The 246,353-nt window shown below is 32.2% G+C and overlaps 4 protein-coding genes across 9 annotated transcripts in view; 1 reads left to right on the top strand and 3 right to left on the bottom strand.

Moving 5' to 3' along the window:
• Nucleotides 1-16,088: 16,088 nt before the first annotated feature.
• On the bottom strand, nucleotides 16,089-125,487 carry LOC126878687 (ubiquitin carboxyl-terminal hydrolase 8-like). The gene is made up of 9 exons (XM_050641548.1): nucleotides 125,320-125,487; nucleotides 123,036-123,248; nucleotides 122,647-122,756; nucleotides 106,841-106,997; nucleotides 91,417-91,576; nucleotides 81,087-81,659; nucleotides 64,021-64,200; nucleotides 38,506-39,011; nucleotides 16,089-16,987 (listed from the first exon to the last, which is right to left on the bottom strand). Exons 1-9 carry the CDS (start codon nucleotides 125,415-125,417, stop codon nucleotides 16,696-16,698), a joined length of 2,289 nt encoding a protein of 762 aa, XP_050497505.1. The 5' UTR covers nucleotides 125,418-125,487; the 3' UTR covers nucleotides 16,089-16,695.
• Nucleotides 125,488-145,481: 19,994 nt separating this feature from the next.
• LOC126893468 (protein disulfide-isomerase A6 homolog) overlaps nucleotides 145,482-246,353 on the bottom strand; it is a 250,979-nt gene continuing 150,107 nt past the window's right edge. The window contains exons 1-7 of one of the 5 annotated variants that reach the window (XM_050663708.1): nucleotides 184,219-184,501; nucleotides 180,535-180,728; nucleotides 178,068-178,295; nucleotides 177,783-178,008; nucleotides 175,849-176,146; nucleotides 159,804-159,962; nucleotides 145,482-145,778 (exon numbers count right to left, since the gene is read on the bottom strand). In XM_050663708.1, the coding sequence (XP_050519665.1) occupies nucleotides 145,619-145,778; nucleotides 159,804-159,962; nucleotides 175,849-176,146; nucleotides 177,783-178,008; nucleotides 178,068-178,295; nucleotides 180,535-180,728; nucleotides 184,219-184,234 (1,281 nt within the window). In that variant the 5' untranslated portion in view covers nucleotides 184,235-184,501 and the 3' untranslated portion in view covers nucleotides 145,482-145,618. Of the gene's footprint in view, nucleotides 145,779-159,803; nucleotides 159,963-175,848; nucleotides 176,147-177,782; nucleotides 178,009-178,067; nucleotides 178,296-180,534; nucleotides 180,729-181,158; nucleotides 181,190-184,218; nucleotides 184,502-246,353 lie in introns of those variants that run through there. The other 4 variants (XM_050663711.1, XM_050663709.1, XM_050663710.1 and 1 more) reach the window with 4 other exon arrangements.
• The window catches only part of LOC126893466 (protein claret segregational-like), a 649,821-nt gene continuing 599,951 nt past the window's right edge, over nucleotides 196,484-246,353 (top strand). For both annotated transcript variants that reach the window (XM_050663706.1, XM_050663692.1), the window contains exons 1-3: nucleotides 196,484-196,703; nucleotides 211,367-211,861; nucleotides 220,664-220,966. In XM_050663706.1, the coding sequence (XP_050519663.1) occupies nucleotides 211,375-211,861; nucleotides 220,664-220,966 (790 nt within the window). In that variant the 5' untranslated portion in view covers nucleotides 196,484-196,703; nucleotides 211,367-211,374. The remainder of the gene's footprint in view (nucleotides 196,704-211,366; nucleotides 211,862-220,663; nucleotides 220,967-246,353) is intronic.
• Nucleotides 216,687-246,353, bottom strand: part of LOC126893469 (protein disulfide-isomerase A6 homolog) — a 504,458-nt gene continuing 474,791 nt past the window's right edge. Inside the window, exon 8 of the mRNA XM_050663729.1 lies at nucleotides 216,687-217,234. Coding sequence (XP_050519686.1) covers nucleotides 217,231-217,234 — 4 coding nt within the window. The 3' untranslated portion in view covers nucleotides 216,687-217,230. The remainder of the gene's footprint in view (nucleotides 217,235-246,353) is intronic.

Here is a 246,353-nt window from a genome sequence, read left to right as displayed (position 1 = left end):
ATGCGATAATATAACTGTTGCCCTACCCAAGACGGACGCCTATGAGCGGTACTAGAAATTTGCACTGGATGGAATCGATTTATCCCTGGAAGATAAATATGTGTAACAATTTTCGTTTTTTTAAATAAAAGCGTTCTGGAGATATTTAAGAAATAGTTATTTATGTACCAAGTCAGTAAAGTGACTCTTTATCGAATGAGTCTAATATTATGAGCCGAGCGAGCGTAGCGAGCAAGGCGAATAACAGACGAGTTCGATAAAGAGTCTTTACTGACGTGGTGCATACAAAATTTTATCGCCAATCATAAAAAACATTAACACTTACTTAACATTTACTTAATTATATCCTTCTAATGAAAAAAGAGTGTGTGTACTTAGTCCTTATAATAGTCGTATGTATGTCAATAACCATTAATATTAAACAAAAAAGTTTTCCTTACGGGGGATTCGAACCAAGTACTGACAGGTCCGTAACTAGATACACATACCGCTAGCCTACGCAACCACTTGCTAGACACGGCCGATATTATCTATAAAAAAAAACAAATAGGCAAGTAAAAAATGTAAAAAAAAAATAATTGACATCAAATGAAAAGACATTATACATAAATCATGGTAGATTCAAGGATATGAAAAAGAACTTTACGTACAATATAATATGTAATAGTAATTTTATTTTTGTTGAATTACCTTCATCATTAAATAATCGTTATCAGGTGCATTTAATAAGAAATTTAGCACTTCTTCTTGCGGCAGGGTTTTTGATTTTTTGGGAATGTAATTATTTCCTTTTTGTTGCAAAAAAGCTGTTTTTTTATAATTGCTTATATCTATCTCTTTATTTGTAGTCAAAGTTGCCTTTAACATTGAATAATAGGACCACACAGTCGATGGAGAATATTCTTTAGACAATTCAGAGAAATATGCTAGTAAAACACTTTCACTATAATTTGTAATACAATTTTTTTCACGCCATGCTTCAAATATGTCATATTGCCTATTGTATTTTTCGATGGATTTTGCTGGGAGAAGCTCTGAAACTGCCTCTAACGATTTCTTGCGTATTTCAGGTGGCGTTCATGTAATTTCTTCCATTTCCAAAGCAGCACTACTGTACTATCATTTGATATTCGTTTTAACACTTTTATTACAATAAATACAATTTTCAATTTAATTTTTTTTAAATATGACTGATGACAGATGAGTTCTGCATGCCGCTTTCGATTTTTAATCGATATATAGTTATCAATATTGAATAATTACTAAATCGGTAAAATTTTGATTAATTTTATATGAATATAATTGCAAAATACTACAGAATTTCACTTTTTGGCATAAATTTAATTAACAATAACGTAAATTGTGTACAATATTCTCAATAATTAAAGTACAGTGGAACCTCGATTATCCGTCAGGGCACCGGACCAAGGGTATGACGGATAATCGAAAAGACGGTTAAAAGAACATTAACAAAACTTGATTGATCAAACGACTAAGTGACACAATCAATGTTCGAATTTGAATCAAATATAATTATGGTGACACACATATATTGACTGTAATAATTATTGTGCTGTGCATTTTTATTTTCGGCTTGCGATTCTACAAATAGAACTCTAAAAGCACGGTATTATTTATCACCTATTTCAATTGAAATTTAATCCAGAGCCCTGAATAAGAACAAAAATTATTTACATAAAAAAACTGCACGTGTACATTTCAACGAATTTCGTTTGACTTATCGCAATGCTCAAACAAAATGAATTGATGACTAAATTTTTACTTATGTAGTCAATATAACTTATGTAGGTATGAACCCTGACGGTTAACAGAGGTGACGATTAATAGAGAGACGGATAATCGAGGTTCCACTGTAAATAAATTTTAAGTTCACTCAAATAAATAATCGATTACTGCAATCGACCACTTACATTGAATCTCGGTTAATTTGATTAATCGCGGCAGGTAAAGTAAAATTCTTCTTTCAGTACAATAAAGTGTTACTTTACTGCCGCAAATGGCGTCAAATGAGTACAATAATGAATGACTTTAGTGACGGTTGGCGATAAAACTAATTACAAGACGCCATCTTCAAATAGCTCTAGCTCCTTTAGGAAGCATTTTCGAACTAGGTGAATTGGGTTAAATTGTCTTAAAATTATCTGAGGAATCTCATGTCTTCGTTTGTCGGTAGAGTTTCTGGACACCCTGTATAAGCATCAACCTATAACAGCTGTTTTCATGGTGTACTGCGTCCCTACTGTCCTCACAATACGGCAACTATGTGCGAAGATGTCAACGTCAAAATTGACTGGTGTGCAATTAACTTTAAAAAAATACCAAGTTTCTTGTAAAAGGTATATATTAAAATACCCTAAATAAGGGTCACAATACAAAACGTTTTCGGATTAAGGAATCCATCATCAGTGTTTAAAAGCCCTAAAATTAAGTATAACCTAATTAAATGAGATAAAAGTTAAAATTGACAGAGGTTTTCAAGAACAAGAGGTCATACTTACAAAATTTGCATGCCTGAGCCACCAAAATGTATAGGGTAAAAACTCTTTAAATGTAAATAATAAAGATATTTTACATATTTATATAAAATTCATCGGATGTTATAGATAAACCTGGATGTTACCCAGGGCAACACAGGACTCTCCCCACGTGGTTGGAACTTTTTTTTGGAGAAAACCTCACATATTGGATTTCAATGGCCAACTGACAAGTGAATTCAAGAGCAACCCGAAATGACATCAAGAACTGTCAATGTAACCTAGTTGTAATATTACTTCAGCCACAACGTTAAAGATTAATTTAAATGTTTTAAGATAAAAAACAGTATCAAATTTACAAATAGTAAAACTAAAAGATGTTCACAAAATATGAAAGATTTTTTCCCTAGAAATAATGCATTAATTAAGTATTCAAAATAGGGAAATGAAATGTTTACGTTACAGGAAGTTATGCAGTCAACAATACCAATAGGTGTTGTATTAGTGGTATGAAATTGTCAATACGATTAGACAAATAATGGTAAAGGCCTTATACTAGGAACACAAAATAGTATGTAATGTGTACATATGTGTACGATTTTAAGAGTATTGATGAAATGATAATTGTTTAACGACTGATAAATTTCTTGGTAGTCGACCCAACATAAATTGTATAATGATAGAAAAAGTGATATGATAATTGTAAAAATACTGTTTTGTTTTTATCTGATATTTATCTGAAAATGAGACTAAAGTAACTTGATGAAACTGAGTCCTCCAGAGACCTGACATCAAATAGGTTAACATCACATATACAACCACATCCATCAGAATTGAGTCTCATTCCAGCCACCTGTCTTCTTAGCCTCATCTCATAGCTTATAGATTAGATAACTCTTATTTCATAACAACACACTACACATCTTCCATGGTCCAATATCACAACATACTCTGTCAGACTTCTCATACCGTCCTACCCCCCCCCATATTTTACAACCATTTCATTTTTAACCTATTTGATGTCAGGTCTCTGGAGGACTCAGTTTCATCAAGTTACTTTAGTCTCATTTTCAGATAAATATCAGATAAAAACAAAACAGTATTTTTACAATTATCATATCACTTTTTCTATCATTATACAATTTATGTTGGGTCGACTACCAAGAAATTTATCAGTCATTAAACAATTATCATTTCATCAATACTCTTAAAATCGTACACATATGTACACATTACATACTATTTTGTGTTCCTAGTATAAGGCCTTTGCCATTATTTGTCTAATCGTATTGACAATTTCATACCACTAATACAACACCTATTGGTATTGTTGACTGCATAACTTCCTGTAACGTAAACATTTCATTTCCCTATTTTGAATAATTAATTAATGCATTATTTCTAGGGAAAAAATCTTTCATATTTTGTGAACATCTTTTAGTTTTACTATTTGTAAATTTGATACTGTTTTTTATCTTAAAACATTTAAATTAATCTTTAACGTTGTGGCTGAAGTAATATTACAACTAGGTTACATTGACAGTTCTTGATGTCATTTCGGGTTGCTCTTGAATTCACTTGTCAGTTGGCCATTGAAATCCAATATGTGAGGTTTTCTCCAAAAAAAGTTCCAACCACGTGGGGAGAGTCCTGTGTTGCCCTGGGTAACATCCAGGTTTATCTATAACATCCGATGAATTTTATATAAATATGTAAAATATCTTTATTATTTACATTTAAAGGGTTTTTACCCTATACATTTTGGTGGCTCAGGCATGCAAATTTTGTAAGTATGACCTCTTGTTCTTGAAAACCTCTGTCAATTTTAACTTTTATCTCATTTAATTAGGTTATACTTAATTTTAGGGCTTTTAAACACTGATGATGGATTCCTTAATCCGAAAACGTTTTGTATTGTGACCCTTATTTAGGGTATTTTAATATATACCTTTTACAAGAAACTTGGTATTTTTGTGATTTATGGTATACAGCCAGCTACAGGAAGTTTATTTTCCTCGTGGATTTTAATTAACTTTAAAGTAAACAATGTATAACAATATTTTGCTGTCATTTTTTTAAAATTAAATCAAACTCTTACTCTTTTTTTATTATATTGTATGCTATTATCACAGTAGTTCATTTTGAATACTCGTCTTTAACCTAATCAGGCACTGATGCTCTGTTTACTCTTGGGAATTTCTAATGTAAATTTGTTAACACAATAGTTCACATATGAAACACTTTTGAAATGCATGTACATGAAAGATATTGTATACTACAACCTAAAAAAATTGGGAAAACCTATACATTACAATAAAATCTCTAAAATAAACAACAGTAGGCACTTATCTAATATAATAATAACTATAGTTCATTCGCTTTCAACATGAGTAACGACGCCAGTTTCAGACGCCTGATTCGTGGGTTTTTCGTGTCGTCGCAGCTTGTTATTGGTTAGAAATTAATTTATAATATAGAAAAAGAATGTGTGTGTACTTTGTACGCACGTAAGAGGTTATACTTCTATTATATGATTTCAACGAAGTCAATATTCTTTAAACAGTTTGTTTATATTTTATTTAAATATTAAACTAATTTTAATACTTACTACTTTCCAAACATTTTTATTAAAACAATACCAAAAATTAAACAAAGAAATGATTTCTGAACAATAATTTTTGGCAAAAATTTTAACTAAATACGTAGTTTCTAAAAAAAATATAAACAATATACTTACAATCATAAAATGTCTAAAAAAAATTTGCATTGGGGATCGAACCTGCTCATATGAGGTTGATACATGGACGTATAAATAAAGAACCGGGCTATTTACATTTTTAGTTGAAGCCACGAGATTGTCACAGTCATAGGCATAAATCCTTAATTTGACGTTGTCATATTATTTTGTTTTCAAGTAAATATTGAAAATAATTTTCAATTTTTAGTATAATTTACTTTTAATTGATAAATCAAAATATATTACTTAGTTACTAGAAACCATTTTCAAATATACTTATTCCTCAACCAAGGAATTAAAAGAAAAACATTAATTTTTTAATTGTTAAATGAAACTATATTCTAATAATTTTAACTATTTGTGAAACTTGGCACCATTGGTAATATCAAACAATCGTCGCGCTTTCAAGAAGAAGGAACATGGCGTCGTGTTGTTTACGTTTGTGTTGATAATTTCAGAATTTCCTTATTTGTGACATTTGAGTGAATTTGTTAGCGTATTTTGACTTTAAATTGAACAATCGTTAAGTGTCCTAATCATGGTACGTAACTGTCTTGTATGCAGAAAAACTGCATATTTACATCCAGAACTGTCATTTCATTGGTAAGTATATTATCAAGTTTTATAAACAACATCCATTGACGTAGCACATTGATATAATATTACTTAATCCTTGAATTGAAATAAAATAATTAAAATATATTTTTTAGGTATCAAAGCTTGTTAAAGTAGGAGGATCAAAAGCCTATAATTTTGTATCAAGAGTTAGAACATTATTTATTAGCAATGAGCAAGCTTTAAAGTACAGTTGGCTGGAACAAAAAGGCAAACAAAAGTCCTACATGTAAAATTTGAATGGCAATAAACGTATTTTTAGAACCTAATTATTTTTATTAAAAGTTCATTTAAAATATTTCATAAAAAATTAAAAAGAAAGCTATCCTAAACACCTTAATAATAGACAAAACAAGACATCTTTAAGATGTAAGGATTTGTAACATCCGTACATCTTTAAGACGTCGTAAAGATATCTTTCCGGAAATACCAGACATCTTGAAGACGTCTAGTCTAAAACATCTTTAGTAAGTTATCTTTTAGATTTCTTTAAGATGTCTTTGTGTTATCTGGGAACGACCACACGCGGTCGTTGTTCTCTGATACAACTTTATACCGTTTTTTACTTGAGCTAAGTTTTATCTTTGCGTCGGTACCTTTCTTCTTTTGCCGTTGTTCTCTCTGAATAATTTGTTTTTGTTTTCCATATCAATGGAGCTTATCACCATTTTTCTGGGACCTCTTTGATTTAATAAAAATTCGCGATCATCCAGAGTCACTTTTTGAGATTTGCTACAAAGACAATTCATCAGAATGTCACATTTGCATGCTGCAAGATCGAAACGTGTAGTTTTACTTTTGTCCTTAAAGCATTGAATTTTATTTTTGTAAAATTCACTGTTTTGTCTGTTCTTAAATTTAATGGTATCATAAGTTTCATATATTTGTCATGATAGGCTTTTAAAAGCTGAATAATTCTTGTATGTTAAATTATTGGAATTAAAGCCTTTTTCCATATTTCCTTAAATTTAATTGCAACCTGTTCGGCAAAACCGGAACATTCTGGCTCTTTCTTGGTGAGTTTTTTATCCTCTTCCAACCACAAAACTTCATCACTTGTTTATATTTCGGTAAAACATTTTCAGGTATATTTGGTGGTTGCCCAAAAATGGGGCGGTCCACAGCACATCTTGATTTTATTCCCCACGGTCCTGGTTTATCTATTTTAAAAATCTTTAATTTACAAACAACCATAATAACAAAGTAACTCAACACACCAAACATAAGCGAGAATTACACCCACTGACTCACAAAGCGGGAAATTTCAAAGGGGTTGGGGAGACAAAAAACAAATAAAATTTTAAATATCGTTTCAATTTGCAATTGACAACATTTTAAATTTTCATTAATTGATCTTAGATAGAGTTAACACACATTTTATTCCAAATAAAATAAATTGAAATTTCCATAAAAATCAGATATTTAATAAAATTTCGGGGTCGTTGGGAAGGCAGAAAATTTGTTTAGAAAAAAAATTAAAAATACTAATATGCTAAAAAATAACACTAGCAACTTTGTCACGCTATTAGATATAACATTTCCAACTTTTATTTTTTCGATGCTCCCTATTATGTATTATTTTAGTTTAAATAAAATATTGTATATAGCATATAGTAATTTGTGATTTTGAATACTCATTCATCTTTATTCTTTTGTGTAAAACAATGTTTGTAAATATATTCTATACATTGAAAATTAAAATTATTTATTTTTCGTTGTTTCTCACCTCTTTCAAATATGTTTATGATACTAATAATACCAATAATCATCATTTATTCAAATAAAAAATTGTTTCAAATATCTTTCAATTATTGGAAGGTACGCCACTGATTAAGCGGGAAGTATCACAGTCTATCACCTCGACTCTTTCCCCGCGCCTATAAACCGTTCGGCTTCAAATTTAGGCGAATAGAGAGTAGAGCATGCCTAGTCCATCTTTATTTATACGTCCATGGGTTGATAAATCAACGCGCGCAGAATTTAGCCACCGAGACATTATGAGTGACGTAGGAAGATACACCAAGTGAAAGTTTTATTTTTTGACAGTTGCTTATTTTCTTAGTTTAATCAAATTAGTTTGATTTTTGTGGAATTAAAATATTAAAATACAACAAAAGATAGACTAAAAAACAATATATTAGGTGAAGATTGGTAGAAAATTTGTTGGCAATCAAATTATGTAAATCAAAGCATTACCTACTAGCTAGGTACATTTTACAAGTAGGCATGTAATTTTCTATTACAACACTGAAACTTTTACAATTACCTACGTACCTGTTGCTTTTAAAAACTATTTAAAAAGTCACTACAATTATAAACTTGCTTTTGTCTTTGTTCTCACAACAATAAAAACTAATATACACAACATTTGTTTACCCATAACCGACATATTGAACAATTATTGACAGGTCATTGTAATTACTCAATCAGAGCCCGTATAACGTTTGAGATGCAAGGACCAAGACTTTTGATGAATTCGCGCACATACAAATGTGCCTAAAGAAGTATAACTTCAATAAATTAATTTATAACAAACGACAAGCTGTGACGATACGAAAACCCACGTATCAGGCGTCTGACACTGGCGTCGTGACTCATCTTGAAAGCGAATCAACATAGAGTCCGGATTTATAAGTATAACGCTTATGATAAATAATAAAAGCTGGAATGTTTTTGTTTTTAAATATGAACGAAATAGATAAAAATAAGTCTTTGACAGCACCTTCTTATGTTTTTTGTTTTGTTTTTTTTAAATTGGTATGCGTTTTTTGTATAACATCTGTATAACATCGACGTCGCAACTTGTGGCGTATGCTGACGACATAGTATAATAGTCCAGGGTTACTATAACCATCTTCTCCCGGTAAGGGTGGTTAACCCTTATCCGAGGGGTGGAATGATTAATAGTCGTATCACTGCTTAAGTTGTTTTATTATACTTGCATGAGTATAAGCTGGTAGCAAGCTACGCGACGTCGTCTCGCGGAGTGGAGATGATACTATTTGAATATGAATAATCTTACGTCTAAGAAAGTATAATGACGAATGTGGAATGTGGATTCCCTTACTATGTTTTGATTGTATAAGTATATTTGAAAGTGCCGAGTCAGCGGCGACCCTAAGAGGTGTTTATAGTAAACACCGACCGTGACTGTATGTATAACTACTCCTCACAATCTAGGTCAATAATATTTATGTAACGAAAGATATTTGTTTATGATAACATTTAAATAATTGAAAGAAATTAACGTAGATAATTAAAGGGTGTTTTAAAAGATATCTAATAAGTACAGATGAATTCTTGTACAATAGCACTGATTAGCAGAAACCCAAACAGTTTAAAGGAAGAATTTGCAAAGTTGTGTAATGAAGCATCCAAAAGGGGTTTAGCAATAAATCAAAACAAAACAAAATACCTAATATGCTCAAAAAATTCCTTTAATGTGACAAGTTTAAATATTGGTGAATATGAGATTGAAAAGGTAAAACACTTAAAATGGTAATATCTTGTGGTAACAGGTAAATATCTTGGGGTCTCAGGTAATGGAACTAATGATAGAAGCATAATAATCTATGAAATAATCCAGGCAGGAAACATAACCTACTGGAAATACAACTTCTTCAAAGATAAGAAGCTAACTCAGAATACTAAACTGAAAATTTACAGAGCAACAATTAGACCAGTAATCGCATATGGTCAGTGGCGACCCGTGAGGTAGTGCCATAGAGCCATGGCACTACCTTGCTAACTATGCAGAAACATATTTTTTATCTTCAAAACCTTTTAATACTTGTTAATTTTTTTGTTTGTATTTCTTATTATCTTCATAAATTATATAAAATCTGGTAACCTTGTGCGTAGTACAATCCCTGCCACTTACAGGGGAGATTATTCGACAGGAGAATGCTGTGCCGAAATCAGTACTGGCACGTCTGAAAAGAGAAAGATTTCACGAGCATTCTATGTACGTGATAGAGAAAGAGCTATATTGGACTATTAGTATACCTTCAAATGAGAATCTCTGTGCCGGGCACGAGAGTATCTATTTATTTCGAGTTTCTTTACGTGCTGGCTTGTCAATTTTATTATGTCTATTTTCTGTTAAAAAGTTTTTGTATTTATAATTAAACTTTTAGTGCATCATGATCGTGGGTGTATTATAAATAATAGTTTGATTATTTCTTAGGTTTAATTTATTAATAATTGACAATGAATCAGATTAGCATGTTAAAAAACTTTTACAAATTTTATAAGGTTCTGTGAAGCTTTCGAGTTAGCTTTAAGAGGTCACCACGAAAAAGAAAATTCAGAAAATAGAGGCATATTTAAGAAGTTGGTCAATTTTAGCACCGAATTAGACGACTTAAAGGTTCATATTCAAAGTTCCAGATCTTTCAAAGGTCTACCTTCTCCGGACATTAAGTTGCTTCTAATTTATTTATGTCGGAGAAGTTTTCTGCTTATAAGCATCAGTTTCCCGAATTATTTCTTAATGAAACATGGAGGCAGTTTTAATTTTTAAGCAAAAGTCGGTTTAAAACTCAATTAGAAGTACTGTATTAGCGAGATGAATTAGGTACTACCTCTGGGGCTGTTCTGATATCGGTTTTATTAAACGAGGAAGGTTTAAAAAGCACATTTGAAGAAACTATTAAAGTTTTAAATATTTTGAATTTGAATTAAATACAACGAAAGAAGAACGACTTGGTGCTTTAGGTATGCTATCTGCAGAAAAGCATTTTGTAATTTGTATTGATAATTTTAATAATAAAGCCATTGAAAACTTTAAAACCAAAAAAAGAATCCTTAATCGGGTTTCATATATCGTAAACTTTAAAAGTGATATTACACAAATTTGTGCATGTGTGTGAATAATGAAATAGTATTATTTTCATAATTTTGTAAATAGAGACTAGATCATAATAACAAACTTCAAGTACTATCAGCAGTAAGAACTGTTTTGATAAATTTTGGACAATTTCTTGGCATCTCATATAAATATAGGTACATAAGATACATAAGGTAAAAGTATCTGCGCCTATTTTTTAATTTTTGTTTTAAGTACATATACCTTTTTTGGCAATATCCTGAATCTGTCACTAAAAATTTTGGCGGCTGCCCGAATTCTGGCACTACCTTCATAAAGTGGTACGAGCAGCCACTGCATATGGTGCTGAAGTAATGTGTATGACACAGAAAGATGAGTAAAGATTGAAAAGCCTAGAGAGAAAAATAATTCGGATAGCAGGCCACTTTAGGGAATAATGAATTTAGAAAATTGATGAACCACGAAGTAAGAGAACTTTTGAAAGGAGAGGACATTGTCAGAATTATCAAGGTACAGAGACTCGGATGGATGGGGCATATAGAAAGGAGAAATTCAGAAGCCGTAATCAAGAAAATTTCCAAATGGAGACCTGTATCAGGCAGACCACGAGGAAGACCCAAAACTAGATGGAAGAACCAGATAGTCGAGGACCTTAAGAAGAATGGAGTTAGAGAATAGGTAACCGTAAGCAAAAACAGGAACGGATGGAGAAAAATTGTAGAAGATGCCAAGTCACACAACCAATTGTAAAACCAAAATGTTAATGCGGACTGATTCCCTGCGACAAATGAATCTGAAGAGCCCAAAAGGGCGGTAATCACTCCTCTAGGAGTGTAGATGCCATGATGATAGTGAGTAGTGGCAAAGTATAAGCATGCACCGATAACGAGTGTGGCCGTTGAAAGAAGCTTTTCGAGTTATAAGTTGGGTAAATAAAAATTAAGTGAAAACATTTTTGTTTCAGTTATCTATTTTTTTGTTTATTCTATTTTATATTTAAATGTAAAATAGGTATTTACTAGTTTTTAAGCTAAGATTAGAACTTATTGTATAATATGTTTTATGTTAATTTCCGTTAAAAAAATGGTTTGTCAAATGGGTACCCCTCGTTAAGATATGCAGAATTATTCATTCCCAGAATTATTTTTTTTCATTTTTTTACGTTCCATATCTCAGCTCAATTTTAATCCTCTACTTCTTTCCCACTCCCCCCACCACCAAAAACGTCATTTTTGTTTTTATTTTTTTAGCAAAAAGATTTTTATGTTTGTCTCCCAAAATTTGATATTTTTCGTACTAATCGAAATCCTCAATCCTGGGCTCAGGAATAGTTTCCAATTTCACTCTTTTATGAGGGTTTTGTGAGGGTCGCAAGGTTTTTTATAGGTTATATACAACTTGAAGTAACTGAGTCCTTTAGAACATTCAAAAATGGAAGAAACACGTTCGAACTCCCAAAAAAAGTGGGTTTTTTTGGGGAGGTTTGAACGTATTTCTCCCATTTTTGAATTTCTTAAAGGACTCGGTTAAGTACTTCAAATTATATATAATTTATAAAAAATATTGATTAGATCTATCTTGAAGTCTATAAAATGGGAAAAATCCCCAAAACCCCCTAAAAACCAATTTTTCGGATTTTTGAAGAATGCGCACCTTACGGAAAAATTTGAAAAAAAATTAGAAATATACTTTTTTAAAATACATAAAAATTAGACCTGCAGCCATCTCAAAAAAAGTTTACGCTTTTATCCAAAAATAAATAAATAAGTAAAAATGCATTTTGAGGTTATTTACACTCAACATATGGATCTATAAAAAATAGACATGTTTTGTAAAAATTTCAACTATGTGTGTGAATTTGTTGAAACCTTTAAATGGATAGCATCCCACTAAAAAAAAAAATAAAAACGAAAAGTACTATTTTTTAATCACATAGAACGTAAAAAAAATAAAAAGAGACTAATTCTGGCAGTGAAGGCATTTTGCCTATCATAACGGGGGTACCTTTTATTTGCTTTCATGCTTCTTTTGTATAAAAAAATGTTTTTTTTATAAAATCATTATGCTTTTTACGCATTTTTTATGCTTTTAAATCCGAACTCTAATAATAATGCAACTTATTACATTATAAGACTGTATCAAAAATACTTTACCAAAATGAAATTTGATACTAATTATAGACCAAGGCGCATCTGTTTCGAGATGGACGTTGAGTGGTGACTCATATTTTTTTGCAGAAATTGCTTGGAATTAACTCATATAATATTAATTGAGTTATCTTCCCACTCAAAAAAGTCCGGAACATTGTTTAAATAATCAAAAAATGAAGGAAGATTCGATTTTTTTCTTTGTTTTTGATTATAACTTTGTTATAAGTTTGTAAGTGTTCATTTTCGAGAAAAGCTGCACTGACATAAAAGTTGCGTAATTAAATTTCCTACAATACAGGATTGGTTAATTTTAAAAATTATCACCCTTGGTGCAAAATAGCAATAATTGCGAAAAAACCATAAAAAACAAGTATTCGCATTTTACGTTTTTCAACAATTTATGCTACACTTAGGACCTTCATATTTCACCCAGAAAAACTTTATGTATCAATAAAACAACACTGTAAATTTATTAAGATCGGTTCAATAGATTTTGCAATCCAGCATTGGCAAAAAATGCATTTTTTCAAAATATTGCACGACTGAAAAAAAGAGCAGATAGCAAGTTTAATTTTTTTTACATATAGAAGGATACTGTACTTTTCATTTGCAATTTGCAAAATTAAAATCGGTTAACTATAACTCCGTCAGGAATTTTTTTAAATAAACATTAATTTTTGGTGCTACGCGCAGGACAGCGGATACGTTTGCTCTGATTGGGCATTCCAATGACCTGTCAAAAATTATCGAATATTGCGGCGGTGGACAAACAAATGTGTTATTGTTAATAATTGTTAAGTTGGTGTTTTAGTTTTTATTGTTTTGAGAACAGAGACAAAAGTAAGTTGATACTTGTAGTGACTTTTTAAATAATTATTAAAAGCAACAAGTACTTAAGTATAAATATTTTAGCATTGTAATGAAAAATTATATATTCTATTTGGAAAATGTAAAATGCTCGATTCATACAAGCTGATTTCCACCAAAATGTCTACCAATCTTTATCTAATATATTATTTTCTTACTCTATATTTTGTTGTATTTTAATATTTTAATTCCACAAAAATCTAACTAATTTGATTATTGTTTGTGAAATATTGTTAAAAACAATTGCATATGTTTAAAAATAATAAACTGTTATTCTCTAAGTTAAAATATATGAACAAAGAGTTTTTGCTAAAAAAAGTATTATTTCAAAGGGTATGTGTATTCAGAGTATGTGTTTTTATTTTGCAATAAACAAATTTATTTAAATCGATATGTAGTAAAAATTAAAATTTATCAATCATTATCAAAGGTCATTGGAATGCCCAATCAGAGCAAACGTATCCGCTGTCCTGCGCGTAGCACCAAAAATTAATGTTTATTTCCTTACGCCGTATTAAAAAATTCCTGACGCCGTAGTAGTTAACCGATTTTAATTTTGTGAATTGCAAATGAAATGTACCGGGTGTCCCAATAAGAATGGCTCTCGGCCATATCTCAGGAACCGTTTATAGTAGAGCTTTGAAATAAAAAATTTTATAACAAAAGTTGCCTCAGGAAAAGCCTGGAAATTATTTTCATAATTGTGGGACCACCGCTAGAGGGCGTAATTGAATATCAAAAATTAAAAAATCTAAATTTTACAAAATTTTCCTAATGAAGGGGCACTGGAAATCCGATCGTCGTATTGTTCATAAAATTCTACGCATATTTGATTTGACAAGTTTAGGTCTACCTTTGGAAATTAGAGGTGGGGGTGAGTGGGAACCTTGTTATGAAAAACTGGCTGTTAGTCCGGTTTTGCTTAATCAAATTTTGCAAACTTGTTCTTGTTGAAGACAGATCTTTTTCGTCAATGTAAAAGTTATGATTTCGAACCAACTTACTGAGTAATATGCCAGCTAGAAGGCGTTATTTATTTTTTTTCAGAAATTTAGTGTTCCTTGGAAAATATTAAATACAAACATGCATTTTTAATACCATATTACAAAATTAGACAAAATTAGCAACAGAATAGCGAAAACCGCATGTTAATACCTTTTTTCTATCTCGAGATATCTTACAAAACGTGTAAACTTAAAAACATAACTGTTACTGTCACCGGTAAACGAAATTCATTAAAAGTAGTGTGCTATGGAAACAACAAAGAAACATTTTCCAGCTGTCAACGTATATTAGGTCTTTTCAACGCTTCTCATTTGTTTCGAGCCTCGTTCATATCTCGTATATTAATATTATACACGGATTATACGGCATATGACAGAGGCTCGAAACAAATGAGAAGCGTTGAAAAGCCCTATTACAAAGAAATAAAAACAACTATTTAGTGATGACATAAACGTTCAAATGTTTGCCCATCATTTTCGTTGCAAACATTTACTCTTTCAAGTGTAGATTGAACAGCAGTCTCAATTTCTGCTCTCGATATGCTTTGAATGGCGTTTAGTATTCTCTGGATAATGTATTCTAGAGTAGTGTATGATGGGCAACAATTTGAATTTTTAGGTCGTCACTAAGTAGTTCTTTTTGTTCTGTGTTATATTTAATTTTAATAGTATTGTTTCTCTTTATATTGTTGTTTTAATTAATTATATTTTTATACGTTGACATCTGGAAAATGTTATTTTGTTTTTTTCCACAGCACACTACTTTTCATTAACTTAGTTTACCGGTGATAGTAACAGTTATGTATAAAATTTACACGTTTCTCGAGATATCTTGAGATATAAAAAAGGTATCGACATGCGGTTTTCGCTATTCTATTGCTAATTTAATCTAATTTTATAAAGTATGATTAAAAATGCATACTTGTATTTAATATTTTCCAAAGAAAACTAGATTTCTGAAAAAAATTAAATAACGCCTCCCAGCTGGCTTATTACTTATTGGGATGGTTCAAAATTATCACGCTTACATTGAAGAAAAAGATCTGTCTTCAACAAGACCCAGTTTTCAAAATTTGATTTAGCAGAACCGGACTTACAGCCATTTTTTCATAACAAGGTTCCCACTCACCCCCACCTCTTATTTGCAAAGATAGAGTTAAACTTGTTAAATCAAATATGTGCAGAATTTGATGAAGAATACAATAATCGGATTTCCAGTGCCCCTTCATTAGGAAAATTTTGTAAAAATTAGATTTTTTTATTTTTGATATTCAATTACGCCCTCTAGCGGTGGACCCACAATTATGAAAATAATTTCCAGGCTTTTCCTGAGGCAACTTTTGTTATAAAATTTTTTATTTCAAAGCTCTACTATAAACGGTTCCTGAGATATGGCCGAGAGCCATTCTTATTGGGACACCCGGTACATTATTCTTCTATATGTAAAAAAAAACTCAACGTGCTGTCTGCTTTATTTTCAGTCCTGCAAAATTTAAAAAAAAATGCATTTTTTTGCGAAAGCTGGATTGCAAAATTTATTTTGCAAAATCTGTTTAACCGATCTTAATGAAATTTACAGTGTTGTTTTATTATATAATAAAGTTTTTCTGGGTGAAATATGAAGGTCCTAAGTGTTAGCATAATTTTTTTCGCAATTATTGCTATTTTGCAAAAAGGGTAACAATTTTAAAATTTTTAACCAATCCTACTTACGCAATTACGAATTACGCAACTTTTATGTCAGTGCAACTTTTCTCGGAAATGAACACTTTTAAAGTTATAATCAAAAACGAAGAAAAAAATCGAATTTTTACTAAATTTTTTCACATTTTGATTATTTAAACAATGTTCCGGACCTTTTTGAGTGGGAAGAACTCAAATATTATTGTATGAGGTATTTTCAAGCAATTTCTGCAAAAAAATATGACTCACCTCTCAACGTCCAAATGTACTAATATTTTTACAGATGCGCCCTGGTCTATTATCACATTGTATGAATTTACATCGAGTTGCGCACATAAAAGAATCCTGCAGCTGATGTCTTTATCCGAGCATCACCATTAACTGGCTTGGAATACTTACTAATCACTGTATCGTTGAACAAATACCAATCATCACTTTTATAATCTAACTTAACCGTAGCAAAGTAATGTCCTCCCGACAAATTTCCTGAGTGCTCTACAATACTACACAAATTGTAGCTTGAAGTACCAAATCTCAAATCTCGCAAGGGAAAGTCGATTTCTGCCATGTTCTTTACAAAAGTTAAGTTATCACTACTAGGCATGTACCTAAAAACAAAAACATTATTAATTAATTAACATAAGAACATAACATCATCATCATCAATGGCGTTATAACTCTTCGTGAGTCTTTGCCGCGTTTACTGTTGCCTTCCATGTGTATAAATTTTCCATAAATTTCTACAGTGAACAAATATTTTCAATATTTCAACATATTAGAACCTTGTACCTGTCCCTTCAAAACTAGTTTTTTACCCATATACCCGCCAAACAACGAAATTAAAAGTTGCCCAACTACCAACTACACTATGAGTCTGTTTTCAACCATCGTCGAATGCACACCGCATTGAAGAAGCTCCAAATAATGTAGTTTTTGTCTATTTTCACCTAAAGTATAACAATATAGTTAATGTCTGTGGCCTTATCAACTAGGCACTAAGTGATAGTGCCAAATAGTAAAACAATATCAGCTGTATCAACTGTAAGTACAAAGATAATCCTATGTACATCTTATTCATTTACCTCTTGTCAAGTTCGCGGTGTTGCCATTACGTGGAAACGGTTCGCTGTTCTATCAAAAACTCTATGCGTGATAAACTGTCTCATTTACTTGTAATTTAAACTTATAATATCAATCTGCTATCTCTCATTTATTCTTCGATTAATTCAACTCTTCAATGTACCTATCATCCTCTCCTTATCCCTAGCAAAGATTATTCCTTGCAGGTGCTGGATTTCCAGCTGGTCCTTCGACAAATAAAAAGAAGAAGTTCCCAAAATCTGTGTGCAAGAATCGACCATAGAACCAGCCGAGTTCGCTACGGCGAGCTCCTTAATCGCACACCATGTTTGTCGGTCCTGTGCCACTAATTCCCATTGTCCTACTCACGTTTTCTCCAGATCTTCTCTCACTGCATCTTTCCATCTTTTCTAGGCCGTCCTAAGTAACTTTCTTCCGTCTGGCCTTTCCCAGAACACATTGTTTATAAGGTGATTGTCGTTATTGCGTATCACATGCCCTGCCCATCTGAGTCTATTGGCCTTATATATCTAACTACATTTTCTTTACCGAATAGAGACTCGTAACTCGTTATTGTATTTGCGCCTCCATTTGTTGGTCACGCTGTCTCTGCAAAGGCCATATACCATTCGAAGGATTTTACGTTCCCAAAACCAGCATTTATTTACTTCTCTTTTTGTTAGCGTCCATGTTTCGCTTCCATACGCGACTGCTGGTCGCATTATGGTCTTATATATCTGTATTTTTGCACCTCGTGAAAAAAGTTTTGACTTCATTAGATGTTGCATTGCAAGTAGCGTTTCAACTTTTCGATCTATTTTGTTGTTATTTGTGATTGTTGCTCCTAGATATTTAAATTATTTAACCCCTTCGAAGCTATGATGGTTTATAGTAATGTTTTGCCTTATTCGACGTCGTTCTTGTTTTGAGACGACCACGTATTTTGTTTTGCCTTCATTTATTTTTAGGCCGTTGTTTAATGCAGCTTCTTCAAAGCTCGAGAAATTTTTCGCATGACATATTCTAAGGGCAGGTTAAACAACAATGGGGACAACGGATCTCCCTGTCTCAGTCCGGAATTTACGCGGAAATCATTTGATATTCCGCCCCCCCCCCCCCGTTCTAACTTATGGAAAGGATTTACTTACACACATTTGTGTTACAGCAGTTTGTTTCTTGGGTACGCCTAGCTTGATCATTGCCTTCCATACTGTTGCACGATTAATTATCTTGCACGATATATAAAAATCTGATACATGTCTTGATTAAACTCCCAATGCTTTTCAAGCATCTGTCTTTAGTAAATATTTGATCAATAGTCGATCTTCCAGGACTGAAACAACACTGGTAGTCACCAACTATTTCTTCGGCGTATGGTAGTAATCTTTTTAATAATACCGAAGTCAATATTTTATACGTAGTATTGATTAATGAAATTCCTCTGTAGTTCATGCATGATTCCTTTTTTTCCTTTCTTGTGTATTGGCCATTCTTTGGGCATTATTTCTTGTTGCCAGGCCTTTTCTATGAATTGATGGATTTTACTTATGAGTTCATGACCGCATTTTTTAATTAGCTCGGCATCAATATTATCCAGACCAGAAGATTTATCGTTTTTATGGCATGCCTAATTTCTTCCATATTTGGTATTTCTAATTCGACCGTTTGATACTCATGTTCTCCGTTGCTTCCACCATTTTCATTGTTTTCATCGAATTATTCAGTGAAATTTTGGATATTCAGAAGCTCTTCAAAATATTCAGCCCATCTTTCTATTATTTTGTTTTCGGCGGCCAGCATTTCTCAATATGTTTCTCAAAGTTGGATGTCCTTATATACGAGCCTCTCTTATGTTGTCTGACCTCTCTAAAAATTTTTACTTCGATTGCGTCTGTGTTCTCCTTCTACCTTTTCAATTTGTTGTAGATATTGTCTCTTTTTTTTGCCTAAGTGTTCGTCTGGCTGCGGCTCTCTCTCTGTGGAATCGTATACGTTTTTCGTCTGATGGGTTACAAAAAGTTGTATGACCAAATCCCAGACATCTTACACAAACTTAATAAGCACGAAATTTTATGTATTATAGGTCACTTCAATACAAAAATTGGTGTAGGTGGACGAGGTCAGACTGTAAGTCATTATGGTCTTGGACAAGCTAACAATCGAGGACAGAGATTGTATGAATTTTGTAAAGAAAACGATATGATAATTGCAAACACCTGGTATAACTACTCAAGCGACGACTATACAGGTTGTTTGGTAAAGAATGGGCCATAACTTAACCTTAGATTCCTGAGGTTAAATTAAATTAGGTCTATTTAAGCTAACTTACCTTAGTTCGAAAGTTAATAATAACCGAAATACAGGGTGTCAAAGTTAAACTTTTATTTTATTTATTCTTGAATATTTCCTAACAGGCATGGAATAATAACACAAAATTTGGTAAGCGGGGGTTTTTTGGGAGAAGAAATCTAAATTCGCCACCAAAAATGATGTATTACCCAGAGGGCGCCAATACGCCTTTCAGCGCTAATTTAATAGGTTCAATTTTTTTTATTACCCACTCTATATACTTTTTGAACCAAAACTTTTATTCTCTTAATATTTTTACTTAAAAAAGGTATACTACATTCATCTCGCTGAACACAACCATTTCCGAGATAAACGCATTTTAAATCTGCGAGGCAACATAATTTTGGGCATAATATCATTGTAGTTACACCCGAAAAATAACTTAAAACCATAAAAATTTACAATAATGTATCGCAAATTTCTTTAAATGGGATTTGCGATGCAATGACAAATATGAGAACTGGCACAATTATTATGGTTTCAAGTTTATTTTTCGGGTGTAACTACAATGATATTATGCAAAAAATTATGTTGTATCGCAGATTTAAAATGCGTTTATCTAGAAAACAGTTGAGTTTAGCGAGATGACTGTAGTATACCTTTTTTGAGTAAAAATATTAAGAGATTAAACGTTTTGATTCAAAAAGTATATAGAGTGAGGGATAAAAAAATTGAACGTATTAAATGAGCGCTGAAAGACGTATGTGGCGCCCTCTGGGCAATACATAATTTTTGGTGGTGAATTTAGATTTCTCATCCCAAAAAACCCCCGCTTATAAAATTTTGTGTTGTTATCCCATGCCTGTCAGGAAATATTCAAGAATAAATAAAAGAAAAGTTTAACTTTGACACCCTGTATTTCGGTTATTATTAACTTTCGTACTAAGGTAGTTAGCTTAAATCGACCTATTTTAAGCTTAGGGATCTAAGGTGAAACTTGTTTCCTTTATAAAATAAATTAATAAAAGACGAAATATTGCTGCTGCTCTATAGGTGATAATTGAGGGGGCCAGACGTAAAAGGGTTTAAGTGCAGTTTTGATAGTTCTGAGATAATCAGCTTCAAAGTTGTTTGAATTTTATAAATTCTAGGAGTCATTAAACTAAAATATGTCTAGTGTACAATGTACTATAAAATGATAAAAATATAAGGGTATATTATTACTCTTCCTATATCCTTAGTTTTTTTCAATTATTAAAAAAATGTACTTGAATCGGTACATGGTGTTGATAAATGTTACTGGTAAAACGGTTCAAGTGCAGATGTTAACTACATATTACTAATCATTTTTGTCCCAGCTGGTATCCACAATGTAACTACAATTGGCACGTTGCATACTATGTACTTAATTAGTCTTCAAAATTGGTCACAAATCTAATATTTATTTATTTATTTATTTATTCAATAAACGGCAGAGCCAATTTACAAAAAATGTATAAAAAAAATGAAATAATATGGTAAACAGTAAAGATAACCAATTTTAACCTAAAATAACAAATAACAAAAGATAATAAAAATGACAACAATGACAACAATAAAAACCAACAAAATTAAATTAGTAACAATAATAAATAATTAATAAATTATAGGAACTTAGTACTTTACTTCAGTTACTGAATTATGTATGTTTCTTTTAAATACACGAAGACTGTCCACAAATGGATCAAGACTGTTTTGATTATGATTAATTAGACACAAGGTGCGTGACAATGGGGAGTAAAAGCAATAGTTCGTATTATGATAAGGTATGCGAAAAATTGGGGAAACCCGTCTTTGGACAGTATTGAGGCTTATAGCTTGTAAGATAGTTGGGCAATGATAAAGACCATTTAATATTTTATAAATGATTGTTAAATCTGATTTAGCCCTTCTTACTTCCAAGCTATCCAATTTAAATGTTTGATTAACCAGATCATAATTAATGTTAAAACCCTGACAAATATTGATATGAGCTCGAAATGCCAAAGAACGAAGAAATGTTTTCTGGACGGACTCAATATTTCTAATGTGACAATCATAGTAAGGTGACCATATAATTGAGGCATATTCCAGCAATGAGCGCACAAAAGAAACATATAACCTTAAAAAACAATTCGGTGACAGTTGAGAACTATTACGTGTTATAAATCCAAGATTTCGCATACTCCTATTAATCATGTCTGTAATATGTGGTGTAAAAGTTAATTTTTTGTCAAACAAAACACCTAAGTCTTTAATACAGTCCACAGATTCAATAACAGTATTGTTCAATATATACGTTTTTACAATGGTATTGTTAGAGCGACTGAAGGTAATACTAAAGCATTTTTTAACATTTAATTCTAGACCATTATCAGTACACCATACACATAAGTTATTTAGATCCTTTTGTAGCAGTACAGTGTCTAGTTCGGACTCAATAACCTTATAAAATTTGAAATCGTCCGCAAAGGCCAGAAGTGCAGAATGTAATATTATAGTACTCAGGTCTCTAATAAACAAGTTAAACAAGACAGGACCTGAGTGAGACCCCTGTGGAACACCTGAAAGCACCTGAATCTCACTAGATAAGTAATTGTTAATCCGAACGAACTGAGTACGCCCAGTTAACAAACTATAAGAAAATCTTACAAGGCTCTCACCCAAACCCATTGCACTTAGTTTGGCAACAATATGTTTATGACTAACTCTATCGAATGCCCTTGAGAAGTCCGTGTAAACACTGTCTACCTGTTTGGAGCTCTCAAAGGCATTCAACAGGTCAAACTGATACGTTAAAAGGTTGGTCACGGTGGATCTACCTTGAGAAAATCCATGCTGCTCGTCATTTAATATTTTGCGACAGTGCCAGGATAGATGGGTGGAAAATAATTTATCAAAAAGCTTAGGAATAGCTGATAGTATGCTAATCCCTCGATAGTTACGAACGTCACTCTTATTGCCACTTTTATGGATAGGTGTAAGAAAGCTGACTTTCCAAAAGTCGGGAAAAATACCAGTGGAAATGGACAAGTTAAACACATGCAGCAAGGGTTGGCTCAACGTACAAACACATTTCTTCAGCAGCACAGAGGGAATACCATCTGGGCCATGTGAATACCTACTCTGCAAACTATTTATACCATTAAAGACCTCTGTTAAAGAAAATTGCACTGTATTAAGATCCAAACTATAATTAAAGTTATAGTCAGGAATCTCCCCATCATTGTTTTTATATGATAAAGCAAAATGTTTTGAGAATAAATTTACAATTTCTTGACCACTGTCGGCAGTCTCATTATCAAGAAACATACTATTAGGATATGCACTTGATCTCCGTAAATTATTCACATGTTTATAGAACAGACTAGGGTTAACGGACAATTCTGTATTTATTCTCATTATGTAGTTGTTGTGACATTCATTGCGTAAAATTTTACATCTATCTCTACTTTGTGAAAATAATTGATAGTCCTCATAATTCCCAGTCTGCTTAAATTTACAATGTGCTTTTTTCTTATCAATGATTAGCCTCTGTAATTCCCTGCTAAACCAAGATGGAAAGTTAGATGACTTAAAATGTTTAATCGGGACAAAATAATCAATAGCAGAGTACAAAACATTATAAAAATATTCCACACATTTGTTAATGTCACCATGATCAAGTGCATGATCCCAGGATATGCTAGCTAAATAGTTGTTAATAGCATTAAAATCACAGTTCTTAAAATCGTAGTAAAAAACGTCATATTTTAAATCTAAATCACTTTTAAGAGGGATGATAAACTCATATGCTGGGTGATGCTCTGTTATGGTGGACAGGTTTTCAGAAGCATAATTAACTACAACACTACACATATTTGAAAAAATAAGTAAATAATATTTACTTGAAGTTAATCCCGTATTAACATATGTTTACACATTACAGAATACTAAAAATAGTTTTGTGGTAAAATGGTTCAAACGCACTTAAACCCATTTATTACTATTTGTTTTTACAGAATACTAAAAATAGTTTTATGGTAAAACGGTTCAAGCGCACAGTTAAACCTGTTTACTACCAAAGCAAACTGCAATTGTTTTCAGTGAACTAAATGTAATGGCGATAGATGGCGACTGTAGGGCGAAATATGCTTAAATTGTTTTACCACCAAGTTCTAATACCATTTAAGTATGCGCATCTGTACTTAGAGTAAAATTTTAAAAAAGTGCACTTAAACCCTTTTACTTCTAACCCCCTCAATTATTAATTTATGTATAAAAATACGTTTATTTTTACAAACAAGACATAAAGTAAACCTTAAAGCTTATTACTTAAAAAAACTTAACACTACCATCATATTCTTCATTGGTCTCGGCCAGTCCTTAAATTGCTCAAAAAATTCTTTTTATCTTCTTTGGAAATGTAAGTCAAGACTTACATAGGTATATATTAAGGTACATAAGTAGATTTCCTCCCAATATAACCTTCATCTATATTTCGAAAAGACGCCACCCTGTACATAGTCGTAAACCTTGTACAAGTACACACCTGCAGTCCTATTTTGTTTGTGATCATTTTTTGTAATTCCTTTTTGACTAACATCACTTTTTCCAAGTAATCTAGCTTTAATTCGTACATTATTCTTATATTCTTCAGGGTTTTGCTCGCTCCTTTTCCGTTTCCTTTCTCTTGTCAATTTAATACTTTTACTACTTGCATCATAGATATCAGACATGATGGTAATGAATATTGTTTAAAATAAAAAAATATTAATATTTACTAGCAAAACTACTAATGCAATCACATGTTACAGTTAACCGAAGTAATAAAATACACAAATCTGTAAACAAAACAACAGAAACGATGGTGGCACCACAAGAATTATTGTATAAAGATAGCCAGTCCTGGACTAGTTCCCTTTATACGCTCAACAACAATTTTATCCTGCGATATTTCTCGTATGGTGAGAGATACAAAGTAATCCGCACAAACCTTATGGAAATTAGATCCCAGTGGATTTAGTTCATACTTTTAGAAAATACTCTTTGAAGCATCCTGATAAAAAGTTCTCATGGGTCAAGTTCTCAATAGCATGAAGTATTTTCAAGATACAGGGTGAGTCATGAGGAACTGTACATACTCCTACCTCGTATAGAGGCTCCTATGGGGAATAACAAATGATCATTAAAAAGTGTCTGCTCCCATTGTTTAATAATATACAGGGCGAGTTTCGCATTTTGACAGAAATTTGTATTCGTCATAATTTTTGAACGGTCAGATCGATGTATCTCTTATTTTGGCCAATCGTTACACTATTACCACCTAATCAACTAATTTATTCAAACTAGAAAAAAATCAGGTCCGGCTTTAAAAAAATAGTCCGCTTGGGTCTTAGAAAAAATTTCACCCTGTATACGCTTTTTGAAAACTCTAATATGAATTTTACAAATTAGACAAATAGGCAATTAAAATGGCATATTTATTTTTTTCCGCACACGATTACTTAATTTTTTATAAAAAAATCAAATTTCACTATGAATTAAAAGTTTGGTAAAGTGAACCATAGATTTAAAAAAAAATAAGTTTTATTACAAAAATTAATTTTTTTTGCACAAATAAGTAATTTATGTTACCATCCAATCAACTGATTTATTCAAACTAGAGAAAAATCAGGTCCGCATTTAAAAAATTAGTTCGTTTTGGTCTTAGAAAAAATTTCACCCTGTATACGCTTTTTGAAAACTCTAATATGAATTTTACAAATAAGACAAATAGGCAATTAAAATGACATATTTATTTTTTTCCCCACACGATTACTTAATTTTTTATTAAAAAATCAAATTTGTCAAAATCGGAATTTTAACCTAAAAATGAAAAAAAAAATGAACTCACGGTTTAACTCGCTACAACTCTGTTCCATTTTAATATTTTTTTCTGAAATTTTTACAGCACATACCTCTTATCACTGTGAAGACTATGAAAATTGTTGTAGACTTTCAGTCTTCTTCTTGTAAAAGTTGCAAACTTGTAAATCGCAAAATTTAGGTGGAAAAATTTAAAATTTATCAATTTGATCACGTCTGTGTTAAACTATAGAGTCCAAAAGAAGTGTTATGGGAAATTTTAGATCTAGACGTGTTTGAGAAAAAAAAAATGGTAAAACTTTTAATTTTAAGAAAAACGTTGTTTAATTTTTTTTTAAGTTATTTTTTTTTAAATCTATGCAAAAACTTTGCCAAACTTTTTATGCATAGTCAAATTTGATTTTTTAATAAAAAAATAAGTAATCGTGTGGGGAAAAAATAAATATGCAATTTTAATTGCCTATTTGTCTTATTTGTAAAATTCATATTAGAGTTTTCAAAAAACGTATACAAGGTGAAATTTTGACTCATTTTGACTCAAGACCCAAACAAACTAATTTTTTAAATCCGGGCCTGATTTTTTTCTAGTTTGAATAAATCAGTTGATTGGGTGATAACATAAATTAAATATTTGTTCAAAAAAAATTCATTTTTGTAATAAAAGTTATTTTTTTATATCTATGTGTCACTTTACCAAACTTTAGATTATTCATAGTCAAATTTGATTTTTTTTTATAAAAAATTAAGTAATCGCGTGGGGAAAAAAATAAATATGCCATTTTAATTGCCTATTTGTCTAATTTGTAAAAATCATATTAGAGTTTTCAAAAAGCGTATACAGGGTGAAATTTTTTCTAAGACCAAAACGAACTTATTTTTTAAATCCGGGCCTGATTTTTTTCTTGTTTGAATAAATCAGTTGATTGGTGGTAACATAAATTAAATATTTGTTCAAAAAAAATTAATTTTGGTAATAAAAGTTAATTTTGTTAAATCTATGGTTCACTTTATCAAACTTTTAATTCATAATCAAATTTGATTTTTTTATAAAAAATTAAGCAATCGTGTGCGGAAAAAAATAAATATGCTATTTTAATTGCCTATTTGTCTAATTTGTAAAATTCATATTATAGTTTTCAAAAAGCTTATACAGGGTGAAATTTTTTCTAAGACCCAAACGAACTAATTTTTTTAAAGCCGGACCTGATTTTTTTCTAGTTTGAATAAATCAGTTGATTAGGTGGCAATAGTGTAACGATTGACCAAAATAAGAGACACATCGATCTGACCGTTCAAAAATTATGACGAATAAAAATTTCTGTCAAAATGCGAAACTCGCCCTGTATATTATTAAACAATGGGAGCAGACACTTTTTAATGGTCATTTGTTATTCCCCATAGGGGCCTCTATACGAGGTAGGAGTATGTACAGTTCCTCATTACTCACCCTGTATAGAGGCACAAACTCGGAAAATTATAATATTTACTGGGTATTCCAATTCCTTGAGTTACTGTTTATCTGGCAACATGTAGAAGTTTGGATCAAGGAAAAGTACTAGTAGTTTAGGATTTTTTCCTGGCTATCCAGTAGCGACCTTTACTTTGACCTTGTCCTTCAACGGACGTCATCTTCTATAGTTTCGAGGGTTTTCGGCATTAAATTGATATAAACAGATTACTCATGGGTTTTTGGGATCGCTAAACACGAATATGCCATCAGAATTGACCTCCGGAAGACGTGGTGGCCAGGGCCACTGCAACGGATGCCATCTTCTAGAGTTTCGATGATTTTTGGCATTTAATTGATGCAAATGAATTACTGGAGGGTTTTTTGAGGTCGCTAGACACGAATGAGCCACCAGAACCAACTCCCGGAGCACCTGGTTTCCAAGGTCAATGAAAGGCGCTCCTGGAGTTTCGAGGGTCTTTGGTACTACATTAATGCAAACGGATTAGTTATAGGTTTTTGGAGTTGCTGAACACGAATACGTGATCAGCACAGACACAGGAGCACATGGTGCCTAAGACAGGTCATCTTCTGGAGTTAAAAACCTAAGAGTAATTCATTTGATTCCTCCGAAACTCCAGAAGATAACCTGTATTAGAAACCAGGTGCTCGGTGCCTGTGTCGTCTGTGCTGATCACGTATTCGTGTTCAGCAACCCCAAAAACCTATAACTAATCTGTTTGCATTCATGTAGTAAAAAAAGACCCTCGAAACTCCAGGAGCGCCTTTCATTGACCTTGGAAACCAGGTGCTCCGGGAGTTGGTTCTGGTGGCATATTCGTGTTTAGCGACCTCAAAAAACCCTCCAGTAATTCATTTGCATCAATTAAATGCCGAAAACCATCGAAACTCTAGAAGGTGACGTCCCTTGCAGTCAGACCCGGATTAAGAATCTTCAGGCCCTTAGGTAATCCAAGCTATGAGGCCCCAGGCTTTCTCCATTTTTAATAATTTTCAATTTTGAAAATGTCTGTTCGCCTGTTGCGATATAACCCAAAATTACTGTGAAGCAGGAATAAATTGCAGAATGCCGAGTCAAATACATACGCTTTGACAGTTCTCAATATGTAAACAAACTGACAAACTACTTAATTTGTTTGTGTTACAAAATTAATAAATTTGAATATATTTTTTGTTGTGAATGATCATAGAAAAAATAGTGTATACAACTTGCATTTAATTATCATTATGAAGCTCGTACTCTATACGAAACTCGCCGCCTACGGCTCGTTTCGTATCCCCCATACTCGCTTCATAATGACCATCATTAAATGCTCGTTGCATAATATACTATTATCTATAAGTCTTGCAGCTGGGCTATAATATATTTAAACTGCTCTAGTTCATCTTCAAATTCAGATTTAATGTCATCAGGATAGTTTGCCTGTAGTTTTGAAGCACACTTCTTTATTCACTCAATTTTGGAAAAGCATAAAAGACCGAATACTAAGTTCACTGACCCGTACACTGTCAAACGACTCAGCTCAGTTATTATCTTATCGAACATTGGTAGATACGTTTCAACAACTTTTGTCCATCCTGTAGAAAAATTTTATTGTAATTAGCATCATCAAAATGTAGTTTTCTTACTCGCTTTTTGTTTACTCGAGTCGAAATATTCAGGCTTTCTGCTCGCAGTAAGAAAAATTAAGTAAATATCTCTTTGGTATTTTAAGAGATCCAAAAGTGAATTTAGAAGCTGAACTGCAGTTTGACGTTCACTCTTTGTAATGATTTACTGACAGCGTTCTAAAATTGTTGACCAAAACTAATTCATTATGAATGTTTCTTTTTTGACATTTCTTTCAACAAACACAGCCTCATGAACTGTCTCAGCTTTCTGATTATAGTCCAGGGTAATAAGGTTTTCTCCATGACACTCGAGCAGCCAGGGTACTGAAGGGTTTTATCGACAGGTAATACCTATAAGAACAAATTGTAACTATTCCCTGCGTAGGATCTGGCGGTCATTTTTATTTATAAACCATTAAGTGTCAAAAAATGGCATTTTTCCCTTTTTTTTTCAAATCAATGGAAAACAGTGAAACTTATGGTTTTTTTAGTACAAATATCTTTGAGATTATGGAAAAAGCTTTAAAATGACGTATTACAAAGTTTGATTAACTCATTTATTGTTAATACAGGGTGTAACGAAAATACAGGTCATAAATTAAATCACATATTCTGAGACCAAAAATAATTCGAATGAACCTAATTTACCTTAGTACAAATATGCACATAAAAAAAGTTACAGCCCTTTGAACTTACAAAATGAAAATCGATTTTTTCGAATATATCGAAAACTCTTAGAGATTTTTTATTTAAAATAGACATGTGGCATTCTTATGGCAGGAACATCTTAAAAAATAATTAATATGAAATTTGTGTACCCCATAAAAATTTTATGGGGGTTTTGTTCCCTTAAACCCCCCCAAACTTGTGTGTACGTTCCAATTAAATTATTATTGTGGTACCATTAGTTAAATTCAATATTTCTAAAACTTTTATGCCTCTTAGTATTTTTTCGATAAGGCAGTTTTTATCGAGTTGTGGCTTCTTTTTTAATATGTTTACATAACAATTTTATGGGGGTTTTGTTTCTTTAAACCCCCCAAATGTTTGTGTATGTTACAATTAAACTTTTACTGCGGTACCATTCTTTAAACACAGTGTTTTTAAAACTTTTTTGCCTCTTTGTATGTTTTCGAGAAGGCACTTTTTATCGAGATATTACTTCTTTTTTAATATGGTTCAAAATATACCTAAAAATGTAAATCTTAAATAAATTTTCATATTATTACCAAGTCTCCAGAATCGTACTTAGCCATATACAAATATGTGGTGGATTTGAAAAATATTCAAAATATCTCGATAAAAACTGACTTTTCGAAAAAGTACTAAGAGGCAAAAAAGTTTTTAAAATATTGTGTTTAACTAATGGAAGTACAATAATAATTAAATTGGAACGTACACAAAAGTTTGGGGGGGTTTAAAGGAACAAAACCCCCATAAAATTTTTATGGGATGTCCAAATTTCACTATAATTTTTTCTTAAGATACTACTACCATAGGAATGACACATGTCTATTTTCAATAAAAAATCTCTAATAGTTTTCGATATATTGGAAAAAATCGATTTTCATTTTGTAACTTCAAAGGGCTGTAACTTTTTTTATTTGCACATTTGTACTAAGGTAAGTTAGGTTCAATCGAACTATTTTTGGTCCCAGAATATGTGATTAAATTTCTGACCTGTATTTTTGTTACACCCTGTATAATTGCGAAAAAATGTCGGAATTGCAAAAAAAATTAATTTTGCAATATCTCTTGTAAAAATTAGTGTACAGCTTTGAAATTTTTGTCAAATGAGGGATCTTTGGTTTTTAATATGTGATAAAAATTTCAAAGCGATTCATTCAATTGTTTAAATTTTATTCAAATTGTTTATCCCAGGGAGCATTTTTTTTTTGCAATAACATAAGTCAGAAAAAAATGACGTTAGAACCATTCCACAGGTGTCAAATGAAAGAGCATGAGCTATATTTTCAACTTGGTTTAAAAAAAGCGAATAAAAAATGCATTTTTATTAGTAATAAATAATTATGCAAAAGTATCGTAAATCTTTCCTTATAAACTTTTTATTTTGTTATATAAGAAGTTATATATATTTATTACAATTTTTTATCAATTATGATATAAATAACATTACTTGGTAGTTGTGCACTTAAAACAGGGTAAAAAAGTTAATTTTTTTGGAAAAAGTTATTTAAAAAGTTTATAAGGAAAGATTTACGATACTTTTGCATAATTATTTATTACTAATAAATGCATTTTTTATTCGCTTTCTTTAAACCAAGTTGAAAATATAGCTCATGCCCTTACATTTGACACCTGTGGAATGGTTCTAACGTCATTTTTTTCTAACTTGTGTTATTGCAAAAAAAATGCTCTCTGAGATAAACAATTCGAATAAAATTTAAACAATTAAATGAATCGCTTTGAAATTTTTATCACATATTAAGCACCAAAGAACCCTCATTTGACAAAAATTTCAAATCTGTACACTAATTTTTACAACAGTTATTGCGAAAATAATTTTTTTTGCAATTCCGACCTTTTTTCGCAATTATGTTAACAATAAATGACTATATAAAACTTTGTAATATGTCATTTTAAAGCTTTTTCCATAATCTCAAAGATATTTGTACTAAAAAAATCATAAGTTTCACCGTTTTCCATTGATTTGAAAAAAAAGGGAAAACTGCCATTTTTTGACAGTTTATTGTTTATAAATAAAAATGGCGGCCAGATCCTACGCACGAAATAGTTACAATTTGTTCCTATAGGTATTACTTGTCGAAAAAACGCTTCAGTACCCTGGCTGCTGAAGTGTCACGAACAGGGTATATTTTTGTCTTATTACCCTGGCCTATTAGTGTATTCAGTAAGAGTATGAAGAGCAGATTTGAAAGCGTTATAACCTTTAGACAAATGTCTTGTTGCATGTGTCCTTGTAGTCCATCTGTGCTGCTTGATTTTTTAAGGACTAGATCGTGGCGAATGTGATCGCTTAGTGGAGTTTCATTTAAGCATTTGATCGTAACTTCCCAATGGTGGGTAGAGGCTGACAAAAAGTTGTACACGGACTGAACAAACCCAAAATATGATATTCCACTTGAGGGAGAATACGTTAGCCAATCTCTTTTAATTTTTGTTCCACTGATATGTTTTCGAAAAACGGTAGATTGTGTAAAAATGGTAATGCCTATTTCTTTTTTATGCTGAAAAACTTCCTTCGAAGTTTTTACATTATGAGGACCTTTTCCAATCCAAAATTTCCGTACTTCTTCATTTATTGTATTTCGTAATCCTATGTCGTTTTCCGAATTTAGAACCCAATTTATCTTTAACTTCAATTTCTATCTTAGTTTTGGTTTCGGGTTCTTTAACTTCTTGAACTGGAATAGAACTGTCGTTACATGCTTTTTCATCTTCTTTAGTTACGGAGGTTATGCTTCCCTCAGTAATTTCTATTTCATCACTCATCACGTGTATTTTCATTGGCTGCAGCTTCACTAGCTATGGATTTCTGTGTGAAACTGAGTTTAAATAAGTTTTGGTTCTGTTTTAGATCTTGCTTAAGGATCTTTTCTTTCTCCTGCTTTTTCTTGCGTTTTCTGCTCCACTCTCGAATTTTTTTCTTATTTCCATCTGTAATACTGTTGCTTCTACCAAAGGGCATTTATTAGTGATTTATTCTCACAGCATAGACTTTCTATGTGAATAAAAGTAGGCATTGTAATGTAGTTTTATACGTCTACCATCACTTTTATGGTGTTGCGTGATATTTGAATTTTTCAACATATGTATGATTTATAGTTCTTATTTAATTCTCTTGAAATTAATGTGGAAGGAAGGATTATCTGGGGTACTTAGAAATGAGACAAGCCATGTTCTGTTCAATATCAACGACTAATTTATTTCAATACGTCACATAGGCAACTTACAATACAATACAATATGTTTACATTGGTTATCAACCGATGGCGCTACATGTATTAAAATACTTATTTTTTGATACATCTCAACACCCCCACTTATCAAAAAATCTAAACCTTCAAACCTAAACCTAGCCTAAATTTAGAATTTTTAACATTCTTCAACCCTTTAGTAAGGATGTCAGCCAACATTTCATCAGTACATAAATACTTCAATTCAACAACATTATTTTGAACAGTCTCTCTGATAAAATGGTGACGGATATCAATATGTTTTGTTTTTTCATGGCATACTGGATTCATACATAACTTCTGAGCCCCTTGATTGTCATTATACAAAACAACTGATTCCAGTGTTCCTTGAATTTCCGACAACAAATTTCTCAAATAAATGGCTTCCTTAGTAGCCTCCCCTAAAGCTACATACTCTGCTTCAGTGCTATAAAGAGCCACTGATTTCTGTTTAACACTCTTCCAAGAAATTGCACCACCCGAAAGTTTAAAAGCAAAACCTGTGTAAGATATTCTATCTAACTTATTTGAGGCCCAATCAGCATCAACAAACCCTGTTAAATCTAAATCATCCCTTTTATATGTCAAACAAATATCTTTAGTCCCCTTTAAGTACCTCAATATCTTTTTAGCACATTTCCAATGATACTCATTATGACTTTTATTAAATTGACTTAGAAAACTTACACTATATGCAATGTCTGGCCTTGTCAAAACTGCTAAAAACATTAAACTACCAATTAACTTTTGATATAAAGGATTTTCAATTTTTTCTTTGCAACTACTTTCTCCAAAATCAAAACTATCTATCGGTGAGCTCACAGCATTGCACTGGTCCATATTAAACTTTCTTAATAAGTTTGCAATATAAGCACTCTGGTCTAATCTAATAGTATCTTTATCCCTATGAATTTTCATACCAAGACACAATTTTAACTGACCTAAGTCTTTAATTTTAAATTTTGAACATAATTCTGCCTTTAATAAATCAGTTTGGGCTTTATCATTACTAAAAATAATAAAATCATCCACATATAGAGCCACTACAACTAAGCTCTTATCAATTTTCTTAATATAGACACATGATTCATAATCTGATTTATTAAATGCTAGGCCAATCAAAATTTCATTCACTTTTTGATACCAGGCTCGAGAAGACTGCTTTAATCCATAAATGGCCTTTTTTAAATGACAAACTTTATTTTCATTGCCTTTAAAAATATAACCTTCTGGTTGACGCATGAATACTGTTTCTTGCAAGTCACCATTTAAAAAAGCTGTCTTCACGTCCAAGTGAATAACATCTAAATCTAACTTTACAGATAAGGCTAATAACAATCGTAAACTTGAATACCTTATTACAGGAGAGAACGTCTCCTCATAATCCACACCTTCACGTTGAGTGTATCCCTTAGCCACTAAGCGAGCCCGATAACACACCCGATCATCACAATCAACTTTATTTTTAAAAACCCACTTACACTAAACTAAAGTTCCACTTTTTGGAGTATCGACCAACTCCCATGCATCACTTTCTGCAAAAGACTGCATCTCTTCATCCATGGCCCTCTTCCATCTGTCTGAATCTGGTCTGGATAGAGCTTCTGACACACTGGATGGAATATCTTCTAGATCTACTTCCTGCTGTTTATGACATTGAAATGTCACATAGTCCTTGAAGACCTTGGGCTTCTTCGTTCTATCGGATCGTCTTGAGATACTTGGTATTTCTGGTGTGATCACTTTATCTGGAACATACTCTGGGTCATTTGAGTCATCTCTGAGGTCATCATCCAGAATATTATGGTTATCTTCCTCATCTGAGAGTCTATCTTGGTCTGGATCCCCCACTTGAGGTAATACCTCTGTCAACGCAATCTCATTGCTTGGTGATTCTAAAAAATCAAAGTTTTTAAGCAGCTTTGGTTTTTCATTAATGACCACATCTCTACTGGTAATTACACTCTTCTTAATGGGATCATAGAGCCTATAGCCCTTCACATTTTGACCATAACCAACTAAGAACATCTTCTCTGCCTTTTTGTCAAACTTCTGTCTTTTTTCTTTGGGTATGTGCACCATTGTCTCACTACCAAAAATTCGAACATGACTCACATCTGGCTTTTTATTATAGAATAGTTCATATGGTGTTCTACCTTTAAGACCTCTGACCACAGACCTATTTCTTAAGTAAGCAGCCGTATTAATGGCTTCAGCCCAAAACTGTTTAGGAAAATCTGCATCAAACAACAAGCACCTCGCCTTCTCCACCAGCGTACGGTTCATTCTCTCCGAAGTACCATTCTGCTCTGGGGTGTAAGGATTTGTTTTTTGATGTGTTATACCATTCTTACTTAAAAAAGATTCAAAGTCAGCACTACAAAATTCTCCTCCGTTGTCAGACCTAAAACATTTGATTTTGTGCCCTTTTTGGTTCTCAACTAGCAATTTAAATTCCTTAAACCTATCTAGAGCTTCACTTTTGTGTTTTAAAAAATAAACAAAAACCATCTTACTCAGGTCATCTTCAAGAACCAAAAAATATCTGGATCCTCCGATGGACATCACCTCCATGGGACCACACAAATCACCATGCACAACCTCAAGTAGTTCTGCAGCACTATTACTACTACTCTTGAACGGTAACCGAGTCTGCTTTCCCTCACAGCACACCTGACACAGATTATGCAAACTTGTCCGCACTTTATAGTCCAAGCCTGCAACTGCCCCGTCCCTCATTATACCCAAGTCTCTAAAGTTGATATGACCGAAACGTCTATGCCATAAATCACAACCATCTTGAGAATACGTAGAGAACGCCACTGGCTGAGACTTGACAAAATTAAGTCTATAAACTTGATTTATTAAATCAGCTGTAGCCACACTTGTACCTTTACTATTAAAAATCTCACAACCTTTCTGGTTAAAAACAACCTTGTTGCCATTTAAAATCAACTGGCTAACTGACAGTAAATTGGTTGTAATATTTGGTACATAATGAACGTTTTTAACTACAATGTCAAAGTTTTTGTTGCTACTTACTGTAGTTAACTCTACTTCTCCGGTACACAACACAGACATCTTTTCATTGTTGGCTACTAAAATTTCTTTGAGCTCCATATCCTGGGATGCATTCTTTATCCAGTCATTTCTTGACGTTAGATGCACACTAGCTCCAGAGTCAATGTACCAATCACTGTTATTAAATCCACCATTTAAAAAGACCGCACTAAAGGCACTTTTATCTTCCGGTTTTCTCTGCTGTTTTCGAAAATGCTCAAACTCCCGTTTCAAAATTGGGCACTTGTTTTTATAATGGCCGACCTCTTTACATCCATAACAAACCACATGTTCTTTGTTTTTGTTATGACTGTCATTTCTGTCATTATTTTTGGAACTACCACCGCCCTCTTTGGGATGTTTTCGGAACTTGCCTTGACTTTGGCTTACAAAAGCACTACCGGTAGATTTTTCACTGTTACAATCTTTCTGCATATCGATTAACTTGGATTTTATTGAATCTGCTGTTACTTTAATGCCCGAATGTTCCAAAGCCATTTGCATTGGAGCGAATCTATTCGGCAACCCCGCTAGTAACAACGAACCGACCCATTCACTAGTAATTTCGAATCCACTCCGAGTTAATTTCTGGGCTGTTTCAATCATCTGCCCTATATACTGTTCCATACTATCACAATTATCTAGTCGTATATTTATGAGAGTTCTAAGTAAATCAATCTTTCGCGTAAAAGTTTTCTCACCATACAGTTTTTTTAGTGCTATCCACACGTCAAACGCTGTTTTTTCTTCGCGAATATGTACGTAAATGGAGGGATCGATACACAAACAAAGTTTTGCTCTCGCTTTCTTTTGCTTGTCTTCATCTTTTTCCCCGCCCTGTACCAGGCAATCACATAGTCCATCGAGCACAAACACGTTTTCGATTGCAAACGACCAGTCATCGTAATTCTCACGACCCATTAATTTTGGAACACTTGCTAAATAATTAGCCGTCGCCATTTTCTGTCTACGAACAAACTGCTAACTCACTTTTCACTTGACCCTACGTGACAACGTTACCAGAAAAACCTTCAACGTATTACTTCAGGTTAAAACTTCCTTAAAACTCGTTAATTGGGCCCAAAACCTCTTGAAATTAATGTGGAAGGAAGGATTATCTGGGGTACTTAGAAATGAGACAAGCCATGTTCTGTTCAATATCAACGACTAATTTATTTCAATACGTCACATAGGCAACTTACAATACAATACAATATGTTTACATTTTTGATACATCTCAACAAATTCTAATTATTGTTTTTTCGCCTTGGGCCCTGCGAGGCCCCCTTTGGGGTCAAGGCCCCTTGGCAACTGCCTACTTTGCCTAATGGTTAATCCGGCACTGCTTGCAGTGGCCCTGGCCACCACCTCCTCCGGAGGTCAATTCTGATGGCATATTCGTGTTTAGCGATCCCAAAAACCCATGAGTAATCTGTTTATATCAATTTAATGCCGAAAACCCTCGAAATTCTAGAAGATGACGTCCGTTGAAGGTCAAGGTCAAAGTAAAGTTCGCCATTGGATAGCCAGGAAAAAATCCTAGACTACTAGTACTTTTCCTTGATCCAAACTTCTACATGTTGCCAGATAACCAGTAACTTGATAGAACACTCACCTTCAAAAGCCATCTTACAAACGCAGCCGGTAAACTGAGAACAAGAAACAATATAATAACAAAACTTGCTGGAACAACTTGGGGTGCTTCTGCAGATACTCTTCGGACCTCTGCTCTAGCTTTGGTTTTTTCAGTGGCAGAATATTGTGCACCAGTATGGTTAAATAGTGCACATACAAACAAAATCGATGTCCAACTTAATCAAACCATGAGAATAATCACTGGAACAATAAAATCAACCCCAGTGAGATGGCTGCCTACTTTGAGCAATATTGCTCCACCAGATCTACGCCGCACAGCAGCATTAGTGAGAGAGTATCAGAAAATTGTAGCCAACATACAATTGCCAATCCATCAAGACATACCAGACATCTCAAAAGAGCACCAGCGACTGAGGTCTAGAAATTCTCCAATCAGATCTGCCCGAACAATTGGGGATTCCTATGATATACAAAGGCAATGGTCCACAAGATGGATGCCAACAATAGGAGCAGACTATATTCAGATATCCACCCCAACCCAGGGTTTCATCGGATCGGGTCTGCCCCGGTCCACCTGGGCGAGGCTTAATCGCATACGTACCGGACATGGTAAATGTGCTGATTCTCTGTTCAAATGGGGTCGTGCTGAAAGTCCACAATGCGACTGTGGATCGCCTAGACAGATCATAAGTCATTGTGTTTCAGATTGCCTAAATCGTGCCTACCGTGGAAACCTCCAGGACTTTGTGGAATGCTCCCCGGAAGCAATTGAATGGCTATGCAAATTGGACATTAATATTTAGATTCATTCTTTATATTTTAGTGTTTGAATAATATATATTATATTTGTGTATTTATCGTACTGTGAAAGTCCATATGCTAAATAAAAACCAGTAACTCATGGAATTGGAATACCCGGTAAATCTTATAATTTTCCGAGTTTGTGCCTCTATATCTTGAAAATCCTTCATACGATTGAGTTGTGCCCATGAGACTTTTTATCAGGATGATTCAAAGAGTACTTTCCCAAAGTATGAACGAAATCCACTGGGACCTAATTTCCATAAGGTTTGTGCGGGGTACTTTCCCTTATTGATCCGTCGACATTAATTTAACAAAATGTATATCTCATTTAAAATTCGTACTGAGATGGACTTATTCCCTTTATACAATAAGCGATTCAATTGAAAGTTCACATATAAAACTATTGCAAACTTACCTTTTCAAAACAATGGCGAGTATTTCAGGTTCTACAGTTAACTCCTTTTTATTGATGATGGTATTAGTGAATTTACAATTATTGCAAGAGAAATCAGTCAGTCTAACTTCCTTTAGATAATCAAAAATCATGTTCTGAAGATTGCAGGATTTATTGGGTACAGACAACATTAAAAGACTGTCGGTATCATACGTCGGGTTAACTTTGCGGCAATTGCAACATATTTTTAAATTTCTTAGTTGAAAATAAAAACTGTCAATCCAAAACGAAGATCTACCTTGAAGATGACCATACCATGCTTTTTCGCTCTCAGTCATCATTTGTCGAGGTAACTCAGATGAGCAATCATCACTAATTGCATTGAAAAGAAATATGAAGAATTCGAAGCAGTCCTCATGCTCACCATTATCGTAGATTGGAGCAAATTGACATATTCGATTCTTGAATTTGCCAATAAAAAAAGTTTTTTGATTAGACATCGTTCCACCCCAAAGTTCTCTGAGAACCTAAAAAATTCTTCGATTAGCATAAAATAAATGGTGGAACATAAAAAAGGAAAAACGGGATGTTGTGGTACTCCAGGAGTAACCGAGGAGGGGAAGCCTGCCTTTTTTATCATCTACGCACGAATCGATGAATCTACAGGGTGTAACAAAAATACAGGTCATAAATTTAATCACATATTCTGGGACCAAAAATAATTCGATTGAACCTAACTTACCTTAGTACAAAGATGCACATAAAAAAAGTTACAGTCCTTTGAAGTTGCAAAATGAAAATCGATTTTTTCCAATATATCGAAAACTATTAGAGATTTTTTATTGAAAATGTGGTATTTTTATGGCAGTAGTATCTTAAGAAAAAATTATAGTTAAATTTGGACAACCCATAAAAATTTTATGGGGGTCTTGTTCCTTTTAACCCCCCCAAACTTTTGTGTACGTTCCAATTTAATTAATATTGTAGTACCATTAGTTAAACACAATGTTTTAAAAAAATTTTTGCCTCTCAGTACTTTTTCGAAAAATCAGTTTATATCGAGATATTTTGGATATTTGTCAAATCCACCACATATTTGTATATGGTTAAGTACGATTATGGAAACTTGGTAATAATATGAACATTTATTTTTGATTTACATTTTTAGGTATATTTTGAACCATATTAAAAAAGGATCCACATCAGTGGCGACGCGTGACTTTTTCTAAAGTGTTACCAAAACCAGACGTAAAAAAATCTTATTTAAAAAAAATTATTTTGAACCTCCCAAATATAAGTTTTTGTTTTCAATCCTGTGGGATAAAATTAAACAAATCACTATTCCTAAATTATAGATATGTATGTAATTATGCCCTCGACACCTAATGGTAAAAGAGGCAACCGATTATGTATGTATGTATGTAATTATGTATATGTAACCGTATTATGTATATGTAAACAAACTAAACATATTATTCTACCATAAAATTAACATAAAAAATGAAACAAGTAGGAAAAAGAACAGATTTTGAAAACTATTGTTTATATTTTAATTCTTCCATTTTCAATAATCTCATATTTTTCTTCAACATTATAAATAAAAAATATATACAAGGAGAATGATTTTTCAAGTAGTTGATCAATTACGCAATACGCAGCAACACTCTTCCATGTTTAAATGCACGCACACTGTAATCTGTAGTAGCAAACGTTACCAATCCTCAAAATGGTTACAATACTGATATAACATAGCGTGCCCGCGCGCCGTCTCTTGAGCCGTCGCTCCTTCAAAATTTTCAGAAACGAGCTATTTAGTCCCGCGCGATAGCGATGTTCCTCCTTCCTCTTGCGTTGCCACTGCTAGAACTGGTAACAGCATATAATAACGTGCAATGGATTCACATATCTCGCCAATATTTTCGTGGGTCTAGTTGGCTATTTAGGTACTGAATTAGGTAGATACTATTAACAAATATTTCTGTTGGTAAAAAATTGAAATGGAATTATTTCATAGTAGTCATAAAATATTTATTTGCAAGATTTTTAACTGTTACCAATGGTAACAGTGGTTACATGGACGCTTCGCCAGTGATCCACATCTCGATAAAAGATGCCTTATCAAAAAAATACAAAGAGGCAAAAAAGTTTTAAAAACACTGTGTTTAACTAGGGCAGAGGCACCACTTATGGCCACTACCCCACCTATGGCCATTTCGCTCGGATTTGTAAGATAATAAGCATGGCGTCCATTAACCAATAACCTTGAAGCTGCTAAAAGGTCAAATAATTCTATAGGAAGTGGGAACAGTGACAAAAACCTACCTAACTGATCAGTTTATTTTATTGTTGATGTTTGAGTGGTAGTGTGTTGCACGTGCCAAGCTAGCTAACGAATTTTCATAAGAAACATATCTGAAATCATCCTTTTCAATACAATACTATATGATATTTTTTCTGCACTGGAAGTGCGAGATAAGGTAAATAGACACTTTTTATTTGATATTATTTATTTTTCATTATAATTAATAGTATGAAATTTGAAAAAATGACGGTAATAAGTGGAAACCGAAAAATCACTATTTACCTACTTATGGCCAACTTGCTGGCAACAAGTAGGTGAACGAAATCCACTTATGGCCACTTTACTTTTCTACTAATGTAGCATGTTTACATAGTTATACCTACTTTATTTCTTTTAGTGAAAATGCCAAACGCACTGATGAATAATAAGAGCAGAGTAGAAAGGGTAAAAATACCTAAATTTTAGTACTCACCTTCAAAAGTAAATTTAACATTATATGGCATATCCGAAGGAATGCCTGTGACCACATCCAGTCGTCAATTTAAAGTTCCGAGAACTACTTTGCGTAATAAAATATCCGGAAAGTCTCCAAGAGATTCAGTGCACTGTGGATTCGACTCTCACTTTTGAAAAGAGACTGAAGACCTCCTAGTTGAATGGATATTAATTTCTGCGAAGATGGGTTATTGAGTTCAGTACAAAAACTTGTTCGAGAGGCAAATATTAATTTGAAAAATGGTATTACAGCTTCCTTAACAGGCACAAGCAACTTTCCCAGTTCGTATGAATTTAAGTGATATGAGTGCTACCAGTATATTAGATTATCCAAAAAGGATTTATAATATGGATGAAACATATTTCTGTTTAGCCCCAAAAAGTGGTAGGTACTGTAATTAGACCGCGAGGAAAACACATCTACGATGAACGAACTTCGTCAGAGAGAAGATCCTTCTTCTTCTTGTAGTGCCTATCCGTTTCGGATGTTGGCGACCATCATGGCAATCTGTACTTTGCACACTGCTGCTCTGAAAAGATTTGTGGTGGTTGTGTTGAACCACGTACGTAGATTTTTCAGCCACGAAATCCTTCGCCTTCCTGGTCCTCGCTTTCCCTCTACTTTTCCCTGTAAGACCAGTTGCAGCAGTCCATATCTTTCACTGTTCCTCATGATGTGACCGAGGTATTCGATTTTGGCTGTTTTTATTTTGATTAACAGCTCTTTTTCTTTTTGCATTCTCAGCAAAACACCCTCATTAGTAATGTGGTCGGTATAAGATATCTTCAGGATTCGACGATAAAGCCACATCTCAAAAGCCTCAATTTTCTTGCAGGTGGCGTCTGTGAGAGTCCACGACTCAACTCCGTACAACAGTATAGGAAAGATATAACATCGTAGTAATCTGACTTTTATGGGTATCGACAAATCATGACATTTGAACAACTTTGACATTTTTTGAAATGCAGATCTTGCTTTTTCTATCCTACATTTGATTTCTATAGAATGGTCCCAATTTTCATTGACGTTCGTACCAAGGTAGGTATATGTTTTTACTCTTTCTATTTGTTGACCATTCACACTGATTGGTCCAAATTGCTGTTTGTTCTTAGAGATAATCATACATTTTGTTTTCTTAGTGTTTAGTGAAAGTCCGTATCTCTGACTGACCTCCGCGATTCTGTTCATTAATTCCTGCAGGGCTTCAGAACTGTCAGCGAATACCACAGTGTCATCTGCGTATCTTATGTTATTGATACATTCTCCGTTAATTCGAATTCCGGCCTCGACATCATCCACTGCTTCTTGAAAGATTTCCTCAGAGTAGATGTTAAACAGCAGTGGGGATAGTATACATCCCTGACGGACCCCACGTTTGATTTTGATATCGTCGGATTCTCCTGCCTCTGTCCGGATAGAGGATGTTTGATTCCAGTACAGATTGCTGATAATCCTTAAATCACAGGTGTTAATTCCAATATTGGTTAATATCTCCATCAGCTTGTCGTGCTTTACTGTATCGAACGCTTTATGGTAATCAATGAAACATGCATAAATATCGCAATTTACGTCTCTACATCGTTGAAATAGCACTTGTATACTAAATAGAGCCTCTCTTGTACCCACTGCATTTCGAAAACCAAACTGTGTTCGGCTGATTTTTTCTTCGCACAGTCTATATATCCTTTGATGTATAATTTTTAGAAATAGTTTTAAAATATGGCTCATTAAGCTGATGGTTCGGAAATCACTGCAGGACATGGACTTTGTTTTCTTTGGTAAAGCAACAAACGTCGACTTCAACCATGTTTTTGGTATTACTCCGCTTAAATATATGTCGTTAAATATTTTGGTTAGGCGTTGAGTACCGTCGGTGTTAAATAGTTTTATGAGTTCAGCATATGCATTGTCAGGTCCAGGAGCTTTGCCATCTTTTAGTTGTGATATTGCTCTTTCCACTTCATCTGATGTGATTGGTAAGTAGTCATCACATATGTAAGATGGAGGTTGTTCGGATCTAGTATCATCAAAGAGTTCCTGTATGTATTTTGTCCATATGCTGATTTCTTGATTTCTGTCTGTGATGATATTCCCCTGTTGGTCTCGCAATTTGCTAGCTGTGTTGGATTTCTGAAGACCAGCCGCTTGTTTCACCTTTTTATGCATGTTAAACGTATCAAATTTTTGCTCTAACGACTCTATCTCTTCACACTGTGATTTTAACCAATTTTCTTTGGCCTTTCTTATTTCAGTTCTTATTTGTCTCTGAATCGTGTTGTACATTATTTTGTTGTTTTTTGATTTTCTTCTTTCTTCCATAAGTTGTAGTATATTGTCGTTCATCCAACTTTTTCTCATCTCTTTCTTTTCTATTAGATGTTGTTCTCTGATGCTATTAAAGGTTTCACATATATTTTGGAGTGATTCTTCGGCATTATATGTTTGCTCCATATTAATTAGCTTCTCTGAAAGAATCTGTGCGACTGTCTCTTTTGTTTTCTTATCTTTTAGTATTCTCATATCGCACTTTTTGTTGCTGTTCTTTTTTGCAACCTTCTTGAATCTAAACCTAAATTTACCAACAACAGGAACATGATCTGATGATACGTCAGCACCGGGGTAACCCTTAACCGATAGGCATCCATTACGGAATCTCTTGTTCACCATTATGTAGTCAATTTGATTCCGTATTACGTTTCCTGGTTGATCTTGCGGGGAGACCCAGGTGTACAAGCGTCTTGGTGGTAGTTTGAAGAATGTGTTTAGTATTGCAAATTCTTCTTCTTCTACAAACAGTTTTAATCTGTCTCCCCTTTCATTTCTCTGTCCTAGACCAAAATCACCTATGAATTCACCGCTTCTCCCTTCACCAATTTTCGCATTGAAGTCACCCATAATAATAGTTATATCTTCTTTTTTAAGTCGTTTAAGTGACTTTATCAACAACTCATAGAATTGCTCTAGATCTTCTTCTGGTTTATCGCTCGTGGGGGCATACACTTGTAATATATTTAATTTGACGGGGCTAGTATTCAGTTGGATTATTATTAATCTTTCAGAAATAGGTATAACATTTGTAACATATTGACGTAATTGGGGAGACACGATTATTCCAACCCCATATATATGTTGACCATCGTCATTTCCTGAGTGATATACCATGTGGTTGTCAACAATACAAGCACCACTATTTGGCCACCTCATTTCGCTTATGCCCATTATACCGATTCCGAGTCTGGTCATTTCTTGAATGGTATTATGAATTTTTCCAGCCTGATACATTGTCTTCACATTCCAGGTACATATTTTAATAATCAACTCTGCTGTTCTTAGAGACACTTTTCCAGTTCTGTCACAGGGGTTTCGCTGGGTTACGACCTGGGAGGCCCTGTGGTCTAAAGGTGGATCACCTCCCCTGCCGAATCTTGGCTTCCGTATTCCATGATTAGTAACTATTTCCACTTTAGTTGGATTTGCCATGATAGCTTTACTAGAGATGTCATCAGGGACCTTTAATGCAGTGGTTTCTCGTTGCCTTCTGCATTCTGATGCCGTTGACCACTTTCTTGGTTCTTCCGCCTTTGAGACCAGTTTCCCAGTCTCAGGACAACAGAGTGCCCTTCCATTTACCAGCTCATCCGCCCGAAGCCGTTGGCCAGTAAATGGTGGATTGCTTATCCCGGCAAACACTCGGACGTCAGAGCCTCGTTGGTTGTCTAGCAGGATGTACCAGATGACCATGATCTAGATCACCATACGAGCAGGTGAGGTTGACATTTGAACAGGAGAGGCTATATCTTACGCATCACTGCCCCTTAACATCCCAAGAGAAGATCCAGAACCTGATAATAATGCTCCTCCAAATATATGTCCACTGGTATCTCCTATAAATGATGATATGATCAATGCTGTGTTTTCGGAAACTTCTGATTATTTAGGCGATCAAGTTCCGACCACATCGACTGCTAGCAGTATTGCGGTGGATAGCAGTTTTCGTTCAAATAAGGTAGAAGAAGTCAAACTTTATATTTTTTTTGCACAAAAACTGATTTCTTCAACAGTATTTTACAATGTTCTCCCTTACCCTTAACAAAAGGAACCGGACTCAAAGAAAAAAAGAACAAAAGAATACACACCAAGTGTTGTCACATCTGATCACCTGCCCACAAGTGGGTGGAGTATCATGAAGAATGTGAGAAACTTAAAAATGATAAAGAAAAATAAAAGCAAGAAAGGAAGCAGACTCGAGAGCATAACAAACAGATGAAGGAACAAAAAAAGTCGAAAAATGGAACAAAAGATAACAAAACTAAAAACGACGAAACCTAAAAAACAAGATCTATATTCAGACTCTTCTTCGGAAGAACATGAAGACTGGGAGGAAACTGGTAGCAGTGAAGACGATGTTGACTTCGTGGAACCAGAACAAGAAAATATTGGAATGTTCGACACCGATGATCTAAAATTGGGAGACTTTGTGCTTGCAAGATTTAAGCAACTGGGTAAAAGATCGACGACAACATATAAATATGTTGCCAAAATTATAGATGGCCTTTTATCAGAAGAGTATGAGATACAATGTTTCAAAAGTGCTAATGAAGAGAAAACTGTGTTTTGTCCTATTGAAAATGATGTTTGCAGTATAGATAAAAACGATATTTTAGGAAAACTACCCGATCCCATTGTCCAGGAACAAGGAAGAAAATTTAAGACTATTTTTCCAGGAAAACTAGACATTTATGAACAAATATAAAATCATAAACACTATGTACAAAATTTTTCAATACTTTTTACCTATTTGTATTACCAGAAATTTATTTTGTTTTACCTATTTTTGTAGTTCAATAAATATTTAAACATATAAGTATCAACTTGTACCTTTATTTTTACCTATTTTTTGGGTGGCCAAAAGTGGGGAAACTGTATGGCCAAATGTAGAAACACATGGCCAAAAGTGGCGATTTTTGTTGTTCAAAATATAAAACGATATAATATTTTCATTCTAAATTGAATCCTTATGATCATAAATTTCCTAGTAGAGCTAATTCGAAAGTAAAAATATTACTGAGCGGAAAGATTTTATTCGAATCCTTCAAGTTTGTCAAGAGAAATATAATAAAGAAAGTTCTTAAAGTGGCCATAAGTGGTGCCTCTGCCCTACTGGTATCGCAGCAATAGTTTAATTGGAACGTACACAAACATTTGGGGGGTTTAAAGGAACAAAACCCCCATAAAATTTTTATGTAAACATATTAAAAAAGAAGCTGTAACTCAATAAAAGCCGCCTTATCGAAAAAATACTAGGAAGCAAAAAAGTTTTAAAATTATTTAATTCAACTAATGGTGCCACAAAAATAATTTAATTGTAACGTACACAAAAGTTTGGGGGGTTTAAAGGAACAAAACCCCCATAAAATTTTTATGGGGTGTCCAAATTTCACTATAATTTTTTCTTAAGATACTACTGCCATAAGAATACCACATGTCCATCTTCAATAAAAAATCTCTAATAGTTTTCGATATATTGGAAAAAATCGATTTTCATTTTGTAACTTCAAAGGGCTGTAACTTTTTTTACGTGCATATTTGTACTAAGGTAAGTTAGGTTCAATCGAATTATTTTTGGTCCCAGAATATGTGATTAAATTTATGACCTGTATTTTTGTTACACCCTGTATACAGAGTGTAACAAAAAGACATAAATTAGATCACATAGGTACTCTGCAACCAAAAATAGTTCCCTAAGGCACATCAAAGAAACATGAAACGTAAAACATGAAACATAAAACGTGAAACACGTTTCATGAAAATAAAACAATGCTAAACAAATAGAAGTCCGCATACCGATGAAACGAGTGCGATTCATGCGTGTGAAACATTTTTATCTTCCGAAGGCGCACACCAAAGAAACATGAAACGTGAAACACGTTTCATGGAAATAAAACACTGCTAAACAAATAGACGTCCGCATATCTATGAAACGAGTGTGATTCATGCCCATCAAACATTTTTATCTTCTTGAAAAACGTGTTTCATGAAATGGACGTGATCTATTTTTCGATATCAGTTTCATTGTTTTAACTAATTAATTACATGCGTAAAATGAATGCCGACCAAGAATTTAATATTGTATTGAATTCTGTGGTGGAGCAGAACGAAGAGCTGTACAATAATTATAACCTGAAGTGGTACTCGAATAGACAATAATAAGAAGATATCGTTTTTTTAAACCAGGACCCACAATAAAACAATGTAAATGTTTGAATACTCATTCTATAAAATGATTGAAATTTAGCAAGATGATTATTTAATTCGTTTGAAACCAAATATTATGTACTATGGTTATGATTTTTGGACAGTAATAAAAGAGTTGCCACAACAGCAACGACCTCGACATCATCACTTTCCATTATTTACTATACAAATTTTATTTTTGTTTCTTTGATTAGTATATTAGTGTAGGAAATAGAGATTAAACTTCGCAAACTCGACACAAGTCCGGTATTATTTTTTTTCTGGTATATCATGATCGCTTATTATGAGACTAACTTTTTTTAAAAGATTTGCCCCGGAACACCCATTTTCATTCCTTTAAAGGGGGTAGGGAAAAATCCTACTCCATCAGTAGGGTTTTTTTATAAATACATTTATATACACTTGCGATCATAAAAAGCTGTTCACTCGATGAATTATTAAAGTTTGATGTCTCGAATTTTCTAAACGTGTTGTCCGATTTGAGTGATTTTTTTAGTATGTCTTAGTAGCCTTATTCTTTGGCAATATCGCTATTGTGATGGTACACGACAACCCTCACGGAATTTTCCTAATTTATTTGTTATAAGAATAAGGTCAATATTATAGTTGCAATTTGTATAATTTATTACGATAGTAGCAAAGTTCAAAGTATTCAACTCATTCGCAAGACTGCAAACACAGCACACGTCATTATTGAAATACGTATAGCATAACCATATATGGTAATACATATGGGCATTGTTTTTAATATAATAAGATATAAGTGGGAAGGTCGAGTACCTGAGACATTCATTATTGTATCAGTGTGTTCGCTGAACTCTGCTGGCGCGTGGTCAGGGGATATAGTTACCGAGATATGGGTCACCTTGACCTATCCTAACTATAATGTCGGTCGACGTAGTTGTAACTGTACCTTTAACCTTGTAAGAATAAAGAGATGTAGAAAGTTTAAGTTTGTTTGTTCGGGAGTGTCTTCGTCCAGCAACCCCCAACATCACATGGCGACCCGTGCCTTAAGTTAAAGAATGGAGTTTTCTGGTTCGCATATAGATTGAGGTATGCAGCTCTACACGTAAGATGGGAAACAACCAGAATAAAGAAAAAGAGGAACAGATCTTCATAAACCAAGCAGGCAACAGCGGAGGTGTGACAGCTGAAACCGGCGAAAACGAGAAGCTATCAATCCCGGGAGTTTTGGGAATTGTATCGTTCAGCCTGGCCATAATCATCGTCGGATGGCTACTGTATCGACGATGGAAGAAGCAGCTTCGACGCCACATCCGACAGGAAGTATCTAAATCAATGGAGATGCTGAGGTTAGACGCCCAGAATCCAGGACCAAATGCATAGACACATGAACCCATATTCGTGAGTAATTTTTCTTTTTAATACAATACAGTTTAACTGCTTATGAAGTAAGTTTGATGACTATTTTTTTTATTTTCATATTGAAATTTTGATTTTTTTTTTATTATATAATTACTCACTTACTTATTTACTGACACTTTAAATATTGACGGTTATCCAATATTATTGATCCTTTTATTTTACTTACATTTATGTTTTATTATATTATTTTATATGTTACATTTTGTTATATTTGATAAACTTAACGGCAATGATAAGCTTTACGAAGTAATTGAGACTTCGAGACACTAGGCCATATACTATTGAGTAACGTAGTCAGGCCAAGCCGAATTTATGTTCGAGGAAAGATTTCAACGTATTCTGGAAGATATAACTATATTAAATAGGAATCTCACAAAAGACACTATAGAACGAAGGAAAAATAAGCTAATCACAGATAAATGGGTGGAAAAACTCAGGACTATCACGGAACAGTTTAGGACGGTGCATAAAATATACAAAGGTGACAGCTGTAAGGCAGCAGAAGACAAATTCATTGCAGATATTATTGCAAAAATTGGAGAAAAGATCGGAAAAGTCCAAACAGAACTACGGAAAAGACAAGTTGAACATAACAACGACAAGATGGGAGAGAAATTCGAACTGAAAACAGCAGGGAACCTGATCCCTCACATAGGAAACACCGAAGAATCAATTAGAGCATTCATAGACGCAATTGAACTGTACGATGAATTTTTAGATGATGAAGGAAAACCGCAACTAACAAAGTACCTGTTGAAGGTGAAACTAACGCAAGCAGCAAAATTACGACTGAAGACCACTTACAACTCAAACGCGGCACTAATAACCGATATTAAAGAAAAGTTTCTAGTAAAACAATCTATCCCTGTTCTGTCAGCGGAGATCAACTCAGCGAAACAAGAGAATAGGTCAATAGAAAAATTTGGAAGAAGTTTAGAGGAGCTCATGGCTAAATTAACAATAGCACAAGCAGAGGGAAACAGAGATGCAGAAGAAGTGCTGGCCAAAGTAAACGAAAAAATTGCAATAAGCGTGTTTACTAACGGTTTAAAAAATGACAAGATAAAGACAATTTTGAAAGCCAAGAACTTTAGCACTTTAGCGGAAGCGATAACAAGCGCAAAGAACGAAGAATCGCTAACTCGAACGGAAACTGCAGGAATGTACCACATGAATAAAACATATAGAGGCGGAAGAAGAAATACAACAAACGGATACAAAAATAGTTTTGACAGGAGAAAAGAAGGTAACAAGACATATAATAATAGAAATACAAATGGAAACGAAGTAAGACAATATCATAACAGAGGTAGGTCTCAAAGAAACAGAGGAGCAGGACATGGTCATCGAGGGAGAAATAATAATTGGTCGCAAGGTAGAAACCCCAGCAACAGAAATTCACCAGGAGCATATTTCGCAACAGAGGAGCAGCCCCGCCAAGAGCAACCACACACAAGCACAATACAAGAAGTAGATTTTTTTCGTGGCCCATCAAATGGAGGCAGATAATTCCACAGCAAGTGGATTAAATTATATTAATGTTTATTACAGAGGAAAACGCAAAAAACTATTAATTGACACTGGCGCAACAGTCAGCGTTTTATTTGAAGAATGTTTAGATAAAAACTACACCGACATAAACAAAACCCGACGTATTAGCTTGCGAGGTGTTACCGGAAAAACTATATATACAAGGGGAACCTTATTGTGTGACCTTGAAATATTAGATAACTCAGAGAAGATAACGTTGACACAGGAATTTGCAGTTATGAAGAGTTTCACAAATAAAGTCGATGGGGTTATTGGTAGCGATTTTTTATACCAATATTTTGCTACAATAGATTACGAATCCTTAAAATTATCGTTACATGTAGAAGGAATGAGAAGAGATTTTAAAATGCTATCTATGGGAGAAATTTATACGATAATAATACCTAGGAGATGTGAAAAATTATTTTTTTTCGAGATCGGGACACACTACGGAGATTTTGTAACTATACCACAGGAGATAGCGGAAGGAATTTTCTCGGCAGGAACAGTCTCAAAACCAGTCGACGGAAAAATACCAATAAGGATATTAAATATCAATGATAGAGAAATAATTGTTAAGAATTTTAGACCGAAGGTCGAAAGATTAGACAAGTTCGACGTTTTCCACATGGGAGAATCAAAACAATCGGTGAGTCGTGCCGAAAGACTTTTGAATATAATAAACACAAAAAATTTATCGCTAGAGGAAAAAAGAGCAATAGAAAAAATATGTGTAAAATATTCCGATGTGTTTTTCTTAGAAAACGATCCATGCACAACGACGGACGTATACAAAGCAAAAATAAAATTGCAAAAAGGAGTATCACCTGCTTATACAAAACCGTATAGATTACCACACGGACAAAAAACGGAAATAAATAGACAAGTAGACAAAATGTTAAAAGACGGGATTATTGAAAATGCAATATCAGAATTCTCATCTCCACTACTTATAGTGCCAAAGAAAAACGATGAAAATGGAAACAAGAAATGGAGAGTTGTGATAGATTACAGACAACTAAACAACAAAATTGAGAATGACAGATTTCCATTACCATGCATAGAAGAAATCCTAGACGCTTTATCAGGAGCAACATATTTTTCACATTTAGATTTATACCAAGGATATTACCAAATAGAACTCGATTCTAAGTCCAGACCGTACACAGCATTCGCAACCGATAGAGGTCAATATCAAATGACACGACTTCCGATGGGGTTAAAGACAAGCCCAGGATGTTTCTCACGAGCCATGACTATGGCAATGTCAGGTTTAAATTATGAAAACATGTTTATATATCTTGATGATTTGATAGTCTTTGGCAACAGTCTACAACAGCATAATCAGAATTTAGTGAAGGTATTAGAGAGACTAAGGAAAGTAAATCTGAAATTAAATCCAATTAAATGCGAGTTTATGAAAAAAGAACTATTATATTTAGGACACAAGATTTCGAATAAAGGTGTAGCACCAGATCCGGAAAAGATCACCGCATTGGAACAATATCCAATACCACAAAATGCAAAAGAAGCAAAAAGATTCGTAGCCTTTGCAAATTATTACAGAAAACATATCAATCATTTTGCAGAAATAGCCGCACCTCTAAATAGACTATCAAGGAAAAATGTAAAATTTGAGTGGACAACAGAATGCCAAAAAGCTTTTGAAAGCCTCAAGACGTCATTATCAAACCCCCCCGTAATGGAATTCCCAGATTTATAATAATAATATTATTGCTAGATAGGTAAATTGTCATTACTGTGTTTATTCCTCAAAGTTCGGAACACCCTGTGAAATGTTTTAGCATAGATAAAATATTGAAATTAAAACTCTATTGTAGCCTTAGGCTTTCTTAACATTTTCTTTTTTGATTTATTGGTTTATGTTGAATAATAAAAAAGTTAGGTACGTTAATAACTAGCCATGTTCTTCATCAATACAGGTTGCTTCTAAATAAGTGCGACAAACTTTAGGGATAATTCTGCATGAAAAAAATAATGACAGTTTGCTTTATAAATATATGTCCACAAATGCTTCGTTTCCGAGAAATGGGATGTTGAAGTTTTTCTTACAAACTGACGATTTATTTATTGCTCTAAAACCCATAGAGATATGCAAATGAAATTTGGTAGGTTTAAAGAGGCAGTTATTATGCATTTTTTGACATACAATTAATAATTCTATATTCACCATTGGCGTGCATACGGGTATAAACATTTTAGATACATCCCGTATGCACGCCAATGGTGAATATAAAATTCTTAATTGTATGTCAAAAAATGCGCCATAACTACCTCTTAACACCTACCAAATTTCGTTTGCATGTCTCAACAGGTTTTAGAGCAATAAATAAATCGTCAGTTTGTAAGAAAAAGTTCAACATCCGGTATCTCGAAACCGAAGAATTTGCGGCCATACGTTTATAAAGCAAACGGTCATTATTTTTTCATGCAGAATTACCCCTTAAAGTTTGTCGCACTTATTTAGAAACACCCTGTATTGATGAAGAACATGGTAGGTTTTAACGCGTCTAACTTTTTTATTATCCAACATAAACAAATAAATCAAAAAAGAAAATGTTAAGAAACCCTAAGGCTACAATTGAGTTTAATTTCAATATTTTATCTATGCTAAAACATTCTACAGGGTGTTCCGAACTTTGAGGAATAAACACAGTATAATTGTTACACCCGGTATACAATGACATTTTACCTGTCTAGCAACAATATTATTATAGCGATATTGTTAAAGAATAAGGCTATAAGATACTAAAAAAATTACTCAAATCGGACAACAGGTTTAGAAAATTCGAGACATCTAACTTTAATAATTCATCGAGTGACCCGCTTTTTATGATCGCAAGTGTATTATGGTTATTGCAACATCCCTGCGGAAACTACCCCTATCCCTGAAAATAAGTTTGGCGAGCATGTTTTTACGATTTTCTCATTACCTATATATTTTTTTGAAACAACGCTTATACAGAATTAAAGACCACTGTTTGCTCTACAAATAAAGTCCTATGCATTTTTTTCGTATAAGCAACCGTTACGGTACAGTGGCGCCGCAAACCTCAGAAATGTTTTGGCGGGCTCCAGTTTTTGTTTTTTTTCGTCACCTATTCATTTTATTAATAATATACTTATGACAAATAAAAGAACACACTGTCTGCTACATATTATAACCTACATATATTTAACTTTCTTTGCGCCTTAAAGCCACAGTGGTTGCCCAGAGTCAATTTTTGCATATTTTCTTTATTCATTTTCCTGTTTTTTGGGGTGGTTTCGGGGAAAATATGGGGGTGAATTATACAAATTTATAAATATAATACTTGTACATGGGTAATCGCTGAAAGTTTTTTTACGCTAGCATAAGCGGTTCAGATGGTATATGTAAAAAGGGGCTTTTTAAAATTTAACACCCTGTAATTAAAAAATGGAAAATTGCCCTTAAATGAAACCTATATTGCCGCTGGGTTGCTTCTTGATTCCCATTACGGTTAGGGAAAAATATTTTTTTTAAAAACATCTTTTTTAAAAACTTGTCAACTTTGGGGCGCCACCTCCGCTAAACGGTGTGTAATAGATATATGCTGTCACGGAATAAATTGTAGGAAATATAGTCCTCTTCATATTTCTATTGGGGAATTTTTTGCAATGACGTACAGGAAGGGCTACGTTTCGCAAAAACGACAAACTACCCCCTTTAAAGGGATGAAAATGGGTGTTCCGGGGTGAAATCTTTTAAGAAAAAGTTAGTCTCATTAAAAGCACCCCTTGATATACTGAAAAAAAAAAATATAACCGGACTTATTTGCGAAGTTCAACCTTTGTTCCCTACACTATATAACATGAAACGGTTTCGTTCTTCACAATTTATTTGTTTCATGTTTCACGTTTCCTTGATATTAAAAAGCAATTAAAGAGCGGTGCCGACAGCAACGACCACGTCACTATCCATTGCCGACTATACAAATTTTATTTTTGTTTTATCGATTAGCTTATCACATGAAACGGTTACTTTTTTTACAATTTATTTGTTTCATGTTTAACGTTTAATGTTTCACGTTTCATGTTTCTTTGATGTGCCTAAAACCTAACTTATCTTAGTACAGATATGCATGTTACCGGACAAACCCGATTTCAGGATAAACTAGTTTGGCCTAAAAGCGATAGGATAAACTAGTTTTGCCTAGGCCAAACTAATTTATCCTGATATTAATACGGATACTGCAGGATAAACTAGTACGGCCTAGTATAAACATTATAGTATACCTACAAAGCCAAAATAAATAGATAAAGTGAATAAAATACTCTGGTAATTGGAAAATAATCTTTTTGAAGATATTCTTCTTTAGCGGCGAATCGATTGAGGGTAAAATTTGATTGATCCGCGCGCATGCGCACACCGACAGTATGGTATTAGTTGTTATACGGGCTCTGATTGGGTGTTGAAATTTTGAAATGATCTGTCAATAATTGTTCAATATAGAGGTTATCGGTAAACAAAAATATTGTATAATATTAGTTCTTATTGATGTGTGGACAGAAATAAAATCAAATTTATAATTATAGTCTGTTTTTAAACAGTTTTGAAAAGCCGCAGGTACGTAATTCTAAATGTTTCAGTTGGAAATACGGAAATACCTAATAGTTTCAATACCTATCTATTTGGAAAATGTAAACAAAATAATGTAGTTACCTATTAGTAGGCAATGCTTTAATTTACATAATCTGATTACGAACAAACTTTCTACAAATCTTCATCTCATATATCGTTTTCTTACTCTATATTTTGTTGTATTTTATTTCGACAAAAATCAAACTAATAATTTTATTAAATTCATATAAATTTATGGTGTAAACGTTTAGTTTGTGTATATTCCCACATGACGTATACGAGAGTTTGGTGCAGTTTGAAATGGCGTCAACTTTCGTACGGCGCGGTAGACGTGAAGTGGGTTCAAGCCCCAAGCAAGTTATTATTTTTTTATTTTTTTTTATAGATTTTATGATTGTAAGTATATTATTATATAACTTTTGAAGATATTCTTCTTTTTTGAAAGTGGTAGATAAGAAAGTTAGTTTGATTTTTAAATAAAATAAGTACAAATAACCTTTTACGTATATTTACTTCGTTTAAATTACCTATTATATAATAGAAGAATATCTTTTTACGTGCGTACAAAGTACACATACATTCTTTTTTTATTTAAACGGCAATGATTCGTCGTTGAAACTAATGGACAATTTGGACAATGGACAAATACAAACAATCATATTATAAAAAATAATCAGTTTTTTTTACAAAAGCAATAATTATACCTCAGCTATAAAAATTATTATTTATTTTTTCATGGAGTGCTTTGGTGGCACTTGGAAATGTGGAGTATTAATGCCTTCTTGCAGTTGCATCTGTTTGTGGAACAGTCTTTGTTGCAGCTGCGTTTGACAAAACCTTGTCCTGATCCAACTGAATCTCTCGTAGCTGCAACCCTTAACGATATTTCAGAGCCTTGATTTACTTATGCTAAGTTGGCACCAAACTTGGTGTACTTCGGAAACTATATTCTGGGTTTTATTTTTTCTTTCTTAATAATTTATCTAATTTTTTGGGGTATTAAGGTCTCAAATAGGTTTTTAATTTTTTTGTCAGATGAGAATTCGACATTATTTGTCATCAACCTTTTTAGAGGTAACAGATATAAACTAAGGCTTTAAAATATCGTTAGGGGTTTCAACAACGAGAGTTTCAATTGGATCAGTGGCGTAACCAAGGGGGGTTGTAACCCCCCTTCATTTTGATGTACTTTGAGCTCTACAGGGTGAGGCAAATAAAGGGCCTATTAGAAATATCTCGAGAACTAAAGGCAACATAATCATGAAAATTGGAATAAAGGAGTTTTGAAGGATGATCTATTAAATGAAAATATTTTCATCTCTTTGCAACTTCCGGTTATACCGGAAGTTGCTTATAACTTCGTTTTTAATGGAACACCCTGTATATTTTTACATTTTTGGATTCTCTTCGATGTCTTCTTTCTTAAAATATGAGATTTTGTAATATTATACAGGGTATTTTAAAAGATAATTACGTTTTTTTAATAATTTCGTAGCAAAATTAACACCCTGTAGAATTGTAGTAGTTTGACATCTAAAACTCTACTTACGTTCAAATGATTTTTAATATACTCTACTATTGTTAGGAATCATTAGTATAGCTAAATTTTTAATTTTAGTATACAGGGTTGGTCGAAACTAGGAATGAGTATTTTCTGAGTTTTCTTAAATGGAACACCCTGTATTTTAGTATTGTAATGAAATAATATTTTATGGTACTTTTTTATTTCTTAAGCATTCCCTATACCTAACTGCTTTAATTTGTGCTTAATTGTTAATCGCACCAACAATCTTAACTACGTAGGTATTTTGATAGCTAAACCATTATTGGTAATTTTAAGGACCAGTCTGGATTAATATGTACTTATTTCTGAAAAATTATTTGGGATTGAGTATTTTCACGGCCAACCTAATAAATTTTACGTATTTTTTGTTGCAATTAATGTTTAGATTGAATCACCAATAACTCACAAATTAAAGCAGTTAGGTATAGGGAAAGCTTAAGAAATAAAAAAGTACTATAAAATATCATTTCACTACAATACAAAAATACAGGGTGTTCCATTTAAGAAAACTCAAAAAATACTCATTCCGAGTTTCGACCAACCCTGTATACTAAAATTAAAAATTTAGCTATACTAATGATTCTTAACAATAGTAGAGTATATTAAAAATCATTTGAACGTAAGTAGAGTTTTAGATGTCAAACTACTACAATTCTACAGGGTGTGAATGTTGCTACGAAATTAATAAAAAAACGTAATTATCTTTTAAAATACCCTGTATAATATTACAAAACCTCATATTTTAAGAAAGAAGACATCGAATAGAATCCAGAGGAATAGAGATGAAAATATTTTCATTTAATAGATCATCCTTCAAAACCCCATTATTCCAATTTTCATGATTCTGTTGCCTTTAGTTCCCGAGATATTTCTAATAGGCCAGTTATCTGCCTCACCCTATATACGCTTAACACACCATTACTATTCCATACCCCCTAGAGACCCTCCAGTAGTTGTAACCCCACCTTAAGATCATCCCGGTTACATCGTTGAAATGGATCAGGACAAGGTTTTGTCAAATGCAGCTGCAACAGAAACTGTTCCACAAACAGATGCAAGAGCAGGAAGGCAATGATACTCCGCAATCTAAGTATCACCAACGCATTCCATGGAAAAATAAATAATATTTTTTATAATTGAGGTATAATTATTGCTATTATTAAAAAACATTAATTATTTATTATAATATAATTGTTTGTATTACCAATTGTCCATTAGTTTTAACGATGAATCATTATCGTATCGTTTTAATAAAAATGATTATTTTCCAATTACAGAGTATTTTATTCAATTTAGCTATTTATTTTGACTTTGTAGGTATACTATAATGTTTATACTAGATCGTACAAGTTTATCCTGAAGTATCCGTATTAATATCAGGATAAACTAGTTTGGCATAGGCAAAACTAGTTTATCCTAAGGCGTTTAGGACAAACTAGTTTATCTTGAAATCGGGTTTGGCCGGTAACATGCACATAAAAAAATTTACAGTCTTTTGAAGTTACAAAATGAAATTCGATTTTTTCCCATATATGAGAACTACACTGCGGTGCAAAAAAATCGATCCACTAAAAATTTGGTCATTTATGATGTTTCGAATTTCCTAAACCTGCTGTCCGATTTAAGTTATTGTTTTAACACGTTATGGCTTTATTCATTGCCAATATCGCTGTAATAATATTGTTGGTAGACAGTCAAACTGTCATTGTATACCGGGTGTACGAATCAAACTGTTTTTTTCTCAAAGTTCGCATCACCCAGTGGACTATTCTAGAATATATAAAATACTGAAATTAAAACCCAACTATAGCCTTAGGTTTTCTTAACATTTGGCCTTTCGATTCATTCGTTTATGTTAGATAATAAAAAAGTTAGGTACTTTAACAACTGGCCATGTTCGTCATCAGTACAGGGTGTTTCTAAATAAGTGCGACAAACTTTAAGGGGTAATTTTACATGAGAAAATAATGACAATTTGCTTTATAATCATATGTGCGCAATCGCTTCGTTTCTGAGATACGGGATGTTCAATTTTTTTACAAACTGACGATTTACTTATTGCTTTAAAACCAGTTGAGATATGCAAATCAAATTTGGTGGGTTTTAAGACGTAGTTATTGCACATTTTTTGACATACAATTAAGAATTTAATATTCACCATTGGCGCGCAAACGGGTATTACGACCGATAATATTACCCGTACGCACGCCAATGGTGAATATAAAATTTTTAATTGTATGTCAAAAATGTGCTATAACTACGTCTTAAAACCCACCAAATTTGATTTGCATATCTCAACTGGTTTTAAAGCAATAAATAAATCGTCAGTTTGTAAAAAAAAATTGAACATCCCGTATCTCGGAAACGAAGCGTTTGCGGACATATGATTATAAAGCAAATTGTCATTATTTTCTTATGTAAAATTACCCCTTAAAGTTTGTCGCACTTATTTAGAAACACCCTGTGTTAATGACGAACGTGGCCAGTTGTTAAAATACCTAACTTTTTTATTATCCAACATAAGGGAATGAATCGAAAGACAAAATGTTAAGAAAACCTGAAGCTATAGTTGTGTTTTAATTTCAGTATTTTATAAATGCTAGAATAGTCCACAGGGTGATGCGAACTTTGAGAAAAAAACACAGTTTGATTCGTACACCCGGTATACAATGACAGTTTTACTGTCTAGCAACAATATTACTACATCGATATTGTCAATGGATAAGGCTATAACGTGGTAAAAAATCACTTCAATCGGACAATAGATTTAGGAAATTCAAAACATCAAAAATGGCCAAATTTTTAGTGGATCGATTTTTTTGCACCGCAGTGTATTAGAGATTTTTTATTGAAAATGGATATGTGGCATTCTTATGGCAGGAGCATCTTAAAAAAAATAACAGTGAAATTTGGGCATCCCATACAAATTTTATGGGGGTTTTGTTCACTTACAACCCCCTCAAACTTTTGTGTATGTTCAAATTAAATTATTATTGTGATACCATTAGTTAAACACAATGTTTTTGTCTCTTAGTACTTTTTCGATACGCCAATTTTTATCGAGATATTTTGAACATTTGTTAAATTCACTACATATTTGTAAATGGTTAAGTAAGATTATAGAGACCTGGTAATAATATGAAAATTTATTTATAATTTACATTTTTTAGGTATATTTTGAAACATATTAAAAAAGAAGCCGCATCTCGATAAAAACTGGCTTATCGAAAAAATACTAAGAGACAAAAAAGTTATAAAAACATTGTGTTTAACTAATGATACCACAATAATAATTTAATTGTAACATACACAAAAGTTTGGGGGGAGGGGGGAGTTAAGGGAAAAAACCCCCATAAAATTTTTATGGGGTATACAAATTTCACTGTTATTATTTTTTAAGATGTTCTTCCAATAAGAATGCCGCATGTCCATTTTCAATACAAAATCTCTTTCAAAAATCGATTTTCACTTTGTAACTTCAAAGGGCTGGCTGTAACTTTTGTTGTGTGCACATTTGTACTAAGGTAAGTTAGGTTCTTCTTCTTCTTTCAGTACCCTGTCCGATTATCGAACGTTGGCGATCATATTTTTTTAGTTAGTTATCTTTATTCCAAAAAATCACAAATTTACAATAAATATAATTTTAACAAAAATATTTGTACAAGAACAATATGTGATTTTAGCCTAAGCGTTGGAACCGTCTAGATCATTAAAATTTATTAAAAAGAATTCATCCAGACTATAAAAAACATATTGACCTAACAATTTTTTAATTTTTTTTTTAAACTTACATATTGAAAGTGCTTTAATCCCAGTGGGCAAATGGTTGTATACTTTAATACCGGAGTACAATGGACCATTTCGAGTACGTCTATAATTATAATTGGGAATAATTATATCTTGCCTGCGTGTATTGTGACTGTGTATATCAGAAGGTTTTAACAATTCATGTCGTTTTCTATGTATAAGTAGAGACATCTTATAAATATAAATATTAATGAGCGTCATTATTCCATGATCTTTGAAGAGAGGTCTACATGAAGTTCTATTTGTTAAGTTGAATAGTGCTCGAATTGCTCGTTTTTGAGCCACAAATGTGGATTCTGCTGTGCTAGCCGCGTCCCAAAATTCCACACCATATTGCATAATACTTTGAAATTGAGCAAAATAAACTATTTTTGCCACACAAAAATTTGTATTTTGTCTAATTGCTCTTATGGCATATGTAGCTCTGCTGAGGGTTTTATTAAGTTAAGTTATGTGGTAACTCCAATCAAGTTTGCTGTCTATGTTTATGCCTAAAAATTTAATTGTATGACAAGAAGTAATGCTTTCTTGATCTACTTTAATAACAACATCTTCCACATTTTGATACAAATTAAAACGGATACTTTGTGTTTTACTAATATTCAGAACCAATTTATTGGCGAGAAACCAGTCTGATATCTCTTAAACTGTAGTAGCGGCACAGGATGTTAATGTATCAGAACTATCGCCTTTAATTACTATACTCGTATCATCTGCAAAAAGTGAAAATGTGGTATTCGGGAAACTAGCTACCAAGTGATTGATATAGATAAGAAACAGTGTTGGTCCTAAAACAGACCCTTGTGGAACTCCACACTGAACTTCTGCGAAATTTGAATAGGATGCTTCACAGCTACTATCAGAATTATTTATTCTAACACACATTTTTCTGTGTGATAGGTATGTCTGAAACCATTTATGTGGTGTACCTCTAATGCCGTAGTAGTAGATCTTGTCCAGTAGTATTTGATGGTCTACGCAATCGAATGCTTTAGATAAATCACAGAATATACCAAGAGGGTGGTGTTTTGCTTCCAAGATTTTATGCACATTTTCGATTAGAGAAAATGTTGCACCTGTAGTACTCATATCAGATCTAAAGCCATATTGAGAAGTTGTTAGAATTTTATGTTTATTTAAAAAAAGAAGTAATTGTTTATTTACGCACCATTCTAATAGTTTTGAAAGGGACGGTAATAGAGACACTCCGCGATAGTTCTCTATATTACACCTATCACCTTTTTTATGTACAGGAACTTTATGTAACTACCGATTTTTTAAAACATTTAGGAAATATTCCGTTTTTAAGAGACAAATTAAAAAGAAAAACTAAAGGCCTACAAAGGGTATCAATATTTTCTTTTACAAGGGTAATTGGAATTTTGTCAAGCCCCGCGGATTTCTTTGGTTTTTGTGACAAAATGCACTCTCTGACATCAGTTTCTATTAAAGGTCCAAAAAACAATGAACTTACATTATTTGCTGGTAAACTCTGCATATAGTTATCACTAGATTTTTTACTTTTGATATTAGGAATAATACTTGATGCAATGTGTTGAAAATAAGATTTAAATTCTTCCGCAACTTCAGTTGGATTTGTGATATCAATATCACCTTTTTTAATAAATATATCTTTCTTAGCTGTTATGTTTCTTTTGTTAAAATGTGAAATTAAATCCCATGTCGCTTTAGATTTATTATTTGACGAGTTGATTATACCGTAGAAGTACTTATTTTTTGCCTCTTTAATTATTTGTTGTAACCATCGACAATACATTTTAATGTAGTTTTTTATGGTAATATTATTTGTATATTTTTTTAGTTGTAATAAGAATCTTTTGTTTTTTGACGATACTTTTATTCCGGGAGTTAACCACACTTTAAAATTTCTTTTGTTATGTATTTTTTTAAGTTTAGTCGGGAACGCGTATTCGAAGCCCGAACCAATTTTTTCATTAAAAACATTATAAGCTACTTCCACATCTGATATTTCATATACATCATTAAAGTCGCACTGACGAAGATACTCAAGAAATTTTAATTTATTAGTTTGACAAAAGGATCTAACCAGATGATATTGATTATCAGCATCAGCTTTATCCACACTTATGGTTAAACTTTGAGCTTTGTGATCAGACACTCCTACTTCAAATGTAGACCCCTCAAATGTTAATATTGGCAATAATAACTTTGTTTATGGCAACTCTAAACAGATTAGCGGTGGTCTTTTGATACCACTCCCGGTGATTTCGGAGCCAAGATGTTTTTCTTCGGCCTGGGCCTCTTCTTCCGGCGATCTTGCCCTGTATTACGAGGTGTAGAAGGTTATACCACTTCGGATGTCTCATTACATGGCCGAAATATTGTAACTTTCGAATTTTTACTGTTTTTGTTATTTCTGTGCTCTTATTCATTCGATGTAAAACTGTTTCATTTCTTACGTGCTCTGATTGGGTATGTAATTACAATGACCTGTCAATAATTGTTCAATATGTCGGTTATGGGTAAACAAATGTTTACCCAACAAAAAGCAAGATTATAATTGTAGTGACTTTTTAAATAGTTTTTAAAAGCAACAGTTAAGTACGTAATTGTAAATTTTCAGTATCGTAATAAAAAATTACATAGGTACCTACCTATTTGGAAAATGTAAAATAAACCTACCTAATTAGTATGTAATGCTTTGATTTACATAATTTGATTACCAACAAAATTTCTACCAACATTCATCTAATATTGTTTTCTTACTCTATGTTTTGTTGTATTTTAATATTTCAATTCCACAAAAATCAAACTAATTTGGTTAAATTCAGAACTGTCAAAAGTTTAAAACGTTCAGTTGGTCTATCTTCCAACATGATGCATATGTCTCCGTAGCCAAAATCTAAAGATGCATGAATTTCAAAACTAACCGCTCCAATGTACGCGGGTTCAGTCCCCAATACAAACTTTTATTTTTTTATTTTTTTTTTTATACGTTTTATGATTGTAAGTATATTATTATATAATTTTTTTTCAGAAAATACGTATTTAGTTAAAATTTTTCCAACAATTATTGTTCAGAAACCATTTTTTTGGCATTTTTCAATGTGTTTGTGTGATTTTTTATTTTTAGTATTGTTTTAATAAAAATTTTTGAAAAGTAGTAAGTATTAAAATTAGTTTAATATTTAAATAAAATTTAAATAAACTGTTTAAGTATAATAATTTCGTTGAAATCATAATAATAGAAGTAGAACTTCTTACGTGCGTACAAAGTACACACACATTCTTTTTTTTTCATTAGTGTCTCTGTAAGGGTCCAGCTCTCCATGCCATACAGCAATGTGGAGAATATATAGCAGCGTATTAATCTGATTTTAAGGTTTATAGTTAGGTTCAATCGAACTATTTTTGGTCCCAGAATATGTGATTTAATTTATGAGCGCCTTTTTGTTACAGCTTGTATACACGTACATAATTTATTTCGGCGAAGCGATGACGGTCGCGAATTCAATGCTTTTTCACCATCCAGAAAGTGCACAACGTCGCTAAAGAAGTTTTCACTTCAAAAATGTAAAACAACTTACCTCTGCAAGATGATGATTAAGTTTTGGTGGATTTCGCTGGGTTAATGACAGATATCTATTTGTAGTCACATAAGTCGATTTAATAATAGGTATAACTTTCAAACACTGCAATAGGCAATTCATGTAACAAATATTCTTCACGTTTCTAAGACCTGTAAAACCTTCTCCAATTTTCTGAAACTGTAAGATAAATATACGTTATTTATTAATCTGTGGTGTCATGGCAAAAGTTGATATGTCCAAATTGCTATTGGTTGGCAAATGATAAAAACAACTTGTCCTGTTAATATTACATCGTTGCACTCGAATATGTGAACCAAATGGTATTAGATAAAAATATATGGACAGCATTATACAGCGTGTCTACTTAAGTTGGAAACATATGGGAAACTTTTTTATTATTAACTTTACGAAAAAAGTTATTCTTTATAAAAAGTTCTGCATGCCCCAAAACCTAAGATTCAATCATCAGATATCAAATTTTCTCAATAATATACGAGGTATGTCAAAAAATATGAATTTCCCTTTTCACCTTGATATTTGGCAGTATTTATTAGATTTTAAGAAAATGAAGAAACAGGTCGATTTTTGACCTAAGGGGGACACAATTTTACGGTACCTACATACATCTGTCATTTGTCAACCCCCTTCCTTCAATTTCCCCCACCCGTTATTTTAAATAGGAAATACGGGTCATGTGCTACCTCATTTGAAAGGATATTCAATTCTCTATTCAGTAATATTAACATTGACATAATTATTTATACAGGGTGTCCAAGAAAAATTATTTTGAATTAAATTAATTGACACAAAAAGAAGAATGTATGCAATTTATTTAAATCAAAATACATTCTACTACTGACAGAAAACAGAGAAAAATGTTTATTTGATAAATAAATATTGTTTTTCGCTTAAATTCAATATTCAACCTACCAAGAGGCAGATGGGTGGCAGCTTGAATATTGAAATTAAGCGAAGAACAATGTTTATTTATCAAAAAATATTTTTTTCTGTTTTGTGACAGCAGTAGAATGTATTTTGAATTAAATAAATTACATACATTCTTCTTTTTGTCAATTAATTTAATTAAAATATTTTTTTCTTGAACACCCTGTATAAATAATTATGTTAATGTTTATATTACTAAATAGAGAATCGAGTAAACTTTTAAATGAGCTAGCACACGACCCATATTCCCTATTTAAAAATAAGGGGTGGGGAAAGTGGAAGGGAGGGGGTTGACAAATGTATGTACCGTAAAAATGTGTCCCACTTAGATCAAAAATCGACCTGTGTCGTCATTTCCTTAAAATCGAATAAATACTGCCAAATATCGAGGTGGACTGTTTTCTTTGGCCCACTCTGTATATATACAGGGTGTCCAGAAACTCTACCGACAAACGAGGACAGGAGATTCCTCAGATAATTTTAAGACAATTTAACCCAATTCACCTAGTCCGAAAATGCTTCTTAAGGGAGCTAGAGCTTTTGAAGATGGCGTCATGAAATTAGTTTTTCTTAAATACGTCCAGAACGCTTCTATTTCGAAAAACAAAAATTGGTATGCCTATTTAATTTTCAGAGATGAATCGATTGCATCCATTGTAAATTTCTAGTACCGGTCATAGGCGTCCGTTTTGGGTAGAGCAACGAGTATTTTATCGCATAACTTTTTTGTCCTTAACTTTTATGCACTTTTGATACCGGATTAATAAATTGTGAGGTATTCTAGTACTAAAAGGTACTCTTGCTTTAAGTCGGTAGGACACTCTCTTTTCTAGAGAAATCGATTTGAAAGTTTTTCGTTTTTGAAATTTGAAAAAAAAATTGAAAGAACTTTTCAACAAAAAACAAAGTATTTTACCAACATAAAGTAAGAGTAACTTTTAGTACTCGAATACCTCATAATTTAATAATCTAGTGTCAAAAATGCTCAAAAATTCAAGACAAAAAAGTTATGCTATAAAATAACTGTTGACCTACCCAAAACGGACGCCTATGACCAGTACTAGAAATTCGCAATTAATGAAATCGATTTATCTCTGGAATATAAATAAATGTACCAGTTTTCGTCTTTCTAAACAGTTTTTTTTTGAAATTTTTTTTTAATTCAAAATGCGAAAAATTTTCAAATCAATTTTTCTAGAAAACGGTGTGTCCTACCGATTTAAAACAAGAGTGCCTTTTAGTACTAGAATACTTCACTATTTAATAATCCAGTGTCAGAAAGGCATAAAAGTTAATGATAAAAAAGTTATGCGATAAAATAACCGTTGCCCTACCCAAAACGGACGCCTATGATCGGTACTAGAAATTTGCAATGGATGGATTAGATTTATATCTTGAAGATAAATACGCGTACCAATTTTTGTTTTTCTAAATAAAAGCGTTCTGGAGATATTTAAGAAAAACTAATTACAAGACGCCATCTTCAAAGAGCTCTAGCTCCCTAGGAAGCATTTCGGACTAAGTAAATTGGGTTAAATTATATTAAAATTATCTGAAGAATCTCCTGTCTTCGTTTGTCGGTAGAGTTTCTGGACACCCTGTATATGTACTCTATTACAGTCTAATAAAATGTTCGCAATTGAAATTTTTAGATTCCTAACCTGGTTTAACTTAACTTTTTCTATTTTGTAAATAAAATTTGAAAGTCATCAAGTAATTGGTTCTAAGTACTTCATCTAAATTCTAAAACGTAAAATTTCTTACTTGATTTGTGGTTAAGTTTTTATTTTTTAGTCAAATATTTTTCAACAATTTAGAATAACAGTAAGTAGACACAATTTTATGTGAAACATTTTTACAGACCCAGAAGTAAAGTGAATGTTTATATTATTTCTGTTTTATTTTTTTAATATACTATGGTAAATGTATATTTTACAACAGATACCTAAAATCTTTATTTTTCAATGGAAATTCATGTTTAAATTAAATACATATTGGAAAATGACAGTAAAAAAGAATATAAAATACAATTTCTTATTTAAAAAGCGATGATAGGTACATAATTTTAAAATTCGAACAATATTACCGCTTTATTTAGCATTGCCGGATGAAAATTAAGGTTCCCATATGACGTCACGCGTTCGCATTCCATGTGTGCGAACATACCGGTTCTCTGTGTACCGTGCCTTTGACATCTATTTACCGATCCCGTCCAGTGAGTTAGTAAAGAAATCTATATTATATTCTGCAAAAAACTATACAACCATCTCCCTCTACAATTTAAATCTGCAACATCTCTCCCCAAGTTCCGTAAAATGACAAAAGCCTATTTATCTGAAAGACCATATTTATTATTCAATAGCAGAGTTTCTTAACCAATAACTAAGAAATTACAGTATTCTTTTGTATAAGTCTTTATCTATATTTGAGTGTCATTTGCAGCAGCTTAACTTATTAAATTTCTTAAGGTAGATTACGCAATTTGCAATTTTTTTTTAATTTTGCAATATATTTTTACTGTTTTTTGTTTCACTTTATTATATTTTATTTATATTGACGATTTATATAATTTTAGTAAATTGTATTTGTTATTGTTTTTATTTATGATTCTTGTAAGCTTTGTCTATAAAATTGTTAAATTTTTCATGACAAAGCATATTTCTGTCTATCTATCTATCTATGATGATATTACTGGGGAAATGTGGATAGTTTTAAGAAAGACATTAACAAGTTGCCTAACTAATAAAATTATGCAAGCGGGACATTGCAGATGAATGAAGAAGCAGTATGTTAACATCTGTTTACAAAAACAATGGAATGTTCAAAAATTCATAGATTACAGAGCTCTGCAGAGATATCATAAACCATTAATAAGGAAACAGTGTCGAACGATGGAAAAACAAGAAATCAAATAGACCGTGCAGTAACAAACACAAGATATTCCAGAAATATTCTAGAAGTAAGAAGCCAATAAAATGCTTACCTGTGGGTACGATTCCAAAAGACTATGGTTTGTTTTTAAACCAGGAGGAGTAAACTAAAATTTACAGAACAGATTCACACCCAAGAAAGTCACTAGAAAAATCACCAAATACATCTTCTTTTTTGGTTGATCATATAGGCCTTTGACGGTAATCCATACATATTATATTATATTAATACGTCGCTAAAGAGTTCTAAAAACAACTGCTTTTTATATAAAAGTAGACTAAACATATAAAAATTATAGGAATAACGAAGAAACACAAACAATCGCCGATATAACTTAATTAACCTATGAAATGTCAGAAGTGTCAAAATTTCATAAATGTCATTAATGTCACAATTTCATAAATGTCATTAATGTAACAATTTCATACCAGTGGAGTAAACTTGCCTGATGTTGGACCAATTACAAGCAAGCATTACGGCGCGGTAAATTTGAATTACTCCTCTTGGTTTAAAAACAGACCATAGAACAATGCAGTGATAGTCTTGTTAAACAAAAAAGGTGATATTATTAAATTAGGACATTAATGACCAATCAGCCTCTTGACATATATGTACAAACTCTTTATAAAAACTGCATCTATGTATAAAGTACCCTGTAAATGTAACAATTTCTACGTGGGACAAACTGAAAGACCACTAAGTGTCAGGATAAACATACATAAAGAAACATCATGAAACATACAGGGTGAGTTTTTAGTGCGGGATCGGTCGATAACTCCACTATGGTATAAAATATCGAGAAAAGTTATTTAAAAAAAATGTAGGCAATGATAGTCTCCACGCTTGAAAAATATGTCCATTTCTACGGGGTGATCAGTAACTGCGTGGTATATCAAACATATAATTTTTTAAATGGGACACCCTATATATTTTTTCATATTTATATTCCCCTCATAATTCTTGTTCATCTAATATATGGTTTTGCATTACTATACAGAGTATTTAACAAGTTATGACCATTTTTATTTCGAAATCACTATGAAATTGACACCCTGTATATAAAGAAGTAATTCGTAGACAATAATTTGTTTTATGTAATAAGATAAACAATATACTGTAGTTTTTAAATTAAGTCCAATTCACATCATTGACGAATATTTGTATACAGGGTGAACTACAAAACGAAATTACGATTTTCTCTATTTTTTTAAATGCATCACCCTATATTTTATTTTTCAGCATTATTGTATTTAATATACTCTTTCATTTTTATATAGCATTCCCTATATCTAAACTGATTACTTTCCGAGATATTTTTAGTTTTCTTCAAATTTCGGGAATACATTCAATTTTTCTAGTAGAAATAAGTTAAAAGTTAGTATTGAGTGATAATTAAACAAAATTATTTTTATTAGATAAATAACTAACACAAAATATAAACCATAGCAATATGCAGTGAATATACCAATAAATGTGATATTACGAAATTATCATATTTCCCTAATATACAAGAATCGTAAAATTTCTACAAAAAAACTTCGTATTGTATATATTAATATAACAAGATTATTTTTATTCAATAAATAACTTACATGAAACATAAATCAAAACAATATACAACTGATGGAATAGTTTTTAGATTGGCATATCAACAGCATTCTAAGCCAAGAATTTTTTAGTAGAACATTCATTTTTATAAGCACTTTTAAACTACAAAACAAAATTACGATTTTCTCAATTTTTTTTAATAGATCACCCTATATTTTATTTTTTTTGAAATATTGTATTTATGATACTCTTTTATTTTTATATAGCATATCCTATAGCTAAACTTATTAGTTTCTGAGATATTTTTAGTTTTCTTCATTTGCCGGGAATACATTCAATTCTTATAAATATAAATAACTTAACAAATAAGTATTATGTATTAATATAACAAATATTTTCTTTTAATAAATAACTAACAAAAAAATAATAAACCATAACAAAATTTAATAAATGTACCAATTAATGTGATGTTAAGGATATAAGTCTAAAGTAAATGTTGAAAATGACCACTTTCAACGTCTATGCAATTTTGTAACCGATAGTCAAATGACCGAGCCACATTTCTAACATTTTTGTAAGTCAATATTATTAAAAGCTTCTTTTATTCTATTTTTCATATCATCAAGCGTTGCTGGATGCTTCTGGTATACAAGGTTTTTTATATAGCCCCACTTGAAAAAAATCAATTTTGGAAGAACTGGAGCACCATCGTATATAAACCTCAACCGTCAAAAAATGTGGACCAATCACATAACCTCTGACAATATCACCTTAAACATTTGTAGATCACCTAGTTTGAGTGTTAAAAAAGTAGGGATTTCTTGATGCATATTAATGAAATTTAATATGAAAATTATATTATTAATAACTGCGGGTCACAATCTGCAATTAGGAATGTGTTACTAAAAACTTCTTGGCTTAGAATGCTGTTGATATAATAATCTAAAAACTATTAAATTAGTTGTATATTGTTTTGATTTATGTTTTGTGTGAGGTGTTTATTAAATGAAAATAATCTTGTAATTTTATTATACACAAGATAAATATATTTTTTTTGTAGGAATTGTATGATTCTTGTATATTAGGGAAATATAATAATCCCTTAATATCACATTTATTGATACATTCATTGCATATTGCTATGGTTTATATTTTGTGTTAATTATTTATTGAATAAAAATAATTTTGTTTAATTATCATTCAATACCAACTTATTTATACTAGAAAAATTGAATGTATTCCCGAAAGTTGAAGAAAACTAAAAATATCTCCGAAAGTAATAAGTTTAGATATAGGGAATGCGCTATATAAAAATGGAAGAGTATAATAAATACAATATTTTTGAAAAATAAAATATAGGGTGATCCATTTAAAAAATAGAGAAAATCGTAATTTTGTTTTGTAGTTCACCCTGTATACAAACATTCGTCAATGATTTCAATTGGACTTAATTTAAAAACTACAGTATATTATTTATCTTACTATATAAAACAAATTATTGTCTATGAATTACTTCTTTATATACAGGGTGTTAATCTCATAGGGATTTCGAAATAAAAATGGTCATAACTTGTTAAATACTCTGTATAGTAACGCAAAACCCTATATTATATGAACAAGAATTATGAGGGGAATATAAATATGAAAAAATATATAGGGTGTCCCATTTAAAAAAATATATGTTTGATATACCACGCTGTTATTGATCACCCTGTAGAAATGGACATATTTTCCAAGCGTGGAGAATATCATTGCCTACATTTTTTCTAAATAACTTTTTTCGATATTCTATACCGTAATGGAATTATCGACCGATCCCGCACTAAAAACTCACCCTGTATATCAAGAATAGAGACTTCGAGAAATCCCAAATATGCAAACATGCCTGGGATAACGAACACAGAGTACAATCTAAATATGCATGAATAATCATGAAAAACAAACATGAAAAAGAGAAAAGTAATCGACAAACAATAATTAGTTATTTAAAAATGTAATTTTCATTACACCCACAATTATGGCTTAATCCCATATAATCATATTATTTAAATTATAGATGCCTCAAGAAATCAATTTCAGAAACTTGAAAGATATTATCCCTGTTTATAAGATGGTGCCCGAATGGTTCTCAAGAAATAGAGATATCACGCTCTCAAAATAATATAGGTTAGATGCCTAATATATGAGTGATGGAATATCCCTATATGCGGAAGAGAACCTCGGGGAAGATCAACAGTAGATCAGATTTTCACTATTATACAGGGTGAGTCACCACTAACGGGACGAAAGATTACAGCGAAATGGTAAGATTTGAAAAAAAAATTAAATTAATAGTTTGAAAGTTGATCAAAGCTACATTTTAAAATTATTTTGAAATATACAGAGTGTCCCAATAAATGGCGGCGTATCAAAGTTATATTTTTTCTTATGGAACACCCTATATTTTATGTACAGAGTGTTCTGAGTTGTGTTGACTTGTCTTAAAATGTAGGGTTTTAAAAAAAAGGCTTATTCTCAAGTTATTTAAGAAATTATAAAAAAATTACTTTTACATCTAAATAGTTGGATATTGTTTGAATGTATTCCATGATTGATTATTACACATTTATTTACAGGGTGCTCAAAGTTTACAGTTTCATTATTGGATTATTCAATGTGTCATATGATGCTTATTTTAAATGGAACACCATGTATATTAGTAAATAATTATACTAAACAATTTTACCTCTTTCGAATGGTATATGGATGTCCTATACATAGGTCTCATAGTTTTTGCGTAATTTACAATTATTTAAATTCTTAATCTGTAAATCGATTTTAAAACAAAAGATGTAGTTAATTAATGTCATTGTATCGCATTGTTATTTTATGACAGTACGGTCTGAATTATCTTATAATGAATGTATTCCATTATTGATTATTACCCATTTATTTACAGGGTGTCCAAAATTTACAGTTTCATTATTGGATTATTCAATGTGTCATATGATGCTTTATTTAAATAGAACACCCTATATTAATAAATTATTATACTAAACACAGGTTCCTCATTCGAATGGTATATGGATGTTCTGTAGCAGTCATAGTTTTTCCGTAATTTACAATTTTCTTAAACGGTAAATCGATTTTAAAAATATTTATTTTAGAGTCACTCTCGATTTTTAAACCCATCATCTTGGCATAGTTGGTATAAACGAGTGTAGTTGTAAATAAAAATGTATAGTTTTAGTTGCTGATCTGTAAAATATTTTTTTTCGTTATTGAAAATAATTAAATACATAACGAAACAAAGAATTTTATTAAAACAAATACATAAATAATACAAAATGCACCACAACTTATAAGTAAAAAATTATCAGTTATGTAATATATGTTAAAAATGTTTGCTTTCTTGTGCAATACAACAAGCGATTCTATCTTCAAATGATTTGCTTACATTATTTAACATAGGTGGTGTTATAGACGCAAAAGCGTTCGAAAGTGTTAACTTCATATCATCTGGAGTAATAGCAAGTGTAGCATATACAATATTTTTAATATAACCCCATTTAAAAAATCCATTTTTGTCTATCCTGGTGACCTAGATGGCTTTCGTAGATAGCGTGATTGTTCATTTTTAGGAAAAATTAAATTTGAATATCATAAACGGATGTTTTAAAATCGATTTACAGATTAAGAATTTAAATAATTGCAAATTACGCAAAAACTATGAGACCCAGGTATAGGACATCCATATACCATTCGAAAGCGGTAAATCTGTTAAAAATAATTATTTATTAATATACATGGTGTTCCATTTAAAATAATCATAATATGACATGTTGAATAATCCAATAATGAAACTGTAAATTTTGAACGCTCTGTAAATAAATGCGTAATAATCAATAATGGAATGCATTCAACCAGTATCCAACTCTTTAAAGTAAAAGTCATTTTTTTATAATTTCTTAAATAACTTGAGAATAAGCCTTCTTTTAAAACTTTAAATTTTAAGAAAAGTCAACATAACTCAGAACACTCTGTACATAGGTATAGGGAAGCCTTATAAAACTATACCTTATTTTTTGCGGACAATTAAAAATGCAATAAAATACAGGGTGTTCCATAAGAAAAAATATAACTTTGATACGTCGCCATTTATTGGGACACCCTGTATATTTCAAAATAATTTTAAAATGTAGCTTTTATCAACATACAACCTATTAATTTAAATTTTTTTACAAATCTTTTACCATTTCACTGTAATCTTCCGTCCCGTTAGTGGTGACTCACCCTGTATAATTGCTGGAAAATATTTTCACCAGTTGGCAAGCAAGCTTATGACTACATTGTAAGGGATTGTATGGATGGCCATTGAACGTATACGGTACTAAATAAGATTATTAATACTACTAAAATATGTATTGAGACTTACATAGAGACTCACACAGCTAAAACTAAAGCAGGGAGCCATACTTAAGAAATTACCAATGATTTAAAAGAAAGCAACGAATCATCACCAATACTTTTTAACATACTAAAAGTTTCAGCTGAGATAAGACTAAAAGAATTCATAACAAAAGACAATTATTGTACAAAGAATTATAACTTTGTGATAGGCAACACTGCAAGGCACATAACTAAATTTTATATTTAATTTGCCAAGAGGTATCCAGTTTCATTTATCATGATTAAAAGTGTCATACTGATTAGAATAAAAGAATTTGAAGAAATATTTGAAGAATTTGAAATATTTATTGATAATTTTTTTATATAGTGTGTACCAAAAATACGAATATTTCGCGAAATGAACATCGGATCGGAAAAATGAATAATACGTCTTCAATATTTTTCAAAAAGTTATCAAAATTTTAAATAGGAACCTCCATTTTTATTTCATATTTGGAATTTTCACGTAAAAATAATTAACTTTTATTCGAGGCATTTTTTTCGAATTGTAGATAGATGGCGCTATAATCGAAATAAACGATTTATCGTGATAGGTACCTTAGGTAAATTATAGAAACGGTTTAATATCTCGGGAAATGCGCTTCTAATTGAAAAACCAAAAAATATGTGTTTAATATTTTTCAAAAACCTATCCAATGACACCAAACACGACCCCCCTCTACCCCCTGCAGGTGAAGTAGGGGGTAACTTTAAAATCTTAAATAGGAATCCCCATTTTTTATTGCAGATTTGGATTCCTGATCAAAAAGTAAGTCACATTTATTCCAGACATTTTTTAGAATTGTTCCCAGATGGCGCTAATAAATCGTATTTTTTCGATTATACCGCTATCTGTGAACAATTCTAAAAAATGTTTCGAATAAATGTTACTTATTTTTTTATGAGGAATCCAAATCTGCAATAAAAAATTAGTATTTCTATTTAAGATTTTAAAGTTACCCCCCGCCCCTCATCCAACGGGTGGAGTGGTGGACCAAATTCTTATTGCTCAGAATCATGACGACTCGAGTCACATGATGCGGAAGCTAATACCGGGTGTTCACTTATATTTTCCCCCATTTTAACTACATATAACTTCTAACTAAACGGCTCAAGATAGAAATATGCGGTTTTCGCTGAAATGTTTTATTTTAGTAAAAGTTTTGTTTGAATGGATTGAATTTTTTATATCGCTTTCAATTACGAAAAAAATGGCGGATTTTTTAAAAAACGTTGTTGACTTTTTTTCAACGAAACACCCAGTGATTTTTTTTGTAAATTGAAACAACCGTCATTCACCTATCCAGCTATATAAAGTTTTTTAAAATCCGCTGTCAAATGACTGAGTAATTAATTTTTAAAATGAGAGATGAAATGTGGAAATCACATAACAGAATATCAATTTGCTTAGTTATTTTAATCATGTAGCTGTTACATGTTTTATGAAAATGTAAAATTTATTAACTTTGCTGATTTTCTGTCATTGTTGTGTGTTTTCAAGAGAAAATGGTGTTTTCAGACATAGAAAAAGCGAATATTATAATTTATTTTGCTGAAACAAAATCGTTGATTTTTAACTAAAAGACGTTTCCGTACAAATTTTAATATACCACCACCCAGTTCAAAAACAATTAGAAGTTTGTTCCATAGTTTTAAAAACTACGGATCGTTTCCCGGAAGAAAGGAGAAACAGTTAATAATAATGTGTTCAATGATACCATAGCTGTATATGATTTTATTATAGTCCAGGGCGCATCTGTTTTGAGATGGACGTTGAGAGGTGACTCAAATTTTTTTGCAGACATTTCTTGAAATTAACTCATATAATAATAATTGGGTTATCCTCCCACTCAAAAATGTCCGGAACATTGTTTAAATAATCAAAATGTCAAAAAATGAAGAAAAAATTCTATTATTTTCTTCGTTTTTTTATTATAACTCTCAAAGTATTCACTTTCGAGAAAAGTTGTACTGATATAAAAGTTGCGTAATTAAATTTCCTACAATATAGGATTGGTTACAAATTTAAAAAATTGTCACCCTTGTTGCAAAATAGCAATAATTGCGAAAAAAACATAAAAAACAAGTATTTGCATTTTACGTTTTTCAACCATTTATGCTACACTTAGGACCTTCATATTTTACCCAGAAAAACTATATAATATAGTAAAACAATACTGTAAATTTCATTAATATGGGTGCAATAGATTTTGCAAAATAAATTTTGCAATCCAGCTTTCGCAAAAAAAATTAATTTTTTCAAAATGTTGCAGGACTGAAAATAAAGCAGATAGCAAGTTGAAATTTTTTTACGTATAGAAGAATACCGTACCTTTTATTTGCAATTTTTAAAATTAAAATCCATTAACTACCACGGCGTCAGGAATTTTTTTAAATAAACATTAATTTTTGGTGCTACGCGCAGGACAGCGGTGTTCGATTCACACAAGTTGATTTCCACAAAAATTTCTTCCAATCTTTATCTAATATATTATTTTCTTACACTATATTTTGTTGTATTTATTATTTTAATTCCACAAAAATCAAACTAATTTGATTATTGTTTGTGAAATATTGTTTAAACAGTTGCATATGTTTAAAAATAATAAACTTTTATTCTCTAACTTCAAATATCTGAACAGAAGAAAGTTTTTGTCAAAAAAGTGTTATTTCAAAGGACAGAGCATGTGTTTTTATTTTGCAATAAACAAATTTATTTGTCAATCATTATCAAAGGTCATTGGAATGCCCAATCAGAGCAAACTATCCGCTGTCATGCGCGTAGCACCGAAAAAAAAATGTGTATTTAAAAAAATTCCTGACGCCGTAGTGGTTAACCGATTTTAATTTTGCAAATTGCAAATGAAAGGTATGGTATTCTTCTATATAATATGTAAAAAAATAAACTTGCTGTCTACTTTCTATTCAGTCCTGCAAGACTTTGAAAAAATTAATTTTTTTTGCGAAAGCTCGATTGCAAAATCTATTCAACCGATCTTAATGAAATTCACAGTATTGTTTTCTTATATCATAAAGTTTTTCTTGGTAAAATATGAAGGTGCTAAGTGTAGCATAAATGGTTGAAAAACGTAAAATGCGAATACTTGTTTTTTATCGTTTTTTCGCAATTATTGCTATTTTGCAAAAATATTGACAATTTTTAAAATTGTTAACGAATTCTTTATTGTAGGAAATTTAATTGCGCAACTTTTACGTCAGTACAACTTTTCTCAGAAATGAATACTTTCAAAGTTATAATCAAAAAACGAAGTAAAAAATCGAATTTTTCCTTCATTTTTTGACATTTTGATGATTTAAACAATGTTCCGGACCTTTTTGAGTGGGAGGATAACTCAAATATTATTATATGAGTTATTTTCAAGCAATTTCTGCAAAAAAACATGAGTCACCTCTCAACGTCCAAATGTACTAATATTTTTACAGATGCGCCCTGGTCTATTAGAAGATATCCAAAATCGTCAATTAGAAAAATGGCTTCACATTTCAATATGAGTAAGTAAAAAATCAATAAAATTTTGCAATCACTCAAACTAATACCTTATAAAATTCAAATTCATCAAAAATTGAACGAGAGGGACTTCGAAAAACGTGTTTTTATGTGTGAGACATTAACAGACCTTATAAGACCAAACTGCAATTTAATCATGTCTGATGAAGCCACGTTTCACATTAATTGAACTGTTAATCGACATAATTGCAGAATTTGGTCAGTAGAAAATCTACACGAGTTTCAAGAATATGAGAGAGATTCACCGAAGATAAATATATGGTGCGCTGTTAGCAAAAATAAAACCTATGGACCATTTTTCTTCGTCGAAAAAACAGTCAATGGAAATACCTACACAGACATGTTAGAATTATTTTTCTATCCACAGTTAGATGAGGATCTACAAGTAAATGACAATAGAAATGAAACCTATTTCCAACAATATGGGGCACCCTGTCATTTTTCCTTGGTTGCTAGAGACTCCGTTTCCAATCAATTTGGCGACAACTGGATTGGTAGAAGTGGTCCAATAGAATGGGCTCCTAATTCACCCGATTTTTTTGTATGGCCATATGTAAAATCTCTAACTTACAATCCTATACCACAAAATTTGGAAGAAATGAGGAATAATATTCGACATGCATTTAATGCAATAAGGACGGCACATAGGAACATTTAATGACCTGAGTCTCGCTAGTTTTCGTTTGTTTGTTTTTTTATTAAAAATAAATTGATATTCTGTTCTGTGATTTCCAAGTTGCGTACATATTTCATTTTAAAAATTTATTACTCAGTCATTTGACAACCGATTTTAAAAAAAACTTTATACACACACCGGCAAAATTAGCCGAACACCCTAAAAATGGGACATGTTTGATGTCTTGAATTTACTAAACCACTGATCCGATTTGAGTGATTCTTTTAGTATGTTATAGCCTTATTATTTAAGAATATCGTTGTAATAATATTGTTGCTAGACAGGTGAATATCATTTTATACCGGGTGTACCAATCATACTGTGTTTTTTTCTTAAAGTTTGGAACACCCTGTGGAATATTCTAGCATATGTAAAATATTAAAATTAATACTCGATTGTAGACTTAGGCTTTCTTAACATTTTTCTTTTTGATTCATTAACTTATATGAGATAATAAAAAAGTTATGTGCGTTAACAACTATCCATGTTTTTTATCAATAAATCCTCTTAGTAGGGGAGGAAACTATACTAAATTTGCAGATACTCGAGCGTTCTGCGGACCTATTGGATTGTGAAGAGTATGCGCTAAAATCAAAAAAAGATTAAGTTAAGTTTTCCATAAAGTGGGGGACTTTTAATTTTTTAATTTAATTTTCCATTTGAAACAATCATTTTTCTCCGATTATATCGCTATCTATCCATAATTCGAAAAAATGTGTCGAATAAAAGTTGCTTATTTTTACGTAAAGAATCCAAATCTGCAATAAAAATTGGGGATTCTATGTAAGATTTTAAATTAAATCCCCCCCACCTCCGTGGGGGCTCCTGACATCCCACGGAGAGGGGTGGGGTAAATTAAAAATTTTAAATACGAACCCTGCGATATTTCGCGAAATGAACATCAGATCGTAAAACTGCAAAATACACCTATCAATATTTAAAATCTTAAATATGAGCCCCCAATTTTTATTGCAGATTTGGATCCTTAACGTAAAAATAAGCAACTTTTTTTCGCAACATTTTTTCCAATTATTGATAGATGCCGCTATAATCGGAAAAAACGATTGGTGGAAATGGAAAATTAAATTAAAAAATGGAGAGTCCCACACTTTATGGAAAACTTAACTTAACTTATTTTGGTTTTAGCACCCACTCTTCACAATCCAATAGGTCCCCATAACGCTCGAGTAACTGCAAATTTAGCATACTGTCCTCCCCTACTATGAGGATTTATTGATAAAAAGCATGGCTAGTTGTTAAAACACATAACTTTTTTATTTTCCAACATAAGCAAATGAATCAAAAAAGAAAATGTTAAGAAAGCCTAAGTCTACAAAGTTTTTATTTTAATATTTTATATATGCTAGAATATTCCACAGGGTGTTCCGAACTTTAAGAAAAAAACACAGTATGATTTTAACACCCGGTATAAAATGACATTTACCTGTCTAGCAACAATATTATTACACCGATATTCTTAACTAATAAGGCTATAACATACTAAAATAATTACTCAAATCGGACAACAGGTTTAGGAAATTCGATACATCAAACATGTCCCATTTTTAAGGTGTTCGGCTAATTTTGCCGGTGTGTGTATCGCTGGATAGGTGAATGACCGCTTTTTCAATTTACAAAAAAATATACTGGGTGTTCCATTAAAACAAAGTCAACAACGTTTTTTTCAAAAAAAATTTTTCGTAATTAAAGCGATATAAAAAATTCAATCCATTCAAACAAAACTTTTACTAAAATAAAATATTTCAGCTAAAACAGCATATTTCTATCTTGAGCCGTTAGAAATTATAGACAGTTAAAATGGGGGAAAATATAAGTGGACACCTGGTACCTATTATAACAAATGGGGTCAAAGTCAACATTAAGAAAACGGAAACCTTGTGTATTGGAGGGACAAAGAAGTCCATTAAATTAGACGATGGGGTAGAAATTGAACACTGTGATGAATACAAGTACCTGGGCATGAAGATAACTTAAGATGGAACACTCGATGCTGCTGTAAAAGACAGAAACACAGGGTAAAAAAGCCATATCCATGATGAACGGCATTCTGTGGGACCAAACAATATCTATAGCGAACAAACAGCTAATATACAATACCATACTTAAAAGTGTAATCACATATGGCAATGAAGTTTGGCCAATGAAACAAAGAAGAGAAAATGTTGCTAGGAACAGAAATTGACTTCTGGAAAAGAGCAGGAGGCAAATCAAGAAGAGATCGGATACCAAATGAGAGAAAATGAGAAATGATGGGAATCACGCATACAATAATTCATGACATAAAAACAAACCAACTAATATGGTAATTCGACCAATAGCATGATATGGCAGTGATGGCTGGGTCCTGAAAGAAACATCCAAAAATAAACTCGACACATTCGAAAGGAAAGTACTGGAAAACGCAATCTTCAGAAGTCGATACAACAACGAGCTTTATCAACTTTATAAGGAAACATCCCAGTCAGACTTCATTAGAATACAAAGATTGCAATGGGCCGGACAGGTGATCAGAATGGGAGAGGATAGGCTACCAAACAGAGCTCTGAATGCTAGAATGCAGGAAAAGGGACCGGTTGGAAAGCCAAGAAAGCGCTGGAAAGACACAGTAAACAGCGACGCACAGGCCCTTTTAGAAGTCCGTGTATGGAGAAGAGCAGCCACAGACAATCAAGGGTGGAGCCAAAAAATAAAGGAGGCCAAGGCTCAATTGGGGCTGTAGTGCCGTAGAAGAAGAACTAATATGGTACGACCATGTACAGAGAATGCCATATGACAGGATCCCTAAACAGATTTTGACGTGGACACCACATGGGAGAAGGAAAAGAGTAAGACCGAGAAGAAGGTGGAGGAAGGGGATTGAAAAAGAACTAGAGGAAAGAGAAATCCCTCCAGGTCTATAGTTAAACAGAGAAGACTGGCAGTTAGGAATCGGAGGTATTGTAAACCGATAGTAGTAGTATAATAAATATTAAATTAAATACTTACATCTGGCTTAAAAGATCTATCGATGGCTGGTTTTAATAGGGAACGGGTGCCATTTTGCCCTTTAACATCTTTCTTTCTTATTACTGGTGGTGCTTTAGGAATTTCCTTATTAAATGTTGGTTTAGCTGCTTTTCTTGCCATTAGTAACATCGCAGCTTTATCACTATCTAAAACTTCTTTGACCGTAGCCTCGTCTACATCAGGTTTTACTGCATCAACATTATTAACGGGCGGCATGACTACTGTGGTTGTTTCCATGGAGGTGCTCGGATTATCTACTATTGCATCAACTGATGGAGCAGATGTTTCCTCACCCCCTTCTGTATTGAATTCAACTCCCATATCCTCTTCCTCGGATATTGGAACTTCGTGAATTTTTAATCTCATCTGGACTACTGAACCGGCTTCTGGATAAACTATACTGTCTAAATCAAGCAGCTCGTCTATGTCACAATTCGTCTGGCTCAGAAATAGGTGGGAATTGTCTACTGTCGATGGATAACACTCAACAAATTCTTTTAAACCTCCGTTTAATACTACGGGATCTTCTTTGTACTGTCTACCTGTATCCCACTAAAAGATATAAAATTGTTAACACAACTTTTTCGTTATAAGTTTTGCCTGAGACACCAATCTGAACATGATGTTAAAACCATTTAACTGATAGACTAATGTAAACAAAATGTCAACAAAACATCGAGTGAGTAACAACATAACTTAGTCACCTATTTGGTATGTTATAAATTTCTTTCTAAGTAGAGGAGAATAGCTTTGGATGAGGTCATAATAACAGCAAATAAAATTTTAATAATCGAAGAATGTACGAAATGTGGAATTACATAATAATAGGCTATTTATTATGTTCAAAATAAGAGAGCTAAAAGAAACTACAACGTTAACGGGATTTTATTGTCTCCTATGGTCAATGGACCTCTAAATTTGAAAAAACCGCGGAGTGCTACCATTTAAATGGGTGCGTTTTTGAGAAAGGGGTGAATTAGTCCCTAGGCACAGGGCGAATTAGGGTGAGTTCTATGCACTTTTGGTACAGACACGTCTACAGGAAAATTGTTCTAGGTTAAATTTACTATCGAAATATTACATTTTAAAGTCAAAAATATTTTTTTACAAAAATGTATTCAAAAGAAAAGCAAGAAAAAAACACGAAAGAAAGTAATTTTGTTTTTTTGCTACATAACTTTTTTCCACAGGAATATAGGTATAGTCATTGCTTCAGCGAAAAGTAACTTCCACCCTTCCTCTTTAAAACGAAGTTTGGTAAAAGTATCTAGGAATTACAGTTTCCGAAAAATAATTTTTCAAAGTTCGCCGCTCGCAGCATTTTTGGGCCATTTTCCCCATTATTTGGCAAACACTGTTCTGTAACTTTTTGCTACGCATTTCTAGGTATACGCAATGGTACACTTAGTAGAAAGAGTCAATTACCTTTAAAATGGTCTATCGTATAAGGTTATACGGCTCTTTTTAAGTAAGTTATGCTTTTTCAAGGTTTTATACTTTTAATGATTTTTGATATTTTTAATGATTACTTTTTAAATTTCTCATTATGATTTTTTCCCTTGTACATTTAGGTATATATATATATATATATATATATATATATATTCTGGAATAAAAAGGTTATTTTCTTTACTTTAAAATGGTGTACTGGAAAGTACTCTAGGACTATTTTTAAAGAAGATATCAGTAGGATATCCAAGGGTATCCGTAATTTGAGAAAAATTAATTTTTTTTAATTTTTTTTAATTAGAAGAATATAATTGCATATTATAACATAATTTTTAGTTCCAAATAACTTTTCTTAATAACACTTTTAGATATTGTGAAATATAAAGGTACTTTACTGTTGAGCGAAATTCATATTTACAATTCATATTTAGTAACATACTTCGTACACTATTGATACAATTTTATATCTGATGATTGCATCTTAGGTTATAAACTATGTAGAACATTTTATAAGGAATAACTTTTTTTCATAAAGTTAATAATAAAAAAGTTATCCATGTGGTTCCAACTTAGTGGGACCTATTGCATGTGTATATGTCACATTTTGAAAAAGCATATCTTGTTTAAAAATAGCCCTAGAATTGTTTACAATACACCATTTTAAAGCCCAGAAAATAAGACCATATTCGACAATGTATATACCTAAATATACAACAAAAAAAGTTATAATGAGAAATTTAAAACTAATTCTAAAATAATAATATATCAACAATCATTAAAAGTATAAAATTTTTGAACAACCATATCTTGCTTAAAAATAGTCATACAGCCTTCTACAAGACCATTTTAAAGACAATTGACTTTTCTTCCTATTAAGTGTAACAATGCATATACCTAAAGCTACGTAGAAAAGAGTTAGAGAACAATGTTTGAGAAGTAACGAGGAAAATGGGCCAAAATCGCTGTGAGTGGCGAATTTTGAAAAATCATATTTTGGAAACTATAAATTATAGAGACTTTTACCAAACACCATTTTAAGGAGGAAAGATGGAAGTTTATTTTCTGTGAAGCTATGTCTATACCTATATCCCCGTGGAAAAAAGTTATGGGGCAAAAAACAAAATTGCTATCATTCGTGTTTTTTTCTTGCTTTTCTTTTGAATATATTTTTGTAAAAAAAAATATTTTTTACTTTAAAATGTCATCTTTCGATAGTAAATTTAACTTGGAACAATTTTCCTGTAGACGTGTTTGTACGAAAAGTGCATAGAACTCACCCTAATTCGCCCTATGCCTAGGGACTAATTCACTCTTTTTTCAAAAACGCACCCATTTAAATGGTAGCACTCCACGAGTTTTTCATATTTACAGGTCTGTTGACTATATGAAACAATAAAACCAAGTTAACGTTGTAGTTCCTTTCTGAAATGTATAATCAATAGCTTATAAGTACAGGGTTATTCACTATATAGGGTGAGGCAGATAACTGGCCTATTAGAAATATTTAGAGAACTAAAGGCAACAGAATCATGAAAATTGGAATGAAGGGGTTTTGAAGGGTGATCTATTTAATGAAAATATTTTCATCAATTTGCCATTTCCGGTTATACCGGAAGTTGCTTAAAACTTCGTTTTTTTAAATGGGACACCCTGTATATTTTTACATTTTTGGATTCTCCCTTCTTTCTTAAAATATGCGGTTTTGTAATTTTATACAGGGTAGTTTAAAAGCTAATTACGTTTTTTTATTAATTTCGTAGCAACTTTCACACCCTGTAGAACTGTAGTAGTTGGATATCAAAAACTCTATTTATGTTAAAATTATTTTTAATATAGTCTACTATTATTAAAAATTATTAATATAGCAAAATATTAAATTTTAGTACACAGGGTTGGTCGAAACTCGGAATGAGGATTTTCTGAATTTTCTTAAATGGAACACCCTGTATTTTAGTATTGCAATGAAGAGACATTTTATGGTACTTTTTTATTTCTTAAGCATTCTTTATACCTAAATGCTTTAATTTGTGCTTAATTGTTAATCGCGCCAAGAATGTTAACTACGTAGGTATTTTGATAGCTCAACCATTATTGGCAATTTTAAAGATTAGTCTAGATTAATATGTATTTATTTCCGAAAAATTATTTGTGATTGAATATTTTCACGGCCAACCTAATTTCACGTATTTTTTGTTGAAATTAATGTTTGGCTTGAATCACCAATAACTCACAAATTAAAGTAGTTAGGTATAGGGAATGCTTAAGAAATAAAAAAGTAGCATAAAATATCATTTCATTACAATAATAAAATATAGGGTGTTCCATTTAAGAAAACTCAGAAAATACTCTTTCCGAGTTTCGACCAACCCTGTATAGTACAATTCAACATTTAACTATACTAACAATTTTTACAATAGTAGACTATATTAAAAATCATTTGAACATTAATAAAGTTTTTGATGTCAAACTACTACAATTCTACAGGGTGTGAATGTTGCTAGGAAATTAAGAAAAAAACGTAATTATCTTTTATACTACCCTGTATAACATTACAAAGCCTCATATTTTAAGAAAGAAGACATCCAGGAGAATCCAAAAATGTAAAAATATACAGGGTGTCCCATTTAAAAAAACGAAGTTATAAGCCACTTCCGGTATAACCGAAAGTAGCAAATCGATGAAAATATTTTCATTAAAGAGATCACTCTTCAAAACCCCTTAATTCCAATTTTCATGATTCTGTTTCCTTTAGTTCACGAGATATTTCTAATAGGACTTTTATCTGCCTCACCCTGTATTTTGACCCACCTGTAAACTGCTTTGTTTACAGAATTAGAAAAAAATGTAAAATACAAAAGTTATTCGATTTTTAAATTATGATTTTTTGACATATATATCATACTAGTGACGTCATCCATCTGGGCCTGATGACGTAATCGACTATTTTTTAAATGAGAATAGGGGTCGTGTGCTAGCTCATTTGAAAGGTTATTCAATTCTCCATTCAGTAATATAAACATCAAGATAATTATTTATACAGGGTGTCAAATTTTTTTTTTAATTAAATTAATTGACACAAAAAGAATAATATATGTAATTTATTTAATTCAAAATATTTTCTACTGCTGTTAGAAAACAGAATTGAAAGTTTATTGCACAAATAACCATTGCTTTTTGCTTTAATTCAATGTTCAAACTGCCAAGAGGCAGATGGGTGGTAGTTGACCATTGAATTTAAGTGAAAAGTAATGTTTATTTGTTCAATAAACATTTATTTCTGTTTTCTGACAGCAGTAGAATGTATTTTAAATTAAATAAATTATATACATTCTTCTTTTTGTGTCAATTAATTTAATTAAAAAAATTTTTTTGGACACCTTGTATAAATGATTATCTTAATGTTTATATTACTGAATAGAAAATTGAATAACCTTTCAAATGAGCTAGCACACGACCCCTAAATTCCTCTCCCCTTTCATTTAAAAAAATAGTCGATTACGTCATCACGCCCAGATGGATGACGTCACTAGTATGATATATAATATGTCAAAAAATCATAATTTAAAAATCGAATAACTTTTGTATTTCACATTTTTTCTAATTCTGTAAATAAAGCAGTTTACAGAGGGGTCAAAATATAGTGAATAACCCTGTACATACAAAAAATTACGTTTTGAATGCGTTAACCCGATAACAAGTACACCATCTAAAAAAGTCTGTAACTTTGTTGTTCTTTACTTCGCATACATTATTCTTTAATTTTTATGTAATACCAGTGGCGGCTCGTGACCTCAGTATGCGGGTAGGCTACACATATAACGTTTAACAATTAACCTCGCTTTAAATTTTTAATTATCTATAAATCTACACTTACCGGCAGAAAAAACCGCCACCCCCAAAAAATGGGCCATTTTTAATGTCTTGTATTTCCTAAACCTCATGTCCGATTTAAGTAATTCTTTTAATATGTTATAGCCTTATTCTTTAACAATATCCCTGTAATAATATTGTTGCTAGACAGGTACATTGTCATTGTATACAGGGTGTACGAATCAAACTGTGTTTTTTTCTCAAACTTTGGAACACCCTGTGGAATGTTCTAGCTTTTATAAAATACTGAAATTAAAACCCAACTATAGCCTCAGGTTTTCTTAACATTACGTTTTTTGTTTCATTCGCTTCTGTTGGATAATAAAAAAGTTAGACACTTTAACAACTACCCCTGCTTTTCGTCAATACAGGGTGTTTTTAAATAAGTACGGCAAACTTTAAGGGGTAATTCTGCATAATAAAATAATGACAGTTCGCTTTATAAACGTATGCCCGCAAATGCTTTGTTTCCGAGATAGGGGGTGTTGAAATTGTTCTTACAAACTGACGATTTATTTATTGCTCTAAAACGGTTTGTGATATGCAAATAAAATTTGGTAGATTTTAAGAGGTAGTTATTGCGCATTTTTTGGTATACAATTAAGAATTTTAAATTCACCATTGACGTGCATACGGGATATATCTAAAATGTTTATACCCGTATGCACGCCAATGGTGAATATAAAATTCTTAATTGTATGCCAAAAAATGCGCAATAACTATCTCTTAAAATCTACCAAATTTCATTTGCATATCACAAACCGTTTTAGAGCAATAAATAAGTCGTCAGTTTGTAAGAACAATTTCAACACCCCCTATCTCGGAAACGAAGCATTTACGGGCATACGTTTATAAAGCAAACTGTCATTATTTTATCATGCAGAATTACCCCTTAAAGTTTGCCGTACTTATTTAAAAACACCCTGTATTGACGAAAAACAGGGGTAGTTGTTAAAGTGCCTAACTTTTTTATTATCCAACATAAACGAATGAAACAAAAAACATAATGTTAAGAAAACCTGAGGCTATAGTTGGGTTTTAATTTTAGTATTTCATAAAAGCTAGAACATTCCACAGGGTGTTCCAAAGTTTGAGAAAAAAACACAGTTTGATTCGTACACCCTGTATACAATGGCAATGTACCTTTCTATCAACAATATTATTACAGAGATATTGCTAATGAATAAGGCTATAACATATTAAAAGAATTACTTAAATCGGACATCAGGTTTAGGAAATACAAGACATTAAAAATTACCCATTTTTTGGGGGTGGCGGTTTTTTCTGCCGGTAAGTGTATATAATATAACACAGTTCGTCAGTTTAACTTTAAATTATCCAAATTGTATTGAAACACAATAAAAATATAATCGACCACTGATAAATTTTATTCGACAAATAACTATTCACAGATTTATTTCTCGTTGGTGAATTATTACTAAATTAATATAAAATTAAAATGCCCTTCAATAGACCGATCTCAAATTTACCTGTTTATTATTCACTTTTCATAAACAAATTTAAATTGTCCTACCTATTTTTATTAAATACTTAACCTACTAATAACAGCCAAAATAAAAAAACAATTTAAAGCAGCTTCACAACACACAAGAGAAACAACTGATACAATTTTGTAGGCTAGTTCGGCTAAAAGATTCTGTGCCTATCCGCCTGCTTTAAAAATTCGTATAGTCGACCCTCCCGCTAAGGACAAGTTCGCGTAAAGAGAGAGAGATTCGGACGATTCGGTGTTGTCGTCGTTCTATTTCAGGCTACTTTTCCAAGTGCCTGACCTAGGAAGAATATAGAATCTTATGCACTACTACTGATACTACAAGGGGCGTACAATAATTATTATAACTTCGGAGAAATTTTTTTGGATATTTTTATAATAATTTGGATAATTTTTGCTTTTTTATTGTAGGTATTGTGTCAAAATTTATAAATTACAATTTTGAAATAAGTAATCTATATTAATAATTTATATTATTGCACTACATTTGAAGAGGGTAGCGGCGCCTACCTTGCCTTCCCCGACGGGCCGCCCCTGTGTAATACATATACATATTAATTTAGTTTATAAAAAGAAGTGGTAAACCAGGACAACATTATAGTAATCCAGGGAAATAAAGTTTTTCTCAGGATAGAAAATTATGCATCGCACTTAATTATCCAGGCAACTGATAACCTTTTTGTATATTGTAGACCTATAAAAAGAAAACCTACCTGTTTCCTGCCTTGAGTTCGGAGCCGTTTTTTAATTACTAACAATTTAGTACAAAAACGCGATATTTTCGATTTTTTGCACTCCATTAAAAAGCTAAATAGTTGACATAAAATTACAAAATTTGATTGTTCAAAGATTTGATTGTTCTAAATGTTTATAAACAACAAACTTTACAAAATTTAGCATTAGGATTTTTGACTATTATCAATCTTTTTTAATACAATTAGATAACTCTACTACTTTCATTTAGCATACGCAAAATTGCCCTATCTAATATCTTTATTATTTTCTGTCCTATGTTAATGCAAAATACTGGTCTCTGGGATAAACAAATATAATAACCTTTAAAGTAATTAATGAATGGGTTTCAAATTTTGAGGGTTTGGTAAATACACAATATCCAATTTTGGGTGAAACACCGAAGTTCTACGTTAGATTTAATAAATGTTATTAACAAACAATGATTTTCACTTATTTTGCAGTTTGCGAAGCAACAAATTGACTTTATAACTTTCAAAAATCAGAATTTTGAAGCCTTTTCAATGTTCTAAACCAGCGTTTCCCAACGGTTGGGTCGCGTCCCACTTTAAAATCAATTTTTTATACAGGGTGTTTCATTGGGAAACGGAAATACTTTAATGGTGAATACAGGTCATTAAGCCGGTTCTAGATATACTACATTTTTTGCCCTACCGACTTTTATAACCGAGTTACAGGGCGTTTGATCGATTTTGCCTATTTCTTTCCTAAGCCATAACTTTAGAACCACCCTGTATATTTTTTTGATATTTGGTACACATATGTCTCATTCAAAACCCAAACGGCCGACATACTAATCATAAGAAAAATCCAGGTCCGGATTAACAAAAAATTATAAAGTAATTGTGACCTTAAAACAACACCCTGTATATTCAAATTTTGAAAATCTGCTTGCACATTTGAAAAGAGCACAAAAAGTAAGTTTAATGGTTCGCTTCAATTTTTCGTCCAGATAATTTTATTCAATTTTTTAAGAACTCTGACATTAAAAAGCAGTTATTATTAACTTTTAGTTATAAATTATTAAAGATAATGAATAAATACTCATTTTAAAAATAATCAGTACTTATTTACTACATTGGAACGACCCAATTAGTAATCACAAGAAAAATCCAGGTCCGGATTAACCAAAAAAATATAAAGTAATTGTGCCCTTGAAACAACACCCTGTATATTGAAATTTTGAAAATTTGTTTGCGTATTTTAAAAGAGCATAAAAACTTCGTTAAAAGGTGCATGCCACATTTTTGCGCAGATAAGTTAATTACGGCCATTTTGAAATCATATTGATTAATTCTGTCAAGGTCACAAGAAGCTGCCAGAAAAATTAAGAACAATCCCAATGTAATTATTAGTAAATCGATTTGAAATCTTTTAAAACGAGCAAAGAAATGCATCGAACAAAATGGCGGACATTTTGAGCAACTGTTATAGTTCAAATATTTTTAATTTATGTTAAATTGTCGAATTGTTTAAACGATTTTTTTTATTAGATATAGCTGTTTTTTTTTAATAATTTACTAAATCATTAAAATATCCCAATTCTCGCAATTCTAATTTTTAATGATGTGCATACAGCTACAAATCCAGAGAATCCATGAAGCCAGCGTAGTAAATAACCTATTAAGTATTTTAAGATAAGTATTGATTCATTAACATTAAATTATTAAAAGTTAATAACATCTGGTTTTTAATCTCAGAATTCTTTAAAATTTCAATATAATTTCAAAATTGATGTAATTAAATCAACGGCGCAAAAAATTAAAATAAATCTTTAATCAAAGTTTTTTATGCTCTTTTAAAATGCGCAGACAATTTTCAAAATTTCAATATACACGGTGTTGGTTCAAGGTCACAATTACTTTATATTTTTTTGTTAATCCGGACCTGGATTTTTCTTGTCATTAGTACTTGGGTCGTTCCAAGTGGTAAATATGTATTGATTATTTATTAAAATGAGTATTTATTCATTAACTTTAATAATTTATACGTAACTAAAAGTTAATAATATCTGCTTTTTAATGTAAAAAATCCAATATAATTTCAAAATTAAAGTCATAAAATTGTCTGGCCGAAAAATTGAAGCGAACCATTAAACTTACTTTTTTGTGCTCTTTTCAAATATACAAACAGCTTTTCAAAATTTGAATATACAGGGTGTTGTTTTAAGGTCACAATTACTTTATAATTTTTTGTTAATCCGGACCTGGATTTTTCTTATGGTTAGTATGTCGGTCGTTTGGGTTTTGAATGAGACATATGTGTACCAAATATCAAAAAAATATACAGGGTGGTTCTAAAATTATGGAAAGAAATGGACAAAATCAATAAAACACCCTGTAACTCGGTTGGAAAAGTCGGTAGGGCAAAAAATGTAGTGTATCTAAAAGCGGCTCGGTGACCTTTATTCACCGTTAAAGTATTTCCGTTTCCCAATGAAACACTCTGTATAATAACTAAAAAATAATGGTCCCATACCTTGATTATTCAGTGTCCCGAACATCGTATATTTTTTGCTTATTTCGCTGGAGTATAGATGTGAGTTATACTAAACTTGTCAACGTCGCAAATCGTCCCTACAGTTAAATTACCCACATACACAGCTATTCAGTTGTCAATCAACTGGACGCTCCCTGTCATAATTTGAAATTTTCTAACGCGCAACGTTTATTGCTATTTCGGTTCAGCTGTACATCCCTCTATATTAGAATAATAGTGACTTACCTCTACAATAAAACTTCTCAGTCGCTCTAACTTTGATCCCAAATAATTATATGCAGTTGTATCACTATCGAGCAGAACAATAACGTCAAAGGAATCTCTCTTTTCCCACACCTCTTGAATTGACTCATTCAAACGCAATCCCAATGTGTTAGCTGAGAGGCTATAAAAACAATTGGAGTAAAAAACATAGTAAGAAATATATAACTTAAGAATATTACCATTTCAGTGGAAATACAAGATTTAAAGAATACAACAGACAAATTAGATTATATTATGTGAGGTCGTTAAGGCTAGCTCTGCCCGTGCCGTGCTTAGCGAAAACGCCGTATCTGCAAAAATCTGAAAAAATTAGATTTACACATTTTTCTAACCCAAATGTGCATATCTATCTTATTTGCTTACTAAAAATGACGTAAGTTAAGCCAAAATACATTAAACACAACGCATTTTATGCCGTATATGCAAAAATGTTCATGGATACTTAGAATAAATGCGTCATCTGAAAAATACTTAGAAAAACGCAGTATTTAAAGGTCACTTGCCGTGTTTATCCTAAGCAGGCACTAGATGCGGCGTTCTGTCTAAGCATTTGACATATTTTTACAGCATGTGTAAAATTTTTAATAAGGTTAGTTTGTTGCCATTTTTCAACGAGAACGGTTGTTTGATATAATTTTTTAAATATGTCAAATAGAACAAAGTTAATACTGCAGAAGGCTATTTTTTCTTTATCAACAGAAAATTTAAACACCTATGTTTGAGTTGTTGGTGATTAAGAAATAATGTGTGGTTCTAAAAACAATGCGGTACTACTAAGTGAGACAAATACTTCCACTAAATGTGGAGTTTCCTGAGGTATAGCGGAGTTTCCTATGTGTATGTATATTGTTGTTGATGCGACATTCTATTATTACGTTACATCAGACATTTTCAACAGCGCAAATTTTATAAAGTTTGTTCGAAATACGAATTTTGGTACGAAGTATTTTGGTCGCCGTATGTCGTAGAATTTCCAAATAAAAAATGTGGTATAAAAGTACATAGTTAAATCAATGTCTAATAATTAATAGTTAAAAATAAACTTGATCGTAAATTTTAATCGTTTCTGGAATGTTTTTAATTTTAGAATGCAAGAAACGCCCCTTAGCGGCAAACTTATTAATTCCAAAATTGTTCAGCACTTTTTTGTCCATTTTCATGACACACTTTTATAAAAAATGTTTTTTATTCTCCTTTTTCATCGTTATATTGTATTTATTATAAGTAGACTCCCTCTATAACGAGAACTGAAATGGCAGACTAATTACCTCGTTATACGCGGATCTCGTTATATCAGACAACAATAATATTGTGCATACATAATATACAGGGTGTAACAAAAATACAGGTCATAAATTAAATCACCTATTCTGGGACCAAAAATAGTTCGAATGAATCTAACTTACCTTAGTACAAATATGCACATAAAAAAAGTTACAGCCCTTTGAAGTTACAAAATGAAAATCGATTTTTTCGAATATATCGAAAACTATTAGATTTTTTTTATTGAAAATGGACATGTGGCATTTTTATGGCAGGAATATCTTAAAGAAAAATTATAGTGAAATTTGTGCACCCCATAAAAATTTTATGGGGGTTTTGTTCCCTTAAACCCCCCAAACTTTTGTATACGTTCCAATTAAATTATTATTGTGATACCATTAGTTAAATTCAATATTTTTAAAACTTTTTTGGCTCTCAGTATTTTTTCGACAAGGCAGTTTTTATCGAGTTGCGGCTGCTTTTCTAATTTGTTTACATAAAGATTTTATGGGGGTTTTGTTCCTTTAAACCCCCCAAATGGTTGTGTACGTTCCAATTAAACTATTACTGCGATACCATTAGTTAAACACAGTGTTTTTAAAAAATTTTTGGTTCTTTGTATTTTTTCGATAAGGCACCTTTTATCGAGATGTGGCTTCTATTTTAATATGGTTCAAAGTATATCTAAAAATGTAAATCATAAATCAATTTTCCTATTATTATCAAGTCTCCATTCCATAATCGTACTTTGCCATATACAAATATGTGGTGGATTTGACAAAATATGCAAAATATCTCGATAAAAACTGACTTTTCGAAAAATTACTAAGAGGCAAAAAAATTTTTAAAACATTGTGTTTAACTAATGGTACAACAACAATAATTAAATTCTAACGTACACAAAAGTTTGGGGGGTTTAAAAGAACAAAACCCCCATAAAATTTTTATGGGGTGTCTAAATTTCACTATATTTTTTTCTTAAGATACTACTACCATAAGAATGCCACATGTTCATCTTCAATAAAAAATCTCCAATAGTTTTCGATATATTGGAAAAAATCGATTTTCATTTTGTAACTTCAAAGGGCTGTAACTTTTTTTATGTGCACATTTGTACTAAGGTAAGTTAGGTTCAATCGAACTATTTTTGGTCCCAGAATATGTGATTAAATTTATGACCTGTATTTTTGTTGCACCCTGTATAGTTGTCTAAAATATTAACTTTCTATAGTGATGCCATTCGGACCAATATAAGATGCTAAATATTGTTTCCTCGACAATAAGGCTTCGCCATCATAAATTATAAATTTTCTTACAATATTCAGTATCGGCCAATCGATAAACAGAACAGGAAGAAGTTTATTATAGGTAGGCGGTGGATTTTTATTAAAGCACTACCCTCGATAACCGCACAGATGTTGGGAATTTATGTATACAGGTACCTAGCTGGGGTATTTACTTATAGCCATTACAGCGCTAAAAATAAATAAAGAATAATAAATATACATGTATAATACAATAATAAGGATACTTAATGTGATAAGATATTGTAGACGATACAGTAATTCTATCAGATAATATTAAAGGTCCCCAAATTCTGCTTGATCGTATTCACGAGGTAGGAGAGGAAATGGGCATTAAAATAAACTCAAACAAAACCAAATTTTTAGTGTTTAGTCGTGACCCACATCCCGATGCAAAGCTTCAATTAAACGGAGTCCAAGTTGAGAAAGTTCACAAAATGATATATTTGGGAACTGTGATAACGGACCAACTAGATCCAGGCATAGAAATAAAACGTAGAATAGCAATGACTAAAACTACTTTTATGAAAATGAAGTAATTTCTTTGCAATAATCATCTCAGTTTAGAACTAAGACAAAGAATGGTCAAGTGCTATGTTTGGTCCGTACTTTTGTATAGTGCAGAAGTGTGGACGCTAAAAGTATCGATCATGAACAGAATTGAAGCATTGGAAATGTGGTTTCATAGACGGATGCTGAAGATACCCTGGACAGCAAGAAAAACTAATGAAGAAGTACTAAGGAAGGTCAACAAAGATAGAGAACTGCTAAAGACTGTTAAACATCGAAAAATGTCTTATCTGGGGCATATAGTGAGGGGAAGTCGATATAAAATATTACAACTGATCCTTAAAGGCAAAATAGAGGGCCGTAGAGGTGTAGGAAGAAAACAAGTTTCTTGGTTAAAAAACATTCGTGAATGGAGTCAGACATCAAATGCAGGACAATTATTCCATATTGCAGAAGATCGACCATAATTCTGATATGGCACGTGAAGAAGAAGAAAGATACATATTTTACGATTTCATTTTTCCTCGTTATATCCAAATATGCCTCGTTATAGAGGTGTTCAGTTCAATAGGAATTTCATGGGACATCTAGTGTACCTCGTTATAAGCGAAACCTCGAAATAACCGTGTTCGTTATAGAGCGAGTCTACTGTGTTATAAAATAAGAAAATGCTTAGCTCAAACGCAGTACTGCATTCTTTCTAAGGAGGAAGAAGTTAATTTATGTAGTATACTGAGAAAGAACGCAGTAACATGAGTTTTTAGAGTATATAATATATATTTTGCCAATCGTATGTACCGGGTGTCCCAATAAGAATGGCTCTCGGCCATATCTCAGGAACCGTTTATAGTAGAGCTTTGAAATAAAAAATTTTATAACAAAAGTTGCCTCAGGAAAAGCCTGGAAATTATTTTCATAATTGTGGGACCACCGCTAGAGGGGGTAATTGAATATCAAAAATTAAAAAATCTAAATTTTACAAAATTTTCCTAATGAAGGGGCACTGGAAATCAAATCATCGTAATCTTCATACAATTCTGTACATATTTTATTTCACAAGTTTAAGTCTACCTGTGCAAATAAGAGGTGGGGGTGAGTGGGAACCTTGTTTTGAAAAAATCGCTGTAAGTCCGGTTCTGCTTAATCGATTTTTACAAACTTGGTCTTGTTAAAAACAGTTCTTTTTCGTCAATGTAATAGTTATAATTTGGAAACAGCCTATTACGTAATATGCCGGCTAGAAGGCGCTGTTTATTTTTTTTTAGAAATCTAGTTTTCTTTGGAAAATATTAAATACAAGTATGTATTTTTTTTTCCTGTATTACAAAATTAGACCAAATTAGCAACAGAATACCGAAAACCGCATGTCGATACCTTTTTTCTATCTCGAGATATCTTAAGAAACGTGTAAATTTTAAACATAACTGTTGCTGTCATATAAGTGGAAATATATAGAAGCACGTAGTGTGCTATGAAAAAAAAAACAAAGGAACATTGTCCAGATGTCACCGTATATAATGAATCAAAACAACAATAAGACAAATAACACTATAAAATATAACAAAAAAAAAGTGTGTGTACTTTGTACGCGAGTAAGAAGTTATACTTCTATTATTATGATTTTAACGAAATAAATATATTTTAAACAGTTTAATTTTATTTTTATTTAAATATTACACTAATTTTAATACTTAAAATAATACCAAAAAAATAGCGTTAATATGTAAATTTTTATGAATTGTTGCCTCCGCGCATTTGCTTTTCTCTCGATGAATCGTAGAAAATGTAAAAACGTCAGATTTTCTACACAAATTTTTAATTTTTATTTCATTATATTTTAATATCAATTATCCTATTCCCAACTAAGATAAATACATAACTGTAAAGGTAGACTTCCGCACCAAGCGACCGAGACAGGAGACCGCGACAGGCGACAGATAGGCGAGGTCTCCCCACGACTGCTCTCAATGCAATTATATCAGGGTAGTTCTGCAGCCCGCGACCGAGACCAGCGACCAACTATCGTCTATCGCGACCTATCTGTCGCCTGTCGCGGTCTCCTGTCTCAGTCGCTTGGTGCGGAAGTCTACCTTTAGTGTCACCGGTAAACTAAGTTAAGGAAGTCAAAGTGGAAACAAGTAGTGTGCTATGGAAAAAATAGAACTATTAGAAATATTAACTTCAAGAAGTCATCATGTGTCAAATTATGTGTCAAATCAGTAAAACATAAAAATTTGTTCATTGATGGTTTATTGCGGTTTGTTTCTATTAAATTTTATATAAAATTTATACAGAGTGAAATTCAAGATGATTCTTACAAACTAAGAAGCATTTGACATGATAGCCACATTCTTTGAATGCATAAGAAATGCAACTGTTGCGGCTAGAATATATGCAATGAAATATCCCGAAGCTATTTTCTTGTGGCATTTTTATAATCAAGTATATTCAAATGGGAAATAAGCCACAATTTTACCTAAAAATGATTTTATTAACGTTTCGACGCCCAAGTCGGGTGTCGTTGTCAAAATACAAAATAATACTAAATAAACAAAAATGTTGTTGCTTAGTAAAAAATTCTTCTAATAATTTATTTAATCTGACTCATTTATATCGGCAATTCAGACACGTATTATACATTTTAAAGTAGACGACTTTAAAATTATATTGCCAATATTGATGAGTTGCGTTCCTGGGACGACTTTACTAAAAGATAGTTCATTTAATTACATGAAATCAATCCCAACTCAAGAATATCCGGCACAAAAAATCATGCATGTGATCTGTCTTTAAAAAGACAACCAAATGCAACGGTGGCACTGAAATTCTCGCGTTAGATTCCATAGTAAATCACGAGGGAAAACCAGGAAAAACCTCGTGATACTATCCCGACAAAGTAAATGTAAATAGAGTAAACTAAATGTAAACCCAAATACTTACGATGTCGGGATAGTATCACGAGGTTTTTCCTGGTTTTCCCTCGTGATTTACTATGGAATCTCTAACGCGAGAATTTCAGTGCCACCGTTGCATTTGGTTGTCTTTTTAAAGACAGATCACATGCTATGATTTTTTGTGCCGGATATTCTTGAGTTGGGATTGATTTCATGTAATCGAATGAACTATCTTTTAGTAAAGTCGTCCCAGGAACGCAACTCATCAATATTGGCAATATCATTTTAAAGTCGTCTACTTTAAAATGTATAATACGTGTCTGAATTGCCGATATAAATGAGTCAGATTAAATAAATTATTAGAAGAATTTTTTACTAAGCAACAACATTTTTGTTTATTTAGTATTATTTTGTATTTTGACAACGACACCCGACTTGGGCGTCGAAACGTTAATAAAATCATTTTTAGGTAAAATTGTGGCTTATTTCCCATTTGAATATACTTGATTATGAAATATCCCCAAAGACGTCACCCCAGTAGTAGAGTTTTTCATATTTTGTTTTGATTTATTATATACGGTGATATCTGGAAAATGTTTCTTTGTTTTGTTCCATAGCACACTACTTGCTTGTATATATTTCCACTTATATGACAGCAACAGTTATGTTTAAAATTTACACGTTTCTTAAGATATCTCGAGATAGAAAAAAGGTATAGACATGCGGTTTTCGGTATTCTGTTGCTAATTTGGTCTAATTTTGTAATACAGAAAAAAAAATACATACTTGCATTTAATATTTTCCAAAGAAAACTAGATATCTAAAAAGAAAATAAATAGCGCCTCCTAGCCGGCATATTACGTAATAGGCTGTTTCCAAATTATAACTATTACATTGACGAAAAAGAGCTGTTTTCAACACGACCAAGTTTTCAAAAATCGATTAAGCAGAACCGGACTTGCAGCGATTTTTTCATAACAAGGTTCCCACTCACCCCCACCTCTTATTTGCACAGGTAGACTTAAACTTGTGAAATAAAATATGCGCAGAATTTTATGAAGAATACGATAATCGGATTTCCAGTGCCCTTTCATTAGGCAAATTTTGTAAAATTTCGATTTTTTAATTTTTGATATTCAATTACGCCCTCTAGCGGTGGACTTACAATTATGAAAATAATTTCCAGGCTTTTCTCGAGGCAACTTTTGTTATAAAATGTTTTTTTCCCAAAGCTGTACTATAAACGGTTCCTGAGATATGGCCGAGCGCCATTCTTATTGGGACACCCAGTACAAAGGGGAGACAAAAGACTCTGCGAAAATTATAGGGGCATAACAGTTTTAAATGTCGTCTACAAGATATTATCAGGAATCATATTTAGCCGCCTGGAATCGTTTTCGGAAGAAATAAAGTGTGAATACCAATGCGGTTTCAGACCAAAGAGGTCAACTGTAGACCAAATACATATGTTAAGAGGTATACATGAAAAAGGGCCTAGCCGGGTAAGATCATGAAAAATGCCCCCAACCCGATTCGAAATGCATATAGGTCACTATTTAGCACATATAGAGAAACTCAATTTCTGAAATTTTTAGCCCCCTTGGTGGTCACGTGACCCACCTAGAGCCAAATAAGGCTTTTTATATTCGTATTTTTTTGTCTCAGCCGCATCGAGAGCTAGCGAAAAACTTTAAATAAAAAAGTTGTAGGTTTCAAAAAGTTTTGTCCGAAAAAATTTATATTTTTAATTTTTGGCGGAAAATTTAAATTTTAGAATGATTTTAAAATTTTAAATGTGTATAAAAAAATAACTAAGACATTCGTTCTTATGAAAAAATTATATAACGTGTATTTTTTTTAAATATGATTTTTTTCAGATATTTAAATATGGTGAAACGTACTTGTAAAATTAAAAAGCCGCATTTTTATGCTTTTTTTTCGCTTTTTGATACAATTTTATACAGGGTGTTTCAAAAAGGTAACACCGTCACTAGGATAGGTAAAAAAATGAAAAATAATTGGAGTTTGCTTAATAAAAATTTTTTGTAATGCCATCCATTTTTAAGATACAGGGCGTTGAAGAAAACAAAATTTTACAGATTGTTTACGATTTTGCCGAAACTACTGGCAACATTGTAATAAAATTTGGCGGGTTTTAAGAGGTAGTTATGGTGTATTTTTTGACATACAATTAAGAATTTTATATTCATCATTGGCGCGCATATGGGTAATGGTCTGAATTTTTTAAAGAAGAAAAGATAGTACGCCACTGACATATTTCAAATTAACAATCATTTTCGAATTCCCGTCCAATTTCTGACAAAAAATCTATCTTCCCTTTTTTCATACAACGCGCCGTTTTCATGCATAAAATAATATATCTTAACGCTTCCAAAGTATTCGAATTAAGTTTTTATATTATTAGTCCGATCAAAGAACAATCTGACCCCAAAAAAAATAAAGGAAGGATGCAAATTTGGGAATAGGTAGTTGAAATTGTCTATTATTATATAAGAAAAAGTTTACAATTCTACATCCCCTCCATTTTACAAAAATGGAGGAGAATACCCCCCTCTCGAAGATAAAAAAAATACATTCAAAATAAGACCGGAATTGGATAAAATGACTAATTCTAAACAACTTTTCTTCTATAGGGTTTTTCACCAAGTCAATACTTTTAGAGTTATTTGCGAGTGAATATGTTCATGTTTAACAAAATAAAACATGTTTTTGGACGGTTTTTACGAGATAACTCAAAAAGTAAGTATTATAGCGAAAAAAATATTCTTAGCAAAAATATAGCCCATAAAAAATTGAAAAAAATGGTGTATACATGAGGTCTGTAGACCCAGTAGAAGTAGAGTTGCAGCTAATGAAAAGTAGGTTCCTCTTCGTCAAATTCCAAATCGAATATTTCAATGTGAAATAACCCAAAAACGGAGCACTTTCAGGGGAAAATTCATTTTAACTTAAAAGTGTTTAAAAAAAAGTTTATTTTTTTTAAACTTGTAATATTAAAAGTAAGTGAATTACGCTCAAAATATTGTTGGTCCCTTTTATTTTTTGGTAAAAAATGGCGCAAATCCTACATTTTTCTTTCCCAAAGAAGAACCTACATTTCAATAGCTGCAACTCTGCTTCTACTGGGTCTGCAGACCTCACGCATACACCATTTTTTTCAATTTTTTATAAGCTATATTTTTACTAGGAATATTTTTTTCGCTAAAATACTTACTTTTTGAGTTATCTCCGAAAAACCGTCCAAAAACACGTTTTTTTTTTTAATGAACATACTCACTCGCAAATAACTCGAAAAGTATTAACTTAGTGAAAAAACTCTATATAACAAAAGTTACTTAGAATTAGTCATTTTATACAATTTAGGACTTATTTTGAACGTCTATTTTTCACCCTGTATTTTCCAATTTTTGTAAAATGGAGGGGATGTAGAATTGTAAACTTTTTCTTATATAATAATAGACAATTTCAACTACCTATTCAAAAATTTTCATCCTTCCTTTATTTTTTTGGAGGTTTTCGTAAAATTTTGCGTTCCCTGATCGTGGTATATGGATGTACGAGTATAATTATGTTGAAGATGTAAGTATAGTTTACATAGAAGTTCAAATACTTTGTAAGGGTTAAGATGTTTTATTTTTTGCATAAAAATGGCGCTTCATATGACAAAATGGGAAGATAGATTTTTTGTCACAAATTCAACGAGGAATTCAAAAATGATTGTTTATTTGAAATATGTCAGTGGCGTACTATCTTTTTTCTTTAAAAAGTTCAAACTATTACCCGTATGCGCGCCAATGATGAATATAAAATTCTTAATTGTATGTCAAAAAATGCACAATAACTATCTCTTAAAACCCGCCAAATTTTATTACAATGTTGCCAGTAGTTTCGGCAAAATCGGAAAAAATGTGTAAAATTTTATTTTCTTCAACGCCCTGTATCTTGAAAAAGGATGGCATTACAAAAATTAAGCAAACTCCAATTATTTTTCAGTTTTATATCTATCCTAGTGACGGTGTTACTTTTTTGAAACACCCTGTCTAAAAGTGTATCAAAAACCAAAAAAAGAGAAAAAATACGGTTTTTTATTTTTAAAAGCACGTTTACATCTATCTAGTTTATATCTAGTACATAAAACATCTATTCGAAAACTGGAACAATAAATGGAAGGTATCCAGACGACAGCAAACAATTATTTCCCGTTTACGACTTGGACATACCCAGTTTTCTCATGAACATTTGCTTAAAAAAGAAGAATCTCCAATTTGTGATGAGTGCGGTTCACCCCTTACAGTGAAGCATGTGTTAGTGGAAAAGTGTGAAAAATTCAATAGACATAGAATTAAATACCATTTAGCAAACAATCTTTTAAAGACATTTTAGACAATAACAACACTAATAAACTACTTTTGTATCTCAAAGACTGTAATTATTTAAACAAAGTGTAATAAACTGTTAACTATCCCGCTAATAACCTTGTACAGGATTATCATCATCCAAAATAAGAGCAAGATATATTCGTTTAATTTTTAAATGTCCTACAAAACAAACATCACGTTAAAAGCTATTTGTTTTTAAATAATTGAGGTGACACCGATTACTTAACACAAGTGCACCAGTTTTCAATAACGCTTCGTCAGCGGTTCAATATTATTCTTAATAGGGATGTTCACTAATTTTTAAATATAGTTAAATTCAATAGATTACAAGGTATATAAGTTATTTTTTAAGATAAATGAGTTCATAATGTTGATTTTCTTGGAGGCTAGAAAAACGGTACCCTGCAGCGAGGCTACGGTCTGTGACGTCAGCAGTCGTAACGTCTTTGATCGACGACTAGTTTTGTATACTTATTTACTCAGTGTATTTGAATGTGCGCAGTTTTTTACGTATTTAATTATTAAAAATAAAGCCAAATAAGTGGTGTTATGTTCCTGGGTGTGTAAATACATCAAAAAACAGTTCTGACAAGATTTTTATTACCGTTCCAGCCAATTTAAAACAGAAAAAGAAATGGTTTGTTGCAGCTAGAACTTAAAATAACTAACTTAAAGAACTAACTTAATAAAATAAACATTATAGAAGTTTTCCAGAGACTTTCGGCCCTTGGTAATAATGTAATTGTTCTTTCTGCATTTACATTTTTCAAATATACTTATTAGTTTTCTCAGGATTCGAAAAAAATGAATGAATTTAAATAGCATTGGACCAAGATTTTGCACCTACCCCCTTAAAGAGTAAATGAAAAAGTTTCGGGACCTCAAATTTGTATTCCTTAAACTGGGATATTCCTAAAAACGGGATTCTAATAATACATACAGTAAAAGTAAACCTTGAAATAACTACATGTGGATGTAGGTATGACTTTATATTTATTATATTAAAATCATTAATAATTTAGTGAAAAGATTGGTTGAAATGAAAATGTATAATACCCAAGTTCAAAAATATTTTTTACCTTGGAACAGTTGTCAACTCGAAATACGAAACAACCGAAATAAGATCTAGAGTTGAAAAGGACATAGCAACATTTAACAACATGCATGAGAAATATTTTCACCCATTGCGACATAATATCTCTCCCACTAAAAATGCGGCTGCTAAAATGTTATTATTTCCGGTCTTGCTATATGGCGCAGAGGCCTGGACAATAATGGAAACATTAATGAAAAAGCTAGAGGCATTCGAGATGTGGGTGTACCCACGTATCCTCAAAATATCCTGGGCGACCCACACCAACGTACAGGTATTGCGTCGAATGGGAAAACAAAAAGAAATCTATTTTACAATTAAGAAATGAAATCTTAAATATTTCGGTCATATCATGAGGCATGATAAATATCGTATACTCCAACTGATAACGCAAGGTAAAATAGAGAGCAAACGCGGACCCGGAAGAAAAGACACTCATGACTTAAAAACTTACGCCAATGATTTGGACAAAAATCGATCGAGTTATTCAGAAACGCCTCAAATGAAATTAAAATTGCCATGATGATAGCCAATGTCCACAACGGACAAGGCACATGAAGAAGAATAAAAATATTTTTAATACACCTAACCAAGATAAAGTAATAACCAGCCAATGTATGTATACAATATGCATGCGTACAATGCATGCATACAACTTTCTCTATTTTTTTTGTGGAGTATTAAGCATTTATTTTTTTAGCTTAAAGAAGACATGGAAAATTATATGGAATATACACTCAGTAAAGCTGTGGTAGATTTATTTTTTTACAAGATGCCAATAAATAATACACCATTGTTACATCTACACTACAGTCGGTAGTTTATACGAATCGGCTTTCTGAAAACCTTCTTCCATTTTATTTGTTTATTTTTGTAAAACCCAAAATATGTCCTTACAAACAGTCTATCCACTTTAAACTAAACAAATTCACTATAAAACTCCACTTTAACCCTGATAAAACAAGAAGAGAACAAAATAAAATGACCTGAAACGTCAAACAGGTAAACAGTAACACTATGAGAATGGCGCGCGCTTGGGGTATGCAACTAGTGACGTCAGGCTAATAGAGAAGCGTTCTTGAAATTTAAAATAATGCTAGATTTCTAATAAAGATTTTTTATAGAAAGGCTTTTTCAATTTGGTTAAAATTTTGGACAATTATTCCTAGGGTGTTTCTTAATCGTTTTACATGTTTGAAATGACTTTTTAATTTTTTGTGAACATCCCTATTCTCGGTCAAGCTGAAGTCAGCATTAAAAACATCAACAATTTCCGAGTTTATTTATAGTTACAGTAAAGTATTGTGGATCATTCTATTTCATTAGTTTATCAATTATCATTCGTGATTCAGATACATAATTAGACAGCTAGACTTCGAACGCACCAACTAGTTACTGTGGTATTTAGAGTTGGTAAATAAATAAGTATTCAGTAAAAGTGTTTACTTCATCAACCCCTATCATAGGGGGTAACTACCCCAACTAACCTAGGATGTTCCTGAGGGTGGAGTACCACCATAACCTTATTAGGTTGAAGCGGATTGTTGTAAATTAAAAAAAAAAGAAAGTACGTTTCACCAATTTTAAAAATCTGAAAAAATTCAGGGTGAAATAATATGCAAAAATACACGTTATATACTTTTTCGTGAGAACGAATGTCTTAGTTATTTTTATACTCATTAAAAATTTTAAAATCGTTCTAAAATTGAAATTACCCGCCAAAAATTAAAAAAATAAATTTTTTCTGACAGAACTTTTTTAAACCTACAACTTTTTTATTTAAAGTTTTTCGCTTGCTCTCGATGCTGAGATAAAAATAAAAACATAAAAAGGCTAATTAGGCTCTAGGTGGGTCACGTGACCACCTAGGGGGCTAAAAATTTCAGAAAGTGAGTTTCTCTATATGTGTTAAATAGTAACCTATATGGAATTCGAATCGAGTTGGGGGCATTTTTCATCACCTTACCCGGCTAGGCCCTTTGTTGAATATACCAATTTACAACTTGTATATCGATTTCAAACAGGCGTTGGAGTACCACCATAACCTTATTAGGTTGAAGCGGATTGTTGTAAATTAAAAAAAAAAGAAAGTACGTTTCACCAATTTTAAAAATCTGAAAAAATTCAGGGTGAAATAATATGCAAAAATACACGTTATATACTTTTTCGTGAGAACGAATGTCTTAGTTATTTTTTATACTCATTAAAAATTTTAAAATCGTTCTAAAATTGAAATTACCCGCCAAAAATTAAAAAAATAAATTTTTTCTGACAGAACTTTTTTAAACCTACAACTTTTTTATTTAAAGTTTTTCGCTTGCTCTCGATGCTGAGATAAAAATAAAAACATAAAAAGGCTAATTAGGCTCTAGGTGGGTCACGTGACCACCTAGGGGGCTAAAAATTTCAGAAAGTGAGTTTCTCTATATGTGTTAAATAGTAACCTATATGGAATTCGAATCGAGTTGGGGGCATTTTTCATCACCTTACCCGGCTAGGCCCTTTGTTGAATATACCAATTTACAACTTGTATATCGATTTCAAACAGGCGTTGGAGTACCACCATAACCTTATTAGGTTGAAGCGGATTGTTGTAAATTAAAAAAAAAAGAAAGTACGTTTCACCAATTTTAAAAATCTGAAAAAATTCAGGGTGAAATAATATGCAAAAATACACGTTATATACTTTTTCGTGAGAACGAATGTCTTAGTTATTTTTTATACTCATTAAAAATTTTAAAATCGTTCTAAAATTGAAATTACCCGCCAAAAATTAAAAAAATAAATTTTTTCTGACAGAACTTTTTTAAACCTACAACTTTTTTATTTAAAGTTTTTCGCTTGCTCTCGATGCTGAGATAAAAATAAAAACATAAAAAGGCTAATTAGGCTCTAGGTGGGTCACGTGACCACCTAGGGGGCTAAAAATTTCAGAAAGTGAGTTTCTCTATATGTGTTAAATAGTAACCTATATGGAATTCGAATCGAGTTGGGGGCATTTTTCATCACCTTACCCGGCTAGGCCCTTTGTTGAATATACCAATTTACAACTTGTATATCGATTTCAAACAGGCGTTTGATGGAGTTTGTCTTTCAGCACCGCAATCGCAATTTAGAGAGGGTATTTCCCCCATCTGAAAAGTGAGTCGGAGCATATACCACAGTTTGGTCTAATTCTATTCAGTGTTGCACAGATTCGTCTTGGTTGGTTGAATGAAACCCTCTGGCTTGCTTGTAATACATGGCATATTCCGGATGTCAGGTGGTGCATTCTTCTCCCAATCTTCACGCTAATGGTCGAAGTTCTTGAATTATGGTGGTCGAATTATCTTGAGATTCCTTTCAATTAGTATTTAAATAGTAATATCAACGTGAGAGCGGTGCACAGGATCGGCGTTAATTTTTCTATACTCCCTGATAATATTGTAAAAATATAAAAATCCTTTTAACCATTTAAAATCCTGTATTTTGGCTATCTGTGGGCAAATTTTCAGCCAAATCGAAGAATATGTATTTTGCGAATTGAGGAAAATGTAAAAAATGGCGTTTTAACGTTTTCTACACTAAAATTTGATCGAAAACATCCAAATAACTTGTTATAATGCCGTATAATGACATTTTTAAGTCCCTTCTGTAGAAAACTTATTTTTTCCATAGATACTTTATGACAAAATACAAATTTATTTAAATAAATATCAAATCACTGTAAAATCGCTAAAAATGATATTTACAACACTAAAAAAAAAACTATTCGGGCTTCAATGTCTTATTTTTATGTCACGCAGAAGCTATACACCAAGCTTCAGACAAATCAGGCACCAAAAAATTTTTTGGATCCAAAATTGAGTGGTATGAAATGGTACCGCCCATATATACAATGTATTAAATAAGGCACTAGTTTTCTCATAAATTATTACTTACCCAGGCACTATCACTTCTTCAGGTATATTGATAAGGGTCCCCATTTTACAATTAATTCTGCAAGCTTGGTGATGCTCGTTAGGCCTTATATCCACTAATAAAAAATTTTGGCGTTTCTGAAGCAGATTAAATAAATCAAGGGGTCCAATAAATTTGTCTGCAATTAAAGAAAAACAATTTTCATCCCGTATATTTAATAATATGTAATTTAATATATTAATATATTATAATAATTTGTTGATTTTTATAAGGCATTTAATCAGCACTGAAACAATGTAGACTTATAACGAGACTGATAAAAAGTCTGATTGACTTGAAGAAAGCATTTGACAGAGTAAGACTCAAAGATGTAATCAATCTTCTGTATAATAGAGAAGTCCTCCTAGATATCATAAAAACTATTGAAAACATTTACCAAAACAACATAATGGAAGTCGGAAGAGATGGACAACTTACAGAACCTACAGACATAGGCAGCGGAATAAGACAGCGAGACTCACTGAGTCCTATGCTCTTCAATTTAATAGTGGATGATTATCAAAAGCGTCAACAAAGAAAGATGATAAAGAATGGGAAACAAAGAAGTAAAAATACTCTGTTACACAGACGACGTAATATTAAGCCCAAGATGAAGATAGTCTGCAAAGTTTAGTCCACAGATTTATTCCGGTTGGTGGATGGCGGAATTAATTAGACACTCGGAAGAAGGGTCGATTGTTAGTGAGAGCGTTGGGTGTGGTCCGACGCGTTTGCCTGCTGAGCTGTTACTGAATAGAACAACCACAACGATTACTGTTATCTTTCTTCCCTCTGACCAGATGACTGAGCAATAAATCATTTATTAGGTCTGGTGTATACTTTCGCAGTTACAACAAAAAACACTCTTGAATGCATAGTGAGTTGTTGACACAAACGTCTGATATGGTAACTAATTTATGTGGGTGAGAAAAACAGATGGTGGACAGGGTAAAGCCATGTCTCTCTTAACATTTGTATTTGAGTGTGCATTTCGAATGACTAACGTCGTTTCGATTTTGAGAAAAAATAATAAAAAAAGTAAGAAAATAAAATTAGCAGAAATAGTAATTATAGCGTAATGCTATAGATTTGACATAAGAGCAAAAGAATTCATTATGACAATTTCATCTCAGAAAACTAAATCAATAGTAATCAGTAAAGAACCAATCAAATGTAAAATAGAAATTGAAGGTATCAGTATTGAACAAGTAATGGAAATAAAATACCTTGTAATTACTTCAAGCTATGGAGATCTGGACAAAGAAGTCAGAAATCAGTACAAAAATCAAACAGACTGGCAGGTTGTCTTATTAACACTATACATCGAAATCAACATACAATAAGCATCAAAATTAACGCACCACCTTAAAAATGGGACATTTTTGATGTCTCGTATTTCCTAAAGATGTTGTCCGATTTGAGTGATTTTAACAGTGTCATTGTAACAATCGGGTGTAACAATGCCGGGTGTAACAATGATAGTGTGTTTTTTCCTCAAAGTTTGGAACACCCTGTGAAATATTCTAGCGTATATAAAATATTGAAATTAAAACTTTAACTGTAGCCTTAGGCTTTCGTAACATTTTGCTTTTAGATTCATTCGCTTATGTGGGATAATAAAAAGTTACGTACTGTCCGACAGGGATCTCGTGAATAGGCGGAGCTTGTACTACGCAGACTGAGAAAACTTTAGGGCAGAGAAAGATGGAGTATACTGGAAGATTTACGCTTGAGGTCACGCTGGAGAATCATTAAAATTTTTACAATGTTGTCAATATGTAGATGATCACAGTAATATTAGGTATTTTTGGTACGATACTATCTAAAGAAATGATATTGTTCCGAAGCTATTTACTTGTGGTATCTTATGAAATTTACTATTTTATTTGGGAATAAGCCGCAATTTAAGTTTGAAATTAAATTTATTTGACTTTTCGACTTTCACTTCGGAAATTGTTATCAAAATACAAAACAATAAACTAAACAAATTTTGTTTTGGTTGCTTTATCTGACTCATTCATATTGAAAATTCAGACATATATTATGCCTACATTTTAAAGTGATATAGTCAATATTTATGATTTTAATGATATAGTCAATATTTATGATAGGAAAATATAAATAGTAAATTGCTAAAGGAAAGAGATTTTGAAATAATTTAATGATTAAAAGAATAAGGGAAAAGTTTTTGGTTAGGTATGATATACAGTGTGAAAAAGCTCTACATAACGTAACATGTTTTAAAGATACACTCCCCGGCAAAAAATTCCGGCACTCAAAACTTTTGATTAGGTTTGACAAATTATATATTTATTATTTTTACTCCGATTTTCAATATTCTTGTATCAGTTTGTAGGTACATGTATTGACATCGTTTATTATTATACCGGCATCAAAAAATTTTTGCTTAGATAACATTATAAGGGGATGAATGGAAGCGTTGTATTTTCTCCTAACTTTAAAAAATTCTGTGAAAAATTGCGAGGGCTATTTTTGTTTCATAATCCTTTCGTATTATCTCGGAGGCATCCCTAAGATTTTGCTTTTTTTTCATTATCCGAACATCTCTTTTTTGCAAAAGCTGTAAATAAAAACTATGAAACAAAAAGATTAAGACTATGACTATGAAAAAGACTATGAAACAAAATCAGCTTTTCAATTTTTCCACAGAATTTTTTTAAGTTAGGAGAAAATACAACATTTCTGTTCAACCCCCATTTAATGCAAGTAGAAAATACAATACAATATTTAATATTTAAATAAGGTAATAATAATCCACTCATTATATTCACGGTTACACATCCGACAAAATTATTTTCTAATAAAATTATTTTTTCAATTTAACTGTGGCAATTTCTCAATCAAAATAGTTAAGGATCTTTAGAAGAAGAAATCAATAGAAGAAAAGAGGAAACGCTACAATAATTGTATCTCACAATGAAAAAAAATTATATGCAGAAAAGAAATACATTTGATTTTTATTAATATAATATGTATATATTACAATTTATCTACTTATCTTTACAGTTTTTATCTTTATCAGAGTTTTGAAAAGAACTTTTGCATAAAACGAGTACAACTAAAATGAAAAGAAATAATGCAACACTGTCAAAATATCGAATAGCTCACAGTAGAACGTCTGGCGCACGAATGCCATTACTGGACGTGGCTAAACCCCCACTTTCCACCCAGTTTTATGCGCGGTGACAACTTTATTTCACGAGATCCCTGTCGGCCTGTACTTTAACAACTAGCCATGTTATTCATCAATACACGGTGTTTCTAAATAAGTGCGACAAGCTTTAAGGGGTAATTCTGGATGAAAATATATTAGACCTGGCAGTTTCGTCGCCCCCGCTACCTAAATTATTCCGATTCGATTTTTTTGCACAAACTTACTCAAAGAGAGGTCCTTATAACATATCCACAGGATGCCGGGCGGTGCCGTGGTCGAAAAATTGTTTAAACAATTTTTTTTAAACAAATTCACGAAAATAATTTTTTCATTTCGAACAATTTTTTTTAGATAATTTGGGCCATTCTGAGCAAAAAGGGCTCTTGTCATTTTTTTCTAAAATTGATTGTTGTCGAGTTATATGCGATTAACAATTTGAAAAATGTGAAAATAACTATTTTCATGGCTTAATAACTCGATTAAAAATTATAAGTAAACAAATCAAGTTTCAAACCGCTTCTTTAAGGTCCTGAAGAGATTTTTGTCATTATTTTATTACAAAGCTGTTATTTTTAATTATTAACAATTAGCGCTATAGTCCAGGATATATCGTCGCCCCTGTTAGTGAAATTATTCCGATTCGATTTTTTGCACAAACTTACTCAAAAAGAGATTCTTATAACATATCCACAGGGTGCTGGGCGGTGCCGTGGTCGAAAAATTGTTTAAACAATTTTTTTAAACAAATTCACAAAAATAATTTTTTTTCTTCGAACAATTTTTTTTAAGATAATTTGGGACATTCTGAGCAAAAAAGGTCTCTTGTGATTTTTCTCTAAAATTGATTGTTGTCGAGTTTACGCGATTTAAAATTTGAAAAATGCGAAAATGGCCATATAACTCGACAACAATCAATTTTAGAGAAAAATCACAAGAGACCTTTTTTGCTCAGAATATTCCAAATTATCTAAAAAATTGTTCGAAGAGAAAAAATTATTTTTGTGAATTTGTTAAAAAAATTCAATTTTTCGACCATTACATCGCCCGGCACCCTGTAGATGTGTTATAAGAACCTCTTTTTGAGTAAGATTGTGCAAAAAAATCTAATCGAAATAGTTTCGCTAACGGGGGCGACGATACAGTTGGACTATAGCGATAATTGTTAATAATTAAAATTAGCAGCTTTGTAGTAAAATAATGACAAAAATCTCTTGAAGAAGGGGTTTGGAACTTGATTTGGTCACTTTTTGAATTTCATAATAAGAATTTTTAATCGAGTTATTAAGACTCGAAAATGGTTATTTTCGCATTTTTCAAATTTTTAATCGCATATAACTCGAAAACAATCAATTTTAGAGAAAAATGACAAGAGACCTTTTTTGCTCAGAATGGCCCAAATTATCTGAAAAAATATTGTTCGAAATGAAAAAATTATTTTTGTGAATTTGTTTAAAAAAATTGTTTAAACAATTTTTCGACCACGGCACCGCCCTTTGTATATGTTATAAGGACCTCTTTTTGAGTAAGTTTGTGCAAAAAAATCGAATCGGAATAATTTCTCTAGCGGGGGCGACGATACTGCCCGGTCTATATGTCCGCAAATGCTTCGTTTCCGAGATACGGGATGTTGAATTTTTTCTTACAAACTGACGATTTCTTTATTGCTCTAAAACCGGTTAAGATATGCAAATAAAATTTAGTAGGTTTTAAGAGGTAGTTATTGCGCATTTTTTGACATACATACAATTAAGAATTTTATATTCACCATTGGCGCGCATACGGGTCATATTACCCGTATGCACGCCAATGGTGAATATAAAATTCTTAATTGTATGCCAAAAAATGCGCAATAACTACCTCTTAAAACCTACCAAATTTAATTTGCATATCTCAACCGGTCTTAGAGCAATAAATACATCGTCAGATTGTAAGAAAAAATTCAACATCTCGTATCTCAGAAATGAAGCATTTGCGGACATATGTTTATAAAGCACACGGTCATTATTTTTTCATGCAGAATTACTCCTTAAAGTTTGTCGCACTTATTTAGAAACACCCTGTTTTGATTAAGAACGTTGCTAGTTGTTAAAGTGCTAACTTTTTTATTATCCAACATAAGCGAATGAATCAAAAACCATAATGTTAAGAAGGCCTAAGGCTATAGTTGAGTTTTAATTTCAATATTTTATATACGCCAGAATATTCCACAGGGTGTTCCAAACTTTGAGGAAAAAACACACTATCATTGTTACACCCGGTATACAATGACACTTATCTGTTTAGCAACAATATTATTACATCGATATTTCTGAAGAATAAAGCTATAACATATTAAAAAAATCACTAAAATCGGACAACAGGTTTAGGAAATATGAGACATCAAAAATGTCCCATTTTTAAGGTGGTGCGTTAATTTTGATGCTTAGTGTATTAGCACTGAGATGAAGTCAAGAATTTATAAAGCCAGTGTAAGATCAATAATTACATATGCATCAGAAACAATACACGATACAGCCACAACACAAAGACTACTGGAAATGACAGAGATGAGAGTACTGAGAAGAATTACAGGAAATACGCTGAGAGATCGAAGAGCAGTGAAGACATTAGAAGAAAATGTAATGTACAGTGTATAAACGAATGGACACTAAATAGAAAAAAAAAAGAATGGAATAACCACATAAGCAGAATCGGGGAGACACATAATGTGTTCAAAATAGCAAGAGATAAATCACCAATCAGTAGAAGAAGTATTGGCCGACCGCGCAGAAGATGGAGTGACAACCTTCCATTGAGGTATCAATCCGCCAATGAACAAGCAGAATTGCTTATAAAGAGGAAGAAGAAGAAGAAGAGGCTGATAAAATACATATACAACAATCAGTCGTATGATGGATGACCGAAGTTAAATTTAACGTTTGAGTTAAAGTTAAGATAACTCTCAGGAATAACGTGCCCATAACTAAATAGGTAAAATTTGGTGTGATGTATCGCTCGCAGTTATGAGATTGTTATATCATCATATAGGGAGCGGATTTTATGCTAAACGCATGTTGCATGCATATTTCGCATATTTGAGAACTTTACTAAATTTTGCATATTTTTAAAGAAACATGCATATTTTGTGCTTATTTAAAAACATTTAAGTCCAAAAAAATTTTTAAATTTTTTAATTTGACACAAAATATTTCCCCGCACAGGCTGTCGTATCTATTAATTCGGGAACTACCTGAAGAGGATGGCTCATTCACTGCCTTTCATTTTTTCTTAGAAAATACCCGATCTTTACACAAAGTACTTGTAGTGCTTATAGTAACCCGTTATAAAATGATTTTAGGATAGGATGTTAAATTGATGAAGGATGGTTTACCCGGAAATCCGAATTTTATTTACTTTTATTATATTTAGTATGTAATACCTATAATTCTGGTGATTCTTTTAAATCCTCTATTATTAAGAGAATTTACACCTTTAACCATAGTTTTACGATTTTTAACGGAAATTAACAAGTTATTTTAAATACGCCCCAATTACTTGTATTGATGTTGAAAGGAGTTTTTAAAGTTATAAAAATACTTTATCTAATCAAAGAATATGTTTCCTCGTAAAGAATTTAAAAAAACACATTGTAGTGAATTATAATCGAAGATAATAATATATTTATAGTGATATTGTTGTTTTATTTTAAATAGGTAACTATTGGTAGCAGTTTTTATAAAAACTGTGGATAAATTGCATATAGAGGGTGTTTGGTAAAGAATGGGCCATAGCTTAACCTCAGGTTCCTGAGATTAAAATAGGCCGATTTAAGCTAACTTACCTTAGTACAAAGTTTATAATAAACGAGATACAGGGTGTCAAAATTAAACTATTTTTTTTATTTACTATTGAATATTTCCTGACAGGTATGAGATAACAACATGAAATTTGGTATGTGGGGGTTTTCTGGGTCGAGAAAACTAAATTCCCTACCAAAAATTATGTATTGCCCAGAGGGCGCCACATACGCCTTTCAGCACTCATTTATTACGTTCAATTTTTTTTATCCCCCACTCTATAATTTTGACATTAAAATTTTGATTCTCCTATTAGTTTTACTTAAAAAAGGTATACTTCTTTCATCTCCATAAACTCAACCGTTTTCGAGATAAACGCATTGTAAATCTGAGATACACCTTCATTTTTAGCATAATATCATTGTAGTTAAACCCGAAAAATAACTTAAAACCATAAAATTATCCAAAAATTTATCGCAAATTTCTTCAAATGGAATTTGCGATGCAATGACATAAATTTGAGAACTCTCACAATTATTATGGTTTTAAGTTATTTTTCGGGTGGAACTACAATGATATTATGCTAAAAATGATGGTGTATCGCAGATTTAAAATACGTTTATCTCAAAAACGGTTGAGTTTAGGGAGATGAAAGAAGTATAGGTACCTTTTTTAAGTTAAACTAATAGGAGAATAAAAATTTTAATGTCAAAATTATACAGAGTGAGGGATAAAAAAAATTCAACGTAATAAATGAGCGCTGAAAGGCGTATGTGGCGCCCTCTGGGCAATACATAATTTTTGGTAGGGAATTTAGTTTTCTAGACCAAAAAACCCCCACATACCAAATTTAATGTTGTTATCTCATACTTGTCAGGAAATATTCAATAATAAATTTAAAAAAAGTTTAACTTTGACACCCTGTATCTCGGTTATTATAAACTTTGTACTAAGGTAAGTTAGCTTAAATCGGCCTATTTTATTAACCTCACAAACCTGAGGTTAAGATATGGCCCATTCTTTACCAAACACCCTGTATTATAAAAAAAATGATTTTATTTGAAACATAATAAATAAGATTGCCGCCCCCCCCCCCAATAAAAGAACCCATTAGAATAGAATAGAACAGAAAATTTGTGGTTTCTCGAAATGCGCATTTTTTGAATTTTTGTGCATATCTTGCGCATATTTCGTAATTTTTTACCGCATATATATGCGCATATTTCATCAAAATTGATCGCATATAAATCCGCTCCCTAATCATCAACGTTATATTAGAAAGAAGTTTTGAGGAACAAATTTTGAAGTAACAAAGAGAACCTTATGTACAAATAGTACAAGTTGGAGTGAGCGCGAGAGATTATTCCGACCATACCCGTCGTCGGCTACCGCCGATGACCGTCGTCGGCTGACCGCAAACAGCTGTTTGGGTTCGTTGGTGTTTCTAAGTTGCTTTCAAACGGTAGTTAGAAACAGGGTTGCCAGATTGGTGTATTTTCCCAAAATTTTGGGTTAATTTGAAAGCGTCTATTAAAATTTTTCTAAGCAGAAATTGTAGTTGGATTTTTTGGGGGCGGAAAATTATGGATGATTTTAAGGGGTCATGGTAAATTAAATTTGCGAATGTACATAGAACTGTATATTATACTCCCATATAATCGAAGACGATAGGAACTATGAATTATTTCCATGGCCCTCGTTGATATTGTAGTATGAATTTTGCTTTACTGTTCTCTTCATTTGACTAATAATTTATTAAAATGCGATAACAATTTAAATTTGGGGACTTTGGGGTATTTGAGCTTCAATTTCAGGGAATTTCAGTTTCTAAGTGGGGGATTTATAAAATATCATCTGGCAACTCTGAATAGAAAGCTCAGTAGGTACTTAAAATAAAATTTCAACTTATATCGCTCGATTTGATTTTTGTATAATTTTTAAAATTGTATTACCCTTCTATTCTTAATTATTAAATTACTAGCTTCTAAATTCACTTGATTTCTGTCTAAAAACAAGTCAAAAGATGAACCTAACCTTGCATAACTACAGAGTTATCTCATAACTTGAGGTTTAACGTCGCGTTATAAAGTGACCAGATAACTCAAGAACTGTCAAGAAATAACGCAAATAGTTAAGTTAAGTATGATACATCACACCAATTTGATGGTTATAACATAACTACAGGATAACTTTACGTTAACGATAACTTCGGTCATCCATCACAGGGCTGAATGCCACTGCAACGTAAAACTTCACGACAAGACACGAGGAGGTAGGTGATCTGTGGACACGACAGGTAAAATTAAAGTGAACACAGAGTTCGACAGGGGACACCATTTCGCCTAAACTTGCTGTCCTAAGCCTACAGCACCTAAACAGCTGTCCTTGAATACACAATGATATCATTGTCCTGGGATCATACAGGGTGATTGATTAGTAGGGTAAAGCTCAATAGCTCCGCTATAGTAATAGATAGCAATAAAAGTTAGGTAATAACAAAAATTTTAGCCACCTTTGAGCTTCACATTACAAAATTAGTTAGAATGTTACAGGGTGTTCGATAACACAGTGACAGACCTAACTTATGTTTTTTTAAATGGAACACCCTATATTTTATTTTATATTCGAAATCCTGTTAACTTCTCCATCACAAAAATATAAAGGTTTGTAATGTTATACAGGGTATTTACAAAATTATAACCAATTTTGTATGAAAATCGTAACAAGTTGAACTCCCTGTATAAATAAAAATAAGCACAACAGCAATGGTTTATTAATGCCATATTTTTTATTTATTGTCAAAATTTTTAGGAATTATTGATATTGCTAATTTTCTTTATATCAAATACAGGGTGAGTCAAAACGCAAGTACATTATTTTCTCAGTAATGTTAAATGGAACACCCTGTATTTTATATCATTATTGAAAAGTAACATTAACGTATTTTAATTTTTATATAACATTCCCTATGCCCAAATTTATTAGTTTTCGAGATATTTTCATTTTTCAGAGCAAATTATTTTAGGTGTTTAAATTTATCTAAATTTTAAGTAAGCCATGACTGAAGTGACAATTGAAGATTACCGATTATCAATCCGGTAATCAATGTAACACTGTAGCAAATAAAGAAATAAAAATAATTTATTAGTAATACATTTTACAAACAAAAACACAACCACTACATTTAACATTTTTGAAACAATTAAAAACTATCTTTTTATGTAAATGCAACAAATGAACAAACAAAATTAGTAATAAATTTTACAAAAAAAACACACAAACACAAAATACAATATTTTGTGAAGACAATTAAACACTACTTTTGTATGTAAATGTAACAATGTAACAAATAAAGAACGAAACATAATTTATCAGTAATACATTTTGCAAAAAAACATGTTTGAAAAAATTAGAAGCTACTTTTAATAAAATATTTTTAATATTTAATAATATTTAATATTTAAGGTGTTCAAAATTATCTCCTAACACATTTATGTACGCCTAAAAACGATCATTGAAGGAGCTACTTACTCTACGGAGCATTTGTAAATTAACACATCGAAATACACTTTGTATTCTATTTTTCATCTCATCCCTTGTTGTTGGAGGTATTTTATAAACTTCATTATTAACGTAACCCCAAAAAAATCAGTCCAGTTTATTAAATTCGTATTGTTAATAATAATGGACTTATTAGAAGAAAAAACTAAAATATGACCCTAGTATACGTCTTAATACTGATATATTATATTTAAATGCCCAAAGTCTTCTATGCAATAAAGATCAAATTGAAGGATGTTTGGTTCCATATGACCCTAAATTAATCTTGGTAAGTGAAGCTAGAATAACCAATGACATTGAAGATGTCGAAATTAACATTGAGGGGTACAATGCAGTAAGATGTGATTCGACGAGTCGTCATACTGGTGGTGTTAATATCTATGTAAAAAACTGTTTTCACTACTCTGTTTTTAAAACTTTTACTCTGGAGGGAAACTATTGGTGCAAATTTATAAAAATAGCAATTGGTTCGTCTCTAGTGGCTGTTGGTTGTCTGTACCACTCTCCATCTTCCTCTGATGCAATATTTCTGGATAAATTTGTGGATATTTGTGAACTGATTCTTTATGTATTTTAGTAGGGGATTTTAATTTGGATTACTTAAGCAACAGTTTTTATACTAATAAAATTAAAAATATACTAACAATGTATGGGATTAGCCAGCTAACTGCTGAGCCCACCAGAATTACTAATGTAAGTAAAACTCTTCTTGATTATGTGTTAGTTAATCAAAATAATTGCGTATCTGATGTCCATTCTTCACCTGCAATTACCGATCATTCAGTAATTTCAGTGAATTTTTCAAACTGTATTAATAACTTTACTAATTTATCAAGATCTTTTAGGAACTTAAGTAGTACTAATATGAATAAATTTAAAACTGATTTGATTTTATGCCGTTGGTCTTTGGATAATGTTGACGTAAATATTTTATACCAAGAGTTACATGCTACTTGTGGTAGAACATTAAATAATGTAGCTCCCATCCAAACGTGTAGTTATAGGAGTCACTTGCCATGGTTTGATAATGAAGTAGCCAATAAAATTAGAGCTAGGGATAGCAGCTACAAGGTGTTTAAGAATTCTTTGGGTCAAGAGAGGGATAATAATTGGTTAACTTTTAAAAAACTTAGAAATGAGGTTGTGAATGTGTTGAAAGTCAAAAAGGACCAATACTACTTTGATAAAATTGACAGAAATAAAAATAACTCTAAATTAATGTGGAAGACTTTAAAAAAATTAGTTAACAGGAACGGTCGGGATTTTCCAAATAATATAGAATTTGAGATTAATGGTCAGAAAAGCGTATGTCAGGATAAGGTGGACATTGCAAACAATTTTAATGTGTATTATGTTAATAGCATAGAGGATATAGTTAACAGTATGGAATTACAAGATTCTTGGATTAACGTCAATAGTAATTTATATATGCCCTTTACAAAATTTAAATTAATATCACTTTCTGACCTAAGACACATCATTAACACTCTTGATAGTAAGTACAATCCACAGGACATTCTTTGTAGTAAAATGATTAAAGAAGTATTTGAAACCATAGGTCATGTTATTTTAAATTTAATTAATACTTCCCTAGATGGTGGCATTGTTCCATCTGACTTAAAAATAAGTACAGTTGTTCCTATCCCTAAAGTGACAAATACTATTAAGTCGAGCGAATTTAGACCTATCAACATGTTACCGGCTTTGGAGAAAGTATTGGAAACGGTTGTATACGAGCAAATTCTTGATCACATAGATTTGAACCATATTTTAATTAATCATCAATCTGGTTTTCGTAAGAATCATTCATGTGAAGCGGCTGTTCAACTCTCAATATGTAAATTTAAACAAGAAATAGATAGAAATAATTATACAGTTGCAGTTTTTCTAGATCTTAAACGAGCGTTTGAAACGATTGATAGATACATTTTATTGGATAAGCTAAAAACCTATGGCATTAATGGAGCTGTTCTGAATTGGCTAAGGAACTTCTTAACTGGCAGAAAGCAAAGAGTAAAAATCTCTGATGTATTATCCGAAACTGTCAGTAATAACGTTGGTGTACCGCAGGGTAGTGTACTTGGACCATTGCTTTTTATATTATATTTAAATGATATAAATTTGTTTGTGAACTGTGAATTTATTAACCTTTTCGCTGATGATACCCTTTTGGCTTGTAGCGATAGTTCTATTGAAGGGGCGGTTGACAAAATGAATCACGTTTTATGTTCAGTGTCTAAATACTTAACACTTAATAAACTTAAATTAAACGTAAGTAAGACAAAAGCCATGATAGTTACATCTAAATTTAAGTACAGGAGTCTTAATACTAACAATATAATGTTAAACATTGATGGGGAACCAATTGAACTAGTGACACAAATTAAATATCTTGGTTTTCAATTAGATAATACTCTATCATTCGACAAGCATCTCGAGTATACGTGTAAAAAACTAGCAAAAAAATTGTATTTCTTTACAAGAATTTCTAAGAATTTGTCACTTCAGTCAAGGATCACTGTATATAAATCGATAATCCAACCTCATTTTGATTTTTGTGCATCCATCTTATATCTTTTAAATCTTAACCAACTAGCCAAATTACAAAAATTACAGAATCGTGGAATGAGGATCATTTTACGTACAAGTAGATTAACACCTGTCACATTGATGTTGAATACTTTGCAGTGGTTTTCGGTATCGCAACGTCTTTTTTATTTGACCATGATATTGATTTTTAGAATTGTACATGGATTCGCACCTAAATATTTTCTCGATCTTGTTAGTTACAATTCAGATATTCACCCTTATTTTATGAGAAATTCTAATAATATTTACATCAGCAGAACCAATACTACAGGTGCTATGAACTCACTTCTCTATAAGGGTTTTAATTTCAATAAGTTGCCAACGGAACTCAAGTTGAAGACCTCAATGAACATGTATAGGAAAAATTTAACGAATTATGTTGCAAATCGTATTTAATGTCTCATGTGGCTTCTAAATGTGTTTTTTAACTGCGTGTAGTTTAATGTAATATTTTGAGTAATGTAGTATTTTTAATCCTTGTATTGTAATGGAATATTTTAAGTGTTTTTTTTTGTTTTATTTTTATTATTATGACTTGGATATTGTATCTTAATAACACTTTTCTATTGTCAAATAATTTAAATTGTATATACATATTATAAAATATCTCAATTTTAACTGTATATTAGGGTTACCTAATTTTGAATAAATTCTTCTTCTTCTTCTTCAAATTCTGGTGATTTTCGTAGCCACGCTACTGGTCCATTGAAAAATGAAAATATCTCGAAAACTAATAAATTTAGACATAGGGAATGTTATCTAAAAATTAAAGTACGGTAATGGTACTTTTCATTAGTGATATAAAATACAGGGTGTTCCATTTAAAATTACTGAGAAAATAATGTACTTGCGTTTTGACTCACCCTGTATTTTATATAAAGAAAGTTAGCAATATCAATAATTCTTAAAAATTTTGACAATAAATAAAAAATATGGCATTAATAAACCATTGTTGTTTTGCTTATTTTTATTTATACAGAACTTGTTACGATTTTCATATAAAATTGGTTATAACTTAATAAAAATATCCTGTATAACATAACAAACCTTTATATTTTTGTGATGGAGAAGTTAACAGGATTTCGAATTTAAAATAAAATATAGGGTGTTTCATTTAAAAAAACAAGTTTGGTCTGCCACTGTGTTATCGAACACCCTGTAACATTCTAACTAATTCTGTAATGTGAAGCTCAAATGTGGCTAAAATTTTTGTTATTAACTTTTATTGCTATCTATTACTATGCGGAGCTATTGAGCTTTATTCTACTAATCAATCATCCTGTAGAGGCATTAAAATTAATGGCGAAAGATTGACGCACCTTTGATTCGTTCTGATCACGGATAAAATCGGCGAGGCAAAGCATATGCATGAAGAAATGGCGCTGAAGTGGCGAAGTAAAGAGAATTGTCGGGAACTAGATGATGGTAGCTCAACACAGGGAGACATGGAGAAACGTAGAGGAGGCCTATGTTCAGCAGTGGATGGTAACGGCTAGATGATGATGATGCTATTTAAAAAACTATACAGGGTGTAACAAAAATACAGGTCATAAATTTAATCACATATTCTGGGACCAAAAATAGTTCGATTGAACTTAACTTACCTTAGTACAAATGTGCACATAAAAAATGTTACAGCCCTTTGAAGTTACAAAATAAAAATCGATTTTTTCCAATATATCGAAATCTGTTAGAGATATTTTATTGAAAATGGACATATGGCATTCTTATGACAGCAGTATCTGAAAAATCAAATTACAGTGAAATTTAAAATTTTATGGGGGTTTTGTTCCTTTAACCCCCCCCCCCCCCCAAACTTTTGTCTACGTTCCAATTTAATTATTATTGTAGTGCCATTAGTTAAACACAATGTTTTAAAAACTTTTTTGCCTTTTAGTATTTTTTCGAAAAGTCGAGTTTTATTAAGATATTTTGAATATTTGTCAAATCCACCACATATTTGTATATCGTTAAGTACGATTATGGAGACTTCGTAATACATAATATGAAAATTTATTTATGATTTACATTTTTAGGTATATTTTGAACCATATTAAAAAAGAAGCCACATCTTGATAAAAGGTGCCTTATCAAAAAAATGCAAAGAGGCAAAAAAGTTTTTAAAACACTGTGTTTAACTAATAGTATCGCAGTAATAATTTAATTGGAACGTACACAAACATATGGGGGGTTTAAAGGAACAAAACCCCCATAAAATTTTTATGTAAACATATTAAAAAAGAAGACATAACTCGATAAAAACTACCTTATCGAAAAAATACTAAGAGCCAAAAAAGTTTTAAAAATATTGAATTTAACTAATGGTACCACAATAATAATTTAATTGGAACGAACGCAAAAGTTTGGTGGGGTTTAAGGGAACAAAACCCCGATAACATTTTTATGGGATGAACAAATTTCACTATAATTTTTCTGTAAGATGCGCCTGCCATAAGAATACCACATGTCCATTTTCAATAAAATATCTCTAACAGATTTCGATATATTGGAAAAAATCGGTTTTTATTTTGTAACTTCAAAGGGCTGTAACTTTTTTTATGTGCACATTTGTACTAAGGTAAGTTAGGTTCAAACGAACTATTTTTGGTGCCACAATATGTGATTAAATTTATGACCTATATTTTTGTTACACCCTGTATTAAAAACAATGAGAAAATAAAACCTACCTTGAAATATTCGTTTCTCTGTTGGTGATTCATCTTTTTCTTTGGAAACTGGTAGTGGGGAAAGTTCTGAAGGATTCACTATGTTATTTTCTAGTATTAACTGTTTATATCTAAAAAGAATTGTATATTAATTATATTAATTTAATTATTAATATGTTGTAAATCATTTTTTATTTTACTTTACAGATTAGTAAACTATTGTACTACACTTGTAGGTGGTGACTATGTGAATAATGAGTTTAAATATTACTTTATTTTAGAAGTGTTAAAATTAATTGTGATTGTCATGTTGTCTATATTTGCACAAATTCTACTAATTTATTAGTTTTATCAGATAAAAATGCCATTTTAAAACATTCTTATGCAAAGAAAATAAGTTAAATATTTACCGTTCTTGTAGACTATCTTTAAGATCCATGCTAAGTTGTTCAACTCTACGGTAATCATTTAAATACATTACTTTCAAATAATTTTGATCATTTGATATTTTAAATAAGTGATCCATGAGATGTATGTATCGTCTACACAATATATAACATTTTTCTTGATCATCTTGGCACTGCATAAGCTCTCCCAACATCTTGTTTGAAAAATTGGTGACCCTGTATACACAAAAACATGTTACAAATTTCTTGAGTAATCAATACAGTAAAACCTCGATAGAACGGACCTCTATTTAATGGACTTCGGATATATAACGGACAAAAAATCCGATCAATTGTAAAAAAATTGAACACAAAAAAAATTAAATGAAATGAAAAATGAATTCTGGAAGAAAAAACAGCAAGGACAGGATATCAGCACTGCTTTCTGCTAATGTCAATGGATCGCTTGGATTGACTGCTGCTATAATTGTTGGCAAATCTCGTAAAAGAGTTATCAAACATATAATGCATCATCTACCCGTTTTATATTATAGCTCTAATAAGACATGCTTTATCACAGATATTTTCAAAAATTGATTTTTTAAAGAATTTGTACCTGCAGTGAGAAACTGGAAATATTGCCGAATGAGGTGAAATATTTATTGATTTTAGTCAATGCTCCTGCTTATCCCCCTGAAAATATTCGACTTTCAGAAGATGGAAATTCATGGATCAGTGAATAATTTTGGCAACCAAACAGGAAATATTGCAGAAAGTTTATAGATGAAGTAGAAAAGTAAAAAAGTAGCAAACAAAACTTGATTCCTTTTTTAAATTACAGATCTGTATACTGTATATAAATGCAGTAGATATTTTCCAGAAAAAAACTTTTGATTGATTTTAAACTTATTTTTATATAACAGACTTTTGGCTTTAACGGACATCCCGTCCCCCGAATTAGTCCGTTATATCAAGGTCTTACTGTAATATACATTAATATAAATATGATCAAGAACAGCCTTTTTGAAGATGAAGAAATTTCTAAGTAACCAAAGACTCGATTTGCAAATCTGACATCGGATTAAGATCTCGACTATGCGATGGCCAATTCAATTTTCGAAGATTTACATGTTGTAAATACTTGATTACAGTTTGTGAATGTGAGGTCTTGCATGATCGTGCATTAGCAAAAAATTGTAACCAATTAATATAAGTAGCCAATAGCATGGTAGCTAAGTCCTTCGCTATGTAAGATCATTGATTGAACACACTCATCAAGGGTCAAATTCCTGGTAGTGCTTTCCATTTCCATACAGACTTAATTGACACTTAAATAATAAATCTACTAATTTTCACAACAAACCAGACACTTTTTGACTGTAAACAATTTGACATCTATTAAATTGGTAATTTCTCATGGCCTACTTTAGGCTTGTCTATTAAACTAAGCAGAAAATGGGGATTTATTGATGAAAAACATATCTAATCGTTAATGTATCTAACTTTTTTATTATCCAACATAAGCAAATGAATCAAAAAAGAAAATGTTAATAAAGCCCATTGCTACAATTAAGTCTTAATTTCTATATTTTATATGTGCTAGAATATTTCACAGGGTGTTCCGAACTTTAAGGAAAAAACACAGTATGATTGTTACACCCAGTATAAAATGACATTTATCTATCTAGCAACAATATTATTACATCGATTTTTGTAAATAATAACGCTATATCATACTAAAAAAATTACTCAAATCGGAAAGCAGGTTTAGGAAATTCGAGACATCTAACATGTCCCATTTTTAAGGTGTTTCGTTAATTTTGCCGCTGTGTGTAGCTAAAATAACTAAAAATTGTTTGTTGACAATAACATTATAGTTCTCTCATGACCTTTGAACACTCCAGACCTTAATGTTATTGAGACATTGTGGCATAAGATGAAAGAGAAATTAGGTAATGATCCCTAGAGAACCATTGCTGACTTGAAGAGAAAATTAGGTGATAGTTTTAACTGAATAAACATTTCTGAAGATAAACGTTTTCAATAAATTGTCGTTTGTCAGAACATTTAGCTGTTAGGGCTCCTACATACATTAACTTGTATGCTATAAAAATTAAAGTAAACAAATAAAAATGTTATTTTAAAAGAAACCTAATAAATTGTGATATTGTGTCAAAGAATTTTCGAGAGCACTTGAATCGTAATAATTGTTACATATTTAACCTGTTTAATATAATTAAAAACGAAAAAGTAAATAAGACACATAATATGTATATTGATATATTTCATTACTTATACATACACTTACCTATTAAATTTCTGCAATCCATTGATAACTTTATCTCTCTGCGCTAAACTTTCTAGGCTAGTTAAATTATTTGTAATATATAATTCCTTTAATTTCATTTTTACTAAAAATTAGATCTTTCTTTACTACAAAATTTTATAAAAACATAACCTCCATTTTAAACGTCAATCAAATTCACTTGTTTTGAGTCTTGTCTATCCGGTCCGGTTGTCAAAATACTGGTTACCAGTGGCGGATCTACGGGGAGGGAAATATCCCCCCTAACAATGTCCAAAATTAAAGAACAAAATTATATTATGAAACATAAAAATATATTATCTGACATGAAACTTAAACCACAGACAGACAAATTCAACCCAATAAACACGCTAGTTAGGAAAATTAAGTTATTATATGTCTTTTATGTAGTTTGGGTTTAGCTACCTTGGGTTTAGCTATCTTTTTAAACGCTTTTCTTTACTTCAATAGTTTGCATCAAATCTTGAGACGTAAATTTGACAGACTTTTCTTCAATGCAAATGAATGAAAATTTGCAGACATATGCATGCGCGGGAACAATACACGAATAGTCAATAAAAAAAGATTTTTTATGTTTATTGTTTAAATAAAAAGAAAACGAATTTAATTTAAAATGCTTAAATTCTCTTGTTTTTTACAACGTAGAAACTTGAAACTTTTACGGATTGCAGCTAATGATGTGAACTAATATACATAATTTCACTTTTTACGTTAATTGTTTACGTTATGCTTCATGAATAAACACTAAAGTTTCAAATTTTGAACGCTCATATAGGTACCTATTGTTTACATATAAATCGGCGTTTATTCGTGTCAAATTTCAATACGATACGAAACAAAACTTCAACCAAAACTCGAATTTAAAAAATTCGTGTTTTTATCGTAGTCTTAGAAAAACCACCGGTAGAGACGTTTTGTGTTACAATTAACATTAGAATTCATTTTGTCGTATTAATTAATTAAATGCTTTTCTTCAGTTCAATCGTTTGGGTCAAATCTTTGGACGTTAATTTGACTGCCTTTTCTTCAATGCAAATGACTAAAAATTTGTTGACATATGAATTCGCGGGAACAATACACGAATAGTCAATAAAAATTTTTTTTGTTTATTAATTGTTTAAATAAAAAAACGATTTTAACGGAAACAGCTTAAATTCTCTTGTTTTTTACAATGAAGAAACTTGAAACTTTTACAGATTGTAGCTAATTATATGAACTATACATAATTTCACTTTTTACGTTAATTGTTTACGTTATGCTTCATAAATCAACAATAAAGTTTCAGATTTTTTGCCGATTCCGACTACTTTTCATGTTTCTACAGCATATGTTTTATACATATTTTAATAAACATGACGATATATTTTAATGTTTGAAAAGTGTAAGACTAAAAAGTTAAAAATAAAAAAATATGAAAAATATATTTTTAAGAAACGCTTTTCTTTAGTTATGAGTGACTAAAATTAAACATATGTATTATAAAAAAGTCAACTAAAAAGCAAAAAAATAAAAAAAATTGAAAAATCTAACACATTAGTTAAAGAAGAGCGTGCTGCGAAAACCGTTTATTCGATTAAGACGCGCCACGCTTTTCTTTGACAAATGTGTTAGATTTTTTAATTTTTTTTTAATTTTTTGCTGTTTAGTTGACTTTTTTATAATATGTTTAATTTTAGTCACTCGTAACTAAAGAAAAGCGTTTCTTAAAAATATTTTTTTCATATTTTTTTATTAGGTCTTTTGATTGGTGTATAATTGTAAGTTCCCCTCCCAAGGCAAATGTCTAGATCCGCCACTGCTAGACATTGGCCTTGGGAGGGGAAATTTCCATTAGTGGGAACTTCCAATGAAACACCAACGAAAAGACATAAAGAAGATTAAAAGATAAACCCAAACTACATTTATATAAAAGACATAAATATGTAATAACTTAGCTGTGCATTAAGTTCCCTTAATTTTCCTAACTAGCGTGTTTATTGGGTTGACTTTTTCTGTCTGTGGCCCAAGTTTTATGTCAGCTAATATATTTTATGTTTCAACAATTTTTTTTCTGTAATTTTAAACCTTGTTAGGGGGGGGGGATAACTATAAACTACATTTAGGTATGCATCAATAATTGATGCTTACTCCTAAAAATATTCAGTTGATGTATACCTAGGTTTTTTTGTTTTGAAATTTCGTTTTACTGATAATAATCGAATGGGGTACAGTAAGTAGAGTTCAGTTCACGATTGGCACCGTTTCAACTAAAAGCTCTACATAACTCTTTATACAATTTATTTTTCTTCCTCGATATTAGCAATTATGATCAACTATATTAAATGGTAAATTATGCTTGTCATTAATATATATTACTTCTATATAAGATTTTGATTACTCTTCTCCATTCTACTTACATAAGTATATATTACGTATTTGATTATTTCATTCTTTTTATTGTTTAGTATCCACTCGTTTATATACTTTATGTTAAATTGTCTTTTGATATCTGTCTTTTATCTTTCGGTCTTATGGCGTATTTCTAAAGTGGATTCAATTATAATAAATACTGCCGATGATAGTTCATTACATACATCTAGTTCCTAAGAATAATATTTTGCAGTAAGTTTATGTAGTACCTAATTGTGGATTAGGCCTACCGGGGAAACCACATAAAAAAATGGCACCATTAAACTCTACCTCTATGGTGGTGTGGAAATAAGTAGCAATGATACATAAAAGATATTAAATAATTATTCCAAATTTCAGAAATAAAATGGATTTTTTTAAATGGAGAACTGTAACCCATTTTACTCATTGTATCTGTGTAGTTTTCCAGTACTTATCTTTAGTAATTTGATATTACTTAGTAAAAACTTTTTTTTTTCAACGAAAACATTTCTTTTATAAATTCGCAAAGTCTGTTCTTTCGTTCGTTTGTGCGTTGCTGCTTCTGCATTACTTGTAGCCGATCTAAATTCGTAATTTCTGGCGAGTTAAATACCATGTAAAATTGTAAAGCAAAACTTTGACCTTGTATAATTTTTTTGTAGGAGCAATATTTCTCGAGCTGTAGGTAAAAATATGGGCGCAAAACGCAAAAATTTTCCATTTTTTTCAGAATTTGATAAATAAATAATTAAGCAAAATTTTGCGACTTGCGCATATCGCGATTATTGAGACAAGGTAGAGCTGCGGTAACTGAATAGTTTACACCTTAATTTTTACATTTAGTCCAGGGCTAATCTGTTTTGAGATGGACGTTGATAGGTGACTCAAATTTTTTTGCAGAAATAAATGGTCCTTAACATTGTTTAAATAATCAAAATGTCAAAATATGAAGGAAAAATTCGATTTTTTATTGGTTTTTTGATTATAACTTTAAAACTGTTCATTTCTGAGAAAAGTTTTACTAACATAAAAGTTGCGTAATTAAATTTCCTACAATATAGAATTGGTTAAAAATTTAAAAAATAGTCACCCTTGTTGCAAAATAGCAATACTTGCGAAAATAACCATACAAAAACAAGTATTCGAATTTTACGTTTTTCAACCATTTATGCTACACTTAGGACCTTCATATTTTACCCAGAAAAACTTTATGATATAGTAAAACAACACTTTAAATTTCATTAAGATCAGTTTAATAGATTTTGCAATCCAGCTTTCGCAAAAAAAATTCATTTTTTAAAAATGTTGCAGGACTGAAAATACAGCAGAGAGTAAGTTGAATTTTTTTTTGCTTATAGAAGTGTACTGTACCTTTCATTATCAATTTGCAAAATTAAAATCGAATAATTACCACGGCGTCAGGAAATTTTTAAATAAACATTAATTTTTGGTGCTACGCGCAGGACAGCGGTGTTCGATTCACACAAGTTGATTTCCACCAAAATTTCTTCTAATCTTTATCTAATATATTATTTTCTTACTCTATATTTTGTTGTATTTTAATATTTTAATTCCACAAAAATCAAACTAATTTTATTATTGTTTGTGAAATATTGTTTAAACAATTGCATATGTTTAAAAATAATAAACTTTTATTCTCTAAGTTAAAATATATGAACAAAGAAAGTTTTTGCTAAAAAAAGTGTTATTTTAAAGGATAAAGTATATGTTTTTATTTTGCAATAAACAAATTTATTTATTTATATCGATATGTAATAAAAATTAAAATGTATCAATCACTATTAAAGGTCATTGAATTGCCCAATCAGAGCAAACTATCCGCTGTCCTGCGCATAGCAAAAATAATTAATGTTTATTTAAAAAATTCCTGACGCCGTGGCAGTTAATCGATTTTAATTTTGCAAATTGCAAATAAAAGGTACAGTACACTTCTATACCCAAAAAAAAATTCAACTTGCTATCTGCTTTATTTTCAGTCCTGTAACATTTTGAAAAAACGAATTTTTTTTGCGAAAGCTGGATTGCAAAATATATTTTGCAAAATCTATTAACCGATCTTAATGAAATGTAGAGTATTATTTTACTGTATCATAAAGTTTTTCTGAGTGAAATATGAAGGTCCTAAGTGTAGCATAAACGGTTAAAAAAACGTAAAATGCGAATACTTGTTTTTGTATAGTTTTTTCGCAATTATTGCTATTTTGCAACAAGGGTGACTATTATTTAAATTTATAACCAATTCTATATTGTAGCAAATTTAATTATGCAACTTTTATGTCAGTACAACTTTTCTCGGAAATGAATACTTTTAAAGTTATAATCAAAAAACCAAGAAAAAAATCGAATTTTTCCTTCATTTTTTGACATTTTGATTATTTAAACAATGTTCCGGACCTTTTTGAGAGGGAGGATAACTCAAATATTATTATTTGAGTTATTTTCAAGCAATTTCTGTAAAAAAATTTGAGTCACCTCTCAACGTCCAAATGTACTAATATTTTACAGATATTGTAATACTGTAAAATCGCAGTGCCTTACCTACAGATTTGCTAAATGTCTAAATTTTGGGGCGTATTGGAAAATAAATTTTTAATTGTGTTACTCTTTATCAATATTTAATATATGCAAATTAGATTTAAAATAAAATGAATATTTGAGGGTGGAATTGCTACGTTTGAGGGTGAAAAATTTACGCACAAGAGACAGGTCGTTGTTTCATATGAGATTTCATGCTACAAACTATGTGTAGATTACGTCCATCTGAATATTTTTTTTACCTTTTTTGCTATTTTTTCAATTTTTTTCTTCAACCCACAAGTTTGTGAATTTTTTGTGACGCCCCTGTTCGAGCTAGCCCACCCCGGTCAAAAATGACACTTATTCCTCACCCTTAGCTTTAAAGCGCCATCAAATTTTTTTGCCTTCGACAATCGCACTCCCCTAAGCAAAACTCGTACCCCTTAAAAAATCCGAAAGCACGCCCCTGACCGAATCGAAATCTGCACCAAAATCATCAAAAAATTCAAAAAGCTTAACTCGAAAAGCACAAACCTCCCCGCCCCATACTTCCGAAGCTACAAAAACGCCCAAATTTGACTTATGTATGTAGAATTAGCCCTTTGTCTAGACTTCGCGGAAGTGAAATGAATTTGGCATTTCACATGACTTTACAAAAACAAGGGACATATACAGGGTGTCCCCGAAAATAGTGCGTTCCTTAAAGATATAGGTAGAGTGCACCATGTAGAGCAAAAAAGTTTTATACTATTTTCTCTAAATTCAACCCAGTGGCGGCTCGTACCACTTTAAGAAGGTAGTGCCAGAATTCGGACAGCCGTCAAAATTTCTAGTAACGGGTTCACGATATTGTCAAAAAAGTTATAAAACAAAAAATTAAAAAAAAATAGGCGCTGATACTTTTACCTTATGTATATTTATCTGAGGTGCCAAGAAATTGTTCAAAATTTATCAAAACAGTTCCGTACATTCATTAACAATAAAAAACTTTAAACTTACAACCATTATTTACTGCTAATATTACTTAGCTTGTATTACGATTTAGTCTCTATTTACAAAATTATAAAAATAATACTATTTCATTATTTACACACATGCACAAAGTTGTGTTAATACCACTTTTAAAGTTTACGATACATCCTTCTTGTTTTTTTTGGTTGCAAAGTTTTCAATGACTTTATTATTAAAATTATCAATACCATTTACAAAATGCTATTCTGCAGATAACATACCTAAGTCGTTCTTCTTTCATTGTATTTTTAACTAATGTTTTAATTAGTTTTAACATCGAAAAACAGCGTTCTGCTTCAGATATTGATATAGGAATGGTAATTAAAATGCTTAAAAGTTTAATAGTTTCTTCCAATGTGCTTTTTAAACCTTCCTCATTTAATAAAACTCATAGCGGAATAGCCCCAGAGGTAGTACTTAATTCGTCTCACTAATACAGTATTTCTAATTCAGTTTTAAACCGAGTTTTGTTTAAAAATTAAAAAATTGTCTCCATGTTTCATTAAAAAATAATTCGGGGAACCGACGCTTGTAAGCAGAAAACTTCTCTGACATAAATAAATTAGAAACAACTACATGTCAGAAGACGGTAGACCTTTGAAAGATCTGGAACTTTAAATATTATGAACCTTTAAGTCGTTGTCTAATTCGGTGCTAAAATTGACCAGTTACCAGTTCCTTAAATATGCCTCTATTTTGTGAATTTTTTTCGTCGTGACCTCTTTAAGGCTACGGCTCCACGGGCGAGAAATTGACGCTAGCAGTAGCAGTAAAATGAACTTAAGGTTCCGCGGAACGGAATGGGAATAGCCGAACTGAACCGACTACGCACAAATCCTGTAGTCGGTACAGTTCGTCTTTTCCTATTCCGTTCCGCGGAACCTTAAGTTCATTTTACTGCTACTGCTAGCGTCAATTTCTCGCCCGTGGAGCCGTAGCCTAAGCTAACTCGAAAGCTCCACAAAACCTTATAAAATTTGTAAAGAAAAACCACCAAAAGAGTTTTTTAAGATACTAATCTGATTCATTGTCAATTAATAAATTAAACTTAAGAAATAATCAAAATATTTTTTATACTACACCCACGATCATGATGCACTAAAAGTTTGATAATAATATTATAAATACAAAAACAATAGACATAACAAAAGCGACAAGTCAGCACTTAAAGAAACTCAATATAAAATCGACGAGATTCTCATTTAAGGTATACTAAATAGTCCAATATAGCTCTTTCTCTGTCACTTATATAGGATGCTCGTAAAATCTTTCTCTTTTCAGCCGTGCCAGTATCAATTTTAGCTCAATATTCTTCAGCCGAATAATCTCCGCTGTAAGTGGCAGCGATTGTACTACGCGCACAGTTGCCAGATTTTATATAATTTATGAAGATAAAAAGAAATACACACAAAAAATTAACAGGCATTAAAAGATTTTAAAAATAAAAAATATGCTTCTGCATAGTTAGGAAGGTAGTGCCATGGCTCTATGGCACTACCTCACGGGCAGCCACTGTTTCAACCGTTAGGCCAAAAAGCGAAAATACATTTTAATATGCAAATTGAAATTTGACAACTATGTACAATACGAAAATCTAAACGTAGACAGTCACAACTTTAATAAACAGAGTTTGGAACAATCCTGTTATAGGACTTAGAAAAAAATGTTATAGGACTTTTTTGTTCTAAATTATATATTATATCCATACCTTAAAGGAACGCACTATTTTCGGGAAAACCCTGTATAACTATAAACTGGAATGAAGAAAAGCTCTTTAAGAAAAAGGTTAAAAACTCAATAGGACAAAGACAGAGTATTTGGAATATTCGTTTAAAGATTGAGTTAGTACAAATAAAATGATATCTTTGGATGGTGAAATTATTGTTAAAAGTTTTAAGTACCTACGATCGGTATTACACAGTAATGGAGAAATAGATGGAGATGCATGCAGTAGAATTAGATTGGATGGATGAAATGAGTTGTGTGACAGAAAAATTCCAAAGAAATTGAAGGGAAAATTATACAGGGTGTTTCATTGGGAAACGGAAATACTTTAATGGTGAATAGAGGTCACCGAGTCGGTTCTAGATATACTAATTTTTTTGCCCTGCCGACTTTTATATCCGAGTTACAGGGTGTTTTATCGATTTTGCTCATTTTGTTTCCAAAGCCATAACTTTAGAACCACCTTGTATATTTTTTTAATATTCGGTACACATATAATGTCTCATTCATATAACCCAAACGACCGACATACTAATCACAAGAAAAATCCAGGTCCGGATTAACAAAAAATTATAAAGTGATTGTGACAACAACACCCTGTATATTGAAATTTTGAAAATCTCTTTGCATATTTGAAAAGAGCACAAAAAACTAAGTCTAATGGTTTGCTTCGATTTTTCGGTCAGATAATTTTTTGACTTTAATTTTGAAGTTATATTGAATTTTTTAAGAAATAAACATTAAAAAGCAGTTATTATTAACTTATAATTATAAATTATTAAAGTTATTGAATAAATACTTATTTTAAAATGAATTTATTTATCAATGAACTTATTTACCACATTGGAAAGACCCAATTATTAATCACAAGAAAAATCCAGGTTCGGATTAACAAAAAAACATTAAGTAATTGTGACCTTGAAACAACACCCTGTATATTGATGTTTTCAAAATTTGTTTGCACATTTAAAAAGACCACAAAAATCTGAGTTTATCGGTTCACTTTGATTTTTTGTGCAAACATTTATTAACTTTAATTTTGAAATTAAATATATTCAAATTTTTAAGAACCCTGAAATTAATAAGCAGGTTTTTAAAGCACTTTTAATAATAAATCATTCAAGTTAATGAATAAATACTGATTTTAAAAATAATCAGTTTTTATTTACTGCGTTAGAACGATTCACTTACTAATCACAAGAAAAATCCAGGTCCGTATTAACAACAAAATACACAGTAATTTTGACCCTAAAAAAACACCCTGTATATTGAAATTTTTAAAATACGTTTGCACACCTGATGAGAGCACGAAAAACTAAGTTTAATGTCCCGCTCTAATTTTTTGTGCTGACAATTGAATGCCATTACTTTTGAAATTATATCGAAATTTTTATTATGAGTTCCCAGAGTTCTTAAAATTTAGACATAATTTCAAAATTAAATTCATTAAATTGTCTGGACAAAAAATTGAAGCGAACGATTAAACTTAGTTTTTTGTGCTCTTTTCATACCCGCATGTGCAAACGGATTTTGAAAATTTCAATATACAGGGTGTTGTTTCAAGGTTACAATAAATTACTTTATATTGTTTTGTTAAAAACTTTCATAATTTATTGTTAAAAGTGCTTAAAAATCTTCTTTTTAATTTCAGTGTTTTTAAAAGTATCAAATATTTAATTTCAAAATTAAAGTCATTAAATTTCCTTCACAAAAAATTAAAGCAAACCGGTAAACGCAGATTGTTGTGGTCTTTTCAAATGTGCAAACAAATTTTGAAAATTTCAATATACAGGGTGTTGTTTCAAGATCACAATTACTTTATGTTTTTTTGTTAATCCGGACCTGGATTTCTCTTGTGATTAATAATTGAGTCGTTCCAATGTGGTAAATAAGTATTGATTAATTTTAAAATGAGTATTTATTCAATAGCTTTAATAATTTATAATTAAAAGTTAATAATACCTGCTTTTTAATGTCAGAGTTCTTAAAAAATTCAAAATAATTTCAAAATTAAAGTCATAAAATTGTCTGGCCGAAAAATTGAAGCGAACCATTAAACTTAGTTTTTTGTGCTATTTTTAAATATGCAAACAGATTTTCAGAATTTCAATATACAGGGTGTTATTTTAAGGTCACAATTACTTTATAATTTTTTGTTAATCCGTACCTGGATTTTTCTTGTGATTAGTATGTCGGTCGTTTGGGTTTTGTATGAGACACATGTGTACCAAACAACAAAAAAATATACAGTGTGGTTCTAAAGTTATGGCTTAGGAAAGAAATTGGCAAAATCGATAAAACACCCTGTAACTCGGTTATAAAGCCGGTAGGCCAAAAACTGTAGTATACCTAGAACCACCTCGGTGACCTCTATTCACAATTAAAGTATTTCCGTTTCCCAATGAAACACCTTGTATAAGACAAGCCATAAGATCGGTTATGATTGATCGGAACTTAATGTTGGGCAGTTAAAAAGAAAGAGGAACAACAAATTCATGTGGCATAAATGAGAATGCTTAGATAAATGAGTGGAGTAACCAAAAAGGATAAAATTAAAAATGAGTAGATTAGACGAAGTCTAGGAGGACTAAAAATGGGTCGAGTCGAAGCAAGCGAGGAGGTCGCACGTATTTATGTGATTCGGCGGTAAACAACCTGGATTCGGGCTTTACCACGAAAACCATTTAGATATGTGATGTAAATTGATTTAAAAGTGATTTAGGATTGATTTAGGATTATTTAGTGTTGTGAATGTTGTTTGTGTACAAAGGACACAGAAGGATTTTGATTTAACATTTTGCGAGCGGTAAGTGATTTTTTAATTAGTAATGGTTTTATAAATTTGACCTAGTTGAAATCGGTGTCAAATTCCTCGTGCATAAACAATTTGAATTAAACCTTTACTGTAAATAGCAAATTGATTGCAAAACATATATTTATTTTATAAATAAAAACAAACAACATTCAGATAGAAATAGGAATACCAGTAAAATACAGTCAAACAATTAATTATAATAGTAATTGAAATTAAGATGACGGACAGCGGCAGCGACACTTATTTATCAGAGGATGGTAAAAGGAAAGGAAATGAATTTGACGGAATCTTTAGTAAGAGCAGAAAAGTATATCGATCTCCCGATACAAAGAATGCTGGAGGTAGAGAGAATGAAATTACGGAACTGATGAAAACGTTAATAACTGATAATAAAAAGAAAGATAAGGAACTAGAGGATATAAAAAACATGGTAGGTGAGGTGGTAGGAGAAATGAAAGAACTCAGAAAAGTGAATAGCGAGTACAAAGAAAAGATTAAACAAATAATTCAAGAAAATGAAAATTTAAAAAAGGAAATGATGAGTATGAAACAAAAAATGGATAAATTAGAGCTAACTTTAGAAATCTGCCAAAAAGAAAGAAAGAAAAATAATTTAATAATGAAGGGTTTGCCAATAAGTACGTGTGATATGGAACAGCTTAAGAATGAAATAGGAAACTTTTTAAATAAAGAGCTACGAATAATGGCAGAGTTAAATAATGTACAAAAGATCAACGACAATATGTGCATTATTGAGTTTAGTAAGTTTGAAGACAAACTAAGAGTACTAAAAGCAAAAAGTAATCTTAAAAGTTATAGACAACACCGCGTATACATTGAATGCGATTTAACACTTAAAGAGATTGATATGCAGAAAAATCTGGCAGCAAAAGAAAAGGCAAATGGCAAAAGAATAAAAATGGGTTATGGTTTTATCGTTATTGAAGACACCAAATGGAGATGGAACCATAGTACGAATAATATAGAAATAGTCAGAGATAATGTAGCAGCAACTGGTTTAAAAAACTACTAGTTAATGCAAATTCAAGGATGGATATGGATACGAACATGGCACAGATTATGGACATGAGAGAATATAACAAAATCGATGCGAGTCTTGACAAAAATATGCAAAAACTAAACCGTAAAAATACAGACAATGAAAGAACTAGGAATGCAAAAAATGAAAAACAAAATAAGTATTGGAAAATTGGGTTGTGGAATATACAAAGTCTAAATGGTAAAGAAGAGGAACTTATTGATGAGTTTGAAAACACAAAAATGGATTTTTTAGCATTAACTGAAACAAAGAGAAAAGGTAGTGGATGTATTAAAATGAGAAATGAGCACTACATGATTTTTGGAGGTGTTAATGAGTCAGAACGTGCGAGGGCAGGAGTTGCCCTAATGGTTCACAGAAATGAGCATAAAAATATCACTAGATGGAAAAATATTTCGGAAAGATTCCTTAGAATAGATATGAGTAAAAACGAGAAGACAACAATTATTGTTGGGTATGGACCATCGGAAAATGAAGCCAAGGAACTCAAAGATAGCTTCTGGGAACAATTGCAGGACGAAATAGTAGGCGATTTTAATGGGCGAGTGGGGTCAAGCAATGAATATGACTACCCTATAGGACCATATGGAGAAATGGTCAGGAATAATAATGGACAAAGAGTCATCGAGTTTTGCATCATGAATGATATGCAAGTTAGTAACACATTTTTTCAACACAAGGAGATTCATAAATACACACGAGTGATGGATTCGCGGAACGAAAAATCCGTTATTGACCTAGTATTAGTACAGAACAGATACAAAAATGAAATAGCGGACGTGCGTGTTAAAAGAGGCTATGAGATCAGCTCGGATCATTTTCTCGTTGAAACTAAAGTAAAGACAAGGAGAGAACAGGCATTTAATATTAAAAATGAAGAAAATCGCTACGAACAACCAAGTATTAAAGTATACAAACTTCAGTCTGAAAATATTAGGAAAGAATACTGTCGTAAATTAAATGAAGAAATACGAAAAACAAATTGGAAAAATGAGGAGGATATAGAAATATTATGGAACATTTTTAAGGAGCTGGTGTACGCAACTGGGAGTAAAGTATGTGGGGTAACGAAAGGAAGATATCTGAAAGGTACAGCTTGGTGGAATAATGACATAAAATTGGAAGTTTCGAAGAAGAAAAAATTGTGGAAAAAGTATATAAGCAATAAAAGTGAAAGTAATTATCAAGAATATAAGGAACAGAGAATACTGGTTAAAAATAAAATTAAAGAAGCTAAGAATCGACAATGGGAAGAATTTGGAAATAAAATGGAAAGTGATAGTAAGGGGAATGCGAAGTTGCTTTATAGGACTTTAAAAAATCTAAGACAAAAGAAATCAAACGGATTAACAGGTTTAGAGGACAAAGATGGTAACATATTATTAAAAAATGAAGAGATTACCGAAATATGGCGAGAACATTTTATGGAGTTATTAATGGGAGACAACAACGAAATAGAGAATGACAGGGAGGAGTACAATTTAAATGAACAACAAGATGATGATGACATAACATACGAAGAATACAGGGAAGCAATTTTAAAATTAAAAAATGGCAAGGCTGCAGGACACGATAATATTAAGGCTGAGCTAATTAAATATATGGAAGGAGAAGGATTACAATTACTATGGAAGATCATAAGGAGCTGTTAGCGTACCGGATGCATACCTAGAGATTGGACGCTTGCAACTATTCTACCATTACACAAAAAAGGCGATAAACATAAGTGTTCTAACTATAGAGGAATATCATTGTTGGTAGTTGCTAGTAAAATCTACGAAATAATACTAGAGAAAAAGCTGCGAGAAAAGATCGAGGCCACACTGGATGACAGCCAATGCGGCTTTAGGCCAGGGCGAGGTACAACCGATCTCATATTCACGGTGAGACAGTTATCAGAAAAAACCCTAGAGCATAACAGTAAGTTGTATCTCTGTTTTGTGGACTTGGAAAAAGCATTTGATCGGGCGCCACGTAACAAGATCTGGGAAATATTAAACCGTAGAAATGTGAAACCGAAGTTAATCCAAGCAATAAAGAGTATATATAAATGTACACGTAATAATGTAAGAACGAACAATTGCTCATCTCTTGAATTCTACACAAGGACAGGTGTAAGACAAGGTGGTGTTCTGAGTCCTTTGTTATTTATCACTCTAATGGACGAAATTTCAAAAGAATGCAGGGGTAAGGTAAAAAGAACTAGGGTTGGGGTGTATAAACTTCAACAAGTTTGCGTGTCAGAGTTGATATATGCCGATGACCTGGTTATTGTGGCAAAATCAGAAAAAGACTTGCAAGTAAATGTGAATGTTTGGAATGAAGCCTTTAAATTTAATGTTGGCGATGGCATCCAATATACCTGGTGCCCAGGGTGGAACTCGTCACCTAGAGTTTTTATTTATAATTATCCAAAATCAGCCAAAAACTACTACCCTGGGGGTTTTGGGGCTCGCTGACCACGAATTTAATGCCGGCGATGGTCTCCAAGATACCTGATGCCTAAAGTGGAACTCGTCGCCAGGAGTTTTTAGTTATAATTATTCAAAATTAGTCAAAAACTATTACCCTGGTGGTTTTGAGGTTCCCTGAGTACGAATTTCATGTCGGCGATGGTGCCCAAGGTACCTGGTGCCAAGGGTTGGAACTCGTTACCTAGCGTTTTATGTTATAACCATTCAAAATCAGTCAATAACCATTGTTCGGGGGGTTTTTGGAGTCGCTAAACACAATTTAATGTTAGCGGTGGTCTCCAATAAGGTACCTGGTTCCCAGGGTGCAACTCGTCGCCTGTAGTTTTATGTCATAATTATTCAAAATCAGTGAAAAACCATTAACCTGGGGGTTTTAGGGGTCGCTTAGTACGAATTTCATGTCGGCGATGGTCTCTAAGTTACCTGGTGCCAGGGTGAAACTCGTCGCCTGGAGAGTATGTATATTTTGAATGTTTTAACCATTCAAAACCAGTCAATATAACCATTACTCGGGGGGTTTTTGGGGTCTGTGAGTACGAATTTCATGTCGGCGATGGTTTCTAAAGTACCTGGTGCGTAGGGTGGAACTCGTTCGCCTGCAGTTTTATATTATATTCATTCAAAATCAGTCAATATCCATTACTTCGGTGTTATGGGGTCGCTAAATATATTTTTCATTAATAATTTTCCTTAAAACACTTTTATATTATATCCTAAAAAATTACCTATTTAAAAATTATTTTTGTTAATTACAGAATAAATAATATTATAATATGAAGCCGTTTAAGATTGGTATTAAAGGAATTTTCATTATCTACAGTCTATAGCTACGCCCTACGCTGTTTTATAATTTTGGTTTTCGAAATTGCGGAAGAGAGAAATTTGTGTAACTTCAAGTAAGTAAATATATTTTTTATATTATTTTACTTTTTTATCAATTTTTTCATTATATTATACAAATAAATTGATTATGAATACGTGCACTAACATTTAATTTAACACGTATTTTTTAGATTATTGTATACCTACCTTGAAGACCATCGCCAACATGAAATTGGTGCCCAGCGACCCCTAAAACCTTCATAGTAATGGTTATTAACTGATTTTGTATGATTATACCATAAAACTCCAGGCAACGAGTTCCACCCTGGGCACCAGGTACCTTGGAGACCATCACCGTCATGAAATTCATGTTCAGCGACCCCCAAAACTCCCCGAGTAATGGTTTTAAATGATTTGTAATAATTATAACATAAAACTCCAGACGACGAGTTCCACTTTGGGCACCAGAGACCATCGAACACATGAAATTATTGTTCAGCGACCCCCAAAATCCTCAGTGTAATGGTTATTGACTGATTTTGAATAATTATAAGATAAAACTCCAGGAAACGAGTTCCACCCTGGGCACCAGGTACACAAATTCGCACTCAGCGACCCCCAAAACCCCCCGCGTAATGGTTTTAAATTATTTAGAATAATTATAACATAATACTCCAGACGACGAGCTCCAACCTGGGCACCAGGTATCTTGGAGACCATCGACCACATGAAACTCTTGTTCAGCGACCCCAAAACCCTCAGAGTAATGGTTATTGACTGATTTTGAATGATTATAACATAAAACTCCAGGCGACGAGTTCCACCCTGGGCACCAGGTATCTTGGAGACCGTCGCCAACACTGAATTCGTGGCCGGCGACCCCAAAAACCCCCCGAGTAATGGATATTGACTGATTTTTAATGATTATAACGTAAAACTCTAGGCGACGAGTTCCACCGTGGGCACCAGGTACCTTAGAGACCATCACCGATATGAACTTCGTGCTCAGCGATGCCCAAAACCCCCAATTATGAAAATTCAAGTCATTTTCAGCAATATTGCCTGAGTTCTAAATTTTTCATTTTCACCTCTTCGAGATGCACTTTTAAAATGCATTTTCTTATGCACAAAAATTTTTGCCCTAGATAAATTTAGTTCACAAAGTTGCCTGACACTCTCTCTAATCGAATGCAAAAAGTTGCATGACGATTCATCTTACTGCACAAAATTCCTAGGTTTAATGCTTCGTTGCTTCGTCTAATATGACAATGATGTTGAATCATTCTATAGTCAATTACAAAATTACACTTAAAAATTACAAAACAGACACTTAACAATCTAAAAAGGAACGAAATCACATATATTATTGGAGATTTTAACGCGAAAATTGGTCAAGGACGAAGATCTGACCTAATAGGTGAATATGGACTAGGGGAGAGCAATGAAAGACGCGATAGATTATACCAGTTCTGTCAAGAACATGACATGATAATCGCAAATAAATGGTTCAAATTACACAAAAGAAGATTATATACATGGAAAGGACCAGGAGATAACTCACTTCATATAATTAGAAATCAGATAGATTATATTCTAGTAAACAAGATATTTAAGAATGGTGTCAAGAGATCAACGACATATCCTGGTGCAGATATCGGTTCAGACCATAACCCTCTAATAGCTGACATCCAAGTGAAGCTCAAAAAACTCGAAGAAAGCCCCAAAACACCAAAATTACATATATCAGCATCCAACAAAACGCTAATAGAAAATGACCTGAATAATCAGCTAAAGAATTCAACAAATGAAAACAATACAGAAATATGGAACACGTTTAAAGATCTTACCTGGAAAGTAATGGAAAAATATACAACAACGATGCAGAGGCACAAAAAACAACAATGGATGGCTGATGAAATCCTGGAATTGATGGAGCAGAGAAGAAAACTGAAAGATAACAAAACAGAATACAAAGAAAAACAGAAACTAATTAAACAAAAAATAAAGGTAGCTCAAGAAAAATGGATGGAGGATAAATGCAAGGAATTAGAAAAGTTGAATGAAAAACATGATACGTTTAATATGTTTAAAAATTCGTCGGGAAAAATGATAATAGACGAACACGAAATTCGAACTACCTGGTATAATTATATAAATGAACTATATAATGATAGACCCGAAGAACTGGAAACTTTAGATGAACGTGAAGGACCAGAAATACTAAAATCAGAAATATAACATGCTATAAAATTGGCAAAAAACAAGAAAGCCGTTGGTCGCGACAACATACCTACAGAAATGTTAAAGCTCATAAATGAGGAAAACATTGGAATACTAGTCAAACTTTTCAATGATGTTTATTCGACTGGTGATATCCCTGAAGATTGGTTAAAGTCCGAATTCATAACCCTACCAAAAAAACAACGTCCGAAAAACTGTAGCGACTATAGAATGATAAGCCTTATGAGCCAAACCTTGAAAATCTTTCTACGTATCATCCACAGTAGAATCAGAGATAAATGTGAAGAAGACCAGGATGAAACACAATTTGCCTTCAGAAATGGACTGGGAACCCGGGACACACTTTTTGCACTAAATGTGTTATTGCAGAAATGCCGAGATCAAAGGAAAGACGTCTTTGCTGTATTTATTGACTATGGCCTTTGATCGAGTACAACATCACAAATTAATTAAAATATTAAAGGATAAAGGAGTTGATAGTCAAGATGTACGAATCATAGAAAAATTATACTGGCGTCAAACAGCGACAGCTTGCATAAATGGAGAATCAACAGAAATATGCAAAATACAAAGAGGTGTCAGACAGGGTTGTATACTGTCCCCACTGTTGTTCAATTTGTATTCAGATAGAATATTTAAGGAAGCGCTGCATAATTTGGAATGGGGTGTGAAGGTTAATGGAATTCTGATAAATACAATCAGATATGCAGACGATACAGTTATTTTAAGTGATGATATGAATGGATTACAACACCTTTTAAATGCTATTGACACAGTGGGAAGAGAGTTTGGCCTAAATATAAACTGTTCAAAAACAAAATACATGGTATTTAGCCGTTTGGCCCATCAAGATTCACGGTTATATGTTGATGGTCATATAATTCAAAGAGTACCCAGTTTTAAATATCTTGGTTGCCATATTACTGAACAACTAGATCCAGATAAAGAGATACAATGTAGAATCGAGATAGCCCGCACGACATTTTTAAAAATGAGGTCATTCTTCTGTAATGATACCTTGCAACTTCAACTTCGAAAGCGCATGACTAAATGCTACATTTGGTCAGTCCTCTTGTATGGTGTCGAAGCATGGACATTAAAAATATCCACCATTAACCGTTTGGAGGCCTTTGAAATGTGGCTGCACAGACTTATTCTGAAAATACCATGGACGGCTATGCTGACAAATGTGGCAGTCCTTAAGAGAGCAAATGCTACCCGCGAGCTGCTTGATAACATCAAATATAGAAAGATGGCCTATTTTGGAAACGTAGTAAGGGGAGACCGGTATAATATTCTTCAACTTATTATGATGGGTAAAATCGAAGGACGCAGAGGAATTGGTAGAAAGCAGGCCTCTTGGTTGAAGAATATCCGGGAGTGGACAGGAATAAAGAAAGCAGAACACCTATTTAGAATAGCTCGAGACACAGACAGTTTCGCCATGTTAATCGCCAACGTCAAGGGGACTTGATAGGGCACGTTAAGAAGAAGATTCAAGCATGCACCTCTTAGGGAAAATATTTTCTTGGCACATGTTTATCAAATCCGTTTTCTTTGCTTCACTTATTGAAAACGTACTTTTAAATAACTTTGGTAAATTACCCAGAGTTCGTAAGTCTATGTTTGCTTTTTGGGATGAACTTTGTTTTAGCCTTTTAGGGCGTAGAGTACGAGTTTTTTTATTCAAACCAATATCTTCTGATGTATTTATTAACTGGTTACCGTTTTCCGCTATTGTCTTTAGAATATCCTGCAGTAGCTACAGCATTTATTATATCATCTGAGAATATACACAGCGTTTTTTAAAAAACTTTTGACACACTGGTATTCATTCATGGTAAGCTAGCGGAAAGAAACATTTCTTACTAAATGTTAGTTCCTTTCTTTGGGAAGTTTTAGGGACAAATCTAGTCCTAATTAGTTGTACAGTTATATTGTACAAAAATAAAAATTTTTCTAGACTAGACTAATATTAGCATTCAGACAACTTTTCAGTACACTTAATTTAAATTTACTACAATTCATTTGCTGTGGTACCTTGGAAGCTCTAGAGTTTGTTGTTCATTATAAATATGGGCCCCATTCTAACAGATTTTTTTGTTTTCGTAATATTCAATTGTCAATTTACGCCATCTTTTACTGGGGTTTCGCAGGAAAAAAGTGTGCTGAAATTTAATAAACTATCATAGTCTAAAATTCTTTATCGGATTTTCGCATGAATATATTTTGTAATCTTCATCTCCGATAAAATTAATTATCAGTTTTTAACTTAGACATATTTCTAATAAAATTAGTAACTTTACACAGGAAAAAGAAGATAAATTATTCTACCGGATTCTCATATTATAAATACGTTTAGAACAAATTATTTTTATCAGTAAAGTTATATATCGGGTTGTTGTTATTTAAAAATATGAGTTACGACATTCTACACACGTGTGTAAATAAATATAAATACAGTGGAACCTCGATAACTCGGATTAATCGGGACCGCGGTCGATCCAGGTTATCGGAAATCCGGGTTTGCCGGAGAATATGGTAAAAATTAATAAACTACGGTATACTTACAGATAAACTCCGTTATAATTGAAATAACATGAAATATATATGCACAGTACACATCTAAATTACGTATAGTTGTATAGAGTATAAAGTATTGTTAATCTCTTGGTAAAAACTCGGTACTACACACAATACGGTCACAATCGGAACGATGTTATGTTATTTAAGAACAGTGGAGACTAATACCATGGTTTAAAAAAGAATATTTTAAATAGTCATTTAGTCTTTTTTAAACAATGTTAAGACAGCTTGAAATAAATAAAAGAATACAGGTGCATGTTGTTTCCGATAATCCGAGACAATGAACGTCGCTCTGCCGCCGTGTGTCATGAGTCATTTTTACTATCGTATAGTTCAAATTACACAAATACACAAATTATCTCTCAAATATTATATTACATTTACATTTTTATTGTTGAAATGTTTGTCTGATGAAAATCGGTCTGGGTTATCGGGGTTCCACTGTAAAAGCAAGAATGGATATCAAAAGAGATGGTACTAGGGAGAAGGAAAGGTGTTAAACTTAAGTTAAAGCATTTTTATACAGAATTACAAAATATACAAATCAACTGGTTATGATTAAAAAATTTACATTTTGGAAATTGATTTAATCCAAACTTTTACAGCAGGACTTGATACATAAATTTAAATTTAAGACATTTACAACTCTTCTTTCTCATCTAAATCTACATCGGAGAGATCAATATCCTCTTCTTCTGGAAGCACACCATCCTTGCCATCCCAAGGTTCGATTTTGTTTATTTTTGGAAGCTGTTGGCCCTTTACAGGGGCAGTATTGCCTTTACCATAGGACAAATTTCTACGGAAAAGAATAAAACTATATTACTGAACATTATTACTATTAGAATACTACACATAGTTTCAAAAGTTATGCATCGCCCCTCGTATTCACGATTTTTACACTTTTATAAATCCGTATCCTTATTACTCCAGGGTAATAAGCTAGAAATAGACCATGTTCGGGATACTCAAAGATCCAGGTATAGTATTTTTACTACAAAAACGTTATTACGTAGGTCAAAATTTTTGACGTAAGAGAACTGTCAAAACATTAGAATGTGACTTTTCATTATTGCTATGTTTATTATAAACACGGCAATAATGAAAAGTCACATTCTAATGTTTTGACAGTTCTCTTACGTCAAAAATTTTGACCTACGTAATAACGTTTTTGTAGTAAAAATACTATAGCTGACTATTTTTTAAGTTATTGTAGACCTATAGGAAGAAAACCTACCTGTTTCCTGCCTAGAGTTCGCGTTCGTTTTTTAATTATTAACAATTTAGTGCAAAAATCACGATTTTTTCCACTCCATTCAAAAGCTAAATAGTCGACATAAAATTACAAAATTTAATTTTTTAGAACATTAAAAACCTTCAAAATGCCGATTTTTGAAAGTTAAAAAGTTAATTTGTTGCTACGCAAACTGCAAAATAAGTGAAAATCGTTGTTTGTTAATAACTTTTACTAAAACTACCTTAGAACTTTAGTGTTTCACCCAAAGTTGGGTATTGAGGTACTTAACAAACCCTCAAAATTTGAGACCGATCCATTAATTAGTTTAAGAGTTATTCTAATTGTTTATCCCAGAGACCTTTATTTTGCAATAACATAAGACAGAAAATAATGAAGATAGGGCAATTCTGCGTATGCCAAATGAAAGTAGAAAACTGATGCTATCAAAATGTACTAAAAAAAGATCAAACAAATTATCTAATATAGTCAAAAATCGTAATGCCAAATTTGTGAAATTTTGTAGTTTTATAAACATTTAGAATAACTTTAAAAATATTGTCCGTAGAAAAAATCATTTTGCATATTAGAAAAGCTGGTATTTTACACGAATTTTTAAAAATGTAGTTCAATTAATGACTAGTCGTGGTAAGTGAAGGGGGAGCTGGGAGCCGACAAATGCACGAGTTCAAAAACTAAAAAAGGCACTTAAAACTACTATCATTTTTTATATCTCGGGATCTACTGAATATATTTTGATCGTTCTTTTTTTAAGTTGTCTGTAATTTTTCTGTACATTACCAATATGCAATTTGTCTAGACATTTATTAATTAATAAACATGTAGATAAGGACACACTATTAAACTTGATAAAAATAATAAACTTAAAGATAAAACCCATAACTATCGTCAGAATAATAAGTTTCTTGAGCGGATGCTTTAAAATAATTTTAAAGGAACAAACAATAATTAATGAAAACGTAAAAAATGACATTGACAATCACTGGGTTAAGTCAATAATTTCAAACACGCCATGTCTTGTTGCGTGTTTAAGGGTGGCTTCAAAAGAAATATGGATAATGCCTCCTTGATGCTGAGTTCCGTTGGAGAACTTGCATGACCAATGATTGAGAAGTCCTTACGACTAATAGGGTGGTCAGAATCAGTCATATGTTGGAATACCGCTGAATTTGGAACTGTTCTTGATCGTCTTCCTAAGTGAGGACTGACACTCAAGTGTTGGAATGTTGGAACAGTTCCATAAAGAAACGGCTCACAAAAACATCTTTAATACACAGTAAAAAACTAAGAAAATTATTAGGATCATTCACTGGACAGTCATCTTTATCCGCTGAAGAAGTAATTTTTAACTTTTCCACATATGTACTTAATGAAACTGAGAAACGTGTTTTATCCAAATTCTTAAATTATGCTTTAGCTCCCCAAAGAATGAACAAAATGAACTTCGCAGTACCGATGGAGTATACAGCACGCCACCTCCACAATTATGCCAATCAACACCCAAATACCTGTTTACAACCTAACTGTGGAATAACGCTAGATGGCATAACAGCCCGTCTTAAAGATATAGCACTGAATTCTTTAAACTATTTTAAGCCCCCACAGTCAAACCTCACTAAAGAAGAATTTATTGCCTTACGTAATTTACAAAAAAAAAAAATAAAAACATTATCATTATCCGGCCTGATAAAGGCAACGGAATAGTCATTTTAGATCGCTTAAATTACGTAGAAAAATTAAACAACATTCTATCGGATAACACAAAATTTATTAACATACCATTTAATAACCTATTTAAATTAATGTTATCATTTGAAGACAATTTCCGGAAAAAACTTAAAAATTGTTCTTCCAAGATATTCAAAGAAACTGCTCCCACTGGTTCACAACTTGGACGTTTATACGGAGTCCCAAAAGTGCACAAAACTGGTGGCCCTCTAAGACCGATTCTCAGCTCCATCAATACTCCAAACTATCTGTTAGCTAAATATCTTGTCCCACACCTTCAAATACTGACTGAAAATGAATTCACAGTAAAAGATACATTTTCATTTGCGAAGGAAATTACCAACCAAGACAGACACAAAGATGGAATTATGGTCAGTTTCGACGTTGAAAGAAAGTCTGTTTACAAACGTTCCCTTAGATGAAACCATCAACATAATAATAAATTCACTTTTTCCAAGTTCCAATTTAAGCTTTTTAGGAATGAAGCAGTCAAAATTTAAAGATCTACTGACATTAGCTGTCAAAGAATGTCTATTCAGCTTTGACGGAAAAGTGTATAGACAAATAGATGGCGTTGCAATGGGCTCTCCTTTAGGACCAGTTTTCGCGAACACTTTTCTATGTCACTGGAGTCAATGGAAATCTGCCCTTCTTAGGAATTAACATCTTCAGATCACCTTCAGGTTTTTCCACTTCAATATACAGAAAACCAACCTTCACCGGCCTGTATATAAGCGCAGATAGCTTCATTCCCAACAAATACAAAACAAGTTTAATCAATATACTTGTTCACCGCGCTTTCACTATCTGTTCAACCTGGCAATTCTTACATGAAGAGTTAGAACACATAAAGGTGATCTTAAGTAAAAATGGTTTTTCGTTGAACTTCTTAGAAAGATACATCAGACGTTTTTTCAATGACAAATTCCAACCAAACAGCAAAGTAGAAGAAATCAAAGAAAAGATCTATATCAAACTTCCATATACTGGTTACCACAGCTTACAAATCCGACGCAACATCCGTAGAACAATTAAAAAAGCATTTCCCTCTATAGAATTAAGATTTGCTTTCACGACTTTGGAAAGGATAGGATCTCGTTTCCATGTGAAAGACATGATTCCTAGTGATCTCGCATCTAACATTATATACCAATTCAAATGTAGTAGCTGTGCAGCTACGTACGTCGGGAAGACTCGACGTCACTTTAATGTCAGATGTTACGAACACTTAGGTGTCACTCCTCACTTAGGAAGACGATCAAGAACAGTTCCAAATTCAGCGGTATTCCAACATATGACTGATTCTGACCACCCTATTAGTCGTAAGGACTTCTCAATCATTGGTCATGCAAGTTCTCCAACGGAACTCAGCATCAAGGAGGCATTATCCATATCTCTTCTGAAGCCACCCTTAAACACGCAAAATGTTTGAAACACGTGTTTGAAATTATTGACTTAACCCAATGATTGTCAATGTCATTTTTTACGTTTTCATTAATTATTGTTTGTTCCTTTAAAATTATTTTAAAGCATCCGCTCAAGAAACTTATTATTCTTACGATGATTAAAGTAATAATTGAAACGTCACCATGAATTTTAATTTAGTTATGGGTTTTATCTTTAAGTTTATTATTTTTATCAAAATTAATAAACAGTCTAATTTGTTTAAACAATTTTTGAAAAAATAATTTTTGCCCAAAAATCCATGATTTTAATCATACTATCGTTATTAATCATAGAAAAAGTTAAGGTATAATTTAATAAATAAATTATCTTCAATAAATAATTATCTGATAAAAATCATTTATTTATTAAAGTGTACTTTAACTTTTTCTATGATCATTAATGATATTATGATTTAAAAAATAGATTTTTGTAAAAAAATATTTTTTCAAGAATTGTTTAAACAAATTAGACTGTTCATTAATTAATAAGTTTATAAACAATTTGCATATTTGTAATGTACGTAGAAATTACGTACAAATTAAAAAAGAAAGATGAAAATCCATTGAGTTGATCCGGAGATACAGAAAATTGTATTAGTTTGAAATTGCTTTTTCGGTATTTTAACTCGGTGTACTTGTATGTTCCCCCTAGTAATCGTTTGAACTACATTTTTGAAAAATCGTAGAGGGTGCTGTGAAGGTACAATGTTTGTGCAAATTTTTTTAAGAAAAAATACAAATCCCATTACTTAAAATGGCATCAATGAAATTCCTTAATTATTATAAACAAATTAGCTGTGAATTAAAAAAAACATATATGGCTAACTTTGTCCCTAATGAACCCAGGCTAAATTTTCTTTATTTGAAAATTCGTGTTAAAATACTAGCTTTTCGAATATATAAAAGATTGTTCCTACGGATAACATTTGTAAAGTTATTATAAATGTTTATAAACTACAAAATTTCAAAAATTTGGCATTAGGATTTTTGATTATATTGATTAATTTTTGTATCTTTTTTTACATTTTGATACTATCAAACTTCTACTTTCATTTGGCATACTCAGAATTGTCATATCTTCATTATTTTCTGTCTTATGTTATTGCAAAATAAAGGTCTCTGGGATAAACAAATAGAATAACTCTTAAAATAATTAATAGATCAGTCTCAAATTTTGAAGTTTTGTTAAGTACCCCAATACCCAACTTTGGGTGAAACACTAAAGTTATAAGGTAGTTTTAGTAATAGTTATTAACAAATAACAATTTTCACTTATTTTGCAGTTTGCGTAGCAACAAATTAACTTTTTAACTTTCAAAAATCGGCATTTTGAAGGTTTTTCAATGTTCTAAAAAATTGAATTTTATAATTTTATGTCAACTATTTAGTTTTTGAATGGGGTGCGAAAAATCGAAAAAATCGCGATTTTTGCACTAAATTGTTAATAATTAAAAAACGGACGCGAACTCTAGGCAGGAAATAGGTACGTTTTCTTCCCATAGGTCTACAATAACTAAAAAAGTAGTCAGCTACCTGGATCTTTGAGTGTCACGAGGAAATCCTGATTACCCAGGACTATAATCACATATTTAATATGCGTCTTTCATGTAAAATACTAGACCAGGGCGCATCTGTAAAAATATTAGTACATTTGGACGTTGAGAAGTGACTCAAATTTTTTTGCAGAAATTGCTTGAAAATAAGTCAAATAATAATATTTGGGTTATCCTCCCTCTCAAAAAGGTCCGGAACATTGTTTAAATAATCAAAATGTCAAAAAATGAAGGAAAAATTCGATTTTTTTCTTCGTTTTTTGATTATAACTTTAAGAGTATTCATTTCCGAGAAAAGTTGTATTGACATAAAAGTTGTGTAATTAAATTTCCTACAATATAGAGTTGGTTGAAAATTTAAAAAATAGTCACCCTTGTTGCAAAATAGCAATAATTGGGAAAAAACTATACAAAAACAAGTATTCGCATTTTACGTTTTTCAACCATTTATGCAACAGAATTCAACAGAATTATTTAAAGACGTAAATGTGTTAAACCAGTTCAGCACAAGCAGTGATCACAGGTTAGTAAGAGCTAAAATAACGATATCGATCGAAAAGGAAAGACTCAAAATGATAAAAAAGAAACACCCAAAGAAATGGGTAAAACCAACTAATATTCAGGAGTTCGAAAAATATATTAATGATACATTGAAAGATACAACAACAACAGACATTAATATACTGAACAAGCAAATAATCACCACAATACAACAGGCTCAAACTAAATACTGTCCAACAATCCAAAAAGATGAAAAACTAAGTCAACCTACTAAAACCCTTATAGAACTAAGACGACAGATGAATGGAGATACAAGTTCCAGCAAAGAAGCGCTAAATCAAATAAATAAGACTATCACAAAGTCAATAAGAAAAGACATAAGAAACTACAATGTAGAAAAAACAAAACAAGCAATAGAGCAAAATAAGAACATGAAAGTTTTGAAGAACGTAAGCGTACAAAAAGGAAAAATAGAAATCAACAAACTAAGAAACAGAACTGGAAAAGAAACTACAAACAGAGATGAAATATTAACAATAGTCGAAGAGTTCTACACAGAGTTATACAAATCAAGAAAAAAAGATGACAATGCGCAACCTCCAATTACAGTAAAAACTGGGGTATTAAATCAAGGATCGGATTTAATGCCCGATATAACAAAATCAGAAATCAAAGAGGCTCTGAAGAAAATGAAAAATAATCGAACCCCAGGTGAAGATGGAATAGTATCAGAAGCACTAAAAATTGGAGGAAATATACTACTTGAAAAAATTAAACAACTTTTCAATATCTGCCTTCACAACGCCAATATTCCAACAGACTGGAACAACGCTACTATGATTCTATTACACAAAGCAGGAGACAAAGCCAATTTAGAGAATTACAGACCGATTAGCCTCCTCAGCCATTTATATAAGTTATTTACGCGAATAATAGTTAAGAGAATGGAAAGAAAGTTAGAGACTTATCAACCAAGAGAACAGGCAGGATTCCGAAAAAATTACGGAACAAATGACCATCTACAAAGTATAAAAACCCTGATAGAGAAAGTAGTGGAATACAATAAACCCCTAGTTCTAGTTTTTATCGATTTTCATAAAGCCTTTGACACAGTTGAACTTAGCAAAATATTACAGGCGCTTAAAGAATGCAGGCTAGATTATAGGTATACAAAATTATTACACAAAATATACTTACAGGCAACAACCACTGTCAAATTACATACTAACAGTAATCGCATAAAAATAGAACGGGGGGTTAGACAAGGAGACCCAATGTCACCTAAACTTTTTAATACGGTCTTAGAACATGCTTTCAAGAGTTTGGATTGGATGACAAAGGGAATAAAAATAGATGGAGAATACCTAAACAACTTACGTTTCGCCGATGATATAGTCATAGTAGCTGAGGATCTAGGTATGGCAAGAGAGATGGTACAAGAACTCGTTGTAGCTACAGAAAATGTAGGTTTAAATATAAACATCTCAAAAACAAAAATAATGACAAATTTGGTACCCAACCAGAACATCAGTATTGGTGGGAAGGAAATAGAACTCGTAGATAGATATAAATACCTGGGACATGAAATTACGATTGGCAGGGATAACCAGACTCATGAGCTGAAGAGAAGAATCGGTCTTGGGTGGGCAGCATTTGGAAAACTGAGAGAAACTTTTAAAAGTGAGTTACCCACATGTCTAAAGAGAAAGGTATTCGATCAGTGCGTCCTCCCAGTCTTGACGTACGGATCAGAAACACTTACCTTAACTAAAGCCTCGGCTACCAAACTAAGAGTCACGCAGAGAAGAATGGAGCGGTCAATGTTAGGAATACCTCTGCGAGACAAAATCAGAAACGAAGAAATCAGGAGAAGAACAAAGGTGACTGACGTCATCGAGAGGATAGCCAGGTTGAAGTGGAGATGGTCAGGACACGTAGCCAGAATGACAGATGGGCGATGGACGAAGAGGTTATTGGAATGGAGGCCAAGAGAAGACAAGAGAAGCGTCGGTCGACCGCCTACAAGATGGACTGACGACTTAAGAAAGGTAAATAAAAACTGGATGAGGGCGGCGCAGGATAGATGGGGTTGGAAACGAGGGGAGGAGGCCTATGTTCAGCAGTGGACTTTTGAGGCTGGATGATGATGAACCATTTATGCTAAACTTAGGACCTTCAAATTTCACCCAGAAAAACTATATGATACAGTTAAACAATACTGTAAATTTCATTAAGATCGGTTCAATAGATTTTTCAAAAAAAATTTTGCAATCCAGCCTTAGCAAAAAAAATTCATTTTTTAAACTGTTACAGGACTGAAAATAAAGCAGATAGCAAGTTGAATTTTTTTTGCTTATAGAAGTGTACTGTACCTTTCATTTGCAATTTGCAAAATTAAAATCGATTAACTACCACGGCGTCAGGAATTTTTTTTAAATAAACATTAATTATTGGTGCTACGCGCAGGACAGCCGATAGTTTGCTCTGATTGGGCATTCCAATGACATTTGATAATGATTGATACATTTTAATTTTTATTACATTTTGATATAAATAAATTTGTTTATTGCAAAATAAAAACACATACTCTATTCTTTGAAATAACACTTTTAGCAAAAACTTTCTTTGTTCATATATTTTAAGTTAGAGAATAAAAGTTTATTATTTTTAAACATATGCAATTGTTTAAACAATATTTCACAAACAATAATAAAATTAGTTTGATTTTTGTGGAATTAAAATATTAAAATACAACAAAATATAGAGTAAGAAAATAATATATTAGATAAAGATTGGAAGAAATTTTGGTGGAAATCAACTTGTGTGAATCGAACACCGCTGTCCTGCGCGTAGCAGCGTTTATTTAAAAAATTTTCTGACGCCGTGGTAATTAATTGCTTTCAATTTTGCAAATTGCAAATGAAAGGTACAGTACACTTCTGTAAGCAAAAAAAAATTCAACTTGCTATCTGCTTTATTTTCAGTCCTGCAACATTTAAAAAAAAAATGATTTTTTTTTGCGAAAGCTGGATTGCAAAATTTATTTTGCAAAATCTATTAAACCGATCTTAATTAAATTTACAGTGTTGTTTTACTATATCATAAAGTTTTTCTGGGTAAAATATGAAGATCCTAAATGGTTGAAAAACGTAAAATGCGAATACATACTTGTTTTTGTATGTTTTTTTTTCGCAATTATTGCCATTTTGCAACAAGGGTGACTATTTTTTAAATTCTTAACCAATTCTATATTGTAGGAAATTTAATTACGCAACTTTTATGTCAGTACAACTTTTCTCAGAAATGAATAGTTTTAAAGATATAATCAAAAAACCAATAAAAAAATCGAATTTTTCCTTCATATTTTGACATTTTGATTATTTAAACAATGTTCCGGACCATTTTGAGTGGGAGGATAACTCAAATATTATTATTTGAGTTATTTTCAAGCAATTTCTGCAACAAAATTTGAGTCACCTCTCAACGTCCATCTCAAAACAGGTGCTCCCTGGACTGTCTTAGAACCCACCATGAACCTACAATTGGCGGTAGAAAAGAATGGGAGAATCTGCCGCAGGAAATGATAGATTGACTTGTTAGCAGTATTAAAGCTCGAATCCAGGCTTGCATCGATGCACATGGTGGAAATATACAACATTAAATTTGTTAAATACATATTAATTAGAAATTTATTTTTTATTTTTTGATTTATAAAAAAACAGTATCTCTTTTAAAACAAAAAATATCTGTCAACGTTATGATTTTTTTATAAATAAAACCAATAAGAGTCGTTTCTGAAAATAATTGATAAAAGCAAAAATTTTGGGTGATACATAACATTTGAAACTATGATTAGCTATTTATATGGGAAATAAGCCACAATTAAATTGAAAAAAAAAAGAAAATTTATTAACGTTTCGACGCCCAAATCGGGTGTCGTCAAAATACAAAATACTACTAATTAAACAAAAATGTTGTTGCTAAGTAAAATATTTTTCTAATAATTTATTTAATCTGACTCATTTATATTGGTAATGTAGACATATATTATACATATGAAAGTAGAAGACTTTAAAATGATATTGCCAATATTTATGACTTGCGTTCTTGGGACGACTTTACTGAAAGATAGTTCATTCGATTACATGAAATCAACCCCAACTCAAGAATATCCGTCACAAAAAAAATCATAGCATGTGATCTGTCTTTAAAAAGACAACCAAATGCAACGATGACAGTAAAATTCTCGCGTTAGAGATTCCATAGTAAATCACGAGGAAAAACCAGGAAAAAACCTCGTGATACTATTCCGACATCGTAAGTATTTGGTCTTACATTTAATTTACTTTCAAAAAACTAATACCAAATTCTGATTTTAATATGTTTAAATTATAAATAATATTAATAATACATAGATATACAATAAGTAATACTAAAATATAAAATTTGTACTAACTCGATGTTATTGACTTACTAATCGTGGTATTTTCTTTCTATTGACTTCCTCTTTCAGTATGGGTAACCACATCCTACTGCATTCTACCGAGGAATTTGCGACACAATTGGTTTTATTTAGCATAATTAGAGCCGCTTCTTTGATTTTCCTCGTTTTACTATCTGATTCTTTCAGGACTATACTCGAATCTCTCCACTGAACTCTATGTTCATTATCCCATGCGTGTTGACATATTTGAGATCTATCAAATTGTCTATTTTTAATATAAGACTGATGTTCACTTATTCTAACGTTTAATGGTCTTGATGTTTCGTTTCACCTAAATAAAATTGTTCGCATTCACAAGGTATTTTATAAATGCAATTCCTTGTTCTTTCTTGTTCATTGTTAGGTTTAGTTTTAGATATAATAGATCTCAATGTGTTTGTTGTTTTGAATGTTGTTGAAATGTTGAATTTATTTCCTATTGTTTTAAATTTCTCGGATAGTCCTTTTATATATGGTATTGATATTTTCCTCGTATTATTTCTTGTGAATGTTGTAGGATCCCGTTCTAAGTTGTTCTGTTCCATTCGATCCAATCTTGACAATTATTCCTTATTTATAAACGATAAAGGATAATCATCTTTTACTAAAACAGATGTTAACAATTGTTTTTCTTCTAAAAATGATTTTCGTTAGAACAAGTAATTTTGGCTCTATCATACAAGGATTTAATGATTCCCTTTTTAACGTTGATGTTGTGATTTGATTTGTAATTGAGATATCTGTTGGTGTGTGTTGGTTTTCTATACACTTGAGTCTCATATCCAGTATCCTTCTTTGAGACTAAAACATCGAGAAAAGGCAGGGTGTTATTGTATTCCTTTTCCATTGTAAATTTTATTGTCTCTTCTTGATCATTTATAATATTCAGGAATGTATCCAACAATTCTGATCTATGAGGCCATATTGAAAACACATCATCTACATATCTCCAGCATACTGTGGGTTATTTTGTTTAAAAATGATATTAGTTTCGAAATCCTCCATAAATATATTAGCCAATAATGGAGATAAAGAAGAGCCCATTGCTAGACCAAAATTTTGTTTATATAATTCATTATTTAGTTGAAAATAGGTATTATTAGTACATAATGTCATACATACACCAAAATTTTGTTTATAGAATTGATTATTTAGTTGAAAATAGGTATTATTAGTACATAATGTCATATTTACTATGGAATCTCTAACGCGAGAATTTTACTGTCATCGTTACATTTGGTTGTCTTCTTAAAGACAGATCACATGCTATGATTTTTTTGTGACGGATATTCTTGAGTTGGGGTTGATTTCATGTAATCGAATGAACTATCTTTCAGTAAAGTCGTTCCAGGAACGCAAGTCATAAATATTGGCAATATCATTTTAAAGTCTTCTACTTTAAAATGTATAATAATGTATAATATACAGGGTGTTAGTAAATAAGTATGAAAACTTTTAAGGGCTAATTCTACATGAAAAATTAATGCCGGTTTGCTCTGTAAACATATGTTCGCAAATGCTTCGTTTGCGAGATACGGGGTGTTGAAATTTTTATTTCAAACTGCCAATTTATTTATTGCTCTAAGACCAGTTGAACTATGAAAATAAAATTTGGTGGGTTTTAGGAGGTAGTTATTGCGCATTTTTTAACATACAATTAAGAATTTTGTATTCATCATTGGCGCGCATACGGGTAATAGTCTGATTTTTTTTAAAGAAAAAAATAGTATGTCACTGAGATATTCCTAATTAAAAATTATTTTTAAATTCCACGTTTAATTTTTGATAAAAAACATTTCTTGCCTTTTTTCATATGATGCACCGTTTTGTGCAGAAAAATAAAATATCTTGGCGCGTATTTTTCATTTCTTAATACAATCATCAAGAACTATCCAATATAATACAGTGAAACTTGGATAATTCGAATCTCAGGGGACCGTTAAAAAAATTCGAATTATCCAAAAATTCGAATTAAAAAATAAATCTACAAAAACAACGATTACCTACAAAAACACCTGCAAATGATAAATATCAGTAACTGATCAACAAAAAAACTAGTTGATCATTTTTATCACTTGGAAATGTTTTTGTTCCTATTCTTGCCCGAGTTTTGTCAACCTAAAAAATGGGCCAACAAAATTCGGCCAAAAATACCAATTAAAACATTTGCAAGATATAAAAAAGACAGACTTTATTTTTTTCCAAAGAGATTCGAAATTTTTAGCTGCGTTTTAGAATTTAGCTTCTTAGTAATGACAAAATATTCTAAGATATTCAGAAAAGATAGTAGAAAAGTTCGAATTATCCAAAATATAATTCGAATTATTCACTTTTTACCATTACTTATATAGGAAATGCTAGGGACCAGAATAAAAATTCGAATTAAAGAAGATTTCGAATTATGGAAGTTCGAATTAAACAGGTTCCACTGTATTACGAAACTAGAACAATAACAGAAAATATTACTAATAAGATTTCAACTAGGTGCAAAGCTGCAAAAAATGTTTAAAATGATCTCCTTTACAGGTAACAGAAGAATTTTAAATTCATCATTAGCGCGCGTACGGGTAATTGTCTGAATTTTTTGAAGAAAAAAATAGTACGCCACTGAGATATGTCAAACTAAAAATTATTTTTGAATTCCTCGTTCAATTTACGACAAAAATCTTTCTTACCTTTTTTTCATACGAGGCGCCGTTTTTATGCAAAAAATAAAACATCCTAACGCTTACAAAGTATTTGAGGTAGCTTCCATATGCATAGAAACTTAGTTTTTTACATAAAAACGGCGCCGCATATGAAAAAAAGGCAAGAAAGCTTTTTTGTCGTAAATTTAATCAGCAATTCAAAAATGATTTTTAATTTGACATATCTCAGTGGCGTACTATTTTTCTCTTAAAAAAATTCAGAACATTACCCGTAAGCGCGCCAATGATGAATATAAAATTCTTCTATAACCTCTAAAGGAGGTAATTTTTAACATTTGTTGTAGCTCTGCACCTAGTTAAAATCTTATTAGTAATATTTTCTGTTATTGTTCCAGTTTAGTATTATTATATTGGATATTTCTTGATATTGTATTAAAAAAATGAAAAATACGCGTCAAGATGTTTTATTTTTCTGCATAAAAACGGTGCACCATATGAAAAAAAGTCAAGAAAAGTTTTTTATCACAAATTAGACGTAGAATTTAAAAATAATTTTTAATTCGAATTATCTCAGTGGTATACTATTTTTTTCTTTAAAAAAATTGAGACCCTTACCCGTAGGCGCGCCAATGATGAATACAAAATTCTTAATTATGTCAAAAAATGCGTAATAACTACCTCCTAAAACTCACCAAATTTCATTCTCATATCTCGACTGGTCTTAGAGCAATAAATAAATTGGCAGTTTGAAATAAAAATTTCAACACCCCGTATCTCGGAAACTAAGCATTTGCATACATATGGTTATAGAACAAACCGGCATTAATTTTTCATGTAGAATTAGCCCTTAAAATTTTTCATACTTATTTACTAACACCCTGTATATCTGCATTGCCAATATAAATGAGTCAGATTAAATAAATTATTAGAAGAATATTTTACTTAGCAACAACATTTTTGTTTAATTAGTAGTATTTTGTATTTTGTCAATGACACCCAATTTGGGCGTCGAAACGTTAATAAAATTATTTTTTTCAATTTAATTGTGGCTTATTTCCCATCTAAATAGTTAATCATAAAAATGCCACAAGGAAATAGCTTCAGAACAACATTTGAAACTATGTGTATTTTTTGTTATTGTTAGTCAACATTGTTTTAATTTGATGTTTTTCTGAAAATGAACGAAGACACAATGGTTTTATTATTCTTACCTTAAAAATTCATAAATACCATCCTTGGAAAATGATCCACGGAGAATAGAATATTTCATTTTCTTTGAGTTAATGACAGCCATAGCTGGATATCCAAATCCACCAATATCAAGGGAATTTTCTAAATCAAGTTGAGTACCTGCTTCAGACCAGACCCATCTATAAAAATAACAAAATTATTATATTTGGTTAGATAGAGATATTTAAACAGTACATACAGGGTGGGGCATTAGTGTGACAAAGTCCAATTACTCGTTTGTCGTAAGAGATACGAAAAAAAGTTATTTAGGTAAAAGTTGGGGCAGGCAGACATAGTATCATATTTTAAAAATATTTTCAAATATACAGGGGCGTCCGTATTGACAGGGTGACACAAACTTATGTTTTTTTAAATGGAACACCCTGTATATTTTTACATTTTTGGATTCTCCTCGATGTTTCCTTTCTTAAAATATATGGTTTTGTAATATTATACGAGGTAGTTTAAAAGTTAATTAAGTTTTTTTGTTAATTTCGTAGCAAAATCTACACCCTGTAGAATTTTAGTGATTTGACATCAAATTTTTATTTTATGTTCAAACGATTTTTAATATAGTCTACTATTGTTAAACATTAACAGTATAGCGAACTGTTTAATTTTAGTATACAGGGTGGGTCGAAACTCGGAATGAGTATTTTCTGAGTTTTCTTAAATGGAACACCCTGTATTTAAGTATTGTAATGAAATGATATTTTATGGTACTTTTTTATTTCTTAAGCATTCCCTATACCTAAGTGCTTTAATTTGTAAGTTATTCGTGATTCTTTAAGCCAAACATTAATTGTAAGACAAATTACGTGAAATTTTATTAGGTGGCTGTGAAAATATTTAATCAGGAATAATTTTTGGAAAAGAAAATACATCATAATCTAGTCTGATCCTTAATTTATTACTATTGGATGAAATATCCAAATAAATTCTTGGTTAAGTTTGTTAGTGCGCAAAATATTAATAAAAACATACAATATTCTACCTCGACTGCTATGACACTAAATTTCCTTAAAAATTTGACATTATACTATTTTTATAGATCCAGTTGTTTTGTTACCATTACTAATATGTATTTTTCTTATGAGAAACTGACTAATAAGATTTTGGTGCTAGTGGAATATAACAAAAATGTGCTACTAGCAATAAGAATTTTTCATTAGAAATTCCCTGATAGACGACAACTAAGAGAAACGTTTAAAAATATACTAGAACGGTTTCAACGGACTGATCACTTAGATTATGATAAATCTGCTCGAATAAAAACTATTGTAAGTGAAGAAAACAGCAATTATATGTAATCCTTAGTGTCACTGAGGATCTGCATATTAGTATAATCGTTCTTACAATCTAAGTATCTAGTCTGTTGAAACCGTTTTAGTATACTTTCAAAAGTTTCTCTTTTTGGTTGTCGTCTATCAGGGAACTGCTGATGATAAATTTTTATTGCTAGTAGCTCATTTTTGTTATACTCTTCTAGCACAAAGCCATTTTAATCCGTTCCTCATTAGAAAAATTAATATTAGTAATGGTATAAAATCAACTGAAACTATGTAAATAGTATAATGTCAAATGTTTAAGCAAATTTTGTGTCATAGCCAACTATGCAGAATTTTGTATGTTTGATTCATATTTTAAGCACCAACAACCTTAACTACGAATGTATTTGGATATCTCATCCAATATTAATAAATTAAGGATCAGGCTATATTATTATGTATTTTTTTTTCGAAAAATTACTTTTGATTGGATATTTTCACGGCTACCTAATGAAATTTTACGTAATTTTTGTTGCAATTAATGTTTGCTTAAAGAATGACGAATAACTTACAAATTAAAGCACTTAGGTATAGGGAATGCTTAAGAAATAAAAAAGTACCATAAAATATAATTTCATTACAATACTAAAATACAGGGTGTTCCATTTAAGAAAACTCTGAAAATACTCATTCCGAGTTTCGACCCACCCTGTATACTAAAATTAAACATTTCGCTATACTATTAATGATTAACAGTAGTAGACTGTATTAAAAATCGTTTGAACATAAAATAAAAATTTGATGTCAAATCACTAAAATTCTACAGGGTGTAGATTTTGCTACGAAATTAACAAAAAAACGCAATTAACTTTTAAACTACCTCGTATAATATTACAAAACCATATATTTGAAGAAAGGAAACATCGAGGAGAATCCAATAATGTGAAAATATACAGGGTGTTCCATTAAGAAAAACATAAGTTTGTGTCACCCTGTCAATACGGACGAACCTGTATATTTGAAAATATTTTTAAATTATGGTACTATGTGTGCCCCAACTTTTACCTAAATAACTTTTTTAAATTAACAATACTAAATTAACAATAAAACGTAATTATCTTTTAAACCACCTCGTATAATATTACAAAACCCTATATTTTGAGAAAGAAGGCATCGAGAAGAATCGAAAAATGTAAAAATATACAGGGTGTTCCATTAAAAAAAACAAAAGTTTGTGTCACCCTGTCAATACGGGTGACCCTGTATATCTGAAAATATTGTTAAATTATGGTCCTATCCATGCCCCAACTTTTATGTAAATAACTTTGTTTCGTATCTCTTACGACAAACGAGTAATTGGACTTTGTCACACTAATGCCCCACCCTGTATGCAAATATAATAAAATTTCTGTTGGTAAATGGGAGAATAGGTTTTTGAATGAATGAATACCTAAGAATTTAAAGGCACTAATCACACAGAAGGCTTGCAAACATATTACGGAACATAGAAATAGATGATCAGGATGTGAGAATCATTACAAATTTATACCGATATCAGTAAATATGTTACGGTAAATGTGATTAAATGGGAATTATTAATAATTACCGGTTACTATTAATACAACCCGAATAGCTAGGTAAAAGTAATAAATATACCAGAAATAATCACATTGACCGGTTATTATTAATAAATCCCGTATCCAAACGGTAAACGTGATAAATGTTGAATACCAATAAGTTCTTAGAAGCTTGTGGGATGGAGGGTTTACTTATTACATGTCTATACTAAATTTACAATCAAGATGCAGTAGAAATAAACAAACCAAGACACGTTAAATGCTACTAGGAGTACTCCTGAATCATAATTTACAATGTACCCATATACATTGTAAATCCTAAATCATGATTTCCAAAGTTTATACATTGTAAATTATGATTCGGGAGTGCTCCTAGTAGTATTTAACATGTCTTGGTTTGTAAATTTCTACTGCATCTTGATTGCAAATTTAGTACACTTAGGTTTTTTGATTAATAAGTTCTGTTTAACTGTCTAAGGCCCGGTTGTTCGAAAGCTAATCAACAATGATCATTATCAAATATTTAATTATTGTAACCAACTGTCAATGTCAACTTTGTTTGGGTTGCTGAAAACATAATATGAATTTACTTAATCAATTATGTTAATAATTGTTATGTTAATTGATTAACTAATCTCATAATTTTAATCAATTATGTTTTCAGCAACTAAATAAAAGTTGACATTGACAGTTTTGGTGACAGTAATTAAATATTTGATAGTGATCATTGTTGATTAGCGTTCGAACAACCGGCCCTTAATGTATTGCCAAAATTCCAAAATACGAGTTTGTTAATACATACTTATTACATGTCTAGTTAGGATTTTTGATTGAATATTTCATTCATAGGAGATTCTGACCAATAGAAAGCTACAGAAATCTAAATTAAATCGATAATTTTTGATAATTGCCCTTCGTCAAGTATATTACGTCAGATGCCCTTCGTTGCTACGAAAACATACATTCAGTGACATTAATGACAATTAATGTTTTAAAAATTATAAAAGTGATGACTTTTAACCGTGAAATATTTATAACAACTGTGTGTTTAATTATACTAATTTGTACTTACATCAATAAATTACAATAAAATTTTGGTTTTGAACAGTTTTATTCATGAAATAATCGCAACAAATTGCACTCGATCTCTAAAATTAATATAAAATTTTAGAGCTCTTGTGCAATTACTACTGATAATTTTGTTTAAGGGCATAGGCGCAAAATGTCGCCTGACAAAATGTTCAATGTGCTTTAAATGTACTTATTTTTTTCGAATCCTAAGAAAACTAATCAATATTTTTGAAAAATTTAAAGGCAGAATGAAAGACTTCATGATTACCGAGGGCCGAAAGTCCCTGAAAACTTCTATATATATGTTTATTTTAATAAGTTACAGTTATTTATAATTGCAAATATTTCATTCAAAAGAAATTTTTTATTCTGGTGGACTTGAGAGGCCCTCGGTAATAACGTAATCTTTCATTCTGCATTTAAATTTTTTAAAAATACTTATTAGTTTTCTCATGATTCCAAAAAAATGAATACATTTAAAACGCATTGAAAATTTTAACAGGCAACATTTTGCGCCTTTCCCCTTAAGTGTTTAACTGTTTTTACTTATTAAATGTCTAGTTAGGTTTTTTTATTGATAAATGTTGTTTAAGTGCTTTAACTTTGTTACCAAATACAGGTCTAGTTAAATAGGTTTTTTTGGTTGATAAATGTTGTTTAAGTGTTTTAATTTTGTTACCAAATACAAATCTATTATTACTTGTTTGTTACCAAATATAAGTCTAGTTAGGTTTTTTGATTGATAAATTATGTTTAGGCTTTTAACTTTATTACCAAATTCGAGTCTTTTTTTACTTATTACATGTCTAGTTAGGTTTTTTGATTAATAAGTTCTGTTTAAGTGTTTAACTTTATTACCAAGTTTCATAAATAAACAGTAGCGAAGCCCAAAATGCGTTTTATTACTTTACCAGAGCTGTTAGGATAGTATTAATAATAACCGGTTAATCTAATTATAAAGGCATTATTAATCACATTGACCAACTGCTAAGGTTATTATTAATACAGACCGGTTATTATTAATACAGACCGGACTTATCACATTGACCGTAACAAATATACCGAAATCAAGCAATAAAGAACTGAACCTCCGAAAAAAAAAGGATGTGTGTGTACTTTGTACGCACGTAAGAAGTTATACTTCTATTAAGTATATGATTTCAACGAAATAAATATACTTAAAAGTTTATTTGTATTTTATTTAATTAATAAACTAATTTTGATTCCAAAAATTAAAAAAAAAAAGGATAACAATCGTCCGTGTCAGGATTTGAACCCGGGACCTTCGCGTTATGTAGTCGAATGCTCTACCAATAACCCATCAGGGTTTTGTTTTTACGGCTTCTGGGACGTAATTACAAACGAGGGTGACAAATAGATCAAGTGAAGTATTAAATATAAATGTTTAAAAATACTTATTATCTTACTCCCAAGGAAGACAAATCCAAAGACACAAAAATTATAATAAATATATTTACTAAAAACACTAATATATTACACAGGCCTACAGAAAAAAAAAATTTGTTTTGGTGCCGTGAATCCTTAAGCTGATTTTTACTATATTAGGGGCGATAAAGCGAAATATGGATTTCGTTTTTTTGTATCAGCTCTAGTTTTATGGATATGGCAAAATCCGAAATTAGAGCTTTAATATATGAGATAATGAAGAATGTGCTATTCAAAGGAATGAACATTGTTAATTAAACTTATTCCTGAGTATATATTTGTTGTCCTCACTGTATTATGCCTTATTTATGCAAGAAATAATACTTTATTATCGTTACATTACTATTTTATAAGGAAATAAAACAGCTTGAAGAGTATTTTTAAACTTTTAAAATGATACATTTACCACTTGTAAACCCATTCAGCCTCCATCTAATAATGGCTCATAGCCCATGGACCATGCTTCGCCTACATAGGAAGGAAGCTTCCCCAGATAAGTATGGAAAAACTTAAAGCTGGAATCTTTGATGGACCACAGATCAGACTTCTTACAGATGATCCGGCTTTTGTGGGGTCAATGAATGAAGTAGAAAAAAAAGCTCGGCTTTCATTTGTGAATATTATGAAAAATTTTCTGGGAAATCACAAAAGTGAAAACTATGCTGAGCTGGTAAACCGTTTGCTGAATGACTTCCAATCACTTGGATGGAATATGAGCATCAAAGTCAACTATCTTCACAGCCACCTGTACCGTTTTGCTGAAAACTTAGATGACACAAGTAATGAGCAAGGTCAGAGACTTCACCAAGAGATAAAAATCATTGAGGACCGCTATCAAGGAAGACGGGGCATGGGCAGCCTATGGAAAACTCAAAGACATCTTCAAAAGCGATATACCAATTTCTTTAAAACGTTAAACATGTGACCAATGTGTGTTGCCTGTGGTGACTTATGGTGCCGAAACTTTGACATTGATAGCTACAACTTCTAAAATGCTGCAAATAGCTCAGAGGAAACTGGAAAGGTCAATGCTGAGTATATCGCTTCGTGACCGAGTTGGAAATTAAGACTTAGACTAAGAACATGAGTTACCGATGTAATTTCCCGAATTGCCACCCTGAAATGGAACTGGGCCGGGCACGTCGCCCGAATCAGTGATTGGAGGTAGACGAAGAGATTACTTGAGTGGAGGCCGAAATTAGACAAAAGAAGTAGAGGAAGACCCCCTACTCGTTGGACTGACGATCTCAAGAAAATGTCAAGAAATTGGATGCAAAGTGCTCAAAATGGAGCACAATGGACAAAAATGAGGGAGGCCTATGTCCAGCAGTGGACGCAAAGGGCTGGATGATGATAATGATGAAATGGCTTAAAATATACGTATTTTTAATTGTTTGGTTTTTATTTTAATTTAGTATATTCATATCAGCATATTCGAATTTTAATGCATAAAAGCTGGCATGATGTACGTTATCTTGAAAACTAGAGCTGATAGAGCAAAACTAAGGCCATATTCGGAATCAGCACCCCAAATATACCCAAAATCAGCTTTAAATACTTCGGCACCAAAAACACTGTAGGCCTGTGTTATTTTCAAACCTTAGTTGCGCTGATACATACAAAAATTGGATGATTTAGCAACTAACATACTGCTGGTGTGCGCATGCGCCAGGGAATGTAAAAATTCACCCTCGTGCCTAAAGAAGTATAACTTCAAAAAAACACGACAAGACGGATCTAATTCTTTTTGCATTCGATTCGTGAATGCGCCAGGAAACTTTGTGACCCCGAGCCATGATATAATATTGAAACACTGCATACAAAAAATGCATTCTTAAAGTTCATCTCAGACAATAAAAAAAATTCAGAACTCGTCAATTATCGGCGGAAATGAGTTCAATTTTATTAATTGGGGGGTTTTTGGGGTCGCTGAAAACGAATAGGATGTCGAAAGTGATCTCTGGAGTAGCTGGTGCCCAGGGTACCTACTGTTTGCCTCGTCTTGTGGGGGTTTCGACAAATTACTCGGGGGTTTTTGTGGTCGCTAACGACGAATATGATATCGGAAGTGATTTCCGGAGTACCTGGTGCCCAGGGTACCTACTGTTTACCTCGTATTGTGGAATTTTCGGCAAAAATAATTACTCGGAGGTTTTTTGTGATCGCTAACGACGAATATGACATCAGAAGTGATCTCCGGAATCAGGGTACCTACTTCTTCTGAAGTTTTCGGCAAATTCATAAAAAAATTAGCCAACAATCATTACTTGGAGGGTTTTTGGGGTCTCTGACGACGAATATGACATCGGAAGTGATCTCCGGAGTACCTGGTGCCCAGGGTACCTACTTTTTATCTCGTGACTAATGATTTTTGACTAACATTTTAAAGACTTTGCCGAGAACTCCAGAAGACGAGGTAAAGAGTAGTTACCCTGGGCATCAGGTACTCCGGAGATCATTTCCGATGTCATACTCGTCGAAAGAGACCACAAAAACCCCCCGAGTAATGAATTTTGACTAATTTTTTAATAAATTTGCCGAAAATTCCAGAAAACGAGGTAAACAGTAGGTACCCTAGGTACCAGGTACTCCGTAGATCACTTCCGATGTCATATTCATCGTCACCGACACAAAAACCCCAGAGTAATAATTTTTGACTAATGTTTTAATAATTTTTTTGCCGAAAACTCAACAAGACGAGGTAAACAGTAGGTACCCTGGGCACCAGGTACTCCGGAGATCATTTCCGATGTCATATTCGTCGTTAGCGACCCCAAAAACCTCCGAGCAATTTGCCGAAAAAACCACAAGACGAGGTAAACAGTAGGTACCTGGGCACCAGGTACTCCGGAAATCACTTTCGATGTCATATTCGTGGTTAGCGACCCCAAAAAACCCCGGGTAATGATTTTTGACTAATTTTTTAATGAATTTGCCGAAAACTCCACAAGACGAGGCAAACAGTAGGCACCCTGGGCCCCAGGTACTCCGGAAATCACTTTCGACGTCATATTCGTTTTCAGCGACCAAAAAACCCACCCGGGCAACAAAATTGAAGTCACTTCCGCCGGTAATTGACGAGTTCTGAATTTTTTTTATTGTCTGTTTGAGATGCACTTTAAGAATGCATTTTTTTGTATGCAGTTTTTCAATATTGTATCATGGCTCGGGGTCACAAAGTTTCCTGGTGCATTCACGAATCGAATGCAAAAAGAATTATTAAGATCCGTCTTGTCGTTTTTTTTTCGGAGGTAAGGCCGATTTTAGTGCTTTATTGCTTCGCATATCTAAAGATATTCCAAAAAGAAGAGGACTACGACAAGGATGTGTACTATTCCTTCTACTTTTTAATATATGTTTAGAAGAGATGTTTAAAAAGGCACTAGAAGACATTAATGGAGGAATATCAATTAACGGAACACTAGTGAATAATCTGGCATGAGAGAATACCTGATGATTAAAAAAAAAGGATAATTGTAAAGATACCCAAGAAGGGAGATCAAACGAATTGCAACAGTTGGCGAGCAATAACACTACTTTCTACAGTGAGTAAAGTCATGACAAGGATGATACTAGAAAGAATGGAAGAAACTATAGACCAGTTGTTAAGACCAAACCAAGCGGGCTTCAGAAGTAATAAAGTATGCACAGATCATATTAACACATTAAGAAACATTGTAGAACAAACAATAGAATGGCAGAGCAAAATCTATATAAATTTCATTGACTTTAGACAAGTCTTTGACCGGATTAACAGAGAAAAAATGTGGGAAATATTAAAGAGATATGGAATTCCATTAAAATACATAAGAATAATTATCAAAATATTCTATGAAAACCATACCGCACAAATCATGCACAATGGGAAACTCACAGGACCAATCAACATAGACAGTGGAGTCAGACAGGGGTGTATTCTATCTCCAACCATATTTTTGATCTTAATCGACTGGGTCATAAAGAAGGCAACGAAAAATAAAACAGGAATTACATGGAATGCTTTCGGTCAGCTTGAAGATCTAGACTTTGCGGATGATATATGTCTGGTGTCCGAAAAAAGACAACATATGCAGAAAAAACAGAAAAGGTGACAGAAGAAGCAAGAAAAATAGGATTAGAGATTAACACAAGAAAAACCAAACTTATGAAGATAAATACGGAAAGAGAAATGGGTATATTCATTGAAGGAGAAGAAGTAGAAAATGTACAGAAGTTTTGCTATCTGGGAAGCATAATTGACGCTAGCGGTGGAATAGAAGAGGCCTACTTGTGGCAGGCAACTCCTGCCACAAGTTGCCTGCCAGCTCTTATAACAGAATGACCTAGTTACCTTTTGACCCACTTACAACGTGTGTGAGTCATATGTTGCCCTAGGGCCGTATCCTTAGGAATTTTATCCATCCTTTGGATTTTTCGATGTTTTCATTTATATAAGACTTTTGTCTGTTTTTTGAAAGGCTTTAACCTTTGTATTTTTTGGTTGGCTCACCATGTTCTTGTAACACTGATGATGCTCTTGTTACAGAGCGAAAACGTTTTGTTCATATGTTTGTAGCCCTTTAGGGCTTTTTAAACTAATATACCTATTACCAAGAAGAACATTTTTTATTAAATTTCAATTCTAGCATTTATAAAATACTGAAATTAAAACCCAACTATAGCCTTAGGTTTTCTTAACATTCTGTTTTTTGATTCATTCGCTTATGTTGGATAATACAAAAGTTATGTACTTTAACAACTAGCCATGTCCTTCATCAGTACAGGGTGTTATAAGTCTAACGGGTGTTAGGGACTAAATAAGTTCGACAAACTTTAGGAGGTAATTCTACATTAAAAAATAATGACAGTTTGCTTTATCATCATATATCCGCAAATGCTTCGTTTCCGAGATATGGGATGTTAAATTTTTTCTTACAAACTGATGATTTATTTATTGCTTTAAAACCGGTTTAGATATGCAAATGAAATTTGGTAGGTTTTAAGAGATGGTTATTGCGCATTTTTTGACATGCAACTAAGAATTTTATATTCAATATTGGAGCGGATGCGGGTAATTTGACCGATCATATTATTCGTATGCACGCCAATGGTGAATAAAAAATTCTTAATTGTATGTCAAAAGATGTTCAATAACTACGTTTTAAAACCCACCAAATTTCATTTGCATATCTCAACCGGTTTTAGGGCAATAAATAAATCGTCAGTTTGTAAGAAAAAATTCAACATCCTGTATGTCGGAAACGAAGCATTTGCGGACATATGTTTATAAAGCAAACGGTCATTATGTTTTCATGCAGAATTACCCCTTAAGTTTGTCGTACTTCTTTAGAAACATCCTGTACTGATAAAGAGCATGCCTAGTTGCTAAAGTACATAACTTTTGTATTATCCAACATAAGCGAATGAATCAAAAAACAGAATGTTAAGAAAACCTGAGGCTATAGTTGGGTTTTAATTCCAGTATTTTATAAATGCTGGATATAAATGCTATGTGGAACACTATAAAGAACTACTTACCATCGAAGTAGAAGATCCAAATCAACCGAACCCAAGAGCAACCAACAATACACCATTAGAGCCTCCATCAATTCAAGAAGTACGGGATGTAATAAAACACCTAAGAAATAATAAATCTCCAGGAAGTGATGGTATATCCGCGGAACTTATTAAATATGGAGGTGCTACCCTGACTAATCAAATATATAAAATAATACTAAGAGCCTGGAATGAGGAACAAATCCCGGAAGAGTGGTGTCTTTTAATCGTTTGCCCGCTACACAAAAAGGGTGATCAATTGGAATGTAGAAACTATAGGGGAATAACCCTCCTTAATACAGCTTACAAAATATTTTCGAGCATCTTATATGGTCGCCTAAGTGCATATTCAGAGGAGCTTCTTGGAGAATATCAAAGTGGTTTTAGGCCTGGTCGATCAACAACAGACCAGATCTTTGTGCTAAGACAAATACTGGAAAAACCAATGAATTCAATATCGACACATACCATCTTTTCGTAGATTTTAAATCGGCCTATGATAGTGTCCTAAGAAATAAATTGTATGAAGCCATGGATGAATTCCACATCCCTGACAAACTGATAAGATTGGTTAAGGCTACAATGCGTAAAGTCGTTTGCAAAGTCGAAATACAGGGCGAACAATCACAGGCGTTTGAAACGAATATTGGGCTGCGACAGGGAGATGCGCTGGCGTGTCTCCTCTTCAACATAGCTCTGGAAAAGGCGGTCAGAGATGCCCGAATAGACAACAGAGGAAATATTTTTAATAAATCATCCCAAATTTTGGCATATGCCGATGACGTGGACCTAGTTGCCCGCACAACACGCAAACTAGAAGAAAGGTATACCACCTTCTCAAATGCCTCAAAAAATATGGGTCTGACAGTAAACGAGGAGAAAACTAAGATGGTGGCATCAACACCCAACAATAGAGCCATAAACATCGGTCACCAATTCTCTGTTGATAACTCTACCTTTGAAGTGGTGGACAAATTCACATACTTAGGCTCCCTGATCACCAAGGAAAACGTCATGACAGAAGAAATCAAGCGAAGGATAATCCTAGCGAACAAATGCTATTTTGGACTGAGTAGACATATGAGAAGCAGAAACTTAAGCCAAAAAACAAAAATAACCATATACAAAACCCTTATACAACCAGTGTTGACATATGGATCGGAGACATGGACCATCTCCAAGGCAGATGAAAACCTTCTGCTTATATTTGAACGAAGGATCCTGATAGGCATATTCGGTGGCATCTGTGAAAATGGTATTTGGAGGAGGAGGTACAACTACGAGGTATACCACAGATATAAACATATATTTGGTGGAAAAGACGTAGTATCTCTTATAAGAATAGGACGACTAAGATATACAGGACATCTAGCAAGATCACAGCATAACAACCCTCCTAGAAGAATCCTTATGTCACAACCTGTGGGAAGTAGAAATAGGGGTAGGCCAAAACTTAGATGGAAAGATGGTGTAGATGAGGATGGGAGAAAAATAGGCGCAGCAAACTGGCAACGGTTGGCAATGGATAGGACTGACTGGCGTAATAGACTTGGGAAGGTCGAGGCTCTTTCATAGGGCTGTAGCACCATTGATGATGATGATGATTTTATAAATGCTAGAATATTCCACAGGGTGTTGCGAACTTTGAGAAAAAAACACAGTTTGATTCGTACACCCGGTATACAATGAAAATTTACCTGTTTAGCAAAAATATTATTACAGGGATATTGACAAAGAATGGAGCTATAACATATTCAAAAATCACTTAAATCGGACAACAGGTTTAGGAGATACGCGACATCAAAAATGACCCATTTTTTAGGGTGCCCGTTTTCTATGACGCGCAGTGTATTTTGAAAACATTAAATTTTCAGATAGCCAAATAGTTATTTATTCCATCGAATTCCAAGACTTTACTGCAATCATCTTTTAGCTTATATTTCTCTCTTTAAGATTCAAAAAAAAAATTAGCTGCCACTATTTGCCCCTTTGGTTTTGCGAAAATTTTTTGTACAAGCGTTCTGCGCTGAGTTTCAATATGAATCGTTAACAACGCAGAATCAACAGACCATGCCGCAACATTCAAGTAGTTGTTATGACTGTAGATCTTTAGTTATTTCAGTATGGTATTGTAAAATCGTAGATAAAAGATTGAGGTACAGTATTATTGAAAAATAAAGTAAAAATTAGTTTTGACTTTCATATGATTAATAATCGAATTTAACGTTGGAATAAAAAATTAGCGGATTGCATTCGCCATTTTGTTTTTTGAAATTTCGAGTTGGGATTCGTAATCAGCAACCTCAAAAACCCCTGGATATCAAATGTCGACGGTATTACGTATACCGGGTGTCCACTTATATTTTCCCCCATTTTAACTCCCTATAACTTCTAAACGGCTTAAGATAGAAAAATGCGGTTTTCGCTGAAATATTTTATTTTAGTAAAAGTTTTGTCTAAATGTATTGAATTTTTTATGTCACTTTCGAATACGAAAAAAAAAATGGCGGATTTTTGGAAAAAACCGTTGACTTTTTTTTAATGGAACACCCAGTATATTTTCTTGCAAATTGAAAGAAAGGTCATTCACCTATCCAGCGATATAAAGTTTTTCAAAATCGGTTGTCAAATCTCTGAGTAATTAATTTTTAAAATGAGCGGTGCAACGTGGATATTACATACCTAAATCATCATCATTCTCTTTGCCTTATCCCTATGCGGGGTCGGCTTCCCTAATTGCATTTCTCCACACAATTCTATCTTGGGTCATATCAATGTTAATCCCCTTTACCAACATGTCCTGCCTTATCGTCTCCCCCCAGGTCTTCTTTGGTCTTCCTCTCCTACTCGTTCCAGGAATCTGCACTTCAGCTATTCTTCGTATTGGGTGATTAACATCTCGACGTTGAACATGACCAAACCCTCTTAACCTATGCTCTCTCATTTTGGCATCAATTGGTGCCACACCTAGACTTCCCCTAATATACTCATTTCTGATTTTATCCTTCTTTGTCACTCCACTCATCCATCTAAGCATTCTCATTTCCGCCACATGCATTCGTTGTTCCTCTTTCTTTTTCACTGCCCAACATTCAGTTCCGTGCATCATAGCCGGTCTTATGGCTGTTTTATAGAATTTTCCCTTCAACTTCATTGGAATTTTTCTGTCACACAACACACCACTCGCTTCTTTCCACTTCATCTATCCAGCCCTAATTCTACTGCATGCATCTCCATCTATTTCTCCATTACTCTGTAATACCGATCCTAGGTACTTAAAACTATTGCTTTTCACAATCATTTCACCATCCAAAGATACCATTTTATTTGTAGTAACTCCATCTTTAAATGAACATTCCAAATACTCTGTTTTTGTCCTACTAAGTTTTAAACCTTTTTCCTCCAGAGCTTGTCTCCACTGTTCCAGTTTTTGTTCTACGTCTCTTTCACTATTTCCTATTAACACTACATCATCAGCATACATTAGGCACCATGGAATACTACCCTGTAGTTTCGATGTTATCTGGTCCAAAACTAATGAGAATAAATAAGGACTAAGCACCGAGCCTTGGTGCAATCCTACTTTCACCTGAAATTTATCAGTCTCTCCCACACCTGTCCTAACACTAGTCGTTACTCCCTCATACATATCTCTCACAATCTTTACATATTCGCCAGGGACTCCTTTCTTACTGAGAGCCCACCACAGAATCTCTCGAGGAACTCTATCATATGCTTTCTCAAGATCAATGAATACCATATGAGCGTTGGTCTCTTTATTCCTGTATTTTTCCATCAGCTGCCTTACAATGAAAATTGCATCTGTTGTTGATCTGCCCTGCATAAAGCCAAATTGATTATCGGATATTTCGGTTTCTTCACGTATCCGTCTATCAATTACTCTCTCCCATATTTTCATGGTGTGGCTAAGTAGTTTTATAGCCCTGTAGTTTGTGCATTGTTGTATGTCTCCCTTGTTTTTGTAGACAGGTACTAATATACTGCTTCTCCAGTCGTCTGGCATTTTTCCAACTTCCATAATTCTGTTAAATAGACCTGCTAGCCAACTTATTTGTGTCTCTCCCAATGCTCTCCATACTTCCCCAGGAATATCATCTGGTCCTACTGCTTTTCCTTTCTTTATTTTTTGAAGCGCTTGAGCCACTTCCTCGTTTGTTGTTCTGGTAACCATTGCTGTTACTGTCTCCGTTAACTCGACTACATACCTAAATAACATAACTAAGCAAAATGATATTATGTTATGTGATTTCCACATTGCATCTCTCTTTTTAAAAATTATTTGCTCAGTCATTTGACAACCGATTTTAAAAAAATTTATATCGCTGGATAGGTAAATTACCGTTTTTTCAAGCTACAAAAAATAAACTGGGTGTTTCAATAAAAAAAGTCAACGTTTTTTTTTTCAAAAATCCGCCATTTTTATTTAAAAGCGATATAAAAAATGGTCATTTACCTAAAAACTTGAAAAAACGGTCATTTACCTATCCAACGATATAAATTTGTTTAAAATCGGTTGTCAAATGACTGGGTAATTAATTTTTAAAATGAGAGATGCAATGTGGAAATCACATAACCATACATAACATAATATCAATTTATGTGATATCCACGTTGCACCTCTCATTTTAAAAATTAATTACTCAGTGATTTGACAACCGATTTTGAAAAACTTTATATTGCTTTATAGGTGAATGACCTTTCTTTCAATTTGCAAAAAAATATACTTGGTGTTCCATTAAAAAAAAGTCAACGTTTTTTTCAAAAATCCGCCATTTTTCTTTTCGTATTTGAAAGCGATATAAAAAATTCAATCCATTCAGACAAAACTTGTACTAAAATAAAACATTTCAGCGTAAACCGCATATTTCTATCTTGAGCCGTTTAGAAGTTATAGGCAGTTAAAATGGGGGAAAATATAAGTGGACACCCGGTAACCCGCCAATTTGTTTGTTGCAATTCAGACTTCGGATTCGTAATTAGCGACCTCAAAAACCCCTGGATGCCTAATTTCATGCAAATCAAAAAACGCTTTCATATTTTGGCCATCTTTTCGGGTTTTTGGATCACTGTGTGACGGTAGATTCCTTTATACAAACACGGATACATACCCCCACATCTTCTTTTTGAATGTTTCTCCAATACCAGCAAGCATCTTAATATAATTGTTTCTACATTCAGACTGACAATCTAAAATGTGAGGAAGAACGGCTACTACACACAGAGGTTTGTCTTCACACAATTTCTTAAATGACTTGTCATCTAAAATTTGAGTTACTTCTGGTGCTGGAATGTTCTCTTCTAACTTATCTAAAGCCCAAGTAACAATGTCACTTGATGTACGACCACCATCATAATCTGTAGGAGAATCTTTTGCACCTGGGCCAAAGAATTTGATTGTTGGATATCCTATAAACAGAATTTTTTATAATTACTAAAAAAATAAAATGCAAATGGTAAATGACAAGATAATTAGATTAATATAGAAGGCACTTATGGAATAAAATTATTTCTGTCCTTGTTTTAAAAAATTATAGAAAACGCTCAGACCAATTAATTTTTATATACAGGTGTTTCATTAATAATTGTCCATATAGTAACTGGAGAAACCTTAGCACAAAATACGAAGATTTAACCTAAAACACTTAAATAAAATGTGGTTCCTTTCTGAGTTACAGGGTGTTTTATCTAAAAATTTAAAAACTATTTTTGCTCAGCATTTTAAAACTATTCGATGTATCCTTTTCATACTTGGCAGGAAGTATAGGTACTGTACAAACTACTAAATTATGTTAAACAACCGTTTCTGGCTATTACCAGAGACATACGACGGGGAAAGTGAATGATTGACTCTTTCCAAATTCTACACTACTGGCGGAATTGCTATTTTAGTTCAATTTTTGGATTTTCCAATACTTTCTATAAAAATAATATACTCTTCATTCGTAACGATAAAGTCATTAGTTTTCGAGATCTTTGATTAATGTATTGTGTCGTTTCACTTTTAATTTCAAATATCTCGAAAACTAATCATTTTATCGTTACGAACGAAGAGCATATTATTTACATAAAAAGTAGTGGAAAATCAAAAAATTATACTAAAATAGCAATTTCGTCAGTGGCATAGTATTTGGGAGGGGTCAACCAGCCACTATCCCCTGTCGTGTGCCTCTGGTAGTAGCTAGAAACGTTTATTTATCTTAATTTAGTAGGGTGTACAGTACCTACATTTTCTGCCAAGTATGATAAGGATACGCCAAATAGTTTTAAAGTACTGGGTACAAATAATTTTTAAATTTTAATCATATGAATCATATAAATTAATCAAGATGACTGTGTCGTTTCATATTTAACTTCAAACATCTCGAAAACTAATGACTATCGTTACCAATGAAGAGTATATTATTTACGTAGAAAGTATTGGAGAATCAAAAAATGGCACTAAAATAGTAATTCCTCCAGTGGCGTAGAATTTGAGAAGGGATAACCATTCACCATCCCCTGTAGTACGTCTCTGGTAGTCGCTAGAAACGTTTGTTTATCATAATTTAGTAGAGTGTCTAGTAGTCGCACTTTCTGCCAAGTATGAAAAGGATACGTCGAATAGTTTTAAAATGCTGAGCAAAAATAGTTTTTAAATTTTTAGATAAAACACCATGTAACTCAGTAAGGAAAAACATTTTATTTAAGTGTTTCAGGTTAAATCTTCGTATTTTGTACCAAGGTTTCTCCAGTTACTATATGGACAATTATTAATGAAACACCCTGTATAAAGGCGTGCTTTTTAGATATAAATTTAAATCTATAGGGTGATTCATGCAAGCCTACCATAGTCCATAAGCTTTATTTTTAACGAAACACCCTGTATATTTTTATAAGCTACTTAACCTGATTTCAACGAACTATGCCGGGGATACTGCTTCATGTATGTAGTGGAAAAAATGCTGTATGTTTATAAATGGAGTCTCGTAAATTGACCAATAAAACAAGGAAAAGTGGTCTCACAAATTACAAAATGTTACTTTTTTTATAAATTTCATTTTACCTTGTACTCCATATAGTGATGCTCTTGCTTGATGAACAGTTGCATCCAATGCTCCAAGTTTTACCTTGCCTTTAAGTTCAGCTGCAGCTTTAGCCCAATGAGGTGCGAGGTTTTTACAGTGCCCACACCACGGAGCAAAGAATTCTACTAGCCACATATCATCAGATTTCAGTACTAGCTTTTCAAAATTGCTATCAGTCAGTTCTACTACGTGGCTATTATCAGACTAGAAGAAAAAATCATTAAATGTAAATAGTGTTAAGATTTTTAATAAATATCACCTACATCATCAGACTGTGATCCACCTCCTAAACCAAGATTTGCTTTAGCTTTTGCTTTAGCTGCCTTGAGAGCACCTTCAACGATATCTTTGGCAGTTCTACCACCATTAAAATCTTCAGGTTTACGTTTATCTGCCCCAAAAATTTTTATAGTAGGAAATCCTCTAATTCCATACTGACCTCCGATTTCTTTGTGCTGGTCTACATCTACGGCTCCAACTTTCACAATACCCTAAAATTAATTGCCATTAAAAATTTCCATTATATATTTATGTGTTTGCAGGAAAGCAACATTGAACACCTTAGCAGCATTTAGAGATATTCATAAATTTACATTTAGTGCATTCGAGTCATATTTATATGTCCCGTAGTGAACCTTTGCAACAGTGCATTACGACATAGTCAACACAGCCAACCGTTAGTGTAATAAAAGGTCTATTTGTCTCGTAATGCAGCGAACATAAGAAACTAATGCAATATTAATGAGGAGATGAGTCACACAAGGAGACACGATATCGCCTAAATTACTTACACTTGTTTTGGAGGATATTTAAAAAAACTGGAATGGGAACAAAAAGGAATTAACATTCAAAACAGTACAAGGAATTAACGTTCAAAACAAAAGGAAGAGAATCTGATTCTCAGAATCTTAATAACCGTATACTACATGATAAGTCAGAAGTCAATAAGTTATTTACTAAGTTGGAGATCAATATGGAGTCGGTAAATAAAGTAATACGTGTTGGTAAAAGGTTGGAGAATAGTGCAAAAGGGAGACCACTGAAGGTAATATGTAATAGTCCTGATATAGTGAAGACTGCTTTGAACTCTGGAAATAAGTTGCGGAACTCTAATATAAGAATAGCCAATGATCTCACAAAGATGCAACAAGATGCATATATGGCTGCCAAAAAGAATTTAGAAGAAAGAAAATCTGTGGGTGAAGAAAACTTAGTTATTAGGTATAGAAATGGGGTTCCTGTAGTGTTGAAAGTTAAACCAAAAAACTAGCTTCTCTCCCATTAATGGTATATTACCAAAATGTTGGTGACCTACATTGCAAAATGTTGGTGACCTACATTGCAAAATGTTGGATGTTATTAAAAATATTTCATGCTGTTCCTATGACATTATTATTATGGTAGAGAGCAATCTGGATGCTAGCATTGCTGATGGTGAGGTTAATTGTAAGGGTTTCAGTATCTACAGGTGTGATCGCAACCAAATGACTAGTGCAAAGCAGAGTGGTGGTGGAGTAATAATCTTTATTAATAACAGAATTCAGTCTAAGCGTATTTCGGTTGATGAAGTTCGAGTTGAACAATTATACATATTATGCCAGTGCGATAACACAGAGTTTGTGATTGGTGGTGTTTACATTCCCCCAGTCTCCACGTGAAATTTACTCGAGGCATTGTCAAACTGCTGAGAGCTTAATTTTGCAGTACTCATCTTATAGTATGTTCGTATTTGGTGATTACAACTTGCCTAATGCAGCGTGGCATAATGATGAGTATGGTGTGTTGGTGAATTGTCCTGGTGGAGATCCTGCGGTGGATGTAGCACAAGCTTTTGGTTATTTGAAATGTTTCCAAAATAACAATGTCCCTAACAATCGTAATGTATTTTTAGATTTAGTTTTTTCTAACGTTAGGGAACTGAATGTCATCAAAGCGGGAGATCCACTTGTTGATCCAAGTTTACACCATGTATAATATGAATGTTCCATAGCTCTCAACTTAAATGACACTAAAACTACAAAATTGATTTATGAAGATTTTTTTTATGATTTTAGGAACGGTAATTATTTTGAACTGAATAACTTTCTTTCATTCATTAATTGGGATGGGTGTTTGGATAATAACGTTGATGATGCAACAAGTCTCTTCTATGATATCCTTTTAACAGGGATTTCTCTCTTTATTCCTACATCTACCTTTCCTAAATGGTTCTCCTCAGACCTAAGAAAATTAACAAGGGAGAAAAGGTATGTGCACCTTCTTTATCTTAAAAACCATTCTGACACTGAGTATATGAAGTTTTCACGTCTTCCAGCTGAATGTAAACGTTTATCTGAAATATGTTTTAACAACTATATTAGAGGGATTGAGTCAGACCTAATTAATAATCCTAAATCCTTTTGGAAGTATGTTAATGACAAATTTTTTTTGGAAAAACACATTTTTTTGCAATAGGGGACACCTGGGGCCACGTAGGGAGCTAAAAATTTGGTTAGGGGTTTTTTTAGATATATACTTTCGATTGCTCTATCCCAAGTAAGAATCCAGCCAAGTGCAGATTTTACCATTTTATCCCGCTATGGCCTTTAAACTGTAGTATGTGCAGTACGATCCCTGGCTCAAGGGTGAGACACTGGTCTATGTGAAAAATCAATGTGGCTCATAATATATGAGTTGCTTGGTAGCAAATGTGTTAAGTAACTATTGTATCTTAATTATATAGGTACTTACTTTTAATGCATTGGCTGCTTTGGTATATTCTGGTACTAAATTCTTACAATGGCCACACCAAGGAGCAAAAAATTCAACAACCCACACTTCATCTCCTTTGATCACCAATTTGTCAAAATTGCTTGGTGTTAATTCAACTACACTTCCACTACTAGGGTAGAGAGCTAGAGATGATTGGAAAAAAAGACCTAAAACTATATGCAAAAGGATAAGTCTTTTATTTTATTATACATTAATACCAGTAAAACAATGTATATGAAGGCTACAAACAATAAACAAGTAGCAAAACCCGAAGATCTAATGGTTGGAACATGGTTGAAACCACAAATCAACTTTTTTCAGGAATCAGAAAAACATACATTCTATTTCAGTAATTTTATGAGGAAGTAACCTAATAATTTGTTTCACTAATGTGTAGATCAATATTTGATCTATAAAATAATGAAACAAATTATTAGGTTAATTCCTCATAGTGTAGATTAATGAAACAAATTATTAGGTTAATTCCTCATAGTGTAGATCAGTGGTGGGTAAACTTTCTTAATGGGGGCCGCAAAGTTCAGGAAATTCTATTTCCTGAGCCACTGGAAACTGTTGCTCTGAGCGTCTCGTATGCATACTAACCATGTTGATGGACCATCGGCAGGCCAGCTTAAATTCTTTTTCGGGCCATACTTTGCTCATCACTGGTGTAGATCAATATTTTATCTATAAATTAATCAAAAAAATGATTAGGTTAATTCCTCATAAAATTACTTAACCCTTTAACGGGCAGAACTATTGTTTTTGTAAAACTATACTTTTGAATAGTAAAAGTAGTTCATTATGCATCGCTAATAAGACAAAAAATGTTTAAAAAAATTTTTTCTGTGCCAGAATGGCTGGAAAGGGTGGTAGATATAGCTACCAGTGTGCATTTTGACAAACAACTAATACTTAGTGGGCAATGGTTTATATAACGACCAGTAAAAACAATTACAAAAATTAATAAAAAAAATACTTTATTTTGAAAATGTAAAAAAACTAAATACAGTAATATTTTAAATTTATTATCTAAGAAGTTTCTATCTACTATGGTAGGGTGCAAAACAGTCTTTTCATGGAGCAACGTTACAAACTTGACAAATCAAATTACTGCGCGTTTGTTTCTTTTTATATGAAGCACAAAGGGCACAGCGCCTTTAAGTTCCTTTGGTGGATAAGTGTGAACCAGCATTCAAAGTTGAGTTTGATGGTGGTCCAGATTTTTTTCTGAAAGTAAGTGCTAATAAAATTATCAGCTAGTTCACTGCGGAACTGTTATCCAGTCATAGGCTTAGCACTTGAGTTTTTTTTCAGAGTCTCCTCCTTTTTTTCTTATATAAAATATAGCTGTTTACTATTGCGGAGTCTAAAAAGTAGAGAATTTGTTGCTTGAGGTAATGTTAACAGTTGTTCATCGTCGTGGTCTTCATCAGAAAAAATGTTTTTAGGAAATAACCTAGCCAGCTTGTTGTGCTTGAAACCAAATCCATCATCTGGATCAAACTGAGGATCTTGATCGGAATTATCAAAATCTTCGTTTCCGCTAGAATTATTTGTCTTTCTTGTAAGAGTACATTGGCGCACCCTTTTCAAGTGCTGTACTGAAGTACTGGAACATTTCGGCTGGCTGTCGATACTAGTAGTTGAGGATTGTGACGGAGTTCTGGAAATTGAGCTTGTCTCAGGGAAATTGTCGTCCGCATCCTCATCGCCATCAAATTTGAAAAGATAATACTCTTCATCACTTAGATGGTCTACTATAAACTGGAGTTCAGCTTCTGTAAGCGGTCGGTTTCTAGACATCTAAAAAAACATAGGAGTAATGTACTGGAAAATCTAACCAAACCTAAATAATGTACTGGAAAAATTGTAATGACAAATAGGTCTAATAAATAATTTAAAGTCTTATAGAACCTTGTCTAGCAAATAAATATGTACTAAACTTTGCTTTAATGTATCCGTAAAAATTTTAGTATTGGGCGTAAACTACGATCTCGAGATTTTTTGGTTTAGTATGTGAAAAAATAATCTCTTATTTGGTACAATCCTTAAAATGATTAAAAATATTTTCCTGTCGCTAATGTCAAACAACAAGATTTTTACAGAAATTTGTTGCCACAATATTGTTTAATAACTGGCATAAGTTTCAAAACGAAAAAATAAAAATTGTTTGTATGCCGGGATAAATAAAAACAATGAATTTTGGGGTTACAATTCTCATAAAATATATTTATTATTGCAATAACTATGCCAGTGCTTTTAAAGAATTATCTGCTAGTTAAAAATAATGAAAAAAGTACACTTGACACTTACCTTCAATTTTTGTCAAAGTAGTTTATTCCAAATGACACTTGTGCAAAAAACAAAAATAAAATTGAACGATTTTTTACAAAGACTTTTGCAGAAAGGGGCACTGGTAGCTTATCATACCAGTTTTGTGAAAAGCACGTGGTTGCCACGCCGCATACAGGTTTTCGATATTCACATCTACCAGCAAGCATTCAGTGTATCGACTTAGCCTATAAAAATTGTTTTCACCGCAACTCTGATGACAAATCCGAGCCGTAATTTAAGCCGTAATAGCTCATGGTATAATATATAGCTACCAGAGAGCATTAAAGGGTTAAATGGAACATTTTTTCTAATTACTGGAGAAAGTTAATTTGCGGGTTACAACCTTTTACCATTTAACCGTCAATATACTTTCGAAGGAGTAAGAGAGTTCATATATGCTCAAAAATCAACCAAACTAACACAATAACTAAATAAATCAACAGACCTATATATGTAACGAGGAAAAAGCGATGAAGAAAGTTTAGGCTGTTTTAAACATAAAATCCTCGACATATCTATAAAGGTGTGAAGGAAAACGGATTATGGGGTAGATGCTATAATTTTGAGCTTTACCGCCTTTATAGTGAACCTAGTATTGGTAGGTCCATCAAAATAAACAGGCTGCGGCGACTAGGTCACTTAAAGAGAATGAACGAGATGGAGACGTCAAATCACATTTATAACCAAATAATAATAATAATATCGTATGGCATTTTTGCCGGGGAGATCCTTTCGGATAGTTCCAGCGCCAATTACATCTTTAACCCTGTTTCAAGTAACTAGTGTCGATGTACACTAGCCCAGGGCTAGTTACCAGTTATAACCAAAGACTAGGAGTGACGAAAAGAGACAGGCTCAGATAACGATTTATGACAAGGTGGAAGAAAACTTTCAAGTGTTAGTGTTAAGAGTATGAAATTGGAAAACAAAGGTTAAGAGCAGGAAGGAATGGAAGCTAATTGTAGAACAGGTCAAGACCCACCAGGCTTGTATAGCCGATGATGATCTTGATATTACCCTAACCTATATTAAACAAATAAAAGGGACTTATTTTAAGACTAATATACATACCTATGGAAAAGATATAATGAATGTTAAATAAACAGTAAAAAGACAAGTGCAGCAGAGCAAAGAGCAATCACACTATCCTTTTAAATATTCCAGGTGTTTTAGCTGAAAACATTATAAAACATAGAAAACCGGCGAAATACAACCTTGGACTATTATAAAATATATTTTGCTCTGGATTTTGCTTAAAACTTTTAATGCAAAAAAATTTTAATCAAATACATACGCAAAAAAGAGCGGTTTTGAGTTAATACTTACAAAGTATTTGTATCATTTTTAACACAGCAATTTTACATTCAAATATATTCAGTTCTTGGAGTAGAAAATTTTCAGCAGTCTTTTTTATGCACCATCCAGATTCCACATTCAATTTCCACCTACCAAAGATTCTGGATTCAGAATTCAGATAATTACAATAATTAGCAAAAACCAAATACCCCTCTCACAAAACAAATTTTGCCAAGCAACCAAATTTTCGTGGTATGATTTGATTCGTTCATTTCTGAACGTAGGCAGGTTTATGTATTGTGGGTTGTCTCTGTCTCCATTTACGGAACACGGAACACAAGTGGTTCAGTAGTTCTAAATGATTTTTATAGATGGCGCCACTGTTAGCGTGTCGCTTTCGAACTTCTGTCAAATGTTGTATTCGCAAAATTAAATTCCAACAGAGGGCGCTCAAAATTTCAAAGATGGACGACAACGCTAGGAAAACAATTCATTTTGTCATTTGAGTTCACAGTTCTAAAACGTTAAATTAAAATCATTTACACGAGTGTTTCGCCAAAGTAACTACTAAGTTTTGCAACTAAGACATCTTATAAGTTAAAGACGACTCAAAATTATGTTTAATCTGTATGCATTCATTAAAATTTGATGCTAACTACTGATTTGTTTTACCTTTTTTTTCATAAAAAAATCTGGCCTCCGATAATCACACAGCGTTCTAAAAATTATTAATCTTAGGATTTCTAATTTTGTTTTTAATTTAATTAATAGGTGCACTACAGTTTATTTTACACCGACAGATAACAATTTTTAATTAAATAAAAACTGGAAACTTGGAAACTAAGTAGGTGAATTTATTTTATAATAATTGTGTTCTGGAAATTACGAAGTGGTCGGGATATTTTTCATAACAATGTACATTCTATGTACAGAATATATACTACATTTATTTAATTTTGCAGTCGCTTAAACATTAAAAAATACTACGTTTAATACAAACGTTAAATTAACAAAATGTGTGATTTGGCATTGGTTAATTTAGGTCATTACGTAGAGTATAATAGGAATGAATACTGAGGAACACTGCAATAGTTTTTTTAAGTCGAAATTATTGTTAATTACAACATAAACTGACCGCAAATATGTACACAAGTTAATGGCAAAGTCAAATGTTTTCCTTGAGTTGATGCTTTTCAATTTCGCCACCAGGCGTCGCCCACTTTGCGGTTCCTAGCGATTATCGCTGTGTCTAGGTACACGCTAACGTGTACGCAAATAAAAAAGTTAGGTACACGCTTTTAACCGTCATCAAGTCAGTGACGTCATTATTTAGCGTGTACTATGACTGGGTTTTTTGGTACACGCTAATTTGAGCCGCGTGTATGCTATGGTATTACTTGGGTATTAAGGCCCCGTCTCACCATCAAATAATTGACAGTTAATTTGATCAAACTTGACAGTTAGTGACAGTTACGCCTGGTTTCATAATCAGTTAAAGTGGACATTAAGTTTTAGGTTGGTACCCTTGTCAATGCAATTCATATGGGTAAATGTCAACGTTAAAGTGGACTTTAGTTAAGTTGATTATGAAACCGGGCGTTAATAGAGAGTTCTTCTTCTTCTCTTCATTTGAATGGCCTTAGCTGCCAGGGCTATCCGGCCAGGATCCGTGAATATAGACTTGAATATTCAAGAGCCGTACCTGAGGTACATCTGGGCTTAAGCTCATAGCTCCTGAATCTGAAATATTAAGAGATAAAAAAAAAACTTTGTAATTGTTTATAAGTTCCATAACTAAAGTTCTACTATTAATGGTCTATATAGTTCTAGTACTACCACGCAAAACCGCACTAAGCACAAAGCACATGCATTGCAAGCAAGCATAAAGTCATAAAGTTTTTAAGCAAGCTACACACGAGTCATTGTTGATGTTAAAAACTTTTGCACTGCGATTAATGTCTTTGAGTTTAAATTTTTAAACAACACATCAGTTAATGTCGGATCACCTTCTAGTTCCCTTCTAAACAACTGGGACTCTCTTTGGAACCTAGTACATTCCAATAAAACATGTTGTAAAGTTCCTACACTGCCACATAAACACTGGTTTGAATTCACTACCTTCAATCTAAATAAATGTACAGGAACACTACAATGTCCACTTCTCATACGACACATTTGTGTGATTATACCTCTCCCCAGGTTGGGAAATTTTGTAAACCATGCCTTTTTATATGGAACTGTAACTTGTGAGCAATAAGTAATTCCTTTTGCCTGTCCTATTTGTTGGAATCGATTTTCCCAACCGATCCATAGGTTTTCTTTATATTTAATTTGAAAATCTTTAAAGGAGGCCTTTGGTTCTTCACTAATGGGCAGCTTTCTTCCAAGATTCGCAAGATGGTCAGCTCTATCATTCCCAATAATTCCAGTGTGACTTGGAATCCATGCAAATTTAATTTCTCTATGTTGTTCATCAAATTCACATAGTTTTTGTTTTAGTTGGAGAGTTTGTGAGTCTATTGCCGCCTTGTAGCTTGATCTTGTGATTTTTTCTAGAGCACTCTTAGAATCACTACAGATGAGGCACTTTGTAAAATTATTCTGTTGGATTAACTCTAATGCTTTTTTAATGGCAAATACTTCTGCTGAGCAAATTGAATTAGCGGAGGGTAATCTTGCTGTTAACTGTGTTCTCTCGTTAAGGTATATCCCAATACCTACATTACCTTGTTTATCTTTGGATCCATCTGTGAAAATAAGTTTATATTCCGACCAGTTATTGAGGTACCATTCCATAAACTTGGTTTGGTTATTTGCTTCTTTGCCCATATTGACAGTTTCATAAGCCATAGGAGAAATCTGAATATTAAGTGGAAAGGAGTGACAAGGAAATAAGGAGCTATGTGCTACCTCATGAATTTCATGTAAAGTATTCTGGAAAGCAGCCAGTATTGGTGGGAAATATTTTCTTCTCCAAAAACTAAAGTAACCCAGAAAGACATTGTGAAATTGCTCAATTGAGGCATATATTGGGTTGTCATAGGCTACTACTTTTAAAATGAATTTAGATGCTAGCCATATTCTTCTGAGATCTAACGGTGTTTCTCCACACTCTGACAAAATTATATGAACTGGAGAAGACCTCATAAATCCCCCCACCACTCTAAGAGCTCTATACTGAACCTTATCCAATTTTGCAAGTAGAGAACGTGCACAACCTCCCAGAAAAATGGATCCATAGTCAAGATGTGATCTAATGTATGCCTTATATAGAGTGAGTAAAGTTGCAGGATGTGCTCCCCACCAAGTTCGACACAAACAACGAATAATATTGACTCCACTGGAAGCCCTCAATGCCATCTTTTCAATTTGACTTCTCCAAGAAAGGGAACTATCTAGAATAACTCCCAAATGAGAAACTTCTTGTTTCCAATCTAAACGTGTGTTATTCACTGATATTAGTAAATTCGGAATATTATTCTTATTTCTATCAAAAAAAATTGCTTGACTCTTGCTAGATGACAGACACATTCCCATATCATGAAGTTTATTAGAAATACTTTCTACTGTACCATTCAATTTTTCCACAACATCCACCCAGCTGTTGCCGGAGCAATAAAGGGCAACATCGTCTGCATACTGAGTAATTAGAACATCCTCTGGCACACAAAATGAAATTATATTGATGACAATATTAAATAGTACTGGACTCAAAGGGGAACCCTGAGGAAGGCCCACATTGGTAGTTCTTGGTCCTAGCAGATTTAAGGAAATAGGATCACGAACAGACACCAAACGATTAGTCAATAAATGTTTAACCAATTCAATAAGTAACCATGGCAAATTGAGATCTCCCAAAGCGTCCAATAATTGGATGATTGACACTTTATCATATGCAGAAGAAATGTCTAACATAACAGCAGCTGCTGGTTTCCTTTTTGAGATATTCATTGAGATTTCATTGACCAGATGAATTATGTTTTCAGACACCCCTCTACCTTTACGAAAGCCAGTCTGGAAAGGCGATAGGATCATAAAATGTTCTACATACCAATCTAACCTTATTTTTATCATGTTCTCTAAAAGTTTACTAACACACGATGATAAAACGATTGGTCTCCAGCCCGAAAGACAATTTATATTTTTATTGGGTTTGGGAATTAAACACACTGTTTGTGATTTCCATTGAGTGGGAATATGCATTCCCTCCTTTAAACATAAATTGAAAAATTTTAACAGGAACTTGATTGCTGACTCTGGAAGATGTTGCAACATAGAAAATGTTATACCATCCTGGCCCGGCACAGTATCCTTTCGTTCAACCAAAACCAATGAAAGTTCGTTTAAAGTGAAGAGTTCACACTCGATAGTATTAGATTTCACTGGGTGAGACGCAATGTCCTCAAATACAGGTGGAGTCAATGAACAAAGCATTTCCTCCCCTAACGATGAATTACTAGGAGTTCTAACTGAGGCTTTAGTGAAAGCCTTATGGAAACTTCTCACTTTTCTCCACATTACTGATATTGGAGTATCAGGTGAAATTGTGGAACAAAACACAACAAATGATTTTTTCTTTTTGGATTTAAGTTCTTTTTTACAATGTGCCCTAATTTTTTTAAAATTAATGAAGTTTTCTAAAGAAGGTACCTGTTTGAACTTCTTGACTGCCTCCCTCTTTGATTTAATTAAAACTGAACACTCTTCATCCCACCAAGGTAATTGTGGTTTATGGAATCTAACACGCTTTTTCTTAGGGATGAACCTGTTTGCTGCGTCTAATATTAGGTTTTGAAAATCTGTGTAAGACTCATTAGGGATGTTGTTAATGTTAGACTCAATATATTGGTTGAATTGTTCCCAATTGGCTTTTTTCACATTAAAGATACTGCGATCTTGAAGAGGGTCATTTCCTTGGGGACTATTTCTATCCTGCCCGTAACACACTACAAAAGGAAAGTGATCACTTGCTCCTATCTCTGGAAAAACTTCCCAGAGGCAGTCCACAGCCAAACCTGGAGATGCTATAGCTACGTCAGGGACACTGTTTGAGTCAGGCGGTGAGATTCTTGTCGCCTCACCCGTATTGAGAAAACACAAGTTATCCTCCTCCAAAAGATCTGCAAGACGATTGCCGTTCGGATTGTTAGATGATGAACCCCATAAAGAATGTTGGCAATTCAAGTCACCTATGAAGAAAAACGGTTTATCACACATTTGAACCAATTCTCTAAAGATCTCCTTACGAAAACGAACATCTGGTGTCTTATACGATCCTATAATAAAAAATTTTTCAAATTTGATAATGATAGCCTGCCATTTTTCAGGCAAGTGAATATGTGAAATGTCTATCCTATCAGCTGCCAGAGACTGATGAATAAGTACAGCTATTCCACCCCATCCATCAATCCTATCATCCCTATAGCAGTAAAAATTGGGAATATGCAAGTGCTGTGAAAATTTCAGATGTGTTTCGTTTAGAAGAATGATATTAACATCATATTCGTTAAGAAACACCATTAGATCTTGCTTATTGTTAAAGAAACCATTAATATTCCAATGCAAAATATTAAATATCATAACTATATATATAATTTGTTACTATTATTATTTTTTTTTAATTTTTAATATAAAAAATAATATATTATATTATCTGTAAGAAATAAATGAAAATTCAGTCAACACTACTTTTACTAAAATTAGATGTATTATGTGACTCATCAAAACCTGCAAAATCCATATTATTATCAGAGGTTAAATCAACGTTTTTTGAAAATACACTATCCTGAGAATGTACACGATTGCTTGTTAATGAGAGTGCAAAACTTGGGCCTTGTGATCCCGTATACTTTTGTGAATCATTTAATTTGTTTAAAATCGGTAATCTAGGTAAATTTCTGCTTAGATCCTCATTTAATAGAGCTTTATGCGCCTCTTTGTCATAACTAATGTCTTTAAGAATTACTTTATTTTTCCTTTTAACTGGGACCACATGACTTTGACTCTGGAAATGGGGAGTGGAGGATGGGGATTTTTGAAGTGCTTGAGTAAATGCTCTGGGTGAGCTGGATAGTAAAGAAGGAAAATCCCTACTTCTCCTCTGAAACATTCTCGAATTCTCTGGCTTTTCCTTAATTGGGGGAAACAGCTTGGCAGCTTCAAAAAAGGTGAGATCTTGGAAGACCATTACTTCATTTATCTTTTTCTGTCTTTCGAATTCTTTGCAAATTTTATTTGTGGCAAGGTGATCAAGATCGCAGTATAGGCATTTTGGTACAGAAACTGTGCAGCTTTGTACTGTATGTTCATCGGAACATTTCGGGCATCTTGCTTTTCCCCTGCACTGTCTTTGTGAGTGCCCAAATCTTAGGCATTTGAAGCATTGCTGTACAGGAGGGATGTATGGATCTACTGTTACCAAGTTTGAATATATGATTATTTCTTTAGGGGGAGTTCTTACGTCAAAGAGTAGTTGTACAGTTCCTGTTGGAATGTATGTAACGGTCCCACTGCTATCTAAAACTCTTCTGTTAAGTCTTCTGGCCGATATAATTTTCACGTTTTTTTGTAATTTACTGTCGTTAACTATGTTTTCCATTGAAATATTTATACTTACATCTCTAATAATACCCCTTGATGTTAGCATTTTTTGAGGTATATAAGCAAGAAATCCTTTCTCAAGGATTTCTGTACTATTTAGTACCATATTTGCCTGTTTGGAGGTGTTAAAAATTACTCCAATTCTATTCATGCCTTTTCTACTAATTTCTTTAATTCCAGTCGTACCCATTGTATGAAATACTTTCCCAATATCCATAGGATGGATATTTCCTGCTTTTCCCTTGTCACTCTCTATCATAATAAGGAATGGGCCGAAGTCAGTGTCCTTGTATTCAACTTTTCTTCTACTAATATTTTCAATCCTAGATGATAAGTTATTAACTTCTGTTAACATGATCTGATCGTTTTGGAATTTATTTTTTAAAGCACAGAGTTCTTTTTCTATTAAATTGATGTTATTTTTATGTCTCGGGGCTAGCATGTGTATGGAATTTAAAAAATTTTGCGAGTTCAATGAAAGCAAAGCATAGATCCCGCCCCCTTTGTCAGGGGGGCCGGGAGAGTTAGTGTCCATCTCCTAAGCCAGCCTCTACTCTACTATACTACTGCTACTATGATTATATAAAGGCAAAACTTACAGAAAAGTCCTTAGTATTTCTAATTCACTACTAACGTATTATCCCGTTTTAACTTTTAAATTAACTACTAAATTAATGTTCAAACACTAACTAACTATATCTACAGTATAATTACTTAATTTATAACAATTTTAACGCGATGATTTAAGATTTTTCTAAAAAATAAAACTTGACGTCTATCCTTCAAGTCGAAACTTTTTTTTCCCTAATAGAGAGTTATTGCCACCGGCAAATAAAGGATCCTTTATTACAGGATACTTTAATAAAGGACAAATACAGGACGGGTCTAAAAGAGTGGTATTGCAAACGCAGTTAAGGAATCTTTTATTTTGACAAATGACATGAAATATTTTTGTAAATATAAAAATAACCTATAAAATTCCATTTGTTGATAAAAGTTAAAATAAGATAATTGAAAAGAGTAAAACGTTAAATTTAATTATTTTGTCATTTAAAGATGTTTAGACATCAACTTATATCCCATAATACTCATCGTTCAATAATATGGAAGTGCAATTGGAAATACCTACTATTTTAGGAGTTTTTAAATACTTTTGGATTATGGGTATATAAAATGGGGAATTTCTGCAGAATATATTATTAGGGAATAGTGGATATCCAGTCCTCAACTACAACTACCTATGACACAATTGCAGAACATTCAGACAGAAGTTGTGTTTTATAATCAATCACAAACCACTTCAAGAATTGTTATTGAAAGAACATTTGGTATTTTGAAGAGATTTCCCATTTTAACATATGTAATGAGATGCAAGTTACCTTTTGTTCAAAGAATAATATCAGCTTGTTCAGTTTTACATAATATTGCAGTAGATAATAGAGAAAACGTTGAAATACTGGCAAATGAGTGTGCTATTGATATTGATATAGAAGCTGTGGCAGTACATTTTCAACCAGGAGCTAATCTAATGCAACTAAATTGTGTGTGTGTTTGTTTAAAAATATTGTTCGACATTTAAAGCTAGCTTAAACTAATTTTATTTTTATTGGACTGCAGTTTGTTAATAAACTTATAAATAAATATAAATATTATATTGGTGACTGATTTTAAGTATTTTATGATCATTAGCAGGTTTTAAATAATAAATTTATAAATATATACATGCTATTGGCGTTTGATCTTTTATCGTTTAAAATATGTTCATTGTTCATTAAGATCCATTATGGCCCTCTCTTTTCACCTCTGGATAACTAGTTATCAGGAAGTTTATCTGACAAGATACTAATAGATATCTGGCAGAGAAAAACTTCCCGTTAACTAGTTATCCGGAGCTTAAAAGACAGATACTAAGGATACTGTTATATAAACTTCCCAATAATTAGTTATCTGGAAATGAAAAGACCTCTAATATCTAATCTGTCAAATAAACTTCCCCATAGACAAAAATATAATAGAAGAATTAAGCTTTATGGTGGTTTTTTATGAATTTTTTTGGCAGTGTTTAAATAAACAAACACTGATGGCATGAAATGGATCACGAATCACGAATAAGGAGGTTCTAGGAGGAATGAAGAAAGAATTGGAGATTGTGTTTACCATTAAACGCATAAAACTGCAGTATCTGGGACACATATGAGAAATCAGTACCGTTACTCCCTGCTGCAGTACATATTGCAAGGTACAGTCAAAGGTAAGGGAAGACCCAGTAGACGGAGAATATCAATGGAACTGTTTCGAATTGCAGCTAGCAAGGTTATGATTGCTAATATGATTTCCAACATTCGAAACGGATAGGAACCAAAAGAAGAAGATGGCATGAAAATGAAAGTGTATTAATACTTTTGATTAAAAACTTTATAGATTCTAATCTGTAAAAGACTAAATTTTCAAAAATAAATAAGTACTTAAAGCTTTGTTTTATTTTGTTAACCTAACCTGTTATATATCTGTTGAATTGAACTCTATTTTGAATCTAGAATTTTAACAAATCCTAACCTTCTTTAAAATGTATTGAAATTACCTCATATCTATAATAAATATTTATTTCTATACAAAAATGTAAAATATATTGAGTTTAAATGAGTTAATGATAATCTATGTCTGATCATTGTAATTAATAACACTTTTTATTTACATAGTATTCCTTTTTACAAATTTTTGTAATCACTCAAGCTTCAATAAAATGTTCTTTTTTATATTGCTTTGGGTCAAAACATCAATAATCTATATCTGAGAATATTACTTAGAGTTCTTTTTAATAAATAAAACCCAACATACAACTTTAATGATGAAAGTTAATCAAATATCAATCCCACAAAATTATCAATCAAAAATAAAGGACAAGATAAATTCAAAATACAAGTGAAGTTAGACTTTTCTTCACATTTTTGACACGTTATGTCAAAATAAAGGAACTTTTATTAAAAGAAGGGTGTCCTCGAATTTTCCTTAAATACAGGCGGCCTGTATTTTATTAAAGGACAAAAATAAAGGACGCAATACTGCGCATGCTTATATGTCAAAATAAAGGATCTTTTATTACAGGCCGACTAAAAAGACGTTGGCAATAACTCTCTAGTATGTATAGTTTGTGTCACTAGTCAAGTTTGACTGTCAAGTTTGATCAAATTAACTGTCAATTATTTGATGGTGAGACGGGGCCTTTAAGTATCTGTAATATATATGTAAGTATGGCGTGAGTATGGCGAGTGTCAGAGTTTGGTTAGAATTTTTCTAATCGCGTTATGTTTACAGTTTAATATTGATTTGTAAAGAGTTTCCTTATTTTTACTTGTTTAGTGTTTTTTTTTAATTAAGTATGGAGTGTGGACAATTATTTAGTTCTTTTAATGAGTTTAACAGCATTCTAAAACAGTATGAAAAAGATAAGAGACAAAAATTCGTGATTAAGGGTAGCAGAAGTAATAAGACAACATATACGGGGCGATTGATTAGTGTGATAAAGCTCAGTAGATCCGCTATAGTAATAAATAGCAATAAAAGTTAATAACACAAATTTTAGCAAACTTTGAGCTTCATATTACAAAATTACTCAAATTAGTTAGAATGTTACAGGGCGTTCGATAATATAGTGGCAGACCAAACTTATGTTTTTTAAATGGAAATGGAACATCCTATATTTTATTTTATGTTCGAAATCTTCTTAACTTCCATATCACAAAAATATAAAGGTTTATTATGTTATACAGGGTATTTACAAAGTTATAACCAATTTTCTATGAAAATCATAACAAGTTCAACTCCCTGTATAAATAAAAATAAACACCACAGCAAAAATAAACACAATATAAACTGGTATAATTACTTACGTATAAAAATTATTTTAGCAGTATTTTGTATATAATATCATGTTAACTAATATTTATTTTGCTAACCTGAATATATAGTTTTATATACAGTCGTTTTATTAAAATTAAGTTTGAAACATCTGAATAGTTTTGCTTCCCTTCATCCCCTTCCCTTAATAAAAATATTTTCTATCAAACAAACAACAAACACTAAGGCCCGGTACTTTATGTCTCGATTAACAGCCGGTTAGTTAACCGGGACCTCTTTAGGGTCTCTTGCGTTGTAATAAATGCAATTATAATTAATATTATCCTTATTTATAATTATATTTAAGAATACTTGTAATTGCCTTTATTACGACGCAAGAGACCCTAAAGAGGTTCCGATTAAACCCCAGTTAGCTAACCGGCTGTTAATCGAGACATAAAGTACCGGGCCTACACATATCAAAATAGCGTGCACCAAAATATAAAGTCACTGCGCACGCTAAATAATGACGTCACTGGCTTGATGAAGTTTAATTCGCGTGTACCTAACTTTTTTATTTGCGTACACGTTAGCGTGTACCTAGACACAGCGTTTATTTACACACACTTACTACAAAATATAATTTATAAAATATATGTATTGTTACGACAGTTCCGTAAGATGGTCAAAACGCATGACATCGCATGCACTAACTTAATGGACTCGGACTCGACTAAACTACTTACTAATCTACTTGAATAAATATTTGTTGTTCAGACAAGAAGTTTAGTTATACTTAATTACCGCCTACTCGCTACTCGACTAAAATACTAGCGATACTAGCATAGCGTGAACTAGGAAGTGTAGTTTTAAACGGCTATTCTATCAAGTAGACTAGTTCGGTTAAAAATCATGCCAGTGTACTCGACCGCTAAAAAAACAAGACTTTAAAGAGAGTTATGAAATCAAATAACTAAAGTCTACTTTTTCGAACCACTATGAAATCACTGGTATTTGAAGTAGGTAAGTCTTCTGATGAATTTAAAAATCGTCCAAAAATCTTATTCTCCCAGGACAGGGGCGGATCCAGAAAATCGATTAGGGGGGGCACATAGGGTACAAACTCAAGGAGTCTGGAATATACTCCAATAAAATATATTCTATCTAGTGTATTTTTGATCCGCCTGGGGGGAGCACGTGCCCCTGTGCCCCACCCCTGGATCCGCTACTGGCCCAGGGCCAGTTTTTTTTATATTTTTGATACTCTTAAACGGAATCTTGTATCGATTGTTACTTAAATCATATAATTAACGTATTTTTAAATTATCTGTGTGAGACCACAGTGTGGTGAGACAGGTGAGACCCGGCAAAAGCAATTTTGAATCAAGTGCCGCCATTTTCATGTCGACTGACACCGAGTATGGCCGATTTGATTTGTGACGTAAATTCAAAATTAGAAGAAACCATTTTATAAAAACGCCTCAGCTATCAAAAATATTCATTGGGAATAGAATAGAATAGCAAAGGTAAGAATATTTTACTTTATAAATGTATTACATGTAAATAATGATAAAGAAAAATCTGGAATCAAACTTTCTTTTTGAATCTCGTTCTGTGATTCGAATTCAAACCACAAAACTTAACAGTCGATTTTTAATGTTATGATCTTGAATCAAAGTATATTATAAACTATATTATTTCATTATAACTTACAGTTAATACGTTTACCATAATAATAATTAAATATAAATGTGCTCGGCATATTACATTTTTTAAATTATTTCCGTTAGCATATTTCTTCCACAGAACACGACATTTTTAAAATTGACATATGAATGAAGTCAAAGTCAGTTGGTGAGAGTGATAGTCTATTTGGCGTCACTCTCGTTTGAGTTTAAATACAAATTAAAAAGTTTTTCGTTTTCAGTTTGTTGGCGTAAAAGTTTAAAAAGTTTTCAGATTGTACGTGTGTATCCTCTTATGTTTAAAACAGTTATTAAATAGGTATATAATTCAGTGAAAAATGGTTTAAGTTCATTGTGTATTTGGATATAGTTACAAGAATTTTTTTACCTACTGTAAGTATATTTTTTACTTTGAAAGTAAGAAGTTACGGAAAGAAAGTAGAAATTATGTTCACAACATTTATTCCCATCATCTAATGAACATTGCAGCTGTTGTTGGTCTGAATTACTTAAACCAAAGTGATATTCAGATCTTTCCTGAGGGGTTTTTCAATCAATTACTTTATTCCATTTTTTCATAGTGTGACTAGTCTTAGTAATACTATTTCGTTTTACTAGTTTCAAGGCCCTGTAGTTTTTGCATTATTGAACACATTCTTTGTTTATTTTTTAGTCACTAATATACCAAAAATTTAATTCTACAAAAACTAGTTCTGATATAAGGTAATTTGAAGATAGTTAATGAGTTTAGCTTATATATAGATTTAATTTAAATAAGCAGAACCTTTACTCATTATAGACCAGGTGTTAATTTGATTTTGCTTCATCAGTGAACTTAATACCTATTTCCAATTCAACTTTAAAATGGTTAGCAAAATGTTTTGCCACTGGCAACAGGGACAAATTTTCTGCTGTAATTTTGCCCCCACAAGATAGTGATCTTAGTCAGAGTTTGCCCCGCAATATGTTCTGACATTAGTTATGTTTGTTGCCCATCTTTTTAAGAGATTAGGATATGGTTAATTTGATTAGTTTCGTTGTTTCCTGGTATTTTCCATGTTCCTTTATGGATATCTTTTCTCTGGAAGTTAGTACTGACAACTACATAATTATTTACTGATGCGATTTGTGCAACCCTAAGTCCATTTTGGCTGATTTCACTCACTGGCAGAGAAAACGGGCACCCCAAAAAATGGGTCATTTTTAATGTCTTGTATTTCCTAAACCTGATGTCCGATTTAAGTAATTTTTTTAATATGTTATAGCCTTATTCTTTATCAATATCGCTGTAATAATATTGTTGCTAGACAGGTACATTGTCATTTTATACAGGGTGTACGAATCAAACTGTGTTTTTTTCTCAAACTTTGGAACACCCTGTGGAATGTTCTAGCTTTTATAAAATACTAAAATTAAAACCCAACTATAGCCACAGATTTTCTTAACATTCTGTTTTTTTATTCATTCGCTTATGTTGGATAATAAAAAAGTTAGGCACTTTAACAACTACCCCTGTTTTTCGTCAATACAGGGTGTTTTTCAATAAGTACGGCCAGCTTTAAGGGGTAATTCAAATTCAAATTCAAATTCAAAATATCTTTTATTAAAAAAATTGTAAACAACACACTTACAGCAAATTGTCACAATTGAATAATAAGTGTCTAATATACATACAAAATTACAATTACAAATACTACGAGTTAAAAGTTAAAATGTGTGATTTAAAAACTCATACACAGAATATGGTTCTAAATCCAATAAAATGCTTTTTATTTCAGTTCTAAATATATTAAAATTCTGTTGCAATTTAATTCTAACAGGCAATTTGTTAAAAAATTTTATACACGAATATGTAGGTCCTCTCTCTGTTGCGACTAGCCTATGTATAGGAAAATTGAGCCCTACATACCTAGTGGGTATGCTGTGTTTTGGCTCAGAATGTGTAAACCTATCCCTATTCTTGAACAGGAACAGTAAACACTCATATATATAAAGCCCTGCCACAGTTAATAATCTTAACTCCTTAAATTTTCCCCTACACGTCCTTCGAGCTTTTATCTTGAGCATTGTTCTTATTGCTCTCTTCTGAGCAATGAATACTCTATCAACATCAGTTCCTCCGCCCCAGAAAATAATACCATATCTGAGCACTGAGTAGATGTTTGCAAAATAAACTGTCTTAAGGTGTTGTAAATTCAAATACTTAGACATTACTCGTAATGAATAACATGCCATGTTGATTCTCTTGCGAACAACACACAGATGCTCTGACCAATTTAGATGTTGATCTATGTAAATACCCAAGAATTTTGTATTTGTTGATAATACAACAGTTTGATCATCCAAATGATCCAAATTCTGCATGATAAAATAATGACAGTTTGCTTTATAAACTTATGCCCGCAAATACTTCGTTTCTGAGATAGGGGGTGTTGAAATTGTTCTTACAAACTGACGATAATCTATTGAAATTCTTTATTGAAATAGAAATCCTACTAACAATATTTAAATATGAATTTGCTTAATTATATGTAACATACAATATACAATACATGCAATATTATACAACACATACAAATTTATTAAAAATTATTTTTTTTATCTAGGTAAAATATATGTCTTCAGTAATTTTTTAAAAATTTGAACTGTCAGTGCATTCTTAACACTGGGGGGAAGATGGTTAAATTCATTCATACATTTGTAAAACAGGGATGTCATTGTGCTATGTTTATTAGTTTTTTGAATATCAAAATCTTCAATATTTCTCATGGTATATGAATGAACTTGACCCCTCAATGTAACATATTCATTAAAATATGCAGGCAGCATTCCTTTTTTTAATTTAAAAATGAAAACCATAGTAAGGTAGTATAGCTTTTGTTGAACTGAAAACCAACCTAAAGTAGAGTACATACTCAATTGGCGTGTAGCGATTGCATCGAAGAATTGTTCTCATACCTCTGTTATACAAAATTTGCAATGATTGAATTGATCCTTTATCACCTAAATATAAAGCACTTGAACAGTAGTCAAAATGGGGCTGAATTATACTTCTAAATACAGTGATCCTTGAAAATAATGATAGATCTTTGCTAATTCTATTAAAGAAAAATAATTTTTTAGATATTTTCTTGCAAATATATTGAAAATGAGGTTTCAGAGAGAGAGTGTGTTATCCAGTATAAATCCAAGATATTTAATTTCATTGACCCATTTGATGCATTCATTATTAACTTTTAGTTTCAAATTTTCCATACTTATATTATTTAATTTATATCGGCTAGAGACTATCATTGACTTTGTTTTACTCCCATTACGTTTTAACTTGTTAGCATCCAAAAATATCTCAATTCTTTTTAATAAACACTGCATCCTTCTAACAACCTCCACAATATCATCACCACTGCATACAATTAATGTGTCATCTGCAAAAAGACTAATAAATTCCAGACCCTCAACATAATTTACATCATTGATGAAAATAATAAATAATACGATAAATAATACGATAATAAAAACGATTTATTTATTGCTCTAAAACGGTTTGTGATATGCAAATGAAATTTGGTAGATTTTAAGAGCTAGTTATTGCGCATTTTTTGGCATACAATTAAGAATTTTATATTCACCATTGGCGTGCATACGGGATATATCTAAAATATTTATACCTGTATGCACGCCAATGGTGAATATAAAATTCTTAATTGTATGCCAAAAGATGCGCAATAACTACCTCTTAAAATCTACCAAATTTCATTTGCATATCACAAACCGTTTTAGAGAAATAAATAAATCGTCAGTTTGTAAGAACAATTTCAACACCCCCTATCTCAGAAACGAAGCATTTGCGGGCATACGTTTATAAAGCAAACTGTCATTATTTTATCATGCAGAATTACCCCTTAAAGTTTGCCGTACTTATTTAAAAACATCCTGTATTAACGAAAAACAGGGGTAGTTGTTAAAGTGCTTAACTTTTTTATTATCCAACATAAGCGAATGAATCAAAAAACAGAATGTTAAGAAAACCTGAGGCTATAGTTTGGTTATAATTTCAGTATTTTATAAAAGCTAGAACATTCCACAGGGTGTTCCAAAGTTTGAGAAAAAAACACAGTTTGATTCGTACACCCTGTATACAATGACAATGTACCTGTCTAGCAACAATATTATTACAGCGATATTGATAAAGAATAAGGCTATAACATATTAAAAAAATTACTTAAATCGGATATTAGGTTTAGGAAATACAAGACATTAAAAATGACCCATTTTTTGGGGTGCCCGTTTTCTCTGCCGATGAGTGTATATTTACAAAAGAATCTTTTTTCCCCAGCTTAGCATTAAAATCGCCCAATGTTATAACAGCATCGTGTCTTTGGATTTTATCACGTACTTCCTAGTTCTTACTTTCATACTTCCTAGAAAGATTCTATAGAATTTTTTCACCTTTCAACCTCCTCTTCATCAGCCTCTTCTGTTGGGGCTAGCGTTACCAGGTGTCCCGATTTGTGCGGGACGTCCTGATTTTCAGGGGTCTAGGGACGCATACTGATTTGTACCTGATCGGCACACTAAATGTCCCGATTTTCACCCACGAAAACCAATTTCAGGAGGACTTGCAGTGAATTTTATAACTATGTTATAAAAACAAGGCACTCAAAGCACTACAAAAATGTAATTTTAATAAAAAATAAATAATTTACCTAATCTACGATTTTTTCTTGTAATTGAAGTAAATGAATTTTTTGTTCAGTAAATGAACAGGAAATATGGCTATACCGTATAATTTTCAGGATCAACTCCGAATTGCATGACAAATTGGAAGGTTTGTGCCGTTGGTTGCTTTTACTCGGGGGGTGACTGTCAACCCTAGTTGGGGGTGAAAAACCGCGCATTTAAAATAAGTCCGGAGATGAATAAATTGACTAATTTTCTAAGTAATTTTAGTTCTATAGAATTTTAACTTAGTTAATACTTTTCGACTTATTTACGATTGAAAATGTTTATTTTTCGACAAAAAAAGGTGATTTTCACAAATAACTCAAAAAGTATGTATTTGATCGAAAAAAATATTCTTAGCAAAAATGTAGCATAATATAAAAAAATGAAAAAAATTGTGAACTCGTAAAGTCTATAGACCAGGGGTGGGCAAAAGCCGGCCTGCGGGCCAGATCCAGCTTGTTGAAAAATTCTTCTTCATGAAATTTCTTTGTCTAAATGCTTTAAAATGATACTTATAGCATTTGTGTCAAATTTTTTGGATAGTGCAGGGAAATAACTCCAACAAAAAGATTGGCGGGTACACAGCGTTCGTTCACAGCATAGTCTTCCGGCCCGGGAGACATTTTGAAAATGTCGTTTTGGCCCACGCTTAAAAGTATTTGCCCACCCCTGCTATAGACCCATCAAAAGCAAAGTTGTAGCTTATGAAAAATACTTTCTTATTCGTCAAATTCCAAATCAAATATTTCAACGTGAAATAAACAAGAAATGAAGCACTTTTCGGGAAAAAACAATTAAAACTTTTTTAATAAAGCTTTATTTTTATGTTTTAAAAAAGTTTCTAGCATCAAAACTAAGTGAGTTGAGTTATGCTCAAGATCAAATTGACTCCTTTTTTTTGGTAAAAAATCGTGAAAATCTCCCCCTACTTAGCACCCCAAATGAAATTAATCGTTACCGCTTTACAAACAATTTACTTTACTTTTGTATTTTTTACATGATTGAAAGGGCCTGAACGAGTCACTAATCGCGAGTGTATGCAAAATATGAACAGCCATATTTTAATCAATTTTTGTCTTACAGAAAAACAAAATGGTATATCATATTTATAAGAGCAAAACCTACCTACTTTTTACTCCCTGAGATTTTTAGTTTCCCTAATACTTTTTAAGTTATTTTGAAGAAAGGGCATTTTCCAATATTTTAGAAATTTTTTTTTTTACTATAAAACTAATTTTTTTCAAAACTAAGCACTCCCAACCGGTATACCTTACAGATCGTATAAACAATACACATATAAAGTAAATGGTAAAGAGGTAACAATTAATTTTATTTACGGTGCTAAATAGGGGGAGATTTTCACGATTTTTTTTTACCAAAAAAAGGGGCCAACTTTATTTTGAGCGTAACTCGTTTAGTTTTAATGCTAGAGACTTTCATATAAAACAAAATTAAAGATTTTTTTAAACACTTTAAAAAATTTTAATAGGTTTTGCCCGAAAATTGCTTAATTTTTTGTTATTTCAAGTTGAAAAATTCAATTTGGAATTTGACAAATATGAACATATTTTTGATGAACTACAACTTTGCTTTTACTGGTTTTATACTTTCTGAACATACAATTTTTTTGCTTTTTTAAAAGCTACATTTTGCTAAGAATATTTTTTTCGATAAAATTAATCGAAATGTATTGACTTAGTTTAAAAATTATACAGTAGAACCCCGCAAATCAGAACTAATTGGGGGGGGGGGCAGCCTGTTCGGATTCACTGGGGAACAATTTGAAACTCAATTTCTGTTGAGTTAGATTTTTTAGCTGTTTTCTATAGAATTAGGCATGCTGGTTTTAAAACTGTGTGTAGTTTTCTTCTATCACGTCACATTCATTTTCTATGTGGGTGGGGGGAATGACTGTCCAATAACTGCAACTGGTCTAGACTTGCCTGTTCCTGTTCAGTTACGTCTGTTATACTCAGTTATACTGCAGTAAAATGTTGTGTGTCGGTTAGCAGTATTTAGTATTTTTTTACTAAAGTGTATACAGTGCCGGATTAACCATTAGGCGGACTAGGCGGCCGCCTAGGGCCCGGGCACTTGGTGGGGCCCGCATCTCGCTCAAATGCATTAATTATTATTATTGAATTATTTAAGCAGTAGTTTAAAAAAAATGTAAAATGTTAAATAAATCAAATAGGGCTAACTGAGACAAAAAAAAGATAATGGTTAATTTATGATTTCCAATCAAACTGACTTATTGTGTCAAATGGAGGATCGTAAACAGATAGATGCCATATACACGGATTTTTCGAAAGCGTTTGATCGTGTTGATCACCAGATACTCTTGGAAAAGCTGGTGTCTGTGGGTTTTGATGTTAACTTTGTCGAGTGGATTAAGAACTCCTCATCGGGGCGTACTCAACGAGTGAAGATTGGTAGCTTTTTATCTGACATTATTACAGTAAGCTCCGGAGTTGCTCAGGGTGGCCATACTTCTCCGCTTCTTTTTATCATCTTTGTTAATGATATAAATAATTGCTTTTTGAATAGTAAGTGCTTAATGCTAGCTGATGATCTGAAATTCTGGAGACCTGTGGATGGTTTGTTGGACCAGGCGTTGTTGCAGGAGGATCTTGATAGACTGCAGGAGTGGTGTGTTCGAAACAAACTTTTCTTGAATGCCAGGAAATGCTGTTTTATAAGCTTCTTTCGGAAAGTCAATAGAATTGAATCAGGTTACATCATTAATAATCAGCCACTTGAATATGTATCTTCCGTTAGGGATTTGGGTGTTGTTTTGGATGAGAAGCTTTCTTTTGTGGAGCATATAAATGCTGTATCTGTGAAGGCATCTAAACTTTTGGGATTTGTTACAAGAAATTGCAAATTCTTCTCTATTGAATCTACTAGGCTTGTTTACTGTAGCTTAGTAAGGTCCCTCTTGGAGTGCAGTTCTGTGGTTTGGTCACCCTATTTCCAGACTCATATTGATACTATCGAGAGAATACAACATAGATTCTTGAGATCATGTGCGTACTATACACAAACTATCATTGTCAGTCACGATTATTCTTTTCTTGAACAACAGTTGTCCCTACCTCCACTTAAGGTACGCCGTGACATAGCAGGTGCTGTTTTCATTTTTAGGATCATAAATGGACTTATAGATTCTCCCAATCTTTTTAAGTCAGATTAATTTTAATGTTCCTTATCAAGCTCTCCGTTACCATAATATGTTTAAAATACCTTTCCATAGAACATTGTATGGCGTTCACAACCCACTTGATAGGTATATGGGATTGTTAAATAATTACGAACTTATTCATTTATTTTTTATTTTACGGATACACCATTTTTACAAAAATACGACGTCAACCTTTACAAAGCATAGGTTCAATAGGTTGCATTAAAAAAACAAACCAAAATTAAAATTAAACAAAATTCAATTAAAGTAGTAGCTTAAGTTATTATTAAGTTATATAATGCTCAAAATCTCTCAACTGATTTCTTAAATGTTGCTATAGATATTCCAAATAACTCTAAACTATTGCTGTGCTCATTGGCAGTTCGTAAAATTCTTGTAATGGGTTCATTTTGACCATAATTTGTAGTGTGGAATGGAATGTTGAAAATCTCAGTGTTACGAGTTCTTCTAGTATTAACATTAAAACTTATTAAACTTAGTAACTCTGGATCTTGAACATATCCATTTATAATCTTAAAAAGGAAACATAAATCCGCTTGACACCTTCTATGATGTAGTGGTGAGATATTTAGTATTGACAGTATATCATCATATGTGTATTGTTCTCTAATAAAACCAATCTTGTAAGCACATACCCTCAAGAATTTATTCTGAACTCTCTCGATACTGTAGATGTCACTATTATATGAAGGAGACCAAATGAGAGAACCATACTCCAAAACTGATCGAACTAAACTAAAGTATAACATTTTTAAAGTTTGTACTGAAAACTGATTACAGTTTCTTAGAATGAATCCCAACATTTTTAAAGCTTTAGCTGAAGTTTCGTTAATGTGATATTTAAAAGTTAATTTAGAATCAAAATTTATTCCTAAATCCTTAATATTATGACGTGCCTCTAATGGTACATTATTTATACAATAATCATAATTTACAAACTCTCTTGATCTTCCAAAAGTAATTTTAAAACATTTTTTTATATTTAAGTATAGCATGTTTACCTCACACCAACTAGCTAAGCTTTTAATGTCATTCTGTAACAAAGAGGCGTCAACTAGGTTATTTACTATTCGAAATATTTTAAGGTCATCAGCAAACATTAGAAAATTACTACTTTTAATCACTGAGGATATATCATTAACAAATATATTAAATAATAGAGGCCCAATATGAGACCCCCGAGGAACTCCTGAGGTTACAGATACTCGTTGAGATAAAAAGTTTCCATATTTAACATACTGACATCTACCAGATATATAACTACCTATCCACTCAATTATTTTACCTCCAAATCCATAGCCTTTTAATTTAGCAATAAGCAGATCATGGTTAACTCTATCGAAGGCTTTAGAGAAGTCTGTGTAGATAGCGTCAACCTGACCCTTCTGTTCAACTGAATTAGCAATGAAATTAGTATACAATATTAAGTTTGTGCATGTAGACTTACCTTTAGAAAAGCCATGTTGTCTAACATCAATTATATCTTTACAATTCCATGTCAAAAAGTTATTTACAAGGCACTCAAAAAGTTTGGGTAATACAGATTGGTTACAAACCGCTCGATAATTTTCAACATCATTTTTATTACCAGACTTAAAAATTGGTGTTAAATAACTAGTTTTCCAAAAATCAGGAAAGATGCCAGTACTCAATGAGGAATTAAATAAGTAGCAGATAGGTTTTACGAGAGTAAAAATGCAATGCTTGAGAACATAAGCTGGCAAACAATCTGGTCCAAGCGATAATTTCCAAGGCATCTTTAAAACACTATCAATTATGTCTGAGAGCCCAATACTATAATTATTCACATTTACACTCTGCTGATAGTTAAAAATTGGGATCTGATTAACTTTAGAATTAGAATATGTAGTTGAGAAAAACTTACCAAATAAATTAACTACGTCTTGAGCATTATCACCTGTACTATCACCGTAGGACATATTAGATGGCAGATTAAAAACTTTTACGTTTATTATTGATATACTTCCAAAAATGTCGAGGATTAGATAGAATCCCATTCTCAATATTATTTAAATAGTTAGTATAACATTGAGAGGAGACTTGTTTACATTCATCTCTTAACTGAGAAAATCTTAAATAATCATCCCTTCTACAAATAATTTATACTGCTTATGTATTTTCTTTTTTAAATATATCAACTTCCTTAATTTACCATTAAACCAAATCGGAAACGAACTTGTTTTAAATTTTTTGATCGGAACAAATAAGTCAAAACCTGTATACATAAAATCATAAAATACTGCTAAGCTGTAATTCACATCATCTGATAAAAGTAAGTCCCAATTAATACTTGCAAAGTAATCATTTAATCCGACATAATTTGCATTTTTAAAATCATAATAAAATTCCTCGTAGTTCAGTTGATAATGCTTTTCAAAACCAGTTAATTCTACAACTATAGGCGAATGATGGATACTATTATCAAATAGCGAATCAAGTGGAATAACTACATCAACATTGTTTAAATTTGTGAATACTAAATCTAGAAAGACATTACGACTGTTAGGTAAAGTGTTTATTTGAAACATGTTAAAATAACCAAAAGAATTGGCCAAATACACAGCAGGAGAGTCATCAGGACATTCAACATTTAATCCAAAGTTGTCATTACTCCAGGAAGCATTTGGTAAATTATAATCACCACACAGTACCAAGTTTCCACACTTCTCCATAACATATTCAACTGAACTGCAATGTAACATGTATACATTTAGGACGGATGCAGGAGGGATATAAACTCCACCCATAACTATGCACTTATTATTAATTTTCAGTGATACAAAAATTTGTTCTACTTCGCAATCAGGGATTATCACTTTCTGCGCACTTATGTCATTTTTAACAGCAATCAACACACCTCCACCCCTAGTTTTTCCTGTAGCAGCAGGATTGCGATCATTTCTAAACACATTATAACCAATAAGTCCTAATTCTGTATCGCTATAATCACAAGTAACTTGATTTATTTAATATAACTCTAAATCAATTAAAAAGATCTCTTGCTCTTTGATGTTATTCTTATACTCTTAAGTGTTATGTTTGTATGTTGTATATTTTTTTGTAGTCAATATTTATGTTATATATTAATTTTCGTGACATGAAATTTTTCAGTGTTTTTATACTTTTCTAATTCTCTATTTTTTAGATTAATTAAGTCATATTTAACACATTGAATTTATTATTACCTTTTGGAAATGTATTAATATTTAACTGTAATTTTTCTGTTAATGGGGTTATCCCGTATAATAAATAAATAAATAAATAAATAAATAAACTCAGTTTTTTGCTTTGTCTTCTGTCAAATATCAGGAAAATACAACCGACTTCAAGACAAATTAATCAGTTATGTTATCTTTACAAAGGCATTTTTATATTCCATGTTCTAATCAGTCCCTCAATTCGGTACTTAATCAATTTTGCAAGCAAATTTTGCTTAGAAGCTGGTAATTATTTTGGTATGGTACGTTTTTTTTTTCAATTTCTACCCACTGATGGGCCTTATATAGTCCATTCAGTCACGGGTAAAATATTTCAAAACCTCCGGATTTTAAAGAACTTTTGGATTTGAAAGAAGAGCTTGGATTGACATGAAATTTGGCATACGCATAGCGAACATGTTAAAGAAAAAAGTGATATTGTGCTGATGTGTGTTTTTGCTCTAAGGTTGAGACCACTGCTTCTCGGCGGTGAAAAAATATAGCGTCAGAATACGTCCGGAAGTGGATAAACTGACTAATTCTAAGCAACTTTTGTTGAATATACTTAGTTTTTCATCAAGGCAATACATTTTGAGTTATTTGCAAGTGAATATGTTCATTTTTCAACAACAAAAAACACGTTTTTAGACGGTTTTGCGCAAATAACTCAAAAATAATTATTTTATCGAAAAAATATTCTTAACAAAAATATAGCTTTTAAAAAATTGAAAAATTGGTGTATATGTGCAGTCTGTAGATCCAGTAGAAGCAGAGTTGTAGCTTATGAAAAGTAGGTTCTTATTCGTCAAATTCCAAATCGAATATTTCAACGTGAAATAATCAAAAAATGATGCACTTTTCATGGAAAACTCATCATAACTTTTTTAAATGTTTAAAAAAAGCATTATTCTTGTTTTTTTTTTAAGTTTCTAGCATAAAAAGTAAGCAAGATACGCTCAGAATAAAAGTAATCCCTTTTTTGGGTAAAAAACTGGCGAAAATAACCCCCTAATTAGAATCCCAAATGAAATTAATCCTTACCGCTTCACAATCTACTTTACTTATGTATTGTTTATATGATCTGTAAGTTTTGTTGGTATAAAGGGCTGCAGTAGAAAGGCCTTGAAAAAGTCACTAATCACGAGTGTATGCAATTTCTTTTTATTTAGCTTAATACCTCGACAACTAATGGCCATTGGCATGGTACAGTGGATTTTTCTAATCAGATACCTAGTGTAATGTGTAGTGTGTTTTGAGTAGATGTCTTGTTACTTAGCAAAGTCGACGTCATTGTTTTTGCAAAGAGACGCTAATTGTATCCGTACTTCTGCGGTCCCTCCGGTAAGTACCGATCCCACAAGGATAGAAACTATTTTCATTTATTAATTTTTAATAAATGAAAAATTATCTACCCAGTGTATGCAAATTTTGAACAGTCATATCTTAACCAATTTTGATCTTCCAAAAAAGCAAAAAAATTAAATATTCAGAAAAGCAAAACCTACATTTTTTTACTCTTTAAGATTTTTGGTATCACTAATAATTTTAAAGAGTTATTTTAAAAAAAAAGACATTTTTTTCAAATAATTTGTTTTACTTTAAATCCCAGTATTTTGAAATATAAGCACTGTGAACCAGTGAAACTTACAGATCATATAAATAATATACAATAATGTATACAATAATGTATAAGTATAAACTAGGGGGTGATTTTCAAGATTTTTTTGCCAAAAAAAGGAATCAACATTATTTTGAGCTTTACTTGCTTAATTCTGATACTAGGAACTTGTTTAAACAAAACAAAAATAAAGCTTTTTTTAACACTTTAAAAGAGTTGTGATGAGTTTTCACCGAAAATTTTTTGGTTATTTATGTTGAAATATTTGATTTGGAATTTGTCGAATAAGAATCTACTTTTCATTAGCTCCAGCTCTGCTTATACTGGGTCTACATACTTCATAAATACACCATTTGTTTACTTTTATATACGCTATATTTTTCCTAAGAATATTTTTTCGATAAAATACTTAATTTTGGAGTTATTTGCGAAAAACATCTAAAAACGTGTTTTTTTTTTGTTGAATAATAAACGTATTCACTCGCAAATACCTCACGAAGTATTGAATTAGTAAAAAAACTCTAGAATAAAAGTTACTTAGAATTAATCAGTTTATCCATGTCCGCACTTATTTTGAATGTATGTTTTTTCACCCCCGAAGGGGTTGCATTCATACCCAGGGCAAAATCACATATCGGCACAATATCCCTTATTTTCTTTGACTATTATTGAGAAGTTGTTGCGAAATGTCGGTTAAAAGACTTGTATACTAGATGGTCAGCTAGATTTGATGCCGTTAAAGCAGTACAAATGTTATATAGGAAAAGGAAAATGAATAAGTATTAAATAGCTCTTTTAACCATTGTGGTACCAAATTTTAGAACGTTTTAGTGCTGCTAGTAAACATTAAAAGATCCGACTAAATTTATCAGATACAGTTATTTTAGCAATGTACCTAATAGAAGTAACAAAAGAAAAATCATCTTTTTTACATTGTTGTAATTTATTTTTAGAGTAACTACTTCCAAAACAACATAAATATCTATCTGTAAATTTGTTTTAAGTAAATGGTCGCTATAAAGGGGCCTACTTCTTATGGCCGCCTAGGGCCCCATAATGCCTTAAACCGTCACTGAGTATATAGAACTACTTGGTGTGTTTGAACTGAAACGTTTCCTTATGGCTACCTCTGCTCCTACAGTCCTACACGTCATAAGTGCGAAAACAGCCCCCATTCGTTTTGTTATATATGTGGCAGTTTTACCATTGTCAGACAAGCATATTTTGCCTATTTTAACGTGAAATTTGGTGATCAAAATAAAGCATGGGCACCTCATAAAGTGAGACATGGCCACTCAATGGGCACCTCAGTTTAAAAAGTTGATGTGATAGACAATATCTGAGGTTATTCTCAGATTCAGATGCCAAAAATTAGTGAAAAGCAAGTGTCAGATCTAACTCAACAAAAAATGTGTTATCCGAAAGTCAGCCTAATTAATAATCAAAGCTTTCGTTTTCGTTGATTTTGAGTCGCAAAAGGTTCTCGCAAGAGTGTGGACAATATTTTTGGACTCAAGTTAACTGCAAGAGAACCAAAGTAAGTTTATATTTAACCTTTATTTTATAAACACTACATAATATAAAGTACCTACGTATTCATTTTTAAGAAATTTTAAATATCAAAGTGCTATTAATCCTAAATTGTTCAATTTACTGGATTTATTCTGTATAATAAACATGTTTTTAAGTTTTTGTCTTGAATTTTTTATTTTTTTTTCACTTGCCGTTGGTTCAGACTTGCCGAACATTCGGATTAGCGGGGTTCTACTGTATAGAACAAAAGTTTTTTAGAGTTAGTCAGTTGATCCATTTTGGAACTTACTTAAAACGCGCGTTTTTTTACCCCTGAGAAGGGGTAACTGTAACTGTCACCCCTCAAGTAAAAGCAACCAAAGTTCAACTTTGAAGTAGACAGTAAGTAGAACCTAAAACTAAATTTTCATGCAATTCGGAGTTGACTCTGAAAATTATACTCCAAAACGGTCATTTACTGGGCTATTGTTGTTTATTTGTCCCAATCTACAACCCTAACTCCCGATTTGTTTTTGCTTGTGTATTGATTAAAAACAAATCGGACCTGGCAACACTAGTCGGGGCATATACATTAACCATTGTCACGTTATGCAATTTACCCTGAGTCTTATGGTTGATATTAGTGCAAATGCGATAATGGCTTTTCACAGTTGTTGGTTACTATAAACACTACTCCTCTTGGTTGAATCCTACATGTTGGTTAGTTTTAAGCTAATAAATGTAAAAGTTTTATGTGTATTTCAATTTTATATTTATTTAGGAAATAAAATGGACTCCACCAGTAAATCAAAATTACCAAAAAAATCCAAGATTCCTTTGCAAGAGGTCCAACAGAACATCAATAAACCTGTAAAAATTCCTTCATCTACTCCGAGAACTGCTGGACGTTTGCAAAGTAGGAATATCTCTGCGAATGTTGCCACATCAAGCACATCTACAACAAGTGCAGCTTCTAATAGATATGTCTCTGGAAGACTAACAAGAAGATCGAAATCCATGGTGGACTTGAAAGTTAACCCTGCATCCAGAAGAGTTTTACCTGAATCTTCAACAAAATCAACTTTTAAAGAACCAGGACCTTCGAAATCTACTTATAAAAGAGCAGCTACAACTAAATTAGAAACCATTTCAGAACCTAAAGAGCCAAAACAACCGAAAATTGCTGCATGGGATTTCAAAGGCAAATATAAAGAATTACAAGAAAAGCATAAAAAGCTTCAAGAAAACCTTTCTTCACTGAAAGAACAATGTAAAGGTAATGGTATATCAATTCTCTTATTCTATTTATTTACTCCATATGTATAGTGATATCGAGGGGTTCGAGCGAAAACCTGATAAATACCAAAATTATGAAATCCGGTATTTTTATTTCTGCTGTAGTAAAACCGTGTCTCCTACCACTGGTAAATGTTATTATTTGATATTAACATTTTTAAGCACAATAACTAATAAAAACCAAACATGGTAAAAACCGTTAACTCATTTTTTTTAAATAACACCAACCCGATATATAACTTTACTGATAAAAATACTTTGTTGTAAACATATTTATAATATGAGAATTCGGTAGAATCATTTGTCTTCATTTTCTTGTGTTAAGTTACTAATTTTATTAGAAATATTTTTAAGTTAAAAACTGATAATTAATTTTATCGGAGATGAAGATTACAAAATTGTTCATTTTGACAAAATATATTTATGTGAAAATTCGATAAAGAATTTTAGACTATGATAGTTTATTAAATTTCAGCACACTTTTTTCCTCCGAAAACCCAGTAAAAGACGGCGTAAATTGACAATTGAATCTTACGAAAACAAAAAAAGCGTTTAGAATGGGGCCCATATTTATAATGAAAAACAAACTCAGAGCTTCCAAGGTACCACAGCAAATCAATTGTAGTAAATTTAAATTTAAGTGTACTGAAAAGTTATCAGACTATTGAAACTCTGTAGAAATTACTGTTGTCTAGTAGTAGTAGTCTAGTCTAGAAAAATTTTTATTTTGTACAATATAACTGTCAAACTAATTAGGACTAGAGTTGTCCCTAAAACTTCCCAAAGAAAGGAACGAACATTTAGTAAGAAATGTTTCTTTCCACCAGCTTACCATGAATGAATTCCAGTGTGTCAAAAGTTTTTTCAAAAACGCTGTGTATATTCTCAGATGATACAATAAATGCTGTCGCTAACTGTGATTCTACTGGATGATATTCTAAAGAAGACAATAGCGGAAAACGGTAACCAGTTAATAAAAATATCAGAAGATATTGGTTTGAATTAAAAAAAAACTCGTACTCTACGCCCTAAACGGCTAAAACAAATTTCATTCCAAAAAGCAACCATAGACTTTCCAACTCCGGGCAATTTACCAAAGTTATATAAAAGTATCTTTCCAATAAGTGAAGCAAAGAAAACGGATTTGATAAAGATGTGCCAAGAAAATATTTTCCAGAAGAGGTGCATGCTTGAATAACAAATTTACAAACCGGTAATTATATCGTAGATCGAATTCCAGACATAATGATGTGAGAATAATCGAAAGAAGACACATTTTACCTTTTAATTTTCTAAAAAGAATGTAGATTAGCAGTGGCGGCTCGTGACCTCAGTATGCGGGTAGGCTACACATATAACGTTTAACAATATTAACCTCGCTTTAAATTTTTAATTATCTATAAATCTACACTTACCGGCAGAAAAAACCGCCACCCCAAAAAATGGGCCATTTTTAATGTCTTGTATTTCCTAAACCTCATGTCCGATTTAAGTAATTCTTTTAATATGTTATAGCCTTATTCTTTAACAATATCCCTGTAATAATATTGTTGCTAGACAGGTACATTGTCATTGTATACAGGGTGTACGAATCAAACTGTGTTTTTTATCTCAAACTTTGGAACACCCTGTGGAATGTTCTAGCTTTTATAAAATACTGAAATTAAAACCCAACTATAGCCTCAGGTTTTCTTAACATTACGTTTTTTGTTTCATTCGCTTATGTTGGATAATAAAAAAGTTAGACACTTTAACAACTACCCCTGCTTTTCGTCAATACAGGGTGTTTTTAAATAAGTACGGCAAACTTTAAGGGGTAATTCTGCATGATAAAATAATGACAGTTCGCTTTATAAACGTATGCTCGCAAATGCTTTGTTTCCGAGATAGGGGGTGTTGAAATTGTTCTTACAAACTGACGATTTATTTATTGCTCTAAAACGGTTTGTGATATGCAAATAAAATTTGGTAGATTTTAAGAGGTAGTTATTGCGCATTTTTTGGCATATAATTAAGAATTTTAAATTCACCATTGACGTGCATACGGGATATATCTTAAAATGTTTATACCCGTATGCACGCCAATGGTGAATATAAAATTCTTAATTGTATGCCAAAAAATGCGCAATAACTATCTCTTAAAATCTACCAAATTTCATTTGCATATCACAAACCGTTTTAGAGCAATAAATAAGTCGTCAGTTTGTAAGAACAATTTCAACACCCCCTATCTCGGAAACGAAGCATTTACGGGCATACGTTTATAAAGCAAACTGTCATTATTTTATCATGCAGAATTACCCCTTAAAGTTTGCCGTACTTATTTAAAAACACCCTGTATTGACGAAAATCAGGGGTAGTTGTTAAAGTGCCTAACTTTTTTATTATTCAACATAAACGAATGAAACAAAAAACATAATGTTAAGAAAACCTGAGGCTATAGTTGGGTTTTAATTTTAGTATTTCATAAAAGCTAGAACATTCCACAGGGTGTTCCAAAGTTTGAGAAAAAAACACAGTTTGACTCGTACACCCTGTATACAATGACAATGTACCTTTCTATCAACAATATTATTACAGGGATATTGCAAATGAATAAGGCTATAACATATTAAAAGAATTACTTAAATCGGACATCAGGTTTAGGAAATACAAGACATTAAAAATGACCCATTTTTTGGGGGTGGCGGTTTTTTCTGCCGGTAAGTGTATATAATATAACACAGTTCGTCAGTTTAACTTTAAATTATCCAAATTGTATTGAAACACAATAAAAATATAATCGACCACTGATAAATTTTATTCGACAAATAACTATTCACAGATTTATTTCTCGTTGGTGAATTATTACTAAATTAATATAAAATTAAAATGCCCTTCAATAGACCGATCTCAAATTTACCTGTTTATTATTCACTTTTCATAAACAAATTTAAATTGTCCTACCTATTTTTATTAAATACTTATCCTACTAATAACAGCCAAAATAAAAAAACAATTTAAAGCAGCTTCACAACACACAAGAGAAACAACTGATACAATTTTGTAGGCTAGTTCGGCTAAAAGATTCTGTGCCTATCCGCCTGCTTTAAAAATTCGTAGAGTCGACCCTCCCGCTAAGGACAAGTTCGCGTAAAGAGAGAGAGATTCGGACGATTCGGTGTTGTCGTCGTTCTATTTCAGGCTACTTTTCCAAGTGCCTGACCTAGGAAGAATATAGAATCTTATGCACTACTACTGATACTACAAGGGGCGTACAATAATTATTATAACTTCGGAGAAAATTTTTTGGATATTTTTATAATAATTTGGATAATTTTTGCTTTTTTATTGTAGGTATTGTGTCAAAATTTATAAATTACAATTTTGAAATAAGTAATTTATATTAATAATTTATATTATTGCACTACATTTGAAGAGGGTAGGCGGCGCCTACCTTGCCTACCCCGACGGGCCGCCCCTGTAGATTAGTTTATTTTTGTTGGAATAATATACAATTAACTTTTATTTTATAATTAAAAACATTTAAAATAAAAACCAATAAAGTCAAATGTTATACTCATTCAACGAGGTAAAACCCGATAAATATCACGTTTTATTTTTTTTTGGAAATACGTTTTTATAAATTAAACTTAAAATAAATTATTCTAACTAAATATTAAATTCTCCGCCATTTGGCTATAACAAATATTTGATAAAACTTCCTATGACGATTTTAAATCTTCTTCAAACTTCCTAAAATCTTTAATCGAGATTATCTCTAAACAATGGTTTTGTTAGTTATCGGGTTTTCGCTCGAACCCCTCGATATTCTCCTTTTCTATTTGGGTTGTTACACTTTATCCTGTTACGTGCATGTTGCCTCTGCATTCGCACTCCTATTTCTATCCCAATTTATTTTATGCTACCTTCTTCTGTTGCTACTTTAGCTTGAGATCCATCTATAGTTTTTGTTAATCTGATTAGCTTTGCTGGTATATCTTGATTTTTCATTTCAATAAATAATTTATTTCTTCTAATACAGTCAAAGACTTGTCTGAAGTCGACGAAAAGGGTGTGGAGTTCTATGTTGTGTTCATGGTATTTCCCGATTGTTTGGGTAATTATGTTGATTGCATCTGTAGTAGATCTGCCTTCTCTGAACCCTTGCTGATAGTCCCCAATTTTTTCTCTGTGAATTGAGTGACTTTTGGTCTTATGAGGGCTGTGAGAATCTTGTATATTGTACTCAGTAGAGATATTCCTCTTCTCCTTTCTCAACTTCTCTGTTTACTTCTCCTTTCTTAAATATTGGTATCATTCTGCCTTCTTTCAATCCTCAGGTATTTCTTCTGCTTCCCATATTCTAACTATTAGGTTATAGATGCATGTTAATATTTTTTCTCCTCCGTTTTTTATTACTTTGTTGGGAAATTTATCTGTGCCAGGTGTATTTTTCTGTTTCATTTTTTAATGATGACCTTATGGCTTTCTTTGCATTTATGTAGTTCTGTAAAGTGTGTTTCCCATTATCCATTATTAATTTTATCCATTGGTTTGCCTTTCCTTTGTTTAGCATTTAGGTATCCAAATAGTTTAGCGCTGTCGTTACTATTCTCTTCCTTTAACAACTCTTCCATCCACAGGTTTGTATTTAACCGAACACCAATGTAAAATCTATATGATTTCCAAACATTTGTCTTTTGGCACCAAATATTATAGTTGAGCACCAAAATTTTAATATCAAATTATTTATTTTTAAGCGTTAAAGTATTGGGTTGTGAAGGACACGACAAATATTACTTGAACAGCAAAATAACCAAAAATCGGCATCAAAATATATATTTAAGCCCATTAAACAACGTAGGCATACAAAATTATACATTCAAGTATTAAAAATAAAAACATCAGTAGTTCTACGCTGCCTCGAAAGTAACACCAATAAACCAACAAGAACTAACCAATGTAAAACTAAAAATCTGTTCTAACCTATATTGATACAAAATATCACAGAAAAACCATCATAATTATATTAATGAACTGTAAGAGCTACTTTGGCCCGTGTCAGTCGCCCCTGCTTTCCTTTCATTACTAAAGGAAAGTTTTTGCTTCAGAAGGTGGTATAGCGTATTTAAGGGGTCATATACGTTTTTCGAGCTTAAAAAGTAGTCTAAATGTAATGATAAATTGTACAAAAACTATTGGGCTAATTGATTTCATTTTTTTTTTAATTTTAGAGGTGGACTCTTAAGGAGCATAAAACATGTGTTAAAACTTAAAAATAATTAAAAACATGGCGGCTGCCTCCAATGATGTAGAACGTGTTTTTTTTTTCAGGTCAAACGGTGGGCATGATTCAGCTTGTAATATTTATCTGAAACAAAAATTGTTTAATTTTTATAATTTTTTAGAGTCATAGTTCTCGTGTGACGAGAGGAATTTAAGAAGAAAAAAAATTACGGAAATGGTCGAAATTTAAAAAAAAAGTCGTAATTTTCACCAAAAAAATTGTCTTTTTTTTATTGCTATTCGAAAATGGTTAACTTTAATCAAAAAAGCTCTCTTCACACGATAGTGAATCTAATTTAGAATATGTATGCCAAAAATTACGTTAATCGGACGAACGGTTAAGCAGTTATCATGCCCACCGTTTGACCTGACCAAAAAAACACGTTCTACGCCACTGGACGCAGCCGCCATGTTTTTAATTATTTTTTAACTTTTAACATATGTTTTATGCTCCACCTTTAAAATTTAAAAAAAAAATGAAATCAATTAGCCCAATAGTTTTCGTACAATTTATCATTACATTTAGACTACTTTTTAAGCTCGAGAAACGTATATGACCCCTTAAGCCAAATGGTCATTCCAAGAACATGTTCGCACATATATTCCTTGATGAACATTGGACAATAAATTAGAAGTACCTTGCACCCAGTCATCTTTTTTCTTCGGTAAAGACACTTTACATTCACTAAAACACTGTATCATGTAATCATCAAATTTGGTCCATGACTAAAATGAGTTTTGTCTTCATATTCATGTTTTTGGGCACCCTCTTAGGTATTTTAGCCCTTTCTTCTTCAGCCTTTGTTCGTCCACTGCTGGACATAGGCCTCTTCCATTTGCTTCTATCGATTTCTACTCTTGGTAATTCTCATCCACTGCTTGCCCGCGACTTGTTTGATATCATCTGCCCACCTCTTCTGCGGTCTGCCTACTCATCGCCTGTTCTCTCTTGGTCTCCAGTTTGTTAGTCTCTGTGTCCATTTTTCGGGATTATCTCGGGCAACATGTCCGACCCATTGCCACTTGAGCCTTGCTATACGTTCTGTGACATCAGTAATCTTTGTTCTTTCACGAATGTCGATATTTCGAATTCTGTCTCTCAAACTAATCCCTAGCATGGCCCTCTCCATCGCTCTTTGGGTTGTACTGAGCTGCTCTAAGGTTTTCTTTGTAAAGGCCATGGTCTCTCATCCATATGTAGTTACATTCAAGATACATTTGTCATAAACTCTATGTTTTAGACACATTGGTATATCTTTATCCTTCAAGATAAAGCTTAACTTGCCGAAAGTTACCCAAGACAATTGTATGCATCTTTTTATTTCGGCTATTTGGTTTTCTTTGCCGATTTTAATGGTATGTCCAAGATTATAATATAGTGATCTACATTTTCAAGACTGACGTTGTCAATAAAAAGATTAGCTTGTACATTACTCATTATTTTTGTTTTTTGAAGATTCATTTTGAGATCTATTTTATTTGATTGCTGGTTTAATTCCTTCATCATTTGCTCCAGTTCCTTGATATCTGTACTGAATAATACTATGTCGTCCGCAAACCTCAAATGACTCAAACATACACCATCAATGTTTAGACCTTTTTCGCCCCAGTCGAGCTGTTTGAATACATTTTCCAATGCTAAGGTAAAAAGTTTTGGTGAAATAGTATCACTTTGTCTAATACCTTTACCAACGCGTATTTTTTCGGTTTTTTCGTCTTCATTGATTTTGATGTGGAATGTGGCCTGTTCATAAATGTTTTTAATGAGTGTAGTGTACCGTGAGTCTATTCGAGCATCCCTTAAGGCTGACAAAAAGGATCAGGTTTCAATACTGTCGAAAGCCTTGCGAAAGTCAATAAATGCCATATGTAAAGGTACATTATACAGGGTGTCCCGAAAAGATTGGTCATAAATTATACCACAGATTCTGGGGTCAAAAATAGGTTGATTGAACCTCACTTACCTATATACAATAGTGCACACAAAAAAAGTTACAGCCCATTGAAGTTACAAAATAAAAATCGATTTTTTTTCATATATCGAAAACTCTCAGAGATTTTTTATTGAAAATGGACATGTGGACATGTGGCATATTTATGGCAGCAACATCTTTAAAAAAAATTAAAGTGAAATTTGTGCACCCCATAAAAATTTTATGGGGGTTTTGTTCCCTTAAACCCCCCAAACTTTTGTGTACGTTCCAATTAAATCATTATTGTGGCACCATTGGTTAAACACAATATTTTTAAAACTTTTTTGCCTCTTAGTGCTTTTTCGATAAGCCAGTGTTTATCGAGATATTTTGAATATTTGTCGAATCCACCACATATTTGTAGGTATATGGTTAAGTACGATTATAGCGACCTGTTAATAATCTGAAAATTTATTTATAATTTACATTTTTAGGTATATGTATTTTGAAAAAGAAGCTACATCTCAATAAAAGGTGACTTATCAAAAAAAGACTAAGAGGCAAAAAAGTTTTAAAAACACTGTGTTTAACTAATGGTACCACAATAATATTTTAATTGGAACATACACAAACATTTGGGGGGTTTAAAAGAACAAAATTCTCATAAAACTTTTATGTAAATATATTAAAAAAGAAGCCGCATCTCCATAAAAACTTGCTTATCGAAAAAATACTAAGAGGCAAAAAAAGTTTTAAAAACGTTATGGTACCACAATAATGAATTAATTGGAACGTACACAAAAGTTTGGGGGGGTTCAAGGGAACAAAACCCCCATAAAATTTTTATGGGGTGGACAAATTTGACTATAATCTTGTTTTAAGATGTTCCTACCATAAGAATGATACATGTCCATTTTCAATAAAAAATCTCTAGAAGTATTCGATATATTGAAAAAAATCGATTTTCATTTTATAACTTCAAAAGGCTGTAACTTTTTTTATGAGCACATTTGTACTAAGGTAAGTTAGGTTCAATTGAACTATTTTTGACCCCAGAATGTGTGGTATAATTTATGACCAATCTTTTCGGGACACCCTGTATTCTGTGGTTTTTTCTACCAGTGTTCTGATTTTAGTCCACTGGTAGGCATTTGTCCATTGTTTTAAAGTCAGAGTTGGCTGCTTTGAAACCATGTAGTTTCGCAGTTTATATTTACTTGACCAATCAGTTACCTTTTCAGAAGCAATAACTAAAAAACGAGAAAGAAGACAGCGTTCTCAAAGTGTGTTACTGTGTTTAATAACCCTATTAAAAGATTCTAAGATTCTAATCCATTGTTAGTGGCTCTTCTGTTGCATTCTAGGAGCTGGCTTGTTGTGTGTACATGTTGATAATTCGTTCTTATTTTTTGGTGGTCAGTATTATTGAGCACCAAATATTTTTGGTTGCCAAATATTATTTTTGAGACATTTTAAAATTTGGTAGGTAATGTTGGGGCTCAATAATTACTTTGGTGCTCTTTGGCTGTTTTGTAGCGCCAAAAAATACTTTTTTTATGTATATTTTTTGCTAAATTCAGCTTTTTTCTTTGTTTTTTTAGCTGCTGAAGAGATTAGAAAAAATTTTGATGAAATAATTGCCAATAAAGATACGGAAAATTGTGATTTACGAACAGAAATAAAAACTGTAAAAACTGATTGTGCAACACTAAGAACATTAAATACTGAAATTACAACCAAGTGCAATAAATTACAAGAAGAAAATAACAGATTAATAGATGAATTAAGAAGTAGTAATATTGAATGTATTGATTTAAAAACTACAAACGAGAAGTTACGTAAAGATTATTTGCAAAGTGAGATAGCGAGGAGACAACTTCAAAACACCGTACAAGATTTAAAAGGTATGCTTTTTAAACGCTTTTCTTTACTTCAATAGTTTGCATCAAATCTTTAGACGTTAATTTAACTGACTTTTCTTCAATGCAAATGAATGAAAATTTGCAGACATATGCATTCGCGGGAACAATACACGAATAGTCAATAAAAAAAATTATGTTTATTAATTGTTTAAATAAAAAAAAAACGATTTTAATGGAAAATGGTTAAATTCTCTTGTTTTTTACAATGTAGAAACTTGGAAACTTTTACGGATTGTAGCTAATGATATGAACTATACATAGTTTCACTTTTTACGTTAATTGTTTACGTTATGCTTCATAAATAAACAATAAAGTTTCAAATTTTGAACGCTCATATACACTCACCGGCACAAAATTCCGCCACCCAAAATTTTTGATTAAGTTTGACAATCTATAACTTTATTATTTGTACTTCGATTTTCAAGATTTTTACATCATTTTGTAGGTACATGTATTGATGTTTTTTGTTATTATTCCGGAACATAAATTTTTAGCTTAGATGGCATTATACGGGGTGAATGGAAGCGTTGTATTTGAAGCTAGGACAAATAATCCCCGGACAAATAATCCCGGACAAAAAATCCCCACAAATTATCCCCGGACAAAAAATCCCCACAAATAATCCCCGGACAAATAATCCCCGGACAAAAAATCCCCACAAAAAATCCCCACAAATTTTTTTGGACAAAATATCCCCACAAATAATCCCGGACAAACAATTCCCAGGAAAATTTTTTGCTACCGAATAGTTCTCTAAAAGTATAGCAATCGCCATGAAACCAGTTTTCGGCATGAAAATAATGATTAGCGATTAAAATTAAGCATACATTGTAATTTCGATTACCAAATGTCGAATTCCAATTGTGAGTTTTTTAAAAATCGTGGAAGATATGGGGAATAAGCTAAGGCATTGGGAATCATGTTGTACTTATTGTCTATTCGTGATGATAACTGCTGGTCCAAAAAACGATAATCTTGATTGTAATGCAAAAAATTCTGTTCCTTTTTGTAAGTTTAACGTCAAAAATATTTAGTCATCCTCATCATCAATGGCGTTATAACTTTTCCACCTTTTTCTAGGCCGCCAGACTGCATCTTTCCACCTTTTTCTAGGCTGCCAGACTGCATCTTTCCACCTTTTTCTAGGCAGCCCTACAGATCTTCTCCCATCTGGCATCTCTCCGAACAGCCATGTCTGGTTTGATTTATGGATAAATTTTTAAAGTTTTTTTATGGATGCACACAGATCCTTAATTACGTTTTCTGAAAACCTGATATCGAATAGTAATGCCCATAAATTTGTTCCCAAAACCAACAAAAAAGTCAAAATAATCGAAAAGCTTTGAATAACTTTCATGGCGATGCGTGGAGCGGATTTTTACATTAGTATAATCAAGATTATTGTTTTCAGTATAGTTGTCAGTTATTATCATGAATAGACAATGTTCTGAACAGAGTTACTCAAAGCAGAGTGATCAAAAGATTTAAGCCAATTACAACATCATTTCCACATCCTTAGCTTATTTCCCATATCTTCCACCATTCACGGCAAAACTTTTAGAGAACTATTCAAAGCAAACATTTCTTAGGGATTTTCTGTCCGGGATTATTTGTGGGGATATTTTGTCCAAAAAAATTTGTGGGGATTTTTTGTCCGGGGACTATTTGTGGTGATTATTTGTGGGGATTTTTTGTCCGGGGATAATTTGTGGGGATTTTTTGTCCGGGATTATTTGTCCGGACCCCTTGTATTTTCTCCTAACTTTAAAAAATTCTGTGGAAAAATTGGAGGCCTGATTTTGTTTCATACTCCTTTTGTATTATCCTGGAGGTATCACTAAGGTTTTGTTTTTTGAATTATCCGAATATCTCTTTTCTTGTAAGACATGTAAATAAAAAAACTGCTTTGAAGGTTTTTTTAATTAAAAATATCAAACGCACTAAAATTAATAAAACAAAACAAAGTTAACAACAAAACAAAATAATTCAATAGCGTGTATATCCACCTCTTTCAGCAACGACTGCTCGCAATATGTTTGTCATCGAATAAAGATGTGTTATCCTTGCCTGGGGAATAGCCTGATATTACCATCTACCAGGGTCATAACTGTACCAAACTTAAAGATAGGAGAAAATACAACGCTTCCATTCATCCCTGTATAATGCCGTGCAAGCAAAATTTTTGTGTTACCGGAATAATACCACACGATATCAATGCATGTACCTACAAACTGGTGCAAGAATCTTGAAAATCGGAGCACAAATAATAAAGTTATAAATTGTCAAACTTAATCAAAAATTTTGGGTGGCGGAATTTTGTGCCGGTGAGTGTATTTGTTTATATATAAATCGGCGTTTATTTGGACGTTAATTTGACTGCCTTTTCTTCAATGCAAATGACTGAAAATTTGCAGACATATGCATTTGCGGGAACAATACACGAATAGTCAATAAAAAAATTTTTGTTTATTACTTGTTTAAATAAAAAACGATTTTAACGGAAAATGTTTAAATTCTCTTGGTTTTTACAATGAAGAAACTTGAAACTTTTACAGATTGTAGCTAATTATATGAACTATACATAATTTCACTTTTTACGTTAATTGTTTACGTTATGCTTCATAAATAAACAGTAAAGTTTCAGATTTTTTGCCGATTCCGACTACTTTTCATGTTTGTAGATCATATGTTTTATACATATTTTAATAAACATGACGATATATTTTAATGTTTGAAAAGTTTAAGACCGTTAAAGAAAAGCGTGGTGCGAAAACCGTTTATTCGATGAAGATGTGCCACGCTTTTTTTTTGACGAATGTGTTAGATTTTTTAAATTTTTTTTATTTTTTGTTTTTTAGTTGATTTTTTTATATGTTTAAATTTAGTCACTCGTAACTAAAGAAAAGCGTTTCTAAAAATATTTTTTCGTATTTTTTTGTTTTATTTATTTGTATATAATAAATAAGTAGGTATATAATAGTATATTGTGCAACAAGTGCAGAAAGGTACTAAAAGAAAGAGTTTGAAAAGTTGCGGTACAAGCGCAAGCGAGTGCCGCAATTCAAACGAGTGAGAAATCACCTTTCTGCACGTGTTACACACTATACTTTTTCTACAACCACAGATTTTCCTAAAAATAAAAATCACAATTTCCAAACGAAGATTAATTATAATAATATGTGATAAATTTTAAACTGTATGTAATTAATACTAATCAATTTAAATTCCTTATACGTAAACAAATTGCACAGAAATCAGTTAAAACAGTAATGCACTCATTATGCAGTCCATCACTGGCAACTATATTACAATGGAAGACACTAAAATACTTATATGACAGTGATCACTTTCCAATCATAATTGACATCCTAAATGACAAACAAGAAACAACACATCCAATTTACCAGACCTGGAAAATAAAAACCGCTAATTGGGACCTTTTTCAGCAGTACATTGATGAAAAACTATGCAACTTTACATTAAATAAAAATATTGACAAAAACATATGTACATTAAATAATATAATTATATCGGCAGCGCATAAAGCTATCGGTAAAACAAAAACTTGTAATAGGACACCGGTCCCCTGGTGGAATGATCAGATTGCCAAATCATTATCTGCAAGCAAACACGCACTGAATATTCTTAAAAAACATAAAACAGATGCTAATCTACTGAAATTTAAAAAGCTTAGGGCAAAAACTCTATATTTAATTAAAAGAAGCAAAAAAGAGTCTTGGCATAATTATGTTGCCTCAATAAACCCCTCAACTCCTATCGAGACCATCTGGAAAAAGATCCGAAACCTTAAAGGATCAAACAACTACATCAATATTAATACTCTTTCTTACAATAATAATCTTATTACCGACAAAAAAGACATATCTAACGTATTAGCCGATGTGTATCAACTAAATTCTAGTGATAGCAACCTAAACTCAATTTCATTAAATATAAAAATCGTGAAGAATCCTTTAAAATTTCAATTTATGACAGCAAATCGCCCCTAAATGAACACATAACTCACCAAGAATTTGATTACTCTCTAAATTGCCTTAAAAATACCACTTCCGGCCCAGATGATATTCCACCTATTTTCTTAAAAAATCTTCCAGAATCAGCTAAACTTATCCTCCTAGATTTATTTAACTCAATATTTTTCAATAATATATTTCCAAAGATATGGTGCCATGCAATTATTATCCCAATTCTTAAACCCAACAAACCTAAAGACGATCCCTTGTCATATCGTCCAATCTCCTTGACATGTAGTATGTGTAAACTAATGGAAAAGATTATAAATAACAGACTAGTATGGCATTTAGAAAACTCAAAGTTATTATCCCCCTATCAAAGTGGTTTTCGTAAAGGCAGATCCACTACCGACAACTTAGTATCGCTTGAGTCTGAAATCCATGAAGCATTTCTACACAATCAAAATTACTAGCTGTCTTTATTGATATCAATAAAGCTTTCGACACTGCTTGGAAATATAACATCTTAAAAACACTACAAAAATTTGAAATTGAGGGTCACACACTAGCTTTTATACAAAATTTCTTAACTCATAGATACATTGAAGTAAGAGCCAACGGTTATAACTCTAGTCCACGCTCTCTTGAAAATGGAATTCCGCAAGGCTCCATTTTAAGCCCAACATTGTTTCTGATTGCAATAAATAACATCCTGGACGAGATGAGATTACCGATTAAAGCCAATTTATACGCAGATGACTTGATTATTTACCACAAAAGCAGAAGTGTAGAATGTGCGGCTGAAGTAATGCAGAAGTTTTTACACACGCTGGAAAAATGGTCACTTAAAACTGGTTTTAACTTTTCTCCTGAAAAACACAGTACATAATATTCAGCAAACGGAAAAATATAAAGAATATTCATCTAACTTTAAATGGGCATACTCTAAAAGAAACAAACGAAATAAATTGCCTGGGGTTAACTCTAGATTGCACCCTAAACTGGAAAAGCCATATGCACCTTGCAAAGACAATGTCAACCTAGAATTAATCTCCTGAAAATTCTTTCAAACCGTACGTGGGGAGCAGATACAAGAATCCTATTAAACTTATACCAATCACTTATACGTAGCAAATTAGACTACGGTTCAATATGTTATGATACCGCCAAAAAAACTACATTAAAAAAACTAAACTCAATTCAAACAACGTCACTAAGAATTGCTCTTGGCGCATTTAGAACTAGCCCAACCAATAGCCTTCAAGTATTAGCTAACGAATTACCTTTACACTTACGAAGGCAACAATTGTCACTAAATTATGCAGCTCGTGTATCATCAAATCATCAAAATCCTATGCATTCAAATATCTTAAAACCTAAATCTATCATTAATTACAGAAATAAACCTATAAATGCATTCCCTTTTTATGAAAGATTAAAATTCAGTGGTTACGACTGTGAGCAGTTTAGTGCCATCATAAATCCAACCCAAAACTTCCCCTCTTGGTCAACCAGTCCACCAATTGTAAATACATCCCTTACTCGCTATCCCAAAACATCCACTAACCCAACAATAATACATCAATCATACCATGAAATAATATCCCTATATCCAAATTCTGAACATATCTACACTGATGCATCAAAAACTCAATCAGGACTAGCAGCGGCTTACATACATGGAGCAGACCATTTTAAAATACGACTCCCTCTGAGTTGTAGCATATTTACTGGAGAAGCACTGGCTATTTTAGAGGCACTGAAAGTTTGCAGAAGAAAATCCGCACCTCATTACATTATAATATCTGACTCATTAAGTACACTAAAAGCTTTACAGCAATTGTATCCATCAAATGAAATTATAATGCTAATAAAAAATGAACTCATACTACTATCAACAAAAAACATAGAAATAACTTTTTTGTGGGTGCCATCACATGTGGGAATCAAGGGAAACGAAGCAGTGGACCAACTCGCGAATAAAGCTGCACTAGATGAAAGCATCCCTGTGTCAAACATACTAACAAGAAACGACCATAAAGCCTCCATCAAAAAACACATTACCAACTTATGGCAGAGTAACTGGAATTCCACATCCAACAAATTAAAAGATGTTATAGAAACTGTCGGCACCACATTACCACTCCCACTCAAACGTTGTGAACAAGTAATAATAACTCGACTGCGATTAGGACATACTATTCCAACCCATATTCAGTTAATAAATAAAGAGGCCATCCCTTTCTGCCACAACTGCAAGAACCAAATCACTGTGAAACATATTCTGTTAGAATGCAAAACATACACCCAAGAAAGAAGAAAAAATAACCTCTCCACCAACATGAAGGATCTACTAAGCTACCAGTTCAACCAAGTGCTAAAATATTTGAAAGACATTAAATTATACAGTGTTTAATGGAATAGACATATTATTTAAGTTATATATATATTGTAAGATATTGAATACTTGTAATTTGTGATAGAAGGTGATGCAGGGACATTTTTGTTTAAATAAAAAAAGTAATGCACTGCCTTAATTTGTTTAAATTTAAACTATTTTAAAAAATTATAACACAATAGAGTCATATTTAATGTTATACTTATGCCGTTACGGATTTACACAAAACCTACTTCATTCATCGTATCTTGCAGAGGTTGCTAAATCCTTATTGGTTATTTGATAATTATAAAATGTTCAATAAGAATAAAATTGTAAAATAAAACAGTTGTAACATCCATAATTTAATTTCTATTCTATAGTTAAATATAATAATTATTGTCTTATAGGTTATATATTTGTCTAAACTTTAACCACGGATGTAAACAGAATATAACGTTACTCAGAATGAGGTAGTCAACTGTGCAGAAAAGAACTTTCCGGCACAGAAACGTCACTTTTCTGCACACTAATGTCAAATATCTTATACTGTGAGAAAATATCAAGTTTGCTAACATAAAACTGTGCAGAAAAGTGCATTGTGAATAGTGGTTGTAGAAAAAGTAACATTTAACTTAGTGATGGTGCTCAATTCAACCTGTCACATTTTTGTAAACAAATTGATGAATTTAAAACAGAATTTATATTTTAAATCATCTTTAAAAGTGAATCTGGTTCACAGTACTCAAAAAAATTTTTATTCTTAGCAGTTCTTGAGTACTGAGTTCTCGATCCTTGAAAGTATTCGATTCTGCCCATCACTAATAATTAGTGATGGACGAATCAGCAATGGGATAATTAACTCTGGTCTGAGATGTCAATTCTATTGCGTGTGTTTTTGTTTTCTCTGTATTAATTTTCATATTTATTACGAGGAAAACAACGAAAAGCCCCAGATACAAAGTTTACTACCTTTTAAACAATTAGAATAATTGAAATAAAAATATAATAAACAATATTTTAAATCTAAGACTTTTCGTTAATAAACTGCTTTCTGGCTGCATCCCGTATCTCCGAATTTTACAATATATAATCACAAGAGACGACGAAAGTAGGAGAAAGCAAATAGAGGACGCTTAGGTCACGCATTTACCTTCCCTTCGTCAAGGAGAAGAACCGAAAGACAGTTTCTAAATACTCAAACTGAGTAAAAATGAAAAAGATAAAAAGATCAAGGCAGGTTTTGTTTATATTTGATTCAGAGTTGGACCACCATCTTCATATAGCTATTTCAGCATCCTTATGCCTCATCAGTGAAGCTCAGAAGTCTCAACTCTGAAGGAAATACAAACAATTCTGCCAATTTAAGGCAAACCATCGCAATGCAATGAAATTGATCTTTTTTATCTTTTTCATTTTTACTCAGTTTGAGTATTTAGAAACTGTCTTTCGGTCCTTTTCCTTGACGAAGAGAAGGTAAATGCGTGGCCTAAGCGTCCTCTATTTGCTTTCTCCTACTTTCGTCGTCTCTTGTGATTATATATTGTAAAATCCGGAGATACGGGATGCAGCCAGAAAGCAGTTTATTAACCAAAAGTCTTAGATTTAAAATATTGTTTATTATATTTTTATTTCAATTATTCTAATTGTTTAAAAGATAGTAATCTTTGTATCTGGGGCTTTTCGTTGTTTTCCTCGTAATACGAGAGATGTCGCTAAATTGCGTCTCAGAGGTGGGTTCATTGCATTGCGATGGTTTGCCTTAAATTGGCAGAATTGTTTGTATTTCTTTCAGAGTTGAGACTTCTGAGCTTCACTGATGAGGCATAAGGATGCTGAAATAGCTATATGGAGATGGTGGTCCAACTCTGAATCAAATATAAACAAAACCTGCCTTGATCTTTTTTATCTTTTTCATATTTATGTTGGATAGTTCTTCTAGGATTTCAAGATTGTTCTGTAAGTCTTCTCTGTTTTCTGCTATCAATACCATGTCGTCTGCAAATAGTAGCTGCGTCTGTTTCATTTGCCAGTATCCTAATTTTACTTTTCTCATTCTTCTCTTTATTTATTGCTTCATCCAGTACCACTGAGAATAGCAGTGGACTAGCACGCATCCCTGTTTGACGCCTTGACTTGTAGTACACTCTTTGCATTCCTCGTTATTGGTTCTTACTGTATAATACAGTAGTAAGAACGAAATATTTATGACCTATTAACTAAATGAACACAGGCGACTCGTCTTCACGGGGAGGAATGTCCGTTTATATCGAGAAGCAAATATTATTCGTAACTTAATATATTGAATGTTCGAGATAAAGTGTGTATATAACAAAAAACTAAAATCGATTCAATATAAAATGGCTCGAACAATCCTCAAACAAGCACATATTTCTAACATTTGAATTGAATATACAGTAGGATCGCATAATTTCAGCATGAGATACAAATTAGGGTGACAATCTTTCGTGTAAATACTCGAAAGTAGCAAAATTCCAGTGTCCGATAATAAAGTAAATCTAGAATTTTAATAAAATTGCTTATACAGTAGAACCCAACAAATCCGAACTAATTGGGGGGACAGCCTGTTCGGATTATGAATAGTTAGGATTATCTGAAAGTTCACTTATAATTTATTCAAAGCCTTTCCTTGTCATTAATTTTGAGTCGCTGCACCTGTCTCACTCTTTCCCTCTCCCACCCATCTCAGATTGATGCCACTGTTAGCAAATCTAAAAAACCACGAGCTTTGAATAACATGAACGCTTTGCCTGTTTATTTTAGGGCCAAAAAAAAAGCATGGATGAATGGTGCACTTTTTAAGGAATTAGTTAACAAACTAGTTTCGAAAATTCAATAAGGAAGTGGGGCTTCCCAAAAGAGCCCTCTTTTTCTTAGACAATACTACCTTACACCCTGAGGTAATGGAGATTATATGTGACGAAATTAAAGCTGTTTTCCTACCACCAAATGTGACCCCGCTAGTGCAACCCATGGACCGGGGTGTTCTGCAGTTTACAAATCTGTATCATACAAAAAATTTGGTACGGACTGTATTAGAAGGCGAGGAAAGTTTCATTACTGACAACCTGAAAAAAAAATCACTAAAAGATGTTATTTATTCTGTGGCTGAGGTCTGGGACAACTGCCTGATAGTTTAATTAGAAAATTGTGGAAAAAGTTGTGGCTAGATCAAAAGAAGGTCCATTTTTCCAATCTTAATTACAAGATAACCTCCTAGAAGTTGTAAAACTTCCAGGGTGTGAAAACGAAGAAGATAGTGCAATTACAGAATGGATTGAAGCTGACGACAATGGGTACCAAGAATTTACGGATTAAGTCATTGTAGAGTTGGTTCTTGTATGAAGCCGGTAAGCTGAGAAATCTACTCTCTGAAATGGACAGATTAAACATTACTATCATGGGGGTATGCGAAACAAGATGGCCAAATACAGGGAATTTCATAGCACACGGATACGCCGTTTATTTTTTTGGAAATCAAGACCATATGCATCGAAACGGAGTAGCAATAATTATGAAACAGCATATTAGTAAATATGTGACTAACTTCATCCCAGTGTCAGACAGAGTAATTTTAATACAGCTGAATGCTAAACCTGTAAATATAAATATCATCCAAGTTTATGCTCCCACTACAGATGCAGATGAGCAGAAAATGGAAGAATTTTACCATCAAATAGAAGAAGTGCTAAAAACAACAAAGAAACACGAAACAACAATAATTATGGGAGACTTTAACGCTAAAGTTGGACAAAAGATGACACAAAACATCACCGGAAAGTTCGGCTTGGGAGAGAGAAATCAAAGAGGTAAGCGTCTAATAGAATTCTGCCAAGAAAATGACTTCGTCATTACAAATACCTGGTTTCAACTTCCAGAAAGGCGTCTCTACACGTGGAAATCCCCTCAAGATGGACATCAAGGTAAAATAGTACGGAATCAAATAGACTACATCCTAATAAACCATCGATTTCGGAACAATATTAAAGATGTAAGAACTTACCCCGGCGCCGACATAAACTCAAATCATAATTTACTCTGCTCCAAAATACAAATTAAATTAAAGAAACTAACAAAGCCAACTAAGCCTAGTAAGATATATCTCGACCCCCTTAAAAACACCCAAACGCGCGAACACATAGCACAGCAGATAAATAGTAAAATGCACAGAATATCAAATATACCAGACGAAAACAGAACTATTAACGAATGTTGGTACGATATTCAAAACTCGATTTTAGAGGACGTAAGGGAATCTTTAAAAACACCTACAATGTTGGCAAAAAATGAATGGATGAACCAAGAAATTCTAGACTTGATGGAAGTTCGACGAAAATACAAAAATATAAATATTATCAAATACCGTGAAATTAACAAACTCATAAAAACAAAAATTAAACAGGCCAAAGAATCCTGGCTCGAGAATTCATGTAAAGAAATAGAAGACCTCCAAAAAAGCATGACAGTTTCAACCTCCACAAGAAACTTAAATATACCTCCGGAATTAGAAAACAGAAAAATGTTCACGTACTTAAAACCGCAGACGGAAAAATTTGTGATCACGAACAACAGTGCAAAGAATGGGAGAGACACATCAGTGACCTTTTTGACGATGCTTCTCGAGAAAATGCTCCAAATACTACCTGTGACAACCAATTAAACAGAGGTCCCAGTATACTGAAGTCAGAAGTCATAAAAGCAATACAACAAGCCAAAAACAATAAAGCACCTGGACCAGATCAAATCCCTGTTGAGCTACTTAAACTTTTGGACGAGGAAAACATTACCTACTTGACTACTTTCTTTAACAAAATTTACAACGAAGGAAAAATACCAGATGATTGGTTGGAGTCACTGTTTATAACATTACCAAAGAAAAGCAGGCCCACCAAATGCAGCGATTTTAGACTAATCAGTTTGATGAGTCACACACTTAAGATACTTTTACGTATTATACAAAACCGAGTATTCCTTCTGTGCGAAACTAGAATGGGTAATAAGCAATTTGGATTTAGAAATGGTCTAGGAACTAGAGAAGCACTATTTTGTATGCGCGTTCTATTACAAAAAAGTTGTGAATTCCGAAAGAACGTTTATGTTTGTTTCATCGACTTCGAGAAGACATTCGACCGAGTACAACATGATACACATTTCAACACATTAATGTTCCTAATAATCGTAATGTATTTTTAGATTTGGTTTTTTCAAATGTTAGGGAATTAAATGTCTTTGAAAGCAAAAGATCCTTTGGTAGACCCTAGCCAACACCATGTGGGTTATGAGTGTTTTTTAAACTTAGATTTAACTGATTCAAAAAATTTAAAATATGATGAATTTTTTTATGATTTTGTAAATGGAAACTACGCTGAACTCAATAACTTCCTTGCATCCATGGATTGGCAGAACTGTCTGGTTGAGGGTGTTGATAATTCTGTGGGTTTGTTCTATGATGTTCTGTTGACGGGGATAGCATTGTTTGTACCATTAAAAAGATTCAGAACATCTACCTTCCCTAAATGGTTTTCCCACGAACTCAGGAATTTAACGCAGGAGAAAAAACGTGCCCACTCTATGTACATGAGAAGTCAGTCTGATGCTGAATATGTTAGGTTTTCTCGCCTTAGGGCTGAGTGTAAGCGTTTGTCTGATGCATGCTTTAGTGGCTATATGGGTGGAGTAGACATTAGCTTAAAAAATAACCCTAAATCATTTTGGAAGTTCATTAATGACAAGCGATCTACTCATAGCTTACCGAGCTCTTTATTTTATTTAGACCAATCAGCATCTAACGGTCAAGATATAGCAAATTTATTTAAGAAGTTCTTTCAAACTGTTTACTTGCCTAATAATGGTCAGCTCCGGGTGCCCTGCTACCCTGAGGGTAGCAATGTAAGTACATGTATTAGACCTGCTGCGATATCCATAATTGAAATTTTTGACAGTATAAGTGATCTTCCCAATAAGCTGTCAGCTGGTCCTGATGGTGTGCCTAATTATCTTTTGAAAAAGTGTGTCTGTACTCTAGTCATACCTTTGCATTTACTGTTTAACAGGTCTTTAGCGACATCTATGTTTCCGGCTGCTTGGAAGGAGAGCTACGTTATACCTGTATATAAAAATGGGCAAAAGGATAACATTGAAAATTATCGCAGCATATGCATTCAGTCTGCAATACCCAAGCTTTTTGACAGCCTGGTGGCCAAGCAGCTTTCTTGGTTGTGTAACGGATTAATTTCCGATTCGCAGCATGGCTTTCGCATAAAAAGGTCTGCTGCGACGAACTTGGTCGAGTATCAGTCTGACTTATTGTGTCAAATGGAGGATCGTAAACAGATAGATGCCATATACACGGATTTTTCGAAAGCGTTTGATCGTGTTGATCACCAGATACTCTTGGAAAATCTGGTGTCTGTGGGTTTTGATGTTAACTTTGTCGAGTGGATTAAGAACTCCTCATCGGGGCGTACTCAACGAGTGAAGATTGGTAGCTATTTATCTGACATTATTACAGTAAGCTCCGGAGTTGCTCAGGGTGGCCATACTTCTCCGCTTCTTTTTATCATCTTTGTTAATGATATAAATAATTGCTTTTTGAATAGTAAATGCTTAATGCTAGCTGATGATCTGAAATTCTGGAGACCTGTGGATGGTTTGTTGGACCAGGCGTTGTTGCAGGAGGAGCTACGTTATACCTGTATATAAAAATGGGCAAAAGGATAACATTGAAAATTATCGCAGCATATGCATTCAGTCTGCAATACCCAAGCTTTTTGACAGCCTGGTGGCCAAGCAGCTTTCTTGGTTGTGTAACGGATTAATTTCCGATTCGCAGCATGGCTTTCGCATAAAAAGGTCTGCTGCGACGAACTTGGTCGAGTATCAGTCTGACTTATTGTGTCAAATGGAGGATCGTAAACAGATAGATGCCATATACACGGATTTTTCGAAAGCGTTTGATCGTGTTGATCACCAGATACTCTTGGAAAAGCTGGTGTCTGTGGGTTTTGATGTTAACTTTGTCGAGTGGATTAAGAACTCCTCATCGGGGCGTACTCAACGAGTGAAGATTGGTAGCTATTTATCTGACATTATTACAGTAAGCTCCGGAGTTGCTCAGGGTGGCCATACTTCTCCGCTTCTTTTTATCATCTTTGTTAATGATATAAATAATTGCTTTTTGAATAGTAAATGCTTAATGCTAGCTGATGATCTGAAATTCTGGAGACCTGTGGATGGTTTGTTGGACCAGGCGTTGTTGCAGGAGGATCTTGATAGACTGCAGGAGTGGTGTGTTCGAAACAAACTTTTCTTGAATGCCAGGAAATGCTGTTTTATAAGCTTCTTTCGGAAAGTCAGTAGAATTGAATCAGGTTACATCATTAATAATCAGCCACTTGAATATGTATCTTCCGTTAGGGATTTGGGTGTTGTTTTGGATGAGAAGCTTTCTTTTGTGGAGCATATAAATGCTGTATCTGTGAAGGCATCTAAACTTTTGGGATTTGTTACAAGAAATTGCAAATTCTTCTCTATTGAATCTACTAGGCTTGTTTACTGTAGCTTAGTAAGGTCCCTCTTGGAGTACAGTTCTGTGGTTTGGTCACCCTATTTCCAGACTCATATTGATACTATCGAGAGAATACAACATAGATTCTTGAGATCATGTGCTTACTATACACAAACTATCATTGTCAATCACGATTATTCTTTTCTTGAACAAGAGTTGTCCCTACCTCCACTTAAGGTACGCCGTGACATAGCAGGTGCTGTTTTCATTTTTAGGATCATAAATGGACTTATAGATTCTCCCAATCTTTTAAGTCAGATTAATTTTAATGTTCCTTATCAAGCTCTCCGTTACCATAATATGTTTAAAATACATAGAACATTGTATGGCGTTCACAACCCACTTGATAGGTATATGGGATTGTTAAATAATTACGAACTTGATTTATTTAATATAACTCTTAAATCAATTAAAAAGATCTCTTGCCCTGTGATGTTATTTTTATACTCTTAAGTGTTATGTTTGTATGTTGTATATTTTTTTGTAGTCAATATTTATGTTATATATTAATGTTCGTGACATATGAAATTTTTCAGTGTTTTTATACTTTTCTAATTCTCTATTTTTTAGATTAATTAAGTCATATTTAACACATTGAATTTATTATTACCTTTTGGAAATGTATTAATATTTAACTGTAATTTTTCTGTTAATGGGGTTATCCCGTATAATAAATAAATAAATAAATAAACATGTTTTTAAGTTTTTGTCTTGGTTTTTTTATTTTTTTTTTTCACTTTCCGTTGGTTCGGATTAGAGGGGTTCGGATTTGCGGAGTTCTACTGTATTTGTTTAATGGTGTGTTATATTTTACTCATGAGTTAATTTTTAGGCAACATCCGAGTCTTCTGTAGAGTAAGACCCCCAATTAATGAAGCTGAACATGAAAAGGCAAAATGTTATATAAATTATCTAAATGAAAGCACCATTGAAATTAAAAGTACCCAGGAATTGTCCCAGTGTTCGTCAAAGCCTACCAAACAAAAGTTAGAATTTACTTTTGACCAAGTTTTCCAGGAAAGTGCAACACAGGAAGAATTTTTTGTAGAATTATCCCAATTGGTGCAATCGGCCCTTGATGGATACAACGTCTGTGTTTTCGCTTACGGACAAACTGGATCTGGGAAAACCTACACCATGCAAGGCTCAGAAATTCCTGTACACACGGGTAAGCTATATAATATATTATTTATATAATATACACTGCGCGTCATAGAAAACGGGCCCCTAAAAAATGGGTAATTTTTGATGTCGCGTATCTCCTAAACCTGTTGTCCGATTTAAGTGATTTTTGAAGATATTCTTCTTTAGCGGCGAATCGATTGAGGATAAGATTGTACATGATCCGCGCGCCTGCGCACACTGACAGTATGTAGTTCTGACAGTATGTAGCTCATTGCTAATCTTTCAAGATAGGTATGTATGTATCTGTAACCGTGCAACTAAGTCATTAAAAGAATATATTAGTGGTTTTAGGAAATGTATTATTTATTATAATTCTTGTGTTTTTGGATTTGTGTTTCCCTGTAGTAAAATAATAAAATATTATCTAAGCATAACATTTTTACACTATATGTCGCCGTGTTGTGTAATTATATCCGAAACTTACATGTTTATTTCTAGGGCCTCGCTGGAGTAGTGGGAAATGCGTTAGCACTGAGATTGGAAGGTTGCGGGTTCAATTCCTGGGCGATTCATATTTTTTTTTATTTTTGGTTGTTTTAATAAAAATTTTTGACAGTGGTAGATAAGAAAGTTAGTTTGATTTTTAAATAAAATACAAATAACCTGTTAAGTCTATTTACTTCGTTTAAATTACCTATTATATAATAGAAGAATATCTTCTTACGTGCGTACAAAGTACACACACATTCTTTTTTTAATATGTTATAGCCTTATTCTTTGTCAATATCCTGTAATAATATTTTTGCTAAAGAGGTAAATTTTCATTGTATACCGAGTGTACGAATCAAACTGTGTTTTTTTCTCAAAGTTCGCAACGCCCTGTAGAATATCCTAGCATTTATAAAATACTGAAATTAAAACCCAACTATAGCCACAGGTTTTCTCAACATTCTGTTTTTTTATTCATTCGCTTATGTTTGATAGTACAAAAGTACTTTAACAACTAGCCGTGTTCTTTTTCAGTGCAGGGTGTTTCTAAATAAGTGCGACAAACTTTAAGGGGTAATTCTGCATTAAAAAATAATGACAGTTTGCTTTATAATCGTACGTCCGCAAATGCTTCGTTTCCGAGATACGGGATGTTGAATTTTTGAAGTTATACTTCTTTACGCGCTATATGAGGGTGAATTTTTATATGTTAAAACCTACGATCCGGGCGCATGCGCATTATAACTTTGTTCTGATTGGATGTTCAAATGACATGTCAAAAATTATTCAATATGGCGGCTGTGGCACAGCTGTGGTTTCATAGAGAAATAAAAAGAATGTAGTTTTTATTTCTCTATGTGTGGTTTGATTATTTATGGTTGTTGCGTTTTGAAATTTGTGGGAAAAGAAACAACAAACAAAAGTTAGTTAATAGTTATACTGCCTTTTTAAATAGTTTTCATATATATTTTTGGACTTTTGGACAAGGAAAACTCATTCTAATTTGGTAAGTAGTTTTTATTATAATCATATTGTAATTATACAGGGTGTTTCATTGGGAAAGTAACATACGTTAACTACAGAAAGGTGACACTTAGGCGGTCTCAAAAATACCATACTTAATGGGTCTTACTCCATTAATAACAAAGATACTGAGTGTTTTATCTATTTTGCCATTTTTTAATTGGTTCATAACTTTTTAACCACACTGTATATTTATTTTATATTTGGCACTCAAATATCGTTTAAGGTGTATAATAAAGTAATTTATCTACAATTGTAAAAAATCCAGGTCTGGATTAAAAAAAAATTGGAAATATATTCCAACCCAAAAACAACACCTTGTACACTAAATTTTTTTAAAACGGATTTTTCAGTTGAAAAGAGGATGAAAAATGAAATTTGGTGGTATTCTTTGAATTTTTGGCAAAATGATTTTTCTCTAAGTAGAAAAAGTAGAAAAAAATTGAAATACAGCTTACAACTTGTCAACCTCACTGTATATTCATTTTATATTTAACACGCGAATATTCTTTTAGGTGTCCAATCAATTAATTTATTTACAAAAAAAATCCAGGTCCGGATTAAAAAATATTGTATAAATGTTCAAACCCAAAAAAAAACACCCTGTATATTAAATTTTTTTAAAATGGATTTTGCATCTGAAAAAAGGATGAAAAACTAAATTTAATGGTATACTTTGAAATTTCGGCAAAATAATTTTTCTGGTAAAAGGACATCGCACACATCTTATGGAAAATATAATGTCACTCAAATTCCATAAAATTTATACGAATAGATTCGTTTTAAATTAACGGTCAAATCTTATCATTGCCCCAACTCCATATTTTCAATAATAAGAGCAGAAATTGATATAAATAAATCTGAAATCAAATGGATACGTACATAAGTTAGAGAGAGAAAAAATATTTTATAATACCCAAATTGTCGGTACTCCATAAATCAGCGGATTAGTTTCACTAATCCGCTTAGGCCCAGCGGGGTTTAAGCTCTTTTGAATAGCACACAGAGCAATAGTGATTGTAACTGACAGTTTTACTGACTCCAAAAATGTGATTTCGATAAACTTTAATGGCAATTTGCGCCGTAATTAATCATAATTAAGAGTTGGCGCAATGATAAGATTTGACCGTTAATTTAAAACGAATCTATTCGTATAAATTTTATTGAATTTGAGTGACATTATATTTTTCCATAAGATGTGTGCGATGTCCTTTTGAATTTGAATTCTGAAATTATGTGAATTGCGAAGCTCAAAGAAAAAAAAATTAAAAAATATGATTTCATTTTAATTAATACCATTATCTAATCTAAATTGGTAAAATATTAACATTTTGACACATAATAATAATTTTTGATGGTGGTAATTTTGAATAAGTACTTTAGTTTTGAATAGTTATGCTGCACATTTTCTCTGTTTTGTTATAATTTTTAGATACTTTGGTGATTAAAGTGATGTATTCTTTATTGACTCTTTATTATTTATTTAATATTTAAAGATGAATATTCGCCATAAACTATTTGTCACAGATAATAAAAAAAACACTGAAATGTTTTAACATTTTAAGTACCAATTTAGATTAAATAATGGTATTAATTAAAATTAAGTCGCATTTTAATTTTTTCTACTTAGAGCTCTCGCAATTTACATAATTTCAGAATTCAAATTCAAAATTTTATCAGAAAAATCATTTTGCCGAAAATTGAAAATATACCACTAAATTTAGTTTTTCATCCTCTTTTCAAATGCAAAATCCATTTTAAAAAAATTTAATATACAGGGTGTTTTTTTGGGTCAGAACATTTTACAATATTTTTTAATCCAGACCTGGATTTTTTATAACTGTAAAGAAAATAATTTATTGGACACCTAAAAGAATATTCGCGTATTAAATATAAAATAAATATACAGTGCGGTTAACAAGTTGTAAGTTGTATTTAATTTTTTTTCTACTTAGAGCTCTCGCAATTCACATAATTTCAGAATTCAAATTCAAAATTTGACCAGAAAAATCATTTTGCCGAAAATTTAAAGTATACCACTAAATTTAGTTTTTCATACTCTTTTCAAATGCAAAATCCATTTTAAAAAAATTTAATGTACAGGGTGTTGTTTTTGCGTCGGAATATTTTTCTAATATTTTTTAATCCGGGCCTGGATTTTTTACATTTGTAAATAAATTAATTTATTGTACACCTTAAAGGATATTTGCGTGCCAAATATAAAATAAATATACGATGTGGTTAAAAAGTTATGAACCAAATAATAAAATGGCAAAATAGATAAAACACCCAGTATCTCTGTTATTAATGAAGTAAGACCCATTAAGTATGGTATTTTTGAGACCGCCTAAGTGTCCTCTTTCTACAGTTAACGTATGTTACTTTCCCAATGAAACACCCTGTACATTTGGATTAGGTTGGAATAAATTTATTTTCTCAAGAATGGGGATTGTAGAGAGAAATCCGAAATTAGGTCCGATTTTTATTTTTAAATTATGATTTTTTGGCGTAGATTTATTTATCTAGTAGGTATGTAATGCTTTGATTTACATACTTAATTTGATTACCAACAAAAGTTCTACCAATCTTCATCTAATATATTGTTTTCTTACTGCTTTGTCATATTTTAATATTTTCTTCCACAAAAATCAAACTACATAATTTGATTAGGTAAATTCAGAACAACTGGCAAACAGTAAAACGTTCAGTTGCCCTATTTTTCCACATGACAAATAATGTGTAATTGGATGAATGAGTCTAGGCTTCGATTACGAATCAAAGCGTCCCCAAATTCGCGGGTTCGAATCCCGATGCAAGTTTTTATTTTTTTATGCATTTTATGATTGTAAGTATATTTGTTATATAATTTTTTTCAGAAAATGCGTATTTAAAATTTTTGCCAACAATTATTATCGTTCAGAAATCATTTTTTCTTTGTGGCATTTTTCAATGCGTTTGTGTGCGTTTTATTCTTTTATTTTTTAAAATTTTTGGTATTGTCTTAATAAAAATTTTTGGAAAGTAGTAATTATTAAAATTCGTTTAATATTTAAATGAAATGTAAATAAACTGTTTAAAGTACATTATATCAATTTCGTTAAAATCACATAATATGTAATAGAAGTATAACTTCTTACGTGCGTACAAAGTACACACACATTCTTTTTTTTTACAAACTGACGATTTATTATTGCTTTAAAACCGGTTGAGATATGCAAATGAAATTTGGTGGGTTTTAAGACGTAGTTATTGCACATTTTTTGACATACAATTAAGAATTTTATATTCACCATTGGCGTACATACGGGTAATAAGATCGGTCATATTACCGGTATGCACGCCAATAGTGAATATAAAATTCTTAATTGCAAGTCAAAACATTCGCAATAACTATCTCTTAAAACCTACCAAATTTCATTTGCATATCTCAACCGGTTTTAGGGCAATACCGTTTTTTCATGGAGAATTGCCCCTTAAAGTTTGTCGCACTTATTTACAAACAACTTATACTGATGAAGAACATGACTAGTTGTTAAAGTACATAACTTTTGTATTATCCAACATAAGAGAATGAATCAAAAAACAGGATGTTAAGAAAACCTGAGGCTATTGTTGGGTTTTAATTTCAATATTTTATAAATGCTAGAATATTCCACAGGGTGTTGCGAACTTTGAGAAAAAACACAGTTTGATTCGTACACCCGGTATATAATGAAAATTTACCTGTTTAGCAAAACTATTACTACAGGGATATTGACAAAGAATAAGGCTATAACATATTCAAAAAATCACTTAAATCGGACAACAGGTTTAAGAGATACGCGACATCAAAAATTACCCATTTTTAGGGTGCCCGTTTTCTATGACGCGCAGTGTATTATGTGATATTATCACCATCATAAACTAGAGTCAATGTAGTTTTTCTTCTTCTTTCTCGAAACTCCTTAAGCCCCTCAGGGGCGTCGGAGATTTTATTCATCCTCTATCCATATCTTCCATTTCTTGTGGTCCTTTGCTAACTCTTTTATTTGTTGATGTGTTTTTCCTTTTTCCTGTCCAATTTCTATAATCTGATCGATCCATCTTTTCCTTGGCCTCCCTTTCCTTCTATTACCATATCTTTATGATTCCATCACCTGCTTTGGTAGTCTTCCCTGGTCCACTCTGTTAATGTGTCCATACCATTTTAATTTTCTTTTTTGGATCTTGGTTATTATCGATTCCTGTTTCAGTCTTTGTCTAATATCTTCATTTCTTATTCTGTCCAATTTCGTTTTTTCTGCTATTTTTCTCAGCTGCTTAATCTCCACTGCGTTTATTGTACTGTCTAGTTTTGCATTGTTTGCCCATGTCTCACTTGCATATATTAAAGTTGGTACAGATATTGCATTGTATTCCTTCAGTTTTATTTCTTTATCTATTTCCTCCTTTCCAAATATATTGTTTTATTTAGTCCATAGTAGATCTTATTTGCTTTTTTCGTTCTGTATGAGATTTCTTGATGTCACACTTCTAGGCACTAGACACTTCTAGACACTGTCTAGGCGTCACACTTGATAGAAACTCACCTTCAAAAGCCATCTTACAAACGCAGCCGGTAAACTGAGAACAAGAAACAATATAATAACAAAACTTGCTGGAACAACTTGGGGTGTTTCTGCAGATACTCTTCGGACCTCTGCTCTAGCTTTGGTTTTTTCAGTGGCAGAATATTGTGCACCAGTATGGTTAAATAGTGCACATACAAACAAAATCGATGTCCAACTTAATCAAACCATGAGAATAATCACTGGAACAATAAAATCAACCCCAGTGAGATGGCTGCCTACTTTGAGCAATATTGCTCCACCAGATCTACGCCGTACAGCAGCATTAGTGAGAGAGTATCAGAAAATTGTAGCCAACATACAATTACCAATCCATCAAGACATACCAGACATTTCAAAAGAGCACCAGCGACTGAGGTCTAGAAATCCTCCAATCAGATCTGCCCGAACAATTGGTGGTTCCTATGATATACAAAGGCAATGGTCCACAAGATGGATGCCAACAATAGCAGCAGAATATATTCAGATATCCACCCCAACCCAGGGTTTCATCGGATCGGGTCTGCCTCGGTCCACCTGGGCGAGGCTTAATCGCATACGTATCGGACATGGTAAATGTGCTGATTCTCTGTTCAAATGGGGTCGTGCGGAAAGTCCACAATGCGACTGTGGATCGCATAGACAGACCATAAGTCATTGTGTTTCAGATTGCCTAAATCGTGCCTACCGTGGAAACCTCCAGGACTTTGTGGAATGCTCCCCAGAAGCAATTGAATGGCTATGCAAATTCGACATTAATATTTAGATTCATTCATTATATTTTAGTGTTTGAATAATATATATTATATTTGTGTATTTATCGTACTGTGAAAGTCCATACGCTAAATAAAAATAAAAAAAATTCTTGATCTAGCTTTCCATCCTCTAATATTATTACTCCCAGGTATTCAAACGTCGAGATTGTTTCTATTATTCCTTTTTTGCACCTAAATATCGTTTGGTCTATTTCTTCCCTTTTATTTTGGGTTACTATCATGGTCTTCGTTTTTTACATTTACCTCCATTTTTAAATTTTCTATTTCTTCCACCCAGATATCGATTAATTTTTGCATTTTCTCATCGTCTGCTATTATTACTAGGTCATCTGCATATAGTAATCCCTCCATTCTCACTGGTACTAAATTTCTATACCCTATTGTTGACTGTAATTGCCTTGACCTTCTTTTAGCGCTCTTCATTACTCTGTCCATTACTAATATAAAAAAACTGGGCTGAGACTGTCCCCTTGTTTTATTCCTCTCCTTAGGTTTATTATTGGCTATCTGTTTCCGTTTATTTGTACTTTAGCGAGTACGATTCTATATGTACTTTTTACCACGCTTATTATCTTTTGCGGGATTTGCAGGTCTTTCATTACTGACCATATTACTTCTCTATTTTAGAATCAAAAGCAGCTTTAATATCTATAAACGTAATATATAAATCTTCTCCTATTTCGTTTTTCCTTTCAATTATATTTCTCAGTATGTATATATTATATGTTGTTCCTCTTTCCTTCCTAAAAGCCGCTTGTTCTTCTTCTAGCTTTCCTTCCAGTTCTTTCCTGAGCTTCCGTTCTATTATCCCGGTGTAGACTTTATATGCCACTGATGATAAGCATATAACCGTATAGTTTTTGAATTCTTCAAATTAACCTTTTACAATGAAAATAAAAATAACATTACAGTGGAACCCCGATAAGTCGGCCTCCGATAACCCGGACGGAACTCCGGCTAACCCGGACCGATTTTTATCAGACAAACATTTCAACAATAAAAATGTATTAGCTGTTACAAAATCACGTGAACCTAATTCATTCATTTGGTGACGTCAATATACGAACGAAACGATTGAATCCGACATTACTGAAAATATCAGGGTGCAGATGGGACCCTGTCGCGCAATTCGCAGCAAATAAAATAGTCCTATGTTTTTGGCTTCATTTTATTTCGGTTATACATACGCATTTTCAAGGTTCACGAGGTTTTGTACCAACTCTATGTAACATAATATTTGAGAGATAATGGGTATTTGTGTAATTTGAACTACCTACATATACCATAGTAAAAATGACTCATGGCACACCACATTCATTGTCGTGTTATCGAAAACAACAGGCACCTGTATTATCCTTTATTTATTTGAAACTGTCTTAGCATTGTTTAGAAAAGACTATTAAAATTCTTTTTTTAACAATGGGCTTAGTCATCACTGTTATTAAATAACATAACATCAGAGACGGTATTGTGTGTAGTAAAGTCGTATTGTTCGCTTCCGTTCTGTAATCGTTCGTAAATCTATTCAGATTTTGTGTGCGTGTTTTTTGTCTATAAGGGCAACAAAACGTAAAAATGTTGTAGTGACAATGAAAAAGAAACTAGAAGCATTAAGTAGAATTGATAAAGGTGAATCTTGCAGCATTATATGGTGTCGGTACATCTACAGTATCGGATTGGAAGAAAAATAGAACTAAAATCGAAGAATTTTTTTCAAAATGATAACAAAAGACAGTTTGGACAATCGGTGCAAAGCTAATAAAGCTAAGAATGAGACTCTTGACGACGCTTTGTATGTGTGGTTTTGGGTGGAATGCGAACGTGGTTTACCAGTGTCTGTGTGACAATTATAACGGAGTTTATCTGTAAGCATACCATATTTTATTAGTTTTTACCATTTTCTCCGGCTAACCCGGATTTTCGATAACCCGGATCGGCCGCGGTCCCGATTAATCCGAGTTAACGGGGTTCCACTGTATTTAATTTTTTTGTGTGTTGCTTTAAGATATTTGTAGATAATAAAGTAAATAAAAATCATAAATTTAATTCACGAAATACCCCCTCTTTCCACAACAGTTTAAATAAAGATACGGGTGGGTCTCGTACTGACACAATGCTACTTTTACAGATCTATTGTGGTTCCCTTTGTCACTTAAATATCCTAATTCAGCTCTTTTCTCTTAATGAGCTGAGCTTCTACAGTCTTACTTGGGGTCCTTTCATATAGACTGATGCTTGTTTTTTCCTCTCCACAGTTCTAGATACCACAGGCTTCTGAGTCCTTTACAGTGACACAAGATGTGCAGAGTGAATTCCTCTTCTAGGAGACAACCAACAAGTATCTTCTGTCAAGCCCATACTACTCGGCATTTCCCCTATCACCCTTATTAGTCTAGTCGCAACATAGGGGGTCCCGTGGGAAATTCTAGCTGGCCGTGATTTGATGGTGGTATTATAGGTTTCTTGGGTCGCTGAATCCAATGGAAGTGGTCTGGAAGCCCAAATGTTGTGCGTTTGATTGTTATTAACAAAATATGGTAAAATTAGGTATTTTTCAGAAATTATTAGAAGCCCTGTAAATAAATTGATAGTGTTAAAGTCTTCTCTGGTGTATTCTTGGTCGCTGAATCGAATGTCACTAGTCGCGATTACTCAAAATATGTTCGGTACATTCCATGTCAAATCACTCAGGCAAAAAATTTTGGATCTCCGATTTGTCTGAAAATTGGTATATAGCTTCTGCGGGACGTAAAAATAAGATATTTAAGGTCAAAAAATCTTTTTTCTCAAAATGTTATTTTATGCGATTTTACAGTGATTTGGTGTTTAATTAAACAAATTTGCATTTTCTTTCGTAAAGTATCAATGAAAAACATAATATTTTAATAGAAAGGACTCAAAAATGTCATTATATGGCATTATAACAAGTTATTTTGAATCAAAACAAGTTTTTGATCAATTGTTATAGTGTAAAAAACGTTAAAATACCGTTTTTTACATTTCCCAAAATACATCATCATCGATTTGGCTGAAAATTTGCCCACAGATAGCCAAAAGATAGGACTTTAGGTGGTTAGAAGGATTTGAATTATATTATATATATATAATCATATCCCTTCTACCATACAATGGTGTAGGGTTGCAACATTAATCTACCAAATTAACATATCTAGTTTTACATAGGTACTTACAAATATACAAATTACACTTTTACATCTAATTCTACATTTCTAAAATTAATTTCATTAATTCTATAAAAGTATCAGTTATCTATATACAAATTTTTTCCACTCTTTTCTGTCTTGTGCTATCGCTTTGGCATCTATCCAGTTTGATCTTTTCTTTTGCAGAATGGCTCCTATTGCTTTATCCCATGTTTGTCTGGGTCTTCCTCTCTTCCTATTTTTTGATATTTTTGCTTCCCATACTCT

This window comes from Diabrotica virgifera, chromosome 10 (genome assembly GCF_917563875.1).
Source record: "Diabrotica virgifera virgifera chromosome 10, PGI_DIABVI_V3a".
NCBI classification, from domain to species: domain Eukaryota; kingdom Metazoa; phylum Arthropoda; class Insecta; order Coleoptera; family Chrysomelidae; genus Diabrotica; species Diabrotica virgifera.
Note: the sequence above shows the minus strand (reverse complement) of the source record. Positions and strands in the feature narration are given on the sequence as shown.

What these genes read in the sequence shown, in the direction of transcription:
- LOC126878687 (XM_050641548.1), bottom strand. Translation starts at nt 125,417, where the DNA reads ATGAAATTAAAGGAATTATATATTACAAATAATTTAACTAGCCTAGAA. An exon ending in AAAGATAGTCTACAAGAACG is followed by an intron (nt 122,757 to 123,035) that starts GTAAATATTTAA and finishes AATTCTTTTTAG; the next exon opens with ATATAAACAGTTAATACTAG. An exon ending in AGAGAAACGAATATTTCAAG is followed by an intron (nt 106,998 to 122,646) that starts GTAGGTTTTATT and finishes CTTTAATTGCAG; the next exon opens with ACAAATTTATTGGACCCCTT.